Genomic DNA, 243,793 nt, shown 5'->3' on the forward strand with positions numbered 1-243,793 from the left:
AAAGAAAATTTTGTTTCGGTAGGTTAGCTAACAATGTAATACTGTACATGTGTAGTCAGAAATAAGTAAGAAATTGATTTAGGATTGTAGCCTCGTTGATTAAATCATTGTACGTTTGTATAGGGGTAAAAATAATAGTTCTGAAGCACATACACCCACCCACAAAAGCCCCACACCAACAACCAGCCAGGAAGAAAAAAACTATGAACCCCAGGATTTTCTGATGATGCAATGGAAGCTTAAAAACAACAATCACTGCCTTGAACGCAGAGATCAATATGTTCTAATTTCTCTTGGCACAATCCGTTGATACATGCTGACCTCCCATTTCTCCTAGCATCTGGCTTTGTGGTCTGCCAATATGCCCGTAGACACACATGGGCAGAGAAGGTTGTAAAACCAGGACCCTATGGAATCCAATCACCATCTTTCATGCGTCGGTACTGTTCTCCAGGGCAAATGGATTTTGCCCATTGTGAGGCATAAAGGCTAATAGCCTTAATTCATGCTTCAAGCTCCAAGCCTCAAGTATTATAGCATTCTGCAATGGATGCTCGCTGAGTTTCCTCTTGGGGAGCTAAATCAACGTTAATGAGTATCTTTTCAGAGATAATGACATATGTATTGACCCTGGTTGAACCTGGCTAGCTTACTTGAATTAATCCTAAAGATTCGAGATTTTGGAAAGTTTTGATCTAGATGCAATTAAGAAATTTAACAACATAATTTTGTTGAAGGTGCTTCTTTTTCAGATGAAGATGAATGGTAATTTTGGAACTGGCACATCAAGAGAAACTCCGAAGAGATCAGCCTTGCCCTTGCTCTACCAAATTCATCCCAGTTAGAGAGAGAGGCTATATGATCAATTATTAAGAGTGTCCTCAGTGTGCTCTACTGCAAACAGAGACCTGTCCTGGTAAGAGAGAATAACTTCTTTATTAGCAAGCAGAGAACATATATAAGAATTGGAGCACTTTCAATAAAGCTGTTTGCAGAAGTTGGATAGCTTTACTTCAGATTTATTATTACATGTTTGTCTTTGCATGGATCAGGCTGCAGTCACACAACAGTTTATTCCATTTGACTGGTGATTCCCTAACTGTTATTTTCCACAATACAGCACCAAACACTAAAAACTTCCCCGAAGTTTCCCCTTCAGAGGGTTTTTTTGTGACTGGATAGTAGCTGTCAAGTACCTCAGGGTCCAAGGACTTCTTTAGGAATGGCTGAACTACCATTTCCTTCTGAGTGCCAAGAACCCCTTTGTTGTTTAGTCATTTAGTCGTGTCCAACTCTTCGTGACCCCATGGACCAGAGCACACCAGGCACTCCTGTCTTCCACTGCCTCCCGCAGTTTGGTCAAACTCATGCTGGTAGCTTCGAGAACACTGTCCAACCATCTCGTCCTCTGTCGTCCCCTTCTCCTTGTGCCCTCCATCTTTCCCAACATCAGGGTCTTTTCTAGGGAGTCTTCTCTTCTCATGAGGTGTTGGAGTATTGAAGTATTGGAGCCTCAACTTCAGGATCTGTCCTCCCAGTGACCACTCAGGGCTGATTTCCTTCAGAATGGATAGGTTTGGTCTTCTTGCAGTCCATGGGACTCTCAAGAGTCTCCTCCAGCACCATAATTCAAAAGCATCAATTCTTCGGCAGTCAGGCATCTTTATGGTCCAGCTCTCACTTTCATACATCACTACTGGGAAAACCATAGCTTTAACTATAAATATTCATTATACACTTCCTGGACCCAATCCGGCCACTCCCCCTTGGGTAGCTTGAAGAAGCTGTAAAAGTCAGGAGAGCATGCTGTGGACTGAACCACTGAAAACCTAGTCCACATCCTTAGGCCTCATCAAGTGAAACCAATCTCACAAGTTAGGGCAAGATGTGTCGGAAACCTCACCTGGCTCCATAGTAACAGAAGCATCCAACTCAACATGGAGGTGAGTTGTTTTATCTTCAAATTGCCTGGCAAACTTGTTACAGCAGGTCTCCAGCACTATGTCCCAGACTGAGATACGTGTCAACACTTCTCTCAACCACATGGGATAGCTCTGCTTGCCAGATACTCAAGGATGTAATGGAGGCAGCAAAGTCAACGAATTTTGCTGCCTTAACCACCACACAACAGGCATGTCTATGTGCTGCAGATCATGTCTTATCAACTTCATATCAAGCCTCACCCCACTCATACTCTAGCCTTCATGCAACCTGCTTCATAGAGTGTGTTCTCCCTAAAATGAGAGCATGTGTTGTGGTGTGGGCCGCCAGGCCAGCCCTCTGTTGCCAGGCAGGTTAATAGTTATTGCCTGGCGCAACGATTGGCTAACTGGGTTGCTGGGGCAAATTGCATGTAGCAAATTGGGTGGGTGGGACCATAGGCTTTAAATATTGGGGCACACTGCTTTTGCTTTCTCTTTCGCAGAGTGCATCGGATCGCCCACCTGCCCTGTGTTCCGGTTGACCTTGCTTTGCCTGTCATGGGGTCGTCTGCCTTGGGGCAGGGGCCTAGTAGGAATTTTGCCATTTGGCTGATTGGCTGGTGCCACTTGGTTTTTGCCTACTACTTAGCAATTCGTCATAACTTGTAAGGTTGCGGTTAGGCATTGGTTATAAAAACTGGTGGTGGAGGGGTCAGGATAGGCTATGCCTGCCCCTCCAATGGTGCTGGAAGGGAATTCCGTTAAAGGAATTCTGGGGCTTGCCACAATTTCATCCAATCCCTGAAATGGGACCAGGGCTGGCAAGCCTTGGGGAGCTGGTTGGGTGAGCGGTGAGGGACTGACGCTCAGCTCAACTGATCCCCAACATTGTTTTCCCTTCACTGGCTTCCGATGGAGTTCGGAAAGTCAGTTCTGTCCCAGGCGGGGGGACAGATAGTCATAACCAATGTCTAAGCAACCACTCAGATTTTGTATTTTAATAAAGTTGTGGCCAAAATAGTGCCCAAAACCTTAAACTAAAATTACGTGTGGTTTGTGAATTATTTTGAGGGGTGGCTTGGGGACCTCCACACGCAACTTGGAGTTCCCTGGAAAACCAGGGAACCTTTTGTGCTTCACAGTGTCAGAGAGAGATATCCACACACAAAACAATGCAATGTAACCGGCTCACAATTATGTCATTTACATAGCTTCACCATATAAACTGGGGGAACAAAATATAGTTTCAGGCTAAACTGTATGCATGGAAACAACCTGAATAACAAACAAAGCTTTTGGCAATTCACATAGCTCAATAAAATCAAAACCTATGAAAATGATTAGTTGACTACTGCACTGCAGTATTGCAGCTATTAAAGGAATAATCTAGTCCCACTTTTGATCCTAAACCTAGATTACTTTCCCTGAAGCATTCCCAATAAATGCTTGTCCAATTTGCCTTTTTCCTTCCAGTGAATGAGACTGGCAGCTTGTTTCCTTGCTAAAACCTTTCTTAATGTTTTAACTGAAATCTACGCTCCTCTGCACTCCTCCAAACACATTGCTGCTTCTTGTGCTTCCTTACATGGAAAAATGTTATAAAATGATTTATTCTGCTTTGCAACTTAGGAAATATTTCAAAATGGCCAACAATCCCTCAGTTACAGTTCAGTTCTGTACTCAGAAGGTAGTCTCATTAAATTCAAGGAGACTTACTCCCAAGTAGTTCTTTATCAGATGAGAGACTTGATTATCTTTTCTGTATGTGTAACACAACTCTGTTACTCCAGCCTTTCTTTAAAACTCCTGTCCTTTAAAGACCTCTTCTTTTGATCCTTTGAGTTTACCATCACGGAACTGTGGTGTTTCAGACACCCGATACCATTTTCTTCATCTAAGTATAAATACATTATTGCTTACCCAAGTCTTGGAAAGAACATAGCAGTTATTATCACCAAAAATGGCAGTAGTGTTTTGTGCTACAGCATCACAGCAACACTGCCAAGGATATTTGCTGAAAGAAACAAGAAAACAATTAGGTAAATCATGCGGTTGAATTTACTCCCAACAGTTTAATGGCATAGCTGAAATATTTTCTGAAGTGAATTAATAGAGGATAGACATCTATTCCGCAGCTGCCTTTGCAGCACCCAGTCCCATTGATAGCAGGCTATATCTGCCTTGTGTTAATACCGAGATTCTGTTTATCCCCATAACCCTGCTGTTAGAATCCCACCAGGATCTGACATTTCCTGAATATCTGCCTGTATTTGTTCATGCACAATTTTATACAAGAGGAAATCAATTTCACACTAGCAACTCGTTTAGGTATGAACACCATGGCAAGTAGATTAAGACAAATGGGAACTGAAACAATCTGTTGCAATGTCTCCTCTATCCTAGGGAACACCTGTTCAGAGTTCCACCCAAGAGATTCTGCACGCTGAGATCTGGAGTTTTATTTATGTTTCTTTTCTTGTACTCCTACAAACCTGATAGATCTCTCTTATTTTTCAGGGGAAAGTAGCTGTAAGTTAACATGGGGGGGGGACATTCATAGTATGCATAGTATTTTTTAAACAAACCACTTTGAAACAAGTCAGCCCAGTCCCCATGTAATGGGTAATATCATAGTACAAAATCATAATATATTATTTGCTAGTTTTGTTTCTTGTGATCTGCTTTCTGGCCAGAGACACCACTGAGCCTGTTACAGAATTTGCATGTGACTACCCCTGCCCCCCACAATGTATTTATTTGAGAACTAATTGCACACACAACTTTTTAAAATAAAAAACACCCTTCAAATTTTATACCACACTTCAGCAATCTGATTAGCCTTAGCTAGATTTCAGAAATCTGTCAATATCACTTACTAAGCATTGTTTCAATATAACTGAACTAAAACAATATGATCTATTCTCTAAATAAATATTTGCTGTTGTGTAAGCCACATAAAAGGGACGCGGGTGGCGCTGTGGGTTAAACCACAGAGCCTAGGACCTGCCGATCAGAAGGGCAGCGGTTCGAATCCCCGCGACAGGGTGAGCTCTCGTTGCTCGGTCCCTGCTCCTGCCAACCTAGCAGTTCGAAAGCATGTCAAAGTGCAAGTAGATAAATAGGTACCGCTCTGGTGGGAAGGTAAACGGCGTTTCCATGCGCTGTTCTGGTTTGCCAGAAGTGGCTTAGTCATGCTGGCCACATGACCCGGAAGCTGTACGCCGGCTCCCTCGGCCAATAAAGCGAGATGAGCGCCGCAACCCCAGAGTCGGCCACGACTGGACCTAATGGTCAGGGGTCCCTTTACCTTTACCTTTAAGCCACATAAAAGCTATAATATATGGAAATAGTTTGTATCAATAAGGAATTGTGCAGAAACACACGTGTTGTTCAGTATAAATCTTCACAATGCACATTATTCATCCAGTCTGCAGGGTTTTTTTTTAATAATGTCTTGTTGGAATCTGTATAATAAGAAAAGTAATTTATAATGAAGCACCCTGTGATACAATGTAACCCTGGAAAAGCTTTTTCCCTTATTAGAATGAAAGGAGGTAAGTATGAATGGGGGTACATTTACTTCTTTAAGAATAACTTTGAGTCCGGTTACCACTTCTGTCGCAGAAGCCAATCAATCAAGAGCTCGTTCCAAATATTTCAAATGAGTTTTGTAAGATTTCAAAGCCTATTGGACTACTTCATTATCTGCCAACATCACATGGGTTGCAGATTACACTTTAAGACAAGACTTAAAGATACCACGTCAATCTCAATATTACGTTAATTATTCGAACACATCTGTTCAGTGCTGTCTCTGTGCTCATTTTCATTTTGGTGGTCATTAAAACACATTTCAAATGCTTTTTAATTGTGAGTGCTGTTTCATTTACCTTAAATACTTTTAAATGGAGTGTTCAGCCTTAGTAATTCCTGTAATAAAATAGATTACAGAAAAGTCACAAACAGGACGCCCAAATATCTGCAACCCAATCAAATGTGTGTATACTGAGAGTTAACTCCCACCCCATCCCAGTTGTTCAACAGGAATGACTTACAAGCAAACTATAAATTACTGTACTGGTTAGCAGAGGAAGAAATGGGAAATTGGCAAGAGCTGGTAGAATGGATTCCTTCACTGTCAAAGAAGAATCTTATGCGCTTACTAATGCACTCTAAGGAACATGACGCCATTCGCCAACAGTGGACGAAAATGAACCAAGGAGACAATATTTCACATGGTGCTCATGTTGACTGCCACTGTAGTCTGGGGAAAACAGTATGTACACAAAATGAGCAGACTGAATTGTATGGAAAGTGACTGCTCTTTTTCAACCATTGTAGATTAAATGGCAGCTAGTTGCCCATACGCAGGTGGCGCTGTGGCCCATACGCAGGTGGCGCTGTGGGACGCAGGTGGCGCTGTGGGTAAAAGCCTCAGCGCCTAGGGCTTGCCGATCGAAAGGTCGGCGGTTCGAATCCCTGCGGCGGGGTGCGCTCCTGTCGTTCGGTCCCAGCGCCTGCCAACCTAGCAGTTCGAAAGCACCTCCGGGTGCAAGTAGATAAATAGGGACCGCTTACCAGCGGGAAGGTAAACGGCGTTTCCGTGTGCGGCTCTGGTTCGCCAGAGCAGCGATGTCACGCTGGCCACGTGACCCGGAAGTGTCTTCGGACAGCGCTGGCCCACGGCCTCTTGAGTGAGATGGGCGCACAACCCTAGAGTCTGGCAAGACTGGCCCGTACGGGCAGGGGTACCTTTACCTTTACCTTTAGTTGCCCATACAGATGGGTGGGCAAGTCTAATTCACAATGTAATCCTATTCATGTCTATTCAAAAGTAAGTTCCATAAGTTTAGTTGGATTTACTTCCAGGTTCATAGAACTGCAGTTCAAACTGATTAAACCACAGAAAACAAAGGAAAACAAAGGACCATGAAGCTTGGCTAGTATTTTGTTCATGTGTTTATTTAGCAAGATGTATATACTGAGAGACAGACGAATATAGATGTTAAAAGAATATATAGAATCTAAGCTATATGAAATGTTTAAAAACATCTTCCATTCATAGGTGGAAGAATTTGTGAAGGAGTATTTTTATTCACTCTATGGCTGGTTGGTTTTTTTCCCCAGAAGCTTGACACAAAAAGTCAAATAAAACATATAACTTAAGCACTAATGAAACCTTTGAAAAATCTTAGGAGAGTGGAGCCAATAGCTGGCAAAACATCATCAAAAGTGAATGCATGGTTCCAATAAATGTAAAAGTCAGAAGATAAAAGATGTATTTAACAGCAGTCCACGTTTCAGAAGCCCCGCTAACATATAAAAGCAGCTGTGAAGAGAAAAGGAAAAGAAGGATTCAAATTTGTTTTGGCTATTCCAACTCTTGGTTTTGATTTTAACCTGCTAGGGCTGCTTACTTTTCAGAGATGTATAACTTAGGGACTTTGCCAGAAGTTATAAATTTTACTTGATTAGAAATGTGGATAGAGTTTGCCAGGACACAACTCGGAGATTGCATCTGTTTCTGTATTAGCTTTTCAGATGCAAAAAGAGGATGCAGCCCATGACTTCTCTGCTCTCTACCTACTATAAAATAGAAGACACTTGAGTTACTGCAGAGCACTTGGGAAAGGTGTACTTGCACACACCAGCACTTGGAACGAGTAAATAAGAAGGCATGGTTTCACCTTCTTCCCCCATAGCTTCACATCTGTTAAAGGAACAACTTGGGGGAAGAAAACAACACAAGCACCTTTCGGTCTCCCATCCATACTGAGAGAAGCTTCAGGGATACAATTTGCATTGGGGAATTGTGGCAAAATGTTAAAACCACCCTGTGATGTCCCCAAGGTCTCCTTACTAGGCCTTAGCCCCTAGAGGTCATTCAGAAAGTCATTCAGCTTATCCACTAGCACTGAGTCTTTACTATTCAATAAAATAACCTGCTGTTTGTTGCCACCACCTACTGATATACAGGGGGTGCGGGTGGTGCTGTGGGTTAAACCACAGAGCCTAGGACTTGCCAATCAGAAGGTCGGCGGTTCGAATCCCCGCGACGGGGTGAGCTCCCATTGCTCGGTCCCAGCTCCTGCCAACCTAGCAATTCGAAAGCATGTCAAAGTGCAAGTAGGTAAGTAGGTAAATGGCGGGAAGGTAAATGGCATTTCTGTGCGCTGCTCTAGTTCGCCAGAAGTGGCTTAGTCATGCTGGCCACATGACTCGGAAGCTGTACGCCGGCTCCCTTGACCGATAAAGTGAGATGAGTGCCGCAACCCAAGAGTCGGCCACGACTGGACCTAATGGTCAGGGGTCCCTTTACCTTTACTGAGATACAGAGAGCAGTAGGAGCGTCTCCACCCCCATCATTCTGCCCGGACACTGAGGTCCAGCGCCGAGCGCCTTCTGGCGATTCCCTCACTGCGAGAAGCCAAGTTACAGGGAACCAGGCAGAGGGTCTTCTCAGTAGTGGCGCCCTCACTGTGGAATGCCCGCCCACCAGATGTCAAAGAGAACAACAACTACCAGACTTTTAGAAGACATCTGAAGGCAGCCCTATTTAGGGAAGCTTTTAATGTTTGATCTATTACAGTATTTTAATTTATTTTTTTTGGAAGCCGCCCAGAGTGGCTGGGGAAGCCCAGCCAGATGAGCGGGGTATAAATAATAAATCGTTGTTGTTGTTGTTGTTGTTGTTATAGTACAACTCTCATTTATTTTGCTGTGCAATTCAGAGCCAGCACATGGGGAGGAATCCTGCTAACTTACAACCCCTCAGACCAGAACACAATTTTGGATTTAAAAACCAGTGCACATGCATAGTTAATGGAAAATAACTAGAGCAAGTAGTCATTTGGAAAGAAGAACAAATAATTCAGCCAACTCTTTCCACCTTTCCTACACTCTTGACTCCACTTACTATTATGACAGAATTCCCCACTGTCAATCATTCTTCCACTCATTATTTTGTTACTGTCTCCTATTCCTGTGCTGTGTCCCACATTCAAATTGTGGGAAGGATCGTGCCTAGTTATTTGAAAAGGAAAAGGACATGGGGAAATCTAACAGTTGTCTAGTTTAGCTTTGAATTAGTAGGATTTAAGCCAATGGGCACATTTGCAAACAGAGAAACTTTTATGGGGAACATACACACACACACACACACACACACACACACTGCAACCAAGCATACCCTACAACCTATTCTATTGCAGCTTTCAAGCCTAATTTCAGTGGTGAATGGGTTTGGGTGGCGAGGGTGCCCTGAGGGTGCCAGGAAAGACGTCTGAGAGTGCATGTCTGAGAGAGCCAGTGTGGTGTAGTGGTTAAGAGCGTTAGTCTCGTAATCTGGAGAACCGGGTTCGCTTCCCCGCTCCTCCACGTGCAGCTGCTGGGTGACCTTGGGCTAGTCACACTTCTTTGAAGTCTCTCAGCCCCACTCACCTCAGAATGTTTGTTGTGGGGGAAGAAGGGAAAGAAGATTGTTAGCCGCTTTGAGACTCCTTAAGGGGAGTGAAAGGCGGGATATCAAGTCCAAACTCCTCCTCCTCCATGTTCTCCCACGGGCACCACATTGGAGATCCTTGTGACTAATAGGGCTTGGGATTTGGGGGTCACATTGGGTCACGCAAATTTATCTACAAGGAAATAATATTCAGTCAACAATAAGATAATGGAATCATTGTGATTCTTATTGTTATTCTTTCCATTTGTATCTCACCTTTCCTCCAAGAGGAGTCCAGGGCAGCTGGTAAAATTAGTTTACCCTTAAAAAAAATTACATTCACTTTTCACCACAACCTATCGTCCAGGAATATGCTGATATGAGGCACCACCAGCTGCTTAGAAAAGAAGAGCTCTTCCTCCAAAAGCAAGTATTTGTGTCCAGATGATACGTTATGGGAGGTTTCTTTAGTTTCGCACACCTTTCAAGACATCTAGGAACATGGCCTCTTTTAATGAGGCGTTTGCTACCTCCTGGTAGTCATGGCGCCTAAGCAAGGTGTTATAAGCCAAGAAGGGCAAGGATCAAATAGATGGAAGGTCATACTGTAAGGCCTGCATTTCTGCATCAGAAAACAGAAAAGGAATTTAAACTGAATGTTACTCAAAAAAGCATAAACATGCATTTTGAATAAATCCCTACCAAGAATGCTTATATTTTATATTGTTATAAGAATTCTAAGGTCTCAAATATAAAATAAATGTACAAGGCAAACACATACATAAGTATATAAACCGCTTGTCTGAAATAGTACAGGAGAGCAATCCTGAAGCCATTTTGACTCTCCCAAATTGACCGCAAAGGAAATGGGAAAAGCTTTCAAATTGTCTTTTGACTGTAAGAGCTTACACCTCCCTTTTCAAATACAGTCTGGCAAGTATCTGTTAAGCTGAGCAACCAAGTAAGGCATTATCAGGTATCCTGGCAGACAGGAGAGAAGCAACACTCTCAAATTTCTGCTGGAGACCACCTCCTTCTGTGATGAATGTATGATTTTTTTTGGGGGGGTGGTGGTCTTGGGCTACAGGGTGGGCAATTTCAAAAGTCTATATAGGGTCTTGCGCACCATTGTTCGGGGTTCTCCTCCCTCCTGCGTGTGGTGAGTGGGGACCCTGTTGCAACAGTTCCTGGAATAAAGATCAGGCTTACTAGCCGCTTTGTTTCTCAATATACTCTGGTTGGCCTCTGTTATTTTCTCCTACCGATAGGGAACCCACTTAAGGACTCTATACAGGCTCTGGAATATCCCATAAGGGAAAGGGAACAGTTTTTCTTATAACAATATGCAGCACACAATGCACACATTTCCCAAACCCTCGACTTATTACTTTTAGAGTATTTGATGGCAATCTGCATAGAGAATTTATGGATGATGAGCCATTGGGTTTACTGGAGTTGCACATTAGCCTCTCACTCCCACTTCCAGATTAATATTTCCAGATAATTCCCCAAATATATTGCATGCCATGTGGCAAAAAGGCATAGGAGAATTTTGATAAATAAAAGACTTGGAAACGAATTTATATCTTCAGACAAAGGAAAGAAAAGAGGAGTAATCTTATATATAAAAAACAAAATAGAAGCCCATCAAATCTTTAAGGACGAAGAAGGAAGAATTATTGCTGTTCAAATTAATTGGCAAGGTGAAAAATAATAATTGTTGGAATCTATGCACCTAATGGGAATAAAGCTGATTTTAATAAAAACTTGGAGGAAAAATTTATGGAATATGTGGATCAAAAAATAATCATGATGGGAGATATGAATGGGGTGGTCTCAATTGAAATGGATAGACTGAGGGAGAGTGGATCAAAAGAAGGTAAACTACCCAAATCATTTTTCGGAATGATCCAAAACTGTAATTTAGTAGATATATGGAGATTAAGACACCCACAGGAGAAACAATTCACATATCATTCAGAGCCAAACCAATCTATGTCGAGAATCGACCAAATTTGGATTTCGAACGAGTTAACTCCAAGAATCCTCCAGGTAGAAATAGAACCAAGAGTAATCTCAGATCACAGCCCGATTAAATTGGAGATGAAAGGCTTTGAAGAAAGAACGTTTAGATGGAGGATGAATGATAGCCTTTTTGATGATCAAAAATTTGTACAACAGGCACAGAAGAAAATGAAGGAATATTTTATGGATAACTGTAATAAGGGTACAAAAATGAGTATAGTGTGGGACGCAAGCAAGGCAGTGATGCGAGGACTTTATATACAACAAAATTCAATTAAAAGGAAGAACAGAGAGAAAGAAAAGAAAGAAATCTTAAAACAAATTATGGAATATGAGCAAAAATTAATTGAAAACCCGAATAATATGAAAGTTAGACAAAGTATCAAGGCCTTGCAAACTCAGTTTGCTATGATAATAAACAAGGAGGTGGAATGGAATATTAAAAGACTAAGACAAAAGGACTTTGAATTTGCGAATAAATCAGGAAAATGGTTGGCCTGGCAGACCAAGGAAAGAAAAGAACAGAGTACAATAAATAAAATTAGAGTGAGGGACGAAGAGATAATCAGCCTTAAAGGTATTAGGAAAGGATTTTTGGACTTTTATAGTCAACTGTACAGAAAAAAAGAAAAGAATAATATAAGGAAAATAGAGAGATATCTAAAAGAGAAAAAGGTGCAAAAGATCCCAGCAGAAGCAAGAGATAGGCTGAACGCCCCGATAGATGAAGAGGAAATCAAGGGGGTTATATCAGAGTTGAAAAACGGGAAGGCCCCAGGACCAGATGGCTTTACAGCAAGGTACTACAAAGAACTGAAACTAACTTTGATAACACCGTTGAAAGAAACAATGAATAATATTTTAAAAGAGAGGGAGATCCCAGAGACCTGGAAGGAAGCATACATAACTTTTATTCCAAAAGAAGGTGTGGATTTAACACAAGTAAAGAATTACAGACCAATTTCTTTGCTAAACACCGATTACAAAATCTTCGCAGGAATAATAGCAAAGAGATTAAAGAAGGTTTTGCAAGGAATCATCCATGAAGATCAAACGGGTTTCCTTCCGCGAAGACAGATGAGAGATAATGTGAGAAATATAATAAATGTCTTGGAGTACCTGACAGCTAGTAATGAGAGAAGAGCAATGCTAATGTTTGTTGACGCCGAAAAGGCGTTCGACAATATATAATGGGACTTTATGTTAAAAAATATGGAATACATGGAGATGGGGAATGAGTTCTCTAATGGAATAAGGGCAATATACATGGAACAAAGGGCAAAACTGTTAGTAAATAATGTGACAACAGAAGAAATTAAAATATCAAAAGGTACCAGACAGGGCTGCCCGCTCTCGCCATTGCTGTTCATTATGGTTCTGGAGATTCTCCTGAATTCAATTAGAGAAAATAAAAAGATAAGGGGGGTGACAGTAGGCCGCAATGAATATAAAGTCAGAGCCTTTGCGGACGACTTGGTTATAATGGTGGAAGATCCGACGGATAACGCAACCGAGGTGATAGAGGAAATTGAAAAATTTGGTGAGGTGGCCGGTTTTATGTTAAATAGGGGGAAGACAAAGATCTTAACAAAAAATATGGATCAAACAATGCGAGAGAGGTTACAACAACAAACAGGTATCGAAATTGTCAAAAAGGTTAAATACTTGGGCATATGGATAACAAATAAAAATATTGACCTATTTCAAAATAATTATGTACCGGTATGGCAAGGAATTAAGAAAGACCTGGAGAGTTGGGGAAGGCTAAAACTATCCTTTTGGGGTAGAATAGCAATGATCAAAATGAACGTGTTGCCAAAAATGATATAGAAGCATGGAAAAGTGTGGAGTTCAGATAGGTCTATTTGCAGCCTTGACCAAAGGAGGCAACTTCTGACCAAAAAGAGAACCAGTGCTTGGGTATTTTAATAGCCAGGCGCTATTTGAAGATTTGAAGACAAACCTAGACAGCATCTTAAAAAGCAGAGACATCACCTTGCCGACAAAGGTCCATATAGCTAAAGCTATGGTTTTCCCAGTAGTGATGTATGGAAGTGAGAGCTGGACCATAAAGATTGATGCTTTTGAATTGTGGTGCTGGAGGAGACTCTTGAGAGTCCCATGGACTGCAAGAAGGTCAAACCTATCCATTCTTAAGGAAATCAGCCCTGAGTGCTCACTGGAAGGACAGATCCTGAAGCTGAGGCTCCAATACTTTGGCCACCTCATGAGAAGAGAACTCCCTGGAAAAGACCCTGATGTTGGGAAAGATGGAGGGCACAAGGAGAAGGGGATGACAGAGGACGAGATGGTTGGACAGTGTTCTCAAAGCTACCAGCATGAGTTTGACCAAACTGCGGGAGGCAGTGGAAGACAAGAGTGCCTGGCGTGCTCTGGTCCATGGGGTCACGAAGAGTCGGACACGACTAAACGACTAAACAACAACATTTGAAGATTGAAACTGGGTCCCATTGAAACCAGGGTGGCTCCTTAGTCCCATTGATTTAAATAGGAGTCAAGTTCACCTAGCTTAGTTTGGATCCAAATCATGACCTAGGTTTTTAATATTTGAGATTTTGCAACGTGAAAGGCTTCAGTCCTAAGTGGCAGGCTTAGAAGGAAATAAGCCGCAGTAAGCTCATGTCTGAGTAAGCAGTGCAACACACAATCCCAAACAGATAAATCTTGAGCTCAGTCATGCTCTCTGCCCTGGAAACTCAGAACCACAAACATACATTTGGGTATTTAAAATGGTAATTCTAAGAGGCTAGAAGGCAAACGCAGAATGCGAAGTCCCCTCTTGCTACGAAAATAATTGTAGCTGTTGATGTCAGACCAGTGCCAGTCATTATAGCAGGTTGAGATTATACAGTGGTTGTTTATTCTGACCTTTCGGTAAGATCATCTAATAGGGAGCTCCGAAAATTGGGGACATGCTATGTTACCTAGTATAATTATCATTATTGCTGGCAGGACACGGTTATCTTCAGAGGTATTTCCAGAATGCTCTTCAAGGATGCTAAGTATAGCACCTCATTGTCAGAGTGATCGCTTTAAAGACCTTTTTATTTAAAATGAGGCACAGTGTTGCTTTTTAGTGACAGTACAGGGTCCACTGTGCCTTGTAACAAGGAGTGATAGGAGGCCTCGTTGTGAACATGAGGAGTGAGGGCCAGAAGGAAACGAAGAATAAATATGTCCTGATTCATTGGCCCAGCCCATGACTCATGCCTGGAAATCTGTTGATTTCAGTATTCCTCCATTTCTCATTTCCCCCTCCTTAAGTGCAGTTCTCTACATTTCCACATCAGCTCCAGTTTTTTTAAGTCTGCATGAAAATGCACCAACATTTTAGTGCATTTTTCTGCCAATATACACATGTTTCTGAGTGACCAGAGTGCTGCCTCACCAACCCCACTCTGCTGAAATTGTGCTAACTCTGGACAGGAGGTCAGTGTTCTTTCAGAACTGGCAAGCTAGGTTCTCAACAACCCGACTCAGCCAACAGCTAGGCAACTTTATTTTGAACTAGCGGCAGTTTCACGGTACCAAAGTGTGGGTGGTCGTGATTTCCTCTCCTTTCTTGTTCATCTTAATGGCTCATCCTATTTCTGATGAACATATGACTCTTGCTCAGTGTGGTATCCCAACAATTTCTCCACTTCTGTGCTATAATGTTTACAAGCCCCTTTCTGTGTGGAAAGACCTACATTGGCTCCCAGTACACTTCCGAGCACAATTCAAAGTGTTGGTGCTGACCTTTAAAGCCCTAAACGGCCTCGGTCCAGTACACCTGAAGGAGTGCTCCACCTCCATTGTTCTGCCCAGACACTGAGGTCCAGCGCCGAGGAGCCAAGTTACAGGGAACCAGACAGAGGGCCTTCTCGGTAGTGGCACCCGCCCTGTGGAATACCCTCCCATCAGATGTCAAAAAGAAAAATAACTACCAAACTTTTAGAAGACATCTGAAGGCAGCCCTGTTTAGGAAAGCTTTTAATGTTTAATAGGTTATTGTATTTTAGCGTTCTGTTGGAAGCCGCCCAGAGTGGCTGGGGAAACCCAGCCAGATGGGAGGGGTATAAATAATATATTATTATTATTATTATTATTATTATTATTATTATTATCATCATCATTTGTGCACTGGTTTGCAATAATAGTACTAGGTTTAGCAGGCAGGACCAGGAGCCTAGATTCACACCCATCCTCTCTTACAAGTGCTCTGGTTCCTTCACCTTTTTTTTTTTAAAAAAAAAGACTGTTCTAGTTTACATTCTATTATTCTGGCTTTAAGCGGGTCTTTAAAGTGGCTTATAATAAAAACCCGCAAAGTCACAATTAAAGCATGAAAGCCACCCCCCATTTCAAACAATAAAATATCAAAACAAATAGTCTGCTGGACAAATGTTTTTGGAGCCACTGCCGTGCGTGTCAAGGCGCATTGTTTGGCATGTTACACATTGCTCTTTCATTCCATTTCTTCCCTGGGCTAGTTTTATAGCCTGTGTGCCTGCTACTAGTTTATTGACACTGACATTTAAGGCTGGTGACTGGTAAACAGAAGAAGAGCCTTTCTGGATCCTACCAAGGCTCCATCTGGCTCAATATCCTGTTTCCAACTGCAGCCAGCAGGATGTTTCTCGGAAACCCATCGCAAGGCATGGAGTCAGTAAAGGTAAAGGTAAAGGTACCCCTGCCCGAACGGGCCAGTCTTGACAGACTCTGGGGTTTGTGCGCCCATCTCACATCTATTGGCCGGGGGCCAGCGCTGTCCGGAGACGCTTCCGGGTCACGTGGCCAGCGTGACAACGCTGCTCTGGCGAGCCAGAGCCGCACACGGAACGCCGTTTACCTTCCCGCTGGTAAGCGGTACCTATTTATCTACTTGCCCCCGGGGGTGCTTTCGAACTGCTAGGTGGGCAGGCGCTGGGACCGAGCAGCGGGAGCGCACCCCGCCGCGGGGATTCGAACCGCCGACCTTTCGATCGGCAAGCCCTAGGCGCTGAGGCTTTAGCCCACAGCGCCACCCGCGTCCCCTCAGTAGTCAGTAGTCCTGCCCTATTGCTTGTCTCTTCATAACCAGTAATCAGGGCAATGCCATCTTTGTACCTAATGAGTTTTGTTTTGCTGTCACATCTAATACCAGGTCCTCTATGGGTCCAGTCCTCTATAGACCGGTCCTCAGTCTATAACATGGCCTGGCCCTCTTCTGCAGCTACCTGAAGATGTAAACAGGGAGGTTAGAAGGAAATGAACATACAGACTGTGACAATTACATTAAAGCTTCAAATAGCAGCTGGAGGCATAAAGAGTGTAGGGGGCATGGGTACAAACATGCTGCCCCCATCTCCAGTGTCCCCTTCCCTGCCTGTATTGAGCAGGAAGGTCTGAAGGGGCCTTGCAGGCACATTCAACTGAATAGGCGTACAAGTCTCCTCACAACAGAGTACACACTGCATTATCAGGTCTCACTTGCAGAGTAGCTATCAGAATACATGGTACCTCGGGTTAAGAACTTAATTCTGGAGGTCCGTTCTTAACCTGAAACTGTTCTTAACCACTTTAGCTAATGGGGCCTCCTGCCGCCGCCACATGATTTCTGTTCTCATCCTGAAGCAAAGTTCTTAACCCAAGGTACTATTTCTGGATTAGTGGAGTCTGTAACCTGAAGCATCTGTAACATGAAGCATCTGCAACCCGAGGTACCACTGTACTGAATACTGGAACTGGTATTTATCATCTGTAGAAGATGAGTTTCATCTCAGTCTCTCAAGTTTTCCCATTATGAGAAAAACTAGTTCCATTAGTATTGCATGGTATAACAAAAACACCCACTCTGCAAGATAGCTGGGCCATCTCCCATCCAGAGAATACAGATATGAGTGGAACTGACAGCTCCGATAATCTGTCCAGTTACTGAATTGCTCGACTATAAGTAGACTTCATTTGATTTCACCCCCCACCCCCACCAATCTTGTAGAACAGGTATGGGAAGGGAAGTACCGGTACCTTCAAACGGCAGCAGGAAAATGGCACTGCCTGTTCTATTGGGACTTCAATCTCACATATCTATTTTCATAGCAAATGCATAGATGGAATGTTATGAGTACATAACATACAGCAGCCACCTTTAAGCAAAGCTCACTCAATAATGCACTTTTGAAACAGCACCATTAAGGTGGCTTAACAACCCTAATGTGATTATACCAATAGTGGTACTGAAGTGACTTTGTCACAAAGCAGAATAAGCCTGAACAAGTCTAGATTAAATCATCTACCATTACAACACGGGACCATCTGTTAAGGTGGAGAATAGAAGACACCTAACTGATGCAATCAACCTTAAACTATTATGCACACCTGTATTATTTACACTGCATATGCGTGGAATGTTTCATGGTGGTGGGGGTCTATAGGGACTGCTTGTTGTAAATATTTTCACATATTCTTTTCAAAGTGACTTTTTTTCCTTCAAAGCTCCTGACAAGGTGCACTTCTCTTAAGGGTAATGTCCATGCACACTGGTGAACGTAAGTAACCTATTGTTAATATCTGCCATGCAGTGTGAGATTTCCAGTGGACTTGGCACTTAACCAGAGTTTGTGTAGGGACTGTAGTGTTTTTATGAAATATGGATTATTTACACGTATTTACACCTGAGTCTGGATGGAGGGGGGTTCTGAGCATCACATCCCAAGAGGACCTTGCTCCCCACAGCCACACAGCATTGGATTCAAAAGCAGCCAAAACACCATCTTTATGTCTCCTCTACACAACTTGTCAATCTGTCAGCCTACATGGCATCTGCCCCCAGCCTTCTTCTTCTTCCCAACCTCCAACAACCCAAGCCTTGTGCACAAAGGGCATTCCCCCCCTCCCCCGGTCGTGACATCACACCCCCTGTGACCCTGGCAACTGTCCCCTCCCAACTCTGCTGTTGTCTTTTGTTAAGTAACACACAGCTGGGGTAGAGACTCAACCCCCTTCTTTTCTGACAGTGAATGTCCCACCTTTTGTCAGCGTAATGACACTGACATCACCTGTTTTGTTTTTCAATGGCACCTCTCTCAGCCAATCAACTGAAAGTGCTGGTTTGTCTTATCTTTGGGGGCGTTGCTAAATCCCCACATTTACTAATTTCAGGAAGTATTGGGAGAACCTGGCACCCAGGAATGTTGGAGGATCCTTGCCCCCTGCAAATCCATAATAATACTATTGTTTCCATAGGTGCTGGGGTTTGAGATCTTATCTATAGAGAGCAAATGCAATAAATCAATATGTGGCTAAACGGGGGCTTTCAGAGCTAGTGAAGTTCCCCAGTAATTAATTGTCCAGGCTCGTGCCAACATACTGGATAATGGGAGACAGGTAATATTATTTATGTGTCCTTTTTTAATTTCAAATTAGACATAAAAGCTTTGGCAAGAGTTGAAAGTACATTTCCCTTTTGAGCATGATGATTGATAAGGCTCAGTATTATTCCCTATTCTGCTCATACACTCTCCCACCCCTGAAAATTGGGCAAGTTACCCAAGATTTAATTAGAAAGCTTAAATGAATAGCTTAAATCTTAATCTAATTATTTAAAAGTGAACAAACAAGAACGGCTTTTGCTTGGGCTATTAGGCATTAAGCCACTGGGCCACAGGCTTTTATCCTATGGTCATAGCTATGCAGGAACAGCTGGATTTCCTGATTCAGAGAGCATAAGTGGATGTGCGCAAGACCATTTTCAGGCCAAAAGGGCTACTTCAAGAGGAGTTCTTCAGATCCTTTTGCTATAGCTGCCATTAGTGAAGGCACTGCATTTGCCCTAATTTGTTGCTTGTGGATAACTATTCATTGATTAATAATAATAAATACTTTAATTCCACTTTTCCAAAAACTCAAAGCATTGTACAACCAATCGCTGCTCCCACCTCCCCACCAAAAATAAAAAATAAAGTATGTTTAAAAATTGCTTAGAAAAAATAAACTTTCACTCAAAGTTTAACAAACCCCTAGGAATGAGCAATTAGGGATGGGGAAATCTGTCAGTTTTGGTTTGTCTCAGTTTCTTATTTTTCCTGCCTTAAATTCAGTTACAGTGGTACCTCAGGTTACATACGCTTCAGGTTACAGACTCTGCTAACCCAGAAATAGTGCTTCAGGTTAAGAACTTTGCTTCAGGATAAGAACAGAAATCGTGCTCCAGTGGGAGGCCCCATTAGCTAAAAGGGTGCTTCAGGTTAAGAACAGTTTCAGGTTAAGAACGGACCTCCAGAACAAATTAAGTACTTAACCCGAGGTACCACTGTATTTGCATTGCCACATCACTTAGCAATATTTTTTTTAAGTCCTCATATATATGTATCCGCATTTTAGGACAATTTTCTCCTAACACACATTTTTTGTATGTAATTTTGCCTAATATACACATTCTTGTATAATATTTGGAAGTACCATAAGGGAATCTGGATTGGTGGCCTTTTGAGTGATAAATTACTCTGGATGAACTTGTACATATTTTTCAGCAGGAAGTTTTCCAGGCACTTAAAAAAATAAAAAATTCTACATTTAAAAGCCCTTTCGTGCCTACATCTATCTTCTTATATGACGGTACTTAATCAAATTGCTTTTATTTCATTCATTGATCAGATTGAGCTCATTAAGCCTCTCTAATTTATTTTGGCTCTTTCCTGCAAAACCTTGTTTTTCAGACATAATTTTTTCCTGGGAACCAGAAGACAAAATGAATCATTGTGGCGAACAGAGGTAAAATCAGTTCCATCCTTCATTTTACACAAGATATTCAGCATCCAGTTCAAATCTCATTTTGTTCTGGGGTGCAGGACTTAAAGATGGAAAAACAGAATTTTCCACCAGTTAACACAGTTCAATCTAATAGACGTTTTCTTGGAAATATATCTCAATGAGTTGAATGGAATTTATGCCCAAATAAGCATACACAGGATCTCAAGTTTAAGAGAAATAGTACTTGATAATACTTTGGGAATTTTTATGGTGGTTATGAAGATAAATATCAAAAAGGATTGCAAGGATGAACATGATATTAAAATGATGGTTGTTCATCATGTTTATCTCCACCTTTGCATAGCTAATGTTAGCACTACAGAAGGTAAGCTGGGCTTCCGGGGAGGTGGCACCTTCCCATTTTGCCTCAGGTGACAAAACAGGATGGGCTGCCCCTGGTGATTGCTCATTGGGTACATCCCTGCGTGCAAGCTGACAGCTGATTGGTTGCAAGAGACTAAAAATAGACTCCAGAGGGACTGAATGAGTGATTGGATGCTGGTCTTCTCCAGTCAAAGGATAACGTTGCAAAGTTCCTGCAGACCAGATACCGCTAAACAACTAAAGCAATACAAACAAGGCTACGGCAGAAAAATAACTTCTTCCGTATGTCTACATCAGTGTGAATAATTTTTACTGTCAGTGGCCACACTCCAGGACATACCCAGTGGAACTTTTTGCATTTGAACAGCTGTGGTCCCCTCAACCTGTTAAATAACAAAAGTATTTTAGGAATTCCTTCATCCTTCATGCAGAGTGATACGTTCCAGGTTTGTTTGAAAGTGTTAAAACCCCACTGGGTCAGTGGGTGGCATTAGTTAACATGGGTTTCTAAATTTTAGTTGATATTTCCAAAATAGCTCTTGGCACAAGAGATTTGACTTCCTCATAAAGCACTTCAAAAGTCAGCGGTAGAAGATGTAAGCAACGGAGAGATGTGTGCGGTAAAGCTCATTCTTCTCTAATCCCATCTGTCCACACTTCGTCATTTCCCGTTTCTTACCTCATGTCTCCTTCTAGATCGCATAATGTCTTTCTGTTAGCTGTGTCAATCTCCTAACAAATTCCTTAATGCTATATAAAAACAACCATCAGTAAAACACCCCACAAATCCTTATTATTTAAGAGCCATGGCTCCGTCACTACATCACTTTATGTAGTCAACAGTGGGATTTATGGGAGGCTCATAAAACAGGGGCACATCTTTACTCTGGAAGGTAACAGAGTGGTCAGTGTCTTGCCCTTAAAAGGAACTTCAAATCTGTACTTTGTTGGGGGTGTCCTCTGCATGTGAAGACGCCTGTGCATGAATTTGTTTTATAGATCCAGAAAGGCTGCTGTTTCTGAGACACGGTCTTTCTTTGTTTGTGGGAAGGACAGACAAGAGAAAGCTGGTGGCAATTCACACCATGATGGCCATCTTTCTAACTCCCCAAATGTGTCAGACCTCCACCTGATGAACCTGGTGTGAATTGTGATTGGCAGGAAACAGCCAGCTGTCAATTAGTTTCCACCTGAGTCCCCCTTAAAAGTGGAGTGTTGTGAAGGGAAGTTCTGTCTCTGCACATGACTGTGGCATGATGGGAAGTCCTGCTTCTAAGTTTTTCTCTGGCATTATGGGAAGTCTTGCTTCTAAGCTTTTCTCTGCTTCTGTACATACTGCACAACCCGTTCTAAATACCAAGACATTCCCTCATTTCCCTAGGATGTTCAGTTCATCTTAAGTTCATGAAAACATTATACTCTGACCTGTTCTTAATGCATAGTTGACCACATCTACGGAACACGATTATTATATTCTTTCATGTTATGATCAATCATTAGTAATTGTTTTAGTCATGCTATATTAATCATTAGTTATAATTTAATTAGGAGGTTTCATGCCTGTCTAGTTCTGTGCTCCCTTTCCCAGCCTTTAATCTATTGGTGATTAAAGCCTATATGTAACCCTTGCCTTGTACTTGTGTTAACCAATCAGCAACAAGTTGCTTTGTGTTTGTATCAACCAATCAGCAACTAGCGCACCTGTGGCAATGTTGTAATATTCAATAAAAGAGTCTTCTCGGAGTGTGCTCCAGAGATGCCTCTCACATGACACCTGCTACTCGTCTGTTGTTACTTCAACCCAACAGTGTTGCAAAATGGTCCTTTGTCCCTCACAGTGCTCCCAAGTCCATCAACATTGCCCAGTTGACCATTCATGCATCTTTCCATGTGGGGAGACCAGAAGCCAGAAGTTTGTAAGTAGCTGATAATTAGTGAACCTGAACTAAAAGCTTATTTGAGTCTATTGAATCGACCTTCTAACTCTTCCCTTTGTCCTCTTCCTTCTTTTTAAAATCCTTAATAAACTTCTAAATAGAATTGGCTGTTGCGGTTTTGTGCTGGACTCTCAGGGAATTTCAACCCTCCTCTCACCTAATCACTCAGTTCAGGTTACATGTGGGGCTGGACAGAAAAAAGATGGCTTTGCCAGTCTCTGGCAAGAGACAGATAGGTTGGATAATCTCTCTGGTCTCCCTCATAAGTTGAGTGGTACTGGCCAGAGAAAGGCCAACCATGCTGATCCCTGGGGATGGATAAGTGAGTTGGATGCCATCTTGGCTTCCATTTTAATAATCTGCTTTGCACGCCCAAAAACCACTCCTTTCTGCAGGTAGAGGGTGCTAAGGGCAGGTGTAGTCTTGGACATGACTGGCCCACCTTGAGAGGCAATTGTGGAAGGAAGGGAGCAAAAAGATCCTTTACCTTTCTTTCTCTTGTAGGTACTATGCTGGAGAAAGTTACCCAAGAATGTGTGTGTAGGACTGAGACCTTCCAGCACCATCCTATGCATAATTATAGGTAAAGGTAAAGGGACCCCTGACCATTAGGTCCAGTCGTGACCGACTCTGGAGTTGCGGCATTTATCTCGCTTTATTGGCCGAGGGAGCTGGCGTATGGCTTCCAGGTCATGTGGCCAGCATGACTAAGCCGCTTCTGGCAAACCACAGCAGCGGACGGAAACACCGTTTACCTTCCCACCGGAGCAGTACATATTTATCTACTTACACTTTGATGTGCTTTTGAACTGCTAGGTTGGCAGGAGCAGGGACCGAGCAATGGGAGCTCACCCCATCGTGGGGATTCGAACCGCCAACCTTCTGATCAGCAAGTCCTAGGCTCTGTGGTTTAACCCATAGCACCACCCACGTCCCTATGCATAATTATAGAGAAGTTCAGATGCCTTCAGTAGGGCTTGCTCCCATGGATTGCAGCTTGAAATAACATCACAGAGGAACTTTGCTGAATGGCAAAAAGTTCTTGAACAAACACTGCTGGATAATATAGTGCTGTTGTATGCCGTGTGGCATATCCATTTTAAATTTTGTGTGCAGCTAATTGTAGGAAACGAAAAAGCAATGGTTCAGCATCAGTCAATGCTCAAGTGCAGAGGTAACTTAATGTTGTTGTTTAGTCGTGTCCAACTCTTCGTGACCCCATGGACCAGAGCACGCCAGGCACTCCTGTCTTCCACTGCCTCCCGCAGTTTGGTCAGACTCATGTTGGTAGCTTCGAGAACACTGTCCAACCATCTTGTCCTCTGTCGTTCCCTTCTCCTTGTGCCCTCCATCTTTCCCAGCATCAGGGTCTTTTCCAGGGAGTCTTCTTTTCTCATGAGGTGGCCAAAATATTGGAGCTTCAGCTTCAGGATCTGTCCTTCCAGTGAGCACTCAGGGCTGATTTCCTTCAGAATGGATACGCTTGATCTTCTTGCAGTCCATGGGACTCTCAAGAGTCTCCTCCAGCACCATAATTCAAAAGCATCAATTCTTCGGCGATCAGCCTTCTTTATGGTCCAGCTCTCACTTCCATACATCACTACTGGGAAAACCATGGCTTTAACTATATGGACCTTTGTTGGTAAGGTGATGTTTCTGCTTTTTAAGATGCTGTCTAGGTTTGCCATCGCCTTTCTCCCAAGGAGCAGGCGTCTTTTAATTTCATGACTGCTATCACCATCTGCAGTGATAATGGAGCCCAAGAAAGTAAAATCTCTCACTGCCTCCATTTCTTCCCCTTCTATTTGCCAGGAGGTGATGGGACCAGTGGCCATGATCTTCGTTTTTTTGATGTTGAGCTTCAGACCATATTTTGCGCTCTCCTCTTTCACCCTCATTAAAAGGTTCTTTAATTCCTCCTCACTTTCTGCCATCAACGTTGTGTCATCTGCATATCTGAGGTTGTTGATATTTCTTCCGGCGATCTTAATTCCGGCTTGGGATTCATCCAGCCCAGCCTTTCGCATGATGAATTCTGCATATAAGTTAAATAAGCAGGGGGACAATATACAGCCTTGTCGTACTCCTTTCCCAATCTTGAACCAATCAGTTGTTCCATATCCAGTTCTAACTGTAGCTTCTTGTCCCACATAGAGATTTCTCAGGAGACAGATGAGGTGATCAGGCACTCCCATTTCTTTAAGAACTTGCCATAGTTTGCTGTGGTCGACACAGTCAAAGGCTTTTGCATAGTCAATGAAGCAGAAGTAGATGTCTTTCTGGAACTCTCTAGCTTTCTCCATAATCCAGTGCATGTTTGCAATTTGGTCTCTGGTTCCTCTGCCTCTTCTAAATCCAGCTTGCACTTCTGGGAGTTCTTGGTCCACATACTGCTTAAGCTTGCCTTGTAGAATTTTAAGCATAACCTTGCTAGCGTGTGAAATGAGTGCAATTGTGCGGTAGTTGAAGCATTCTTTGGCACTGCCCTTCTTTGGGATTGGGATGTAGACTGATCTTCTCCAATCCTCTGGCCACTGCTGAGTTTTCCAAATTTGCTGGCATATTGAGTGTAGCACCTTAACAGCATCATCTTTTAAAATTTTAAATAGTTCAGCTGGAATATCATCACTTCCACTGGCCTTGTTATTAGCAGTGCTTTCTAAGGCCCATTTGACTTCACTCTCCAGGATGTCTGGCTCAAGGTCATCAACCACACTACCTGGGGTATACGAGACATCCATTTCTTTCTGGTATAATTCCTCTCTGTATTCTTGCCACCTCTTCTTGATGTCTTCTGCTTCTGTTAGGTCCTTTCCACTTTTGTCTTTTATTATGGGAATCTTTGTACGAAATGTTCCTTTCATATCTCCAATTTTCTTGAACAGATCTCTGGTTTTCCCCATTCTATTGTTTTCCTCTATTTCTTTGCATTGCTCATTTAAGAAGGCCTTCTTGTCTCTCCTTGCTATTTTTTGGAAATCTGCATTCAATTTCCTGTATCTTTCACTATCTCCCTCGCATTTTGCTTGCCTTCTCTCCCCCGCAATTTGTAAAGCCTCGTTGGACAGCCACTTTGCTTTCTTGCATTTCCTTTTCATTGGGATGGTTTTAGTTGCTGCCTCTTGTATAATGTTACGAGCCTCCATCCATAGTTCTTCAGGCACTCTGTCCACCAAATCTAAATCCTTAAACCTGTTCCTCACTTCCACTGTGTATTCATAAGGGATTTGACTTAGATTGTATCTTGCCGGCCCAGTGGATTTTCCTACTTTCTTCAGTTTAAGCTTGAATTTTGCTATAAGAAGCTGATGATCTGAGCCACAGTCAGCTCCAGGTCTTGTTTTTGCTGCAGAGAATATAATCAATCTGATTTCGATGCTGCCCATCTGGTGATGTCCATGTGTAGAGTCGTCCATTGTGTTGTTGGAAAAGAGTGTTTGTGATGACCAGCTTGTTCTCTTGGCAGAACTCTATTAGCCTTTGCCCTGCTTCGTTTTGAACTCCAAGGCCAAACTTGCCAGTTGTTCCTTTTATCTCTTGACTCCCTACTTTAGCATTCCAATCTTAATGGTAACTTAATGGGACTATATAAAAAAGAAATACTCTCCTTTGCCTCCAGGCAGAGATATAAGTAGCATCTTCTGGAGCCCAGAATGCAAAAGGAAGAGCTTCCAATTGTTCTGCTGGCTTTCCTCAGCACACACATTGGTTAGTAAAACATTTATTCTAGTTTTATCTCTCGCAACGGCTTCATTAAATCACTCCAGAAGGAAAAGTTCTGTCACTGAAAGTTAGCAAATTTAACATTTTGCAAAAGGTTTTTTTTCCCCTGGCTTCCTTCCACAATCTTTTACAGGAATTCTCTCTGATGCTCATTCCTAGGTGATGGCTTTGTGCTCTGAATCAGATTCAGATTGTTTTATGTTCTTTCTGGGAGATTAGAGAACATCATCTGGAAAATAGTAAGATAAAAACCATATATAGTTCAGGTTTGCCTTCCCAGTTCCCACTGAGAAATTTTTTTAAAGGTGTTTAAAAAAGGTTAAACTAAAAACAATAAATACATCTGGTTCTGCTTGTATATATAAAAGAAGGTGTCGTTGTTTTAAATCTTCAGATATGTAAAAAAGAAACATACACTCCATCTGGAGCACATCTGATGACATCTAATTTTTTTCTTAACTGATTTCTTACTCCTTGTAAATCTTTTGATATGCTGAGAACTCAAATCTATCCTGACTCTTATCAATTGTTAACAATCCTGTTAAATTGAAAATGTTAAGCAATAGTCATGCCTTTGGAGTGGAAGAAAATACATGGGCCTTGATCAAATTGTAATATTCTTTTCTAAATAGGTTGTGCACAGAATATTTTTTTTCTTTTTCTTGTACATGATACATTATTGTCACTCAGCAAATAGTTAGTGCTCAGCTGTTAAAATATGGAGGTTTCCTTATTTTAACCCTACCATTAAGCAGAGTGGAGAAACTGCCTCAGGTGGCAGATGTTGAGGGGAAGAAAGTAATGCTGAGGGAGATTGAGGACAGAGCTGTATGTCCTGTACCCTGTCTTGTGTCCCCTTTGCCCCCCCCAGGCCCCTGCTGGCATGGTACAGGATGCTGTTCAGACATCTGATTCAACTGTCCCTAGTTGGCTTCTGGTTGCTGACAAGACGGGTAGATGGCCCTTTGTCTCAGGCACCAAAATATCTTGGGCCATCACTACGAAAAGGTATATAAAAGATGTTATTCAGCTACAGACATTTAACAGGAGAGAGAAATGGATAATGAGTAAACAAACATATGCACCTTTCTTTTCTTTTTTCTTGAAAGAAGATAGCTTGCCTGAAGTCTGAGGTAAGGGACAAGTCTGATGGTAGAACCAGCATTCATCTGCCATTTTGTATGTTATGTCATATAAGCCACAAAGCCAAGCTCGCACCACGGGTAAAGATCCCACTATTACCGCTGTTCAAAAACTGTGTATATTGTGTATACTATAAGAGTTCAGTTTTGCTAGCCTGGGCATCATGGTCTTGAATTCAGCAATGGCTCCTCCTGCAACTCCTGCAAGCCCCCTCAAAGGCCAAACCTGAGTATTCACTAAATGTATATAGGGCTTTGTTGTTATTATCTGGGATGGCTTTTAATGGACATGGTAAAATGGCAGCATGCCATTTGTTATTATTTTTCCACAGAATAAAATTTCAATAATGCAATTTATCACCACAACACTACTATAAAAACAAAGTGTCATTCCTCTTGGTAGTTTGTGTGCCACTGCAGTACAACTCAAACTGTAAGAAGAGACTATTCATAATCCAAGGAGACAAATCAAGCAGGTGTGTTACTCACCACAGAAATGTTTTGGCATCTCTCTGTATCCTGGCTTCCACTTTCTGTACTCTCATCTTGGTTGTTAGGTTTAAAGGTTTTATCCCAGAAACCAACACAGCATCCCAACATAAGGCAGGTTACAAGGTTCTAAGGCACAGGAGCTCTGCAATACATCACCAGGAATAAGCTAACATGTTGTTCCAACAATTGACATGTCCTCTCGGCTCTCCTTTCGAAGAGTGAGGCAGACACAGTCATTCATGTGGTTGGCAAGCAAGTAAGCACTCCTCCGAGTAGGCCGAGCGTGTAGCATCTGTTCATGCCAGTGCTTTCAGCTCCGCACACTTGGAGACAGGAGTGGAGCCAATTGAGCCTGCTCACTGCCAGATCTTACCTTAAGGGCTTCCTCTGACGAGGATAGCTCTTGTGGATAGTGAGCAGCACTGGAGGTGGAGCAGGCATGGTGTCTGTCAGCTGAAAGGCAGAACCTGAGAGTATCTGATGGTGCTGAAGAGGGCCATTCTTCTGATGAGTAGCTCAGCGTTGCCCCAGGTCCAACTCTCAACCTGCTGGGCCCCTCCCTGTGGTCAGAGTCCTCCTGTGGATCTTGAGCACTGCCTCCCAGCCTGCTGGGGCCCTCCCTTGGACTCTCCCAGCTCACTCTTCCCCCACATCTGATGAATTCCACCAAGATATTGTAGCACCCTGCTTGTGGTTAACGCTTAGCTGGAATGAAATATTCAACGCAGCAATAGAGAAATTAAAATAATAATTTATTTGTCAGACAAATAAATGAGAGGCACAGTGGTATATTGTTACCAAGCTCTGGCCTGGCCTCCTGCCATTATGGCCAGCACTTATATTCCCTCAGCCCAGGCCCCTTGCTCCTCCTTTGGCTGTCTCTGTCCAATCAGCCTGGTTGAATTTCCTATTGGCTGATTGCTATAACCAATCCTAAAAGATACACCCATATCCTCCTGTCCTTATATGGAACACAAAGAGCTATATATTGTTACATCTATAAATGACAAATAAGTAGTAATATATCTTACATGTGTCTCAACAAGGAATCTTAATTACCAGCTCACCTCTTGCCCTCCTTGCCCTATTGCCTTCTAAAACAAATGGTTAATCTTAAATTTTTATCTTAAACATATGTCAAGGATCTTGAGTTCACATCAACATTGAAAGATCTCCTTCATTTGAAGGTTTCTAAACAAATGCCTGACAACTTATATATCAGGAGTGCTCGATGGTGTCTCCTGTCTGGCAGGGGGGCTAGGCTGGTGGCTGACTTAATTTCAGGATAAATACAACTCTTACAACTATATGAAATAAGAATCTAGCATTTCTTAAATCCTTTGCATAATTACATTTAAGCCAATATATTTAATACATAACATAGGTAGCCTTTTAAAAGGAATAAGGCCTTTGTAAAGTAAAAAAGGAACTCAGTAAAAAAACAGCTTCAAAAGAAGCCTCTTCAGTTTACACCCCCCCTTCAGCCAGCTGCTTTTGCCATTAGCTCTTCCCAACATTTATTGCCCTTTAACTCTCTCAGTTTAAGAAAGAAACAGCTTTAAAAAGACTTCCCAAAAATGCTCTCCCAAAAATGCTCTTGGCCTTTTAACCTTAGAAAGAAGATCTGGCTCATTTTACTGGGAGGCACATTGGTATTATTTTACTATTTACTCATTCCTAATTATGTTTATCTCTGCCTTTTTTATCTTCTGTAACATGTAGGGTCAGTGTCCTCACTCTCAGCCTGTAATTCCCCCTTTTTACGACTTTGAGAATTGTTTTCTGCTATAAATCAAGGGGCCCCTTGTCTAGGAGGAAAACATTGCCAAGGTTCTCTAAGCAGCTGGTCTTCTGCCTGGCATGAAACTTTTGAAAATCTTTAAGCGCTCTTTAATATACAAGCCCTGATCAAACATTAATAAAATGCAGGCTTATGATTAGATGCCTCAATATCTCCATGGGACTCATGACACTACTCCCGCCAATGGAGAAAGGCAGTTTTATGTTACCCTCTAAACAAGCACACGATCAACTTGTTGAGTTAATGTCATTACAGTACAAATAATGATATAAGGAAACCATACAGCATTTCAAAGCACAGGTAGCCAAATCTATTAGCAAAGAGCGGTGTATTGAATTATAATTAATGACACCACATGGGCTGATTTTTATTTGTCTTGGAATAATGGTTGGCAACACAACCTAACGAACAGCTATTAATTAATAACTTCTTTCCAACTCACTTCATCGCTCCTGGCTTATTTGATGTCGAAAGTGTTCTTTAATGGGAATAAAAAGAACAACCACTTCATTTTTGTTTGCCCTGTGCTGTAATTAATGTGTCAGTATTTGAATTGATTAAGAGCTGCACAGACGTAATCACATAATCTGTCCACTGAGTAAGTTGAATCCATGCAACAGGCCTCTGTGCACCCAAAAAATAGGATCATTATTATTCCTGACAAGGATAAAACGCTTTTTGAAATCTACTACACTCAGCCAAGATACCTAAACAGGTGAAGTTTGGGACACTCACTTTATATACAGAGATTTTAAAGAAAGGAACAGATTTTTAAATCATCCGTGTCAATGAATATGATATCAAATGCTTCCAAAATGAATCAAAGTATAATTTCATACCCTGAATTTTTCTGTCAGTTTGGAACAAACATATAATGCTCTGTGCAACAATCCTTCTCTTTACTGTCATAGTTATGGGATAGTTACTGTTGTTGTCACATTCCCTCCCCCAGTCTGTAAGTACTGTTAACATTCATTTTCATCATAAACATCGTGAAAACAATGGCTTGATTTTGCAGTAGTCCTTTGTACAATTAGGTTAAGGAGGTAATAAGTCTGCTGCAGGTGGAAGGTGCAAGAAGCCCTTCTGTCCCCAGCATCTCTAGTTAAAGGGCCTCAGGTAGCTGGGATGGGGAAGATGTCTCTGCCACTCAGAGTAGATTGAAAACTGGGCATCATAGGAGAGCTGTGTATGTTCAGAGACAGAAAATATTGGGAAGTATCAGTAAAATGCTTTTGTTGTGAGGACTTTAAGGGAGATATATCTATATCTATACAGTGGTACCGCAGGTTACATACGCTTCAGTTACATACACTTCAGGTTACAGACTCGGCTAACCCAGAAATAGTGCTTCAGGTTAAGAACTTTGCTTCAGAATGAGAACAGAAATCGTGCTCCGGCGGCGCGGCAGCAGCAGGAGGCCCCATTAGCTAAAGTGGTGCTTCAGGTTAAGAACACTTTCAGGTTAAGAACGGACCTCCAGAACGAATTAAGTACTTAACCCGAGGTACCACTGTATCTATATCTATATCATCTATATCTATATCTATATCTATATCTATATCTATATCTATATCTATATCTATATCTATATCATCTATAAGGTTGTGTGTCCTTGTTTCTCAATTTGATCCTTTTACATGGTTTTTTAAGCTTTGTGGTATTTTATGCATTGTGACTTGCTGTTTTTATTGTTTATAGTTTAGTAATTCTTTATTGTAATTGTTAAGTGTAAACTCTCTAATTATTATTTGCTTATATTTAATTTCACTATTTACTATAACTCTAATTACTCTAATTAAATGGATTGTTGAATATTGCTTTATTTGATAGAAGTTATTTATTTTAGAGTTATGTTTTTATTATGACTGTTTTGTATTGGATCAGACTGTTATTAGTGTGTGATCTTTGATGTCTATTTTGTTGTTTCTTTGGCTTGTAAACCGCCTTGTGTTTAGTAATATAGAAAGGCGGTATGCAAATTAAAAGTGAAACAAAATGAAATGAAACCTGAGGATCTCATACTTCTTGGGTTAGTGATGGCAGCTTTTTCTTGGCTCTACTTTCGCTCAACCTTCTGTGACTAAGAACAAGCAGCTGGTTGGGTTTTGGACCTCTTCATCCAGGTTTTTCCTGACATTTTGCTGGTTTGGCAAAATTCCTCCCTGACGCCATTTTTACACCCAAAACTGGGATAGGTCAGGATTTTCCTGACATATGGCATGCCGATTTTTACACCTGTTTTACAAAAGGTTGCTTGCATTTCCCCAGATATGCTTGCCTTTTTCATTCCTGGAAGAATATGGGTGATTTAATTAAATAACAATCTCATGCTCTTCCACACCACAGGTCAACAGCTGAGTCTCCTGGAGAAATCCCTGAACTTCATTCCAGTTCTGAGTTGCCTTCCATCTCATGGTCACATGACTGTCACACGACTTCCACTTGATGCTCCTCAGCTGCTGCTCCCCTACTCACAAATCATGCTTTGTAAAATATGCTGCAGGAGCATAGGAGGCTGATTTATGCAGAGTTAGACCAACTATCCCTCTACTTTACTATTGTCTACACCAGTGTTTCCCAAGCTTGGGTCTCCAGCTGCTTTTGGACTACAATTCCCATCATCTCTAACCACTGGTCTTGCTAGCTAGGGATGATGGGAGTTGTAGTCCAAAACACAGCTGGACATCCAAGTTTGGGAAACCCTGGTTTACACTGACTGGCACGGTTTCAGATGGGGGACCCTCCCAGACCTGTCTGGAGATACCAGGGACAGAACCTGGGACCTTCTGCACCAAAGCAGATACTCTACCATTACCACTGAGCTACAGCCATTCCCAAATGTCATATAGCATTAAGGATAAGCTCAGCTCAGCTATAACTTCTTGCTTGAGAAATTTATACATCCTTCTTTTTTTCCTTTCCCACTGTTATTGCTTATGAAAAGAATTTTGATTCTCCATGAAATAGGAAGTGAAAATAGGATCTTTAACTTTTCCCTCTATTATTCAAGATGAATGTTAACGATTACAGTTCTATACTCGTTGGTTTCACGAATTCATTCTCTGACAAAGGAGGCCAGCAATATAGTGATTCATTTAATATTCTGGGGGCCTCATTCCCCCCTTCTGTACCTTTAGATAATAAAACTGCTTTCATCGTTGGAAATAATGCTTTTCAAATTAGAAGCATGACAGCTGAGAACGGGGAAATATAGTGATTGTAAATGAATTGATTGAACCTTACAGCTTTGGCTTCTTAACAGACTGCAGCACCAAGAAAGCCATTTTGCAATGTGTTATAAGTTACATTACACAATGTGATCAAAGCTAATATTACAGCAGTTTTCACAAATGCGTTTAAGAGCTGGCCGTCCGTTTGTCTCTGATGTTGACAAAAGAGTTCCATAAAATATTCAAGTTGAGCACAAGTTGAGCATTGATGTATCCTTCATATCCATCTTGAAAGTGCTGAACTCTTTCCCCCTGATATATTAGATGCTGTGATCAGAATACATTTCCCTGCACAATCTGAGCAACATGTAGGGGTCCTGCTACTATGGCTAAAAACGAAACTGAGAACCCTATTGAATAGGAAGGTTCTGAGCAGAGACCTTTAAAGACAAGTTTGAGAGCCAAAGCAAAAGTGTCATGAAGGAATTGTGAAGCCGACAAGGATTTTGACCTGGCACTCCTGCTCTAAATATGAGCAAAACACACTTATTTTATACAAGTAAATAATCACTACCCAGTGGCTGTGCCTTGAACTCATGACTGAATCTAGCACTTCACTTAACTGCTAGAGATTTTGGGGGTGCCCATTGAACCTTAACTATTAAATTCAGATTCCATGCAGGTAGTAATAAGTAAACAGATTTGTTAGCAGGGTTCTATAAAATTGACTCATAATGCTGTCCCGCAGGAAGGAGAAATGAGAGTCTGTAGGCTGGCTTGTACTGAAAAGAACATTAATTCACTTTGCCAGAATACAACACAAAACTTGTGTATAGTTAGCACCTTCTTATCTTCTCCAGCTCTGGTGCTGAAAAGCTGCAGTCAGACAATTATGAATAGAATAGAAAAGGAAAGGGATGTTCATGTCAAACCAGTATGAAAAGAACTAACTACATTGCAGACTGACCTCATGATGCCAGAAAAAAACACCACTTTAAGAGTAGAGGGACTGTGGGTTAAACCACAAAGCCTAGGACTTGCCGATCAGAAGGTTGGCAGTTCGAATCCCCGCGACGGGGTGAGCTCCCGTTGCTTGGTCCCTGCTGCTGCCAACCTAGCAGTTCGAAAGCACGTCAAAGTGCAAGTAGATAAATAGGTACCACTCCGGTGGGAAGGTAAATGGCGTTTCCGTGTGCTGCTCTGGTTCGCCAGAAGCGGCTTAGTCATGCTGGCCACATGACGGAATCTGTACGCCGGCTCCCTCGGCCAATAAAGCGAGATGAGCGCCGCAACTCCAGAGTCGGCCACGACTGGACCTAATGGTCAGGGGTCCCTTTACCCTTATAACAAGAGTAACACCAAACAGGGCAGCACCGGTTACCATGATTTGAAGTTTGCTTTATTCTATCGTGACACTACGGCATTCATATGATACCCCCATCACCTTATCATTGAATTTGTGATAGGTAACCTTGTCACTCCCTGCCCATGCCAATATGCTCACTTGCCATGCTCCTATCAGCCACACACTGGGTGTTAGTGAGAAAAACTCTTTACGCCTAGGACACGACTGCCAGGGGATGTACCTAGCAGGTGCAATGGTGTGTGACAAACACAACCAGCAGACACAGTCACACTGTCCCTGGGACATCTCAGTTGGTAGGGCATGAGACTCTCAATCTCAGAGTTGTGGGTTTGAGCCCCACACTGGGAAAACAATTCATGCATTGAATTAGATGACCCTCGTGGTCCCTTCCAACTCTACAATTCTATGGTTCTATATTCACAGAATGGAGAATGAGATGCGTATGAATACCTCTATAGCTACAGCCAACCCAAGTTCTATGAAGATTTGCAACAGAGGCAGCAGAATAGGAGAGCCAGTGTGGAGAATGTTCAGTTGGGACCTTGGAGACCAGAGTTCAAATCCCCACTCAGCCATAAGGCTCACTAGGTTGACTTGGGGGCCAGCCACTCTCTTCCCAGCCTAACCTACCTCACAGCGTAGTTTTGAGGATAAAATGGGGAGGGGTGGAAATAATGTGTGCCAACTTAAGATCTTTGGAGTAAACATGGGATATATGTTCATTTATTTTACAAAATTTCTGTTCTTGATTGTAGTAAAACCTCTAAGCAGTTTACAAGAAACACAAGAGAGAGAGAGAAGAAAAGAGACACACCTCTAAAGTAGTATTAGATGTGTCTATTGGACGTGGGTGGTGCTGTGCTCTAAACCACTGAGCCTCTTAAGCTTGCCGATTGGAAGGTTGGCAGTTCGAATCCCCGTGACGGAGTGAGCTCCCATTGCTCTGTTCTGGCTCCTGCCAACCTAGCAGTTCAAAAGCATACCAGTGCAAGTAGATAAATAGGTACCGCCGAGGCAGAAAGGTAAACGGCGTTTCCGTGCACTCTGTTTTCCGTCACAGTGTTTCATTGCTCCAGAAGTGGTTTATTCATGCTGGCCACAAGACCCGGAAAGCTGTCTGTGGACAAACACCGTCTTCCTCGGCCTGAAAGCAAGATGAGTCCCACAACCCCATGGTCACCTTTGACTGGACCATCCAGGTTATTTACCTTATTCATTCATTTCTTTATCAGACAGGTCTGGTTTCTTGAAACAAGTTTGTTCTGCTTGAGATGTTAAGGCAACAAGAATTAATCTCCATTTTCAATGTTTTATTTGCTTTTGGCATGACGCTGCACAAGTTTGAAATTGTGCATGAACAGAGAGCTGGAAGAATAATTAATGTTTACCCTGCCTTGTTTTGGATTAGAAAAATACACTCTCTGTTTAATGTCTCTCACACCCCACACATTTTGTAAGTGGTAGGCAACACAAATATCCAGGTCGCTTTCAAAATAATAGTCCAAAACAAATGATAAACACTAAAGTTGGTAATTTTAAACACACCCACTTGCTTAACAGGGGAAAGGGGCATAAAAACTACTTTAGTAGACTGCACTATTTGAACAGCAACAAACACAGCTGTCAGCCAAATGGCTCTTAAACTTTTAAAGTCCTGTATATAGTTACGCAGCTATTTCATAGCTTCTAAGATGTAGTTTATAGTCCTCTACGCATGTTAGTGAAAGCTCAGCTGGCTTAAGTTCAGGTAACAACATGGGGTAAGTTAAGGCCACAAAGAGAGTTTGGCAGCTCCCAACAGAACCATGGCAAAGTCAAGTGATATAGTGATATAGATGCTGTATCTGCATAGCAAGAAGCGTGGGGAGAGAATCTTAGGGTTAATCCATATATATTTGCTAGTCACAGGATTATTCCAGTGGTCTCCATACCTCAGAATACAGTACATGAAAAACTAATACAATATAAGTGTTACATGCATGAGACCAAATTGTTAAGATCATTAGAAATGTATCTGTATAAATGGCATGGTATCTTCCAGTATACCTGAAGGCAGCAGGTGAGTTTAGGGGTGTGGGTATGGCACACATAGCTCTGATCTCCAACAGAGGAAAACAGCCAGGGGGTTCAGGAGCAAAAGTCTGCCAGAGGATGGGCTACAACCCTTTCAGCTATAACTAGCATGGCCAATAGTCAGGGATCATAGGAGACAATCCAAAACACAAAGGCACCAAGCTAGGAGAATGCTGCTGTGAATGATGTTCATTCATAGCAGATGTAGTAGGATTTCAGCAACTGTGGCGAGGATTCCAATCTGTGAGGATGGTACGAAAACTTGTTTACTTAAATTAGTGAGCTTAGGGTTTGGCTCACAAAGATATGTTCTACCAAAAAAGGGCTAGAGGGTAGAGTATTTTTTTCAGAACACCATCTGTTAAGATATTAGATTATACTGTGGAATGACAGGAATCTTTTCTGCCATTTATGAAATACTTCTCAGGGGGGAATAATCCTAATACAGTGGTACCTCGGGTTACAGATGCTTCAGGTTACAGACTTCACTAACCCAGAAATAGTACCTCAGGTTAAGAACTTTACTTCAGGATGAGAACAGAAATCGTGTGGTGCCGCGGTGGCAGCGGGAGGCCCCATTAGCTAAAGTGGTACCTCAGGCTAAGAACAGTTTCAGGTGAAGAATGGACCTCCGGAACAAATTAAGTTCTCAACCCGAGGTACCACTGTAATAAAATGTCTGAGAAGACGGTGTGCCCTCTTTCTGACACCACTGAGATTACCTCCAGTTACTTCTCAATTGGTGAATTGTATTGGATAGTTGCAAAAATATGTGTAAGTGACTTACAGCACAAAGTCAGAGCTAAGCCTTGGAAGGTCTATTTCAAAATACAATTTTAAAGCACTGGGAGCTTCTTCAGAGAACATGCTTCGTGGTAATTTCAAACAATGAAGCAGTTCTGACTGCAATAAAACTAATAGTAGGGAAGATGTGATACGCATCATTTTTTTCTTTCACGGCACAGCATTTATTTAATTCTGGTAATGATGTTCCTTCTATTCTTCCTCCCTTTTATGCAAAAAGTCAAACTTGAGACCCGACACTTCAGACGTCTCATGACTAATGAGCAGAATAGCAGACTCTACCGAAGCAACTCTAAATACGCACTTCATGTGTCTTTCCTCCTCACCCAAAGAATATATTATCCATATCTAAAAGACATCACGAGGAAGAGAAGATAGTGATGGCCAACACGAAAACACCCTCTAGCCAGGATGGGGAGTGAGGGATGAGACAGTTTTCTCTGTTCATTGTTTGTTCAGCGTTGTCATGCTCACTATCTGTCGCTCAGCCATGTACCCTATATTGCGGCATTAGATAGCCTTCCATTGCAAAGTATGACTCTGTTACTACAAATAATACTACAAATGCTGCACTAAGAAGCCCATCTGGGATAGACTTGTGCTTAACCCTCTAGCCCAGTGGAGGCCAACATGGTGACCCCCAAATGTAAGAGCCACCCAAACATCTTGGGCCAGAACAGGCTATGTGAAAGATCTCACCCCTATAAGTAGAATGTATTCTGCACCATAAGCGGGTCTTAGCCATATAGGACATCTGCTGATGCACAGAAAACTGATAGGAACAGACGAAATTATCCATGCAAACTTGTTTTTAAGAAAGAGGGAGAAACTGGCAGTAATCAACTTAGAAGCGGAAGATTGCTAACAAACCAGATTACAACCAATTTTCAAGCAGAGGCTTCATATTTGTTTTACACAGTGGTGCACGTAAGGAAGATTTACTGTATTGCCATTTGACAAAAGGGTTGTTTTAGACCCCTGAGACTCTTGTTTTGCTCCACAGTTCCACAAAAGACAAATTGAAGACCTTTTCAATAAATCAGGAACCTTAAGAAATGAGTTCTAAAAATATAACTTTCAGGAGGGCATGCAAACAAAATTACACTGTGTACTGCTACTTGATAGAAAAAGAATCAGAAACTTAAGAAACAGAACTGTGTTGCTTTATTACAGCTTAAATGGTGGAAGTTTGCAGTCTTTCCCAGCAGTCCTATTTCAATGGGCCTGTAATAGGATAAGAAGCAAAACTCAACAGATTTATCCTCATCCCTGTATCTCTCACCGCTGTGTTTCCAAGCCTTTTCTCCTTGAGGAAACAAGGATTTGATTTCCACAATGTGATAAGAGTGGATGTCCTTGCACCTCATTTGAATCTTTGTGACATTAGACTTGGAACTCATCAGTACTGTCAACCATTTTGATCATGCTTAAGCCACTAGAGCCTAGAAAATTACTGAATCACATATTTGGCGGTTATCTGAAGGATTCAAATCAGGAGCTTTGAAGCCCCAGGATATCCTGGAGGGCCCCAAACCTTACTGTCTACACAGAAGATTCTATTCCCATCGTATGGTGGATTTGCGTGTAATGGGTAGATGGGTATTGAGAAAAGTCAGGAAGAGGCCCACTCTTCAGGTTCTTGTGATCAAGGTATGGCCTGATAGGAAAGTCGTCTCCTCCATTTTCTTCTTCTTCTTCTTCTTCTTCTTCTTCTTCTTCTTCTTCTTCTTCTTCTTCTTCCCCTCCTCCTCCTCCTCCTTGGAACCCTTGTAGACTTCATTGAAAAATATCATTTCTCCATCTTATATGGTCTTCAGACACATGATCCTTCTCCTCTTGTTTTCTGCATAGTTTGAAGAGATGGTAGACTATATTTCTGTTTGGACATTATCCTTACCCCGCCTGCCCCAATCATTTAAGTGTTGGGGGTGGGGACATCTGTACGGAGGAACCTGCCCTGTGCATGTTGGCTTCCCCTCATGATGTGGAATGCTGATTGTGCATGATTCTGAATCACAGAAGATATCTTATGCACATAGAACAGAAAGCCCTCTCTTCAGGCCCACCCAATGCATGGCCCATTGGGGGAAGCCAGTGCCTACAGCTCTGCTCTGTTTCTCCACATAAGATCATATGAAGGATAATGCCCCAACAGGACTTTAGGGCTGTTGATATTGCAGAGTCCTTTGCACAACGGAATGATGAACAGTACGTGCCACATGCTTAAAGTTGCTTTATTTTCAGTTCAGAGTTGAGAAATTACAAACATGCATCTTGCCTCTGCGGGAGCAGAGAAGCAACCCTCCTTCTCCTCGGAATAACGAACACCGAGAGAAACAGAGAAAAACAGGAAACCAGTGTACGTCACATCCAGCTTCCCATTCCCGTGGGAAAACCCAACAGTGCTCTGACTGTGGAATGTAAACATTGTCTTGTGACAAGCACTTCGCTGCACAGTGAAGGAAGCAGAAACCAACATCCTCCCCCTTTCTGCGAACATCACTGGGCAGCGTGTTCGTACAATATCAGTACAAACCCAACTTCTGTACATAGGTACAGTGTTGATCCCTTGATACAATCTTGGACAATACATCGGCAGGAATTTCATTACCTGGCATATAGGACACCGTTACGAGTCCCTTCTGAATATGTTCCCTAGCATGTTGCACCTTCAACTGCAAGTGCTTCGTGCTTTGCTTACAACCTTCCGAATTCAGCAAAGCCAAACATGCTTTGTTGTCCTGGTAAACCTGGATTGGACATTTGACAGGAATTTTCATGTCTTTGCACAATTGTAACAACCATTCACAATCTTTAAGTGAATAAGACAGTGCATTCAGTTCAGCTTCACAAGTACTTAAGCTAATTGTTGTTTGTTTCTTGCATGACCAATCAAATAGACCCTGATTGTACATGTAGCAAACTCCAGACATACTTTTCCTGTCTGTAGTGTCACTTCCAAAACTTGCATCTGCAAAAATCTCAAGACCACCAGACTTCTGATTGTTAAATCTCAGTCTGTAATGCATAGTGCCTTTCAAATAGCGTGCTATGCGTTTCAGAGCTTTCCAATCCTTAACAGTAGGATTGTTGACTTGTCTGCTTAGCAAATTACAGCTAACAGCAATGTCAGGTCTTGAACATCTGGCAATGAAGTTTAGCTTGCCTAGCACACTTCTGTACAGTGTAGTGTCAGAAAATGCTTCTTCAGTGTCTTCTACCTGATAACCTGTTGTCATCGGTGTGTCTACAGGGTTAGCATCCATCAGGTTTAGTTTACTTAACACATCAGCAATTTTCCGTGACTGGTGTACTAGAATGTTACCACTTTGATCTTTCTCTATTTCCAGAGATAGGTAGTTGTTTACCTCACCAAGATCTTTCATGTCAAAGTGCTCTTTCAGTTGAGCTAGGGCGTTATTGTACATTGTGACATCTTTCCAAAAGAATAAAATATCATCAACATAAAACAAACAATACAGCTTCTTTTGCCCTTCCTCTTTGACAAATACACATGGATCAGCTTTCCCTTGCTGAAAACCTAGAGAAAACAATGCTTCAGTGAGTTTTGTGTGCCAACACCGTGCACTTTGTTTGAGACCATAAAGGGACTTCTTTAGAGCACAAACAAATCCCTGTTTTACCTGTACGCCATCAGGTGGAAGCATATAAAGAGATTCACCTAGAGATCCGTACAAAAATGCTGTATTCACATCGTGGTGACTAATGTGTAGATTCTCCTCTGCAGCTAGCTTGAGCATGAGTCTAATGCTCTCATATCTCACAGTGGGTGAGTAGGTCTCATGATAGTCTTCACCTGGTACCTGTGCAAAACCTCTGGCTACCAATCTGGCTTTGTGTCTGACTATCTTGCCATTTTGATCAGTCTTCGCTTTGAAGACCCATTTGCTTCCAAGCAGTTTCATTCCTGGAACTACTGGAACTAGCTCCCAAGTTTTGTTCTTTTCTAAGGAATCAAGCTCAGCCTTCATGGCGTTTAACCATGGCTCAGCTTCCTTAGAATCCAAATCCTGGATTTCTTGGAAACTTGAAGGTTCAAATACCTTCTTGGAGCTTTTAACAGCTGCTACTGCTGTCTTAGCAAATTCATCAGCAAATCTCTTTGAAGGTCTGCCTTTTGTGGCTCTTTGTGACCTGCGAATCAGCCTTTGGTCTTCAACACTTTCCTCTTCCTTCTTAGGAGAAAAGTGACCTATTGTGAACAATGGTTCTTCCAATTCCTGATCAGAGCTTTCAGAGGGTCGCATAGAGGCTTTCGCACTCTTGAAATCCTCTGAATTATCCGATTCAGTTTCAGACTCAGAATCAGAACCTTCATCAGTGGGTGTGGGTTGTTGTTGCTTATCCTCAGTCTCATCACTGTCATCAGGATAACATTGGAAAATTCCCACGTTCTCCCCCCACTTGGCATTGTACTCAACACTTCTTGTGAGCTTAATTGTCTTAGAGTCAGTCATCATTATTCTGTAAGAACCTTTCTGATAACCTAGAAAGATACCATGCAATCCACGTTTGCCTAACTTGGAGCTTTGTGGTGAGTGAATCCACATGTCAGAACCAAAAATTTTCATGTGTTTGATGTATGGTTTCTTGCCAAACATCTTCTCATACGGGGTACAACCAATCGCTGAAGATAACCTGCGATTGTAACTGTAAAGAAAACATGAGAGAGCTTCGGCCCAATAACTCTCTGGAAGATTGGCATCATGCAACAAGGTTTTTAACCCTTGAAGCAATGTTTGATTTGCCCTTTCGCAAAGCCCATTCTGCCATGGCGAGCGAGGACTGGACAAATCGTGTTGAATTCCTTTCTCAGTCAGAAAAGCTTCGAACTGCTGAGAAGTGAATTCTCCCCCGCGATCTGTGAAAAGAATTTTTATCTTCTTACCATGCACATTTTCCAACCAAGCACAGAATTCCTTGAACCTTGGAAAAGCCTCTGATTTCTGCTTGAGATTGTACACGTAAATATACCTGGAAAATGCATCAATGAGAACCATGAAGAACCTATTCCCACCCAAAGAGGGCGATAGTGGTCCAACCAAATCAGCATGAACAACCTGGTATGGTTCTGTAGCTTGCCTACTAGACACCTTACCTTTCGCAGCCATTTTCACCTTGTTTGCTGCGCATGCCTTGCACTTCATGTGGTACCTGCAGGGTTTAATAGTCATACCTTCAACCAAGGAAGGCATTTTAGATACTGCCTCAAAATGCAAATGACCAAATTTCCTGTGAAAATCATGAATACATCCTGCATGCAAACTTTTGTTAGAACCTGCAATGCAACAAGTATCATTCTGCACAACATCATCATAATACAAAACAAACAAACGATCAACACATTCAGCATGCAATACATAATCGTCTTTCTTTGTGATGGTGCATTTCTTGTTCTTGAAGGAAACGTCAATGTTCCGTTCATTCAGCTGCATCACACTGAGAAGATTGTGTGTGGCATCCGGAACGTACAGTACATCCTGAATCGATAAGTCCAAACTGTGAAGAACAACAGTTCCGTAGCCTTGACTGGGAATCGTGTGATCATCCGCCTGGTGAATCGCACCTTCCTGCGGTGTAAAAGACACGAACAGTCGCTTATCGTTGCACATGTGGTGGGTAGCTGCTGAATCAACAACGAAGAAAGATCTAGACGTCTTCTGGACCTTTGCGACGTTTGGAGTGAAGCGTGAGACCATTGCCTTGTGCTGCGTTGTCCTGGACACCGGACCTTTGCCTTTGCTTTGGCCTTTTCCACGCGATGAGTTTCCGCTGCGCTGCTCTGTCTTGGCCCTGGGATATTTGCATTCCCTCTTCATATGGCCTAGACGTCCACACGAGTAGCACTTCACTGCCTTCAAAGCTTTGGCGCCCTCTGGTGGTTCCACTGCACTCTGGGATGACGTCTGTGAAGACTCCCCCTTACCCATGCAGCTAGCACCCCGGCGATCTGCTTCATTCTGGATCACGGCAGTAACATAGGCTACTGTGAGCTGAGCAGTTGGTTGAACAGCAATCTGAGTGGCAACGGACTCCCAACTTGGACCCAAAGAATGTAGTATCATGAAGGAATACACAGCCTCTGGAAAGTTGAGTCCTCTCTGTTGCAGCTCATGTCTCAGATTCTGCATCTCCATCAGATGTGTACGCACATCTCCACCTTCAGCAAGAGCCATACCATGCAGCTTGGCATAGTAGTACATTGAGGAACCAGCTTCTGTCCTCAAGTGAGCCTCTCTTAAAGTGTTCCAAATTTCTTTGGCTGTGGTCTTTCCACGCAACAGACAGAGCTCTTCTGGGGATACTATCAGTGTAAGCGTTCCCCGTGCTTTGGAATCCTTAGCAGCCCATTGAGCTGTAATTGGAGCTGGGGGGTTGTCTGTAATAACATTAAACAGACCTTCTTTCCGCAGAATAGCCTCTGCATAAAGTACCCACTCTGTGTAATTTTTCTTATTGAGCTTAGGAATCCCAAAAGCTTCAACCAGCTTTGCTTCAGCCATCGTTGCTGCTTTAATCAAGCTGTGTCACTGTACAGCAACTTCCAAAAGCACTTGTAAAAAGTACTTTCGTTTTCCCCAGCCATCCAAGCCCGTGAGCTTGAGCCATTGCCTGTTTCGCGGCAAAACGGCTTTAAAAGTACAAAGTCCAGTCATAAAGCCATAAACTAGAAACTGGCAGGCTGCTCCGGGCAGCATGAGCACATACCTTCATCAATCAAACTTGACGCGCAGAGCAGATAACGCGATCCGTTCCTCTGTACCTCTGCCGGCATTCCGACTCAGCTTCTCAGTTTGATTTACGTCTTTCTGGGCCCGATAACCAAAATGTTGATATTGCAGAGTCCTTTGCACAACGGAATGATGAACAGTACGTGCCACATGCTTAAAGTTGCTTTATTTTCAGTTCAGAGTTGAGAAATTACAAACATGCATCTTGCCTCTGCGGGAGCAGAGAAGCAACCCTCCTTCTCCTCGGAATAACGAACACCGAGAGAAACAGAGAAAAACAGGAAACCAGTGTACGTCACATCCAGCTTCCCATTCCCGTGGGAAAACCCAACAGTGCTCTGACTGTGGAATGTAAACATTGTCTTGTGACAAGCACTTCGCTGCACAGTGAAGGAAGCAGAAACCAACAAGGGCCACTCCTAAACTGCCTCTGAGTACTCAGTTTATCTGCTTGCTGCTATACCACCTCACATATTTCACTGGGGGGGGGATTGCAGTTGAAAATAAATTTGTACGCTTGAAGCTCTACAGATACGAATGATAATAATTTGACAGATGTTCAGATCATAATGATTTTACTGTTGCCCAAACATCTCCCAGTGCAATTTTCTTTTGGTCAGAATTATTCCGTCATGTCTTTGAACCTGAAGTAATGCATGATTTCTCGCAACCATTTCCACTGTAGGATTTTTTCTTTAAAAAACAAACAAACCTGTACCAAGACAAGACATGCAAGGTATTATTTTAGATTCATAACTAAGCCAAACCATTCTGGACTTTGCTTTGGGCATAGCCTAATCTATCTCACTGCTAGGAGAGTGGAGTTGCTGCCAATGCAATGTTGGGCCAGCGGTGGAGATGGTTGGGTTGGAGTGCCTGGCCTTTGCCAAGGGACAGCTTGTTTGTGTGTGGACCTCCCTTGTGTGTGCAGAACCCTTCTCCCCACTGTTGGAAGGGATCAGCGTTGGAGCAATAGAATTCAGAAAAGACACAATATTCATACATGCCAAAGGGGGCAGTGGGGGGAGAGCAGGTTCCCTCCATGTTTACCTATGTTGGCTGCTCCATCCTGGCACTCCTCCAGTGGCATTGGGTGCTTGTGTTTGTAGTCCCAATGAAAATATGGACATCCTATCTGTACCCTCCAACATCTCTTTGATGAAAATAGAGGTGGATAGTGCTTTTTTTTCTAGAAAAAGAGGTGCCAGAACTCACTATGAACACCTCCCTTGTTTTCTTAGAATGGCAATGGTGCCCACCTGAGAGGTGCCGGAAGTGAGTTCTGGTGAGTTCCATGTGGGGGGGGGAGGAAGCCTCGGGGATGTCCTATTCCATACCCTTCAACATTTCTCCAATGAAAATAGGGATGTCCTAATGAAAAGCAGGACGTTCCAGGATCAAACCAGAAACCAGGATGGCTTCTGTAAATCTGGGACCGTCCCTAGAAAATAGAGGCACTTGGAGAGTCTGCATTAGGGTGGTAGACAAAGAAGTGTTGGCCATGAGCTCAAGATCCCACGTGTGTTGTGAAGCCAGGCTGTTATGTGTGAAGTGCCCCTTTCATGTGCAAAGTTCTCTTTCTCCTCGAAACAAAATAAAAAAATTCCTTCCAGTAGCACCTTAGAGACCAACTAAGTTCGTTATTGGTATGAGCTTTTGTGTGCAGGCACACTTCTTCAGATAACGTGCATGCACACGAAAGCTCATACCAATAACAAACATAGTTGGTCTCTACTTGGGACGCGGGTGGTGCTGTGGGTTAAACCACAGAGCCTAGGACTTGCCAATCAGAAGGTCGGTGGTTCGAATCCCTGTGACGGGCTGAGCTCCCGTTGCTCGGTCCCAGCTCCTGCCAACCTAGCAGTTCAAAAGCACGTCAAAGTGCAAGTAGATAAATAGGAACTGCTCCGGCGGGAAGGCGGGAACAGCGTTTCTGTTCGCTGCTCTGGTTCACCAGACGTAGCTCAGTCATGCTGGCCACATGACCCGGAAGCTGTACGCCGGCTCCCTTGGCCAATAAAGCGAGATGAACGTTGCAACCTCAGAGTCGGTCACGACTGGACCTAATGGTCAGGGGTCCCTTTACCTTTAAGGTGCTACTGGAAGGATTTTTTTTATTTTGTTTCGACTACGGCAGACCAAGACGGCTACCTACCTCTTTCTCCTGTTTCCCATCACCCTTTGTGAACCACAATTGTGGACAACATGAGGCAGGGCAAAATATTAGCCTGCAATGAAGTTTCCCATGGAGCATACAGGTACAATCACAGCTATATGCCCTTTCAAAACATCCTCAATAAGAATCTTATTAAGATAAAAAGAAGGTCACATAAACCAATTTAAAGGCATTGCACTTTAAGACTCTGAAACAATATTCCCCAAGGTGCAACCAAAATCCAGTTGTTTCTGAAGGCAAATGATAGATTGTTCTTTGCTGAACACTATCCAGAGCAGTAATAGCAATTAGGTTGTTTGTGTGTGTGTGTGTGTGTGTGTGTGTGCGTTTTTATGGCAGATTCAAATGTGAGAAAAATATTAATCTGACCACGAGTCATTAAAAGAAGATTCAGTGGGATGGGAATAACATCTTCCTTGGGTTTTTTCCCCCACATTTTTTTTAAAAAGAAGCAGGCAGCTAAAGCTTTGCATTTGCTATTCCTTCTTTGTGAGCCATAAGCACCTCTGTGTCTCTTTTGGGATGTTATATATAACAAGTGTGCTATTTTGTATTCCTTTTCATTTTCCCTGGATAGTAAGGCTGCAGTTGCTTGAAACACATCAGCTTCATTGAATATGAGTAAATTGACCCTGCATATATCAGAGGGTCTTTTTGTGTGCGTGTTTCCCCTGTGCTTTGTAAGTGCGGACATATTTGGCATTTTGGTGCCTGGAATAAACAAAGTTCCATCTCTCTGTGTTCTTTCATGGTCTTGAAGGAACTCTGGGTGGAATGCCTTGAGACAGTGAGATGTTGCGCAATTTCCTCCATAAATTTCCCCATCTACTTCAACCAAAAATATGACTTGTTTTGGCTACCATCTTTTACCAGGTTTTTGTAGAATGACACCTGGTGATTTGTCAGGTGGGAGCAGAAGCAGACCCTTCCAGTAAGGGGAAGATAGAGGTAAAGAAAAGGATTGCAGGGTTTCATTCTGGCTTCTGGAGGAACAGCTAGGAATCTGGAATACAGAAATGTGACTGATTGTTTGGAATGAGACTAGCTGATGGCCCCTCTTTTTTATTGTGCATTCATGATGTGTTCATGATGGTTTTGGGGTGGCTATATGTGAACCCACTTTCAATATAACTGATAAAGCTTTGGGATGGACTTAACTGCTTCATTTCCAATTCATGCATGTTCTTGGAAGTGGGAATGCAATGGACCATTCTGGAAGAAGGTTTCTCTGGCAGGGTGGAACCTAGAACCGGTTCCTCTGCACTGTAGTATTTTGTTGCAGGTCCCATTTTACCCCCTGAATGAATTTCACTCTTCATATTCTGGCAAAAACTGAGAAATAGAAACATTCTGGTCATGAAGATAGGTGGTTCATTTCCGTAACACAAATCACACTGGCATAACATATGCGAAGTACCGAACACTCTAAAACGCTATATAAATGAAAAGTTTTGCTTTTAAAGTGAAAATGGAAGTACCGATAATAGAATTAACAATAGAAGCATTCTCTTTTGCATTTTGTATCTCCATAATTCAAGAAAGGGAATTATCATTTGAGGCCTAATGTTTCAGCTAAATAACATCTGCATATGGTAATCATGATAGCCTGCAGTGGTAACAGCTTGACTATACTGTATTGCTTAATGTCCCGAATTAGGTAATTCATCAAGTTCCTTGCACTGAACAATTAGAATGAGATGTTATATTCACAGGGGGCTTGCCCTGAATAAGTGTGTATTGGATTGCAGACTTAAGTAACTTTCAACCCATTACCTCTTTACCTTGAATATCATATCTGCCCATTTAATTGGCAAACAACAGCAACAGCAACACCCACAAGCTACCCTTGTGGATTCCCTGCACAAACTGAGTTAACAAATTATGGCTATAGTGGAGGGAAACAGCTAAAGCAATAGGGCTAGCTCCAGATTTCACAGTCCCTCAGCAAAGTACCACATTGCTACCACTCAATAAGTATCTCCTTACTAGTTTTACCCACCAATTTGAAACAATCAGCCATGGGCTTCCACTGATATTATAGTCTGGTTTATTATTATAATGATCAATACATTGCCTCACAAAGCACTTGAAACTTCTTCCAATATATCTTTGCCTGACATTGTGCTGCTTTCTGCTTATAACATATTGATTTTTCTCCCCGTTTATATTTGTCCATGGGGAAAGGGAGAATTAAAAAGAAATAAATGCATAACAGCTTAAAAACCTATTTGCTTGTTTACTTAATGGATGTGAAAATTTACTTAATTTCCATAGTGGTCTTTTGAACAGAAATGTATAATTGACTAAAAAATAAAAATAAAGCCTAAAGACAACCCAAAACCATTTGCAAAACTTTATATCCTTGCAGGTGCATCCAATATCCACGAACTACCATCTCAACAAGCCTGAACCTATGTTTCAGTTCGCCTTTAATCCTACACTCAATGAAGGTGAACCCTGCAAGGCACTTACACTTCTCTCAGACTCTATATTGACAAAAACATTGCTTCCTTTACTGGTGTTTATGGCTCCACTAGTATATGTGTAATGATTTTGGGTCCAATAATAAATATTACAGAAGGAAGACTGGCATAAAGCAGAACTTTTAATCTGCAAAGTCAACAGCTTTGCATTGCAGCCTCAGGATCTTTCTCTGCTCGCACAACTCTGTAAATTCACAGGATTATTCAGGGGAAGCATGTTCCGTGGATATAACCTATATGTAGATACACAGCCCAACATTGCACAAGCGTTCACAGTTTTTGGTTCTCTTTTGTTCTGTGCATTTCCCTGCAGGATCTTTCCTTGAGGGAGGCAGCAGACACACACACACACACACACACACACACACACACACGTAAACTAGACATACACATCACATATTATTGTCATGCAGATGTAAGAAAGTACAGTGGTACCTCAGGTTAAGTACTTAATTCGTTCCGGAGGTCTGTTCTTAACCTGAAACTGTTCTTAACCTGAAGCACCACTTAGCTAATGGGGTCTCCTGCTGCCGCCAGGCTGCCAGAACAATTTCTGTTCTCATCCTGAAGCAAAGTTCTTAACCCGAGGTAATATTTCTGGGTTAGCAGAGTCTGTAACCAGAAGCGTATGTAACCTGAAGCGTATGTAACCCGATGTACCACTGTAATAGGATATTATTCTCTACAGATTATCTGCACACCTATCTTTGTCATCATGAGGAACAAGAAAACAGGCTTAATCCCAGGTCTCAGAAACCAGTGGGGGAAAAACAGACCTTGGAACCTACCACCCACAATTTAAAATGGTCCCAAATCAAGTAGGAGCAATGTGGAAGTAACCCTTGTCCTATAGCAAACCAAGAAAGGCCACTTGCTGTTCTGCTTACTTTAGGCCAGGGGTCAGCAACCTAAGGCCCATGGGCCAGAAGCATAGCTGTCAACTTACAGATTTGAAAATAAGGGACCAGCAGCCAAAATAAGGGACCTGCAGCCTCACCTGTTCCAGGCACTCCAGTCTTCCTGTCCTCCTGCAGTCTGGTCAAACTCATGCTGGTAGCTTCGAGAACACTGCCCAACCAACTTTGTAACCAGAGGTTCAACTGAATAGAATCTGAATCACATGCACCACATGGCCTATGAAGCCTCAACTTAAGATGGCTCCCCGGCCTGGCTTTGCACTGCAAAGTTTGCAGCAGCACATGCAACAAAATGGCATCCAGCATTCAAAAACCTCCTCAGCTTGCATTAACTAGCCACACACAAGGCATGCAAGCTCCACCCCCCAGTCGTTCTTAGACTTCTTATTGGGTGAGCAACACAGCCAAGCAACACAGTTGGAGCCTCCCTCCTCCCTGGCCGGCAGGGAGGGAGGGAGAGGAGCTGCTTCCTTTGAAATTTAAGGAACATCCTTTAAGGGACATCTATCAATAAGGGACAGCAGCGGGACATGCTGCTGGAATAAGGGACTGTCCCTTCAAATAAGGGACACTTGACAGCTATGGCCAGAAGCAGCCCACGGAAGTCGTTTGACCGGCCCATGAGCCGTCCCCAAACCGAGTTGCCCGCTCGCGCACTGTACTAAACCGGCGCAACACAGTGTGGCGCGGGGACTTGCTTCTGTGGCACCAGAAATCGCGTCTGCGCAGACTCAGATGACGGAAATCGCAGGCGATCGCGCTATCCGGCCCACAGAGGGATCTCTGCGGGACCAATCTGGTCCAGGCAAGATAAACCTTGCTGACCCCTGCAAGGAAGATGGGGAAGTAGCTACTCATTCCAAAATGGTGCTTACTTCTCCCTCAAAAACTCCTCAGTTCTTAGGGGAGGGCCCCTCAGTGTGCAAGGTTTTATGGCACACTTCCAACAGCTCATTGCAGCGCTCACAGAAAAATGGGACAAGCCTTTCAAACCCTTGAAATAACAACAACAAAATGCTTATTTAATCTCCACAGTCGATGACATCGCTAAAACTGCTGTGAATCCAGGACTAAGACTTATTGTTAAAATATGAGCACTTACTGCTGGGGAAGAGTCACAGTTTGACGGGAGAGACTTCACTGATGAAAAATTGGCTAGAATAGTTTTTAATCACTAAACCTGATACAGATATTGAACAACTAGATTGCATTGCTTAATGTAGGCTACATTTTTTTGCTACCTTTTATAGTGGATAGGTTTATAATTTTCATTCCACAATAGATTGATCAAGATCAGTCCAGCCTTCCGCTAGGTAGAACCAGTGCTTAAAAAAAAGAAAAGTTTAGGGGTACTCTCATTTTCCTATTCATATTGAAATACTGCCCCTCAATGAGGCCAAACTTAGATTCACAAAATGTTTAGGGGTATGCGCACCCCTGTGTACCCCCAGGGGGGGGAAACACGGGGTAGAACTATTGCAGCTCCGATTAGATTACATTTAATTTAAATGTAATCCACCACCAGAAGGAACACGGAGTATCCCTTGGTATCAGGGTTGTTGTTTTTTAGCTGAAACTTGCCAGAAGTGTCAGGTGGGCACCATTGCCATTATAAGAGAACAAGGGAGGTGTTCATGCTGAGTTCTGGCCCCTCTTTCTCTAGAAAAATACCTCTGCTTGGAATTTTATCCCTAGGTGCCTCAAGGCCTTTGTATGGAATGGAGATTTCTTTTGCAGATTACTAACCTAAATCTAGGCCCCAAACTGACCCATGCTACCCAACCTACATATCAACCCTCCACATCATTAATCAGAATTAATGGCTATGGCTCTAATCCTATCATCATATCCCAAGGGAGAAACAGGGATGTACCCTATTCCCCGTATTATTTGTTTTGGCCTTAGAGCTGCTTTCCATGGTGATAACATGAAAGAGTTTGCGATAAATGGAAAAATAACACCTAATAAATCTCTTCTTCACAGACAACATGGCCGCCATGCCATCAGACCTTTTAACCGACACTTCCCATCTGTAACATGAATTTGAGAAAAATGAAAATGTTGCAGGCCTTGAAATAAAAAAAAAAACTCCAAATGCAGTATAATGATGTTTAATCTCAACCCTAAATTTCAAAGTGTAAGTAAAAATGATATAAGATGCCAAGCACTTCTGTTATTTAGGAATTAATGTAGCAAAGAACGTAAACAAACCATTCCAGGCTTGCCTTTGTTTTCCTTTTTTAAAAAAAAAAACCTGACATAATGGAATAGATTTAACTTCTCATTACTTGGGGAAATGGTGGCTGTGAAAATGTTAAGTCTGGCATGCCTTCTCTTTTATCATTATTCTACATTTAGCCAACCCCTAATCCATCTAAAATATTACCACGCTCACAAAAATTAATCAAGGGAGGTTTTTAGGGGCTGAGCTCAATTAAGAAATAATTATTTATATAGAACTAAAGGGGACAGTGGTTGGGGTACCCCAACTATCTGGCTACATTGTTGTGACAGACCAGCTGTCCAAAATGCTCCTGATATTTAAACAGGATGGAACAAAAAATTGAGTGAGTATTGAAAAGGAGTCATGGAATGGAGTACTTGTTCAGGCTGCTTTGTTCCTTGAGAAGAGCCTAAAAAATATGGATTGGGTGTATAGTGAATTTCGGGGGGGGGGGGCCTTTCTATCCCATCCTTTCTTCCCAAAGTAACCTTCAGACTTTTTCACCCATTTTTTTAAAAAGTAAGAGCAGGTCAGTAGGCTTCTTGAATTGCTCAGCTAAGGGACTCATTCATGGACTGTAATGAAGCTGCATGTTATACTGAGTGTGGGCCATAACTGGCTAGATATTAAGCACATTATGATAATGAAGGACCACATAGTACAGGAAGCAAAAGGGGGTCTTTTGTTGTTGTTGTCAACCGCCCTGAGATCAACAGTTTAGGGTAGTATACAGATTTAATAAATAATAATAACTGCTTTTCAGCGCTTGTTTTTAACATTTTATGCAAATACCAGGGGACAGATAGCTCAACTGAAGAAAATATTAGCTGGACTGGAATTAGGTGACCCAAATGGTCTATAAGCCTGTTGGGAAAACTATTTACAAGAGGAAAATCTGGTCCGCAATGTCAGTAGATCCGGTCTCAGCCCAATTAAGGAATCAATGTTACAAATTGTGTTTAGGTGGTACAAAATGCATGTAAAGCTATTGTACACCAACAAACAAAAAACCTCTCCCCTCTCTGCTGAAATGCAAAAAAGCAAAAAGGACCTACTTCCATCTCTAGTGGGACTGCACAATTTTGGGAGGTTTCATTTGTTGTAATTAAACAGATTGCAAAACGAAATTTAGTGCCAGTTGCCAAGTTATCCTTTTGGGGTATATGGGATGAACCAAACAAGGATGGTACCAGCCACAATGTAAAAAAAAACTTGCTCAACAACTGCAGTAATTGTCATTACAAGATTGTGGAAACACATAGAGAGAGTAAGAAAAGAAGGATGGTAAATAAAATATCGTCCATTGAAAAGCAAAACAAAAAACCAACCTGACTAAAAAAACTATGTTTACACAGAGACCAAATGAAGAAATATATATGTATATATTTAGACATGGCAGTACTTGGTTTTTCTACATAAATATCAAAAGCAACACACATTCAGCTCTTCATTTTCTTACCAATGTGTGAACTGTTAAAATATAACCCCAAACTGCCCCCCAGTTCCCTATAGAAATAAAACAGGAATGAGTAATAAAGAATTACTACCTCTCTGGCGGTACGCTATTTTCAGTTATCATTAATATGGTCCGTTCAGATTATCATTGTTTATACTCAGAATTTGTTTTTCATTTGTTTCAAATGTGAAGTGAAAAATAACTGTGTATTTTGTTGTATTTCCTTTAATAAAAAAACATTGAAATAAAAAAGCTATCTGTATAGGAGTGTGTGATTGAGAGGGCACCATAATTAAGGATCAGCAACACTCAGCACCCTATAGCAACATGCTCCTAGACCAGAGTGATTCAACATGCTGCCTGAGGGCCGTGTGTGGCCCTTGGCAACATTTGATGCAGACATACACACCCATACTCACACTGCCTTCCCAAAGTGAGGTAAGTGAGGTGATGGGCTTTGGGGGAGGAGGTGTGAGGGTCAAAAGTAGTGTGCAACCCACAGGACTTTTCACACTTGGTATGAAAAGTTGGGAACACTTGGATTGAAGCTGTTGTTGTTTAGTCATTTACTCATGTCCGACTCTTCATGACCCCGTGGACCAGAGCACGCCAGGCACTCCTGTCTTCCACTGCCTCCCGCAGTTTGGTCAAACTCATGTTGGTAGCTTTGAAAACACTGTCCAACCATCTCATCCTGTGTCGTCCCCTTCTCCTTGTGTCTTCAATCTTTCCCAAAATCAGGTTTTTTTCTAGGGAGTCTTCTCTTCTCATGAGGTGGCCAAAGTATTGGAGCTTCAGCTTCAGGATCTGTCCTTCCAGTGAGCACTCAGGGCTGATTTCCTTAAGAATGGATAGGTTAGGTTTGATCTTCTTGCAGTCCATGGGACTCTCAAGAGTCTCCTCCAGCACCCTAATTCAAAAGCATCAATTCTTTGGCGATCAGCCTTCTTGTTATACACATATGTACTGTAGAATGGGCATCAAGTAGGGAAAGAGTGTGTGGCAGTTGAAAAGACCCCTTGGGGTGCTGCCAAACTGTCACTATTTTGCAGGATAAATTCAAGTGCATACAGGAGTTTTAGATTTCTGCAGGATTAATGTGGATTAATGGGCTCTGTTGCCCAAATGCAACAAATGCACTTTTTAAAAAATGATAAAGACTATTTGTGGTTTAGAAATGAATCGAAAAGTGTGGTAAGGAACAAATGATTAACGGGAAAATACAGTGCATTTTTTTTCTTTAAAAATGTTTAGGGGTATTCTCATTCTGTTTGAGACTCGGGAAACACTGTGACAGGAAATGAGGCCGCCATCAGGGGTAGCAACGGAATTGACGATTCACCATGCTATTCAATGGAACTAGCCATTCACCCTGCTAGAGAAGAAATGTGTGGGTTGGGGTTTTTTTGTTTGTTTTTTTAAATTAGTTTCTTCTCCTATTAGATTCACAAAATGTTTAGGGGTATGAATACTCATGCATTTCTCCAGAAAAAAAGCACTGGGAAAATATATAGAGACCCTGCAAGCAATTCACGATGAATATTCATTGCCATGTAACCTCCCCACAGACAAAACTTAAGAAATGGTCAATAAAGACCAGATATATCTCCACACAAGTTTTCTGCAAGCAAATCAGGATTGTTGCTCAACAAACAGGTTGTCTGGATGAGCCCCACCAAGTGTTCCCAGCCTGAAAAGGTCTTTTCATTGGTGGCTTTTTGATTTTGGAATGTCCTTTCCAGAGAGGCTCATCTGATGCCTCCTTTAATATCTTTCTGCACCAGGAAAACACCTTTTCATTTCCCCAGGCCTCTTAAATGAAGTTACAGATTTATACTGGTTTAGCTCTGTCAATTGTATTCCTCTGCCCTCAGTTTTAAACCAGTTTGTTGGTGCAAACTTTCTGGTTTAATGCAACTTGTGATTTTATATTTTCCTTTATTGTTACTCTGTTTTAATCCCTGTAAACCACTGAAAGCCAGAGAACTTTGATGATAGGGAAACCTAAACACACACACACAGAGAGAGAGAGAGAGAGAGAGAGAGAGAGAGAGAGAGAGAGAGAGAGATTGAGATTATTTCTGGAAAATGCCAATCATGGATAGCAGGAGAAGTAGCAATTGTCTTAATAACAAGGGGATGCATTCCTATAGTATATTGTAATAATGGGCTTAACTAGAAATGGCAAATCACTGAGTTTACTCAATGGTGCACTGAATATTATATCTATTTTTATGTGTAATGCAGTAAAGTAACCAAATGTAGTTGTCGAAAGCCAGCACAATTAGCAGGAATTGAAGATCTGCAAGCCAGATAGCCATGCCCAGAATGTTGATTTGTGGAAACTTGAATCCAATTACAGTCAAATTGTGTTATACTAAAAATTATAAAGATGGCAAATAGGCAATTATTTCAGCACAAGAAATTCCATAGCTACATAATGCGGTTTGCTAAATTTAACCTAGCAGTGCAGCTGCAGGAAAAATTGCCATGAAAGAAATCCATTGGTATTTTTTTCAGAAAGCTAGGCATGCTCTCTGTTGCCAGTATGGAAATATCAAAGCCACTGCAACTTTCATAGAAAAAGAGGTGCTGGAACACACCATGAATGCTTCCACTGTTCTCTTATACAGTGGTACCTTGGTTTACAACTACAATCCGTTCCGGAGGTCTGTTTGTAAACCCAAACAGGTTGTAACCCAAGGCGCGCTTTCACCAATGGGGCCTCCAATTTTTTTTTTTCATAATCCCTCCCCCCCCCCAAAGGGTTGTAATCCAAAAAAACGTTGCAAACTGGGACACGCACTTCCGGGTTTGACATGTTTGTAATCCAAAATGTATGCAAACCAAGACGTATGCAAACCAAGGTACCACTGTAATGGCAATAGCACCCATCTGAGTTCCAGCAAGTTCCAGCTCAAAAAAAGCCCTGATCAAAACCATGTTTATTTATTTTTAAATGCAAGATTGCAATTAAAATTACTATTAAGATACTAAGATGCTTCAGCCTGTAGATGTACATGGGTAGATGTACTGTATATGGGTTAGTGGTGTATGTAACCTGAAGCGTTTGTAACCCACTGTACCCATGTACCACTGTACAATGCTAATGTCAGTTCAGCAAGAAGTTTTTGACCAGGCATAGGCAAACTCGGCCCTCCAGATGTTTTGGGACTACAACTCCCATGATCCCTAGCTAACAGGACAAGTGGTCAGGGGTGATGGGAATTGTAGTCCTAAAACATCTGGAGGGCCGAGTTTGCCTATGCCTGTTTTTGACATGAACATTAAAGGGGCAGATTCAGGAGGGAAGGTCTTACAAGGTCAAGAATTTAAAGATCAGTGGTTCTCCTTGCTGAATAACTTTACCACATCATCTAGCCAGACCTCAGAAAACTGTCCATTTGGATACTGGTAATAGCTACTTTCCTTAATTAAAGGAAGTCACTGACAGCAACACACATTTCTGTTTTGGAAGGTAACACTGACAGAATATGGTCAATTTCCAAATAGATCTCTTATTTTCTGACAGCTGTGTGCTGTTTCTTTCTTTCTTTTCTGAAGGAGTGAGGTTGATGAGAGGTAACATAACTGTGCATTTGAGCCAATTTTCCAGGTGTTCAGAAAATGCTCATAAAATTGGCTCAAAACATTCAATGGCATCTTTCCCCCCCCCTTTTGTCACGAAGAGACAATTTTATATTTTCATTTACCTTACAAATTGCTTGGGAACAAGAACGCTATTCAGAAGGCACTCACTGACAAAAACTTAATGCTTTCTGTAAGACTGACAATGCGCAATTTGGGGAGAGATAATAATAATTTATACCACAGTTTGAGCCCCCTTCCCACAAAGATCTTGGAATGTCTTCCATGAGATTTTCCTATTTTGTCTTCACAAGCCCTTTGTAGGTTCCCCTCCCCTGGAGTGGAAGATACCCCAGCTGTGAGCTTATGTTTAGGACGCTGCCAGTGAGCTATGTAACCCTAACAAACCTGAGGTAATCTAAGCACCTGTGCGGTGAGGACTGAATCAGTAGTCAAAGGTTCAACAAGTCACACAGTATCCTAGAAAGTGAAGTAGGATTCTCATGGTAAGAACAGGCTGTTGAATTTTGATGGCTGTAACATGCAAAATCTGGTTATCCATTCATTAGAAATACAGTCTGTTTTATTGGCCAGTTGCACTTTGAGCCACAACCCTTAATTATACTACTGTATTGTGCTTGTTGCCTACAAGAAGAAATTGGCTTACAGGGTTTATGGTGGTTGCTTTTCTTGCTTCTCACCTCCACTGATTTTATAAATTTATTAGGTGAAACTGCAGTTACAATGAAACACCTAGAGAATTTTTCAATTTACTTGCAGCATTTTAGCTACACGGTGCAAACTCTCCGTTAATTTGTGAATCTTGTTGAACTAATGAAGGAAGGACAACCCGAGACTACCAGTCAGATGAAAACTTTAGTTATTACCCAAAACAGATGGAAAATAGCAAAGGGGAAAGTTAGCTCTTTAAGAGAGTTAACTTTCTTGCCATAAACGGGCTATTGTGATTTAATTAGATTATTAAAAATATTGAACTACGAAATCATAATTTCAAGTGGCAATTTGTAGAAAAGGATAACATTCTGTGAAAGGCTGACAAAAAGTTACTTGTGACACCATGTTAAGAGCTTATATTCAGCTTTTTCCTAATGTGCTATTGTGTGAAAATGCAACTTTGGTTCATTGCAGTTATACAGTCCACCCATTGACCTGAAATAAAGGCCATTAGGTAAAGCCCAGTGGAAAGTCTTGGATGTTCTGTTTTCCGTAATTCACCTTTGAGTGGTGTTGACCTTTAAAGCCCTAAATGGCCTTGGCCCTGTATACCTGAAGGAGTGTCCCCGCCCCTGTTGTTCAGTCCAGACACTGACTTCCACCTCCAAGGGCCTTCTGGTGGCTCCCTCACTGCAGGGAATCAGGCAGAGAGCCTTCTTGGTAGTGGCACCATTCCTGTGGAACACCCATCACATGTCAAGGAGATTAAAAACTACAAGTTCTAGAAGACATCTGAAGGCAGCCCTGTACAGGGAAGTTTTAAATGCTTGATGTTTTATTATGTTTGTGTATGTGTTGGAAGCCACCCAGAGGCTGGGGCAACCCAGTCGGATGGGCGAGGAACAACAACAACACTTACTGAGGAAAAAACAGCTTCTAACTCTGAAAGCCAGTGAGCTATCAGATCTGGGTTTGGATCCCAGCTCATCCACAAAGTTTACTGGGTAACTTTGGGCCAGTCACTTATCTGTCAACCTAAACTACCTCACAGAATTGTTGTGAGCATAAAGGGGGATCATATATAACAGGGGTGGGCAACCTAAGGCCCGTGGGCCGGATGCAGCCCAATCACCTTCTCAATCCAGCCCGCGGACGGTCTGGGAATCAGCATGTTTTTACATGAGTAGAATGTGCCCTTTTATTTAAAATGCTTCTCTGGGTTATTTGTGGGGCCTGCCTGGTGTCTTTACATGAGTAGAATGTGTGTTTTTATTTGAAATGCATCTCTGGGTTATTTGTGGGTTATTTGTGGGGCATAGGAATTCATTCATATATATTTTTCAAAATACAGTCCAGCCCACCACATGGTCTGAGGGATGGACCAGCCCATGGCTGAAAAAGGTTGCTGACTCCTGATATATAACAACAACAACAACAACAACAACAACAACAACAACAACAACAACATTTGTGCCCTGCCCATCTGAGTGGGCCGCCCCAGCCACTCTGGGCAGCTTCCAACAAATATAAAGGTAAAGGTAAAGGTACCCCTGCCCAAACGGGCCAGTCTTGCCAGACTCTGGGGTTTGTGCGCCCATCTCACATTTATTGGCCGGGGGCCAGCGCTGTCCGGAGACACTTCCGGGTCACGTGGCCAGCGTGACAACGCTGCTCTGGCGAGCCAGAGCCGCACACGGAACGCCGTTTACCTTCCCGCTGGTAAGCGGTACCTATTTATCTACTTGCCCCCGGGGGTGCTTTCGAACTGCTAGGTTGGCAGGCGCTGGGACCGAGCAGCGGGAGCGCACCCCGCCGCGGGGATTCGAACCGCCGACCTTTCGATCGGCAAGCCCTAGGCGCTGAGGCTTTAGCCCACAGCGCCACCCGCGTCCCTTCCAACAAATATAAAAGCACAATAAAGCATCAAACATTAAAAACTTCTCTATATAGGGCAAGCTGGGGCAAAAGAGGTCATCTACTGTTCACCAAACTTTGCAGAACTACCTTGGGATATTCCATAACTATTCAGGAAGTGGAGTCTCTGATATGAATCATCTTGAGTAAGCTGACCTTCTGCACTCTGCTATAGTTTATTGCAGTCCCAACTGGGGAATAGAATTCCTTAAGTCTCTAGGATGGCATTGGGGTCAGATGTGATACTGCATTTTCTTCAAGATGTTCTGAAGTCCACTTCCTTTGCGGTACACTCTCCTAGGGGAGATTTACATTCTGTTCTGCTGTTAGGTATATGGCTAGAACAATCAAGATATAACAACGGCATGGTTGGGAAATGACTTTCTAAAATTATGCAGGCATCACTAGGATGAGGTACATTCAGTTCTGATAACTTGTGTCCTTAACTACTACAGTGGTACCTCGGGTTACATACGCTTCAGGTTACAAATGCTTTAGGTTACAGACTCCGCTAACCCAGAAATAGTGCTTCAGGTTAAGAACTTTGCTTCAGGATGAGAACAGAAATTGTGCGGCGGCAGCAGAAGGCCCCATTAGCTAAAGTGGTGCTTCAGGTTAAGTACAGTTTCAGGTTAAGAACGGACCTCCGGAACGAATTAAGTACTTAACCTGAGGTACCACTGTAGTTTGAATGATGATGCTCAGTCTGTGGTTGATGTTTACAAAGTCCTATTTTAATACTCTCCCGTGCCAAGCAGAGCAAAATAAGTACACCCGGTGAACAAGGTGTTTGCAGAATGACAACCCTCACCTTAAAATGGGTAAGTCCATTCCAGGGCAAGGAATACCCTACCAAAAAAACCCATTTTCTTTACATAAATATTAGTGCATACATTAATACTTTTCTTATTGCCTGAAATCACATTTTCACACATAGGTTGCTCAGTAAGTGATTTTTGATTGCTACATAATATCATGTTGCTCTAAAATTACAAAATTCATAATGTTTTAAATGTGGGGACATGCGGCAGCATGTTCTTGGTGGTGGCACTTTGTTTATGTAATGCCCCCATGCCAGGCAGCATCTAGTCTTTCCCCCGCAGTTGAATTTTTCAAGCAAAGGTTAAAGACATTGCTATGTATTCAGGTGTTTGTCGCATGAAGTGTATTGTTTTTTGCCTGTGGCCCTACAAATATTTATCACTAGTGGGTTGTTGTTGTTTTTTTGCATTTGTACTGTAATTCTGCAAGTTTAATTATGGCTTCCTCTTTTGTATGGTTGTTTGATTGATCTTGCATAGCCTGTGGAACCTGAAATATTGGGCAAAGGCTTCTGGAGTTTTGATTCTGAAATGCTGAATCATTTTTGGTCATAATGAAGGCTGAGTCGTATTAGACTTCTCTGTTTTGCACATACACTGGAGAGACAGCTCACCCCACGTCCAGGCTTTTAGGGGAAAGGATATTGCCACGAGTCTTGAAAATGCATATGAAGGAACTGCAAGCTGGGCAATGATACATCACCCCTTCTTTTTAGAAAATTTCTGGAAGAACTTTGACTACATCTATTTTATTCCTTTTGTCAAACTACCAGGCAGTTCTTTATGAGTGTACCAGGTTTTACAACCAGCAAATTTAGAGATAATGTGCATGGTCAATAGTTAAATAAATCAACTCATACATTTTTCAATAATGCACCAGGGTGTGGTCCTGCATAAATAAGACAACTTGCAATCACTCAGAAGCTTGCACTGAGTGGAACAGAAATAGTATCTTTTTTACTAAAATGAAAGCTATTCAAGCTTTGCATAATAAGCAAGGCATCATTAGGAAATGTCAATCAGAATAGGAACAGCTCAGTTTGGTCCTTCCGGAAAAATGGATTGCACAGGTGTTCTAGATAAATACTAAATATGATTATGACTCGCTCCATTGCCACATATTGAGAACAAGGGAGGGTCTGCAATTAAGGAAACATTAGCAAGTCTGAGGCACACCTGCAGTCAGTGTGGTGTTTTGGCTAGCTTGCTATAGAAAAATAAATGGAAATACCGTTTCTAATGTATTTAACTGAGACGACTGACATTACTGCTGAGGGGGAAGGGGGAAACCTCTCCTGTTCTGGTGCTGAGCTACCAGCTACATCAAAAGTGTTTCCTTTCCAAGCGTAGACGTAGCACAGAGAGTAGCTCATTCTTCTTGGGGAGCTTGTACTTCCCCTATAACCTACAGAAAAGTGTGCAGGTTGTTAAGTTGTGGGTGAACATATCAGATGACACAGTGATTCTTCAAACAGCTCTTGTTTATTCACAGGCCAGAACAGAACTGAACTGAAGGGTTCCGCCAGCCTGCTTATATAGAGCTCCACTAGAACGCAACAGTAACCATTTTCTGTAACTATCCAATCACTGAACGTCACTTTCAATCCCTTATTTGCATATGTGGACCTGAGTGAAAACTACAGTATCCCCCTGCTGGCCCAGGGTGAGATGCTCAGTACATAGCACAGGTGAGTACATAAGAACAGCTTGCCGGGTCAGGTCAATGTTCATCATCCTGTTCTCACAGTGGCCTACCAGATGCCTGTGGGAAACCCTTAAGCAGGATCCAAGCACTCTCGCCTCCTGTGGCTACCAGCAACGGATATTCAGAAGCACTTCTGTCTCTGGCCCTGGAAGCAGAGCATAGACATCATGGCTAGAAACCACAGACAGCTTTATCCAGCATGAATTTGGCCAATCCTCTCTTAAAGCCATCCAAGTTGGTGACCATCCCAGTCTCCTGTGGGAGTTTAAACTATGTGCTGCATGAAGACATCCTTTCTTTTATCTGCCCTGAATCTTAAAGGTAAAGGGACGCCTGATCATTAGGTCCAGTCGTGGCCGACTCTGGGGTTGCGGCGCTCATCTCGCTTTATTGGCTGAGGGAGCTGGCGTACAGCTTCCAGGTCATGTGGCCAGCATGACTAAGCTGCTTCTGGCAAACCAGAGCAGCGCACGGAAACACCGTTTACCTTCCCGTTGGAGTGGTACCTATTTATCTACTTGCACTTTGACACGCTTTCGAACTGCTAGGTTAGCAGGAACAGGGACCGAGCAACGGGAGCTCATCCCGTCATGGGGATTCGAACCGCCGACCTTCTGATCGGCAAGTCCTAGGCTCTGTGGTTTAACCCACAGCACCACCCACATCCCGCCCTGAATCTTACCACATTCAATTTTTTTGGAAGTCCACAATTTGTGAAGTTTTAAGGGGGGGGGAACCTTTCTTCTATGCACTTTCTCCGTGCCACGCATAATTTTATATACTTCTATAATGTCACCTCTTATTCACTTTTTCTCTATACTAAAAAGTCCTGCAACTTTTCTTTCCCCTTGTACTCCTGCAATCCTCACTTGCTCTGGGTTTGGCTACATCGGCCACTATCACAGGAAGACAACTTAAACAGAGGGAATTATAATGACGATGATAGTTTTACCAGGTCTGTGGCTGTATAATAATAACATGTTGATTTCATTTTATGATAAGAGTCCTGCTTGTTCACTCTGATTGCATTTTCACACATGCAAGCTATCATTAGAAGCAATGTGTAAATGTATACCTATTATAGATCATTTTTGCTAACTGAGAGCACTTTAATTGCCCGGTGGTTTCAGAAAGGTAGGCTCATAACATGACGCTGGTAAATAGGATGATCATTAGCAGTCTCTGCTGAGAAAGTAAGAAAAGAAATATACCTTACAACCATGATTCTCAGATCATGTCCACTATAGTCTATTGTACCATGAACAAGTCTCTTTCAAAACAGTTATTTGTTCTTGCAGTACTCATCAAGTCTACTGTGGGAAGAACTTGCACTCTATTCATTTATCCAAATACGCATATGACAGTGTTCTGTATGCTGTTGTCACAAACAACAACTTCTTCTTCTTCTTCTTCTTCTTCTTCTTCTTCTTCTTCTTCTTCTTCTTCTTCTGCAATCACTTGTAACCAAGTAAGGCTATCTTCCATAAACACGGTTTTAAAAATGAGTCTGCAGAGTCTTTTAAAAATTGACTGTGGAGGCCATTTCTGGATCCACACGTCCTTCCATAGTAGGGATATAGGTTTCCGGGTGGGTGTTGATCATGATGAAGGTTTGCCAAGCATGTCTTCCTCTTAGCATGTTTCTCTCTTTCATGCTGAGTTTGAGTGCCGTCAAAGTCCATGACACCTTGAGTAAAGGCTGTTCTGTTCTCCAATTGGAGCGCTCGCAGGCCAGTGTTTCCCAGTTGTCGGAGTTTATACTACTTTTTTTTAGATTTGCCTTGAAGAGAGTCTTTGAACCTCTTTTGTCAACCACCAGCATTACACTTACCATTTTTAAGTTTGGAGTAGAGTAGTTGCTTTGGAAGATGATAATCAGGCACAACATGACGAGTCCAACAAAGTTGATGTTGAAGAATCAACGTTCATTTATCCAGATATGCATATGCCAGTGTTCTGTATGCTGGTGTCACAAATATACAGTATGGTTGTGAACAGGTGCTTTCTTGGCATCCCTTTTTATTGTAAGAATAACGTGACAGAGTAAGTAAAGTTGCTTTAAAATGCTAGCTTAATAAGATCATGTGTCTAAAAGAGAAACATTTCTTTTTATATTCAGATGTGCACATAAGTCAATTTTGGTTGGAAAGCTTATAATAAATATATACCTTCTGTTTTATGTGGCATTCCATTCTGGGTGACCTTGGGTCCATCACTCTCTTTCTCTCAGCCTAACCTACTTCAAAGGATTGTTGTGAGGAGAAAAAGTGAGTCAGGGAAGAACCATGAATACCATTACAAGTTCCTTGGAGAAGGGGTAGGATATAAGTATAAATAAACAAATCCTAATGCAGGGGGGAATGGGACGTGGTTGGCACTGTGGGTTAAACCACAGAGCCTAGGACTTGCCAATCAGAAGGTCGGCAGTTCGAATCCCCGTGACGGGGTGAGCTCCTGTTGCTTGGTGCCTGCTCCTGCCAACCTAGCAGTTCGAAAGCACGTCAAAGTGCAAGTAGATAAATAGGTACTGCTCCAGCGGGAAGGTAAATGATGTTTCCGTGCGCTGCTCTGGTTTGCCAGAAGTGGCTTAGTCATGCTGGCCACATGAACCGGAAGCTGTACGCCGGCTCCCTCGGCCAGTAAAGCGAGATGAGCGCCGCAACCCCAGAGTCGGTCACGACTGGACCTAATGGTCAGGGGTCCCTTTACCTTTACCTTAATGCAGGGGGGGGGGGAGAGATCAAGCAATGTGTAAAATACAGGGGGGTTATCATTTTTTTCCTGGTTCTGCTTTTGGCATAACTGCTTATAAAATCATCTTTGTATTGCAACTTGTATGGCGTTGCTTATTTTTGTGACTCAACTGCCTTTTCTGTATCTATGGGCCGAAACCTTATGTGAAAATGATTTTATTGCCATTTGCAATCCAATTTCATTACAGGTACCCTTGAAATTACTTTTAGCTACTGAAAGATATTACCTGAAGAACTTTGTATCACTGGTTCCTGCAATTTGACATTTTTGATTGTAGTCTAGCCACTTGAGATTTCTTTCAACTCCAAAATGGAACAGAAAGGTTACCACTTGATCATCCAATCTAGAAGTGTGAGATGACATTTTTCCAAATATACATCTGAGAGGTGAGAGGGTGAGAACTGAGATATTATCAGCTTAAATCTCACCTCAGCATGGGCATAGCCAGGATTTTTGCTGGGGTGTGGGCAGGCTTTTTTTAAGGGGCAGAACCTCAGTTTTGTATTGATTTTTATTAATTTTTATTGATTTGGGGGGCAGCTGCTCCCCCTTGGCTACACCCATGCACCTAAAACTCAAATTGATAGGCAGCCCTAGACAAGTCACCTTCTATCCTTCATAGGCCTATCTTACCTGGTGGTTGTGAAGATTATTGTCTCTCTCTCTGTGTGTGTGTGTGTGTGTGTGTGTGTGTGTGTGTAGGTTTCTGAATGCTGTGTTAACAGTGGTGCTATACAAATGCTAAGCAGTATGATTCATAAGGCTCCCTGTCCCATCTGTTACGTTAATAGTCACTGGAAAGCCAGAGCCAAAGCAGATATTAACACTGTGATTAACAACTACATCTGGCTTTTTAAATAACAACAATAATGAATTAATGCTAGGTAGAGGAAGGCTTGATTATCCTCAGGACCACAGCATGCAAAGAAATGAGATTTTACCCTTCCCTTGCCAGTCATGATCCAAAACTTACCCACAACTTTGGGTGGGGGGAAGCTTTTACAACGGGGAGCTTTTACCCCTTCTAATTGCAGGACAGGAAGCGGGGGGGGGGTGTCTTTGGAATTCATGGCTGGTGAGGGAAGGTTTAAGTCTCCACTCTTTGATCACTGGGGTCCAAATTGGGGGGCGGGGATGACAACGGGTGACCTGTGTGTGGTATTTAACTTGGGGGGGACGACTATGCCAGTTTGTTCCCCAAGACAGAAACAGACAAATAAAAAAAGCCCTCCATGATGAAGCAGTATAACTAATGTCAGATGCTCTTTAGCCCTAAAATCGTTGTTGCTGGCAGAAAAGGGAAAGGATGTTGTGTGGAGGTCATGTCAACATGTTTCCATGGCAACACTTAAACCCACCCGCTGGTTTTCTATTTCAGTCCTTTCTCCCACTGAGCTAGCAGGTGGTTTGTTGTGTTGCTCCCTGGGGGGTTTCCTGTTGTGATATTCTGCTCTTCCTTGTGTGTGTGTGTGTGTGAGAGAGAGAGAGAGAGAGAGAGAGAGAGAAAGAGAGACTCTCTCTTGCAAAAAGTCTCGTTCTTACATCTTTGGGCCAATAGTCCCAGCAAATCACTTCCTGGACCTTAAGATATTCATCTGAAGTCCTTCTCCAGATTCCTCATCTAGTGAACCAAGGTGGATGATGACTAGAGAAATGGCCTCCTCGGTGGTGGCACCCAGTCTTGCAGCTTCCTTCAGAGAAGTTCACCTGGTGCCTCTGTTAGGATCTTTCAGGTGGAGACCCTTGGAGTTAGCAACTGAATACTCCTGGGTGCTGTGCAATGATAGTCACTAGCAAGGGAACTTTGATCAATGCTGCCATCTTTGTGTCTGGGATCATCCAGCCATTGCTCTACATTGAATGACGCTTCCTTAAAATGGGAGGCATAACTGGTGCATAGGATCGTGATTGGTTTCTTCTTTGAATTGCCGGTGGGGATGCATAATTAACGAGGGACATCATGTTTGCTCACAAGGGATGCTGTGGGCATGCCTGTTGGTGTTGCAAAAACTTGCATTTGGTTCCACAGCTGTTGATAATAATAATAATAATAATAATAATAATAATAATAATAATAATAATAATTTTTTAAAAAATATTATTTATACCCCACCCAGCCACTCTGGGCGGCTCTCAACAGAATATTAAAAACACGATAAAACTTCTAACATTAAAAACTTCCCTAAACAGGACTGCCTTCAGATGTCTTCTAAAAGTCAGATAGTTGTTTATTTCCTCTGATGGGAGGGCGTTCCACAGGGTGGGTGCTACTACCAAGAAGGCCCTCTGTGAGCTGGATCTAGAATTTGCCTCAACTGACAGATGCCTTCTGATGAAATTTGAGTACACTAAAGTTAGGGGAAAGAATGGGAAACAGTCCTGGAAATGGTTATTTTTTAAGTGTAAAATATGGTAGATATTGGTACATTAGCACTTGCAACTAGTAGAGATGGGGATAAAATTAGAAGAAGAAATAATAGTTTAGCACAGATGTAGAATGCAGAAAATTGTATTAAATTATATTCTAGATGCTTAAATGACATATGTGTTAAATAATGGGAAATGATTTGAAGTGTTAAAGGTAAAGGTAAAGCGACCCCTGACCATTAGGTCCAGTCGTGGCCAACGCTGGGGGTGCGGCGCTCATCTCGCTTCATTGGCCAAGGGAGCCGGCGTACAGCTTCCAGGTCATGTGGCCAGCATGACTAATCCGCTTCTGGCGAACCAGAGCAGCGCACAGAAATGCCGTTTACCTTCCCGCCGGAGCAGTACCTATTTATCTACTTGCACTTTTTGGTGTGCTTTCGAACTGCTAGGTTGGCAGGAGCAGGGACCAAGCAATGGGAGCTCACCCCGTCACGGAGATTCGAACCGCTGACCTTCCGATCAACAAGTCTAGTAAGTTTTAATTAAAGGTAAAGGTAAAGGACCCTTGACAGTTAAGTCCAGTTGCAGATGATTCTGGGGTTGCGGCACTCATTTCGCTTTACAGGCTGAGGGAGCCGGCGTTTGTCCACAGACAGTTTTTCCGGGTCATGTGGCCAGCATGACTAAGCCGCTTCTGGCACAACAGAACACCAAAACCAGAGAAGCGCACGGAAGCACATTTACCTTCCCGCCACAGCAGTACTTATTTACTGGCATGCTTTCGAATTGCTAGGTTGGCAGGACCTCAGACTGAGCGATAGGAGCTCACCCCATCATGGGGATTCAAACTGCCGACCTTCTGATCGGCAAGCCCAAGAGGCCCAGTGGTTTAGACCACATCGCCACCTGTGTGTAAGCTTTAATTAACTATGTGTAATTAGAAAATTGGGTAAATGGATATGGAAATGTAAGAGAATTTTGTTAATATAAAGAACCAGAAGGGGGGATGGAGGGAAGTCCAGAGATTCTTGGAATCTTGAAGAAAAGGTTTTGAAAATATATTGCTATACATGGGGATTGGGGAGTAAAAATGTACTTTTTTATTGGTGTTAATGTGGAATTGTGAAAAACAATAAAAATATATTTAACAATAAAAGAGAGAGAAGGCCCTCTGCCTGATTCCCTGCAACCTCACTTCTCACAGTGAGGGAACTGCCAGAAGCCCCTCGGAGCTAGACCTGAGTGTCCAGGCAGAACAATAGGGGTGGAGACGCTCCTTCAGGTACACTGCGCCAAGGCCATTTAGGGCTTTATCAAAGATGCTGTACTGCAACTGCTGCCAGTGGAGCATTAGGTTCATAGCTCTTTATGCCAGCATTAATCCCAGTGTAGCAACTGACTGGCATAGTGGGATCACAATATCACTCATTATAATTAATCTTACCATATTGTAAAACACACACACATCATTCAAGACAAATTACAGGTAATTAAAACAGGGGCAAACACCTGCAAGTGTTTGGACTGATAATGCGGAAGGCATCACTGTTCAAACAAAATAATTAACAACAGATGCCACACATTAAGGTCAAAGAATCTACTCATCTGCTGTTGGGTACTAGTATATGTTGCTTGAATCCACTGGGAAATTCTTTAGGAATTTTCATTTATTACCTATATAGCTGTGAATGTATGATGGAAGAACGTTTCAGTAGAGCCTCGTTAGCTCACATGATGGAAAAGCAGAGTACAATTGAGAAAACAAGATTTTAAGCAATACTCTTAAATCCTTAGCACAACCTGTAGATTGTTCGACTCCAACTCCCATCAGCCCTAGGTGATAAGGCCAACAATAGGGAATGATGGGAGCTGAAGTCTGACAACATCTGAAGCACTCCAGGCTTCCCATCCCAGCTTTAGCACATTGACTTCAAAGTAGGTAACTCACCTATAATATCCTGTTACAACAGGATTTCCAGGTTTCCCAGTGAGCATGGATGTGTGGTAAAGTTCTCACCACCAGTTGGTGGGATCATGTTACAAGATGAGACATACCTGCTTACATGCAAACTGCGACGATACACCAAATTGCATTCCCCGTGCTTGAAAGAAATACGCCTGTAATGACAATGACACAGTAAGGTAACACCTTGGTTCCAAATTCAAGGCTCAGGATACATCTGAAATTTCAAATCCTATTTTTTAGTCCTTTCGCCCATATTGGCCAATACTTTTTCATGATCTAACAGAACCAAATTAGTTTTTCTTCATCATCCTTTTGACTGCTGAAATTAAGGGTTTCTCATTTCAAGTGCAGGTTTCACATTCTGACTCCTGGACCGAGGTCACCAATATTGCACCCATGGATGCAATGACGCCCTTGAGGATTGACCTTGGTGCCTGCTAAACCTCTGACTTCCCACTCACCCCTTTGTCATGAGGAGGCAAGGGTGGTTACCTATGTGGCGATCACACAGGGTCCCCGGACGTTTGACGGTCTATTGATCCCTGTGCCACCACTGTGATTGTTTCCCTGCTGCCACCAACCCGTTTCTCTCGGGTACACACGGAGCCCAGACAGTTATTAACATTAAACCAAATAAACAAGTTTATTTTATAAGCCTTAACAAGTTTATGGTTTCAGATAATTTTTCTTGTCAGTTTCTTAATCTTATTTTCTTTACCGGCCTATACCTTTCCTAATAACTGCTAACTGATTATCCCAACTGTCTATCTGACTCCTATCAGTTTCTCTCACTCTCTCACAACACAACTCGACCAACCCACAGACTTATCCTCCCTCTTCCTTCTCCAACTCCCAACTGACTTCCCAACAACTCCAACTCCTCCCCTTGTGTTCCCACTGGCCAATCACTTCACACTTTAACCCTTCACACTTCACATTTAACCCTTTCCTTATGACCCACCTAGGAGGGTAAACGCCACAAAAACTCCACCCAAAAAAGGTTGGGGTGAATATGTCATGAGCCCCATGGAAACATCCTTGAGGAATGGTCAAATGAGGAAGAAAGGTGGGAGGTGCTCAAAGAATTGGACTTTGATTATCCAGGGAGGCAGCTAACAGCCCGACCCCCTCGAAGGAGTGCCTGCTTGCTTGCCCAGTCCAAAGGTATTTCTTGCTTGCTATGCTAAAGCTCTGCCCACCCTGTTCCTTTAAAGCAGAAGTCCAGGGGACATGCCATGCATATCTCCTGCTTTGCCTCTAACCCTTGCTTATGTACTGTACGGATTTGTGCATTAAAGTTTTTGGCAGAAACTGTAATCCGAGTTCCAGTTCTTCATCCAGCGAGGACCAGGACAGGAGTAGCCAACATGATGCCTTCATACGTCAGAATCTAGGTCCCATCAACCGCAGCCAGCATGACTTATGGTCAGGAATGATGGAATTGTAGTCCAACAACACCTGAAGTTTCACCACATTAGCTACCAATTCCTTTCAATAGTCAGATGACTTGCAGTTTGTGTTGGAAATGTAACAGCAGAAATCTATGTAACAGAAAACTTTTTGCAGTGATCAAATTGTTTGCTTATGGGTAATATGAAAAAGCAGAAACCCAATGTAGTCTCTCCTGATTTTTGCCTGCAGTTCAAAGAAAGAATCTTGCTCTGTTACGAACCAAAGGGAGAAAATTTATTAGACGAAGAGGATGCTTTATTTACTCTGCTTGTCTGTCATAGATTACATTAAATTCCGCACGCCAACAACTTGTCAGTCTCTACAGCAGGACCCTGTCTTGGGGAGCGAGGAATGTTCTGGTTTTTCATGCCAAGTACTTGACAGGGAGATGAAATCTCAAGGGGCTGCATTTAAGAAGATAGCACAGTACTATCTTCCTAGGAGGAGGCCCTTGTCGTAGAGATTATACAAAGTTTACAAAAGCAGGTGTTGATCATTTCTGTTCATCTTTTAAAAATGTGTCTACTAGTTTTGTTTTAAAAAGAAATGGCAACCATGGTTTTATCTTCTAAACAATGTAATACTTTGCAATGTAATATGCATTACCAATGACCCATTCTTATTCAGTCTGGAAGTACTTCATATTTGCTGAAATCCGTGGCCAGTAACAAATTGTGCACTATCGGATCATAATCCAATAAAAATGACTTTGCGGAATAGAGGGAAGACGTGGTTAAGATAGATATTAAATGAAAATATCTTAGGAAATGAAGAGGTAATCAAGAAATGTTCACAAATACTAAATGAATAATTCCAGTACAATCTAAACAATGAGACAGATTTAAAGACAGTCTGGGACGCAAGCAAGACGGTAGTAAGAGGCTTCTTCATACAACAGAATGTATACCACGGAGGCGGGGGGGGGAGAGAAGAAGGGGAATGAAAATTAATGGAAGAAATGCTTATGTATGAAAATAAACTTATAGATAAACCAGTGGATTCAACAACTGAAAAACAATTGAAAGTCCTACAAAAACAGTTCTTTGTGATAATGCAGGATGAGTTACAGCAAAAACTTAGATCACTGAAACAGAAACAATTTGAATGGGCAAACAAACCTGGGAAATTACTGGCAGGGCAATTGAAAATAGGAAGAAAACCAAATACCTTAAACAAAATTGCAGTGGAAAATAGAATAATCTCTAATCCCAATGACATTTGTAAAGAATTCCAGAAGTACTCAAGTAAACTCTATGAAAAAGGAAAAGAAGATGAAGAGAAAATGGACACATACCGTATTTTTTGCTGCATAAGATGCACCTAGTTTTTAGAGGAGGAAAACAAGAAAAAATATATTCTGAACGAAACAGTGGATGTATGATTTTTTGTGGTACATGCTGTGGCCACAGACATGATATGTGATTTGACGATGAGTTTGGGGTAGCCCAATGCAAAAATCCTGAGGATCCATGTGGATCCGTGCTTTGTAAGCACGTTTTTCCACCATTGCGGCCCAACAAAACAGTGGATGTACAATTTTTGTGGTTCATGCTATGGCCACAGACATGATAACCACGTTTTTGCGCCATTGTGGCCCCACGAAACAGTTGGTGTATGATTTTTGTGGTTCATGCTGTGGCCACAGACATAATATGTGATTTGACGGTGTGTTTGGGGTAGCCCAGAGCAAAAATCCTGAGGATCCATGTGGATCCGTGCTTTGTAACCACGTTTTTGCACCATTGCAGCCCCACAAAACAATGGATGCGGTTTTGGTTGTTGTTTTTGGTGCAGGCTGTAGCCATGGACATGCTATGTGATCTGATGGAGAATTTGGGGTGACCCAATGCACAACTCACCACCACCCAAGCCTCCCTTTTTACATATATAATAATTTTTATTTGATTTTACAAATATAGAATTATAACAATCCAAATTACATATCCCTATTTAGAGATTTATCCAAATCTCTGGACTTCCCACCTTCCCCTTCATGGATCCTATTGTCCACCTTCTCAACTGCATGTTATTTCATAGTCCATATTATATATCTTTCCATATTATCCATAATATTCGCTACATTGCAAGTGTTATTAAAATCCTGCTAAAGTTTTCATCTGCTTACAGTGATCTCCTAGATAAAGTATAATTTTTTCCCATTCTTCGTTGAAGTTTTGGTTCCTGAGTCTTCCGGTCAGTTTTGTCATTTCAGCATAGTCCAACAGCTTGGTTTGCCATTCCTCTCTGGTCGGGACTTTGTCTTCTTTCCATCTCTGGGATAGTAGCATCCGCTTTGCTGTTGTCACATACATGAAAAGTCTTTCCTGTTCCTTTGGAATGTCGGTACCTACAATTCCTAATAAAAGGCTTCTGGGTTTGTTTGTTTTCACAAAAGTTATTTTAAACATTTTTTTTCAATTCATTATACGGTACATTACAGAAAGTGATCTGCCTCGACTAACAAATTACCTCAATGAACCAATATCAACGGAAGAGATAACTATTGCCATACAACAAGCAAAAACAGGGAAATCGCCAGGGCAAGATGGACTCACATCTATTTAATATAAAACTTTTCAAGAAAGAAGTAATGAATGGAGCTCTAAAAAGGAGGTAGTCTACCTGAAACTCGGAAGAAGGTGTTTATAACACTAATCCCCAAATCTGAGAAAGATATACTAAATCCCAAAAACTTTAGGCCCATCTCAATATTAAACAATGATATATAGGAAAAAAGGGGGGGGGATAGTGAAAATCCGCCATGAAAATCCGTTGTGAAAATCTGCCCACTGATCGCGCAAATACGCCCTGCGATCAGCCTGGCCCCCCCGGCGGGCAGCATTTGCACCCTCTGGGAGGTGGCGCTTGCATCCCTGGCAGGCAGTTTTATGCAATCGGCGGTCGGATTTTCACAGGTGGTGGGCGGCACTGACACTGGCACCCCCCCAAATTGCAATGTGGGGGGGGGTGACAAAAAGTTTTTCGCACTGGGTACCACCTGGCTTTGCTACGCCTCTGCTCATGATAGGAAATAACTAGATGTGTCTTTCGGTTGTAATAGATAATTACTATCACCATTAGATGTTGTATCAGTTGTTGTAGCAAAAGATCTAATAGAATATTATGGTGAAATAAACGAATGTTTATAACAGAAAATGCAAAAAAGCAAAAAAAAATTGTGCACGAATGCTATGTGTGCTAGAGAGAGAGAGAGAGAGTAATACAGAGAGAGAGAACCTAGTCATACTCCTATATGGGTTCTTTTTTTTCTGAATATATTTTTGGTGGAATGCCAGGTCACAAATATGCCAATGGAGCAGCTACTGCCACACTTCCTAGGGCTGTTCAACAGGCATAATAGGACTGCTGCAATTTATTTCGTTCAGCTGGGCATCTGCAGACAAATATCTGTCAGGCTACCTTTTTAATAACAGTATTCTGCTGAGCTGCTATTTCTTTGGGTTTTATTTACTGTGATTCCATCATATATTTCCTCTGTATTAAAGCTCACGTAGCATAAAGGAGCCTTGCCTTTCATTTCTGTATAGTTTTAATAAAACCTGAATAATTGATTCTTCTGCATGGCTGCAAAAGCATTGCCTCTGAAAAACTTAAAACACACATACTTCATAAATGGGGTATCATTGCTCGCTATTCTCAATCACAAAAATCAATGACAACACCAATTAAAATGTTTTTTTCTGTCCCTTATTTCAAGAAATACAGCCATCAACAGAGTTATAATTTAGTGCTTACTTGTTGTTCCCTAACTTATTTTTAAACCACTCCCAAGTGACAATATTTATTTCACCATTCCTCCCACCTGCTCATTTTAAAAGGAAAAATATTTTGTTCCATCTTAAATAAACATCTTTCACCCTCCAACAATCGGCAAGGGATTTGTGGAATTACATACACAGATACTTTGGAAAACTTTAAATATGTGGTGTTCTTTTAGTCTAAAAAGATTTCCAAAGAACCTTTATCAAAGGTATCATATCTTGAAATTCCATCAGTGAATAAATTCTTTTCTGCATAATTGAAACCATGTATCAACACAGCACAATGACCAATTACTTTGACTCTAAGAAACTTAAAACAGTAAACAGCAGATAAAGAGGCTATCCAACAGCAAAGGACAGCATGCATAAATTTTGAAGCCTTACCATGATTGTTTTTGTTGCAAAGTGGAAAAGAGAAGAAAAGAATCTGCAAAAGTAGATTTTCAACTAAAGGGCTTAATAAATTCAAGGCAACAACCATAAACCAACTGCAAAGTTCTAGACTAAGAATAATCCCTTATCTACTCTGTTCTAGATACTGACTTTATACTACTCCCAAAAGTTTATTCCAAAGAAATTAAGTCCCATAATTATAAAGCAACTGCTGTCAGTCATCTTTGCTTCAACCCTGTTGCCCCAGATGATCTTGAACCAAAACTCCCATCATCCCTAGCCAGTGTAGCCTGGACAGTACTCAAGGATGATGGGAATTGTAGTCAAACTTCTGGCTGAATAACATTTGAATAGAGGGTCATCTTGGATTGCAGGTGGCATTTAGAAGAAGAAGAATTTGGATTTGATATCCCGCTTTATCACTACCCTAAGGAGTCTCAAAGCGACTCACAATCTCCTTTCCCTTCCTCCCCCACAACAAACACTCTGTGAGGTGAGTGGGTGAGTGGGGCTGAGAGACTTCAGAGAAGTGTGACTAGCCCAAGGTCACCCAGCAGCTGCATGTGGAGGAGCGGGGAAGCGAACCCGGTTCACCACATTACAAGTCCACCGCTCTGAACCACTACACCACACCTGTCACTCAATGCTGGGGAACACATACAATCACAAATCCAAAAATCAAGGTGGGAGCAAACCACACTCTTTCCTTCTCTTCAACAGGCCTATATTGTTGGTGACAAGCCTAAATGGCTATGCCTAGGCATACCTACACTAGACTAGTTTGGGGAAAATAATTGTAACAAAACATTGCAACGAGGACACAGTCAGTTTGGTTTGAGAATTGGAGTAGGATCTGAGAGACCAGGATTCAAAATCCACATTCAACCATGAAGCTCTCTTGGTGACCTTGGCAAACTACAGTCTCTCAGTCAGACCTCCCTCACAGGGCTGTTGTAAGGATAAAAGAAAGGGGTAAGAACCATGTGCTCCACCCGTTGGAGGAAAGGTGGGATATAAATGGGATAAATAAACAAAGCAGATAGAATAGTGCTGTCCAAGAAGGGAGTTCCATTCCCATCTCTTGTTTTGAGCACTTCCCAAAGTCTGCCTTCCTTAAACTGTTGTTCTGCAGAGAGAAGTCTGTCAAATTTGAGTCTAACCTACAGGCCGGGATCTAGTCATGCAGGCAGAGTGACAACAAGGAAGAGAAATGTGGATGCAAAAGTAGTTGTACCTCAGCTTCAGATGGTCAAGAGGAAAACTGATGGCATGGATATGATTAATCAAGGGTGTCCAAAATGAAAAGAGTTGTTTCATATCAAGTTGTCCCATCAAGTCCAGTGCAGTGTTACAGCGAAGGTTTTCAAAATGTGATTCACAGGCTTTATTTAGGTCACCTGCCAGACAGCTGTGAAGCAATCAAGAATATCTGTACAGTATTCAGGCCTGCATTTGATTAACTTCTGGGAGGCCGGTCACATTTTGATTAGGGCCAGATCTTTAAGCTAACAAGTATCTCACCTGGCGCCTGTGATTTTAATAATAGAGTACAGTGCTGATGTAGTCCAATATTTTTTATCTTTGAAATTAAAAGGGCTCTTCTCAGCAAGCTAGCTTAGGTCCTGATATTTCAATTCGGCCCTCAGTTTGATTATGATGAAGGCACTGAAGGAGTGGGGGGAGATAGGACTGAGAGATATGTGCTTTGACTTGTACAACCTCCTCAGAGTAAGGCATGCTTTAGCTGAGATTCCTGCATTGGCGGGGGTTGGACTAGATGACCCTTGGGGTACCTTCTAACTCTACAATTCTATGATTCTCTGTCTGAGTGTTGTTGGTTTTTTGCCTCATGCTTTCCCCCTGAAAACCTGCTCTACAAAGCTGATTCAGAGCAAACGTCAATTCGGGTTTTCTGCAAATTGACATTTGCTCTGATTAAGCTGCAAAGAGGTTTTTGCAGGGAAAGCTCCATAGCAAAAAAAGGGGGGTGGAGGGGCACTCGGACATAAAGCTTTTAATCACAGACCGTGCCTGGAAAAAGCAGAGGAAAGTGTGAATGTGCCCTAAGTTTATTAAGAGTGCTGCTGTGACCCTAGAGAATCTTCTAGTAGTTCATGGGGGAAGTTTTGAGAGCCACTGGTCTCCAAGTGTCTCTATTTTCCAGGGACTATCCCAGATTTACAGAAGCCGTCCTGGTTTCTGATTTGATCCCTGGAATGTCCTATTTTCATTGGAGAAATGTTGGAGGGTATGGAGCTATGCACCCCCCCAAGGGTGGTGGTGCTGCTGCTGCTGCTGCCATGGAAGTCATGGGTAGGCAACCTAAGTCCCAGGGGCCAATCAACTTCTCAGTCCGGCCCGCGGATGGTCTGGGAATCAGCATGTTTTTACATGAATAGAATGTGTGCTTTTATTTAAAATGCATCTCTGGGTTATTTGTGGGGCACAGGAATTCGTTCATCCCCCCAAAAAAAAATATATATATATATAGTTCGGCCCCCCACAAGGTCTGAGGGACAGTGGAACGGCCCTCTGCTGAAAAAAATTGCTGACCCTGGAGTAAGATTTCCCTATTTTCATTGGGGAAATGTTGGAGGGTATGTGCTGCATGTGCATACATTTAAAGCACATCCACCTCAGGGGGGGGGAAAGAAAATCCTGGGAACGATAGTTTCTTAAGGGTGCTGGGAATTGTAGTTCTGTGATGGCTAAACTGCAGGCTCCCAGGATTTTGGGTGGGTGTGCTTTGAATCATAGGTGTAGGCAGGATTTTTGTTGGGAACCTCAGATTTGTATTGATTTTGATTGATTTAGGGGCGGCGGCTGCCCAACCCCAACCCCCGGCTACGCCCATGCTTTGGATGTATGCTGCGCAATGCATGCAGCCTGTGGCAATATAAAGGGTCTTCTGGGTTTTTTGGGAAGAGATTTTCCCAGCCCTATCTGAAGACGCTGCGGACTGAAACCACGCACGGAGGGTGAGACCCTCGCCTTCTCCGGGAGGGTTGCGCAAACAGGCAGGCTCCCCTCCCTGGTCCCGTTGCTGTCGAGACTCCCCGGGAGAACCAGCCCCGAGCCAAGCGCGCGCGACCCACGGAGCCCCCCTGGGTCCGTCCGGGACGCGCGTGTCCCGAATCCTCCGGGCGCGCCCGCCTCTCTCTCCGCCCGTCTCTTGGCGGGCAGGCGAGGGCAGCGAAGCCTCCCTCGTCGCGTCACTTCCCGGGCAAGATGGCGGCGCCCGCGGGGCCGTGAAAGATGCGGCTCACTCGGAAGCGGCTGTGCTCCGCGCTGCTGGCCGCTTACTTGCTCTTCTCCCTCTACGCGGCTTACAGCGTCTTCCTGAAGCCCCGCCGCCCGGCCGCCTCGCGAGCTGCCGCCCCGAGGGAGAAGCAGGGGCGAGGTAAAGGGGACTCCTTCCTTCCTTCCTTCCTTCCCAACAACAACAACGCCGCCGCCTCCTCTAATTCTGCCGCCCCACCACCTGCCCTGTTGCTCTCTGTGTGACAAGCATCCCCACAGTCATTTATTAATGTATTATTATTAGTATTTAGTTTTAGGTGTGTATAGGATTGCAGTCTTGGCTCCTTGAGAGGCCGACTCTCTGCACTCTCCGTTACAGCAGGATTTGCATTTACAGAATTGGGGAGAAATGCAATGTTTGCAAGACCGGACAGGCACATACAAGTCCTATTCTGTTTCTACATGGTGCTTCAAGTGATGTATCCAGGGGACTGTCCAGAATTGGGGGCAGACTTCTAGGGGACGAGGGCACTTCCGGAGGCCCCCCCCCAAAATACTTGAAGGGGCATTGCCATTCTAATGGTGTGCATGCCCGTCTTGTGATCCATTATGTGGGGGCAGGGCTTACCCGTTTCCCACCCCCCATTATTTTATTCAAGTTGGCACCCCTGCTGGCCAGATTCTGAGAGTCCACAGTCTTGTACCATCAGGTGCTTCCCAAGAACTCCAAAGTGCTTTTAAGAAGAGAAAGGGATAGGTATATATTGTTGTAGATTCTTTTGGGCTTGATTGTGTTAGAAAATGGTAACAAAGTACTGTATAGGAAACGAGATTCATGCAGAGGTTGGAACAGTGTCAGGTTAAAGTTGCCACCATTGTTTTTCATTAAGCAAATCTATCACAAGCAGATGTCACAAACTGGTATTTAACTGTTGAAGCAGATGTTAATATCAGGTGATTAAAAGTAAAGAGACCCCTGACCATTAGGTCCAGTCGTGGCTGACTCTGGGGTTGCGGCGCTCATCTCGCTTTATTGGCCGAGGGAGCCGGTGTACAGCTTCCGGGTCATGTGGCCAGCATGACTAAGCCGCTTCTGGCAAACCAGAGCAGTGCACGGAAAAGCCGTTTACCTTCCCGCCAGAGCAGTACATATTTATCTACTTGCACTTCGGCGTGCTTTCGAACTGTTAGGTTGGCAGGAGCAGGGACCGAGCAACGGGAGCTCACCCCGTCGCGGGGATTCGAACCACCGACCTTCTGATCGGCAAGTCCTAGGCTCTGTGGTTTAACCCACAGCACCACCCAGGTGATTACTTCATAGTACAATAGACCAACCGGATGCCGTACGGATATTTTGCAACACAATTCCCATCGACTCTGGCTAGCATGGCCAATGATGGGATGATGTGAGTTGTAGTCCAACAACATCTAAGAACATACATAGAGCATGCTGCATCAGGCCAGTGGTCCATGTAGCTCAGCATCCTGTTCTCACAGTGGCCGACCAGATGCCTGCAAGAAACCCACAGGCAAGACCTGAGCAGAAGAGCACGCTCTCCTCCTGCGGTTTCAATCAGCTCCTCTGTTTGTGGAGCAGAGCAGAGCCATCATGGCGAGTAGCTGTAGCCTTGGCTAGTAGCCATCTGGAGGTTAGCAAAGGCTGGTGTAGACCAGGCATAGTCAAACTCGGCCCTCCAGATTTTTTGGGGACTACAATTCCCATCATCCCTGACCACTGGTCCTGTTAGCTAGGGATGATGGGAATTGTAGTCCCAAAACATCTGGAGGGCCGAGTTTGCCCATGCCTGGTGTAGACTATGTATTAGGCCCTAGAACAAGAATTTTACTTTTTGGAGTAAAGTCAGCAGCTTCCAGCATAAGTATTCATTATATTCATTATATTTTCATTAAGGTGGTAGCATAGGAAGAAAGTGGTGTAGATTGTCTGTCATATTTTGTGTTATTGTTAGTATTACTTTGTATTGCTTGGAAACAGTTGGTACTGAATTGCAGGTTGAGTAAACCAGGGGTTCCCAAAGTGTGGTCCATGGACCTCCAGTGATCTGTGAGCTTCAGCTCTCTGGTGGCAGCTCTGTAGAGCAGTGCAGCTACGTGTGAAGAGTGCTTTGTGCGTAAGCACAGTGGCTGCTCTGTCTTTCTTTGAACAGAAGTCTGCCTGGAAGATGGATGGGATGGGCCAGAAATGATGAGGGGCAGAGAGGCTCTGACTTCCTCACAGGAATAAATTCAGGGCTGGCATCAAAACAAAGGAAGAACCCAAATGGGGAAAAGAGACAGATAAGGCACTGAAGAGGAATGGAGAGTTAATACATATGGAAATGGAAACAGTAAGAAATAAATTCGTTTAGCACAACAGACATATCCATCACACTGAAATAGTCATATTGATTTTAACTGTATTTTTTTTATAACGTCTTTCATTACTTATTGTATTTTATCGCATTGAAAGTTGAAGTCCAAAATACTTTAGCACCTAGTGCAGAAAATTCATTAAGTGGTCTGCCAAACCCTTTGCAATTTCCAAGTGGTCGAAGCAGGGCAGAGTTTGGAAATTACAAGCTTTGTAATAAAAGTTGGGCCTTTTTTTTCTGAATCCTAGCCAGTCACTTCAGTTTTCTCCAAGCTACTATCACAATCACTCCTGTTATGTGTGGCAACCAAAATGAAGGACAGGACAAGACTGTGGAGAGGGTCCCTATAGTTTGTGAAACAACAAAGGTTTGCAGTAAAATTCTTCCAAACTCCTAAAAGCACTTTAGGTAGGATCAGTCTAAATGTGCACCTGAGCACAGATGTCATTTATTAGCAATTTTTTGCTTTCCTTTGGATGCATACTCTGTTGAAAGGAGAAGTGCAAAGAAACAATCCTTTCTTCACTCATCCAATATAGGCTCGCAGTTCCTACACAAGCTCATCTGCCCTCTGGTGTGCATAGGTACGAATAACACTGCTTAGTGAAACAGCTGTCTAGTTTGAATGTCTGTTTCTGAGTTCCTGCTTCAGCCAAGTCAGAGCCACAAGGCCTACTAATATTGAGCAAACACCTCAACTGTGTGTTTCTAACATGGATGAAGCTTACAATTGTTCTTTCCTGCTTCGTAAGATCAGTGTGTGCATGGTGAAGGAAACTCTCACATGCCATAGTGCACTTTGGGATTTAGTTTCTCTAATAATGGACAGTTTGCCACATTTTACATTCTTCCATTATCTTGTGTGTGCAAAGTGGAAGAAGGAAAAAGCTTCATGTTTAAATTGTGTTGGCCTGTTGGATAGCCATTACCACTACCCCAGTAAAAGTGCTCATCATATTTTCTTGGGTGGTATTGCTTTTCCAGGGACACGGGTGGCGCTGTGAGTTAAACCACAGAGCCTAGGACTTGCTGATCAGAAGGTCGGCAGTTCGAATCCCCGCAACGGGGTGAGCGCCCGTTGCTCAGTCCCTGCTCTTGCCAACCTAGCAGTTCGAAAGCACATAAAAGTGCAAATAGATAAATAGGTACTGCTCTGGCGGGAAGGTAAACGGCGTTTCTGTGTGCTGCTCTGGTTCGCCAGAAGTGGCTTAGTCATACTGGCCACATGACCCGGAAGCTATATGGCAGCTCCCACGGCCAATAAAGCGAGATGAGCGCCGCAACCTCAGAGTCGGCCACGACTGGACCTAATGGTCAGGGGTCCCTTTACCTTTACCTATTGCTTTTCCATGGCTCAGTCTTTTAAGGAAGGCAGTTTGCATGCCCTGTAAGGTAGCCAGGCAGGCATGCAATGGGTGATTTATTACATTCTCCATAATAACGTAAGCAGCTACCTGAGAGAATCTTTCCCTTCTTCCAAAATTCAAGAGGGGTTAAGACTAATAGGTTAGCTGCTGTGATTTTACTGAGCTCTTGTGTGCGCTGCTGTTACGTATTGATTCTATGAAGTTAAATGACTGGAGCAAAAATGTAAACACACTTTCATAAAGAAGGTTGAAAAGCCAACAAGAGGCAGCCTTACCCGCTGAGCCAAGTGAAACACCCTCCTGGAAGAACTGCACGCCACAATTAGGGTGGAGGAAAGGGAAAATGAATGGGCAAGACTGGTGGGGATGGGGGGTTGGTGAGGAGTGGGACAGTACACACCTGAGGTTCACACCTGTGCCCCATCAAGAGTTCAAGGCACACAGAGCACCTGCAGGACCCTGGAGAGCTCCCAGAGTTCTAACATGATAGCTTTGTGAACTGTTTTCTTGACAAGTACCTGCACGCCAGCCTGTTAAATGGCTCTTACCTTATTCTGCCATTTTTTGCTCCTGTGGAACTGAGGAGACAAGGGCACCATGCACGAGTCATGTGATCTTTGTGGTCAGGATGTAAGATAAGGGCCAGACGTGTCATCCCTGTTCCACTTTGGAATGGACAATGCCATCCGTCATTACCAGCCTTCATGGACTGATAAGGGAGAGAGCTTTGAACACTTGTTTATATAGCTGGGTTTTGGCTCAAGAGCTCAAGTTAAAGCATTTTAGAAATGCTCCCTTGGAAAAGGAAAAAAGTGGGTTTTGGGTCCCTGCACAGAAACCCATTCCTTCAAAAGCAGGTGGCAATACCGTGCCCCATAGTTGGGAGGGTCCTGAAGATGGTCCTGACAGTTGTGTGTCTGTGAGTCATGAGAGGCAACACTGAAAGAAGCACATCACAAAGAGTTACAGCTGACTCCTTGGTAGCTGCCGTATGCCAAGTTAGACCATTGGTCTATCTAGCCCAACATTATATGCATTGACCAGCAAAGGATCTCCAGTGTTTCAGACAGAAATCTTTTGCAGCCAGGGTTAGAAGCTGGGACCATGTATTGTTCTGGTTTCACAAAGGAGCCCCCAGAATAATTTCAGCACCATGGAAAGCTCCTACTAAGCCACTTGTTCTAAACAAGGGTTGGAAGTGAACTGAGGCCTTTTGAGTCTCTGCCTCCAATCCACATTTCCCAGGCTCTTCCCCCTTTGGGAGAAATAGTCTCTTAAAGGGTCAACCCTGTGGCATGGGAATGGATATTTCTACTGTATTCCATGACCTGTTGAACTGGACAGGTACTATTGGGACCCTTGATTCAAGTGAAGGTATCTCCAAGGATCCTGGCTCCAATCTATGGGCTCTGATGCTGTGGCATTTGGTTCAGTCGCTCCTTCCTGCCAGTCTTGGATTCAGTGGTCCCCTGATTACCAGTATTAGGATCACCGTCAGGAACATAATCTGGCTTCTTAACCAGTGATGTTGTAGCCTTCTGCTTGGTCTCCTGATCATTGCTGGACTTTGGTGTCATGACAGACTATTTGCATAGAAAGCATATGCTGAGCTATGTTTCCGTGGTGTTTTTTATTATATAAAAAAGTACTTATGCACTTCAGGTGTCACAGTTTTAGTATATGTACAGCATGGGCCTGTAACAACACATTCAACAAAGTTCTGGTGTAATGGTTCACGTGGTCTACATTTTTTATACTTAGAACATGCTGTTTTGGGAACTGAAGAATGGAATCCTTGGGAAGTTGATGAGAAAAACGATTTGCAGCGGAAGTCTGCAAATAGTCTTCAACTGTTAAAAAAGATGCAAGTGCATCAGGAACAAACAGACCTGAGGGTACAAATTTGGGGGAAAGCTGCTATTGGTAAGCGCTTGTCATTAGCAATGTGATTGCTGTTTCTAAATAATATTGCTTCACTCCTTTGGTTCGATCCTTAACATTTCATTACTGAACTATTGCATTCAGTGGGTTTACTTCCTCATAACTGAGTTTAGGATTGTAATGTTAGGCAGGATTCCAAGCCCACTTTGCTGATAGCAAGCCTTGTTAACTTCCATTGGACTAGCTTCCTAGTAGATATTATTAGGATCATATCTTGTAAAATGGAGCATAACATTTCCTGCCCAGTGATTTAAAAATTAATTTGACTACAGATGTTAAAAGTTTCTGAACGTACAGGGGCAGATGGGGCTCATCAACCTAGGAAGGTAGCCCATAGGAGAAGGAAAACCCTGATCCTAAAACTCCACTGCCTTGCGGCTATACTCATTCATGAGAAGGGCTTCAGGAGTAAACCCCAAGGAAAAGTCCATTCCTGCTACCTTGCTGAGACTCCTCCTTCAGCTCTGGCTCCTGCCTTGTGGAAGGCACAAACCTCCATAAATCTCTCTCCCCTTCTGCTGGATTAGCCTTTGGCCCCATTTCTTTTTCCACCCTTTCCTTGGAGCCCTGCCAGTCCCTGACACCTTTCCTATTTTTCTGTATTCCTCTCATTGATTTCACATTGATGGTATAAAGCCCTTTGCAGTGATAAATGGATGGACACTCTCTATGATGCTTCTAAGGTTTCTGAGGGTGTCTTTCTTCAATACTGAATGGGGTGAAATGTTAGCCTGAGAGTGGGAACTGTCAAAGGCAGCTCTGCTCTCAGGTTTTCCTCCCAGTGGGCCAGGGCTTCTCTCCATGCCAAATATCCCAAAGCCTTATATCACCTTGCAGATATAAGTGCACCTTGCATGCATCAGCACTCCTGTAGGTTTCCTGCTTTCTCGTCTGCTTAGATCCCCTCCCTAAAGCACCCTTCTTTGCTCTTATTTATTGCAGACCTTTATTTACCTTGCCAAGTTGTGTTGCTTTATTGGAGTTGGCCTGCTTTGCTTCTTTTTGTCTTCATTTCTCGTTAAAGTATCTAGGAGTTCAGATGCATCCCATATTGTTCAAACTATAAATCATGTTTTCATAGGCCTTTACCTGTGGCAGCATATCTTTGAAGGTCTTCTTGAGCCTGCGGATGTGTCAGCCCAGTGGAGAGAAGGAAGCGTCACAGCAGGGAAATCATTCTTCAGGTACCGACTGTATGATACCTCTTTTAAGTTTAGTGGTGGCAGTATTTCATAGCCCAGTGAACATATTTAACCTAATTTTGTGCATTACTTAGTGAAATTGTTCAAACAGAATGTTTATTCAACAATGAATAATGTGATACTTGCCTGCACATTGGTTGGTACATCTTTGTGTGTGTGTGTGTGTGTGTGTGTGTGTGTGTGTGTGTGAATATATATGTATTGCTGGTACAACAAGCCTTGGGGTCAGGCCATGAAGAGTTGGCAGCAACAGACAGTGCAGGACAAAGCCTTATGGTGATCTTAATTTCTTGGGAGAAATTGCACAGTTCCTCTTCATTCCATTACAAAAACGATAGAGCAAAATCCTTTGAGCATCAGTGGTAACTATTATTTAAAATGTCCATCTGGTGTGTTATATTGCATTATTTGTAATACCTGTAAACCTTGCAATGCCTGTCCTTTGTCATTCACAGCTTCATTACAGGTCCAGCTGTAGTCCCCGGCTACTTCTCAGTAGAAGCTGACAATGTGGTTCTAGTGCTGAATGGCCGAGAGGAAGGAAAGATCTCCTACGCCACTCAGTGGCTGCATTATGCACAAACATTAGTACAAACTCACAAGCTGCAGCATGTTGCTGTTGTGTTGCTTGGAAGTGAACAGTGCAAAAATGAATGGATTTCCCCTTACTTAAAAAGATATGGAGGTTTTGTGGACCTGCTCTTCATAATATACGACAGCCCCTTAGTGAACGAAGAAGATATTTTCCACTGGCCTTTGGGAGTTGCTACGTAAGTCCTGAATACATTCAGGAAAATATTTTTAATTTTGCATATGCCTAAAAATGTCCTATGTATTTACGTGTATAACAGTTAATTAAGATGGGATATACGTTGAATACATAATGCTTTGTAGAATAGTTGTATTAAGCAAAAAAATAGCATTTTCCTATTGTTGATAGTGCTAGTTTTCACTTTTGGATTAGGATTATTGTGTTTAAGAATAAAAAATGATTTGTTGATTAAACTACAGTTTTAAGTGGGTGGGAATTCAATTGTGAACACAGTTCCTTGGAAGAAAACTCCACTGGGCACATTGGCCCTTCCTTCTGAGTCAACTTGTAAATAATAATAATAACAACAACAACAGCAACAATACTGTAATAATTTATTACTTTACCCCGCCCATCTGGCTGGGTCTCCCCAGCCACTCTAGGCAGCTCCCAACAGAATATTAAAAACACGATAAAATATCAAACATTAAAAACTTCCCTATACAGGGCTGCCTTCAGATGTCTTCTAAAAATCAGAGAGTTGTTTATTTCCTTGACATCTGGTGGGAGGGCGTTCCACAGGGCGGGCACCACTACCGAGAAGGCCTTCTGCCTGGTTCCCTGTAACCTTACTTCTCGCTGGGAGGGACCCACCAGAAGGCCCTCGGAGCTGGACCTGCTGAACGATGGGGGTGGAGACGCTCCTTCAGGTATACTGAGCCAATTGCTTCACAGGTTGCATTCTTTCAGCTAATATATACCAGCATTTACATTGAGACTCTTTTTTAGAAAAGTTAGGATTGTATTTAAATTAAAGAGATCTGATTTTATATTTGTATACTACTTTTTCTCACTGAGGGGTAGTTGCATAACTATATCGGTGATATAGTGGATCTGAACACAACAGAATTGAATGAAACATGGTTTTGCAGGTATTTGGGCCCCCCAGACCGCACTCTTGGTGGGATGGAAATAACTATAGCATGTGCCACTGTCCTGTTGCTCCATTAATGTTAGCAGATTTGGAGCAAGAAGAGGGGCTCCTCCCATCACCAGTATATCCTATGGGAGATGCTTATAAAAGAGTTTCACCGTGGGGTTTTCCCTTGCAGCCTAAATCTTAGAATGAAATGGAATAACTTGTCAAATGGATAATAATAATAAGAAGTTTTGGATTGTGAATGCATTGCTGGCCCATTTGTTCAGGAGCTCAGTAGATTGTGCTGTGTTAAAAATTGACAGTCATCCAGTAACATCTGAGGGATCTCAGGCTGTCCTTCCTTGGATCAAAGATTGATAAAAATACAGTGGTGCCTCACAAGACGAAAAGAATCCGTTCTGTGATTCTCTTCGTCTAGCGGTTTTTTCGTCTTGCGAAGCAAGCCCATTGACGGATTAGCGGATTAGCGGCTTTTAGCGGCTTATCTGCTGATCGGATCAGCTGATAAGCAGCTTAGCGGCTTAGAAAAGGGGGGGGGAGGAAAAAAAACCAGCAGGAACTCACAAGACATTGTCGTCTTGCGAAGCAAGCCCATAGGAAATTCGTTTTGCGAAGCACCTCCAAAACGGAAAACTCTTTCGTCTAGCGAGTTTTCCGTCTTGCGGGGCACCACTGTATCACAGAGACGAAAAAAGCAAGGAGAGTTCTTGCGTGCGAAGGTTGTACTTGGGAGTTGTACTCCACTGCTGTAAATGTAGTCGTGAATGCTGTACTAAGATGGAAAGAGGGGAAAGGACATACCTTTCACTTTTGTGAATGGCTGACATAGAAATGAAAGAATGAAGCCAGATGAAAGAGCCTTTGAATTGATGCACCATTTATTTGGGGGAAAAGAACGGCGCTTTACATTCTGCATCTTCTCAACAGGCTCACGTAACCAAATAAACAATTAGGGGTGTCAATTTTAAAGAAGCCAGTCACTTCTGCTGGCAAGAAAGTAGATGTAGATCAGGAATAGAAAGTTCTGAATAAAATGAAGGGGCAGACTAGCATGGAAAAGGCTGTGAGCAGAGTTGGAGACAGATAAGTTTGACTGCTAAACAGATTCCTATGCATGTCTACTAAGACATAAGTCCCTCTGAATGCAATGAGACTTCCTCCAAGGAAAGCATGCGTAGGATTACAGTCTGAAGTAGGCATAATGAAATGTGATTTACAGTCCCGTAAGTACGCTGTGGATTGCAACCTTCATAAACGAATAGTTCCAAATCCTTGCATTCGTGGTTTTTTCTCCCCTGACAACTGCTTCATACACAGAGACATGTTTTATTTTCATTACAGCTACAGATACTTTCCTGTAGTTGAACCGAGTTGGTCAATGCTCCACACGCCAAGACCGTACCAGTGTAATTTCTTAGGAACCATTTATAAGAATTCAACAAGAGAGATCCTAGTGGACGTCCTGAAGCAAAATGGACTCGATAAGCTTTGTTGGATTTCAGCCAGAGAAGAGTAAGAACTATAGTCTATAACAGCAAAAATATTAACAGTTAAAAATACCAATGTTTTATGTTGATTGTGTCAGGATTTTGATACCAATTTGCAATAATTGCCCGCATTGGGGGGGGGGTGTGTTTTGAAATGCCAAATTTTTTGGATGATGGCTTTATGATAAGGGTTCAAATACCATACCAGCTGCTATATGCATCGTGATGTGCAGGTAGAGTTCCAAGATAATGATGATGATGATCCGCCCATCTGGCAACAAAACACTAAAAACAGAATAAAACTTCAAACATTAAAAACTTCCGTAAACAGGGCTGCTTTCAGCTGTCTTCTAAAAGTCAGATAGTTGTTTATTTCCTTGACATCTGGTGGGAGGCCGTTCCACAGGGCAGGCGTCACTACTGAGAAGGCCCTCTGCCTGGTTCCTTGTAACCTTACTTCTCGCAGGGAGGGAACTGCCAGAAGGCCCTCGGAGCTGGACCTCAGTGTCCGGGCTGAACAATGGGGGTGGAAACGCTCCTTCAGATATACTGGGCTGAGGCCGTTTAGGGCAGGCACAGGCAAACTCAGCCCTCCAGATGTTTTTAGACTACAACTCCCATCATCCCTGCCCACTTTCTATTTTTGAGCTGTGTGTATGAATGCATAGAATTTGAATGGAAATTCTTTAGAAATAGTTTGAGATGTGCAGCACTCAAGGTCAAAGCACTGTTGTTCATTCTCTTGACTATTCCAGTTTGTTATTTTATAAATCGTTTAAAATATGCGCTCTTTCTTTCTGATCAACCTCACTCAAATAAATGAAAATCAACATAATGACTTGGGTCTGTTCCATCTGTGTGTGTCCCCCAAAAGCCCCCTTTGCCCCCCAATAGTCACCTGAACAATGTGGGATGAGAGTCAGGAGGCTGCTGAGATGGGGGAGAGGACAGGAAACATTCCTTTTGTGAACTTCCTTATGTTAACTTATCTTAGGATCCAAGCCATTAAGCTCTTTAAAACAAGGCAGTAATGATTGATGAAGGCACTGGGGAAATAGTGATGTAAACTATCCACTCCCCAGTTCTTAGATATTACAGTTGTAGCTGTGGCTGCTACACCGAACGGCTGCACTGAAAATGTGGTGTGAATCTTTTGTTTTCCGCAAAATTTGTTGTTGACAAAGTATGCACTTTCAGCATCCTTTTGTCTTTTCTTTCTAGGTGGTGGCCTCAGGAAACAAACGAGAGCCTTCGAAACTACCACGACGCATTGCTACAGAGTGATCTCACGTTATGCCCAGTGGGAATAAATACAGAATGCTACAGGGTTTATGAGGCATGCTCATTTGGCTCCATTCCTGTTGTAGAAGATGTAATGACACCAGGCAATTGCGGAAATTCATCTGTGTCCCACAGTGCCCCACTGCAATTACTAAAGACCATGGGAGCTCCCTTTATCTTTATTAAAAACTGGAAAGAACTGCCTGCCCTTTTAGAAAAAGAGCAAAATATGACTTTGCAACAAAAGATTCAGAGGAGGAAACAGCTTATGGAATGGTATCGGCAATTCAAAGCCCAAATGAGACAAAAATTTATTAGCGCACTGGAAAATTCCTTTTTAGCTAAGGACGGAGGAGGTTAATTGTTACTCTGAATAGACTATAGTGTAATGCGGATCGTTGGAAGCCAGAGCTGCTTCCCACATTGGTTTTTCCCCAACGAAATAAAAATGTAAACATAAATGCATGTCCACAATATAAGGATCCTGCATGAATACCAGCTGTCAGTGTTGACGAAATGGGTTCGCAGGCCACCTTGCAGTCCCATCCACTATGGGACTCTCTGAGCAGATTTGGTGGGAGACTGCAGGGAGAAAAAGAGGAAAGGACGTCATTTTGCATGAGCAGAAGTCTGCTTGTATGGTGTTAGATGTTGCCTAACGGCCTGAAAATTAATTAAGAACTCAGTTTACAAAAAAAGAAAAGAAAGAAAGTCTTGTCGCTGAAGAATCTGCCTCAAATCACGTCAATAAGTTTATTTGTTTATTTTCAATATTTAGTTACCACCCAATAACTGAAGTTCCTTGAGCGGTTCATCAGTAAAAATTAAAACCATAGAGCACATAATGAAATGTATGTTAAATCTAAGCAACGACAAAACCAACCGCAAAATAACACCGGCAACAAAGATCATCAGTGCAACAGGATGGACAAGCTTAGGAAAACGATGGAGGTATTTCATTGTTTTCCTGACTTTCTGAAAATAGGATTAAAAACACAGTGGGGTTTTAATTAGCTTGTTTGAGTGTGGAATAAAACAGGTTCAGTGAGCAGAATAAAATTATCCAAACTAATCTTTTTCCAGCAAAGAGAATTAATAAAACTCTGTAAGCTGCAGGTGGGCAGGAAGTTTCAGTCTATTTCTTCCACAGCAGATGAGCTCTTGTCTCCCCACAAACAAGACACTTTACCACTGCTACCTGAACGTGGGGTTCGAAACAGGAATTCACCACTTTTGACATAGAGACAGGTGTGTGGTGACTTTCAGATGGGAGTACCGTATTGCAATCTATGTAGAGCTGCATCTGAATACGGTTCAGGAGCTTCTGCTAGTGTGAAATGTTTCCGCTTGGCTGTTGACATGTACAAGTAGGCACCATCCTGCAATAGCTCTTTTAAGACTCCTGCATTGGCTACCAATCTGTTTCCCTGGAGAGCTCGGGTCCTGATTGCCTCTCTTCTAGTATGAAAAATACAGCAATCTCCCGCTGCCCCCCATCAGCATTAAAAAATGACTTGCTTCTGCTTTTTTGTGAAGGTCATATTGGCCTCCGCACACTAAACTGGCCTTCCCTGTTTGTAACCTCGTAGTTTGGAATTTGATCTACTGTGGGCGAGCCGTATTGACTTCTTCCCTGTTATCTTTCGGGAGGCAAGTTAAGACTTCTTTCTTGCTGTTGATTTGAGGGTCTTTGTTCTGCTGACTAGCTGTTTTATTCTTGTATTTCAGTTTTCCTTACAGCTTGTTTCACGGTTGTGTGTTAAAAGACTTTCTGTGTTCATAAAGTTATATACAAATTACTTAAACACAGTATCAAAATCAAGGTCATAGCAAAGCCCATTTCATTCAAACTAATAATAATAATAATTTTATTATTTGTACCCCGCCCATCTGACTGGGTTGCCATCCACTCTGAGTGGTAATTTTGCAGTAATAGCTATGGGGGGTGGGGGGGGGGTGGACAACCACCACAATTACATAATGACTGTGGAGTCCAGATGCCATCTGTATGAAGTGTATTCCAGGGAGGGTCTCTTCTTTTTTAACGTTGAGAATGCATACTCATTTGTTGTTGTTCTTTAGTCATTTAGTCATGTCCGACTCTTCGTGACCCCATGGACCAGAGCACGCCAGGCACTCCTGTCTTCCACTGCCTCCCGCAGTTTGGTCAAACTCATGCTGGTATCTTCGAGAACACTGTCCAACCATCTCGTCCTCTGTCGTCCCCTTCTCCTTGTGCCCTCAATCTTTCCCAACATCAGGGTTTTTTCCAGGAAGTCTTCTCTTCTCATGAGGTGCATACTCATAGGATGGTTAAAAATCATTGCCAATGCATGGAGGAATCACTTCAGCCAAACAGCTTGCTGCAAGGAGCAGCATCTATGTGATTGCATCTTTGGCTGCCATGTCTCCAATCGCATATATATGAATGAGGCTAATGTCTTTCAGGTCAGGGTGGAAGGGCACTCATATATGTGTAGGCAGGTGTTTGCACACTCCACAATACTATGGGTTCTACGGAGTACATGCAGTTTAAAATCCATCTATTTTTAAAAAGATGAACTTAAAGTATTAAAAAGAAAAGTTGTGTTGCAATTGTATACACACTTTCCCCTACAAGTAAGTTGAATATAGTCCAGTTTATTTCTTTTAAAAAAAATTGATTAAAGATTTTCCTCGTTTACAAAAGCACATGCATTGTCTCTTTCTTCAGTTTCTGTTTTCTACACATCAGTTACATTTGTTGTGAGACATTGGTGTTATATGTAGTGTAGGGTTGGGAAGAAAAGAGGGAGAGGGGGTGGGGTGGTAGAGCTTATGTTCTTTTACTTAGTGTATGTCTGAGGCTTTGTGGGGTTTCAGGTTTTTGAGGACCGTATCTGTTTCCTCCGGGATGATAGGACTGTTCATTAATTCTTGCTCTTCAGCGGTTAAGGTTAGCATGTCAGTCCTGCTAGAAATTTTCTGATTCCTTCTCAGATGACTTGTGGGAGGTGTATAGATTGGCGTATTTTTTGTGTGTGCAAATTCTGAGGTTATTTCTTTGGAGAAGAATGTTTTGCTGCCAACATTTTTGGTGATGCAATGTATTCTTGTTTTGAGTGGTTTTTTTCCCTACACCTGTTTGCTAATAGTCTGGAGTTTTCCCCTCCTTACTCATAGAAGCATTTTTTTGAATATAGGATGTTGATCATTGTTTTGTTGATTTCTAGTGAGTTTATTTCCCTTCTTTTTTGTCCTATAAGTTTAAGGAGTCTTTTAGCTCCTGTTTGTAGTGTGATGAGAGGGCTGTGATGTCTTGTTCTATTTTGCTAATTTTTGAGGAGGTTTGTTTTTTAAGGGATGCTTTCTCTTTTATGCAGGCTCCTCTGGTGACTGCTTTCATTGTGTCCCAAAGGAGCGAAGTTGTAATATTGACTGCGTCATTTTCTTTGAAGTAGTTCTGGAAAGTTTTCTTGAGACTGTCCGATTAATTTGTTTGTGCTTAGGATGGGACTGAAAGACCATGTTGAGGTGGTTCGTGGTTCGTCTCGTATTTTAAGGGTAGCTTCTACTGGGATGTGGTCTGTGATTTTGATGTTACCTATGTTCATTGACTCGAACAAGGGGGCTAAGCCTTGTTTGAGCAGTATGCTATCCAGTCTGTACATTGTGCCATGGAGTCTAGTTTTATTTCTGAGTTGAAAGGGTTGTATCTAATGCTACTCATATTCAGAGCAGTCCAATGAAATTAATGGACTTGACTATCATAGGTCCATTAATTTCAGTGTGTCTACTCTGAGCAGAACTTAGCTGGATACAACCCTAAATCATACTTCCTTATTCTCCTTATTCTCTGTACCTCTTGCTTTCCCCGGAATTCTCTTTGTTTTTCATGGTTTCTGAGCATAGCTGTTTCCACACATTCCCCGAATACCATCTTCAATCCCAAGTTTTTCATAACAAGGATTTTTCATCTTCTAATAAATTTTTCCATCCACCCATAGCAATATGGAACAAGCAAAAAAAGCCAAACAACCCCAAACCGTTAATGAATGAAAAAGTGGGAGTCTGACGAAATAAAACATTGCATATGGCCTCTTCAGTGGTGCTCTTTATTGGCTTTTGCAGAAAGCTAGCCACAAGACAGCTGTTTTATTTTAAAAGGAGGCAGCTGGTACGTGGGCGGCCCTTGTGTAGGGCAGCTGTGCAACATAGCTCAGCCTAGTACAGTCGGTATTCAGGGAGGTCCCCTGAATTTGGGGGGCATTTATTATCTGTCCAAAATGGGAATGCCCAGCATTGAACTCCAAATAACATTTCCCCAGAAAACAAAATACAGTGTTCAGAAATTTAACAAAAGGTTCTGCCTATAGTACAATATGCAACTCAGTCAACTGGGTTCAAAACCACTCCCAATGTACTCTACGTTGGCCCACCAACACTGTAAAGTGAAATTAGATGCAGCTAAACCCCGCTTGAAAGTCATGCTCTTGCCAGTCAAGAGTTGCCTGGAGATCACAAGAAGATTAATCTTGAAGGAATCATAAGAAATACTAGATCAAGAATGGAGGAGGTGGGTGCTGGTCTTGGTTCCCCGCCCCCTCTTACTACCACAATACAGTAGAAGGCTTTGTCAATTTATTTTTTACAATAGCAGGTTCATTTTCAACATTTTCATTATCTGATGGATGCAAGCTTTTCCCTTGGTTTCTGTTTTTTGTTACCAAGGAAACGGCTTCAGCTAATGAAATGCATTTAAATAGTGTGTTCATTTTGGTGTACAATGTTCATTCACTGAATTCCTGATCTGTTTTAAAGCTGCTGCTTTCAAAATATTTATCCTACTCATGCCTTCGTACATTTCCATTTACTACACGACTGCAGTGGCTTAGGGATCCCAAGGTTTCTTCCCCATCTGGGCTCAACAGGTCTTCCAGTTGCACAAGGAAAACAACAAATTAAGCTGTTGCCCATCACTGCATGTACATGCAGGGGAAAATGTTGCATTCTGAATTTTGGCCTGTCTCAAATGTTAAAAGCAGTCAATAAAGAAACATTTAAATAGGCAACCATATGGAAGCTTTATTTTATTTAATTTCTTGGACAGAGACACTTGTTTCATACACAATGGAAAGCTGTATATCCAAGACAGGCAAGTATCAGGTTTAATGCTACATGAAAATGAACAAACGCAAATGTTGGGGCATAAGGACAAAAATAGGACCTTTGTTCTCTGCCTGTCCTTCAAATACTGCCGAGCGGCTGGTTCATTGTGTTGTCTCCGTAGAGCAATAAGATAGCAGATCCTTTCCAAGTGGTCTGCATGTCTCTTGAAGGTACCTGCTCTTTCACATATCAAGGATGAAAATATGGTGGTTGCTGATGGTTGTATTTGTAATTTTTTTACCTTTGTAGAATGATTCCCACAAGGCAGCTTTAAATATCAAATGATGTTATGCTTTCCCTGTTGATGAGTGCAGCACATGCCTTGAAGCTTCTTCTGCCTGCAGCCATTCATGCTTGTTTGTTCCAGTGATTTCTCTCTACTAATTACATTTAGTAATGTAAAATCCTAAGTCTCTAATCAGGTCTCTTGGGTTTTGAGTACTTGGGCTTGTAAGCAATTTCCATCATCTTTCCTCCAGCCTAAGACAATTTACAGTTTCGGCTGTAAATAGTTGTGTGTGTGTGTGTGTGTGTGTGTGTGTGTGTGTAATAATATTGCAGGCCTGAAATGGAATATAACTTACAAGGTGAGTTTAAAAAGTAGTTCTTAAAATTGTACGGGTGGTGTTTTAGGCATAATTTTCTTCCTAGAAGAAAGATGACTCCTACAGGAGACATCATCAAAATGGATTCAAAGGGAAGGGAGGTGTGATTTTTTTAAAGAGCAAAACAGTGGTACAAAAAGCTATGTACAGGAAGCTATCACAAGCCTAAGTCCCAGGGACACCATCTGTGATCTGTGAAGTACACAACACTATATTAATTTCACTTCATATACTGGTCAAGCTAAGCCAAACCAAGCCTATCTACCTGATGAGATAGAGATGGAAGTTTTATGGTCACATTAATCCTATCAAATGGAAAGCGGTCATTTAAAAAAAAAAACAAAAAACCAGCAAAGCCTTTTGTTGGCATCCATATGTGTGGGGCCTTTTCACCTCTTATAACATTAAGACACAGAGTATGTGGAGGCAAATGGGGTATCTAGCTGAGCTGGTTTGTCGTGTGTGTTGTGAAAACAGGGACCAACAAAACAGGCAATTTGAGATATAACACAATATAGGCATTTACTCTAGCTCTGCATTTTTGGTGTTCCTAATTTTGAGCTGTTCCTAATTAATAATAAATTGCAAGCGCTCAGAAACCTGCATATGAAGATGGGCTTTGTTTTACATACCTCAATCCAACCCATAAACACTCTCTCTCTCTCTCTCTCTCTCTCTCTCTCTCTCTCTTTTTCAAACCAAGGCTTCTGGGAGGTAAAATTATCCTCTGGGACTCTTATACTGATCAGACCTGAGAGTCAGAGCTTAGTGACCACTCACTTGCAAATTTGGACCAGGCCTTTGAAACAGGCCTTCCGGGTGAGATCAAGAAAATATAACTATCAGGATGTAGATCTTCCAGTTACCAGACATTGATCAATTGATGCTTTAGAGAGAACATTATAGCAAAGTTGCTGAAGTTCATCATATCCTGATTTGGAATATGAATTTGTCCAGCGTGCCATGCTTGGCTTTATTGGAAACTGAGTATCATTTCTTCCAGAAGTCCTAATCTGGCTGAGGACTCAAAGCAAAGTTGTGCATGTCTGAGGTCAGCATTCAGGCTGACCTGGCTGCTCTACAGATGGGTGCACCAAAGATCTTCCTGTTGAAAGCGTTTCTCATGATTAAATTCTGGCTGATTGCTGTGAACCACATGACCAGAACACACAACCCAACAGCAATCTTGTGAATATCTTCTCTCTGTTTCAGTCCATTGTTTCAGTTGTCCCTTCCCAATAGATTTTGTGGTTGCAGTTGCTCTCCCCACCATATCTAAAACTCCCTGCTTATTCCACTGCCACCCTCCTGCAAGTCTTCGTGGCAGCTGTGAGTCATGGTGGTGGCTGACAACTACAATTCCCAGGTACAACACAGAACCAGGAGACAATTCCCAAATTATCTTTGCTGAGAAATCAAATAAATCTTAACTCCACAGTATCTTGAGTTGAAGAATGAGTTTGCTTCAACCTGGTTTGCTACAATCATAAGGGATGTGAGACAATACCCCCGGGGAAACCTCTTGCTGTTTCCTGGAATTGATTTCCACGAGGGCAGGATGATGTAATCTTGGTTAGTCTGAATTTAGAGAAAGCTAGGGTACTACACTTGTAGCCAAAGGACACTCTCTCTCTCTCTCTCTCTCTCTCTATTTATATATTTGCAATTTGCTAATATGGCTAGGGTAGGGACGCGGGTGGCGCTGTGGGCTAAAGCCTCAGCGCCTAGGGCTTGCCGATCGAAAGGTCGGCGGTTCGAATCCCCGCGGCGGGGTGCGCTCCCGCTGCTCGGTCCCAGCGCCTGCCCACCTAGCAGTTCGAAAGCACCCCCGGGGGCAAGTAGATAAATAGGTACCGCTTACCAGCGGGAAGGTAAACGGCGTTCCGTGTGCGGCTCTGGCTCGCCAGAGCAGCGATGTCACGCTGGCCACGTGACCCGGAAGTGTCCCCGGACAGCGCTGGCCCCCGGCCAATAGATGTGAGATGGGCGCACAAACCCCACAGTCTGTCAAGACTGGCCCGTTCGGGCAGGGGTACCTTTACCTTTACCTTTAATATGGCTAGGGTGCTGTCACTCATTTAGATTGTAAATTGCCACACACACCAACAACACAAAAGTATGAAAGGGCAAGTTGCTGCCCCAAAGAGTTTACAATCTAAAATTTGACACAGGTGATTTCAACATAAAACAATTCTGTTATTCAAGCTCCTTTTTCCTGATTGGTTACAGACAAATAACCTAGAGCTGACTAAGTGAACTTGGAATTTCTGGCCGAGCTTGGACTCCCGTTAGCTAGTTGGCTGCTATGCTGGGTTACCATATTTCAAAAAGCTTTTTTAGGAAAACCCCAAAACTGATGACTTGCCTAAGATCCAGGACAAAGCACCATCTTTCGGAAGTCCCCGCTGGACATCAATTCTGCCTTTGAAATTCCATTAATTTATGGGATAATTCAGGTGTATGCCAACCCTATGCTGTGATTTTCTATTAAGCAAGTGCTCCTCAAATTATAATTTTCTGCACTCCTTCAAGGATTACATCCACCAATCAGAGATGATGCCAGCTCTGACACTGCCCATCAGCTTTTCAGACTCCATGTGGAGTCTGGAGTCAGTCCTTCTAATCAGGGAATGTCAGCACTAAAAAGTCTGCTGATAATCTCTTTGGTGGTGCAATAAATGCCCAGTTCTTTCCCCTTAATAAACTAAAGGATAATTATCATGATTTGCTGTGTGTCTTTTTTGAGAGGGAAATTATTATTGCTCCAAGGTCACGTTATCGCTCCCATGGCATGCATATTATCACATCCTACAAGAGGCATATGGGATTATGTTAGCACAGCTGTACATCAAAAGGAACAGGAAAGACTTTGGTTTTCCATGCTGGAGGGAAGACATGATTTTCATTTGTGTTTAACAGGCCACTTCAGCTTCATAAATCCACAGATGGTGTTTTGGATGTGCATATCCTTATAGCTGCTTTTTGACAGGTCGGAGAAGCATGGATTAATGTATTTATCTAGAAGAAGTTATTTCCTCCCTCCTTAGTTAAATATGGCCCAATTAATTTTGCCACCACTCCATATAATGCTTCCATGTATCTGGGTATGTTTTAGCAAGCCCAAATGGGTTTTGTTTGTTCCTTTGTTAGTGCTAGTTACTAACATGTTCTGTAAACGAAAAGGTGGAGAGATTTTCACTGAGCAGCTTACAGATTTTCAAAGTCAATTCTCGCTCAGCAGGGCTTTGAGAGACTTGAGGGTAGAGAGGAAGGAGAAATCAATCAACTTCTAAGGCACTATTATAACCGAAGTGTATCCTTGTTTAGCTAAAGAAAGACCCCCATCTGCCATGATGCTTAAAAAACAAGGAAGGATCAGCTATTTAAACATTCCAAAGGTGTCAATCACATCCATCACTCTGCAGCTGAAGTTGTGTGTGGGCTAAGGTGAACTTGTCTTCAAACCTAGCATGGCCCATGATTATTTTTTCTGGCCCAGCCTTTCCAGTAGGCCTAGATATAGCTCCAGCTGCCTCTTCCTGCTTCTTTAGTTGCTTCTTTATTACCTTATATTCACCGGACCCAACCAGGATGGCTGTTTATTCTAGTTTACAGTCCACTGATTGAAATAATCCTCCATCTGAAGGGCTGTCCAGTCCAAGCCTGTTTTAAAGAGAAAGTACCGTAAGAGACTCTTGAGAGTCCCATCGACTGCAAGAAGACCAAACCTATCCATTCTGAAGGAAATCAGCCCTGAGTGCTCACTGGAAGGACAGATCCTGAAGCTGAGGCTCCAATACTTTGGCCGCCTCATGAGAAGAGAAGACTCCCTGGAAAAGACCCTGATGTTGGGAAAGATGGAGGGCACAAGGAGAAGGGGACGCCAGAGGACGAGATGGTTGGACAGTGTCCTCGAAGCTACCAGCATGAGTTTGACCAAACTGCGGGAGGCCGTGGAAGACAGGAGTGACTGGCATGCTCTGGTCCATGGGGTCACGGAGAGTCGAACACAACTAAACAACTAAACAGCAACAACCGTAAGAGAGAAGAGCAGGGGTCTTGGAGTTGCACACAAACAGTTAGTACCTGGACAGCAGACTGAGAAGGCTCACATACAGTCTTCCCTACCATGTTGTGATATATTCCTGGTTAAATGATGATAATTTTTTCCAAATCTGCACTGTGCAGAAAGCAGATAATCAGGGTCAGACTGCAACATGGGGAAAATCTTCTGTAGGACAGATACAGAAGAGAAAATGACAGGCCACCAGTGGTTGTCACTTAAGCTCCAAGTTAATGTAACTTTAGTAATCTGGACAATAATGCTTCCCTCTCCCAGGTCTTGAGTGGTAGTATACCCTCTAACATTTCTCTGATGAAAATAGGGACGTCCCGTTCCGTAATGATAATTTTACTATTTACCGGTATACCGCACACATCTTATTGGGTTGCCCCAGCACTCTGGGCAGCTACATAATAAAAGATTAAACATTTAAAAAACTTCCCTATACAGGATTGCCTTCAGATGGCTCAGGGGGTGGATAACTCCATACCCTCCAACATTTCTCCAATGAAAACAGGGACGTCCTAAGGAAAAGTGGGGCATTCCAGGGTCAAAACAGAAAACTTATCTAAATTAGGGGTGTCCCTAGAAAATAGAGATACTTGGGGGGGGTCTGTGGTAGGCCTGCACTTAACTTACAGACAACCCCACAACCTAAGACAGGTACTCATCAGAGTCAACAGGTCACAGAATAAATGTACAGTGGTACCTCAGGTTACATACGCTTCAGGTTACAGACTCCGCTAACCCAGAAATACCTCGGGTTAAGAACTTTGCTTCAGGATGAGAACATAAATTGTGCTCCGGCGGCGTGGCAGCAGCGGGAGGCCCCATTAGCTGATGTGGTGCTTCAGGTTAAGAACAGTTTCAGGTTAAGAATGGACCTCCGGAATGAATTAAGTACTTAACCCGAGGTACCACTGTACAGACATAGAGACTAGATCCTGTGGCAGACCCAGATGCGAACTCTGTCCCCAGGTCTACTCTGGCAAGACTATTGTAGGTCTTTATAACTCCATCCACAACAACAGGGTTCGTTCATCTGCTCATCTTCCACTGGAATATATGGCACCATCTATCTATTGCAATATTTCTTCCTTCTTCAATGCTAACTACCGTATTTTTTGCACCATAACACTCACTTTTTTCCTCCTAGAAAGTAAGGGGAAATGTCTGTGCGTGTTATGGAGGGAATGCCTATGGGTGGCATGCCTACAGATTTTCCTCCTCTAAAAACTACGTGAGTGTTATGGTCGGGTGCGTGTTATAGAGAGAAAAATACGGTAGTTTATTTAGGCATAGCAGCGTAATTTAAACTTCTAGTAGACTTTGGATTCACTCTAAAGTCCTGGCTGGCAGTGGCAAGGGCTTGATGGAATGGTGTATCCATCAATGCTTTCATGGTCCTGCCCCTCACACTGGTCAGGGGTGGAACAAGGAAGTGAAGACTCATTTGTTGTACTACCTCCTAGGCTGGCTTAGCAAAGAGGCCCAGAGTGTGCTCATTGCTGTTACGTGACAGCAACAAGGTGGGCACAGGATCTATCAAATCCTGTGCCAGAATAGCTCACTCCCTCAAAATGCCCCATCACTGGTTACCACTGGTGGGGGCACTGCCAGCTGTAGCTTCTGCCTGCCCACAAATTGGTTGGTTGGGTGCACTGGGGTGCTCCTCACGAATGGGATTTCCTTGCTGACTGTGGAACTCCCCCAATAGCAAAGGTCGACAGATCTGGCCAGGGCTGGGTAACAGGGCATCTCTGCCCCATCCGGACCCCCTCCAGCATGGTGAATCGGGTGTTTCAATTGTTCTGTACAGGATTTATAGATTGCCTTGAAATCAACCATGTAATGTTTTACCATCACCTGCCTTCTCAGTGAAACTCTGTATGTGTTCATATTTCATACAACATATGAGAGGATGAAGTAAGTGAAATATCAAATATTCATGATAGCAAATTCTTTTGATGTGTGTTTTAGGTGAAAGCATCTTTGAGGCCTTGTTTGTTTTAACTGACTATAACAGAGTTCGTCTGCATAATGCAGCCTCAGGCAATCCTGGGCTTCTGTGGTTTTTAGAATCCCCTCCTGCCCTTTAACAAGTTATCATCAGGAAGTTTTGAAATACCCCTTCATTTTGAGAAAATTACAGAGTGCAAAGCACTAACTACGCCTCGCAATGTTGTATAACTGCTTTGTCAGCAGTACTGGAAGCAAAGCTGTAACCCTGTAATTTTTAAAAATTAGCATACCTTTTCCCTTTCTAGAAAAATAGTCTATCCTGGATTCCTTTTTCAACTCATGTTTCATTACAGTCATGCCATATTAAATTTTATTATTTAAACAATTAAAGATGTTCTAAGTCTCATTACACATATTTCTAAGCATCATAATACCATGTCATAATTTCCTGCATTGGCCCAAATATAAGCCAAAAGGTTGAGAATATAAGCCACACTTTAACTTTTTTTGGTCGGAATTTGGGGGGAAAGTGAGGCTTATATTCAGGCCAATATAGTACCGTATTTTTCGCCCTATAGGACGCACCGGCCCATAGGACGCACCTAGATTTTTTTGGGGGGGGGAATAAAGGGGAAAAATTTTATTTTTCCCCCCCAGGCGCGGGGCTGGGGCGGGAGAAGCCCGAGCTTCCCCCACCCCCAGCCCCCAGAAAGAGTCCCAGAGCGATGGCGAAGGTGAGCGCACCTTTGCCATTGCTCTCGGAGCTTGCAGGGGCTGGGGGTGGTGGAAGCCCGAGCTTCCCCCGTCCCCAGCCCCCAGAGCAGGTCCGAGAGTGCTGGCAAAGGTGAGCGCACCTTCGCCATCACTCCCAGAGCTTGCGGGGCTGGGGGTGGGGGAGGCCCAAGCTGGGGGTGGGGGAGGCCGAGCCGCGCAAGGTCCCAGAGCGATGGCAAAGGTGCGCGCACCTTCGGCATCGCTCTCCGACCCCTTCGCGGGGCTGGGGTCGGGGGAAGCTCCAGCTTCCCCCGCCCCCAGCCGCGCAAGCTCCGAGAGCGATGGCGAACGTGCGCGCACCTTCGGCATCGCTCTGGGACCTTGCGCGGCTGGGAGGATAGCTTTCTGAAGCCTGGAGAGCAAGAGGGGTCGGTGCGCACCGACCCCTCTCGCTCTCCAGGCTTCAGCGAAAGCCTGCATTCGCCCCATAGGACGCACCCAGATTTCCCCTTCATTTTTGGCGGGGGAAAAGTGCGTCCTATAGGGCGAAAAATACGGTATATAGCACTTTTCAGTCAATCATCAGAAAATATATCTTGGGATAAGCCTTGATTTCCTGCTGTTTTCTGAGTCTTTAGTATAGAAACATTTCACAGCTCCATAAATATATGGAGAAATGAGAAATCTATGTCCTTCTAGATATTGATGATCTCCAATTCCCAGCAGCCCCAGCAGCCTGCACAAAATGTTAACCTACAAATGTTGCCCACCAAAACCCATGAAATAACCCATGGTGGGAGAATTAAAGATCACATTTATTCTTCAGTGCAGCATCCATTCATTTAAGTGGCACACAGACAATAGATGCTCACAGTGCATTGAACCTGAAGTGAATAAGAGACATAATATTATGGCCACTTTGGGTGTGCTGTGCAGGAGATTCTGTAGAATCTGCAAGTGCTAGCTGTGAAATGCGTATGAAGAGTCTCCCCTCGATTTTCAGTATTGAACTTGGTGTCATGTTTTCATGTTAAGTAGGCAGGGGTGGCCCGGCCCATTTTGCCACCTGAGGCAAAATGGGATGTTGCTGCCTCCCCATCCCTTACCCCACAGAAGTCGGAGTCCTGTTGCTGCCACCTCTCCTTGCTTGTCTGGCAGGAGGAGAGGCATCTGCAGAACTTGGTAGCCGTTGCTGGAAAGGGAGGAGAGCCAGCAGCAGCAAGAGCTCACGGAACCCGGCTGCTTCTCCTTCTACTCACTTCTCCGGCAAGAGTAGGAATGGGTGGCCTCAGCGGCAAGCAGGCACACTAGCGGGATTTTCCACCTTTAGATCCTGGTGGGATCCAACCGCCTGAGGCAATCACCTCAGCATGCCTAATGGTGATGCCAGCTCTGTATATTAACTCGCCTACAGATCAGTTACTACCTTAACAGAAAGTTGACATGTGCTTTTTTATTTTGGTGTGATGTAACTGTACTCTTGCCAGGTTTGCCTAATTTAGCTCAAATCCCTTTTGTGACCTCTTTGTGTGAGCAGAGAAGGTATGTTTGTGAAAGACACTCTCAGCTTCAGACCTCTTCATGGGCCTTGAGGTATCTGCTGGAAACATTGTTTTAGGCACAAAAGAAGAGGGCTTGGACACACTTTTCACTGTGGTTTTGAAAAGGACTAAAAATAAAAGGTCCCTTGCACCCTTCAGCCTGATATCATACCACTCTTATCTTACCGAGTGAAACTTGAAAAGGTTGACTGATGGCGAGAAAGCAGCTTTTCTTGCTACATATACCACAAAGTGTTTTAAAGTATAGTATTTGAAATGGTTGAGAGTGCCTGTTGCCACATGGAATTGTCTCTTCTGCTTGAGAGTCAGCTCCACCTATTCATGAAATTACTTTCCTTCAAATTCACTTGTTAAAGATTTGATCATCACAGGGTGAAGTAAAGGGTGCAGTTTGCTGAAAAAGGCACTATAAGTGTAAATGCCTGATAGGAAGGTTTTTTCATACCACACATTTAAAGCACAAACCCCACAAGAATCCTGGGAGCGGTAGTTTGGCCCTCAGAAAGCTACATTACCCAAAATCCTTAATAAATTACAGTTCCCAGGAATTTTTGGCAGGGCTGGGGAAAGCTTGCTTTAAATGTGTAATTTATATACATATACAGTTTAGCATAGTTTAGCCTCACACATCTCCAGGGCCTAAATGAAGAGCTTTTCTACATATCTGTAGCCTTGTCTGAATAGGTATCTGAAGCTGAGACCAAAACCAACGTCAGGTAATATTGCTGCATTAGTGTACATGTGAGAAATGTGGATGAGTGTTTATAAACTGTGAGACAAGTAAAGAATGCAGTGAGATAAAATGAGGGCACAGCAGGAAACATAGATAGGAAAGTGAGAAAATAACATAGGTTTAGAATTAGAAGTCATGCCGTTTTACAGAGGTTGATGATCTGAAACCTGTGTTTCGTTCTAGCCCATCCTAGTTGCCCTAGTCGTCTCATCTCGGCTGGGTCAGTTTGTCCCAGTCCTCTCATCTCAAGGGGGTAAGCTGGTTAACTCCTGGAATTCAAAATGCTGATGCCTCAGCACAGTGTGAAGAAATAAGCCTATGTGTCCAGCAATGTGAGATGGGATCGTGGACACAGTGAAGGACATAAGCTGATATTTCTCCTAAATACGCCAAATGAAATAAAAGCCCAGAGGGAGAGGAGCAGACTTGACAACTAGTCTGAAGAACAAACAAAATATATTCGGTGTAGGCCTTATTTTAAGGAGGAAGAATGTTTCAGGTGGAAGGAAAGGCATGACTCCAGAAAGACCCAAGATTAATCTCAAGGGCATGTGGCACTCCTGTGAAGGCCTTCTCCTCTAATGATGTCAATAATGAAGACCTCCTTCATAATGATGTCAGTGGATGGACAAAGGCAGCTTCTCAGGTAACCCTTGCCACTTGTTATTGTCTCTTAAAATATACATTTAACGGTTGGGTGTGTGGGAAGATGAAGGGAGCTTTATTTATTTATTTATTTATTTTACACTTTTCTGATAATCAAAAAGGGCATCTCTCTTTCTGCGAGCCACATGAGGGAGCTGTGGTATCTGAAAATGCAGGTAAGTGAATTAAGGGGTGCCTTCTTCCAGTGAGAATTAAGCGCTTTTATTTCCTTTGATTTAGATGGCAGAGACACTTGCTTGAAATCAACAAAACTTACAAAACGCTGGAGACGTGTATCTGTTTACACTGTATCAAAAGTGGCATATTTTTACAGACCCTGGTCCTTGTCCATATGCTGTGATCATGCCATGGTGACGCCTGTCTGTCACTTTAGAATATCTTTATCTGGGCCACAATAATGGCTTCTCCATGCCATGAGCCTTCCCAAGTCCTGCCCTAGGAGGCCTCTCAAATACACAAACTTTGTCTGCTGGGAAAGAAAGGACCTCCCCTCTGATTTACACCTTCTAAAACTGCCTCCATGGTCTGAGCAAGGTGTTATCTCTCTCCATAAGGACCTGGCAAACTCTGGGACCCCAAACGGTTTGGATGCCTTCTCCCCACCCAACTGTTCATTCAGCATAAAATGAAGTTTTCCCATTATGTCTCTCAAGAATCATCAAAAGATTATTGAGTCCCTTGCGTCTAGCAAGTCTGATGCTGTGTAATTACTAGTCTCTCTAAAGATAAGAGATCAGAAATGTTCGTTTGCATTGTTTGCCACCTCTGTTTAATCCATGGTCTGTTACTGATCTTAAATAAGCCTTTCAATTTATAATTTGAACTCTAGTGGCTGTGAATTTTTACTTAAACCATGGATCTGCCCTATTCATGAACTACAACAGCTTGTCTCTGCTACCGGTTTGGAAGGACAAGTAAGTAAATAAGTTACAGATTGAGTCCTTCTTGCAGAGACATTTCCCTACTTTCAGTCCTCACTAGGCTGCTTCCCCCAAGCCTGTTAATACCTCCCCTCCTTTAGGTGGGTGGTACAATTAGCTATCTAAGTATCTACACCTGGAGAATTGATCTGCTATTAGTAATATTTAAAGGTTTTATGATGGTCATTAAATTTTTTGTGATGCAAAACTTTGGATTTAGTTATCTATGCCAGTAAATTGATTTGCACTCTTTTAAATAGACAATTTAAATAGTCAAAGTGCAAGTAGTTTCATTGGGGGAGGTAACTTGCCACGCAAAGCCCTTTCCGCCCCTGCAGCGGAGAGGGTGTTGCGGGCAGGATCCTCCCACATCCGTGGGGGCTTCCCTTGCCCCCGCGAGACTTGGGGGAATCCCCGGGCGTGTCTGCCGCCCAGCCCGCCAATCGGCGGGCGGGGGAGGCATGGCCCGGGCTATTTAGGGCCAGGCACGCCCGGGGACCGCCCTCTTTTCCCCCTCGCCAGCTGTAGAGCGGTTTTCCCATCCCTCCCACCCTTAGATTAGCTAGACTTGGCCTTGCTATGAACTCCGGTTGGTCGCCGCAAGGGGCCTGGTAGGAATTTTTCCAAGTTGGCGCAATTTCTTGCCTTTTGGTTTTTTCGCCTACCTCGTAGCAATCGTCACAACTTTCTCGGCATTGGCGGTTAGGCATTGGCATGGGGCAATGGATAGACAAATGGAGGGGGGGAAGGAAGCGCCATCACCTTCCCCCAATGTGAAGGGGTAGTCCGGTAGAGGACTCCGGGGGGCGTGGCCTTGTCCGAAGCCTTGCGAGGTAGGGCCCCCGGCACGCCCCCGAGCGGTGACACCCGTGGGATCCTAGTTGGCGTACTTCAACAGGACTCCCGCGGTTTGTGTTCAACCCTTCCCGGTCACCATGCCGGGTAGTCGATAGGAGCCAATGCCTAAGGCCAATACCTTCAATTTTCGTAATCAATAAAGTTGTGGCCATTTACGCCCATTAACCTTATATCATTGTGTCCGTGTCTTCATTTCATTGGGGGAGGTAACTTGCCACGCAAATAGGTACTGCTCCGACAGGAAGGTAAACGGCGTTTCCATGCGCTGCTCTGGTTCGCCAGAAGCGGCTTAGTCATGCTGGCCACATGACCTGGAAGCTGTACGCCGGCTCCCTAGGCCAATAAAGTGAGATGAACGCCACAACCCCAGAGTCATCCGCGACTGGACCTAACGGTCAGGGGTCCCTTTACCTTTACCTAAATAGATCATAGGAGGTTCAGTAATTTTGAAGTTCTAGAAGCGTTAAGACCAATATGCTGGAAACAAGAGAAAAAACTACTAGCACAATAATTTCCATTTTCCTCCCAGCATATTAAAAGTAAAGGTACCCCTGACCGTTAGGTCCAGTCACAGATGACTCTGGGGTTGCGGCACTCATCTCGCTCTATAGGCCGAGGAAGCCGGCATTTGTCTGCAAACAGCTTCCGGGTATTGATATTTAAAAGTTAGCGCTACATGGTAGTATATTGTTCAAAAAGCCACCATCCCATTATGCAATATGTACTACCGTGTAAAAGGAACATCAGAAATTGGGACAGAAGGGGTAGCATTATAACCAGTAAAACTAACATAATAAACCCCACGTTTGAATGGAGTTATCTAGGAACCTGTGCTGGAAAATGCAGCCAGTGGTGTTTGCCCATTATAACAATACAACCATAGGTTGCAAGCATGCATCTTCCATTCAAACAGTAATGTGTTCACTGGTTAGCTTACTAAAAATGCACTTAGCCCTCAGTAGCATGAAGTGATTCATTTTTCATATAGACTTTTGTCTTATTAATAGTTAATAAGAATATGGATTCAAGCTACAGTTCTAAAAACACTCAATGAGTAAGATAGATGGGCTTTCCATTTTTATTCTGAAAGCCCACTTCAGATTAAAACAAGGCTCTAGATAGTGATTTCTGAAAGATTCCCCCTGCCAAAAGTGACCAGTTCTTTTCCGTGTAGTTCCTCTATAGTCACACAAGTATAGAGGGGAGATGAAAGAAAATGAGATTTTTAAAGATTTCTAGGTGCATGAATCAGATTTGTGTACACACTGAAAAAAACTATCAAGTCAGAATTTAGCAATGTGGCATTATTATTTACTTACACCCAAATCACAGTTGTTTCTTTCAGCTTTTCTTTTGGTAACTGAGAGATTTATGCACAGTGGAACAGCAACTGCAACAAAGAATGCACTTGTACATTAAGTAACACCTTTTAAATAAATAGCCACACTCTAAAGATACAAGACGTCTATCAATGTTGTTGGCATTGCACATGGGATGCATCTTACAACGCTGACAATTATAGGATTCCTCTTATTTGATATACTAATAAAAGGTCTTGCTTTTTAAAAGAGGAAGAGTGTTTTATGCAGGCTACATACAGCCAGCAGATAATTTATTAAAGATTTTCACAAGGCTTAATTAATTTATTGCTGTCATCTGCCCATTCCTTGAAAAATTAGTGTCTGGCTTTCTCATTCAAGGAGGCTGATAGGATTCATTATGCTGGATACTTCGTCTCTCAGTGTTATTCCAGGAAAAGCACTCAGCTAGAGGGTGTCTTTTTATAAGTAGAATCGGTGATCAACTATTCCAACAGTTAATGAGAACATATATTAGTGTTAAGTACCATCGGGATGTTATTCTTTTGCATATATGTATAAAATATATATGTTTAAACTCAAGTCATTGCATTGAAATGCTCCCAAATCTAGGTGCCCTCAGATAATAATTGCTACATATATCCACAACACAGCAGTACAAAGTGCCCTTTGTGTATGTACTGAGTATTTCAAACTACTAACAAATCCTTTGCTAACTGCTACCTTATTACCATATTGGCCCAAATATAAGCCACACCCGAATATAAGCCGCACCTTTAAAATTGGAGGGGGGGAAATACCCGAATATAACCCACTCCATTCCTCATTTTAACTTTTCATGGTCAGAATTTGGGGGGAAAGTGAGACGTATATTCAGGCTTCTCCCCCCCCCCTCTGTTTTTTTAAATTTGCTTAGTAACATAACATTATTATAAATACTCTATAAAACAAAGAATACAGAACAAGATTCATTCATACTACAATGCCTAACTACATAGCATTAATATATATGGTTTCTGAAAAAAGGCTTACATAACAAAATCAATTCAAAATACCATCCGGTTTACTTTTTTCTTTTTCTTTCCCCTCCCTCCCCTCTCCAGCCCTCCCCGCCCCCTGTCAGGCCTTCCTTCTTCATATCTTTATCCATGTACACAGTCTGTTCATTCGAGTTTGTATGTTAGGGTTAGCTTCCCCTCTTTCTATCCTGGATGAACCATGGGTAGCTAACATGGTGTGCCCTTCAGATGCCTTGGACTCCACTTCCCATCACCTCTCACCATTGGCAATGCTGGCTAGTGCTGGTGAGAGCTGGTGTCCACAACATCTGGAAAGTGCAACATTTGCCACGCTGGCATGGACAAATCCAAAGGATCTTCCTTTTGAATACTTTGAATAGAGAATGCACATGTTCTTTCAACTCAGCTGGCAACAAAATATATCAAAAAAAGCATCTCTGATTTTATACATATATTTGCCATGATGAACATGTACTTTTCACTTTGCTATTGGTACCTAATAAAAAGCATCTCTGCGGAAGTAAACTTTGTATGGAGATTTAAATCCCATGGGCTATACAATAAATGCACCTATATTATAGTATCCTGTTAAATTTGATTTCATCTTATGCAGAAAATACAGTGTTATTGCAAAACCTATTCTGCCTTGTACAGTGTAATCCAAAGTACTCAAAAGTAAGTCCCATGGAGTTCAGCTAGGGATAGGACTGCAGTCTCAATTATACTGTATTTCCTTTTTACTGTGGTATCTAAATAGCTGACCATTAAGTCTCCACAGTAATTTACAGCCTAGCCATAAGCCAGACTGTGCCAGCCCACAAGTAGTTGGAAACTAGACACCAGATTACACTGATATCACAACAATACACAAGTATATGTTGGCACAAATGTCACTAAGTACCAGTCTTACAAATACCACTACAGTATTCATATTTAACATATATTTATATACTGACAACCATATCCCAATACGAGTGTTAACTTCGAAAGGGTGAACACTGGTACAAATCACAACAGATTTATAGATCAATTCATTAGATTGGGTAAATTGTGCTACATGTAATGTCACAGAAATGTAGAAGAAATAAGTTATCTCTGGGCACTGTGTATTGCATCTTAGAAAATAAGCTTCTGTTCGGTTTCCATTCTTTTTATACGGCAGAAAGGTTTAATAAGTATATGACCCACTATATACTATGTACTATATTCTGAACAGGATACAGCATGTATAAAGAAGGACCGCAGTTAGTAAAAAGGAAACTAGCCCATGAGATGTGACAGACTGTGACTTACTCTAGGAGGAAACTTAAGAAGTCCTGCTGTCCAGTTTTAGATAATTATTGCCTCATTATCTCTTGCAGCCTCATTCATTCCCATTATGGTGTGTTTATGTGATTTGCATCAATGACTAGGCACAGACTATCCTGATCTAGATTTTGCCTGCTGGCAGATGGACTTCCTTTTGTTACTTGTTAAGTAAGCAGGATTCCGGGGCAAATGAAGAGATTTGCATTGTCGGATGCTGGACCAAAAACGCTATCAAAAAACAAAGTTTGACTAGTGAGGCTTCAAGACAAACTTGGGTGTGGGTGGAACCAAAACAAAACACTTTTCTGTCTCTCAGTGTATTTTAAATGAAAGCATTAACGAAATGCCTTCCTGAGCCAGCGTATGTAAAAATAGGTTTTCTGCAATAATCTTGCATGTGTCCTTAGAAGTTCTTCCCATCTTTGCCTCTGGTATTTAAAAGCCTAAATGCTCCTGGGACTTACTCTCTGTGATCCAAGCCACCGCAATGTGATTGCGTGGCATGTAAGTCAGAGACGACTTTAGTCTGAAGCCCTGAGCTTATTGACTCCTTCAAACATCTTGGAAGAAGATTACACCAATGTAATAATGTACAATCCTTCTGCAATCCTTAAGAGAGGGGAGGGAAATGGTTACTGTGGTTAATTCGGCCAAGCTGCCCTAGAGTCCAGATATAATCCAGAAACTAACATTTATCTCTGTTGCTCAAAAAAAGCTTCGACCTCTGGCATGTTCCCAAGCTTACTGTGAAACATGAATGTATACGTCACCCTAATGGCCATATATGGAAAGTGGCTTCCGCTGTAACACACGAGGAACTCTGCTGAAAGTACTGCACAGTTAAGTAGCCATCAGGCAGGAAAGCAAGCAAGAGATCCCAGAATGGCTGTCAAATTTCTGTCGTCATAGACAATTTGGCACTTTCAAATGTTTTTTTTTTTAAATCATTTTTATTTGGTTTTACAAGTACAAAGTTATATACAAAAAAGAAAAGAAAAACATATCTATATAAAGAGATTCCTCCAAATCTCAGGACTTTCTCCCACCTCCTCCATGGAGTCCCATTTTAAACATTTATTACTGCATATTCTTCCATACTCTGATTTTTATATCAAACCGTATTATCCATGGTAATTGTTACACTATAAGTGAGATCAAAATCCTGCTAATGTTTCCATCTGCTTACAGCCGTCTCCTAACTAACTTATAAATTTTCCCCATTCTTTTATAAAGTTATTGTCCTCTTGATTTCTGAGTTTTCCATTCCGTTTTGCAATCTCGACATAGTCCATTAGCTTGGTTTGCCACTCCTCTCTGGTAGGGATGGAACTTTGAAATAAATAAATGAATCTTCTTCTGCTTTAAATGAATGGTTCTCAATTAGCCAAGTATTGCAGACCCACTACTTTTCTAGGGTGAAGCTGTGGACTCAGTGGCAAAGCTGCATGCTCTGCTACGGGGGGTGGGGTGGGGCGTAGAGCAGGCGGGGACATGACGCACATCCCAGGGGCGTGCCGGCCGCAGGGGTGTGGTCACATTCTGGGGGCGTGACATGCCACCTGTGGGGGTATGGTGCACGGCGTGTGAGTGTCTGGGGGGGGGGCTGCCGCGATAGCACCCTACCGGAATAGTGGTGCCGGGGGCGATCTGCTCCCTCCACACTCCTGTTCCTCCGCTAGTGCGTGGACTGCTTACTTTTTAGGAAATGTTGTTATGTCTATAGTAGTTTTTGTTATGTGAATGGTGCCACACACACCCTGGGTGAGTTACGTTGACCCCTGGGGTCCATAGACCACTGATTGGGAACCACTGCTTTAAATTATATGGACCGGGGCGGGGTGTGACTCAAAGCATGAGATGGGCTTCCTGGTGGAAGCACAAAGCAAAGCTCACTCCTGACTTCTCTGAACCCAGATTTCTTCCCACCACTGAGCCCTCTGGGATGGGAGGTGGTGGCAGCCATGGTGGTACCTCGGGTTAAGTACTTAATTCGTTCCGGAGGTCCATTCTTAACCTGAAGCACCACTTTAGTCAATGGGGCCTCCTGCTGCTGCCGGAGCACGATTTCTGTTCTCATCCTGAAGCAAAGTTCTTAACCCAAGGTACTATTTCTGGGTTAGCTGAGTCTGTAACCTGAAGCGTATGTAACCTGAAGCATATGTAACCCGAGGTACCACTGTACGTTTTGGGCTGGCCCATATCTGACTCCTAAACTTTCTATGGAATTTTAATGCTTTGTTTATATTAGAGAACCCTTGAGGTCTAATAAATTAAGTGTCAGACTAGCAGACCTGGGTCCACATCCCCACTCAGCTCACTGACCTTGGACGAGTTGTTATATCTCTCAGTGTAACCAAGGGCTGTTTTATTCTCAGAATAAAAGAGAGGGGGAGGCAAATGTTTGCCCTTGGAAGCTGCTTGGAGCAAATGAAATACTGTACAAAATGAAATACTGTACAAAAATACATAGTGAGAGAAAAACTCAAAAATACTCCTCTCCTGCAAAAATACTCCCTGCAAAAAAGAACAATTATTGACCTGATGTTCAGTCACTGCCAGAGCCAGCCTGAATAAAAATGTTATGAAAGGCTTGGTTGATTTTTGCTTCTTATTGAGCAACAATAGCAAAATCCCAGCTGCTTTATGTTGGTCCGTGCTGCTTTAAATACACACTTTTGAGATCCACAGGCAAGAAGGGCCTCGCCTCCTATTCAGATTTCAGTCTACGGAGACTGTGTGTGTGTGTGTCCCCTCCACAAAGATGGGTGTGGTCACTTCGCATCGAGACTGTGGTCACATCAGAAGGGAAGCTGCCCGCATCTCAGGTTATATAGAGGGAGCGAAGCTGGGTGAGTGAGATTAACCCTTGAGCCCCGCTATCGCCTTCTAGCAGTTTCAACGCAACGTCTTGGTGGCAAGCGATGCAAGCAGGAACCAGCCTGAGGAACTGGGGCTTCCAAGCCAACACTGTAGAACAGAAACAATGCTCCGGCGGTCGCGCGGCAAGGTTGCAAAAGCGTGATCCCCAAACTAAGCAGCCTCCCCCCTCCCCCCTCCCCCCTCCCAGCCAGACAGCGGCGGGTTGAACTTTCCACGCCAGGATCAAGGGCTCTTGCAACACCTTATCTCTGCCTCGCACCCCTTTCCCCAGCAAAGCCCCGCTCACCATATACTCCTGGGGCGAGAAACCGGGAGGAGGAGGAGAACCCCCCCAACCCCATCCCCCTCCTCCTCCTCTCCTCCCGCCGCTTCCCCTTTTGCAGCTGCTAACAATAACCCTCCCTTCTCCTTCCTAGCGGCATCTCGCCCGGCAAAGCGGGCGCTTTGGGCGCGAGCCTGGGCAGGGTCCGCTCCTCGCTCACCCCGGGAGGCATCCGGGCAGCCTGGCCCACTAAGCCCCGCCCTCCGCCCGCCTGTCATTGGGCAGCGGCCGAGGCGGCGCGGCCCCCATTGGCCGCGAGGGGTGTCGGCTCGGCGCAGGGGAGGGGCGGCAGAAGGAGAACCCGCGAGGCGCTTGGAAGCTCCCGGGCTGGCGGCTTAGTCTCTTGCCTGCGCGCGGCGGCTTCGGGTGGGCTGCGCACCTTCGCCTGCATTCCCAGGCCGGCAGCTGCGGATAAGAGGCGGAGAGGGCGGCGAAGGCGTGGTAGCAGCAGCGGCGGCTGCGGCGGCGCAAGGGGCTTGGCTCCGGAGAGAGCGGGAAGGCGGAGAAGCCATTAGGGGGGAGCGAGAACTTTTGTTTCCGCTCTGAGGCGCCCCCTGCCCGAGTCCCGCCTGCTTGGCTCGCGCTCGCAACCGCAGGCGAAATTTCTGGTCCGCAGGCGAAATTTCGCCGCCTCTGTCCCGCGATGCTGCGGGCGGCCGTCCTGGCTCTGGCGCGGACGGAGTGAAAGGCAGCGGCCACAGGAAGAAAAGAGCGAGGGATTTGCCGAGACTCGAGGGGAAGGGCTGGTCCCGGCTGCTTCGACGCCCAGCCTTTGGTTTCTGCTGCTGCTGCCGCGCCCCGGAGATGGTGCCTGCTCCGGGATTAGCCTAAAAGTCCCCCCCCCCTTCTCTCTCTCGCCTTTCCAGCTACGATCGCCGGTAGATCTAGCTTGGGACGCGCCGCGAAGTCCTTCCCACCTCGAGGAAGATCTCTGCTGCAAGCGCCGCAATTACAAATTGTGCCGCGCGAAACTCTGCCAAGTGTTTCCCTACCCTGAAAGAAGAACCGGGCGGATAATATGTCAACCCCGAGCAGATTCAAGAAGGACAAGGAGATCGTGGCTGAATATGAAAGTCAAGTGAAAGGTAAGAAGTGCGAGGTGGCCGTCGGGGTGGGACAGCGAAGCCTCCTCCTCTTTTCTGACTCTCATCTTGGTTTTTACCCTGCCTTAACTCCAATGCAAGGAGGCGAGCGCACATCTTTCCATTCCTAGTCATTGCCCCCCCCCAAAAAAACTGGCATCCTCAGATTATAAAGGGGGTTATAATCCTGGCTAAATCCGATCCCCCCACGCCCCAATTGAAAGGGTGGGGGAAAGTCCACCTTTGTACTGCTCAGGCCACTCGCTGATTTGAGAGTGTGATAAATTGCTAGGCGAGTGTGTGTCATGGGGGATAAGCTTAAACCATTTTAGGTGATAAGTGCCCCAGCTTCCAGCTGAAGACTCATCACAGAGTCATCTGGTTAATAGAGTCACAGTATCCATTGTGGAAAGGGAAATGGGCTTGCACAGCAAGAGGGAAGCTGGGATTTGAATAGCCTTCTCCAGCCCCTCTTTCCCAGCCACAGTTAAACTGGAAGTGAGGACTCTTTTCTTTTTTTAAAAAAAAAATACTGCTTGATTGCACAGTTTTAACAGCGTAGATTGCAATTGCTACACTTAATTTACTTCCAGGATGCCCTTTGATTTGGCAAAGGGAGGGTTGTAACTGATTGACAGCTCCCATGTATCTGGAATGGCTGGCTTAGACCATGCACCTTCTGTTTAATCAGTTACAAATGTTCGGTAGCCTTTTAAAAAGCAGTCTTTTAACAGTAGAAGCAATGCTACAACATCCTCCCTGCCTAAATTGTACATCAGTTCTGTTTCTCCGTGTTTGCTTTTTTATTTTAATGTCACAGCGGAAGACGGTGTTTATACAATCATACATAATATTTTAAGAGTTTCACTTTCCTGTTCTGTAGCTTCATTATATCTGCAGCTTCTGTTTTCTAGCACTTGGCAGCTTTTGAATAAAATGTCTCTTGGAAACAAACAAGATCTTCCTTCTAGAAATATGCTAGTTCATGTTCCGTGCTGATTTAAGGTCTTCACTTCATTGGTTGAAAACTAATGTGGGATATATTGGAGCATACAGATTAATTTGCTTCGGCGTGCGTACATAATAAAAGTTTATATTGCAATTTTGAGTTTGCCCATAGTAATGAAATACCCTTTGTATATGCAAATCCAACATGTGATGTCATCAGGAACTCCGTTTCACATAGTGTCCTGTTGGCTTTGGTAGAACTCTGTTCATCTACACCAGGGTTTCTCAAACTTGGGTCTCCAGCTGTTTTTGGACTACAGTTCCCATCATCCCTGACCACAGGTCCTGCTAGCTTGGGATGGTGGGAGTTGTAGTCCAAAAACAGCTGGAGACCCAAGTTTGGGAAACCTTGATCTCTACACTAAGGGTTCCCAGACAAGCAATTGTGTACCTATGCTATAGTTCCAACTTACTAGCTTTTTAATGTGGCGTAGCAGCCAGAAAAAGACCAGGCATGCATTGTCTACTGTACAGTCACACGTGGCTTTGAAATGTATGACTGGCCTTCCAATTCTTTGCCAGAACTGTCTCAGAATCTTACGTGACTGTGTTCAGCTTGAAGGATGAGTGCCTAGCTGGCGCCTCCAGAGTATGGGGGTATGAAAACCCCACTTTCTTCAGATATGCAATTGCTGCACAGATTACTGAATCAGATCTTGAAGGAAAGCCGCCTTAAACAAAAAGTTTCAATAGGTGGCTTAATATCGCAACACTAGGAGCTTATCTAGTGCTTATCTTATTCTATTGCTTCAACAGTTGTGCCTTTCCCCCAAAGAACTCTGGTACTGTAGTTTAAGGATGCTCAGAGTTGTTAGGATACTGTTTTACCCCTCGCCGAGTGGTTTAACCATCAATCTCTTTTCCTAGGGAACTCTGTAACACAAACTGCCTGGGAGTTCTTGTACAAGCCAAGTGCACCTCTGGGACATAACTATACTCTCAGCAGTGTACCATGGTACTGAGGAATTCAGTTGCTCGGCAGGGATATATGGGACACCTATCAGAACACAGATACAAAGTAGCAGTACTAGAATAGAAATAATTTAAATGTTTGTGTGTATTGCGTTGAAAACAAATTAAAACTTTAGTGGGAAAAGTATACATTATTCAGATGAAACAAACTTATGTACAGTTTAATGGGTTTTGTTTTTGCATTTGATAAATATGGGAAAGAAGAAAACGCTACAGAGGTACTAAATTCTCTGACAACTAATAACATCAAACTACCTAAACCACCAAATGATTTTTGGCTTGTGGATTCTGTGAGCATACTAGATTGAACAGGTCATTGGGCAATTTTTAAAAAGAAAATATTCTGTTATGTGCAATACCAGACTTGATGTTGACTTGGCACATAAAGTCCTACACAACTTGGGTCCCAAGTACTTGATGCAGGACCTCTCCCAGCATCTGCTAGTCTGAGCTCCTAAGACCTGCAGGGGAGCCCTATCTGTGCTCCCATCAATGGCCATGATTTGTTTATGATGACGAGAAACTGGGCCTTCTCTGTTTTGGAACTCTTATTGTGGAACTCCTTTCCATTGAAGGTACAGTTGTGTCATCACTTCCAGGCTTGTGAAGTCAGAAGAAGACATTTCTTCCCCTGAAGGCTTGTGGGGAGAGTTTGACCCAAGGGCTGTTGGTCTGTGGTTTACAATTTTGTATTAGAATGGTTTTAATATGTTATGAATTTTATTGGAAATATTGCTTTGGGCCAAAGGGTGGTCTAGGAATGTATGTATATATTTAATACATTAATATACCAACCTTCCTCCCAAAGTAGGAATAAATAATAATAAAATAACCATACAAGGAAGAGGATTTGGGCTGTCATGTTTTTAGATAACTGGCTATATTGTTGAATTCAGGAATAAGAACAAACGTGGTAAATAAATTGGGCCAATTAAGTGGTTGCTGGGGCTGTTCTTTGCAGTACACTTTTAATAAACAACAACAGTCTCAAATGTGTAGTTTATCCCAGTGGAAATAATTATCTTATTTTTCCTCAGTTATTTTCCTTACAAAACACATGAAGAATAAGCTCCACTCACATGGCTGTAGCATGTCAACATGGCAGTCTAGTTTACTTTTTCTTCTATTTGGCCACAAGAAGTGAGTAGACAAAATGAAGCGTTCAGTTTGCAGAAATAGCCTTTGTTAATAAAGAACTATGATGATAAATGCCATAGCTGGCAAGTGAGATGTGTACAGGGATATTTTTCTGTGCCTTCAACTAAGGCAGGTGGAAATGTGTATCTTGATCCATGGTTGTGCTAGCCCCTGTTGGACCAGTTGGATATGTAGGGGTGTGCTTTGGGGATGGATGCCCACATCCTGAAGCTGTTGATTGTCTTTGGCTAGATGTGCATGACTGTAGCTGGGTCTAAGCCAAAGTATACAAGGCTGCCGTTGTATGCAGAATTAGGTATGGCATGCTGAACTCTGCATCCGAATGGGCGATCAGAGTGGTAGTTTACCAAGTCCATTTTGCCACTCTGCTTCAAGTCAGTCATCTGTGTTTTTCCATGTCCTGGTAAAACTTGAAAAGAATACTTCAAGAAGAACAGCATGGAACCATTGTTAACATGTAACAATTTAATGATATTTAACCTTAATATATAAACAAGAGTTCAAAGTCAGTCATTGTGGATGCGATCTACTAGTATTAGAATACGTAAAAGATTACCTGTGTTCCACAGTTTTCTACAGGGGCTGCTAGAGCTTGGCTTCGTTCAAGTCTTGTATTTTGACTTATTGAAGAAACACCAAAATAATTAGCATGACACGTTGAGAGAATGTGCCTTGCATTTCATTAAAACTAGTTGGATAATTTAGTGAGAAGTTTCAGTTGGAGGACTGAGTACAAGGAAATGCCATAGGTCACTGGTGTTTTATTAGTATTTTTTAAAAAAATCTTAGGTTTTAACTGCAGACCGAGGCCTAGCCTAACCTATGGAATACAAACTTTTATCTATTAATCTTTACAGGAACCCAGCAATTATACTTCTGAAGGCCAATTTATGCATTACAGCTGCCATTTGAAAGACGTTTCAGATTACTCCATGTGGCAGCTGTTGGCATATAACAAGCTCTATTTATTCAGTAATTCGAGGTGCTGATTTGGCAGTCTTCTCCAGGTCACTGCAAACTTCCTGAAAAAGAAAGGTTTGTAGTGAATATTGTTAAGTCTACATGGTGAAATGCTGTACTTCACATTTGGTAACTGCTGTTCAAGGCAGTATCGGTGTGGGTGACCATATAATGTACAAAACATCCCAATATTATAATACTGCTTCTGCATAGCAGTTTCCTGTACTTCCTGAAGAAACAGGAATTATCTGGAAGAAACAGCAGCAGTGTAGTTTAGAAATATTTTTCTGACCATGCAGTCTGTACTTGCCATTGTAACCCATCCGGTATCCATTCCAGTCATAGTGCAGATGGTACAGGAGGCAGTGTAGACTCAACACAACATCGACCGGGAGGGATGGAACATTATCATCATTGTTATTGTTGTTTAGTCGTGTCCGACTCTTCGTGACCCCATGGACCAGAGCACGCCAGGCACTCCTGTCTTCCACTGCCTCCCGCAGTTTGGTCAGACTCATGTTTGTAGCTTCGAGAACACTGTCCAACCATCTTGTGCTCTGTTGTCCCCTTCTCCTTGTGCCCTCAATCCTTCCCAACATCAGGGTCTTTTCCAGGGAGTCTTCTCTTTTCATGAGGTGGCCAAAGTATTGGAGTCTCAGCTTCAGGACCTGTCCTTCCAGTGAGCAGTCAGGGCTGATTTCCTTAAGAATGGATAGGTTTGATCTTCTTGCAGTCCATGGGACTCTCAAGAGTCTCCTCCAGCACCATAATTCAAAAGCATCAATTCTTCGGCGATCAGCCTTCTTTATGGTCCAGCTCTCACTTACATACATCACCACTGGGAAAACCATAGCTTTAACTATATGGGTCTTTGTTGGCAAGGTGATGTCTCTGCTTTTTAAGATGTTGTTTAGGTTTGTCATTGCTTTTCTCCCAAGAAGCAGGCATCTTTTAATTTCGTGACTGCTGTCACCATCTCCAATGATCATGGAGCCCAAGAAATAATGCACATTATCATATGCACCATTAAATGAATTTGTTTAAATAGCTGGAGTTTGTCTAACAACAATGGCCAGGTTCTTAGGTCAGAGGTGTGCAGTGCAGATGTTTCTTTTTCTGGATTTTCTCCAGATAAGTTGCTTGTAATTGTGTCATCATTGCCAGGCCACTTCATGATATAGTGTTGTGAAACAAGAGAGATAGTGATTTGCCCATTTTGTCACCCGATGAATTACTGGCCATTGATTATCTGAACGGACTTGAGCTTCTATATACAAACCTAATATTCTAGTCATTGCACCATGATATTTCTCTCAAACACAAAACATCTACGTCTAAATTATAACGTCCAAAAGCTGCATTGCACAATTCTGAAAATTATGGAAGTGACATTAAAGTATATTGCTTTTTCTGATCTTGGAACGTTTAGTATTTGCCTAAGCCTCAGTGTAATAATTAATATTTACTTGAATCTTCCATGCCCTACTTTTTAAAAGATTTTGTATTAGCTGCAGCTGTTTAGGAAAGAAGTTTTAGCAGAACAAAGTATACAAAATCCATGCTATGTAACTGTCTTTTTCCAAGAATCTCCAAAGTAGATGAAAATTTGTTTAAACTAGAAGAGAGCTATCATTTTTTCAGGGAAGAAAATAAAATTGTGGTACAGTTAAATTTGGTCAAATGTATCATGTGTGAGAAAGCAGAAAAAATCCACTTAAGTTTGCAATGGACAGTTTCACATGCAACCTTGAGAAAACCTGCAAATTTTCTCTATTCAATGAGGTGCAGGAGTTTGGTTCTGCTTGTCCCTCTGAATTGCATTAAGTAATGTGCCCATTCATTTAGGCTCCAGAAGAGGTTTGTGTGCCGCATTTCAAAATAGCACACTGGCCTTGTTCTTCTGTGATGCTAAACCATGGTTTGACCCTACATGCATGACTAAGAAGAAGCCTAACCAAAGCCTTGGGTCTGCATACTCCTCCTTACAACCCCCATGTGGCCAGCAGAAGGACATCACCAGTTCTTAGCTTCCATGGTTGTTGTGCTATATGATTTGGAAATCATGGTTTAAACCAAACTACAGATAGGTAGCCGTGTTAGTCTGCCATAGTCAAAATAAAAAAAAATTTGAATCACAAAACAGAGAAACCAGTAGGAGAACACTTCAATCTCCCAGGACATTCTATACAAGATCTCAAAGTAGCTGTTTTACTACAAAGGAATTTCAGAAATAGACTGGAAAGAGAAGCTGCTGAATTGCAACTCATTACCAAACTTAAAACCATGGAGAGACCTGGTTTGAACAAAGACATTGGATTCTTATCTCATTATACATGACTTAGCCATTTTTCACCTTCTCACCCCTTGCCTTTTCCTGTAAGACCTATTGCAGTCGTTAAGAGTCGTCAACAGGCTCATTTCAGCTATCTGCCAATCTCCCATTCTCACCACCCTTCTGAGTAATACCCCTCCCCACCTTCTCTCTATATAGAAGGATCTGGCAACTTCTGTTTCAGTGTATCTGAAGAAGTGTGCATGCACACCAAAGCTCATACCAAGAACTAACTTAGTTGGTCTTTAAGGTGCTACTGGAAGGAATTTTTTTATTTAAACCAAACTAGTTAGTTAAGCAAAGCAAGCCATGTAACCCATTGTTCTGAGTCAGTTTTAAACAATGATCTGTGATTCATAGGACACACCAAGCCAGAATTTGTGGAAAGTGGAATTAAATGTGAGCAAAGTCCTCCTCCTGGCTGTGCAGCAGAAGACTCTGAGGTGGGAACGGGAAGGAGAGCCTGAATTTTTGCTTAGGGTCCGTTCTGCTCATGCATGTTACACTATACAGTGGTACCTTGGTTCCTGAACTTAATCCATTCTGGGAGTCTGTTCAACTCCCAAAACCGTTTGAAAACCAAGGCATGGCTTCAGATTGGCTGCAGAAGCTTCCTGCACTCAAGCGGAAGCCGTGTCAGATGTTCGGCTTCCAAAAAACGTTTGCAAACCGGAACACTTACTTCCGGGTTTGTGGCGTTTGGGAGTTGATTTGTAAAGACAACTAAGCCGTTCAAGAACCAAGGTACCGCTGTACAATTATTTAGTGTTGTGTGTAGCCACAGCCACTGGTCAGACATCAAACACTGAAGCTATCTTTCCCTATTCTTACTTTTGATTGTTTAAAAGGCAGTGCTGATATTTCACACTTGCTTTATATTATACTTCTTAAGCTTGCTTCTCAGAAGTAAACACATATTGTAGGGAGAACATTTGCTAACACTTATTGCAGAAGTGTGAAAGGGAGAGCTGTGAATTTCTTTATAGCTGTGTTTGGGTGAGAGACACAGCTGCTGTCTCAGACGTCCAGGGTCTCTGGCTTTTTTGCAGCAATAAAATTGTGCTTTATGTTTTCAGACAAATTTGTCCCAAGATATTTAGGATCTCTAGGTGACAGTTTTTGTTTGGCACAAAATTGTAACCAAAAATAACCAACTTGATTCTGTGGGTAGTATTGTGGCAAGAAATACGAATGAGGACAAATCTTTCCTTAATTGTTTGTAAGATGAAAATGAATGGCATCTTCAAACATGATTAAACAAAACTTACATTTTAATAATCTTCCCCTTTTTTGGGAAAGGAAAGGTACCGTATTTTTCGCTCTATAACACGCACCAGACCATAACACGCACGTAATTTTTAGAGGAGGAAAACAAGAAAAAAATATTCTAAACGAAACAGTGGGTGAATGATTTTTGTGGTTCATGCTGTGGCCACAGACATGTGATCTGACAGTGAGTTTGGAGTAGCCCAATGCAAAAATCCTGAGGATCCATGTGGATCCATGCTTTGTAACCACGGAGGAGGGAAGGAAGGGGAACCATGGATCCTCTGCTCACGACTGCAGCAGATCCCCCCTGCCACCTGCAGGCATTCGCTCCATAACACGCACAGACATTTCCCCTTACTTTCTAGGAGGAAAATTGAGTGTTATGGTGCAAAAAATACGGTAATTATTTTACCTTCTGGAGCACCCCAAGATAAAATTAGCATTTGGCTATCATACTAGCATTTTGCCACATAAACCACAGTAGACCCACACATTACATGTCTCCTAGTTATTCATGCCATAGTGAAAGAGAGTGGGAAAATGTTATTATATTCACACTTAGTGGATATAATGGTGTCATATGGTTGAGAAATACTGGGGAAGCAGTGGATATGCTGTGCAGCTCTGGAAAAACCTGGGTGATGCTGCTATCACCCAGCCATACTGATCCATCATGTTTCGCTATAAGCAGTTGAACTGCCATCTACATGTAGAATGTGGCCAGTTTGGAGTATAAAAAGAGCGCTTGGTTCCAGTTCAGAGGTTTCAAATTGGAAATATTTCCTTGTGAAGAAGTCACAGTGCGCCAAGGCTCACATGTTCAACCTTCCACTCTCTTCCTCTTTCAGAAGCAACAGGTCCCCTGCAAACCCAGGCTTGGGAAACTGTGTAAACTACCATTTGAGAACAAGCCAGTATCTGAATCAATGATTCCATATCCTGAACTGTTCTTGGACAGCACTTAAAGTGCAGCTTCCTAACTTTAAAACAGAAAGTGGATGCTTCCATCCCGGGTGTGCAAGAGAAGATGGGAAGTTTGAGCACCCAAGTCTTGCCATAGTTTATTCAGAAGGTAGGAAGTCATGTTTCCCCATTAAATCTGAATTGGGTCTCTATTTCCTCACTATAGCTGACACACGTCACACTTTAGGTAAAGGTAAAGGTACCCCTGCCCGAACGGGCCAGTCTTGCCAGACTCTGGGGTTTGTGCGCCCATCTCACATCTATAGGCCGGGGGCCAGCGCTGTCCGGAGACACTTCCGGGTCACGTGGCCAGCGTGACAAAGCTGCATCTGGCGAGCCAGCGCAGCACACGGAACGCCGTTTACCTTCCCGCTGGTAAGCGGTACCTATTTATCTACTTGCACCTGGGGGTGCTTTCGAACTGCTAGGTTGGCAGGCGCTGGGACCGAGCAGCGGGAGCGCACCCCGCCGCGGGGATTCGAACTGCCGACCTTTCGATCGGCAAGCCCTAGGCGCTGAGGCTTTAACCCACAGCGCCACCCGCGTCCCACATGTCACACTTTATAGACGTATTAATGAGAATTTTGGAACTAAGTTATGATGCATGCTATTCCTGTTTCTAGCCGGCAGGATCCTTTGCTTTTGCCCACAAACATTGCTAACTGCAATTGCATGCACTTTATGTTGTGGGTGGATAGAGAAGAACCGGTGTTACTGAGCTCAGTGATTAAAATAGAATTTAAAGATGCCCTCTGTAAAATTGTTGCAGGGAAGGCAGAAGTAGTAGTTTACAAGAAGAGTGCTGTAATTGAACTCTTTATGATGTGGCAGTTCTTGTAAACCATGTTTGGAATTACTACAAACACCGTCGGATTTGCCAGAAGATGATTTCCATGAAGTAATAATTGTAACTCTTTACATTTGGCCACAGTGGGGAAATAACGGGAGTACAGTAGATCCATGAATATTGTGTCTCTGGGCTCTTAAGCAGATGTAGTCTTTCTTCTAAAGCACTGCATATAATATCTATTAGCAGAGAGCATTGAGTTGGGAGTCTTGCTACTTTGACAGCATGTATATATGCTTCCAAATCACTGTTCACCAAAGATAATGCCATATATACTGGCTTAATACATATTTATTACATTCTCTCTCTCATACCTGGATCCTAAGCAATGCTTTAGAAGTTCATCTATGGGTTTCACTATAAATTACTCTTGTAATTTAATAATGCAGGTTCTATATTGTAAGCATTGCACAAAACAATAGATTAAGCCCTGCCTATGCGCCTACTATGTAAACATTTCCAAATAAGTTTCTCTTGGAACTTGCGTTTCATACACCTCAACCCTGTTTCAGCATTCTTTGCTCCCATGTCGAGCGATGCAGGTTCATGAACAACCCCACCCCTGTTGTTGTGCATTCCTTCCTTGACATCTGTGAGTATCTCTGAGTATGGACATTGCAGGCTCCTTCCTTGGTATTTGGACATACAATGCAAGCATATGTACCAGGGACACCTTCATGTATATGGTTATGCATGTAAAGAAGATGAAGAGTTTGGATTTGATATCCCTCTTTATCACTACCCGAAGGAGTCTCAAAGCGGCTAACATTCTCCTTTCCCTTCCTCCCCCACAACAAAGACTCTGTGAGGTGAGTGGTGCTGAGAGACTTCAAAGAAGTGTGACTAGCCCAAGGTCACCCAGCAGCTGCATGTGGAGGAGCAGGGAAGCAAACCCGGTTCACCAGATTACAAGTCCACCACTCTTAACCACTACACCACACTGACTCCTTCATGGCCTTCCTGGAATCTGCAACCCTTCTTAAAAACACATTGTTAGAAAGGGTATAAGATAGAATAGGCTTTACCAACCTGGTGCCCTCAAAAGGCTTCTTTTGGACTGTGACTCCTTCCAGCCTCAGCCAGTGCATTGTGGGAAGTCATGTCTAGATACATATACCAGAGCATTAGAAATACTGTAGGATTATAATGGCAGCTTGTTTGGGAAAGAGTTATAGGAACATCAGGCTCCACAGGAGATGTGCAGCTAGCTGAACTATAGCAGCATTCGAGTGTTTCAGAATGTAGATAATGGGCACACTAGAGCCTATACTAAAATTGTCTTGCATTTTCCCATTTTCCCTCTGTTTCCTTCTTAATTTGAGATTTGACACACTTTCAAAAGACTGCTGTCACACACTTGTGGTTTAACAGATCAAGAAAGCTTATATTTTTATGTGATGTGATCAAGAGCATTAGAGATGATAAAGAAATGATACATTTCGAACCCAGAGTGTCTCCCAGTGAAGCAGCGCGCACACACACATAAATATATATTTCTTGTATGGCATTAGCTTAAAATTTCTGCCTAGCAGAACTGGCTGAGCCAGGGCATGCTGACGTTTCATCATGAATGATTATTAGCCTGAAAGCCTGTGAATTAACAAGCTTAAATTCCCTTTCACTTACCAATGTCTTTATTATATATTAAGTTCCTGCAGCTCATCAAGAAATGTGTTTACATACTCTTTCAAGCTGATCACATTTGTATTTATGTATTGCATAGCTTACAGAAAGCTACCACAGTTCAAACACCATTTTTTTAGCACAGCTGTTCTGCTAATTAAAGAGCTGGTTATCTAGCACAGCATGTGCGTAGCTGAGTGTCCTGACTTCAGCTACCCGGAGTAGGGTAGTTTCTGCCCTGTACAAAGAGGGAACTTGCTCTGCGAGACCTTTTGCCCTTGCAATTGATTTTAATAATGTTAATGGGTCAATGTAGCCACAGTGGGTCAGAAGGTTAAAGTCAGTAAAACATTTGGTAAACGAGAATTCTCTAAATCTTTAATTCCCTTATGGACTGTGAAGCAGAATGCTAATAAGATAGTTCCAGAACGGCTTGGGGGAGATTAGTGACGGGACATGGAATATATAGGCTAAAGGCTGCCAAATAGAGTCTTGCTTAGGTCGGTAATAGATCAGAGGCTCACTGTATCACAGGATTTCACAGTTGTATTTTACAGGTTTATGGTTTTGCATTGGCTTTCATAGTCGTCTCTTTCTGCGCTCCAGTATCCCAGGCAAGTTTTTATCGTTCACAGTGCCCATATGTACATTGCTATGGTAGAATAATGATCAATCCCTCCGGCTGGATGAGTAGAGGGTTATGCATTCATGTATATACTTGCAAAGCAAGTATATTGAGAACAGAAGGCTTATGAACCAAGTGGATAATGGGCTTCTATTTGTAGATACATCTGCAAATTTGTGTTCCAGATACAAAGATGGGACAGCAAAGACTGGTTTACGGTTAGAAATGGATTGAGCAGTCATTGTCACTTCTGCATATTTTCTTCTTAAGTCTGTTCTGTCCTATTCCTATGATTAAGAAAAATAGTTAAAATTAGCATTTAAACATGCCTTCCAGAACAGCTTATCACAAAATACACTTATTTTTATACGTTATTTGAATGTAGGTGTCATGAACTACCGACTATTGCTTCATGTGGGAAAGTTATCAGGTCAGAACTTTCGGGTCGCAACATGGCTGCTTCTGGGCAGGCAGGAAAACACAAGTACTTTCTTGTTTCAATTGAGCCTTGCTTAAGCTCCAGTGAAGGGTGGGGAACCTCTGCTGCATGGGTCAAGCTGGGCCTACCATGTCTCCCCATTTGTCCCACCAGGCTATTTTCCCTAAATCACACACAGCTGCCCCACACCTGATGCCATATGTGATGTCAGGTATGGGGCAGGTACCAATGTGGCTACAAAGGAAAGCTCCTGATTGTTCCTACACTAGTAAGGCATGCTGCTCATCAGCTGATGGGTGTTGAAAGTGCATCTTCCTTCTATAGACCTGTGGTTTCCATTGCTCCTTCCAATCAGAATTGTTTTTCAGTTCCAAGCTGTCTCATGGTTCTTGACTCACCTAGGCTACTGCCCACAGCTCATGCCTGGCAGTTAAGAGAACTGTGAATAGCTGGTGGTTAACAAGTCCTGTTTCTTACATTAAATTAATCAGAACAGCTCTTCAATTACGTTGCCAAAAAGCCACCCATGAATTAAGTGGGATTTACAGCTCTTACTCGCAGCGATTGGGCAATTATTCCAGAGGCTTGAGGCAATTGCAATTGAGGCCTGGCCCCTAAAAACAGACTTATTTAAACTCCTGTAACAAAGATATACAGAGCATGTCCTCATCAAATTATCATAATGTGTCGGGAGAGATTGTATCTAAGGAATGTTGTATGCAGGCTATGGATTGCTTTAAAAGGGTAAACATGCACCTTGAATTGGGCCCAGAAGTTCACATCACAGTCAACTAGTGCAGCTGCTACACAAGTGACAGAATAAATAATCTCCTTCCAGTATGTGAGATTTAGCATTCTGTACCAGCTGGAGATTGTACGTCATCTTCAAGGGGAGCCTCATGTCAAGAATATTGCTGCATTCGGTCCTTGATGTTACAGTAGCATGGATAAGATCAGTGTGTCAAGATCTCTGCTGGTAACACAAATGCAAGTGGTAAAAGGTGCCCCAAAACCATAGCCACTCTGATCTGAGCAGAATTCAGGAGCCACCCTCAAATTCCACACTATAGTCAGATGGGGAGATTACTACCACCTCATTTCAAACACTAGACAATAATATTTTCTTTCTGAGCATTGGAATTGCCCATCAGCATTGCCTCCATCTTAATGATCCAATTTCATTTTTTAAAAAAGTAATATTTATTGAACAATTAATAAAGGTACAGAATAAAGAAAAAAAAATGATCCAATTTCAGTTTAACTTCATCCGCTGATCTAGATTTGTCACTTGCTCCTGAATGCTTATTTAATGAAAAACACAGAAGCAAGTTTCATCCGGACTCTGATAACATTTCACTCAATGCTTCAGATTACTCAGTGGCTTCATAGAGATGCTAAACAACATCTCGCTGAATCTTCCAGAATATTGCATAATCTGTTCCCATAGACCTGTTTTCACAATATTTAAACAGCATTTACTTTCATGCGGAGGCAGAGGCCCTGCTCAGTCTGTTCTCTTTTGCCATTTTGCACCCATAAGAGATTGTGGGTTATGTCTCAGTTCTGCTGATATTTCAGCATACAGGTATGGGCATTCTACTTCCATATGTGTGTGTAAACAAGTTTCTAGTCCGTAGGCTTGCTACTATGTTCTTCACAAGATCACATCTGTCAGACTGTTCTCAGCCACCTGTGGTCTCTGCTCTTGGGCCTAAGAACCACAACTCATCAGGTAGGATTGAGCACAGCCTATCCCTGCGAGATGAGTGCCGGTCACGACTGGACCTAATGGTCAGGGGTCCCTTTACCTTTACCGTTATCCCTTCTAAACACCTGTTAACCATTCTCACACTCTTAACTTTGTTAATCCTTTCTTCTCTCTTCAGTTTGCCTAGTGATTTCTTTGCTGCATATAAACAGCCCCTCCCGTGTCTCTACCCCCCCACCCCCCTTCAGCACACCTGGACTTCATTCCAAACAGCTGCCGTGGGCAAGAAGCCAAACTGTTTTGCTGTCATCCCCAGCTACATCATACTTGCATGCATATATATATATATATATATATATATGCCTGAAAGTTTACAGATGTTTCCTCATGAAGTGGCGTAAGCAGTCTTCCAGTGGAAGGAGGTGACACCACTGAGAACATCAAGGCCAAGACCTTGAAGATAAAGAAGGCATTCCCCATGACCAAACAGGCTGATCTCTGTTGGCAAGATGCTGGAAGATATCCGCACCCTCTCTGACTACAACATCCAGATGGAATCTGCCTTGTGCCTGCTTCTTCGTTTAAGAGGAGACATTTAAATTTGCTGTTTGCCACCCCAGGAAACTTCATTGCCTTAATTCCATACATGCACCTATGTAGAGTATAATTCCTTACATATTTTTTGGGTTTTTGTGCTCATCCTCTTGACAAGGGGAATCAGTTGCAAATTTCAGTTGCATATTTCATGTGATTCTACACAAGTTATATAAGGCACAGAATATGCGTTGCCCTTTATAACCCAGCCTTCCTGACCTCAGAAGGAGGCTGAAGAAGACTTTTTGCGCAGGCCCAGGGACCTTGGGGCCACACAGGCTTCCCAGTGTTCACGTTCTGCCTCACAACCCTCTGCTCGCCTACCACCAATGCCATCTGGTTGGGTTTCCCACACCAGGCCGTTTGCCTCAAGAAGCTGTTTGCCTCAAGATCCAGCTTTGCTTTTCCTGCTTGCTTTCCTTCTCAAGAAACATGGTGGTACCTACCCACACCAACCAGTGCTGTTCTTTCCCCCCTAGCCATGGAAATCCCATTCAGCCTCCTGTAGTGAAGCACTACAAAGCAATTGTGTGATTTCCATATTGGCTGAAGCATGGTGTTCCCTTGAAATGTGTCACGTTACATTTTGTGACTTTTAATGAAATACTAAATAGAGCAAAAGATTTCTGTGACGGGCCTAGCCATACAAGTTTTTAAGCTGAACTACAGTAAGGAAGATGAAACGTGGGAAAACCGTTTTGCTTATCTGCACATAACTGTTCGTATAAAATGCAAACCTACGAACCAACCAAAAAAGGCTGACATCTTGACATTTTAATCTTTTAAAACCTATGTAACATCAAGAGACCTACTTTTGCATTTACTGGAAGGTTTTTCACTGCTTCAAGAACAGCGCTATAAAATGGTTACAGATAAAAGCTTAAACTGCATGGAGCATAGTGGTCTATTACATAAACAAACACATGGCCATTCCTTTCCAGCTGCTGTCTGCAAATGTTAACAACATTCTGTCAGCTGCGTTGACTGTCTTTATTGCATAATCGGAATGCTTATGGCTCCATTAACACATGAAATGTCAATACGGCCAGAACAAAAATGTGCAACAATGAATGTGATGCAGAAAAGTTTTATGAAACAAAAAGGACAAATAAGGAAATTTAAAAATATGTCGTGCTCATTAATGGAAATATATCAGTGACTTCATATAGCTAATCAGTGCATTATATGACTGCAGATATTGTCAAAACAGTCCATGGTGGTGTATATTTGGGGAAGGGCTGTAGCTCAGTGGTGGAGGAACTGCTATGCAGGCAGAATATCCCTCATTCAACTCAGCATTTCTCAGTAGGACTGAAAAAACCCCAAAACTCCTATCTGAAACCCTTGAGAGCAGCTACCAGCCAGTGTAGACAGTATTGGGTTAGATCAAGGTTTCGCAAATGTTCGTCTCTAGCTGTTTTTGGACTACAACTCCCATCATTCCTAGCAGGGTTGCCATAAAATATTGTGGGGGCCCAGGTAAGCCCCACCCTGCATAATCGATCACATGACACAGTGCACACACATCATTTGAATGGGAATGCCCACAAACTTTGTGGGGCCCAGCCCCCTCAAATATTTTATTGTGGGAGCCTTGGCCCCAACATCCCCTAGGAGTTGGCTCCTATGAGTTCTAGCTAGCAGGACCAGTAGTCAGGGTTGATCAGAATTGTAGCCCAAAAACAGCTGGAGATCCATGTTTGGGAAACCCCGGACCAATGGTCTCATTCTCTGTACATAAGATTTGGAATCTGTTCTGTTTCCACATATTTGATACTCAATCTTAACCCCTTGAACTGGGCTATCTGTCTTTGATGCCATAATTCCTTGGGTATTGTTGGTATAGTGCCGTAATTTGGAAATATGGTGATAAGAGACAGGTTAGCTTTCACAATTCTAGAAATGTTTCATTTTGGCAAGGAAGTCAGCAATGAGCTCTTTGATAAAATGTATTTAGCTTATGGATTACTGTGTCAACTAAACAACAGAAGTTTAGTTAGCCTTTTCTTGCCTCGGGAAAGTCTTGATCATGTCCTGCAAAATGCTTGCATTTTGTCTAAAGGTTGGGAATTGTGGTTTTCACTTTCCCAAAAGCCAGCAACCCATTGGTACATTTTTCTCCACTGTAGAAATTTCATAAATAACCAGCTAATGAATTCAACAACCCTTTCCATTCAGTTTTCTTGATGTTAATGGCACTGGTTTTAATGTCATTTACCTGAGATGGGTAACAAGTATACTGTAATCATCAATTCCTTTTTTTACGTGCAGGGGATGTAACTTTTCCATCACTGTATTTCTCTTGTTTGGGCACTATAGCCAGAGGTTTAGTACAGATTGACAGCCTTGAAGAGTACATTACTTCATTTCCTTCTGCTTCTTTAATATTCAAAAAAGTAGAAAACATATTTGGCTTACAGAAAGAGTTAAGGCACTTAGAATTGCAAATTCGCCCATGCACTAAAAAGTATGGAAATTGTAAGATACCCAAACTTAACTTTCATTTTATGTTAGCAGCAGGCATATTCTTAAATTGCTCTATTTTCTCACTTACAACATAATCTCCATGCTCCCACACTTCCTTGGCCTTTCAGCCCCAATATTTTTCCACCTTGAAAGCTCAGGACGCTATTGAGAAAGTGGCCATCCTCCTCTTTGGATTAGCAATGATACTGGGATAGAGTCAAGATTAGTAGCTCCATGGAGAAATGGTTCCCAAAATTTCCCCCAACTTGACTAAGGGTCTTCACAGACCACCTAATGATTTTTCTGCCTGTCGTAGCAATTGTAATGTGCTGTGCTATGATTTTAAAGTATATTTTTATTGCTTCTATTATTTATTATATTTTATTATTGAATTGTAGTTCGCATTCCATGCAGTTTAAGAAATAAGGAAGCAATAAAAATACAATTAAGTGGCAATATGGAATATTTAATGCAGACATGCCACGAACCACCTGAATAAAGCTCACAGACCACTGCTGGTTCATGGACCACAGTTTGGGAGCTCCTGCTTCCGAGGGCATCAGGTTTAGGGTTAGAAGATCACTGGTGTGTCATCATGAGATGATGCACGCCAGCAAGTGAAAGGAGATGCGTGAGCCCCTTTATGACTAAACATGCATGGGATCAGCTTTTGCAGTAGCTGGGTTCTGATTTATTTTAAAATGAATATTTTAGAAGCCCAGCCAAGTACAGGAAGTCTGCACATTTGAGGTCCTAAACTTGAATACAGTGGTACCTTGGTTCTAGAACTTAATTCATTTCGGAAGTCCGTTCGACTCCCGAAAAAGTTCAGAAATCAAGCCGCAGCTTCTGATTGGCTGCAGGAGCTTCCAGCACTCAAGCGGAAGCCGCGTCGTACATTTGGCTTCCAAAAAACGTTTGCAAACCGGAACACTTACTTCCAGGTTTGCAACATTCGGGAGCCGATTTGTTCGACAACTAAGCCGTTTGAGAACCAAGACACCACTGTAGTTACTTTGCTAGATTTTATTATGGTGAAACATGCACAAGAAAATGTAACTTAAAATAAGCTTTTTTCCATGAGATTGGTTGTCTAAACTAAATGTATACAGTGGTACCTCAGGTTAAGTACTTAATTCCTTCTGGAGGTCCATTCTTAACCTGAAACTGCTCTTAACCTGAAGCACCACTTTAGCTAATGGGGCCTCCTGCTGCTGCCGCGCCGCCGGAGCACAATTTCTGTTCTCACCCTGAAGCAATGTTCTTAACCCGAGATACTATTTCTGGGTTAGCAGAGTCTGTAACCTGAAGCGAATGTAACCTGAAGCGTATATAACCCTAGGTACCACTGTAATGCCAGCAGACGTAGGCTAAATTCACTCAGCAGTTTATTATGTTTTCCTGAGGTTTCCCTAGCCATTAATCTTTGCATTATATTTGAGCTTTCACATGTCATAAAACCCCCTTCCAGAAATACAGTGGAATATCATGCACATTTAAGAGTCATTTTCATTTAAGAGTCATATCAACAGAATTTTTCTGGAAGCAAATAACACAGAAATGAACACTAAACTTGAACTATATTCCACTATATTTTATGTTTTTTTTAAAAAACTCTGTATCTGTCGCTTTTGTGCGGTTGTATTTTTTTAACTTTATTATTTGGTGGGTTGTGTTTCTTTTTTTTTTGCAGTATTGAAATATAAAGGCTGGGTATGAATCTTTTACTGGAATAAATAAATATTTAATATGACATTTAACTGTTTAAAGTATAACTCTCCATCCTAAGGCTGTCACTCTTAAAAGAGTAACTAAAGATACTGACTTTGCAAAGTTTGGGAATTCAAAAGATTCCGTAGGCTAGTTTGTTCACAATCAAATCTATAATGAAATGCTCTGCATAAAAATTATACAATTTTCCGTAATATGGTAGCATAAATAAAAGTTGAAACTTTTGTATATTCTGTTAAGACTTGCACATGTGAGCCAGGCAAACAGGATGGAACCAGAGATTGTACAAATCTGTCTGGAGATGAAAGTTAGTAAAGACCAACATCTGCCATGCTGTTACAATGATGTCTGCTGTTGCTTAAATTCAGGGTCAGGCCTGATGAGCCCCCTCTCTCTTTCATGTCCTGAATATATCTGTTTTCTTTACATTTTCAAAGGGCCTGAAAGTCTCAGCAGGAAAGAATGTGGTGGCATTGAATTCAAATTTATTATAGAAGCTGCAAGAATATATTCTGGAGTCACAGATGGTCACAGCAATTGTCCCCCCACCCAGCTTGCTACCAAAACTGCCATTCAAGTAAAACAAAACCAATGACAGGAAAGGATATTTATTTGACCTAAAATTGGAATAAGTCTATTTGCCGTGTAGCCAACATTGTTAAAGACTTTGTGCCTGGGAAAAATGGCTTTTTGACAAATGTGTGCTTATTTCTAAACGCAGAGTTCCTCCTGAGGTGAATAATACTTTCTGACTAAGTGTGCAGTGGCTGTGTGGCGGTCTTTTTCATTCAGAGCGGAGATGACTGTTATACTAAGATATGTCTGGCTAAGATATGTTTCTTTCATAGCTTAAAACAGAATGTATATCTGTTCTTGAAAACTCATCAAAGGAAAAATTTTCATGAGATATACATTTACAGTTGTTCGGGTTCTTCGTCATGCACGTCTTGTTATTTGAATGATTATTTCAAATAGTGACTAAACTTGCATCATTATGTATTTTTTTATTGGCATTTAATGAAGCCTTACATGATATTGTGTGGGCTCAGGAGAGTTAGTACATCAACAGCACCAAAATTAACAGCATAAAACCAAAGTACAGTCATACCTCATGTTGCATCCGCTTCAGGTTGTGTTTTTTCAGGTTGCAGACTGCCAAAACCTGGAAGTACTGGAATGGGTTTTGGCAGTCGCTCATGCACACAATGTGCAGAAACGCCAAATTGCAACCTGTGTGTGCGCAGACACGGGTTGCGGACGTGCATCCTGCATGGATCACGTTCGCAACCCGAGCGTCCACTGTATTTTAAAACAGCTGTACCCCAAAATGGCTACATGCAAGTCAGTAAAGAATCTGTAACTGGGATATATGCTGGTGTGGACCCCGTGAAGGCTGATTTGCACATGCGTTGGTTTTGGCTGGATGTGAAAGCTGATTGAACCAAAAACCTTTTTTTTTTTTTTAAAGTGAGGTGAGAGAATATGAATGTTCTGTTAGTGGCCTTTGACTTGTGATGACTCATTCACACATGCAATTCGAGTGGTGAACATGCATATGTGAAATGGTTTTATGAATGGCAAAGGCATCCAGAGTAGCTAGCCATCACAACAGAGAGAGGCTGTGATAGAAACAATTCCTTCAGTACTAATCCTTATTACAGGTTTCCAAGTTCAAGACTGACATCTCGCAAAGTCAATCTGCCAGATATTTGCAAGTACTGTAAGTGGTTTGGGCAGTAGCCAGTGTGCTGTTTCTGTAGCGTTTTGATCATTTTCTTTCACTGTTTACTTAAGTAAAGCTTCCAATGACTATGGGGTTGTTGTTTTTTTGGTGCTAACTGGATACCAAGTGAGGTAGAGGGTCATTTTCTTTCAACAAATGCACTTTCAGTTTTCTCTGCACTTGGACAAAAGCTCTTCTGACGGTAGCCATAAACAAAACAGTGCCAAAATATTGTTTTAGTTTATCTGCACGGGAGGCTTCATCTGTGACTTTTTGGAAATAAGCATGCTGCAGTACAAGGTGGAAGGATTTCAATGGCTACAGAATTTTTGTTCAGGCCTTCTCTTTCCAGGAGAAGGAAGACATATTTTCCCACAGAGATTGAACCTTATTTTCACTGTGTTTGTAAATTTCCCTTCCTGTTTTTGAGCTCATTGATGACTGCCTGTCACTATTTCTTTCTAAATGCTTCTGTGTCTTAGATTTGGATCCTTCTTCTGCATACCATTGACTACTCTGTTTTAATGGTTTTTTCTGGATATGGCTTGACGGGAAGGGGGGATTCAGAAGACACAAAGGCACCCCAAAACTGGTGCCTAAGCTCTATGAAAAGAGGTATTCAGCAACGTGAGGCTATATTGTGTCTTGCATCCTCTGCACAGCTGCTTTGCAATGATAAGGAGGCAGTGATGTATTCATGCTGACCTTGTATCCAAAGAAGCCCTGTTCTGGAACTACTGAAAATAAGGAATAATTTCCTGTGACATGCTACTAATGTGGGCATTTAAAGGGGAATAGAATGAAAACCCGGTGCATGACACATACTGTGTCTAACTACACAGGATTTCCTGTGTTGGAAGGGAAGCTTTGTGGAAGTCACATTTTTCTTTTCCTCCTCTTAATTCATTCAGAAAAGCAGAGGTCAGCAGCATGAATGGGTGTTGCTACTGTTGCTACTAAAAGCTTAATTCATCAATTGCTAATAGATGCAATGTGACACCAGCAGGATTGCAAGAGAGTATTGTTATATACCAGTATCTCTCTCTCTCTCTCTCTCTCTCTCTCTCTCTCTCTCTGTGTGTGTGTGTGTATCTTTGTATAATAGAGCTGCTGCAATTTGCATTATTACTGCTTTTCTAAAAGAACCAAACCCAAAACTTTTTGTAAAGGGATACTCTCTGTTGGGCTGAGGACTGTAAATATATTCTGTAGATGAATAGAGGTAAATAACTTGTAAGATTTGTTCAGCTGTGTTGCTTCATGTCTGTCCTGTGGAAAAGGCTGCGCAGAAATGCCATTTGTAATGCAAATCTTGGGTGTGTTCGTTCAGAGTGCACCTGTGGTCAGCAAAGAAACAAACACCCTATTGTGTATCAAAAGCCATATAGATTTCTGCATGTCTTGCATGCAGTGCTACAGAGCTGAATCCTTGATACTGCCTGGAAAGTAAAAATCATTTGTGACTTCCTCCTCCTAACATTTATAGCAGGGCTGGGTAACCTTTTTGGAGAGACAGAGCAGATACATTGGTGGGTCGGGGCTGCACAAACAAAAACACACACACCCTTTCCCCTGTATCACAAACAGAGAGAGATGCATTCCACACTGTTAACAAGATCACTGTCCTTTCTCTGCTCAACAGCAGGGAATAGCAATACCCCCAAACTGTGATTTTATATCATGAAAGGGTAGTAAATTTGACTTAAATTAAGGGAACCATTTTTTTATTAGGCAAGCATGATTAATTTTGTTTGGGGAAGACTACTGTAATCTGCAACTTTTTCATACTTTGGCAGTCCATCTAACTTGGAAGAACAAGAGAAAGTGCTTTATAGCCATATGGGCACAGTTTTAAAAGCAAATAACTAAGAGCCTTCACAGATTAAATTATTTTCCTGGCTTGGTAAAAGATTTCCGTTCTATCTTTCATCCTAGCATTATTTAGTAGCACTAGCCGTAGCAAGTCAATGGTGAACTTGAGAGAGAGGATCTTGATTAGGAATCCTAACTGTATACCAGTCTCTGGTCCCTTTGCGACCTTCCAATCCACCCTGACCTAGAAGGGGGACTCCAATTAACGTGGACTTCCTAGCCTCTCTCTTTGGTGCAGGCATCCCCAAACTTGGCCCTCCAGCTGTTTTAGGACTACAGTTCCCATCATCCCTGACCCAATCCTGTTAGCTAGGGATCATGGGAGTTGTAGTCCCAAAACAGCTGGAGGGCCTGCTCTGGCGTTTGTCTGTTCCCTTTCCTATTTGTTGTGTACTGCCTCCATCCCTTCCGCCTTTCTGTTTCATTCATAGGCATGTCCTTTTATTTTTCACTCCTGTGTTGGATCCTACTGCCTTAGAGATTTAACAAGGACTTGAACAGCTGTCCACATATAGCATGGGAATCTGCTTTCTACTGAGTCAGACCATTGGTCCATCCAACTCAGTGGCTCTCTTGGGTTTTAGAAGGGACATTGCCAGTCCAACTTAGAGATGCTGGAGATGTTCTTCCACTGAGATACAACACACCCCCGAGCTCTCAAGTGGAAGGCAGCTTGCACAAAAAGTCTTTTCTGTGCTCTCCTCCCCATCAGCTTTCCATGCCTTTGGGCCAGAAAACCTTGTAGGTTGTGTCCTATGGGGCTGCCGTGGGAGCGGGGATTACCTGACTGTTGTAGGGAGGGATATTACACTCTGGTGGTGTAAGATCTCTCTGTCTAATTTCAGGGGTTTCCCACTGCAGCTCCATAAGACACAGTCACTGGCTGGATGTAGTAGCTGTGGCGCTGTGGTCTAAAGAAGAAGAGGAGGAGGAGGAGTTTGGACTTGGTATCTCGCCTTTCACTCCCCTTAAGAAGTCTCAAAGCGGCTAACAATCTCCTTTCCCTTCCTCCCCCACAACAAACATTCTGAGGTGAGTGAGGCTGAGAGACTACAGAGAAGTATGACTGGCCCAAGGTCACCCAGCAGCTGCATGTGGAGGAGTGGGGAAGTGAACCTGGTTCACCAGATTACAAGTCCACCACTCTTAACCACTACACCAAAATGCTGGCTCCCTCAGCCTGAAAGTGAGATGAGCGCCACAACTGCACAGTCGCCTTTGACTGGACTTAACCGTCCAGGGGTCCTTTACCTTTTAGTAGCTGTGAAAGTATATGCCTCGCCGACCCCAGTGATGCTTTGTTGGGTGATGTTTCCTTGATGGTTTGGGGATACTTGTGTGGTACTTCTTAAGGATGTGCTTTTAAACAAAGCAATTATTCATTCACTGTTTTCTCGCTGGCCTTTTCCTTAATAATTAATTCTAGGGGGGGGGGAACTGCCTAGTGTTTACTTGTTTTGAAAACAATAGAAAGAAATGATTTGCTAGCACCAAAGGGGGAAGGAGACCTAGTAGCCTTTGTTTATTCCCCTTTATAGGCTTCTTTAAAAATAGGAAAATCACATTAGTTATGGAGATGCTTTCTGTGCAGCAAATAGTGAAAGAAACACTTTGAAACGAGTGGTAGAGGAAGCACAAAAGATTCCTTAAAGGAAACTTAAGCATTTCTTTCCCTGTTTGGCAGCTCAAATGAAAGACAGGCAAGAGGGCGAAGACTGTTTTCTATCGAGGTACAAGAATGATACCCTTGAACAAACTTTACGACTCATCTACCTTGTCAAAAATGGGGAAATGACATGGTTTGGTTCTTCTCTGACACAACTGTATTTATTACAAGCCCTGCTATAGTTTAATTAAGTCTCTGGGTATTTTCCCCATGCCTCTTCCTGTGTTCTTAGGGAAACAGATCTTGGCATAAACAGGGAGGGCTTGGGTGGAGGTTGGAATCCTTTATTCTAGTGAAATGGGGAATTCATTTCCCCCTCTGACTCCCTTGCATGGTCTGTAGTAAGAGGTTGGTGTACTGCCTAGTCTATAATCTTAAACCCCCCCCCCCCACATTTGGGGGCTTTACATGATAGTAAAGCAACATTTAAATTAAAGCTACATTTTTGTTTCTCATAAATTCAGTATCACCTGGCATCCTTTCAAGCCCTGTTTTTCAGGAGGTTAAAAAAAGAAGGTTACAGTGTGGAATGACAGAGCTTAGTATTCCTTTACCTCTTTTGCCCTGTGCAGCCTTTGGCTTGCTGATCCTATTCAAATAACCACAGAGTAATTCAACTTTCCCTAGCACTTAGTCTGTTTCAATCAAGGGAAATTCCTTAATCCAGATACAAACATATGAGCATCGACAGCTTGACACACAAATGGTTGTCTGTTTAGACTCTTTATTGCAGTTCCGTGAAAAATCTGTGAAAACCCAAGTTATGTTTGTGTTCCGAATGAATGCTTTCATTTCAGATGTCATTTGAGAGACAAAACTGGCTAACTTTGACAAAATTGAGTTTTTTGTTTTTTGCTACCTGCATGTCCGTCTGAAATTCAATTTAAATTTTGAGTGTGGTTTTATGAACACTTGTTTGGGGGTCAGTCCCGTTAAAATAAACAGGACTTGCACCCAAATTTTAGGATTGGGCTGTACTATTTATTTTGGACAAAATGCTTGTTTCCTTGCTGAGCCTTCCTGCATTTAAAAATAATAATAGTGTCCCCCTTTTGAAAGTACAGTCCCTTCCCCCTTTTTAGGTGTTTCGGGTTCCAAACTCTCAGCCATTGGCAGCTGTTGCTTCTGTTTATCAATAGTGTCAGGGGTTCAGGAGCAGAGGCGAGGGCAAGGGAGGAAACAGAGAGCGAGGGGGAGGAGGCAGAAGAAAGGATGAGTGACGACGACGACCCGAGATCTCCGAGTCTGTCCAGTGAATCAGAAGATTCACAAAGAGGAGCACCAGTGGCAAGGGCAAGGGGGGAGACTAGGGGGACACCCCAGGAAGAAAGAGCCAGAGGGGACTCAGAGGGGAGCAGTTGGAGATCGGGACCTACGTCACCGCCAGAGAGTAGGGAAGAGGAAGAGCGCCTGGGAACTAGCGCTGGCAGCTCACAACAGGAGGGAGGGCACGAGTCAGGAGTGGCCACACCTTCATCGGGGAGCGAAGTGACGGTTAGACGGAAAGTGGAAGGTTGGGCGCGCGCGCCAAGTTCAAATGCACAGGAAGGTGGCGCAGTAGGCAGCCCGGAAAGAGAGCCAGGTCCTAAAGCCCGGCGCAAGGAGACAGGGGAGTCAGGGGGGTCAGCGTCAGAAGAATCCCGGAAGGGAGAGACCCAGGGGGGCAGAGGGACCCAGAGGAGAACTGTCAGGCGGAAAAGGTGGAGCAGGGCTAGGATATTAAGTTGGTGCGCAAGGGGCGGAGACTCAGAAGGAGCTTCGCCGACCTAAGCATAAGGCGTAGGGTTGCACGCAGCAGCTCAAGAATGGAGACTGTAACTCAATAAAGACTTTTAATCAACAACCGCTGGCTAGCGTGATCCTCTGTGAGCTAGGATCTGGAAGTAACCCTGACAAATAGGTATATACTTTTATTTAGTATACTTTTATTTAGTATAGTTAATGGTCAATAGTTATAAGGCATCAGGTCTTTGAAAAACCAAACTAAAGTCAAACAAATTCTACATATCAGTGCTTCAGTTTCTGAGGGGTGATATTTATCAAGTGATAACTGCAACTTTCACACAAAAGCTTGATTGTGTGAAATAGCTATCACAGATACCTATCTCGAATAGGTATCCAAATGTGACTATCAATGGAGAAACTATTTTATCTAAGTGATGATCACTTATCACTTGAACAACTCCTGTTTCACATGTTTGAGAATCTGCCCTGAGAACAGTGAAGGTTCAAGGGGCTGATGTTGGTATGGAACTAGTTTCAACAAGTTAACTGAAATAAATAATCCCATCGGGTTCTATGGGATTAAGATCAGGAATTTTGATGGGTAGTCTTGACAAGCACACAAACTAATCCTGAGCTTGTGTAAACGCCTTCAGTTTCAGCAGTGCAAGGTGGCTGGATATGATGAATCAGACCTATAAACCAGACAGTAAATCAGAATGTTTTTGCAGAATGCATTGGAAACAAATAAGAGTTTTAACAGCCATGTTGAAATACTGGCACAAATTCAGCTTCCTGGTGCTAAATCTAATGAAAAACACAAGAATTATGTGATTTATTTTCCAGACAGCAGCATTGTAGGGGGGTGAGGCTTGAGGTTGTCTTGCAGGACAGCTACCTTCTGAGCACTGAAAGTGACCTTAGCAACTATTGCCAGGGAAACAAATGAGACTGCAAAAATGCAAAGGCCTGGCAAGAACAATGAGAGAGATTCCGTCTTCTTTGTGTTGCCTCAAGATCTATCAGTCTTTTCAGGACAGGATTGCTGAAATAGGGCACAATCCTCGTAGAAAAGATTTGCTGACCGAGAGTCTTGGTTCTGGTAATGCCAATGGAACTTGAGATATGCAGCTGGCATGACAGATCATAGAATTGTAGGGTTGGAGGGGACCCTGAGGATCATCTAGTCCAACCCCCTGCAATGCGGGAATATGCAGCTGTCCCATACAGGGATTGAACCTGCAACCTTGGCATTATCAGCACCATGCTCTTACCAACTGAGCTAGATGCAGCCGTGGAAGTCCCACAGCATATTCTGCAAGACTCCACTGGTGGACCCCTTCCTGCCAGTGAATGTAGTTGGTAGACCGAATGGGGAGATTTGGTGGGCTCTGGGGCAGTGGCCTCTCCTCTCTCCTTGCTCAGGTCCCCAGGATGTTGAAGGGTCCAGGCCTCTCTGGGTATGCGAGAGGCATGGGTGCTGCTGTCATAGAGAATGAGGCAGTTGGTTGACGTGAGGGGAGAGAAGGAGGGACAAAGAGGCATAGGACAGGCGTTTAGGTCTGTTGGGGTGCTTCTTGGCAGCGCTGGCCTATTGGGAAGCTTGAGAGGTTTGCCAAGGGAAGCTGTGAGCCCAAAGCACTGGCTGGTACGTGCAGGAATCAAGCAATTTGTCCACGAGTACTCCTCTTTATTGGCCCAGATATACCTGCGTAACCGGGGCCTTCTCTCTGATGGGATTTTCTACTCTGCTGTGGGTAAAACCTCAGCACCTAGGACTTGCCGATCGCATGGTCGGTGGTTCGAATCCCCGCGGCAGGGTGAGCTCCCGTCTTTCGGTCCCAGCTCCTGCCCACCTAGCAGTTCGAAAGCACCCTTAAGTGCAAGTAGATAAATAGGTACCGCTTTATAGCGGGAAGGTAAACGGCGTTTCCGTGTGCTGCGCTGGTGCTGGCTCACCAGAGCAGCTTCGTCACGCTGGCCACGTGACCCGGAAGTGTCTCCGGACAGCGCTGGCCCCCAGCCTCTTGAGTGAGATGGGCGCGCAACCCCAGAGTCGGACATGACTGGCCCGTACGGGCAGGGGTACCTTTACCTTTTATTCTGACCAGGGTCCCCCTGCATGTGAAACATGGCCTGTTTACTTGGCTAGGGCTGCTTCCGGTGCCGCTGGCATTCATGAGTTCCTCTGGGATGGGGAAAGGCCCATGATGTGTCCGATAGCTGTCTGCTGCTGTGGTTGGCTGGCCAGGGACCTTTCAATGTGGGGTTTGCGTTCCAGGAGCTCCCTCTCTTTTGGAAAAGGTTTGTGTGGCTAAATTTCTCTCTACCCTTTGCCCTTGTGAGGCGTGAGCATCCATTCCCTACTTTGCAACCATGTGCTGTGTGGCTTGAATAGACGCAGAATTAGGCAGCACAACTGGTTCCCCCGCACTGGGTGACAAGCCGAGTGGGTTGCAGCGGGGCATTGCAACTCTGGTGTGTGCACCACTGAAATTTGAAAGACTATAGTCCACAGCTGCCTTGAGCCAGTGGAGTCTGCTGCTGCTGCTGCTGCTGCTGCTGCTGCTACTCTCTCTCTCTCTCTCTCTCTCTCTCTCTCTCTCTCTCTCTCTCTCGCCACCCTTGTTTCTTGTCCTGGTTGCCCCCTCCCTTGGCCGTTTGGCAAAAATATATTTTTCTTCCAGGGTCAGTCTTGAACCTTGTCATCCACCCCCCCCCATAGGGCTGTGTGTGAACACTGTGCCCAGGAAACAATGTGGGTGTTGTGTTGTGTGTCTTCCCATTCCTTCCCTTGAGGTGTGGCATCATGGCACTTGAACCCTTTGGAGGAATTCCTGACGCCTGGCTTAGCCAGGGCAGCTGACAGGGTTGTGGTTCTCTGGCATTATTGTGTGTGTCGTAATGCAAGGGCCTGCTGTGTCATGAGTTGATTGGTTGCCTCCGTGTGGGGGTGGTATTTGGGGGTGGCATCACTAGTGCAGACTCTGATTGGTGTGCTGTGGAAGTGTTTGCAGGGATGTTTTGAGTGTGCCTCTCATTTCTCTGCCCTTTGGTGAGTCCATTTTCCTGGGCTGAGCACATGTTGAATTTGGCTGCCATCCCACTAAGATAGCAGTGGGGCTTCTTCAGATACGGCATAATGCAAGTATAGGGTTGTGCATCCTCAGAATAATTCCTACAAAAATTGAAAACCGGGTGTCTGCCTTCAAAGCAAGAAATTAAGTTAGGTTTAAATACAGTGGTACCTTGGTTTGCATACGTCTTGGTTTGCATATGTTTTGGATTACAAACACATAAAACCCGGAAGTACGTGTCCCGGTTTGCAACCTTTTTTTGGATTACACCCCCCCTTTTTTTTTTGATTACGAACAATTTTTTGGGGGAGGCCCCATTGGTGAAAGCGCACCTTGGGTTACAACCTGTTTTGGTTTACAAACAGACCTCCAGAACGGATTATGGTTGTAAGCCAAGGTACCACTGTATACAAACATGATTTCAACAATTGGAAAATGTTTTATACAGTTTTGTTTCTTTGTAGACAAAAGATTATCAGTGCATATGCTTTTCCTGAATATTTAAGCCCCTTAATAAAGTTACGTGCCATCTATTATAATAGGTCAGGGTCCCATTATCTTTACTAAATTGAACTATCAAGTGCAGCATTCATATAATGCATGTATGGAATTATGTTGGAGATTATTATTTTACATACCAGACAAGATGAGGACTTTGCATAGTACTGCTGAGTTAGCATGCTAATTAGTCAGTCAAAATCATAATAAGCAATACAAACAGATGAATGTTCACAGCTCTTTCATTTGACCTTGGTTATGTGGCAGATGCTATAAAAATAAATGCTTGTGAATTCTTAAATCTTAATGTTTAGCTGATTGCAGGCTATCAAATCCTCCCACGGTTCTCATGCTGCGACTGGCATGTCTAACAAATCTTTCCATTCTTGCGCTTTTGATAATCTCCTTTGACTGCCCACCCATAGCCCTATTGCTTTGGCCCTGGCAGAAATAGCCCAGCCCTCTTCTCTCATTTCTCCACTGAGTCTGCAAAAAGCACAATATCTTCGGCCTTTCTATCACCCCGATGTCATTCCAACAGAATTTGTGCACAGCGCCTGCTCTCCTCTTCAGTCATCTTTAGCTCACATTGGAATAATAGTGTGATGTGTTAGGGGTGTTGCTTTTTTAAGGGGGGGGAATGAAAAGTGTGTCAGTCACTGTGCTCAGGTTAGCTTTGAATGCTGCTGCTGCTGTAGGTGTTCTGCAAGTTTCTGGACTTCAAAATAAGAGTGAGCCAGAGAGAGGTTCAGGTCCATGGACACACTTACTTCCTTTTAAGACAGAGATAGGGAACTTGTGACATCATCTCTTATGAATGGTCATGTGGACTGGGCCTGATGAAGTCCAGCCACATGTCTGCAGAGCTACCATTCATCCCTGCCTTAGAGGTAGCGAAGTTATTTGGGGCCAGGGAGAGCAGCTCCTGATTAGGGATGGCTGGCATATATGTGTGCCATGAGAAAAGTCCTAGAAGGAAACAGCATGGTATGGTATAGGCATAGGCAAACTCGGCCCTCCAGATGTTCTGGGACTACAACTCCCATCATCCCTAGCTAACAGGACCAGTGGTCAGGGATGATGGGAGTTGTAGTCTCAAAACATCCGGAGGGCCGAGTTTGCCTATGCCTGGGTATAAATTGTGTAACATATACTTTATTATTTATTTAGCTATTACATTTATATACCACTTTTATCTTCCAAAGATCTCAAGGTGCTGTATATGGTTCTTTACCCCCATTTCATCCTCACAACAACTTGGAGAGGCAGGTTAGGCTAAGAGATGGTCGCTGGCCCAAAATCGCCCAGTGAGCTTCACAGCTGAGGACTTGAACTCTGCTTTCTCAGGTCCTAGACCAACACACTAACCATTATGCCATTCTTTCACCACTGAGTTTCTTATACCTACCACCCTTTATCCTCAAAAGAGCCAAAGCATGGTAGCTTGAGCTTAGTGACTGGCTCAAGGTCATTCGGTGAGCTTCACATGCAGAAGTTGGATGGCCATCTGTCATGGATGCTTTAGTTGAGATTCCTGCATTGCAGGGGATTGGACTAGATCACCCATTGGGGTCCCTTCCAACTCTACAATTGTATGATTCTATATCTTACGTTTAAGTCACATTGACTTCCTCTCGTTTTCCTTACCCTCATTATCACGGGTGCTTTCCTGAGTCTCAACATGGGTAGGTACCTGTCTTTTAGAAATGTGCACATCTGCCACAGCTGGCGTAGCCATACCCATTTAGATATACCTGCACCGTTATATGACCTGATTTGGATTTCTGCATCAGTGTATTAAGAGGATGGTCATAGTTGTCCCATTATATATTTTTTATAAAACATGCTGCTATTGAGCTGTTTCTTTGGAAGGAAATATTGGAGCTTAATTTGCAAGCGCTTTTGCTCCATCTAAGCCAGCCTTTGCCAACCCAGTGTCCTTGTGAAGGCTGATACTCATTTGGTATTCTAGACTTGAGTTCTATAGCATTATGACTCATTGGATTATTGTTCTTCTCCTAAATTTATAGGATTTGTGGCATGTTTAAAGACTTCGTATCATGTCATTTATCAATTTTTATTTGCCAGGAAATGTTATGAAGAAAGGCTTCCATTACCTCACCTTGTTCTTATGATAATCCTTTTAAGTTAGCTGCTTATTTTACAAATTTGCATGTATCACAGGGCTTTTACTCAGTCCAGATTTAATGTGTTGCCTTCTCACCATTGCTTTGGCATAGATAATGCTGGTGTTCCTGTCTCCTTGAGGGCCTGTCCTTGTAACTCCAGGAACTGGAATCTGTGGGATATGTTCATTTGTTTTGTAATTCTTTACACTACAGCTTGTCAGCAAATGATTGCCCCTTAGCCAAGCTACCACAAAGGTCCTCTTCTTCGTATGTTAAATATTTGCTGGGAGATAAAATCCCATGGGTGTCATTAGTAGCAGCCAAATTTTAACAGTGGAAGTGAGAACAAGGAGGCAGTTAAGCATCTCGAACTGGAAGGATCATTTTGGGAAGCTCCTTAGGGGCATTTGCTATCTTGCATCTATGTCGACATAAGCCAAAGGCATTTATGTTGATACCTTGCTTTTTTACTTTGCCCTGTACTTCTTATAATCATGATACAGTTTTGGTCTTTATTCTGGTCTGTTGAACATAATAACTTGATAACAATGATGGATGGCTCAGTGGGTTAGAACATGGTGCTGATAATGCCAAGTTTGCAGGTTCGATCGCCAAATGGGAGGGATGCATATTTCTGCATTGCAGGGAGTTGAACTAAATGATCCTCACGGCCCAACTCTAGAATTCTGTGACTCTATAATGACTTCTATTGTTGTTGTTGTTTAGTCGTTTAGTCGTGTCTGACTCTTCGTGACCCCCTGGACCAGAGCACGCCGGGCACTCCTGTCTTCCACTGCCTCCTGCAGTTTGGTCAAACTCATTGCTGGTAGCTTCAAGAACACTCGAATGACTTCTATTACTTCCCATCATACTATTTCAGAGAATGTGGCAGTTTAGCTTTAACTTACATTAAAGTTTAAGCTTAACCAAGTCCCATATTTCATTCCATACCTATTCCCCAAACACTTAACACATTGCACAACCGTTTTAAGACAATTACAGTTTTTGTCAGTTACCCACAATGCAGGAAACATACCTATTTTTGTTATGATCTCGTGGGTAAAGTGTATTATAAACCACATCCACAATGTGGCTTATTCTGTGGTTGTGCTTTGAATAATGCATACATGAAAATTAATTCCTGTTACCCAATAGTTTTGCTTCCTTTGTATATACAGAAGACCATATTCTTGTCTTTTAAGCAACCAATTGACCTTTGTTTTAGAGTTTCCATGCAGAAGCAGGTGGGTAGAATTCTTGTGTGCCCTATTTTAGTCTTCAGGTCAGGGGTGCCTTTTTATGTTAAAAGGATTCTGGGGGCATTGCATGTATGACATCTTACCTGCAGCATGTGGTGGTCTGCATCTGAATTTTACTTCCTCCAGTCTGCCACACCCAGTTCTGCATAATGTATGCAAACAATACACATTGAGCAGATTCTGCTATCATAGCGGCAGGTTCTGAACCCTACTGTGTGTTGATTCCTAAACACATCTGCAGAGCATCTACACACGTTGCAGACATGTAAAAGAACATGCATATGGGATGAAGCCTCTGCCTGCCCAGAGTACTGTATTTAGTAGATGAAGGAGCACCAGTAACATCTGTAGAGGTCTATTTTACCAGAGGTCATAAAAAGCTGCCTTGTCAATTGATGTTGTTAACGGAAAATCTGAGGGCTCCCTTGGACAAAAAGTAAAGACACCAACCAGGATAACTTGGAGCAAAACAGCAGCCTGTAGGCTTGGCCTTTATTGAACTGTTGCAACAGGGTATTCCCTTCCCTTGCAAGAGAGAGGAAAGACCCAGAACAATGGGCTGCAAGACCTTATAAAAACTTTTGAAATTCCCCTCCTCTAGCTCAAGCCCACCCCCAGAAACATCATGCATACATTACAGAAAGGAGGGGTTGACATCATGCATACATTACAGAAGGGGTTGACATCATGCATACATTACAGAAAGGAGGGGTTGAGGGAGGAGTTGTGGTGGTAACCTGAGTGTCCTGTCACCCAGCTGGTTCCTCCTTTCCCCCTCCCCATGAGTACTTTCCAGGTGACAATGGGGAGTTTGCAGTTTCCTGCCCCCAGAGGGAAGATCTGATCATTGTCCTTTGTTTCAGTCTGTGGTGAATCCACTGTTCTTTGTGATTTTGATTGTCTTCTGTCTGGGATTATCAGGGTTGACATAGCAACTGGGCAGGGCTCCTGTGGATGTGCTGGGATGGTGAAGGGATTATGGCTGACCAGAAACCAAGCCACCCGTCTTTGATAGTAAAATAAAAATGGAACAGTGCAAATCCGATGTATGGTTGATTTTCTATGAATTTATAACAGAAATGTGGCGTATGTAGTGTGTGAGTGTGAGTGTGTGTGAAGTTTGTGCAAACAGAATGATTGGGGTGGGGGGGGTTCCTGCTACAATGTGAACAGAGAAGCCTTCCTAAGTGAAGAATTGTGCTCATATGTGTTTTGTCTTCGGAGACGGTTACATATATCTTCTGGAACTAATATATATCTATTCAGCTATATTCCTCCAGAGGCCTGATGCAACATCACACTGGGACTCATAACACATTATGAGCTTCAGCAATACGAAAACACATAGTGTGTGTTTTATGGCTAAAAGGATCAAGCTTGTATTACAAATTTATGTCCAAAGGCAAGAAGCAATCTTCTTTTAGCTTCGTTAATGACATACCTCTTAGAGCAAACTGTTTCTATCATTTCCAATAAAAGGACATAAGTAATCATTAAAATAAGCCATTCAAGGAAAAGAAAACTTTAACCACATGGAGCTGGACTACAGCGTACCAAAATCCCATGAAACTTATAAAATGCTAATGGAAGTGAGACAGGAATTTAATGAGGCAATCATACAACTTGGATTGTACCGCCGGTGAGTCACCGAGGCATCAAGTAATGAGTTGATAATAACATTGAAACGATATTGGCATAGCAGTTTAAAGAGTGAGAGGAAAATCCAAACAGGAAGTTAGGTTACAGAAGTGTAAATTATTCCTCTGATTAACGGAGGAATAGAATTAAGGTTATCTGGGGCTATACTTTGCCTAGAGCATGGAAGTTATTGCAACTCAGGGTGGCTTTGCCATTAATTTTGCTCTTTTCTTTGCATGAAGCTTTCACTAGCTAAAAGTAGCCCCACAGCTGTTGTCTATGGGTACTGTAAAATGTGTGTTGGTTAAAGATAGATACGGTCTGCCATTTCTTATAAGCTTATCTCTGTAAGGTAGCGAACTGTGTGTGTGAAAAGCTAAGACTTGCAAGTGGGCTATGCTCAGAAAGGTGAAGGCTCTTTTTTTTTTTTGCTTTTTGTTTGTTAACCTGAAGCAATTTGTATAATCTTGGGGGGGGGGGGGTTCCACTGCAGTGCTCTTGAGGGCAGAGATTCCCAAAATCAGAAACTTACCAGCTGTGAGTTGCAAAGCATGGTGAGAAGAGTTCCAGGTGATAATGGATTTATTTGCAGTTATGCAGTTTTACTTCTAATATTCCCAGTTTTTCAGGCACTAAATTGGAAAAATAAAATGAATATATTATTCATTGACCTCAAGTCAATATTTGAAGATGAATGCCCACCTCTGTCTTTACTGATGTTGCTGTGAAAAGCAATTTTCACTTTAATTTTTTTATCAACTGTGGCTTGTTGTGTGATCAGAACCTTCTAAACTGTTGCCAGTCTTAACTATGATTTGTTTCAAATAATGAAACCTAAAACCATGGATTGATATTGTTGGCTCATCATGATAAACTACAGTTAACCTTAGGTTTGAGAGGTTTACCATGAGTGCATCAGTCTTGGCCATTTTGCTCCTCCCTGTTAGCATGAAATGGAAACAAAGTACAATCACTTGCTTTAGGATTGTGTCCGAACTGGGAGTGGTGAATTGCTTCACTCCCAACACCACAGTCTGTAGCCAAGGTTTGTTCCTGGATTACTGGTTATGGTTTGTTAGACAAAAGAAATCACATACCCTCGTTTGGCCATAACACACTGCCAGGGATCATGGTTTCTTTCTTTCATGCTTTAGCAGACCCAAGAGCAAGAGAACCCACTATGGAATTCTGGTTTGCTGTTGTTGTAAACAATATCTGTCCTTCTTCCCTTATGGGGTATCCAAGAGCCTGTATAGAGTCCTTAAGTGGGTTCCCTATCAGTAAGAGAAAATAACAGAGGCCAACCAGAGAATATTGAGAAGCAAAGCAGCTAGTAAGCCTGATCTTTATTAAAGCTGTTGCAACAGGGTGCTTCCCCCCCCCCACAGGAGAGAGGAGGAGGACCACAAACTATGTGTGCTTGCCCTTATATAGACATTTTAAATTCCCTGCCCTGGAGCTCAAGGCCACCCCTTCATACATCATACATACATCACAGAAGGGGTGTAACCCAAGACCACCCCCCACAAACATCATACCTACATCACAGAAAAGGCAGTCTACAACAGAAATTTGAATGTTGTTTATCCTGTCTGCCAGGCTATCTGATAATGCCTTATCTGATTGCCTTTCCTGGTAGTCTGGCCATTCCTTTGAGATGGTGATTAACCAATTCCTGAGACACTGGGAAGGTTCCCTCACCCACTCCCTCCTTCCAGTGAAAACATTTGGTCAGTTTGGGAGTCAAAATAGTTTCAGAACGGTCTTCCTGTGCTGCTCCAGACATGTGGTCCACATATCTATGTATGTGCTTGGTTGGTACATTTATGAACATTATAATATATATATATATAAGACCTTAATTTTTTTATTATACTGTGATGTGTGAACTGGGCTGTTATGAAGCTGCAATGTTTCAACAAGCCACCGTTTGGTGCTTGTATGTAATGCTAAATGTGGTTAATTAAAAAAAAAAAAGGAAATGAAAGCTTCCAAACTTCATGTTTGCAATGAAGGAGGGAAAGGAAGGGGGAGCGTTCAAGCCCAAGACTTCCACAGTCTCATTCTCATCCCCATAATGGCTTATCATGATGTCTGATTGTCGACTCTTGTCTAATACTTCATAATGAACACATAAGAGAATAAAAATGAAGTTTGCAATATGTTATATTCTTATTTTGCTACCCCCGTCTTACCCCATCCCCTTTCATTATCCTTCCTGATGGTACACAAGCTTGTTTTTTTGTTAACGACAATGCTGTTTCCTTTTGACTCATGGACTATTTTGCTTTCAGTTGCAAAAAACCCTGGCCTAAATCTAACACTTAAGTTAAGCTTGCTTTAGCACATTGAAATGTAGGCACTTAACACCCCCCCACACACACAATCCATTTGTTTATGCAGAGCAGGGTAATGGACATAATTGTTTGGTAGAACAGTCTAGTGAGCAGAGAGCGATAATAGAACATAGGAATCTGACTTCTAGTGAGTCAGACCATTGGCCCATCTGTAGCTCAGTATTCTTGTCTACCTCTAGCATCCAACAGATCCTCCAGGCCAAACCTTAATTTCTGTGTGGCTACTCCTGAGCTCCCTTTCTTATTAGCTCATACTTCGTTCAAAGTCTCCTCAAGCCTCCATTGTGCTTTCGAACTGGCCTCCTTAACTTTAGAGATGACTTGATTTACCTTTTTAAATAGTTTTAATCTAATCTATTTTTTTAATCTAATTTTAATCTAATTTATCTTTTTATATAGTTATAATCTAACTAAAACTGCAATCCAGATGGGGAGCTTTTAATCATGCAAGTTTTCATTTGCTGATTATTGTTAGGAATGGCCTTTTTAAGTGAAGAACTAAATGTTCTTAAATGTTCTTAAATAAAACCTAATGCATCCAATAGGCAAATTGGACTGCTGGTGTATTAGCTTAATGGCCTACATGGGTGACTTGATAGTATAACTTGAGGATCAGTACATCTGTGTAGTATTTAGGAGGCTGCAGTTTTGTGGAATCGTATTTTTGTGGCATGTAATTAACAGTGGCGTGTCTTTGGTAGCGCAGCGAATGTTTTTAAAGGGTGCTTCCTTAAGACAGCATCTGGTGTAACCTATGAATTATGCACATTCGGCATATGGTGAATAGCAAGAGTATGGAGGGAATGATTAGACCTGTTATCATAGCAGTAGTTATATATTGCTTTTACATGTCTAGATAAAGAAGCTTCACCATAGATCAAGACTGATGGTAGCCTCCAAATGCATAGCTAACATTTCATATGAATATTTAATGTCTGAAAGATTAGGTAGTGTTTTTTTTAATATCCTTTAGCTTTGAGCACAGTTCATGAAACGGTTGGGATGCGCTTTTTGAAGATTAAACGTTGCATTTTTTTAAAGTTGCAGTGTTAAAAATATTTTTTGTTGTATTGTTTTCCTGATTATTATTTTTTTTTGGGGGGGGGGTTATTTTCAATCTGTGTTAAAGCCTATAGTTATAATCTAACTAAAACTGCAATCCAGATGGGGAGCTTTTAATCATGCAAGTTTTCATTTGCTGATTATTGTTAGGAATGGCCTTTTTAAGTGAAGAACTAAATGTTCTTAAATCAAGTTTTCACTTTTAAATAAAATGTTTGTTTATCTGTAATCCTGAAATATTGGAATAAGTTTGTTTATGGAGTAGGTTTTATAGCCCTGGAGAATAATAGTTTACATTGTTCATTTCATAATGGGTGATTACATATTTGTAATGTGTGCATTCTTGTGTTTGTTATTAAATGCAACAACTCATTTACCCAGTTTAATTGTTTTTGTTTTATGTATTGTTTTAAAATTAGTTCTGGAATTCTAGTGCAGCTGAGCTTCTGAAATACCTCTATAGTCCTGAGAGTGTGTTGGAAGATGGTGGGTTTTCCTAATGTGACACTGTGGAAGAAGATAAGAATATTTTCAGGGTTGAATTAATACTAAAATTCCCAAATGTATTCCAGTTTAGAGGGTTTTCTCTTTCTATTAATATGGCTATTCTTATTGCTGAACTCTTAGGAACTGGAAGCAAATAAGGAATGGGGAAAGATAGAATATATGAAAAGTATATGAATAATTATTAATCCCAAAAATGTTTTGAGCCCAAACACCATTGTATTCATTCGTATGAATATAGGTCCAGTTACCAAACAATGATTGGTTGAGTAGTCAGTTCTGCTTGTCCATGTTCAAAGCATAGGTCATTGCAGCTACAGTGGTACCTTGGGTTAAGTACTTAATTCGTTCTGGAGGTCCGTTCTTAACCTGAAACTGTTCTTAACCTGAGACACCACTTTAGCTAATGGGGCCTCCTGCTGCTGCCGCGCCGCCGGAGCACGATTTCTGTTCTCATCCTGAAGCAAAGTTCTTAACCTGAGGTACTATTTCTGGGTTAGCGGAGTCTGTAACCTGAAGTGTATGTAACCCGAGGTACCACTGTACTTCTGTTTGTCTCAGCGGTTACGTTTTATACAGTAAATGTATGCAAGGACAGTGGTGACTTGAAGGAATGAGTGCTGTTTCCTCTGCTGCAGTTTGAGATATACAAGTTTCTGATGTGGGGTGAGTTGGACAGGCCATAAAATATGTGATTGTCACACCAGGTGCCTGACTTTTAGCAATTCTGCTCTGCATTCAGCATTGAGATTTTCACTTCCAAAGCCCTCTGCTTTCCCCTTTGCTGCCTAAGAACTTCCTTGTGCAGATCCACAAAGCGAATTCTTTTATAGCATCACACTTTTCACATGTTGAATATGGCACTTGGAAATAAAAGGCGACTGGGGAAAAGGAAGTTTTCTGCAAACCGTTCAAAATGTTCCAACAAGAACAACCAGAATTGGGTAGCATCTGTGTCAGCACAAATTAAATTTGGTGCAGATTCGTAGTAGCTCAGATTAGTATGATTTTTGGAATGAAGTCACGCACATGTACAAAGGCAAATAGTGTTGGGTATTTCTATTGACTGGAGGGGTTTTTGGGGGGTGGGAGGGGAGCCGTTCTCATTATGGGAATTAGTGTTGACCTGAGATATGAGGCAAACACAGCCATCTGATGAAGCAGATGAGGATTTGTGAAAATGCGCCGGAATGTGATAAAAAGGTAGTTAACTTGAATATTCCATAGGATTTAAAAGCCTGTACACAATCTGTCAAGAAGCTTTCCTGTGCAAGGCGAATAAATAAGGGGAAACAGACCCCTATGCAGTTTGTTTTTCAGGATGAGAACGCACATATGCATATCAGATGCAGATGGGGATCAGAAGCTCTATGCTGTCATTCTTTTCCAAGTATTTAGTCATCATGTGGAAGGGCAGCAAGATCATGGCTGTCCCCGACTTCTTCCTCCGCAGGATTTCCTGTCATAAATATAGGGCTTACAATTGCACAGCCTTTTCTCACCTTTGTCCTAATGTGTGTTTAGAAGTTGGTGGCAAGTCCAGCTGTTAAGTCCAGCCAGACATGATTCCGTAGCATTTTGAATACCTATCAGCCTTTGAAAGCTCCAAACATTTTGACCAAATTTGTGGAGAACATCTTTAACTAGGTTAAAAAGGTGTTTGCATTGAGATGCACATCTGGCTACAAAGGAAGGAAAGTAACATGTGGCCTTCCAGATGTTCCTAGACAACAGCTGCCACCATACCTGACCATTGGTCATGCTGGAATAGGCGGATGAGAATTAAGAGTCCAACAACATATGGAGGGTCATAAAGCACCCAATTCAAGCCTTGTTAGCACTGCATTCACTTCCGTCTTGTGTTACAGGATAAACACCAACTCTTTATCAGGTTAGAAACCACTGTTTCTAGCTTGGAGTCAGTAACATTGAAAATGCAAAGTTATGTGGAAATAATTCAGCATCTTGATATAATAATCACAAATAGATTTTTAAAATTGAGATCTCTGGGTGACAATTTGGGGAACAAATGTTATTTACAAATAAAAAACAGCTGTAGACAGTTCTTAAAATGAGACGATACATATTTTATTGAGTTGTTTTATTTTCAAACAAGCAACAAAATCATTTTAGAGACTATCCAACATTAGTTGTACTCAAAGTAGACCCATTGCAGTGAATGAACCTTACTAACTTAGGTACATTAATTTCATTGGGTCTGCTCCAAGAAGGACATGATTGGATGCAACCCTATACAGTGGTACCTCAGGTTACATATGCTTCAGGTTACATACACTTCAGGTTACAGACTCCACTAACCCAGAAATAGTACCTCGGGTTAAGAATTTTGCTTCAGGATGAGAACAGAAATTGTGCTCCGGCGGCGTGGCGGCAGCAGGAGGCCCCATTAGCTAAAGTGGTGCTTCAGGTTAAGAACAGTTTCAGCTTAAGTACGGACCTCCGGAACAAATTAAGTACTTAACCCGAGGTACCACTGTACATGTGTCCAGAATGACTCTTTTGATATTTAAAGCAGCCTTTCTTTATTTCTGTTCACAACACACACTCTTGTTCTGTGTAATAACCTTAGTTCCATCACATCATCTCAGTTGTTGAGAGTGCAGTTTCTGAGTGTGCGGATGTAGACAGCTGCCAGAAACTCCTGCCTTTTCAAGTTTAGACAACGCAGCTTTCAAGAGCCAGGAGATGTTTGTTGTTTGTTAAACTAAAGGAAGCATCCAGGACAGTTTTCATCTGTTCCTGTGACAGTCAATTTGAGTGCATAAGGGAAAGGCTTCCCGTGTTCACTCTTGAAAGAGAAGAACAATGTAAACAGGTAACGCTAGATCTTGCAAATGTGTTTGTAGAACAGTAGAAGCACTTGAAAATGTGTTTTGCGGATCATTTACTGTATCTTTTGTTTTCTAAGTATTGAACTATGGCTCAATCAGTAGTATTATTTCTTGTGACTGTTCTTTATTTTGGAATGTATGTGTTAAAAAATATGTAAGAGGGCATGTTGCTTTTGTGGAGGTATCCAGTAAATGGGCATCTACTCAATCTTCAACCCTGGGTGGTATCTAAAGGACATTCAAATCTATACTTCTCCAAAACAAGGGCATGTCATGGATGCCTATGTAGTTGGTTCTTCTCACAAATACCATTTTTAGAAAGAAGGCAGGCCGTGACCTAGCTAAAGTTAAGCACCTCTTTGTACCCTAGATTTCAGTGGCAGAGACTCTGTTCACATTTAATGTCAGTGTTTGAAAAAGAAAAGGTTCTGACTTCCTTTGTCTCCTCAGCCTGGTCCTCGGACCCTTGTCAGCATAAAAGAGTCCACGAGAAGAGTGTCCTTGCAGAGTACTTTCTTCTTTTATTCTTAAAAGTCTCTATCTGCAAAACGACCGACCAACTGTACACACATCAACACTACCAGCTTTCACTAACCAACCAACCAACTCACCACCACACCAACATTGACCACTCTATATATACAGGTACAATTAGGTGAAAGGTTGCATGAATCATTGTAGGCTGCTGACTCGTGCTGACTTAGTTCTTTTAGCATTAAAGAAACAGTGGCCAACTTTTAGCCGTGACATTTAATCTGAGTACTTGAGTGAGACAGGACGTGGGTGGCGCTGTGGTCTAAACCACAGAGCTTAGGGCTTGCCAATCAGAAGGTCAGCAGTTCGAATCCCGGCAACGGGGTGAGCTCCGTTGCTCGGTCCCTGCTCCTGCCCACCTAGCAGTTCGAAAGCGTGTCAAGGTGCAAGTAGATAAATAGGTACCGCTCTGGCGGGAAGGTAAATGGTGTTTCCGTGTGCTGCTCTGGTTCGCCAGAAGCAGCTTAGTCATGCTGGCCACATGACCTGAAAGCTGTCTGCGGACAAACGCCGGCTCACTCGGCCTATAGAGCAAGATGAGCACGCAACCCCAGAGTCGTCCACAACTGGACCTAATGGTCAGGGGTCTCTTACTTGAGTGAGACAGTCTGAACACTCACTTTTCCTCTCATTCCCTTATCCCTTATACAGTGGTGCCTCGCAAGACGAAAAGAATCCGTTCTGTGAGTCTCTTCGTCTAGCGGTTTTTTTGTCTTGCGAAGCAAGCCCATTGACGGATTAGCGCTATTAGCGCTTTTAGCGTCTTATCGGCTTAGCAGATAAGCGGATAAGCGGCTTAGCAGCTTAGAAAAAAGGGGGGAGCAAAAAAAACCCCACAGGAACTCGCAAGACATTTTCGTCTTGCGAAGCAAGCCCATAGGAGATTCATTTTGCGAAGCACCTCCAAAACGGAAAACTCTTTCGTCTAGCGAGATTTCCGTCTTGCGAGGCATTCGTCTTGCGGGGCACCACTGTATGTGCTTTGAGTTTCTCCCTGATTTACTATGCAGTGCAAGCCATAGTTTTCTATTGCATCTGAATTAGGAAAAAGTGGTTTGCCCTTTTAGCCACAACTGGAAACCACAAATCAAAATGTGCTTTCCAGTTCTGGGTTGGTGACCATAATTTGCCTTTTCAAGAGTAAAGACAGTGGTTTCTGCTAAACAGGAAGCTAGGCAGAAAGCAATGCAGAAGCACAAACAGTGGTTTGGCGTTATATATGAATAGAGACAGAATTTAGTTTGTGCTTAATACTCATTGAAACAAATAGGTCTTCAAAGTGCATAACTTTGGTTGGGTTTTGCCCAAACATATTAATACATATTTCACGCTTCATTTATTTCTGCCTATGAATGCCTAGTTTGCTTCCCTATTGCTTTTGCTTCCCTATTATATTTTGTTGTAAATTAGACACTTAAAAAAAGAAAAAGAAAACCTTTTTCCTCAATGACTCATAATTCAGTGGATTACTATTATATACTCCTCTTCCTAACACAAGAAGAGAGAAATCAAATGTGACCATGCCTCTTCCTTCCTTACAGTGGTGCTGGGGTTTTTTGTTTTGCTTTTTACAGCTTTTTTTTCATATGATTGTGCTTTTCCTCAGTACTTAATCCCAATGACAGCTGCTGGGCCTCTCTGCGGGTTGTTTTCTAGCAGCACAAGACAAAACATTTTTTACAGAGACGCTTATTTCTTTGCACCTTAAAAAAAAATCGATACAGGAGGCACATACGCTGCCTGACAGCTAGCTCAGCCACATACCACTGAAAATAAAAGTGGGAAAGTTTGTTCTGTAGAAAATTGAGCAACACAAAGAGACTTTGCACAATCAGGATCTGATACCTATTGTGACAATGAATCGCTTCATTTTACTGTGCAGCATTCACTTTAACTCCAATTTTAGTGAGATTCAGGGCATTGGAACTCTAATTTCAGCTCTACAGAACCTGCTTAGTGCCGTCTTCAGTCAGTAGAGCATGAGACTCATAATCTCAAGGCTGTGGGTTCAAGCCCCACATCGGGCAAAAGATTCCTGCATTGCAGGGGATTGGACTAGATCAGGCATCCCCCAACCTGCGCCCCTCCAGATGTTTTGGCCTACAACTCCCATGATCCCTAGCTAACAGGACCAGTGGTTAGGGATGATGGGAATTGTAGCCCAAAACATCTGGAGGGCCGAAGGTTGGGGATGCCTGGACTAGATGATCCTTGTGGTCCCTTCCAACTCTACAATTCTATTATTCTTCCTCTCTTTCCTACCCCAACCAGCCATCCTATTAGCCTCCAAGAACAGCAGGTTTCTGTCTTAACCGTTTATTGTCCAATCCATAGCAATTCATTTTGAAGCTACAGATAAAAATATCACACTTGGGCAAGGCAGTATTATGGTCCCATGATACGAGGCAGCTGCTGTGCTCTGCTGAATATGGGCTGGATCAGGACAGTATTCAAAGCGGTACCCTCAATACATTGTGGACTACAATTCCCATTGACCTTGGCCAGCGTGGACACTGGGCATGGAAGCTGTAGTTTTTAACAACTGGCACATCCGGCATGTGTATCGTTGGCTACATCCTGCATACTCCCAGCCACAAAGTAGGTGGCAAAATGAAACCTTTTTAAAGAAGAAATGACATATTAACACAGACACTGACAAATGCTCAATTACAGTGTTGTGCATGGAGAGACTTAACGAAAAACAAAACAGCCCTGTGATGTAATCCAACGCCATACGCAAACAAAACACAACCTGGTAGGCACAAAGGTATTACAAGTACGTATGACAATGGCAGAGTCCGCAAGAGCCCACAGCTGACAACTCCCAGTCCCTAACAGACAGGAATTTAACTTTCTGGGGAGCATAACCAGAAGAAAGCATATGACTGGCAAGCACAAAGGGTAGGAAGAATGGTTGTTCCTGTAGCCCTACACTATTGAGAGACAGGCTGCATGGAGAACCTACGAGAGTTCAAGTTCGGCTAGGGAAACCAATACTGTTGCATGGATATTAAAAGATACAGCGTTTTTATGAGAGTTTTTTTGGTGTGTTTTTTAGGAAGGAGGAAGCCTAGCTGCGTAAGCTATCCAGTTCCATTAGGGCTTAAGGCTTAGTGTCCAATGAAGCCAAGGCAGGTCACAGTCAGAGGGCAGACAAGAGCAGAACCTTGGAGAGTTCCAAGGGTTCTGTGCTGGCTGAAACGTTCTCTTTCTAAGGCAGCTACATGAAGATGTTGTCTCTGCAGGGAGTTATGGAAGTTGGCAAGGAGTGTGGTTAGGATCTGCCTCTCAGGGAAATCTGGTTGGGTGGTGCAGGGAAATCATATTAAGAGGCACCTGATAGTTCATAGGAACATAGGAACCTGCCTTGTCCTGAGTCAGACCACTGGTCCATCTCGCTTAATATTGTCTATGCTGACTGGCCCCAGCTCTCCAGGGTTTTGGACATTCCCAGTCCCACTTGAAGATTAAACATGGGACCTTCATCATGCCAAACAGAGGCTCTACCACTGAAGTATGGAGCCCTGTTGAAAGTTCGGTAGGAAAGAGAACTGGAAGGGGAAACGGGAAGATTGTTCAAGTGAAGAAACATTGAGATCAGCAGCAATTCGGGTGACCACTGTGGCTTGACTTTTCTGTTCACCCAGGGACCAAGCCCCAGCCATCTTCAAATATCACATGTATAAAGCTTGTTTTACAATGCTCTAGAGCAGTGGTTTTCAACCAGTGTGCTGTGGCACCCTGCAGTGTCTTGAATGATAGTCAAGGGTGCCATGGGCAATACTGGCCAATGTCCTCCTTTCCTTCCCTTCCACCTGTTTTGCGGGGGGGGGAATATGTCCCAGTTTATTTTGATTATACACCAAGTAACCAGTTACAACCAATACCTCGGGTTGAATGCGCTTCGGGTTGAGCGTGTTCGAGTTGCGCTTCACGGCAACCCGGAAGTAACGGAGCGCGCTACTTCTGGGTTTTGCTGCTTGCGCATGCGCAGACGCTCAAAATGACGTCATGCGCAGAAGTGGCGAAAAAAGACGTGCGCAGACATGCCATCACTAGTTACGTTTGCTTCTAGATACGAACGGGGCTCCAGAACGGATCCCGTTCGTATCCAGAGGTACCACTGTACATATTTTCTGATTGGATATGAAAGATGATTTTGAGGAGAAGAAACACGCATCTTTATACATAATATTAATTGAAATGACAAAGTTAAATTTGAATATTACAAATTCCCACTGTGGGCCTCTCTGGTACATTTCTGTGACAGAAAAATAAAAGCAAACTGGAATTGTCATAGAACTGTTGCATACAAGTAAAGTATTGTATATGATTGTTTTAAAAAGCTTTATGGGTTTGGCGCCCCCCCCCCCCCGAATCTTTGGGCCCTCATGTACTGCGGGCCTTGGCTTTCAGCCTGAATAATGTAATACATGCCCCTTATCGCTTTGTGGCATTTTTAATAAGTACATTACCTAAGCAAATGGCTCTTACGGTAATCCAGATGAAACGTGACCGTGAGTGAATTACAACCAGCAAGTGAACAGAAATTTGGCATTCTAACTAAGCAGCTGCCAAGCTGTGTTCTCTCTCACACACTTAAAAGGAAGAACAAGTGCAAATACCCAGGCTTTAGTGCCTGAGATATGGCAGAGCACTTTGGAATGATTAAACACAGGGTGAATGACAGTTCGAAAAACAAGGGGGTGGTTTCCTTCGTTCTGTGAAACAAATCATTCGACTTAAAAAAAATGCAGATGGAAAAGATCAAGAAATGCCTAGGAGCAGTGACAGGTTTATAAGCACTCTCTGCACCGAGCACTAAAATGACTGCCTCTTTAAGGAGGTCTCCTCATTTGGCTTAATAGTTACATGTCTTTGGCTTGCTGTTTGTAGCATTGAATTTTAGATAATGAAAATTCAACGAGGTCTATATTGGGCAATCAGCCAGTCTAAGTGCTTTTCTAAGTAATTGCTGATTATTTTAGTCTGTTAAAATTAAAGTATTTCAAAATGGGTGATATTGTGAGGATATTTTATGAGGGTACTGCCCCCTCCAGCAGCTAGGTAGTAAAGACTGTTAGGGGTTTGGGAAATTATTTGCAACAGATTCAATAAAATCCATGGTTTTAAAAATGTGTAAAATCATGATTTTTCATTGGTGAACCAATCACACTGGCTAATGTGGGTTTTTATCCCAGAGATGATTCAGTGTGTTTCTTGGAACATGCTGCTGAAGATGTCTAAATGGTGACCGCGTGAGAGTAAAGACATGGCAATAAGCAAACTGATTCACAACCCCCCACTTTTAATTGTTCTCTGAAACCTGCTGCTTGGAGTGGGCAACCTCCCCTTCCTCATATACAAGGGCAAACTTTAGAACTGCATACATTTCTGAACTCCCACATGCTCACTGAATGTATGGAGGGGGAAGTGGGCCACACATATTACACCTCCACATTTTAGTATCCGTGTAAAAGGGGCCTACTACATACATGCATACATGTGCAATTGGAGGAGCCCAACAAGTGCTCACTGGAAGGACAGATCCTGAAGCTGAGGCTCCAATACTTTGCCCACCTCATGAGAAGAGAAGACTCCCTGAAAAAGACCCTGGTGTTGGGAAAGATGGAGGGCACAAGGAGAAGGGGATAACAGAGGACAAGATGGTTGGATGGTGTTCTCGAAGCTACCAGCATGAGTTTGACCAGACTGTGGGAGGCAGTGGAGGACAGAAGTGCCTGGTGTGCTCTGGTCCATGGGATCACGAAGAGTCGGGACACGACTAAATGACTAAACAACAACGCACAACTACTTGTGTAGGACCCTTTCTGTCTAATGCTAAATGCACAGGTGTTGGAGATGGGGTCATATGGCTTCTTGCTGTTTTCCCACACATTATTCTTTTTTATTTGTGTATGTGTGTGTGTGTACGCACACTCTTAGCCCTCCTTTGAATCTTTGATATCAGTGGAGAAGCTGACAGATATTAGCAGGACACAAATATATTCTTCTTTTCTCATCTCATTGTCCATCTCCTATCCCTGTCTTAAAGAAAGGTGTATGCAGTCAATGTTCATTGCATTTTACGCTTGGATAATCTAAATCTCCTTCAAAGGCACGTTTTATTTTTAACATTCAGTAGAAGAATTTTAGCTGTGCAGGTTTCCAATAATTTATGAGGATATGAGTTGCACGTAACCTGAAACAGAGTCTGCATCACAAAATATGTCTGTGCTATGCAAGGTTGGAAATGACAGGGAGCAGAACGATCCTTCTGGCTAGGTGATCTCTCCGGGAGTAATCAGAATACCAAGGACACCTTCAATAAAGATGCCTGTTTCAGTTCATACATGCTCATAGGTGCACTTTAATTATAAATGCAGGGTGCCTGCAAATCAGAATTCACATCGATTGCATCAGTCTTGAGGAAGGTGACTTGGAAATTTAACAGTCATTTAATAAAGAATAAAGAGTGTGTGGTGTGGCTAAGGGCCCATTCACACAAGCATCTGAGGTGATACAATTTTATGATAAACTTGCCTTTGATTAAGGAGTATTGCATATGACAAGGCTTGCTTTCATTCAGCACCAGACAGACAGGGAAGTATGTTGTCCTTTATCAATCTGGCTTCTAATGCAGGGTGAGAGTGTGTTAACCTTTCCCATGTCCGATTCTTTGTCGAATATGATGTCTCTTGCTTGAATAATCCAGTTGTTGCATATGTGGGAGGAATGGCACTCCAGCGAGTTGCACATGCAAATAAAACCAAGTGTGCTACTGCTTTTCTGTTCATTTCTGAATTGTTATATTGTGCCTTAGGTTGCAAATGGTGACTTTTGTATTTCTTTCTAGGTATAAAACAAATTTAAAATGTTTTAATAAAGCAAAACGAAGAGTGTCACTATGTAGCACCTTATGTTTAAAAAAAAAAATCGTCACAGTGTCATATGTTAACAGGGACAGGAATGATTTATATTGTTCCAACTTGGACTCCGTGCTTTCATATATTCTGCGCTGTATCCTTTCGTACGGAGGCTGAACACGGCTGCCATTTCAAGAAAAGAATTCAGGTTGGCAATTACCTACCTAGGAAAGAGTGTTGGACGGTTAGTGCAATATGCCTCTTTGAAGAAAAAGATGTGATGTGTGTGAGATGATTGAGGTTCAGTTTACTCCTCTTAATATTCCATTAGTTTTGCATTGACGTTTAACATCTTTTAGTTTATTCTTTTAAAAAAAAATATTCTTGCAAACTGCACATGAACAATACCTTATTTAGGTCACTGGTATGAGAGAAGAAGGGGGCAGCCTGTTGACCTCTACTTTGGGCGTTCAGTGTCATAAAAACTCAAGTTCTGGATACTAATTCTTTCTTTTCCTGTGTATGCCATTAACTCCAGCACCCAAGGGGACATCCTCTCCTTCCTTTATAACAATGAAAGCTACATTTAATTAAATAGGCTCCTCAATCCAATTTAAGCTCCCTAGCAGTGGGAAGCTAGAATTAAGCACCTTCCCAACAATAATCAAAAGTGTTTCATCCTCTCACCAGCTCCTTTATCCTCTCAGCAGCCATTTTTGGACTGTCCAAACCTCTACCCTTCATGTTTCATTTTAGACTCTAAATGAGTTCAGAACCTGGCTTTCTGACTCAGAAACCACTCAAGTCTTGCAACATCTTTATTAAGTTAATAATACAGTACAGTATTTTATAATTCTGAAAGCATGGCAGATTTGTCAGCCCTAAATATTAAAAATAATTAGAGAAGGGCATGGTTTTATGCTGATTTATTCCTAAGCAAATCTCACTACAGTTCCTGGGATTTCTGAGGAAGGGATTTGTGAGGAAGTTTAAAATAAAATACGTCTCAATTGCTTGTTATTGCCTTCTAAATGTGTGCTACGGTTCAGTTGTGCTTTCAAACTTAGCAAGCAAACTGCAATATTACAGGGGTTTTTTTATTCTTTAAAAACAACACTACAGTTCTCATAAACAGCAATGAGCATCTAGAAGCCACTGGTTTCTGCTGTAACGTGGCTCCTACACTTGTACTGTATTATCCAAATTGTGTACAGCTTTCTGCTTTGTTGGGGCAGAACTTATTATTAGTTTCCAAGGAAGCAGTTACATTGCGGTGCTTTGTTTTATTTTAACTTTGTTACAGTGGTGCCTAGGGATAATTACTTAATTTGTTCCAGAGCTCCGTTCTTAACCTGAAACTGTTCTTAACCTGAAGCACCACTTTAGCTAATGGGGACTCCCGCTGCCACCGCGCCGCCGGAGCACAATTTCTGTTCTCATCCTGAAGCAAAGTTCTTAACCTGAACCACTATTTCTGGGTTAGCGGAGTCTGTAACCTGAAGCGTATGTAACCTGAGATACCACTGTACATATCTCCAGTCCTCAAAACAACATTTCTAAAAGATTCTGATTTCTTCCATGAGACGATCTTAATTGTTCTCCTGCCCAGGGGTGGAGGAAGTGGGGTGCGGTGGGGGCGGGTCTCCCCGGGTGTCACCACTGAGGGGGGTGACAAAATGCCGGGTGGCACTCACCGCAGGGCCTGCAGTGTGCCCGAGCCATGCGTCTCTCCTGGGAGTGACGCAGTGGCTTGAGCGCCCGCAGGCTCCGCACTGCTCCAGGGCGGCTGAGTAGGAGGAGGCAGGCAGACTCCTCAGAGGCCTCGCGGAGCGTCCTGCCCCGGCTGGCTCTGCCCCTGGTTGCAGGGCACACACGCCGCCCCAGGTGCCCGATCAGCCTGCTCTGCCGCTGCTCTGCCAGCAAAGCTGGAGGTATGCACAACTATAATGAGGTCAGCTCCATGTCTGAGTCCCCCAGTTCTCATTTCTTACATCAATAAAAGTTAAGTGTGTGTTTGAAAACAACAAGAGAGTTTTGTGGCACATTGAAGACCCAACAAATTTCTTGTGGCACAAACGTTTATGGGCTGAAGCCCACTTCATCAGATGCATGGAGTGTTACCCTAAGTGGCAGGTATGTTTGTGCATGGGTGGGCATGTGGGGGAACTGTAAGCAGTAGAGTCAGCAAAAAAAGTGAAAAAAGTACAGAGACAATTACATTAGAGCTTGACAGTGACCATTCACAGACGTTGGTAAACTAATTATCACATGTAGTGAGTAAAAAAACTGTTCTCCTGATTCAAACCACAGTCAGTAGAATTAAACTTCATGATAAATTGTAAATCAGCAGTTTCACAAAGCAGTCTCCCTTTGAAGTTCCTTTGTTCTGGGATGTCCATCTTACGGTCACTAGCAGAGCATCCTAGGTGGTTGAAATGCTGCCCTACTAGTTTTTGAATACAGTATTGCTGCTTCTGATGTTGGAGTTGTGTCTGTAAGATAATCATAGGGGGAAGTCTGTAACAGTGTGTTTGGCAGAACCATTTGCAAGTCCTTTAGGCTAGGAGATTGTCATCCCATGATAAAAGAAACCTTTAATCCAACATACCCATCCATGTGTGCATGGAGTTCAGTATGCACTTCTGCATATTTGAAAGTTTAGTCCAAGTCCCATGTCCTGGGAAAAACATAATTTGAACAAGAAGGAATCAGGGAGGGAGATAAGATGCACAAGTCCAACCCAATGCAAAAGCTATACTTTTGGATTAATGAGATAGAGATGGTGCATTGAATTGTTTTGTTTATCTTAATGTTGTGTTTTAATGCTGCACCCCACAGTGGGACCTTAGGCTGTAGCAACAGAAACAAACAAATTAACACAATCTTTCCCATATGATACATCAGATGTCTACCTTCATCTCTGTCCCAAATCCTGGCAATGAAGCAATCCTGCACCATGTTCAAGAGCTGTCTTGCTTCTTTCATATCAAAGGATTCATGAAACCTCAAAAATACCTAGGACTGTTGATGGATCCTCATTCTTCTGCACCTTAGATATTGTTTCTTGCCAGAGAAGGCTTTTCCCTCAAGGGAGAATGTCCCTCTGTATCCTGTGGCTTTTCAAGAAATACTCCTCTTTGACACACTTCCCCTCAAACCAGCTTCCATCTGATTTGAAAATGGAAGCCGTGATTCTGTTGTGGTGAACAGCGCATGTGCAGACAAAAGCTTTACTCAGAAGAAATCACTGGGTGAAGGCATCTCTGCTCCTGTTATGATGCGGCTGGAGAAAAAGCAACTGGGAAACCCACCACCTTGCAGAGTTTCAAGCTACTAGTGTGAACAAAACCCGATACATTATTCTGCCTTACGGTCCACAAAGAGTAGCTTTTCTAGCAAATAGGTTGAAATTCCATGCTGAACTTAAAGAAATCTGATGATAACAGCACCATGTTTCAGATACCAGTTAGGCTGGCCTTATAGCTAATTTCTAACACTGGCCCTATACCCCCTCCAAAGCCACTCTTGGAGACCCTCTAGAATACTATGGGATGTGGTGGAGGTACTGCATGCAGGTAGGGGGAGGCATTTGGAACTGCCCCCCTCCCCATATTGTAAAGCCTCAGAGCAGCTCGCTCATAAAATTGATTGGCATTCATCCCAGGTAAGCATGCTTAGTATTGCAGCCTTAGGCTCCTGATTAAAAGAAAGATCATGACCCTAAACACATTTTACTTGGAAGCTGGTCCCACAGGTTGTAGTTAAAGGTTGCAGTCTGATAATCCAACACGAGGTGCAAGTCCCACTGTGTTTAATTGGGCTTTAAGGCTGCCTAGGCTTGCCACCTCAAGCACTGATTAAAACAACCCTGACTGAAGTGCTTAGGGAAGTTTTGCAAATTTGGTCTCACTAGTGCTTTATGGTGACTTTAATAATTTCTTAGCTTCCCTGATAATTTATTTTATACCTAGTGTCATTGCTCTGTCATTAAGACTGCTTTATGCAGTATGGTTTGTCTCGTCTCTTTGCCATTATTTACCCTTTTTATTTTAATTGTCTTTGGCAGTGTGCCTCAAATGCAGAGGATTTAGTATCTATCCCTTGGAGAGAATAGAACCAGCAGCAAAATATGTTAAATATTTTAATAAATGTAAATCAATCTTACAGCACACCACTGCAGAGGAGTGGAAGATTGTCCTCCAAAATGCTCTTGTCAAAAGATTTCCAAGTGCTTGGTATTTTTAACAGTGCTACAAAAAAAAAAAGGAGGGGGGAGAGTCATTTGAAGGAGAGTTATTGAAGTAATTTTCTCTCCTGCTTTTAGAACTCTCAGAGCATAAGAAGGGTGATAGATAGATAGATATTAATTCTAAAGCACCTCACAACTGAAAGCAGATTGTCAAGTACATTTTGACTGCTCTCCTGTGTTTGCAAGGCATCTATTGCAATTCAGCCAAGTTAGCTGTAGGCAGAGGTTTCTACAGGGACTTGATTATAATACTGTAGTAGCTCTGCTTTTTCAGCTTTCCTTCCAACAGTTGTCAAGAGTTCTGATAGTTCTGACCTTGACGGGAGCCTAAGATATCTCTGGAGGATTGTGCTCTTATGCGTTCGTCATATCCAAAAGTATATCTTAACTAGACAAAATAGGAGGCTACCTTCTAGTCCACTATGTCTCTGAACACTGCTGATAGTGCATTATATCAAACCTACCTGAGTGCAGTGCAACCATTGTGAGATTAAGGAGGGAACAGAGTTTGTTAACCGGCATGGAAGCAGTGACTGTGAAAGGGTCCCTCCCTGTAGCATTATTCCTTCTCAAAGCATCATCTTACCTACTCCAGTTTCATTTCCAGTGTGAATGCGAGAGAGCAAAAACGTTGCTCTTTATTGATACCCAGGCTCTTGCCTCAAGCTGAGAATTTTAAGATAAATATGAAAGGATATTAGAATGCATCTCTGCATTGTTTGGGCAGTGACCCTTTGAAATCGAGACAGTGCAAGAGAAGATTCTGTTCCTTCCCTTGATTTGACCTCAGGTTCCCAGACCCCACCAGCCAGAGAGCAGAATACAGACTTTTCTGTGTGATCAACATGAAGGACAGATGTAATGCCAGCACTTAATTGCTGGCACAGATGGCCAGTTTCTGCAGGGAGGATGGTTCCCAAATTGTAACTCAGCATAGCTGCTGTGATGTTTCAGACCTACCAACTTGTGGGCAGGCAGAGTGCCATCATTTCAGATGCCTCTGGGTGTAGGCAGCCAAATGACTATCAGCTGTAATTATGAATAGCCAAGAACAACAACAATAAAAAACCCCAAAGGTTCCTGCAGCTACATGGAGCATTTTGGCACTCCTAATATACCTTAGTGAGTAGCATCTTAATATAGTCTAAGCAACTGTTTTGGATTTTGCATGCCAGGATCCATTTGGTTTTGTGGGATACAAGATGCATATTTAATTCAGAAGAGTAAGCTGCATTTGTCTGCAGCAACAAAAATAAAAGTAGTTCTGTGGATCTCCAGCGACTGACTGGTTTACTTGGGCAAGTCCTTTCCATGGCCAACTCTACATAATAGATGGATGAAATGGGTTGAGAAGATAAGTATGTGTATGGTGGTATAGTATATATAACTCAACCTCATATTTCAGCACACACCTGGTAGTCCAAGGCGACAAGAAACTGCATGCAGGTGAGTGAGTGAGCTGGCAGAGGAGGGATTGATCACTCTGTTCCGCCTCTGGGCACAGCATAGAAACCAAGTGGGCTACCAGGGGAGGGAAGCCCTCACCATGCCCAGAATAGAAATTCAAGGAGCTGCTGCATTGAGCAATGAAGTTGTCCATTCCTTATTTTGCAGCCTCCAGCAGGACAATACTTCCTCCTCCTGCCCTGCTTTTTCTTTTTTGGAGGCTAGTAACTTTTGTGGCCTTATTAGGCCAATGTACATATGGGTTGAAAACCAAGTTATCAAAATTAGAAAGATAATGTAGCAGTCTTTGTTTCAGGAGTACTAAATACAGTAGGTGTACCACATTCAGCTGAGAAACCTTTTGAAGCGAGAAAGCCACCAATAATCCATACGCAGCCCCTCAGAAATGGTGTCTGACTTGTTAGTGCTTACAGGCCCTGAGGTTTCCTGGACCATTTATTATAAAGGCAAGTTTGATGGTTGCTGGATCCAAATCCAGGACAAGAATTTGAATCTTTGCCACAAAGTGAAGTGGGTGAATACCACTACCACTACTAGCTGTGGCCTGAAGATGTAGGCCACAACAGTCCTAGAGACAAAGTAGGTCTGTTGTGGCCTACATCTTCAGGCCACAGCTAGAATACTCCATGCCTAGTTTGTGTGCTGACTGCTTTCAGACCATCAAACATGATAACTATCTTTGCCTCAGAATTACCAAGTCTGATTGACTTCCGGCAGTCCCTATTCCATATGTGTGATTCATTGCAGGACTGAAGCCACTTGTATTTAAATAGACGTGTAAGCTAATATTCAGCTACAGTGGTGCCCCGCAAGACGAATGCCTCGCAAGGCGGAAAACTCGCTAGACGAAAGGGTTTTGCGGTTTTTGAGCTGCTTCGCAAAAAGAATCTCCTATGGGCTTGCTTCACAAGACGACAATGTCTTGCGAGTTCCTGCTGGTGTTTTTTTCCCCTTTCCCCCCTTTTTCTAAGCCGCTAAGCCGCTTATCAGCTGATCCGATCAGCAGATAAGCCGCTAAAAGCCTCTAATAGCGCTAATCCGCTAATCCTTCAATGGGCTTGCTTCGCAAGACGAAAAAAACCGCTAGACGAAGAGAATCACAGAACGGATTCTTTTCGTCTTGCGAGGCACCACTGTAATAAGTTTTAGTTTTTGCCACCACATGAGACAATCTGGCAAATGAATGTGACAGAATTTAATCTACACACACAAACTAAACATGCATTTCTGTTCATGTTTACTCAGAAGTGATGCCCGTTGTGTTCAGTATCATTCCCAGATAAGTGTCTATAAACGTGTATAGGGTTGCAGCATAAATATTAAGGTCCTAGAGGCAGAATGTGTGTCAGACTAGACTGGTTTGAGCTTGTATGTACGATGAATGAGCAAGCACACTTTACTGCTGCTTACCAGATGCCAAATGACTCTGCTATTACAAAATCTTTTGACAGATCCGCACAGTAAAAGGAGATTCAGGAGCATCACACGGCTCTTGGAGAGCACCTAGTCATAGATGATAATTACTATGTAAACAACCACTCACAGCAAGCTGCTGTTGCTTTCAGGCTCTTGGAGGGTAGGAATACTCATAGGATTTTGTTTTGCTGGTAAGTGGACTGGTTGATGGGAATACAGTCGTCTTGGTGGAGTTAAACATAATTCTGGGTCCATAAAATCCCCATAGTAATTAGCAGTAATTTGGTGTTTACCGTTAGTAATGACAGGGCTCTGCAGTTTGCTTTTTGTTGTGTCAGCATTTAAAGAAAAACAGGTTGTCAGACCCCACCCCACCCCAAAACAATCACCTTATTTCAGCTGGTATATGTTTTTGTAAGCTAGCTTAATATTCTGCAACCATTTCGATTATTTATTTTTATTTGATTACATTTATACTCCATCTTCCCTGCAAGGACCTGAAGGTGGCATGCAGTACATGCTTATTTCCTTCCTCGTTTTATCCTCACAAGAACCCTGGGAGGGAGGTTAGGTGGAGAGACAGTGAGTGGTCTCCAAATAATTTTACTCAAGAGTACACCCCTTGGAATTAATGTGCATGGCTAAGTTAGCTCTGTTAAATTCAGTAGGTCTAAGTAAAACTTAGTTGGCTGCCACCCTGTGAACTTCATGGCAGAATTTGGGATTTTTGGACACTGGTCTCCCAGTTCCTAGTGCAATAGGGGATATAAGAGAAGAGAAACCAAGGGAATGCTGTAATAATCCCATAGGAATGTCTTTCTCCAGGTGCACTGCAGGTTATAAACAATGCTTTCAGCACCTGCTGAGCAACCAGTCTGCTCAAATAACCTAAAACGAGAGTGCTGAAGGAGCTGCCTGAGCGAAATTCTGACTTAAGATTCAGAAAGCCAAAGATAAATCAGAACAATAGGGAGACACGCAAGACAGGCATGCAGTGTTGAAAGCTGAGAGTAGGCAGAAGTATCAAGGGCAGGTGCCAAGCTAGGGATAAGCAGGGGAGGAGCTGGATCTGTTTCTGCGCACGCTGTTGATTAATACATTAATGAGTGTTACTCTGTGTTTCATCACTAAGTGACTTGCAGCTGAATTGTGTCAGCTGCCTCCACAGAGAAATATTGTGCTTCAGGTGATGGCAGGTGATATGGGAAAGCTCTCTAGACTTTGGAACTACGAGCTGCTTTGCTCCTGGAAGTGTGACTGCTTGGTGTTTCAGTCATTGCAACATGCACATCTCAATTCACTCTAATCCCAGTTCACTCAATTCACTGAGGGCCTTCTGGCGGTTCCCTCACTGCGAGAAGTGAGGTTACAGGGAACCAGGCAGAGGGCCTTCTTGGTAGTGGTGCCCACCCTATGGAACACCCTCCCTTCAGATGTCAAGGAAATAAAACAACTATCTGACTTTTAGAAGACATCTGGGCAGTCCTGTTTAGGGAGGTTTTTAATGTTCGATGTTTTATCGTGTTTTTAATATTCTGTTGGGAGCTGCCCAGAGTGGCTGGGGAAACCCAGCCAGATGGGCGGGGTATGTGTTTGTGTATATATATTATACACATATAATTAAGTTTGGACCAATGAGGCCAGTATCCACAGAGCTTGACAACAGTAGAGTGGGGGGGGGGGAGAGATGGAGGAAAATAATTTGAGTCTTTAGTTTTATAATTTCTCCTCTACCCTGTTGGGTGTTTCAATTGTGTTTGAAAAGAAATGAAAAATAAAATATGTTTTAATGGCAACAGCATTCCTAATGGTTTAATTTTAGGTGGTCTCGTGTAATCAAAGACATACTTAGCACTCGGTTGCTACAGAAATATGAGTGCTAAATAAAGGTTTCCAGATGCTAATGTGTGTTTGTGTGCCAGATTTCAGGATGAAACTGTAGTGGGAAATGCAAAGCACGTGTTTGTTTTCCCCCCTTTCCAGTCTGTATAAAGGGGATAAATCCACCAAGTTCTCCTACTAGATGTATTTCATGCACTTCCAGGCCAAACTAGATTGGAGCTGCCACCCGCTTCGTGTCTCCTTATACGTACAGTGGTACCATGGGTTAAGTACTTCATTCGTTCCAGAGGTCCATTCTTAACCTTATACGTACAGTGGTACCATGGGTTAAGTACTTCATTCGTTCCAGAGGTCCATTCTTAACCTGAAACTGTTCTTAACCTGAAGCACCACTTTACTAATGGGGCCTCCTGCTGCCACCGCGCCGCTGGAGCACAGTTTTTATTATCATCCTGAAGCAACGTTCTTAACCTGAGGTACTATTTCTGGGTCAGTGGAGTCTGTAACCTGAAGTGTATGTAACCTGAAGCATATGTAACCCGAGGTACCACTGTAATTACAAACAGCATGTGACATTCATTGCACTATGCATTCCTCTGCCCTCCTCTGCAAATGATATGAGGAAAGGAACCATGCAGTGCAATGGCCTGTCACATGTTGTTTGTGTTAGATGTTATAAAGAAGTGAGGAAGAAGAGATGTGGAGCTCTGTGTCTCTTAAAACATCTAGTTGGCACTTGCTTGCACTTCTTCAGTGCCAACCCATTTTTCTTAAGACCATAAACCACTCACCATTTGTTTATTATCATTTTAACCTAGCCTTTTTCCCATGATAGGACTCAAAAGGTATAGCTCAAAAGCACTAAAAACTACATAAAAAAGAATCTGAAATTTCCTTTGAAAGCTGACAGAGAAAAAATAAAAATAACAACCATAATCCCCCCCATCAAAAGTAAGAGATTTCCAGACTTATTAAAACATGAATAAAGCTTGAGAAGTGAACTCACTTGAAACCATTCTAGAATGAAACCAGTCCTGGCTCCTGTGGGATAAAAATAAGAGTAAGTTCAACAAAATCCTCTGGGAGGGCTCTCCACAAATTGGGAGAACAAATTCTATTCCCCATAGCCACCGAACAAACTTCATTGGCTATGGTACTCAAAACAGGACTTTTGGGGATGACCAGAACACACAAGGGAATTTATGTTCATTTAAAAGATGTTCCTTAAAGTTTAAAACCAGCACTTTTAATCACGCCTGGGAACTAACTGGGAACCAGTGAGGTCTTTCTAACACAAATGCGACATGTTTCCTATGACCAGCCCCAGTTAACTTTTTTCCCCCTTGAGGCCATATTCTGAGTGCGCTAGCATATTATAATGTGATTCTTGCTCAGTGGTGTAATGTACAGTGTGGTAAAAATATAATGCAGTGCCTTCATGATTTTATAAAATATTATTTGCAGGGAGGGTTGCTGCATTTATACTTAATTTGCCACCTTCTGTGTGTTTCTTTCCAGAGATCCGAGCTCAGCTGATAGAGCAACAGAAATGTCTGGAGCAGCAGACGGAGATGAGGGTGCAACTTCTTCAAGACCTGCAAGATTTCTTTCGCAAAAAAGCGGAAATAGAGACTGAATATTCTCGCAATTTAGAAAAATTAGCAGAAAGGTTCATGGCGAAAACAAGAAGTACTAAGGACCATCAACAATACAAGTGAGCCAAGAAACCTTATACACTCAATAGCCCAGTTCAGCTATTGTAAAGTCTGATAAGCCATGGTTCATTGGAGTGGGCACGAACTATGTGCCTGCCCACCTTCCTGCCCACCTGGCTTTGGCAAATATATCCTGGTTTCCTTTAAAAATATAAATCAGTTTCTTATGATGTCATAGAATTGTAGAGTTCGAAGGGACCCAGAGAATCCTCTAAATCAGTATGCATTTATTTGTATTCTGATTTTTAATGTGTGTGATTACCATAGAATTGGTTGGTCCTCCTGATAACTCTGGGAGTTATTTGTGATTGTCATTTGAGAGAAGGAGATATGAGGTAGAAAGATAGTGACTGATGCCGTTCTGTGAGTTTATGATCACTAAACAATGATCCAAATACCGAATCCCCAAGGTTCCTGTCAGCCAGATCCACCCAACCATCTCTTGCACTAAGCTGGGCAAGGGGGTAGATTGGGCAGCTCAGCTGAGTAAGACAGCTGACTACCACCAATGCAGTAATGCAAACAAACATCCACTTCATCACACACATCTTTCCACCATCAAACATGTGGGCAGGGCAGGAGTGCCATCAGCAGGATGCCTGGCAGCAATAGTCAGTGGAAGGTGCTGAAATAGGGTTTTTTCACAGGTGGAACTGATCTGGTCTGGGATGGTTGGCTCTCAAGTCAGTCACGCTGCCATTATTCATTGGCATGATGGCCAATCTGGGCCTGATCACTGCAGCAGCTCAAGGCTGGGGCAGCTATGTTACTGCTTCTACTTCGGCAAATGTGGCAGTGGCCCTGTCACTCTCATAAAGCCCTGGCGGGGGTGATGGGTTTAAGTTTAGATTGCATCCTAAACACCATCTAATTGACTGTGCTAGCTGTATCTGCTGGCTGTAATTTAGGTAGTACATAAATTTACAACATTTCCATTAACCAAAGCACTATTTCTGCAGTAATTCTATAGCCAGGTTGTTGGGAAGTGGTGTAGTGAATGGGACCATTAGTTCCCTCCATGAGATCAGAGTGTAGAAAGCAGAAGCATGAAACAATCGTGTGTCTTTTTGTGCTCCTTTTCATTCATACTATTAGTCTTTCCACCTGATGTGACCTGCTTTCCAAAAAGAAGCATGGTGACATCCTGTCCCCGAGATATGTCCTTGTTTCCAGTTGCACGCTACAACGTTCAACTGGAAGCATCGTACTTTGTTGTTTGGTGACTTTCTGCATGAATATGAATGATGCTGGCAAATGGAGTGTCATTTAAATGGTTATACCTTTAAAAATACATACCGTATTTTTCGCTCTATAGGACACACTTTTCCCCCTTCAAAAATGAAGGGGAAATGTGTGTGCATCCTATGGAGCGAAGACGCCATAGCCCCGCGACCCTCTCCCTGCTGGAGAGGTGAAGCGCGGCTATGGCAGCAGCCTCTTTTGCCGCGTGCCACCTCTCCAGCCGGGAGAGTGCGCGCGGGGCTAAAGAAGCCATAGAAGCTTTCCGCTGCTCCCCGACCTGCTCTTTGGGGCTGGTGGTGGGCTTCCCCCCGCCAGCCCCAAAGAGCAGGTCGAAAGGAACCTGAAGCCTGGAGAGCGAGAGGGGTCTGTGCGCACCGACCCCTCTCACTCTCCAGGCTTCCAAGGTAGCCGCCTGAAGGCACCTTGTTTTAGAGGGGGAAAACAAGAGGGGGAAAATTCTCCCCCTCTCTGCGCAGCGCCTCCTGCCGCTTCGCTGAAGGGGCACTGGGCAGAGAGGGGGAGATTTTTTTCTTTTTCTCCCCCCTCTAGAACAAGGTGCGTCCTATTGTCCAGTGCGTCCTATCGTGCGAAAAGTACGGTACTTTTGTTTTCTTACTAATGTAATAGAGAACCCCTGTCAAGTAAATCTGAGATTCTTAACATTTCCTGGTTGAGGACAACCATGAAAGATTAGAATCTCCACCTCCCTTAAATATGCATTGTAATAATCCCTTTTGCAATCCTGCAGTCGCCCTGATGTTCACTGTCAGTGGTTGCTTAAAGAGTGTTAAGAAATTATGACTGCATATAGTAATACAATTCTGGATATGTTTCCTTAAGTTACCCATTCCTTAATGTACTTATACAGATAAATGGTTGTAATGTTCTTATTGACACTCGTAGTAAATACAAATGATGTAAAATATCTGTACTCAACAGGAAAGACCAGAATCTGCTGTCTCCAGTAAATTGCTGGTATTTGCTCCTCAACCAAGTGAGACGGGAAAGCAAAGATCATGCAACCTTGAGTGATATCTACCTGAACAATGTCATCATGCGATTTATGCAGATAAGTGAAGATTCCACAAGGATGTTCAAGAAGGTATTGTATTTTGATCGCTCGGGTTTTATCTTGAAATCATAAAATTGTAAAGTTGGAAGGGAACCTGACGACCATCCAGTCCAACCCCCTGCAATGCAGGAATATGCAGCTGTCCCATCGAATCTGTAACCTTGGTGTTGTCAGCACCACGCTGTAACCAACTGAGCTATCCAGGTAGTTTATGAGAGCAATCCTGGCCCCTAGATCCCAGCTGGAGGGAATCGGCATGGGGTTGGAGCCTGTGAGTAGCTGGGTGCGTCTATTCTAGAGGCCACATTTACACCCATGGAAAGAAAGCTCCACAGGCACAGATCAATAATAAAAATAATATTTTATTAATACCCTGCCCTCCCCAGCCAAGACCGGGCTCAGGGCGGCTACCACCAGGTAAAACCAATTGATTAAAAAACAACTTAAAAACAAGATTAAGTACAACATTTAAATGCAGCCTCATTTCAGTAGAAACTGAAATCAAAAACTATTTGGGGATGAAAACGTCAAATCTTCACCAAGGCCAACTATCCAGACTGGTCCTACGTGGGCCAGAAAAAAGCCAGGGAAGTCCCCAAATAGGAGTTCCATTGCAGAAGGAGAAAGGAAAAAGGAAAGAGGGGAAGGGATCAAGTTGATTCCAAGCCAAAGGCCAGGCGGAACAACTCTTATCTTACGAGCTATCTACTGCTGTTAGCTTATCCAAACCTCCTTCGTTCCCTGCAAAGCCCAACCTGAATCTACCATACTTTTTTAAAAACCCACTGCAAAAAGATAGGCAAAACTTACTGTCTAAAAAAGAAATGTGTGGCTGGTGTTAGCTGACAGGGCTTAGGAAACCATCCACTACTTCACTCTCCCCCCAGTTTAAGAGTGCTGTGCCATAAAGCAATTCTATACATGTTTCCTCAGAAGTAAGCCCTTCTGAGTTGAGTGAGACTTAATCCTAGGTAAACGTGTGTGGGATTGCAGCCTAAAATACATAATTTTTCAATGAATTCTGTGCAGGAGGATGTAATATCTTCCATTAGGGTATTACTGTCTCGCTGACAGCATTTCTTACTGTAAATGTAGACCATAAAGTGCTTTTCGTGATGAAGGTTTTTCTTAAATACAGGAAGGGTTAAAAATAAGCCCTACACTTTGTTATTAAGAGACGTATTTGTCGTCTTCACAATAGGGAGGGAAGTTCATAGATTGACCCTACCAAAGTAGAATAATACTCTATTCTTCTTAAACTACTTGAAAGAGATTCCATTTGTAGAGAATTGAGAAATAACTGGTTGAAGCAAGAAACCTCCATGCTGTGCTATAAGCTTACTGGCTGGGGCAACCCAGTCAGATGGGTGAGGTGCAAATTATTATTATTATTATTATTATTATTATTTTATTATTATTTATTATTATTATTTTATTATTTATTATTATTATTTTATTATTATTATTATTATTATTATTATTATTATTATTATTATTATTTATTATTATTATTATTATTATTATTATTATTATTATTATTATTACTACTACTACTACTACTGCTAGGGATGTGGGTGGCATTGTGGGTTAAACCACAGAGCCTAGGACTTGCCGATCAGAAGGTTGGCAGTTTGAATCCCCGCGACGCGGTGAGCTCCCGTGGCTTGGTCCCTGCTCCTGCCAACCTAGCATGTCAAAGTGCAAGTAGATAAATAGATACTGCTCTGGCGGGAAGGTAAACGGTGTTTCTGTGCGCTGCTCTGGTTCACCAGAAGCGGCTTAGTCATGCTGACCACATGACCCAGAAGCTGTACGCCGGCTCCCTCGGCCAGTAAAGCGAGATGAGCGCCGCAACCCCAGAGTCGGTCACGACTGGACCTAATGGTCAGGGGTCCCTTTACCTTTACCTTACTACTACTACTACTACAAGCTTCAGCTGCTCTTTCTTGTCCAGATGACAATATATTAAACTATTATGGGTTTTCTACAGTCTGTATATGTTGTCCTCAGGGCCAGACCAGACCAGATGGTAAATACACATTTTCTGATTTGATTATAAAATGGGTTGAGAGTGTGTGTGCCCATTTTTCACTAAATGGACCATGTGGTGGATGGGTGTGAACTCTCTCTTATGTCAACATAATCCTGCTGCTTGAAGAATGTACCCCCTCCCTCACTGCCGAGAGCCACTTTGGGAGACAATACTAGTCTGAAAAGAGGGATAAAAATATAATAAAATTATGTGGCAGAGTGAAATGCCTGAGGCAAGGAGAATGAATTGCTCTAAAATGGGGATCTTCAGTTCTGTGCTCCATTGCAGCTACACAACATAGTGATGTACAACACTCTTCTTTGTATTCCAAAGAAAGAAGAAGATGAAACATATGTGCCCAGCCTCTCTGAATCTTATTTTATTTTATTTCTGTGTTATAATTAGGAGATACGGTAGTTAGCTATTAATTGTGTTTATTTCAAAACTTGCAGCAAGGTCAGAGGAATCTCTGTTTGCCATATCACAAGCTTAGATGCCTTCCAGCATGTTGCCTTTTATATTATTCTGTTTTCTCTGCAAACTAAAGAAGTATTTTTAGATGATGGCATGTCCATCAGCCATATAACTATAGCCTAGTTTTTGAAGATATTTTTGGCTTTCCATTTTTATACAGAAGAGATGGCAGAGCAAGCACTGATTGGGCATTTCCAGTGGGCTTTCCAGCTGTCAGAAGATCAGCCTTTTAAAAATCCACCCTGCTTCTCCCTTCAGCTACATGTAAATTACTCCATAGCTGAAAGTCAGACTTACATTGCATGCGCCATCTGTCTGTACTCCACGTTTCTTGCCTTCCTGATTACGGTTTCCTAACAGCATTTGGAATATGTAATCCAATGCAAAATAATATTTACATGTCAAGGGCTGCAGTACTAGGCATTAAACATCAGTGGGATTTACTTCTGAGTAAGCATGCATAGGATTGTGGTATAAATCAGACAAAAAGTTACATTGCAGAATAGCTTTTAGTTCACACTTAATGCTGCTTATTTGCCTGTCAAGGAATCTAATGTTGTTCCTTGGCATGGAAGATAAAACAGCTATATAATCACTTCACATTTAATTTAATTAGAATAAGCTCTCCTTTCAATTAAGATGTTTACCACAGTTGCACTATTAATTCTATGTCAGTGATAAACATTTCTCTCTCTTTTTTTTAAAAAAAGGATTAATTAGATTAAATCTGTCTCTACTCTCTGATTAGGATCAGGGGGAAGAGACGTTCGTTCCATTTGCTGTCTTGCCAGGAATGCTGTGAGGTGTACAGTGGCTATTGGATCCAGTTAGCTGGAAACACTGGCCTTTGTTTTTCATCATGAATGCCAAGTAGGTATTTGTGAAAGCTTTTTAGGCCATCTAAAAGTCAATAAAACTTTTTTTTAAAACTCTAATTTCTCCTTCAGCTTTTAGGTCATGTACAAGCTCAAGGAGATCTTAACTCAAAGGAAGTGTTACAGTACAATGCATGTGATCTTTTGAATCTATGCTGTGGGTAGTGTTTGAGATTACTGGGCCCAGGAACTTGATTTCATTGGGTAGAATTGAAATACACCTGCAAAAAGAAAAGCAGAGAAGAAAAAGGGTAGATGATGCTCAAGAGTTAAAACTGTCTTGTCAGCAGGGCACAGGATCAGTGGTGCATTTTTTGATATGCCAAGCTTAAAGATAGGTGCTGTTCAGAGTCGTATTCAGAGAACTTGTATCTGTATTGAAGATGCTGTAAAAAACACCCCAGAATAGCTTTTACTGTTTAGGTCAGGCATAGGCCAACTCGGCCCTCCAGATGTTTTGGGACTACAACTCCCACCATCCCTAGCTAACAGGACCAGTGGTCAGGGATGATGGGAATTGTAGTCTTAAAACATCTGGAGGGCCGAGTTTGCCTATGCCTGGTTTAGGTCATAGTGGCCTAGAAATCCGCTACGTGTAGTCTTTTTTCCCACTGTCACGGACAAGAGAAATGCTTCCAATATTAGATGCCTGGATTCCCAGATTTCCCATTTTGCTGTACTAGTGCCTTTGAATTGAAGTGACTCTCCAGGTTTTTTATATATTCAGCAACAGCTAGTGAATTGGGGGGCACAATATGGTCTTAGCTGCTACCACTTGCTTTTCTCACTGAGAGTGGCCAGGGTGTTGGAAGACACTGGGAGTGGGTCACTGTGCAGGTGGCATGGCTGCTGCCTGGTGCCCTTATTCCAAGGAGGCAGGGAGGCAGAGCGTCAGAAAGGTGCACATAAACATGACTTTGCATCTCGGGCTTCCTCTCTTCTCACATCCAAGCTGGGGACAGCCATTTCATCAGACTACTTCCGTAGGAGAGATGGGAAGCAGGGCTCCCTCCATCTGATTTGCTGAAAGACCAGCTCCGTCAGGCTCCACCCATCCCTGAAATGTGCCAGCTGGTCATTCTAGTATTATAATGACAGAAGATCTTAGACTGCAATCTGAACCCCACTTACCTGCTGAATTTTAATAGGACTTACTTCTGAGTAGACATGATTAAGAAGCAATGTCATTCCACTTAATTTACCAAGTATCAGTTTGCACTCAAACTCCTCAGTGCATTAATAAATGAAGCCAGTTACTGTTTTGACAGAAAATGTGTATTTTTTTATTACTAGATATTTTTTAAAAGAAATACAATGCAAACAGATTAATAAAATAGTGTAAACTCTGGGAAAATTAATTAGGAAGAATATAGTGGCCTTAATTTAATACAAGAAGATTGGTTTAATCTCCTTCAATGAAGTTTTAATATGAGTCATCTCTGTTAAATCCTTAAATGTATTCATTAGTGAAATTATCAATACAAGTAGGCATTCTATATCAGCAAGGTTTTTCTTTCTTTCTAAAAACACACTGAGTACCTCATACAGTCTTGTCACATATTTGCCAAAGGAAAACAGTCATTTCCTTACATGCACACATCCTGCAGGGAGCTGTAGCCAACAGCCCTATGGACTATGGCACACCAATAAAATATAACACCAAACCCTACAATTTCAGCACAAATGTACATCGTCATAGTTCCTACAAGTAAGTATTCGTCTACTAAGCACTTTTTGTGGTGTTTGAACTATTTTGATCAGCAGACTTTGAGTGGCCTTGAACAAAAATGTCAGAGGGCTGGGTGTTCTCCACATATGCACAATGGAACCATTTAATAACTGGATACTGCCCATTTCTGCTTAAAAAAAACCAGGACCAAGTTTAATGTAAAATCAATTGGCCTTCCTGTGGGAAGTACTAAAAGTTATAGGTTCGGGTTTCGGGGGTACAGGTACAAAAACGCAAAGTTAGGGCAAAAGGTAATGAAAGCTAAAAAAAGGAGAGAATTACACTGAAAGTCAGGATAATGCAGAAGGCTTCTTTTGGCCCCTTCTTTGTATGCTTTGGCACTGGTTTCAAGCCAGGCTTCTCAGCAACCTTTATAACCTTTGTACATGCTGCAAGTCTGCAAATAGAGAAACCCACACAATCAAAGATGTAATCATTAATTTGATTGCACATGCAAATGAGAATTGCTTGTTTCCAAAAGATTAAGTGGAGATAATGAGAGTGAGGAATTGTTTAATTCTTTATAAGGTGACATCTGGGTCTCCAATTAATAGCACAAAAAATGTAGTGTTTATAAGCTAGTCCCTCCATGTTGAATTGACTTGAAACTGCCTGTACGGATGGAAAAGCAGTTCTGTGCAGTGTGGTGGAGGGGCACAGCAACAAGACTAGAGAGTGGAGAGTGTGAGAGGATTGTAAAGCAGCTAATTTCTAAGATCATGGAGAGCCAGGTTTAGGAACAATGTTGAAGAATGGTGTATTTTCAGGCAGCAGCAGAGTGTCCTAGGAGATTTAAATGCCCTTCCACTGATTCCAGGACACTCTCAGAACACTCTGCTGCTGACCTGAAAGTCAGCATTCTTCGGCGAAAGAACTTAAGCACTTTGTGCAACCTGCTAAACCAGAAGTCATCAGCAAGTTTGTTTAAATTTTCAGGCATTTGCCTGAACACATAAATGCTTTGTGTGTGGACAGGGGCAGGATTGCACATGTAAGCATCACCCCCAACATCCTTGTGAATGTCATGCTACGTAGCACAGTGAAAATCTGCAGGGGACTTCCATTTGCCTTCACCTGAATGCAGGTAGACTCCCCTGTGTGCTCAGGGACCTGGCTTTATTTGTGTTTTCCAGCAGATGCAAATAGCTGCTGCCTGTAGATCTTCCTTGAGCAACACAGAGACTATGGGGAGTATTCTGTGCACAGGGTTGTTGGGGGAAGTGCGTGCATATGTGCCCCTGCTGCCACCCACATGTCAAAAATCTCAAGTATGCAAGGCTGCACATGTTTATCATAAATAACATTACGTTCTTGAAAGCATTACATGCATTGCTTTAGGCCTTAATATGAAGATGGGACGCGGGTGGCACTGGGGTCTAAACCACTGAGCTTCTTGGGCTTGCCAATGAGAAGGTCGGCGGTTCAAATCCCCGCGACGGGGTGAGTTCCCATTGCTCTGTCCCAGCTTCTGCCAACCTAGCAGTTTGAAGGCACCCCAGTGCAAGTAGATAAACAGATACCGCTGCGGCGGGAAAGTAAATAGCGTTTCTGTGTGCTCTGGTTTCCGTCACGGTGTTCTGTTGCGCCAGAAGCGGTTTAGTCATGCTGGCCATATGACCTGGAAAGCTGTCTGTGGACAAACGCCAGTTCCCTCAGCCCGAAAGCGAGATGAGCGCCGCAACCCCATAGTCACCTTTGACTGGACTTAACCGTCCAGGGGTCCTTTACCTTAATATGAAGATGGTTAGAAAGTAGACCAGGGTCCACTAGTGGAGCACTGGTCAGTTTCTAGTTGACTACACAACTCTGAGAGTCTTGTTAAAGATGCCAGGCTTGGTAGGCCTTGGTATGGTCCATCAAGGTATCTTTGTGTTCTTAGGCAAGAGTGACTTCTCAGGATCACATAACCCAGAATGGTTAATTCTGACTGATAAGAGATCCTGAGGCTGATGGAACACAAGCAGTCTAGGTTTTGCCCTTATTTTAAGTAGCTCACACAAAACTGCAGTGAGCCCACTACCGTCTTAGTAGATAGTGTGTGAGTTCCATTGGCTAACATTTAGTACTACTCATAGATAAAAGCAGGCTTGAATATGAAATGGCATCACCTGTGAATCTGTTAGATGCACAATCATTCTGTCTAATACAGCATATTTTTAATTTCCAAAAGGCTTATTACATCCTGAACTTTAGCCATTCAGTTTGGCCCCTGTCTTCTAATTATGCTGTTCAGCTGTGTGAGAGCATTTTTTTCTCCAGCTGTTGTCTGCCAATGCATCACTGAATCATTAATATTTGGAATAGTGAAATGCTGTCAAGAGAAAATGCCAAGCTCTCCACTGCACAGCCCTTCAGATAATATGAGTGAATGGTATAAAAAGGCACAAGAGCAAATTTTGGTTGGGTTTGAAGTATGGCTGCACCCAGTGCTTTTTTTCTAGTAAGGTGTCGGTACTCACAACGACATCAGTGCCATACTTGGGTAACCCCTGGGGGGAAAGCCCCGTCTGCACCACATTTTCATCCTGAAACATTTCCAACAAAAATTTAAAAATACATTTTTTTTGGGGGGGGGCAACATCTTCTCCCTTGCTATGACTGTTGACAGCTCTTCTCAGCTACTGATTCCTCTCTGGGCTGCTGCTTAGTTTTTTCTCCAGTGTTCCTGGCTCCCCTGAGCGATTGCAGCCTTTTTAGAGATTGCTTAGAGATGTAATGGTATCACAGTGCCACATAGGCAATCAGGTTTAGCCTACAGGGTGATGTCACCAGGGGCCAAACAAAGCCTCAATGCCTTCACCCTGAATCAGCTTCAGGAAAAAGAAACGGCAGCCCATTGTTGAGCCAGTGCTGCCAACACTGGGCTGTTTTGCAGGGCTGTATGCAGTAGATTTATTTGCTTCAGAGTAGCAAAATGAAGACTGTTGGCTCAGTTGTCTTTCTAGCCGGTATGTATTCTCTTCCCTTACACCTGCCTGAAGAACAACTTCACTCCCTTTCTCAAGGAGGCATAAAAGGTTGTGTGTGTGTGTGTGTGTTTGCTCAAATTTTGTTCCCTGCAAAACTTCAGTAAAAAAAGTACCCCCCCAACCCTCTTGATTTGGTTCTAGTTTTAAGTGATTCTTCCTAATAATTTATTTTTAATTACAGAGCAAAGAGATTGCATTCCAGCTTCATGAGGATTTAATGAGGGTTCTTAATGAGCTTTATACGGTAAGCATATTGATTTGGCTTTGCTTGAAAGAATTGTTCATCGAAAATCTATTGTAACATGTTTGAATGTTTTTAATTGAGCTGACACGTCGTAGAAGAATACGGTGTGTTTCATTTGGTGACATCTTGACAAATAAGGCTGTTGAGGTGGTCTCAAAAGAGACATTCTTATGGGATTCTAATCATCTTCAAGACTCGCTGTTCCTTTGAAATCTGCCATATGCTTAACTGGACTTTGGATGGTGTCTTGAGTTCCCTAGGTATGCTTAGTACACTTAAGTGGTTCATTGTAATTTCCCCTTTCCATCAATGTCATGAACCATGGTTTCTGAGTGTTCCTGGACTTAACCTCGCGTCTCCTCTCACCTGAAACATTGCTATGTCAGTCGGAGCTTTTCACTGACATACATGGATCCATAATATGGTTGCCTCTATCCTCCTTGCATGCGAGCAAATTCCTTTATTGCCCTCACCCCAGTTACTACTCTTGAGAGGGGACTTTTTGATATGAAGAGCTAAGCTTAAGCCTCTGAGGTTGGTGTACTCGTGCTCACTGGCTTCTAATTGTTGTATGTCCTAATCTCATGGAAAAAAACAGAGCATTTTACAGTAAATGTAGTACATGAATCTGTATGAAATTTCTGAGCAAAACCCATGTTCAACAAATGAAAAAAATAAAACGCATGCCATTGTTGGGGGTGCTGCTTCACTTGTGGTCTCATAGATGCTCGCTGTCCTAAGCCTTGCTCACTCCAGACTTAGGAAGCTGCCTTATACAGAGTCAGACCTTATTTGGGCCCATCTAGCTCAGGATTGTCTACCCTGCCTGGCCATGGCTCTCCAGGTTCTCTGGAGATGCTGAGATTTGAACCTGGAGCCATCCTCATGCAAGGCGGGAGCTCTACCTCTAAGCTATGGGCCACCCCATGTCTCATAGCAACCCCCCCTCCTTAAATAGTTCAAAAGAAAAGTTGTAAACAGTTTATAAATAAAATTGTGCTATTTCGACAGGAAAAGATAATTTAATGTTTTGTTCCATAAAGCATATTATATTAGCCCTTTAGTAGAGTTCAGAGAAATTAGATGCTGCAGCATCGTTCCTTTTGATAATTTAGTATTGACTCCCCTTTTTATTGTTTTTATAATGTAAATAAGAATGTTTGTAAACAGTGCAAAATCAAGGTTAGCTGTGTAATTTGGAGTGGCTTCTGTGGTTTGTGGGTTACAGGTGTAATGAAATACAAGTCGAAATAAAAGCCTGCCATTATTCTCAGCTGAGTAAAACAGAGAAAAAGATTAACTATTTGCAGACTAAAATTCTATATTTGCCCTAACATAAACCTCTAAGGAGGTAGGTCTGATGTGCTTCAAGTTTTGCCACCGCCACCATTTGGGGCAAGTAAAGGAGACTGCCCACCTGTCTACCAGGTAGGGCAGCAGAGTTTGCTATTCCATCAGTGGTCCAAAACAGCAAATCAACAAGTGGGGTGCTTCTAGAACACCCATGCCTGAAACACCACTCTTCCTTCGCCTAGAAATTTAAGTTTTGGAGCCCAGAGATGGGATCCTTTTGACAATGCATTTTATTTTTAACTGGTTTTACTATACTTTAAATACGTAAATATGTTTTACCTTGTCTGAACATTTGGAGGCAAATTGATGTAAAGCTAAAATGAATAGTAAAATAAAACTCCAGCAGCTATTAATTTGTGCGTTTTGAGACATTCTATGTAGGCATATGTCCTACCAAGCAGTGTCTGTTGATGATAAAGGGTTGTATCCAACTAAGTTCTACTTGGACTAGACACATTGAAGTGAATGAACCTAAGTCACATCCATTAATTCCAGTGGGTCTACTCTCGAGTATGCCTAGCATTGGCTACAGCCTATGGATATTGGTAACAAAAGCCAGAAAATACTCAGAGCCCTGTTGGCACAGTGCCTTCGTAGTAATAGAAATTTGTTTCAAGTAAATGGAAGGTGAATATCTGTTTCTGCAGTACGTGGCCCCAGTGGTTTGCCCAGTTTCTTGTACTTGTTTGATGAAATGAACAGTTCCCAAAAGGACCTATTTTAAAATTTAAATGACTGGTTCCTGATTAGCATTCAGGTGTGCCATAGAACTGTGGAGTCACTTGGTGGGAAAAAAGGATTAAAGTTTTAAATCTACTGCAACAGAGTGAGGAGGAGAGATTTTTAATCTCAGTGCTGCCACAGTATAGTGGATTATTTTGTTCAAAGGTATCTGTAAAAGTAAGCATTTCTATGACATTAAAAAGTTGCTCCACTTGAAAGTAGATAGAAGAATATACCAGTTGGAAATAGGAATATATTTATGGGAGGGCAAACTGGGGCAATTGCCCAGAATGGCAAATTTGAGGAGGGAACAAGCTGATTTGCCGTCACATAAATACCATATTTACTCAAATGTAATGTGCACCTTTTTTGGCCAAATTACATCGCAAAAATTAGGGTGCGCATTAGATTTGATGGCACATTAGATTTGCCTAAATACGGTACATCTGTGGCTGGGGGTTCCCTCTTCACACAATCAGGAGCAGGGGATAAAGGCTTTCAAGGCTTAGCATCACTCAACCCAGAATTGCACCTCGGCCATTATTGTTCTCCTGGCTCAACCATGCCAATGCATTAGAGCTGCATGGACTCTTCTGGAGCAGGACAACGATGGGCGGCCATGCCATCACCTTGAGGTCTGTTTGTTGCCTATTCAGTGGCCTTATCAAGAGAGAGAGGAGGGAGCCTGGGGAGCGGGTGGCAGAGCATCAAAAATCAGCACTGACTGACCTCTTGTGGCCGCAAGCCTGCTGGCATGATTGGCATCCTGGGTGTGCTGTCACTTCCTCCACTTCCTGCTTGGTGGTTGCTTGGGCACAAGTCACGCCCACCCTCCTTTCTTTCCAGGCAGCCCTGTGGAGTCCACTGTGACTTAACAGTGTGTGTGGTTGGGGTTAAGTCAAGAGACCCTGCACGTTCTGAAGAGCTGGGATCTGGAAGAAGGAGTAGACAAATGGAAGCAGCAAATTTCTTCTGCCCAGGGGCAGCAGACACCATTATGCACCACAATTTGGAAAGTAAATTACAAGGGGACTTAAAATCTGAAGAGAAGTCAGGCCAGCGTGCAGATAAAATAGCTTATAAGAGTCTTGGTTGAATTATTTAAAGGGGACCAAATTAGCAAAATGGATTCTCTCAGATAGATGCATATTGTGTGGATTTCAGCTTAAACACAAGCAGTGTCCATATTTCAGTCTAATACTTACTAGTTTTGGTGAATTTCACTACTACCTATAGAGATCTACCTTTTAGTATTTAGTGCAGCTCATTCGAATCCTGTTAATTTGTGGCACAGTGTTATATTGCAAGTGGTACTAATTGCTTCTTGCTCCACTTGTTGTTGCTATTTGGACTATTAACAACTCACTGCTTTAAAAATTGCACTGTGTTCTTTAGACTGTGCATTTCCCTTTGTGCCAGGTTTTTTTTTCCATTTTCAAAGACACAAGGCAGAGGCAGCTGGAAAACAAATCAAACTTTTGAGAATCAAGCCATAGTTGGTTAGTTTGTCTGTGGGACAACAACTCATAGTAGCTTGATGAACAAACCATGGCTTAGTGACATGTGTGAACCAGTCCATTTGTCCATCTGTGGAATATAAGAACATAGCTAACAATATGACTTCAGAATTTATAAATCAAGCAAAAGCTTCCACCCACCCCACCCCCCCAAAAAAGCGCCAATAGGCAATATTATTAAATTTGTAAGACTTTTACCATTTGGTAAATTGGGTTAAACCGTGATTTTTAAACTCTGTATAAGGCTTTCTAAAAAATTCAAAACAAAAGCAAACAATACACACAAAAAGAAAAGCTGGCATTAACAACAAAATAATATAAATACAACACAAGGAGCTTTTGGTGCTAAAAAAGATAAAAAATCAGGAGTAAATTAACTATATAAAATTATGATATTATAAAAGGAGTATAAAATCACAGCTTACATTATACAATGAAGGAAATAGAGGGAAAGAAAATGGTCTTGCCTGTTTTCAGATGCCTCCAAAGGGATTTGCTATCTGTGTGACTGCATTGTCGTATATTTAATAAGTAACTCCTAAACAGGAATGAAATTGGAAGGCTCAGCCTTTTACTCATTACCCCACAAAGATTACCACACAAAGGTTACATGTCAGTTTCTCTGCGAGAGCAATGAACATAACTTTCTTGAACCAGTTATCTAAGGCAGAGTTTCCCAACCGGGGGCCGTGTGGGCCCTTGGGTGGCCCCAGTATATTCCAAGGAGGCCACGGGTGAAAATCACGTAAATGGGGAGCCCAAATGGGTCACAGGGCCCATTGGCAGCTTTGGCCCAGCTCTGCAAGGCATGGAATGAAATCCATCCCAGGCCTAGCCGAGTGGGGTCATCTGGTGCTGCTGACTTGCATCTAGTACCGTATTTTTTGCCCTATAGGGCACACTGGCCCATAGGACGCACCTTGTTTTTTTTGGGGGGGGGGATGTATAAAAAAAATTATTTCCCACCCCCCAGCCGCGGGACTGGGGCGGGGGAAGCCCGAGCTTTCCCTGACCCCAGCCCCCAGAACAGGCTGCTATCCACAAGCCTTGCGAGCCCGACGGCAACTCCACTGGGTGCGCAAGGCTTGCGGACACTCGCATGAAGCACAGGCCGCCCTCCGGAGGGCGCCCTGTGCTTCGCACTGCAGGCTGCTGCCCGCACACCTTGCGCGCCCGGCGGCAACTTCGCCAGGCGCGCAAGGCTTGCGGACACTCGCGCGAAGCACGGGGCGCTCTCCGGAGGGCGCCCCGTGCTTTGCGCTGCAGGCTGCTGCTCACACGCCTTGCGCGCCCGGCGGCAACTCCGCCAGGCACTCAAGGCTTGCGGACACTTGCGCAAAGCACAGGCCGCCTTCCGGAGGGCACCCTGTGCTTCGCGCTGCAGGCTGCTGCCCACACGCCTTGCGAGCCCCGCAGCAACTCCGCCGGGCTCCCAAGGCTTGCAGAGAGCTTCCTGAAGCCTGGAGAGCGAGAGGGGTCGGTGCGCACCGACCCCTCTCACTCTCCAGGCTTCAGCGAAAGCCTGCATTCGCCCCATAGGACGCACACACATTTCCCCTTCAATTTTGGAGGGGAAAAAGTGCGTCCTATAGGGCGAAAAATATGGTAAATAACTAAGTATCTACTCATAAGAAAACTGCACTGAGTTCAGTGGACCTTACTCCCAGGTAAGGATGTGTGGGGCTATAGTGTTTAATCTAGGCAGCCAGGAGTCCTCTGGGTGACAAGATCTTTTTGCACCAGGTCAGTAAGGACCGCTTGCTTTTTAAAATTCTCACATACATACAGAACTCCCTGTGCACTTTTTGGACTGTTTCTGTAGCTTTCCCCCTCTGCATCAGATAACTGGGGTCAAATAAGTGTTGTTTACTTTTTATAATACATGGAAGATGGAGCTCCCTTGGGAGGTTCTAGACTCTCCCTCCTTGGAGGTTTTTAAGCAGAGGCTGAATGACCATCTGTCACAGATGCTTTAGCTGAGTTTCCTACATTGAAGGGGTTTGCACTAGAAAAATAACCCTCAGGGTCCATTCCAGCTCTGTGATTCTGTGTTCCTCTGATTCAACAATATTTCATTATGCACCTATTATTTTATGTATTTGTATTTTGTATAAATTGTATAAGTTATAGATAAAACATGTTCCATTTAAAAACAAAACATTTAAATAGCTACCATTCTGCTGGTAGAAAGGGGCATATGGACATAGCCAGGATTTTTGTTAGGGCAGCAGGCTTTTGTTAGGGGGGGGTTCAGAACCTCATATTTGTATTGACTTTTACTTACTGGGGGGCATCTGCCCCCCTTGGCTACACCCATGGGGGGCGCCACAGGAAGGAAACAATGTCGGAAGGGGATCACAGTCAGAAGAAGGTTGGGAAACACTGGTGTAAGGTATAGTATGAAAATTCTTTACAGCCCTGAGTGATTGCTAATCAAGTAACTTCTAGAATATATACGATTAACTGCAGTGCCTTTATCAGTAATAGACAAAATACATAGTGTAGTGTCCAGGATCACATTCTTACCTATAAGTATACTGATTTCTGTAATTACTTGTTTCCCAGACATTGGCACAACTTCACATGCGACAGTGAGATCCATGCTCTCTCACAATGGTGATCCTGATAGTTGCCTAATAGTTCTCCTTGCCTCAGTGCAGACTGAAAGTTGAAGAAAAGGCATTTTAATGGGTCATGTGTTGACTACTTCCCCATGCCAGCAGCTCATTTTAGCCACCTCATTATTAGACAATGAATTGTCATATCACTGACATGAGAATTTAGTCACACACTTGCAATCAGTAAATAATGGATGTCATATGTTTAAGGAAAAGAGAACAGGTTAAAGGAGAAGAGGTCGCTGGAGTCTAGTGTGCTTTCCACCTCCTGCCAACATAGTCTTGGAGCATGAAAAGCCTTTTTGATTTTGAAAAATATCTCCTTTTGCTGAAGGGTTCTTTACGCAGTTGAAAGTCTTGCGTCTTTCTGAAGCTCAAAAATCCCATCCTTTGAGATGGACTACAAAGTGATCTTGCAGCATGTTCAGTACAAAAGTAAAAAGCTAAATAGCATGTGAAGCATGCAAATGGAATGAAAAGTATCTCCAAAATCCACCTCTTCCTAAGAATATTTTAAAAATATTCTTAGGCCCACAGGCCTTTTGCAGGATTTTAGTATTCTAAAAAGTGAACTGTGTCCCTTGACACAATTGATTTGAAAGGCTACTTTGTTTATATCTGTGTTCAAGCATACACTCTGATATGCATGTTCTTCAAGTCCATCCTCTCACTGTCGTCTTGCTTATTCATTCAATAGGAAAACACTTCAGTTTGGGGGCTTTATTTGAACTTGTGAAAGCAGAGCTACAACATGAAGCCAAGCACAGTGCATAGTAACTAGGCAAGACGTATTTCAGTGGATTTTATTTTCATTTAAATGCATTTAGTTTCACTGCTTTGACCTATGATCAGGCTTGAGACAGCGAACAAACAGCAGCAAATAAGCCTGGCCTGTAGCAGTTACACAAAAGGCCGAGTGGTTTTTTCGGGATGGGGAAAACAATCCAGAAAGCAGCCATGGCTTCCTCTAGGAGCAAACTCATGTGTTGGGAGCAGACAGAGAATGGAGCCAGGATGGGACCACTGCAAAAATAATAGGGATATATCGACATACTTAGGAGACTTCCAAGATATGCAGAACTACTACTACTACTACTACTACTACTATTAATGTGGCAGAACATGCACAAAAAAACCCTGCCCAATGTGGATTGAACATGCTGAGTAGCTACAGAATGGTTGACTGTTAATTGGAAAAGAAAAACAGATAACTGGAGGGCAATGGAAAGAGATGTTGGAATTTTGTAGTTGAGCTCCTTTTGCTTACAATACTTGCAGGTGGGCATGTGTGGTTGCAGAAACCCTGAACAAGAACACTCCTGCTAGGAGGTATGGAACCCCTGCAGGATTTTCTTGGAAGTCTCATTTGTTGAAATTGTATTTATCACCCAAGGTCTGGAAACGATGGGACTGTTTTTCCTGAATAAATCATGCCCATAAATGTACTGGAGTGTATTTTATGGACTTTCTTTTTATCTTTTAAAGTAAGGCCTTGCATTTCCACGCATTTGATGTAGCCGTTCCTACTTTTAAGATTTCAAAACATTTTCTGAAAAGGATAAAATATTGAGTTTTATTGTATAATTAACAAATTAAATATAGCAGGTACTTTCATTTCACTATGCTCCTTATCTGTCAGGTGTTTTTTTTTTTTTAATGATGTCTCTACCAGCTGCCTTATTTTACTTATTTACACAGTTTTGTCTCTCTCTTCAGCCAAAAAGCTCCCAGAGGCAATTTTCATAAGTGTAATTTTGTAAGGGTTATTATACTTGCTTGGGCATTTTGAATTAAGGGGCAAAGTGTCCTTCTTATTTAAGCAGTCTGGGGTAATGATTCTCTACTAGAAGGGAACAACATAATGTTCAGGAGGGGAAGGAAAACTACTCACCTCTGTAAACTTAGAAAAATACTAGCTTCAGAGTAACAGACGCGAATGGCATGTAACTCATCTCTGTTAACCTGGTCATAGCTATGCAGTTCTTGCGATCAACCATGTGTGCCTTGCTGATCAAGGTAGATAGTGAAGATACATAGGGAATTATTCTCTGAGCCCCACCATTATTAGGTTATTTCCTCATAAGCTGCTCAGGTGTTTGAACTGGTGCCCATTTAGAGGTTTTATTTATCACTTGGATTTTTTTAAAAAAATCTATAGCCTGCCCAGAGTCCAAAGACTAAAACAGGTAATAATTCATTTTGTCTAAGCTCACCTTTAACTTCTTCTGTCATAGGTCATGAAAACCTACCATATGTATCATACAGAAAGCATCAGTGCAGAAAGCAAACTAAAGGAAGCTGAAAAACAGGAAGAGAAGCAAATTGGCAGGTCAGGAGATCCTGTGTTTCACATTCGGATGGAGGACAGACACCAGAGACGCAGCTCTGTGAAGAAAATTGAAAAGATGAAGGAAAAAGTACATTTATCCATTAATACCACTTAATCATTTGAAGTTAGTGAATTGTAGTTCTAATATTCTTCTGAGATGGGGGCATAGATCTGTTGTACGGATGGCCAGTCAACAGGAGGTGGACTTGAAAGGGGATTGGAACTCCCATTACTGCTTTTGTTGTTTTATATTATGATTAGATCTTAAATCTAAGGCAGAATGAAGCTAAGCGTACACAGTGGAGACTTGAAAATAGCAACATACAGGCATATTTTGGAAAGCAGCAGCAATTTAATACATACTGACCATGTAGTCAATTTGCTGTTACTTTTTGAACAACACTCATTCATTTAGAATTTGCTAAGTGAGATAACTGGTGCGTTTTTACCATATTTTAATGCTATTCTTTCCCCTCAGCGTCAAGCAAAATATTCTGAAAACAAGCTGAAATCCATTAAAGCCAGAAATGAATATCTGCTAACCCTTGAAGCAACAAATGGCACTGTGTTCAAGTATTACATTCATGACCTTTCAGATCTGATTGATGTAAGTAGTTGGTATTCATGCAATTCTTACATGAAGGGGTCACAAAGCCTCTAAGCCCCCTACTCACTGCCCCCTTGGCCTTGACATGGTTAGGGTAGTTTCCCTTTTTTCCCTTGACAAAGCTCACATTAATTCTGCTGGATCTAACTTGAACACAGATCCCTTGAAAACAGCTGTGTACGTGTGTGTGCATGTACTTTCTCTTTTTCTGTCCCTCTGGGGCAAGACTTATCTAGAAGAGAGTGAAGTGACCAGTGGAGGCAGCTACTGTTCAAAAATCCAGATGTGCCCATGAGCCTAAAAAAATGTTTGATGCTAAAGTATCCTGCTCTGATTAGAGCCAGGGGTTTGGAAGGACATAAGATAGTGGCCTGATTCACACATCACTTTAAAGCAGAGTTACACTAGATTACAGGGACGCAGGTGGCGCTGTGGGTTAAATTACAGTTTAAATGTGAACCCACAGCATGCAGGTGCACACTGCTGAAATTGCAGGTGCTTCTTTTCTTCATGCTGTATTGGGAAGCAAGCCATTTTTTATTTTATTTTTTTGGAGAAGCAGTTGTTTGTTGCTGAAGGGCATCCCTTAACATCTGGACGAAGTAATACTAACTAAAGTTCCATTAGATTATTATGAAGACCTACATTGGCTCCCAGTACGTTTCTGAGCACAAGTCAGAGTGTTGGTGCTGACCTTTAAAGCCCTAAACGGCCTTGGCCCAGTATACCTGAAGGAGCGTCTCCACCCCCATCGTTCAGCCTGGACACTGAGGTCCAGCTCCGAAGGCCTTCTGGCGGTTCCCTCCCTGCGAGTGGTGAGGTTATAGGGAACTAGGCAGAGGGTCTTCTCGGCAGTGGTGCCCGCCCTGTGGAACGCTCTTCCATCAGATGTCAAGGAAATAAACAACTATTTGACATTTAGAAGACATCTGAAGGCAGCCCTGTTTAGGAGAGTTTTTAATGTTTGATCTTTTATCGTGTTTTTAATATTCTGTTGGGAGTCGCCCAGAGTGGCTGGGGAAACCCAGCCAGATGGGCGGGTTATAAATAATAAATTATTGTTATTATTATATTCAATGAATATTACCATTTGTGTGGGAAACACACAGTGTTTCCCTTATGCACAGGCACTGCAGGTCTATATGCTAACTCACTGTTAATGATTAGGTTGACCATATCTCCTAAAGTTTTTCTTGTGATAATAGGCATGCATTATACGATGGGTAGCCCATTTTCATTAAATATCCTCATTCCTTATACAAGAATTACATTTTTTAAAATAAAAAACTGTTTAGAAGCATAAGATAAAGTTGGAATAACATAATGATCAATTGTAGTGCACAGTTCCATGTGATCCAACTTTACTGTCTTCAAAATGGTATAATAAATTGTACTGTGGTAAAGATTAAATAACATTTGTCAAGCCCCATTGAAAGATAAAGAATTTTACTATGGATGGCTTCTCTTATTAAGTGCTTGTTTGTTCATTAGATAGTACTGCTGAAATTTGCTTTCTGCTTTTTTAAAAAACACAACTTCTTCTCCTTCATATTCTGTTAGTGTTGCGATCTTGGATATCATGCAAGCCTGAACAGAGCCTTAAGAACATATCTCTCTGCAGAGTATAACCTTGAAACCTCTCGACACGAGGGTCTGGACATCATTGAAAATGCTGTTGACAATTTGGAACCACGAAGTGACAAGCAGAGATTCATGGAGATGTATCCGACAGCCTTTTGCCCTCCAATGAGATTTGAGTTCCAGCCCCATATGGGTGACGAGGTCAGTAGCTGTTGACTTTCCATAGACAGAAAAGGATAAAAATCCAAACAAAATTTTTGTTTGTGCCTGGATGAGCACTTCCCTCTGTTGTGAGCTATGATTTCCTTTTTGTTAGTGTCTAGCTTTTATCCACTCAAACAAAGGGTCTAGTTAGGGTAAAACGAGAGCCAACATTATTCATACAGACGCAAGAAGATCAGCAAACAAACTACACCAAGAGAATGTTTTGTGTAGAACTTAATTTGCCAGCTGCTCTAAACAAATCCCATGCCAAATGAACCCTTCATTACTGCGCATTGAAATCTGCCACAACATGGGTAAACTCTCTGCAGCTTGGCCAAGTAGCTTTCGGCATACAAACAGAGCAAAAGGAAAGTTGTTTTTATAGCACTCTTATGCTGCTCATGTTTCTCTAGAGCATCTCTGAGCATCTTCAAAAGTATGGTGAGACACTGCCTATTAACATACAACTTTTCAGAAACTTGGAGATGGTATTAGAACCATCTTTCTACAGTACACATGTTCATTTTTTGTGTCTTCCCATGGCCTTTAGTCAGACTCTATACCTGCAAATTTCCATGCTGCGTCAAGCGATGCTGGGAAAAAGATGAAACCAATATCTACAGCTTTATCCTGATTTCTGTTATAGATGTGTGAATATGCGGCTCTGTTGGGTGTTGCCTATGTGTCCATGGTGATTATTACTGTAAACTCCCCATCTGTGCCTCAAATACACATGCCTAAAACAGTTCCATTTTACACATCCATGTGATTGCCGTCATTCCCGCTATTTCTTTTTCTTATATGGATTTCTCATAAACATATGTACAAACTAACACATAAACATACAGTAACAACCATACATCCCAGCAGGAGCCACTCTGCTGAGAGTCTGAGGGCATACTTTGCTGCCTCCGTTGCATCCTCATCCAGCAGAGCTTTTCCGGGTTGTACGGGGCCTTTTACAGGCTGGCCCAAAGGAGGTGGTAGAACCAACGGTAGCTTGCTGTGACTTGTTTGCAGAGCATTTTGAGGATAAAATTGCTTGCATCCACCAAAACCTTGACTCTGCTGTTATAGCAGATGAATCTCATGGGGTGTCGAGAGCACAGTCTGGTCCTGTTGTGTCGGATGAGTTTCAGTTGGTAAGGCTCGAGGATGTGGACAAGGTTCTCGAATCCCTCAGGGCAACCACTTGTGCTCTAGATCCTTGCCACTCTTAGCTGATAAAAACCAGCAGGGAGGGAACAGCTGGCTGGGCCTGGGAGGTGACCAATGCCTCTTTACAGGAGGGGGTGGTCCCTGCCTGTTTGAAAGAGGCAGTGGCAAAACCACTCTTTAAGAAACCTTCCCTGGATTTGGATAACCTAACTACCTGCTGATCAGTTGCTAATCTCCCTTTCCTGAGCAAGGTTCTGGAGTGAGTGGTCGCAGACCAGATCCAGGTGCTTTTGGAAGACATCCTATGCCCTTTTAAAATGTGCGGGGTTTTGGGGGGGGTGTTATTGGGTTGTTGGATTTCTTTTGATTATGTATTTTGTGGTTTTATATTTTGATTTTATTCTGTGAACCTCCCTGAGACCTCCAGGTATAGGGCAGTATATAAATTCAGTAAATAATAATAACTAATTATATAATACATGGAACAAAACCACTGACTGGACAGAACAACCCAGTGAAGACTAAGCATGTTCAGTGCTGACTGACTGCTGAGAGAGTAAAGAAACACCAGGTGGGAAGTGGAATGCAGTGGCTCCCTGAACAGGGAGAACTTCACACTGCAACATTATGTTGCAGGTTCCATTAGTTTGGTTTGAATATTTATTGCCTTTAAGTAAGGCAGCATAATTTCCATCACTTATTTTATCCTTTGTCCTGACAATTGCTGAAGTGATCCATTGAATACAAGCAGAATCATAGATGCATGTGTTGGTGAACTCCCCACCCCCAAATTTTTACCTAATCTCTTTGTTTGATATTTCATATTCAGGTTTCTCAGGTCAGTGTCCAGCAGCCAGTCCAAGGGGAACTCATGCTTAGGTATCAGCAGCTTCAGTCACGACTGGCCACATTGAAAATTGAAAATGAGGAGGTAAGATGGACTGCAATTCGTCAGGCAGAGAGCATTGACCCTCCACATAGTGTCTGACAAATATCAAGGCCTACTAACAATGACTCCAAGATTTTTGAAAATATTATATTTGGCACTGAGAAGAACATCTATAGAGAGGCAGACCGTTGTTCCATATAGCTCAGTACTGCCTGCTCTGGCTGGCAGTGGCTCTCCGGGGTTTCAGGCAAGGGACCTCCCCAGCCTTACCTGGAGCTGCCAGGATCGAACCTGAGATCTTCCGCGTGCAAAGTGGATATTTGTCCTTTGAGCCACAGTCCTTCCCAGGGGGAAACAAAACAAAACACCAGCATGGAAGGTTTAGTGCCGTGCTCAAAACATGCTTTGTTGGGGGCCAGATGCCATTGGAGGAAAGAAGATGCAGGCGGCATGTTCCCTTCACCACAGGGGGAATAAAGTAACACTCACTTAGGCAAGGGTACTGCCCAGGCTGGCATGACCGTTTTTTTTCAAGGAAGCAGCCCTGAAAGGGGATGCGCTGGATCAGGTGGCTCTGAATCAGCTTCTGTTTCAGCAGATTGCTGCTTGCCCTGCCACCCAGAATACTCAGAGGGAGACTGTTGTAGCCCTGAGAGAGGCCAGCATTGCCTGGCAGGCCCAGTTGCACTTCTTTCAGGGCCAGTTTTTTAAAAGGGGGGGGGTGGACCAGCGCTGTTTCCCTTCCCTCCTTTTCATAGGACCCAGAGCAAAAAGGAGCAGCGCTTGGCAGCTCCATAGTAGGCTTCGTCTTCTGCATCTTCCTTCAGCAGCCTTCCCAGAAAGCTCACGGGGCAGGGAGGGCCAGACCACCAGGGAGACCTACGGAGGAGGTGCTGCCAGGGTGGTTTGGGGAGTCTCAAAGGGCAAATTTGAGCACAGGCATATAAGGGCTGCCAGGAACTAGTTTGTTTATTTTTTGCACTTATCTCATAAAATGCATTTAACTACTTGATTGCAAGGGAAAAAAGCGTCATGAAAAAATCCCAACACAATAACATTATCAATAAAAACAGTTGAAAGCAGCTGTTTAAAACATTCAATAAAAATAATTAAAATTGACGAAAAGATAAAAAAAGAGAATAAAACACATGTCGGCAATCTAAATCTCCGGGTGGGCTTGCCTGAACAGTGAAGGGAAGGGGGCTGCCTGGTGTCGATAGGCATTCCATGTTTTGGCACTGCCATAGTAAAATACGGATTTCTTACTAATGCAAAACAAGTATTATGTAGCACCTGTAACAAGTACACTCAGCAGCTCCCTTCTTCCTACTGATGGTGGAACATAATTGGTCTGTTTTTGTGCTTGATACTATGAAGTGCACCTTTTTAACTCCAGGTTAAGAAGACAACTGAAGCTACTTTACAGACAATACAAGATATGGTCACCATTGAGGACTATGACGTTTCTGAATGTTTCCAGCACAGTCGTTCAACAGAGTCTGTGAAGTCAACAGTTTCTGAGACCTACTTGAGCAAGCCTAGCATTGCGAAGAGAAGAGCGAACCAGCAGGAGACGGAACAGTTCTATTTCATGGTGTGTTGCCTGCTTTCCATGTGATATGCTCTCCCCAACCCCAACCCCAACGTTCTTGAAATGTAGATAGCACTTCTTCAGATGCGAAATGCATTGATCTGTGTCTTTGCAGAAATTCAGAGAGTATCTGGAGGGAAGTAATCTCATCACAAAGCTCCAAGCAAAGCACGATTTACTGCAGCGAACACTTGGAGAAGGTAAATGAATCGGAATAAACCTCAGAATAAATCTGCTAAAATATTAACAATGCGTATATTTAAACCCATGGTTCAGATGTAGCCAGAAGCCATGATTTTAAGCTATGTGAATGATCATGAGGCTCACATACTCCCTGCCCTTCTTCCTCTTTAGCAAATATGGGAAAGAGATTGAATGCGTCCACTTCCTTTTTTGAAACTAACGACAGGTGCCCATGATATCTAAACTCAGGAAACTATGACTTGTTTAAACTACGGTTAGTATAAACAAGCCAGAATCAAACGATGGTTTCAGAACCTGGCTTGTCCTGAAACCATAGTAGATTAATCACAGAATCTATACTTCTGTTAGGAAATATTCAGGTTCCTTTTCCAGTAAACAAAAGCAAAGCAAAATATAAAACCCCAGACAGAGACCTGAAAGCCAGTTTATTTTACGTACTGGATTGTCTCACTTTGGCTTGTAATTTTGGTGGGTTGGGGGAGTACATGGCACTGTTTCAAAAAAAGCAAAACAAAACAAAAGCCAGGCAGGGTGAATAGAACAGAAAATGGAGAAATCTTTCTTTGGCAGAATTAGACAGCCCACTGTGCAAGGTCATATGTGACCTATTTTGTGTGCGAAACATTCTAAATTATAACTCCTAGGAGTCTGGGTATCTCTGTCTCTTAATAGCATTACCTTACATCTTCTGCTGCCGAATTTATTAACTACTTCCCTGTAGGCTGAAATAGTGCCTCATTATGAACAGAATGCATTATAAACTTTCTATGCACCAGCATGGTATTATCAGTTTGTTCATTATATTATTGAGAAAATGTGCCTTGCATTTTAAAGCGTGCTCCTTGTAGAGTAATTCTTGTAACAGTGGGATTTCCTGTATTATCATGAATCACAGAAAATCTCTCTTTCATACTTTTCAGTGGGATTAATAATCAGGCTGTTGCAGGCTTGCAAAAACAAGTTTATAAATATCTGCTACCCATACGTGCCTGCCTATATTTTCTGCCCTCTGCATAGTCATATCCTCTGGCTTTCTCTGTAGCAGAGCTCAGGATCAGGCTGTAAGAATCACAAATATATATTAGCAGCTTTTAAGGCCAACCCCTTTGCTTGGTTCTGTGCTTTATTTTCCTCTCCCACCCCCTTCCAGATAATACCGCGCTTATGAGAAAGTGGTGGCGTTTCCCTTTATGTGAAATCATAAATGTTATGAAACAGTCTGGATAGTTGTTTCTGAGCCCAATTAGCAACTTTGCACGCTAATGGAAGCCTTTATTTCAAAAGTGGGTCGAGTTGAGTTTTAGTGCAACTAGAACCATCCCATCCCTCAAAAGCACAGATAGATTTCTGTTTTCAAATCACCGTTTCATAACACATGTGCTAAACTTTTTCTGGCAGAAACTGCAGCAAATGCAAGAGTGAAAAATTATACTTTAAATGTTCTGCCACACACGTGCCTTGATTGTGCTTGTTTAGAATAATATAGAACTAGCATCTGTTTGGTAGATGAGAACGCATTGAACTACAGATCTGTTTTATGCATGTGTGATTGAACTTCCTGTCCTAGGGTGAAAGCCAACAGTTTCTGCTGCTGTGCATCCTCTTTGTTTCATGAGTGGCAGTGCTGCGGAACTGCTGTGCTGCGCCCCCTGAAATGCATGAAGGATGCATAGTAGCCGTGTTGGGCAGATGTGCACCAGGTGTTTATATTGCGTAATATGCAGTTAAGCATTCTTATGCAGCACGCATTTAAATATTTACTCTCATAACTACATCTACATCTAAGGACGATGCATTTTTAAACTCTACGGCCTTTGGCAATATGCCTTCCAGCCTTGCCAGCCCTTTCTCTTTATGTAAACTTTGAATAGCTCATTAAAATATGCAAGCCTTCAAGATTGCTTGAAATTTTGTTTCGTTTTACTTGCAAGCAAGCAAGCAAACTCTTTACTCCCATAAGACAGAAGCTTTAGTACAGCAGCTTCACATACCGGCTTTGCTTTTCGAACATTTTAACGCTGGAAGTGGGAAAACAGTTCCCTTGGCATGCAAGTATAACTCTTGCGCAGTTAAAAATAATTGAAGATTGAAGAGGAACTAGATGGTATATGTATAGTTTCATAGAAAATCCACTTTTAGTTCTATTCGTTTTCAGATTATTGTTCCCTTATCTTTTAGGTCATAGAGCAGAATATATGACTACAAGGTAAGACAGTGAAACTTTTTAATGTGGTTTGTATTACAAAAAGCTGTAATGATAATAACGTTCACAAGCAGAGGAAATAAATGTTGTGGATGATGAGTGCAATGTCGTTCCATACGTTTTCAAAAAGTAAATATGCACTATTAATGTTAGCACCTTTCTTGCATTCTTGTTACACCCACCATGAATATTAATACGCAAATCTTATTGAATTCCTTAACATCCTCTCAGATTTTGTGCTTTGTTACTATTTATCTCTTGCTTAATAAATCTATTCCCTTCTCTCAGACCACAAGTCTTCCTTCTAAATCTCAGAAATACAATTTGTTTAATGGTGATTTGGAATCGTTCACCTTGATCCCCAAGCAACTCATTTCAACACCTTGCCATAATGGCCAAGGTCTGTTATACTATGCTGAGGCAGACATGGCCTGGGGGTCTTATTTCCTAGCTGCTCAGTATAATGCTTCTTGGAGTCAGGACAAATATACCCACAATATATACACAGTGATGAAGGAATGCCAGAATTCTGAGGATGATTAGCATTTTCAGTCTATTAAAAGAAGGTAAAAAATTTTTGCCGGTATGCAACATTTTCTGATAAACGTGTTGCTCAGATTGACTCAAAAGACTATGTTTCAACATGCTGGTTTGGAAAACCCAATGCTTGTATTGTTTTCAGTAATTCCTTATGCTACTTAAAGTACTGTTCTGTTTATTTTTTGACTGCTGTATTTACATCTTCATCCTGTGTTTCCCCCCCCTGTTCTGATAACGCTTATAGCCGAGGGCGAAGGAACTCCCACACAAGGCATCAGGTATAAGTCTATTAAATCGAACATTTACCATCTCTTGATTATTGGGGACTGTCTGCATTAAGAAATGAGAGGGGCATGTCACACTTTCCTGGTGTTTTTCTAGTGGGTCTCTAAATTAGAGAAATTAGCTAGCAGTTCGAAAGCACCCCCGGGTGCAAGTAGATAAATAGGTACCGCTTACCAGCGGGAAGGTAAACGGCGTTCCGTGTGCTGCGCTGGCTCGCCAGATGCAGCTTTGTCACGCTGGCCACGTGACCCGGAAGTGTCTCCGGACAGCGCTGGCCCCCGGCCAATAGATGTGAGATGGGCGCACAAATCCCAGAGTCTGTCAAGGCTGGCCCGTTCGGGCAGGGGTACCTTTACCTTTACCTTTAATGTCTTGATGGAATCCACTTTATGCAATAAAAGGTGAAACCTCCCAGATCCATAGTACCTCTTTTGCAGGTGTGCAGGAAGTTGACAGGTGCAGGCTGGCTTTTCTTACCATTTCCTAAATGCCAGATCTGTCTACCTGTCCTCCCAGCACAGCACGGTAACTTGCTTTTTAAACCCAGTAAAGACTTACAAACACCTTGTAGTAACACAAAAAGCACTGCTACTTAGAATAAGCAAACGAAGGCCATGCTTTGTATATGGATCTTCTCGCAGTTTATAAAATAAGCTATATATTTTTCATCATTCACAGCTGCGATTGGATCCAGGGTATGCATTTACTATGTGCTTTCTGGCCATGTGTTCTTTTTATCCCTTTGTCATGGCAGCATGATGAACAAATGGGAGGTCATCTTTCCAAATAATATGGGATCCTTTTGAAATAAATGCGTACCCTGTTGAACTTTTAAGATACATTGCTCTCAGTAGGTGCTGAACTTGACCGTAGCCGTTCTTCCAATCAGCTTTGTGGCTCATCAGCATGCCACATACACCTGTCATTCACACAGGCACTGTACTGATTTCTTAACCAACTACAGTGGTGCCTCGCAAGACGAAATTAATCCGTTCCGCGAGTCTCTTCGTCTAGCGGTTTTGCGAAGCAACCCTATTAGCGGCTTAGCGGATTAGTGCTATTAGTGGTTTAGCAGCTATTAAAGGCTTAGCGGATTAGCGGCTAAAAGGCTATTAGCGGCTTAGTGGCTTAGAAAAAGGGGGGGAAAGCCAAAAAAAAAATCGGAACACTCGCAAGATGTTTTCGTCTTGCAAAGCAAGCACATAGGGAAAATCGTCTTGCGAAGCAGCTCAAAAACGGAAAACCCTTTTGTCTAGCGGGTTTTCCGTCTTGCAAGGCATTCGTCTTGCGGGGCACCACTGTAATGCTAGTCCAAACAAGCTGGCAGGATCAGAAGGCATCATGCAAAAACTTGTGATGGCAACTCCAAAGTAGTTTGCTCCTTCCTAGTGTCACTTCTCTTATTTCCAGTTTGGTTCTATTTATCTGCTAGTTGTAGCACCTGGAAGTGTCTGTAGTAAAGGAAATGAGCCTGTGTTCATTAATTACTCTGAGTGATTTGGCCTCTGTTTACAAAGACCCTAGGATTAATGTGCAGGGCTTCTTTTCACACAGAGATTCATTGTCTGCTCCCTTTGGGGTCTGTACAAGGTACAGGCACTCTATCAACATGCTAGCCATCAGAATCATAGAATTGGAAGAGATCCTGAGGGTCATCTAGTCCAGCCCCCCGCAATGCAGGAGTTTCAACCAAAGCATAATAGCAGGCATATGACTAGTCTCTAATACCCAGGAGGTAAAATTATCCTGGCCTTCTTGCACTAAAGTCAAAATCCAAACATTGTAAAAAACATTAGGAGACAATGGCTGCGAAAACTATTAATCAGAAAAAGAGAGAGGATAATTGCTTTCCCCCATAGAGCTAGTGACAGAACACAGATATGCCTTCAGAATACTAACTATGTAGTTTTCATAGCAGCGGCAGGAGAACAGCTGTAGTAATACTCTTGACAAATTGAGGCCAAATTATGTCTGGGCAGACCCTCCTGCATCTTGTTTGCTTCTTTGCTTGGATAACAAAATCGGCTGTGGGAGGCTGAAATTTGGGGTGAACTCATAGTGATTGGGGAAGGGGGTGGTGCTTAGTACTTCCTGGCATTTGCCCATTAAAAAAGCACACTGGGCTTTCCAGGGGTGGTGGAAAACCCCCAGGGATCACCTGTGAGAACATTTTTCTCATTAACAAAATGGTAAATGCATTATTTCAGTTCATGTGATCCCATAGTAGCCTTGAGTAATGGATTCCTTCTTGTAGTTATTTCCTGTAAAGGGACTGAAAAATCTATGACAGCTTGCATTGAATTAGGTAAATGTGAAATTTTAGCAAACCATTTCATAATGCCATGGAAATGCATTTAACAATACATTCATTTTAATCTTGAAATTTCTTACTGCAAACAATACCCTTGGGGTTGCTTTACATTCCTTGCATATTTCAGCTTTGCAAAGGTGAATGTGGTTTATATAAATTTCCTCTCTCTCTCTCTCCCTCTCTCTATATATATGCATTTATTAATTTTGCAAAACTATAGCATTGCTGTTTATTTCCCTTGAATAGCTTAATGAAGATGCTCTTAGGACTGCAAGGATGTTGAAGCGAGGGCAGCCCTAGGCTACAGGGGCCCAGTGGCCAAAGCAGTTGCTTAACTAATTACGAGTAATTTTTTCTGTTATTATTTATTTGGGCCATATGTCATAGCAGTATAGCATCATCATAAATTATATTAAGGCATAAAACTAATACAAGGCATAAGGCACTACATTTGTAATCTAATACATAGGACGAGTTCAAGTGTAATAACCTAATAAACTATGGTTTACAGTCGTACCTTGGATTCCAAATGCCTTGGTATTCGGACGTTTTGGCTCCCAAACGCCGCAAGCCCGGAAGTGAGTGTTCCGGCTGGTGAACGTTCTTTGGAACCTGAATGTCCGATGGGGCTTCTGCTGCTTCTGATTGGCTGCCGGAGCTTCCTGCAGCCAATCAGAAGCCACGCTTTGGTTTCCAAACGTTTTGGAAGTCAAACAGACTTCCAGGACAGATTCCGTTCAGCTTCCAAGGTACGACTGTATTAGGCTGAGTGTAGTGTCTGCATACTCTTCATCTTTGAAGATTCCGTATATCTTTCTTGCTCCTGGTTTTATATTCTGATTAATAAACAGAGATCAAGCCACAGTTTCCCAGCTCAGGTGTAACAGGAAACTGTGGTTCTTAAACTGTGGTTTAAGAAACCCTAGAAATACACAAGCAAAATAAGAAAGAAAAAGGGGGGAACACAGAAGCACATTAATTCTTGGTAAGATTTATTAGATCAAGGTTGTTACATCTGAACTGGAGTTCTGAAAAAGATGCTGACAACTCTTCATGCTCCCAAGTCAAGATTCTCTATTTCCAATGTGGTTTCCTTGTCAGTGTTAGCAAAGAGTCCAGTTTTTTTAAGGTACTTGCTATTACATTTGGTCAGCTGCCTTCAAGAAAAACATACAGAATGCATACTTATAAAGGCTGTGCATTACTTTCTGCTCCTGACAAACTGAGGAAGATAATTCAGTTTGGAAAGATTTTAGATAAAGCCTTTGATTCTCAAATGCATTACTGGAACGAGTATGGTTCTAGTGAGGTTTGTGTTTACAGATCATTATGAGTTTGAGACTGATTCCTAATAGTGATAATTCCTATTTGCAGAGATAATCTCTCTTATATTATTTGTGGTATATTTTGGGTGATTTTTCTTCCTTCATAGGACTCTGGGCAAGTAATCCCCCTCATTGTAGAAAGCTGCATCCGGTTTATCAACTTGTATGGTGAGTTCCAAAATTCAACTTTACTTAATCCTAGTTGGTATTTCTTCAGAATATTGTGCTTATTAATAATTATGTTTTTTCCGATGTTTAAGTCACTTTCTAATTACAGCCAGAGAAGGTCGTAAAGCTTTAATCCAGCGTTAAGGAGGCTCACAGTATGGGAGTGTGAGGAGCTCTAGAATAAAGCCTAGTGTGGAACAACACATTCATAAAACAACAGGGACAGTGAGGCTGTGGAAAGGCAGCAAAAAGAATGGAATTATGAATAGAATGTACACAGTATAATGGCAGAAGCAAAGAATGGGCAGGGGAAAAGGGTCAGGAGCAAGCTAAGAGAGGAAGTTGAGAGAGAGGAGGAGGGTACGGCTGCAGTCCTAACTCCACTTACTGAATTCAATAGGACTTACTTCTCAGTAGACATGGTGAGAATTGTGGCATTAGAAGTCAGAATTGTGTTTCAAAATGGTGTAAACTGCTTTTTTTAAAAAACAAGAAACAAAACAGGTTATATGTCTAATAAATCAGGAACAAGTCAGTATTTCCTCCTGCTTTGAAATAACTTGGTACCCAATTTAATGACGCATATTTCTTTCTTGCTCTTGTTTTTCAGGTCTCCAGCACCAGGGCATTTTCAGAGTATCTGGCTCCCAGGTGGAAGTCAATGATATTAAAAATTCATTTGAGAGAGGTAATTATATTTTCTGCCATGCATACATAATTGTATTTTGTTCCATTTCGGTAACGTGAGAGCCAGCGTTCTAAACCTTTTAACCACACAGAAATGCTTCCGTTCCTTGAAACTTAATCGTTAATGCACACAGTGGTGTGTCCTGATAAGCAAATATGCCGGACGGCGGCCCGTTTGACAGATTCTGCATCTCTGTCCTTGTGGGGGGCTGTTTCAGCAATACGGATGCTGTAATACCTTAGGGTAATGTGCAGATTACTGCAGAAGGAGTGTAAGCAATTCATGGGTGCAACACATTCAGGTGGCAGCAGTTTAGTGTACTGGTTCAGCAGATCCAAAGCCAGCCATGGGCAAGGTATGGACTTACTCTTAATGTCTTTCACACTCTGCTTAGGACAAGGGTCAAGTCCCACAAAGTGGCTTTCGAAGACATGACTTTTACTAGAATAAAAAAAGATCCCATTCATAAATTCAGCATATGGTACACTTGTCCCAGGACTTAGCTAGAACCTTTCCAGCTTTTCAGCAACAAGGAGCTTTCAACAATAGCGAGAAGGGCTTCAGGCGTTTTATCTCCCATATGTATGCATACTGAAATGATAATATTGATTGTGAAAGTCAACATGGAAATTTAAGTGTGTGACCACGTCAGGATTTGAACCTTTGGGCTCCAGCAATTATCTTAGATACTGATAGAACTGTGAAAGTTACTTAAAAGTATAATAACGTGTGCCCTCTTTGGGGATATGGCTGCCCACATTTTAATTTACAGCCAGACATTTACAGATTGTTTTTTTTTCATTCAAATAGATCCATGGAGAAAAGTCAGTCCTTTAAATAAAATGAGGGGGGTGGGGAATCAGTTCAGGTCTCCAAATCAGGAATACACAAGAATCTAATCATGCTGAAACACTTATTTGTGGATTGTTTTTGCGCAACCATTTTTTTTAAATTAATGAATTTGGCTAAGCCCTCCTTATTATTAAGGGTTATATGAAATGAAGTTGTCCCACTTGCACAAGGACTTCCCGCTTTTTCAGTGGAACTTCCTCGCCTTCCTCTCTCCATTCCCCAAAACTTTCTTCAGACTCCCCGAACAGATTCAGGAAATATAGAGGGAGGGAGGATTCCATCGTGCAAGTGGAAGTCCTTGTACAAACTGTACATTTTAAATTATTACTGTGCCATGTGAGCAGCCAAAGACTTTAGTAATAATTGCTTCCAGTACCTTACATGTTAAGTGGCATGGGTAAATCTCTGTAAAATTGTCACCCACAAAACCTTACTTGTGTTGTAGTTTCCATGCCACTTCTTTCCTACGCAGTTCATCTTTTACACATTAATATTAATACCACTTTATTCTTTTCACTTCTAGCTACTCTCTCCTTTCATGCACGTATGCCTCTTTTTCACTGCTGAAGCTTCAGGTCATGCACTCATCTGCTCACTTAAGGCAGCTACTCCCCCCCCCCAGCCTAAGCAAGTGACCGCCTTCGTTTCTCATTCAAACAGTTCCCACTGAAACATTCTGTGTTAAAAGGATCATTAGGAAAGAGATCAGGGACGCGGGTGGCGCTTTGGGTTAAACCACAGAGCCTAGGACTTGCCGATCAGAAGGTTGGTGGTTTGAATCCTTGCGATGGGGTGAGCTCCCGTTGCTGGGTCCCTGCTCCTGCCAACCTAGCAGTTCAAAAGCATGTCAAAGTGCAAGTAGATAAATAGGTACCGCTCTGCCGGGAAGGTAAACAGTGTTTACGTGCGCTGCTCTGGTTCGCCAGAAGCGGCTTAGTCATGCTGGCCACATGACCCGGAAGCTGTACGCCTGCTCCCTCAGCCAATAAAGCGAGATGAGCGCCGCAACCTCAGAGTCGGCCACGACTGGACCTAATGGTCAGGTGTCCCTTTACCTTAGGAAAGAGATCAGAAACAAAACTGCTCATGTCATAGCATTGCAACCACTCTTGGAGAAACTATGTTCAATTCCTGTTCTCTTGCCTCAAAAGTATATATTGTAGAGCTCAAAAAGATACAGAAAAGGAGCAACAAAAAAGATCAAGGGAGTGGAGGAGCTTACGTGTTTTTATTTATTTAATCGAACAAAACTTTAGATGTTTACTCTAGTGAAATGCATATGCCACTTAACCAAGAAATAAAACCGCTATGTGATTTGCAGATAATACAAAATATACGTTGGCTCTAAATTGTCAATAAAAAACAAAATTAAAATATGAAAAAACAGCGGTTTAAAAATACACATAATAGATTGAAATTACAGCTTAAGATATTTGTCAACTTTATTTACATATCTGGGGCAGGCTTGCTGAAACAGAACAGTTTTTAGCAGGTGCCTCAAAGAATACACATAAGGCACCTAAGTACCTATGAGGAAATATTACAGTGTTTGTCGCTTAAAAAAAAATTCTAGGTATTAAATCAGTATAAATTGTTGACTTTCTCAAATATCAGCTGCAGTGAAGTGCTAAGCATCTTGCTTTAGCTTTTAAAGCTACCTAAACTGAAAACAGTTACCCAGCCAACAACCTTTCAACTACTAGCATCCCTCTTTTAAACACATTTTACGGTCTGAAATCTCGATCTTTTCCACTGGGGGATGGCATTTAGAATCCATTTTTCTCATCACAATACACAGCAGTCCGCATGTTCTTGAAATCCCTTTAATTACTTTTTTCGGCGCTAAGAAAGATGTGCACCTTGAAGACATCTATATTTGCTTGGTATGTGACTTGATGAACAAATGGTTGTAAAGACTTACTTGACGCATTCTGCAATCCTCATACCATTTTCCTCAAGTTTATTAGATCTTTATTTCAGTAGGACTAGTTTTGAGTAGGTGCAATAGTCCATAAACAGACCATATGGATTGAGTATTGCATGTCTGACCCAATAAACTTTTTTTCTCAGCTGATGACTCAAGGCATGCCTAGCCTATGCAATTAAGAGGAATGTTTATTTTACTCTCTTTCATTCACTTTAATCGAAGATTGGACTTAACTAAACCAGTTATTATTTATTTAATACAGCTCAGGATCCTACTAGGTAGTAAAATGCTGTTCAGCTAGAATGCCTATATTAAGTATTTAACTTGATTTATTTTTGCAGGTGAAAATCCTTTGGCAGATGACCAAAGTAATCATGACATTAACTCAGTTGCTGGAGTACTGAAGCTCTATTTCCGAGGGCTGGAGAACCCTGTCTTTCCTAAGGAAAGATTTAATGATCTTATTTCTTGTGTCAGTAAGTTAAATTTGTTTTAACAGCTTGTAAAGTTACTTACTAATAAATGCACTAGCACCTCAGATGTCCCGCCAACCAATTTCCGTAAGACAGTTTGCTATCCTCTGCAGTTAATATATGTGTATTCATACATATTTCTGAATCTGCTCTCAATGTACCGTTGACCTTGCTGTAGCAGGCACACTGCCTTTCCAGAACACAGGAGATATAGTGAAATTCAGTGCTGCCCTTCTACAAACGTTTTGTTCGTGCAACTTTTTCCGCTTGCCCAATGGAAAATTTTCCCCTTGTCTCCCCCTGCATGCATCCTGACTCCCCCACAAGCCAATGGAGGGCATGTGAGGGTAGGAACTGGACCAGATTTAAGGTGAATAAATCATCTTAACAGGCTTGTGACCATAGCCAAGGTGTTTGAGAATCTTATGTACCTGCATAAAAAGAGAATGACGGTTCCTTTGAGTGACAAGATGTTCTGGTCAGAAGGGAAGCAGAGTTTATTACCCCAGTTTAGACTTATTCCAGATATGGGCAAAATATGCTAAAGAGTTTAATTGGCCATTTGCTATCAGCTGGAGCTTGATGAAATCAGCAATATTACAGTGGTACCGTGGGTTACATACGCTTCAGGTTATATATGCTTCAGGTTACAGACTCCACTAACCCGGAAATAGTACTTTGGGTTAAGAACTTTGCTTCGGGATGAGAACAGAAATTGTGCTCCGGCAGCGCGGCGGCAGCTGGAGGCCCCATTAGCTAAAGTGGTGCTTCAGGTTAAGAACATTTTCAGGTTAAGAACGGACCTCCGGAACGAATTAAGTACGTAACCAGAGGTACCACTGTAGTAGGAAATGATGCCCTAGAAATGAGCCAGCGTGGTGTAGTGGTTAAGAGCGGTAGTCTCCTAATCTTGGGAACCTGGTTCGCGTCTCCACTCCTTCACATGCAGCTGCTGGGTGACCTTGGGCCAGTCACACTTCTTTGAAGTCTCTCAGCCCCACTCACCTCACAGAGTGTGTGTTGTTGGGGGGGGGAGGGAAAGGAGAATGTTAGCCACTTTGAGACTCCTTCAGGTAGTGATAAAGCGGGATATCAAATCCAAACTCCTCCTCTTCTTCTTCTTCTTCTTCTTCATAGTGCTGTATACTGTACCGTCACATAGCCAATGATTTTACTTGTATGTTGTCTACTTGTATGTTGCAGGAATAGAAAATCTCTATGAGAGAGCTCTTCACATACGAAAACTCCTCCTGACTTTGCCCAGATCAGTCCTTATAGTGCTAAGATATCTTTTTGCTTTCCTCAATCAGTAAGTACATTAACTTCCGATCAGAAGCACTCTATTGATCTTTAATTCTCCTTCATTTTAACAGAGGAGAATATTTCAGTTGGCAGCAAAGCCACGATTTCCAAACAAACTGGAATAATTTTTACGCTGAATTGAGAGATCTCGCTGTAATAGGAATGACTTGAATGCAGCAGTTGTGCAAATGTAAAATGGATTGCCCAAAATATTAGCATAATTGAGGAGAATAATAATAATTATTATTTGAAGCTTCAGTTGTAATAAACGCTCAAGTTATCCTCAACAGCTGCTTTAGGATGATATAGCAATATATGAATTCTCATTTCCATCACTATAGAAAGGAGATTGAAAACTGAAAGTTTGAAACAGCCCTTGAGAGTGTCAGGCTATATTTACATGAACAAAATGTAGTTTGGTTTCAATGCAGTTTTGGTTCAACTCCTGTGTCCTTGGCAGCGCCAGGTGCAAGGTTTTCAAGGCTAGAAAACCTGTTGCGCCTGTTACATTTCTGCAAGTTTTGTCTTCGAGCTGTAACTGTTCAGATACTGTTGAGTTGCAGCTCCTATCCCCTCTCAGCATTGGGCATCCCATCTCATGATCTCGGCTTTAGATTGGCTGCCCCAGTGTAGTGTTACCCATGCATCTTCTCACCAATTATTCTCAGTCATTCAAGTAACCCATATATCTTCATGTCAGCCCATCACAAAAAGATCTGTTAATTAAATTGCTCTTACGGCGTTCCAGTGCAAGATTAAGCAACCCGCTTGTGGCGGGTGGGTTGAGTAATATTGTGTATGCAGCTTAAGCATGCGTTTTTGTTTCAGAAGGTCACATAACGATCCCAGAACCCTCCTCTTCTTCTTCTTTCCCCTTTTTTAAAACAGCCTTTCGCAGTACAGCGATGAAAATATGATGGATCCATATAACCTGGCCATTTGTTTTGGCCCAACGTTGATGCCTGTTCCAGACATTCAAGAGCAAGTGTCGTGTCAGGCTCACGTGAACGAAATAATCAAAACTATCATCATTCACCACGAAACCATTTTTCCAGATTCTAAGGAACTGGATGGTCCCGTTTATGAGAAATGTATGGCTGGTGATGAATACTGGTAAGCTCTTCATTCTTTTGCCCAGGTCGGATTGCTTCAGCTTGGTATGAATGACTTTTAGTTTGTGAAAAAGTTTCACCCCTGTTTACCATTATTTAAAAAAAGCTATAGATGCCTGTAACTCACACCAGTCTTTTACTGAAATTTGCCCCCTGCCTGGCTCCAGATTCCTCCTTTTTACAGTAAACAGTACAGTGGTACCTCGGGTTAAGTACTTAATTCGTTCTGGAGGTCCGTACTTAACCTGAAACTGTTCTTAACCTTAAGCACCTCTTTAGCTAATGAGGCCTCCTGCTGCCGCCACGCCGCCAGAGCCCGATTTCTGTTCTCATCCTGAAGCAAAGTTCTTAACCTGAAGCACTATTTCTGGCTTAGTGGAGTGTGTAACCTGAAGCGTATGTAACCCAAGGTACCACTGTACTTCCAGGGGCAACAAGCAGTCAGGAGGAAACAAGCGATAATGTGCTTTTCTTTTACTTTTTAAGAATTTTATCTGGATAGGATTTTTGTTGCTCAAATGGATATTGTGCTGCGTTGTACAGTGGTGCCTCGCAAGACGAAATTAATTCGTTCCGCAAGTCTCTTCGTCTTGCGTTTTTTTCGTCTTGCGATGCACGATTTCCCATAGGAATGCATTGAAAATCAATTAATGCGTTCCTAGGGAAACCGCCTTCAGACCAGGTCCGGGGACAGTCTGTCCCCGGACCTCTTCTGAAGGCTGGGGGGGGGGACAAGGGCTTTTCTTCCCACCCCCAGCATTTTAAAAAAACCCGGGACAGCGGAGGACTTCTCCGCTGTCCGGGGCGATCTTAAAATGCTGGCGGGCGGCATTTTAAAATCGCCCCGGACAGCGGAGGACTTCTCCGCTGTCCGGGGCAATTTAAAAGCCCCTGGGAAGGCAGGCAGGGGGGACAAAGAATTTCGCCCCCTGCCTGTCTTCAGAAGGTGTTCCCGCCCCCCGCCCCACTTCGGAACAGCTTTCCGAAGTGGGGCGGCTGGGGCAGGTGTCCCCACCCCCCCTCCCCACTTCGGAACAGCTTTCCGAAGTGGGACGGCTGGGTCAGGTGTCCCCGCCCCCCCTCCCCACTTCGGAACCGCTTTCCGAAGTGGGGCGGCTGGGTCAGGTGTCCCCGCCCCCCCTCCCCACTTCGGAAAAGCTTTCCGAAGTGGGGCGGCTGGGGCAGGCGTCCCCGCCCCCCTCCCCACTTCGGAAAAGCTTTCCGAAGTGGGGCGGCTGGGTCAGGCATCCCCGCCCCCCCTCCCCACTTCGGAAAAGCTTTCCGAAGTGGGGCGGCTGGGTCAGGCGTCCCCGCCCCCCCGCCCCACTTCGGAAAAGCTTTCCGAAGTGGGGCGGCTGGGGCAGATGTCCCCGCCCCCCCTCCCCACTTCGGAAAAGGTTTCCGAAGTGGGGCGGCTGGGTCAGGTGTCCCCGCCCCCCCTCCCCACTTCGGAAAAGCTTTCCGAAGTCTGGCGGCTGGGTCAGGTGTCCCCGCCCCCCCTCCCCACTTCGGAAAAGCTTTCCGAAGTGGGGCGGCTGGGGCAGATGTCCCCGCCCCCCCTCCCCACTTCGGAAAAGGTTTCTGAAGTGGGGCGGCTGGGTCAGGTGTCCCCGCCCCCCTCCCCACTTCCGAAAAGCTTTCCGAAGTGGGGCGGCTGGGTCAGGTGTCCCCGCCCCCCCTCCCCACTTCGGAAAAGCTTTCCGAAGTGGGGCGGCTGGATCAGGTGTCCCCGCCCCCCCTCCCCACTTCGGAACCGCTTTCCGAAGTGGGGCGGCTGGGTCAGGTGTCCCCGCCCCCCCTCCCCACTTCGGAAAAGCTTTCCGAAGTGGGGCGACTGGGTCAGGTGTCCCCGCCCCCCCTCCCCACTTCGGAAAAGCTTTCCGTAGTGGTGCGGCTGGGTCAGGTGTCCCCGCCCCCCCTCCCCACTTCGGAAAAGGTTTCCGAAGTGGGGCGGCTGGATCAGGTGTCCCCGCCCCCCCTCCCCACTTCGGAACCGCTTTCCGAAGTGGGGCGGCTGGGTCAGGTGTCCCCGCCCCCCCTCCCCACTTCGGAAAAGCTTTCCGAAGTGGGGCGGCTGGGTCAGGTGTCCCCGCCCCCCCTCCCCACTTCGGAAAAGGTTTCCGAAGTGGGGCGGCTGGATCAGGTGTCCCCGCCCCCCCTCCCCACTTCGGAACCGCTTTCCGAAGTGGGGCGGCTGGGTCAGGTGTCCCCACCCCCCCTCCCCACTTCGGAAAAGCTTTCCGAAGTGGGGCGGCTGGGGCAGATGTCCCCGCTCCCCCTCCCCACTTCGGAACAGCTTTCCGAAGTGGGGCGGCTGGGGCAGGAGTCCCCGCCCCCCCTCCCCACTTCGGAAAAGCTTTCCGAAGTGGGGCGGCTGGGGCAGATGTCCCCGCCCCCCCTCCCCACTTCGGAACAGCTTTCCGAAGTGGGGCGGCTGGGGCAGGTGTCCCCGCCCCCCCCTTCGGAACAGCGTTTTAAAATGCTGGGGGTCGGGAGCGAAGCGCTGCTGACCCCCAGCATTTTAAAATCTCCCCGGGACAGAGACTTCTCTGCTGTCCCTTGGAGATTTTAAAATGCTGGGGGTCGGCAGCGAACGCTTCGCTCCTGCCCGCCAGCATTTTAAGATCGCCCGGGGCAGGCGGGGGGGAAGGCAGGCGGGGGGGAGCAAAGACTTTTGCCCCCCGCCGGCCTTCAGAAGAGGTCCTCTTCTGAAGGCCGGCGGGGGGCAAAAGTCTTTGCTCCCGACCGCCAGCATTTCCCTATGGGCTTTCGTCTTGCGATGCAAGCCCATAGGGAAATTCGTCTTACGAAGCACCTCCAAAACAGAAAACCCTTTCGTCTTGCGGGTTTTCCGTCTTGCGAGGCATTCGTCTTGCGGGGTACCACTGTATATTTATGGTACAAAGGAAATCCAAATACATAAATATACAACACAGTTATCAGATATTTGCATGCTTGTATATTATTTACTTTTTTACGTGGAAACTAATTCAAGATCTCTTGATAGTAAGCTATCTTAAAAGTAAGCGGTTTTTGTGAACTGCGTGGAGGCTTTTGACAACCAGGCAGTATATAAATTTTATGAAATAAATAAAATAATTTTTTTTAAATGGTTTAAATAAAAATAAACTGTATTTTTCAGCAGAAAACTGGCATTGGGGTCCAGACCTAAAACATATTCTGACTTGACGACCCACAGCTGTTTTTTCTCTAAAATAAAACTTGTCAGGTTAAGCAAGTCTGCTTGTGGCCCACATGTTTTCCAGTCTGTCAGCTACGTGAAATTATGCCTAATATCATTTTAGTGGTTTTAAAAGCCAGTTGATTAAGGTCTACTTGACAGGGAAATGGTTCAGCATAAATGGCCATGTTACATAAAAGCAGATGTTTGTGCCTTTAGTAAAAGCATGCCAGTTTGCTCAGGTTTTGTGCATTCCAGGAAGTCATTTTGAAGCAAACTGCCTTGTTATCTCTTCCTTAGTTTTAGCACCATTTCATTATTTTTTAAAAAATTAGTGCTTATGCTGCTGTTATTCTGCCTTTAATTATTTTATTGCAAGCTGCATTGAGGACCAATTTGTGGGAAAGATGACTGCAAAGTGTCCTTTAGGGCTGAACAGATTTAGCATGATTGTTATTTGCATTAAAAATAAATAAGATCTTTTGGCTGGTTTTATTGAACATCAGCTACTCCCAGTTGGCCTATCTAGTGATAGTTAAAATAAAATTTCTCCCATCTATCTGAAAACAATTAGTAAGTTTTTAGGGTACTTCGTTTTCAAGAAGCAATCCTCTGAAATGGCAAAACATGATCAATTCATTCTTTTCCTGATAAATTCAGACAGCTAACCCTATCCCTGTCGCTTAAAGACCTGTCACTTAAAACAAGGTGGTGGGCTTTAAAATGAGAATAGCTGAAAATACATCAAATAAGAGTAATACTTTGTGACCCATACCATTTCCATATTGGAGCTTTTTCTGGTGCAGTTGGCCTTACACATTTTTAAAGTGTCATCAGTTCATCCCTTGTGGGTTTGAACATGAAATTGATGCCACAGAGCAAAATTGATTCTTTTTCCATTGTGATTTTCTGTCACTGAAGAGTGTTGAGATCAGGACACCAGGCGCCAGTATTCAGGGTCAAACTAGATGTTACACACAGATGCTTGTAACATTATCTTGACAGTCTTTTCTTTAAAAAAAATAAATCTATAGTATCTTGAGGAAGAGAGTTCAGAAACAGCTGTTTTGGAGTAGGAAAATGACCATCAGGGAATGGATTAAAGATCTCTTTGCTTCCTCCTTTCCCTACAACCTCTTTTCTGCTCCCAGTTGCCTTCTTTGGAGACTGCTTTTGGATTTTAAACCCAGACTATTACACAGGTTTGCCTGTAACTAGGACTTCTAGTTTGTCTCTTTAGGCAGCATTCCATTAAGGCAACCTTTTGACTCTCCCCCCTTCATATGAGTAAAACATTATCCAGGTTATATAAAAGGTAAAGGAACCCCAGACCATTAGGTCCAGTCGTGACCAACTCTGGGGTTGCGGCGCTCATCTCGCTTTATTGGCCGAGGGAGCTGGCGTACAGCTTCCAGGTCATGTGGCCAGCATGACTAAGCCGCTTCTGGCAAACCAGAGCAGCGCACAGAAACACCGTTTACCTTCCCGCCAGAGCGCTACCTATTTATCTACTTGGACTTTGACGTGCTTTCGAACTGCTAGGTTGGCAGGAGCAGGGACCGAGCAATGGGAGCTCACCCCGTCGCGGGGATTTGAACCGCCGACCCTCTGATCGGCAAGCTCTAGGCTCTGCGGTTTAACCCACAGCGCCATCCGCGTCCCTTACAAGTTATATAACACTATACAATTTAAAAAGAAGAGGATGATGTTGAGAGAGAGAGAGAGAGAGAGAGATAAATAATACTAAGGAGATTATCTGACATCTGGATTAAAAAAGAAAAGAGGTAATAAAAGTGTTTTAAGATTCTAGGAGTGCTTTGTCTTAACTGAATATGTTAAGTAGTGTTTGCAGGAGCATGATGCTAATAATACGGCAGCTTAATTGATTTTTTGGTGATAAATGTGTCCATTCATAAGGTATTAATCCATATGGTACTGTCTCAACAGTGATAGTCCTTATAGTGAACATGGTACCTTAGAAGAAGTGGACATTGATGCTGGTACAGGACCACACACCAGTGAAGATGGTAGGCCCCTTGTGTTCTTTGCCTCCCCCCCCCTCCCCCTTCCATGTATATGTAATTGATGAAGGAAATGCTGTTTTCCTCATCACCTCTCCTTGTAAATGAAGAATCTCTGGCACAGTGTCTCCTTTCTTTTTTTGTGTGTATTTCTTGTTTTTGTTGTTAACACTGATCTGCCTGTCATTGGCCAGCTGTTTCCTTGCTTCTTTCCTGCGTAACACAGTTAGAAGGAAGGTCAAGTGGAAGAATTCTGCATTTCAGCACAAATTTCTGGCTCGGTGTCACGTTCTAAGTGCCATTTTAAACTCTTTTGTGCACAGTGCTGTGGTTTGCGTTGCTGCTTTTAAGTAAATGTGGCGGGGGGGGAGGAGTCAGCTGGGTCTCTAGAGGCCTGTTTCCTCCGGCATTAGCACACCTGGCTCCAGGTGCGCATGAGCACTCAGGGCTTGGCTTGCTCCATCGTTTCATGGACCCAGACCTTCGCACTCATCTTCCTGCCCCTCCACTATTTACAGAAAGACCATTAAAAAAGATAAAAGACCCCTGACAGTTAAGTCCATTCGCAGATGACTCTGGGGTTGCGGCACTCATCTCGCTTTACTGGCCGAGGGAGCCGACATTTGTCTGCAGAGTTTTTCTGGGTCATGTGGCCAGCATGACTAAGCCGCTTCTGGCGAACTAGAACAGCGCACGAAAACGCTGTTTACCTTCCCATCACAGTGGTACCTATTTATCTACTTGCACTGGCGCGCTTTCAAACTTCTAGGTTGGCAGGAGCTGGGACCGAGCAATGGGAGCTCACCCCATCGAACCGCCAACCTTCTGATCGGCAAGCCCAGTGGTTTAGACCACAGCACCACCCACATCCCAGTAGAAAGACCATTAATCTTAGTTAACTCACAGGCCATACAGAGGACTTCACTTGAAGTCTTCCCTCTGGTCAGGGTTCTTTTCACCTCAGTTTCCTTACTGGCTTTACTGTGGGGTTCACCCTAAGTCGTCTTTCTGGTCAGGGACTCACCTCTTTTTGAGCCATCAATTGCAAGCCTGGCTTCAGATTCGGGGGGGGGGGGGCGTGTGTGTTGCTGTTGAAACTCCCCCTGGGAAGGAAGGTGCCATTTGTGCATTTTGCTTTGGCTTATTAGCAGCTGGGAGGGGGGGTCAGCTGGACCACAGTGGACAGGAAAGGGTTCTTTCACCTCAACCCCCCCCCCCAAGAATCTGTTGTGGGCACCAGTCACACATCACAAGATTTAGCTTATTCTATCAGCTGCAAAAGAGTGCTTTTTTCAAGCCTTATTTCAGCAGAGGGAAGGGTTGGGAGAGGAGACCCTGTGGGTACCAGGGAAGCCCTCTGCAAGCACATCAGCACTTAACAGTCACCATACTGGCAGCCTCCGAACTAGATATAAATATATATTTCACCAGCAATATCTGAGGCATTGTAGAATTTATTTTGCTCTAATTCGCATCAAATAGAATAGTTTACAGTATCCGTTTCCAGAGGAAATCTGAGTGAATTTCCTGAGGAAGCCCGAAACAGATGGATCATGGCTGATGTAGAATTCACACAAAAGAAATGCAATGTTTTTGTTGGAATACTATGCTATCTCCTCTGTATTTATAGATAGGTGAAGGAAATAAAAAACGGGTCAAGGAAGTAGTTCTGTCATTGTAATTTCAAAGGAGCTGCAAAGGTGGAACTATTTTGTTCCTTGGTCTAACTGTATTCACACTGACTGAAGCTCACAAGACCTATTTTATCAAATCTCTATAAAAGGGTTTTGTAACTTGTGTTGGTGTTTTTTGTAAACACAGTTTACTCTATGGTCTTAACCCCTTCATGCTTTAATTAGAGTTAAGGGTATCGGCTACATGAGGCTGATTCATCATAGAATCATTATCCCGCAACTTGATGACAGTATTACCTGGATCTGAAGTTATTTTCTAAAACTGATTCTTCCAAGGAATCAAAACTCTGAAGGCAGCCCATAAAAGTATCATGCAGGGTTGTTGGCGTCATTGTAAACAACTGATAGAAAATAGCACTTGTTCATTGTGCAACTGACCATTCCAAAAATCTTAAGTTTCTTGCAGATCCCAAGTCTTCTCTTTGTCCCTGTCACTTGAAATATTGTAAGGGCAAGAAAGAGAGCTCCACAGATTCTATTGGGGCTTATTTTCTTGATCAACAGTATGTCATTTCTGGATGTCTTTCTCTCTTCAGCTTTGCTTGCATCCATTATGTGTTCCTTATGAGAAATTCTTCCTCCCGAGTACTGTCCCCTCCCACACACACACCCGGTCTAATACATTGTGCTTCATCTTTTCTCCACAGAATGTGAACCAATAGAAGCTATTGCCAAGTTTGACTATGTTGGAAGATCTGCACGAGAGCTGTCTTTTAAAAAAGGGGCCTCCCTGCTCTTATATCATCGAGCTTCTGATGACTGGTGGGAAGGAAGACACAATGGAATTGATGGCCTTGTACCTCACCAATACATAGTGGTTCAAGATATGTAAGGAACAGCTAAGTGGTGCATAGTACCCTAGAAGTTGTCATATGCCAAATCAGACGGGTCTAGTCAAGTACCGATGGTTGATTTGTAGACATTATACAGGCCCCATAAACCAAAGCTGTGGGGTCGAGCCCCTGGAGTGGGGTTCCAGATAGCAGGCAGGAGTACTTGTGGAAGCTGGGACCCTAGGACAATTTCCTGCTGCCAAGAGCCAATCAGTGTTTGAGCATCATTTCCTCCTTTATCTCTTCATTCTCTCCCTCTCCCCTCTGGTAGCATATAGTGATATATTTTACTGTAATTTCTTATTGTGAACCATCCTGGACAGTGCTTTTTTGTTATTGCTGGTAAAGGTAAAGGGACCCCTGACCATTAGGTCCGGTCGTGGCCGACTCTGGGGTTGCGGCACTCATCTCGCTTTATTGGCCGAGGGAGTCATGTGGCCAGCATGACTAAGCCATTTCTGGCAAACCAGAGCAGCACACAAAAATGCCGTTTACCTTCCCGCTGGAGCGGTACCTATTTATCTACTTGCACTTTGACATGCTTTCGAACTGCTAGTATTCATAACATAATCAAAGTGCTGTAGCTGGCTGCATAAAATGGCCGCCACAGGCAGCAAAAAAAGAGGAATGACTGTCCCTCTTACTGGTGAATATCATCACACACAAAAAGCACTAAATATCGCGAAGTATATTTATATGAAGAGCAGTATAGAAATAACTTAAATAAGCAGAAACACTGCTTACAGCAGCTGTAATAATGGAAGAGGGCTGCTAAATCCAATATGGTGAGAATTCTTAGTTTTAACTGAAACCATCCTCACTTTTCAAGATCAAATTCTGTGTCATTTGCAGCCCATAGTTTTTTTTGTATATGATTGCACTTTTCCTGTTTCTCTGCCTTTTTCAGAATTCTGTTTGAATAAAAATACAGCTCCCTCTTTGAGAAAGCATGCTTTCCAGCTCCTAAAAGTCTCAACACTGTTGTTAGGCTAATTGGAAGATACATTGCTTGCTTCCTTATTATGATACCTTCTCAGTTGCCATTTGGAAGGCAAAATGTCACTTAGGAGCATCTACAAAGCTGAAGCTAGAAGGCAAATTATAAAGAGAAGCTCAGCTGGGGATATTCTGGCCCCGCATTGCTTCTTTATTTTTCAATTGCATTCCTGCTATTGGCCGACATTTGATTATATGTCTACCTAATGCCTTTGAATATAATGGTTATAGTGGTTATTAACGAGAATGAGATGACTGAAAATGGAGAAGGGGAAGATCATGAACCACTCTTACTCTTTCCACCCAATAATATTGGTTTCTCAAAAATTGTCACCTGTCTTTTCTGCTCAGGGATGATACATTTTCAGACACACTGAGCCAGAAAGCAGATAGTGAAGCCAGCAGTGGACCAGTAACAGAGGACAAGTCTTCCTCTAAGGATATGAACTCGCCCACAGATCGTCAACCTGAAATATATTCCGGAAGGTAAATTGAACTGAGCACTCAGCATTAACTAAATACGTGGCGTTTATATTGCACTTGAGAACATTAAAAGCACACCACATGTGTTATTTTGGCAATCCGTGAAACAACTGTGTCGATTTTTCATTCATGGAGGTTTGAGGCATAAAATATAGCGTCTTGACAAAGATCATCAGACCACAGGTTCCCAGACTTATTTGGCCTACTGCCCCCTTTTCAGAAAAAAAATTGCTCAGCGCCCCCCTGCCAGCTCAGTCCAATCTGCCCCAGGGGCAGGGGTGGTGCCACAGCCCGCCTGCCATTGGCCAAATAGGTAGGCAAGCTGTGATCCACTTCCTGGGACTGGGTGCAGCTGAAAAGGGTTCACCCAAACCCAGGAAAGCCCCCCACCTCGACCGCCAGATCCAGGGGGAGGCATTGCCGTCATCCCACAACAGTGCCTGACCTAATGGCCAGTGTCATTACACAGATGAAACCTATACAGTTTTTCAAAATTTTATTAGCTTCTTTCTTTATGCTTCCACTGCCCCTTTATTATTATTCAACGCTGCACCCCAATTGCACCTGAGGCTACTACTGCCCCCCCAGATCGATCCAGCACCCTCCAGGGGGCAGTATCACCCACTCTGGGAAACACTGATCTAGACCTTCATAGGTGAGTTAATATTTGACCTGGTGGACTTCCTTCACAGCTCACACTCACCACACCAACACATTTTGTTGGGCAACATGTATTGACAGATATGATTCATACGTTCTTCGTTTCATTTCCTGTGTCTTCACTTTGCCTCTCTGTGCAGGCAGCGCAAGAGAACTGAACTCTCGCTTCCCGGCAGACGCCCTGGCAGAACCAGCGATGGACACTGTCCAGTTCATCAACCGCACAGCCTTGCCAATTCATCGCTGGAGTTGGGCTCCCCCAGTATGACAAGCCACAGCGCTTCTCGTGCTGCCCTTCAAAACCGCAGCCTCAATACGGATAGTCCAGAAAGGAGACGAAGGCCTGGTCATGGCAGCCTCACCAATATTAGTAGGCATGAATCCCTGAAGAAAATTGACAGCCCACCCATTAGAAGATCAACATCATCTGGCCAATACCCAGTTTTCAATGACCACAAACCACTTGACCCAGAGGCAATTGCTCAGGTGGGTCTTGTGAGTTAACATAGGAGTAGTTGCTTTCTCTACTACAGGGAATGTTAGTGTGAACTTTTGAGATAAATAAGCCTATAACCTCAATCTGGTGTCCTGGTGGCTGTGCTATTAGTGTTTATTTCTAGTTCCTTGATTGTGTTGTGTTCATATCAGCTTGGTAATGTGTGCAGGTGCACAAAAAGGGATGCCTCACCTCTGAGTTAATTCTGTGCTTTACATGATGGCTGGATATACTTAATGATAAAGGTGAGCAAGATAGAAGTTAGCCCTGAGACTCCTACTAATTCTCTTATTTTATCCATACTTGATTTCTTCAGTGTCTTTTTTGTTGGTATTCCTCAATTTCATCTTAAACTACAGATATCTGTTCTTCACTCTGCATTTCATCTAATCTTCCTTATCCATAATATGATCTTTGCACTACCTTTCCTTTTATTGTCATATTAATGTTAAATTCATGCTGTTTGCACCTTCTATTTGGAACTCGGGAGATACTCACGTGGTCCAGTCTCTTCCACTCCTTAAAAATCAACTACAAAACATACATGTTTTCACATCCCTTTTTGAACCTTGGGGATTCTATTCAGCTAAGTCCTATTTGGAATAGACCCAATGAACCTAAGTTTTTCATGTTTATTAACTTCAGTGGATGTACTCATGAATAGGCCCAGCATTGAATTCCAACCGGTTTGCCTTCATGGCGAAGAGCATTTATATAATATCAGTACTTCTTAAGCTACTTTTTAAAGTTTGGAAAGTAACAAGTCTGCACAGCAAATCCCAAATGACACATATTTCTTGCAGCGTGTCCACTTCTCTGTTGCCCTGGAGAAGCACTGTAGCACTTGTTCATCTAGCCCCAAGTATAGCGCTAAGGATAAAAACATGAGTATTTTTTACTATTATCTGAAAAATAGGTATTGTGCTTCAGATAAGCAGGAAACACCTGGTATTGTTCTTGCTTGCACCTTGCTGTGACTGAATAGTTCTACACATGGTGTTCTTGGTATTTTCTAAACATGTAGTTAGTTATTGAGGCATTCCTGCGCCTCAATAATACTGGTGCTTGGTTAATACATTTACTCTCACATGAGAGAGAAAGAGATTTGGTTTCCACCATGATGTAGGGAGGAGGCGCAATGCAATGGCCCATGCCATCTTTGGTGTTCGGTATTTCATTAATCTTTAGCAAACTTGCTTCTTCCTTTGGAACAGGATATTGAAGAAACAATGAACACAGCTCTGAATGAACTCCGGGAACTGGAACGTCAAAGCTCTGCAAAACATGCCCCAGATGTAGTGCTGGATACCTTGGAACCAATGAAAAATCCCCCCTCCAGCACGGCCTCCACGGACTCCCTGAGCCCTCTCCACAGTGTCCTCTTAAGAAGCACCGAGCCTCAGATTCGGCGTAGCACCAGCTCTTCCAGTGATACTATGAGTACCTTCAAGCCCATGGTGGCACCCAGGATGGGGGTGCAACTGAAACCGCCTGCCCTTAGGCCAAAGCCCATCGTTCTTCCAAAAACAAACCCAACCGTGGGCCCTTCCTCTCCATCCCAAGGTCCAGCAGACAAGTCTTGCACAATGTGAAAACCAAGCAGTTTGTGTGGCAAGCGTGGAGCGTGGAGCTACCCAAAGGATGGAGCGCTGATCAATGTCTTGTGTTCCATCACACCATTCGTTTCTAATTTATAACGGGAGAGGTTTTGTTTTTTTTAAAAAAAATGTGTTTTTTTTAGTGTAATGTCTCCAAGCTACCTACGTTAACATGGGTCCAATTTTTAAACTGGACAGTTAATTGTGCGTCGTTTTAAATCAACAGGAATACATGCTTTTACTTGAAAACTCCACGCTGCACCTTTTCTAATAAAAGCTTCACAGGTCACAGCCAGCATCCCGTGAGGTTCAATAAGTTACACTTACTCTAGTTTTTAGACTTATGAGTGGTCATTTGAAAGGGATTAATTAATGGATTTGTTTACTTCTATATTGTAATTGGCTCCAGTATTGATCAGATTTTTTATATGGGCTAAAAGTTTGTATCTTGAGGATTATTAAGAAGTGAATCAGGAAAGACATTTCCTTCAAAATACTTTGTATGTGTGTTGGTAGGGTTAGTACTGCATATGGAGAATGTATTTGCATCTCACACCGACGTAGATGGCAGCTCTCTAAATCAAAGCTAAAGCCTGTTGTCAGAAATGCTATATAGAATAGTTTCTAATGGTTGCACTCAGGCTTGCTGCACTGCAATAAAGGTAGATTTTTAGCCACCAGTTCTTTCAGACAACTGTTCACACAAACAAATCACTACAAAAAATATGTTTACATTCCTATGAGCCGATGGTTTAGATGTCTCTGCAGATAGTCTTAGCTAATCAAATTATTTGTAACAAAACATTCCTAGAAAACCTACACTTCAAAGCTGCTGTATCCTTATGATTATGAAACACATTGGCCTGCATGTCACAGTAAGACATGGTTTATTGCTTTCCGTGAACAAGCAGTGTGCTAGCTTCTAGAGGTGGAAGAAACAAACCACAAGGCTTGACTCGAGCAAGAAACAAACCATGAGTGGTAAGCCAGGAACAAGTGGTAGTTAGTTCTTGCAATTTGTTTGTAGCTTGCCACTAGCTGTTTGTTTGCAAGAAACAAACCAGTGCGGGTTCATAAGTAAGACAAAGCCAAGTTTTGTGGTGTGTTACTCCTGGCTCCGAGAAGAGTAGGACAGATTGAACAGCATGCACTGGTACAAGGCTCATTCATAGTAAGCCATGGTTTTATTGCTTCTTGTGGCAAGCAAAAGGGGCTACTGTGTACAAAAGAGTGTGCTGTTTCACGAGTGTATTTATTCAGGTGAATTTTGATTTCTAAACTGGAATAACTCCTCTTGAGGTGAGAGGTTGTTCACAGGGCAAAGATCTCATTTTCTACTCTAGAATCTGAATAAAATCTATCAGAACCACTCTCCCCCCCCCCACTAACATGTCGTTACTTTTTTCATGTGTGTTTATGTGTGAGTGAAGCTATCAACCTGCATAGTGCTTCATCTTTGTTGTTATTGTTACATATGAACTAACAAGTGTTTTGCACAAACTTAACAGTAAGCTATATCATTTCCGTGAATGTTTTTACAAGGTCACCACCTCACTCCACAGGAGAATTTATCGTATGTTACTAATCAGGCAAACACTTAACTAAAAACCGTGGGAGTACTAGGCTGGAGTTGGGGGAAGGAATTGATTCAGCTGATACTTGTCTACATATGCAAAACCTGATCAAAATAAGGGGTTTCTTTTGTCATAGAACTTGTCACATTAGGAACTTGTCATTCTTCAAAATGAATGTTTTCATTTGGGTCCTTCCTACTATGCGGAATCAAACAGGAGGAGACTAGTTGTTAGGCAGAAAGAATTGCCTAAGGACATCGTAGCTACCATTGTTGTTTGGGACTGATTTACTCCCATTGCAGTTTGTTTACTAATTATATTTAGCTGAATGGGATTGCCAAATCACATGTAGCATGGATGTGGCAAAGACGTATGTAGCTTTGCAAAGAAGTTGCCCACATGAACATCTGTGGGCCTGCCCTGCTCACACATCTCTGTTAGTTATTTGTGCCCAAAAATGGGGGGGAGACAAACATTTTCATCTCAGCTGATGAAACTGGGGGCTATTTACAAACCTAAATTGGAAACCAGATCTGGGTGGAATTCATAAATCTGAAAAACAAGATGAAAAAGAATTCACTTGGCGCTACAGTATATATAATGATTTTGTTTGCCACAGTAGACCATAGGAAATGTTACATCCACCAAAGCTGCCACTATCTAGAAAGGAACTCGATCCCATATCCCTAGAATGCACCCTGGAAGCTTAACTAAGATCCTGGACTCTGTAGTGAGCTTTTAGCTAATGCTAATCATAGTGAAGTGTTGCCGTGGCCCCTGCAAGGCTAGGAATTATTTTTGTAACGAGCCCAAATCTAGGACCTATGGGACAAACGGAAGCGTTGCCGTTCCTTTAAGTGCATTATAGCCTAGTGACTTTGTATTATTAATTAATAGGTTGTGTGGCAGAACTTAAGGTGGGTGCCTGTATCATGAAATTGCATAGGGAAACTCTGTACGTCTGAATAACTGTACCGGCCTCCATACTGCTTATATTAGAGATTGTTTAGTGGAGAAGGGAAAAAATATTAGAAACAGTGCATCCAGTGATTGCTTCTGCTTAGAACATTCACGCGAGTTAAATGTGTGTAGTTTGATGGTTTGTTATAGCTATTTGAAGTATAGTGAATGGATATTTAACAGGAAAGACTGATACAGCTACAGGCTGTATAGTAAAAGGGTAACCGCCTGTGTACCTAATCGAATCAGTATTGTCCTTGACTGTCAGTTTGATAGATTGCAGTGCTGGTAGCTTCCTGCTTGTTGACTGTTACCTAATTGTGTCAATGTACATCTGTAGTATGTACATGTGAAAGTGCCTTTACATTTTTAGAGGAGCTTTAACTTTGCTCTTGTATTGTTGCAGTTCCATTTCATGTTCTGCTGCATTCCCATTGCATTCCTTCCATTCTCAGACAACAGGAGAGTTACAATTGCACAGTTTTAAAAGAAGAAAACGTACTGTTAAGCTGTTGTGACAATGCACTTTTATGTATAGTACTGTACATTTTGGCATGTACCATTACAGGCTTCAATATACATTCAGATTTGTTTCTCATAGTGTAACTTTATATAATAAATAAGGGTAGTTTTGTCTGTGTTTGTTTTGTTTTAATGATGTCTAATTATCAACATATTTCTGCATGTGCGTATCCTTGCATATGCCTTTTCTAGGCTCAGTGTTAATGAGGCCCAATTCCCTAAGTTCCAAGACACCTTTACAGGGTGATATTTACCTTTAGTGGAGGCAACCTGGGAGTCTTATGGTGCTTGGAAATATCTCCTTTATTTACAAGTGTACAAGCTGAACAGGTAAGCAAGCAGTCATTCATGAAGGTAGTGCTGTTCCCAAAGCCAACAGCAAACCCAGACAGCCACAAAGTACGAAGACCATTTCTACCAGCCATTTAAAAAAAGGCTCAGAACTCGTTTTATTCCTTGTCCAGATTCAAATCAAACAAACTCTCCTCTTTCAATTCCAGCTCATGAAAGCAACTGTAACACATTCAAGGATGCATAGTGGAAATGGTAGACAAAGAACACAGATGACTCCATATACATTTATCTTAAATGAGGAGTGTCTCGCACTGCCCAGGTATTTTTCAGAAAGCAAAATATACTGTGGTTTCTAAATAGTGTGATTTGTGAGTTAGGGCTTGTCATGCCAAATATCATGTGAAGTCACACCAAAGTGATGTCTGACGTTCAAAATGACACCTGGCATCCTAACAGTGATCAAATTTTCCTCCACCTCAGGAACCCCTGTTTGATGACAATTTTTGATAGGTGGCAAAACTGCCAAAAAAAAAGGTGAAGTCACACCAGAGTCATGTTTTGGTCCACCATCTTGATTCTAAAGGGCAGCTAGAGCCTGAAAATTCCCAAAGATGGCTGCCTCCACTATGGAAACTCTTGTGCCAAGCTTGGCAACACTCTCTAAAGAGGCAGCCAAAACTATAGAGAACAAATGGACAAGCCATTTTCCAAAATGTACAGTAGATTCATTCACTTACATACTGCTTAATAACACAACTTCTGTTTGGTTCACAAAAATAACAAAGAACTATAATAAAGAATGAAACTGGAAAACTGCAATATAAAACAATAACAAACCCAAAACATTAAGATAGCAGCACATTTAAAAAACAAGGAACCCCTTCCCTTCTCACCTCTCATCCAAGGCACATTCTTTGACATCTACACAAACCGTACAATACCCAGTAGTCCTCCCAATATCACTTGCCCTATTCTATTTGCACACATTCACTCCAACTCTAGCGCCATTTTTGCTCTACAAAAAACGAGCTGCAGAAACAGCGGGAGACCAAATATTCACTGGCAGAACCATAAAAATATACAAACAAATTCCTACCCATAGATCACGCAGATTACTGTCTATAACACTAGTGCATCTGGCTCTCACCCAAGCTATCTGCCATCCAAGACCCTCACCCATGGAGGGGTGGAGCCGTAAGGAGTGCCTTCAAGGTGTCGACCACACACAAAAGGCACTCCACAAAAAATCCCAACGTGAAGGTTATTTTCCCCTTCAAAACAGCTATGAGCCAATAATTTTCTGACTTTCACTGGAAGGAATATTATAGAGGCCCTGCAAACATCCCTTTTATTCTATGTTCACTATGATTTGTGCTCATGATGCTATTGGGTGGTTACACACAATCCCACTTTCAATACTGCTTGTGACAGCAAGTTTTGGAGTGGTTCCGCTGTGTCAGTCGCAGCATATCCTGTAACTTCATGCTGAAATCCCGCAACTTTTTTTATAGCACAAATGTCCTGGTTTATTTTGTCCTGCTTTGTTTGAGCCATAACCCCTCAGGACAGCAATATTGTGGTATCACTGGGGAATCAGCACAGTACAAACTCGAGCAGAATAAATCCACCACTAACTAAATAACTATTATTGTGTCAAGAACATGTTGCAGAATGCATCTACAATAAAACGCCAGTATGAAGGGGCCAATAAGAACTGAACAGGGATATACCAAGTTTGAATTATTTGCATCTTCTGGAAGGAAATAATACAGGAAAACTGTATGCATGAAGGAGATACGGAATGCTAAGAGAGAAAACTCCATGCACTGCATTGCATTCCTTGCATTTCTTTTTATATAACATTGATGCCAAATCATGCATTTTGCATGTAGCTGTGTCTCCAGAAATAACCTCTTCAGCACGACAGAGTTACAAAGGGAGGTAGCTGCATATCTACCCTACTATTCAATGGTAAATCTTGATGCCACAAAGGCACAACCCTTTTATCTCCTGCCTGTCTTGTTTTATCTCCATCACATCCCTTTTTGTACCTTAACAAGAAACCTGCTTCAATATTTAACTAATACAAATGTTCCTTATTATGGATGCGACAGCGTCAGGAAAATGTTAGGTAGGGTATGAATAAGGAATCCCTCTGAAGTGGTTTTGTTAAAGGAAAATATATCCCTGCTCAGCTGATTTACATCTACTCAACTTGGAGCAAACTATAGAAAGTCTGTTTGGGATATCTTGCCATCAAAATAACACGGCACATGCCAACTGACTCATTCTATGGAGATGATAAGCTGAGGCCTGAGAAGCTTATTCAGTTGTCCAAGGTAGTGAGGATTCAGCATATAACTGCCATGTTGTTTTTGTTTAGTCGTGTCCGACTCTTCATGACCCCATGGACCAGAGCACGCCAGGCACTCCTGTCTTCCACCGCCTCCCGCAGTTTGGTCAAACTCATGCTGGTAGCTTTGAGAACACTGTCCAACCATCTCATCCTCTGCTGTCCCCTTCTCCTTGTGCCCTCCATCTTTCCCAACATCAGGGTCTTTTCCAGGGAGTCTTCGCTTCTCATGAGGTGGCCTAAGTATTGGAGTCTCAGCTTCAGGATCTCTCCTTCCAGTAAGCACTCAGGGCTGATTTGGGTCAAATCCTGGTTAAGGGAGAGAGGAGTGATGCTTTGACCTTCTCCCTTCTTGGGGTACCACAATCCTGTTGGCCAAGAAGCTGGCCCACACAAAAAACGATAAGCGTTTCTCCATAGTGATCATAAAATCATAGAGTCGTCACAGTTCTTAAGGGCTGTCACGTGGAAGAGGTAGCAAGCTTGTTTTCTCCTGCTCTGGATGGTAGGACTTGAAGCAATGGCTTCAAGTTACAAGAAAGGAGATCCCAAATAAACTTTTGGAAAAAGACTGTCTGACAGTTCCTTGGAGGTTTTTAAGCAGAGCTTGGATGGCCACCTGTCGTGGATGCTTTAACTGAGATTCCTACATTGCAGGGGGTTGCACTAGTGACCTCTCAGGGATGCAAGTGCGTATGGAGGTCCTAGGCTACCTAGACGACAAGACCTCCCTCTCTGCCTTGCTGATGTGGTCCAAAGGAAAGCAGAGCAATGTATCTGGCCCTAGAGCTTGGCTGCAGGAGTTACTGGAAGGAGGCATACAAGGCACCATCCAGCCTTCTTGGGGACTCCACTCCCCAAGGTATATTCCTTAGCCTTCGCTTCTCACAAAGATCTTTTGCAAGCCAGCAGGAGCATTAGATACATGTGAAACTTTGGAACAACGCTTTCTCATAGGAGTCTGTGCTCCGGGGAGTGGGACAGGAAGGGGAAACATAATGTCAAAACAAATTAAAAACAATGTAAAACTCTTTTACAAAACAAATTTAAAAACAATTTCTATTTTAAAAAATAGAATTAGTTTGCTCCATCTACTGCCGACTTCTGCCCCCACCCCAGTCGCAACAGGCACTAGTGAAGATGAATGAATATTTTAGACAAAGGGACAGGGAGGAAGGGTTGAATTTCCACAAAGTTGGGGGGGGGGAACACCCATATTTAGCAACTCTGTAAATGTGGAGTGCCAAGAAGTGTTGAATTTATCTCTGGGGTCCCTCCATTTCTTTGTGCAATCGGTACATTTCTACATTTTATGCCTAGACTACCTATGGCATATTTAATTACATTGAAAAATTGCCTGCCGTTTGCTGCCTTCAAATAAATTGATAAATAGATATATATACAGTACTTGCGCACCATGGCAACTAGTGCATCATTACCATAGTAACCAGTTGAATATCATTACCTTCTACAGCAAGTACTGGTTGAGTGATACTGTAAGAAAAAAATCCTGAACAGACCAGCTCTCCGAAAGTGAGCATTCATAATTTCCCCATTTACTACGACGGTCCAATATTTCTGATTAACAACAGTAACACTTCAGTAGGAAGATTGCTTTCTTGATCTATCCCCATGTCAAGACCAGGCTGACAGAAGAGGACCTGCTTCACGGTTTGCATTCTGTCCTCGATAAATCGGCCCATGGAATTATTAAGCGTGATCCATAAGCTGTCGAGCCTTACATTGAGGGAGGGAGACCAGGAGACCTCAGAAACCTCAAAGAGTTGGGCGCTTTGAGGACAAAAATCAGTCATCTCCACCGCAAGCAAGATGCCATGATCGATGCCGTCTCGAGTGAGCTTTCTAATGCCCCATCAAGCCATGCTTTGTAGGACCAGCTTCAGCTCTGCAGCCGAGTGGCATTGACAAGAGTATTTATGAATTTGCACCCAATAGCATGGCGCTTGGATGCTCGACCTCCATGGCTGATTAAAGGTAGCAAGACTGGGGGCGTTCAGGGTGTGGTGAATGAGTCATCGCATGAGTAGGTGGCTCTAAGCACCTTGCAAGAGGTGACAGTGTGGCCACGCCTGGGGAAAAAGCCACCTTGGACCTAATTGTATTTAGCAACTACTACCCTGTCACCAATTCCCCAGCCCGGGCTTACACAAATGACAATGGGCTAAAATAGCCCTATGAGGCTTGTGATTTGCTCTCTTGAAGCAGTCTAGTGGGTTAACGCTCCAATATAATTTCCCTGATGTAAATCAATTCCCTCCCCTATCATAAGTAACTATTAAATTCCACCCACATGAGGAAAAACACCTTGGTTCAGCAACTTGCCTTTTTTATTATTATTCCCATCAGGGCTAAAAGCAGAGTGCAGAAATGACAATCAGGAAGGGAGTACAGACAGGAGGCTTAAGGACTCCTCTCCCAGTACCTCTACTCTGATCAGCACCAGAATCTAACTTTCCTTCCAGCCATCCCACCAGGTTGCTTTAGATCTTTTACTTCATTCAAAAATGGAGAGAGGGGAATACTATATCCATTGTGTACATCCCCAAAGCTATTTATAGAGTTTCCCCATCAGTCCAGGCATGCAGTGACAATACAGTGGTACCTCAGGTTACATACGCTTCAGGTTACAAATGCTTCAGGTTACAGACTCCGCTAACCTAGAAATAGTGCTTCAGGTTAAGAACTTTGCTTCAGGATGAGAACAGAAATCAGGCTTCCGTGGCGCGGCGGCAGCAGGAGGCCCCATTAGCTAAAGTGGTGCTTCATGTTAAGAACAGTTTCAGATTAAGTACAGACCTCCGGAACGAATTAAGTACTTAACCTGAGGTACCACTGTAATGTGTGTCATCACATGAATCAACCCTATTCATGTGAAGAGCCTCATACTGCATTCTGGGCTTTTATAGTGAGAGCTAGACAGTGTGGTGTGCCTGAAAACCAGATGCATTGTGATTTTTTTTAAGGTTTCTAATCCAGAATCTCCCCCTAGTGGCTTGCTTTCATTCACACAGTCAGCCCAGTGCTGTGCTTTCTTTAAAACACATACACACTGGGATTTGTCCCATCCAGCCCTAAACTACATTCTCTGGGGCTCCCCAACACAGATCCAATAATCTGCTCCACAGGTGAACATGCAGGAATCCTTCCACAAAGTCATACAGCTGCAGCCTGGGAGTAGCAAAGCTACACTGGAATTAGGAGAGGAACGAGAGGTACCTGCAATAAAATGTTGCAGCATAGAGTGTTGTTCTCCAGGATTCCAGTCTCTCCATTCCATTCTGCCCTCTGCCAGCTTTCCATTCCCCACACCAACTGTCAGGGGTTCAGGAGCAGAGGCAAGGGCAAGGGAGGAAACAGAGAGCGAGGGGGAGGAGGCAGAAGAAAAGATGAGTGATGACGACGACCCGAGATCTCCGAGTCTTTCCAGTGAATCAGAAGATTCACAGAAAGGAGCACCAGTGGCCAGGGCAAGGGGGGAGCCTAGGGGGACACCCCAGGAAGATAGAGCCAGAGGGGACTCAGAGGGGAGCAGTTGGAAATCGGGACCAGCGTCACCGCCAGAGAGCAGGGAAGAGGAAGGGCGCCAGGGATCAAGCGCTGGCAGCTCACAACAGGAGGGAGGGCACGAGTCAGGAGTGGCCACACCTCCATCGGGGAGCGAAGAAACGGTCAGACGGAAAGTGGAAGGTTGGGCGCGCGCGCCAAGTTCAAATGCACAGGAAAGTGACGCAGTAGGCAGCCCGGAGAGGGAGCCAGGTCCTAAAGCCCGGCGCAAGGAGACAGGAGGGTCCGGGGGGTCGGCGTCAGAGGAATCCCGGAGGAAAGAGACCCCGGGGGGCAGAGGGACCCAGAGGAGAACAGTCAGGCGGAAAAGGTGGAGCAGGGCTAGGATATTAAGTTGGTGCACAAGGGGCGGAGACTCAGACGGAGCTTCGCCGATCTAACCATAAGACGTAGAGTTGCACGCAGCAGCTTGAGAATGGAAACTGTAACTCAATAAAGACTTTTACTTAATGATCGCTGGCTAGCGTGATCCTCTGTGAGCTAGGATCGGGGAGCAGCTCTGACAGTAAGCTCCGTCTCATAAATTGTGGGCATCTACGGCCTCACGGAGAGGAGAGAAAGCGGGTGCCTACTAGCGAGCTCACGAACGGCAGACAACATGACGGCTGAACAGCAGATAGCGGAACTCAGAGAAGCAGTGTCACGACTGAATGCCGAGGCTCTTGCATCCAGGAAGAGAGAGGAGGACGCAGCGGCCGCCTACAGGGATCTCCAGGTCAGGTTGGAAGTGCTTACGAAGCAAGGGCAACTGACACCCAAACCGGAGGGGATTGGGTTGGGGAGACGAACAGGCGGTCTGGTCTCTCACTTCGATGGGAATCTGCAACAGTACCCCAACTTTAGAGCAGATGTAATGTGTGCACTGCAACTGCTGAACAAAGACTTTAGAGATGAGCAAGAGAAAGTGGGATTCATCATGTCCCATTTGCATGGAGATGCTAAAGCATGGCTGCGCAATTTGTGGAGGGATAAGGATCCAGCGCTCCAAAATGCGGATGCCTTTATTAAAGCGATGGATGGGTGCTTTTTATCAAGCATTGACGTGGATCTTGCCCGGAAGGAGGTGCATGGACTAAGGCAAGGGAGGGCCAGCGTAAGGCAGTACCATGCCCGCTTTTTCGCTTTGGTCAGTGCCCTGGAATGGGACAGAGATTCGGCCCCTGTAAGAGACCTGTTTTGGGAGGGATTGCACGGCTCGGTTAAAGATGAAATTGCGAGGGGGGAGAGACCCCGGACCACGCAGGAGATCGTTCAGAGGGCGCTGGCGGTGGGGGTGCGGCTGGAAGAACGTCCGTGGAGCAGGGACGAAGGGCGTGGAGGGCGCGAACCAGCCAGGGGCTCCTCCTTCCTTCCCAGAGAAGCAGCGCGTGCGCAATCCACGCCTCCGCCAGGAGGAGGGGCGGAACCTATGGAGGTTGGAAGTGCAAGGGCTCAGTCAGCAGCCAGAGCCCTAGCACCGGCATCAGTGAAAGCGAAGCCTCCTAGAGGGAACAGGAAGTGTTATATCTGCGATGATCCACAGCATATGGCGAAAGAGTGTCCCCAGAGGCTCCACAAGCACACTGCAGCCTCAGCAATGGTAACTGCAGCAACGCAGCAAGGAGGACCACAGCAGGGAAACGACGGAGTCTGGCTGGAGGAAGAGGCACTGGGGCCCAGCCAGACGTGTCAGTGAAGCAGTCCCCAGAGATTTTACAGCCCATGGACCCACTCCCGCCCAAGCCAGTAGTGAGGCTCACCGCATCGCTCCAGCTGCCCAATGGAATCACCATGGACGTGCCAATCACCATTGACTCAGGAAGCAATGCGGACTTTATAGGGCAGGACTTTGTCGACCGGCACGCTATACAGTTGCTGCCTGCCACGCTGCCCCTGCAGGTTGTCACGGTGGATGGCAGGGAGCTGCTAGGGGGGCAAGTGGTGAAGCAGACGCCACCAATGGTGATGCGACTTGGGAATCACAGGGAAATCATCAGCTTCAACGTCACTCAACTATCGGACACGCCCATTGTATTGGGCATGAGTTGGCTGGACAAGCACAGCCCGACGCTGGCTTGGTGCCAGAGGCAGCTGACCTTCGGCTCTTCCTTTTGTGCTGAACACTGCATCATGCCCCGGCAGGAAGGGGAGCAAGAGGAGTCACAGCTGCTGCTAGGCACGCTGCAAGCGGTTCCCCACAGGTACGCAGAATTTTTGGAGGTTTTCTGTGAGAAGGAGGCAGACAGGCTACCCCCCCACAGACCATATGACTGCAAAATTGACCTGCTACCGGGGGCGGCGCTGCCCAAAGGGAAGCTGTATTCCATGTCTGAGGACGAACTGCAGGAACTCAAAGAGTTCATAGATCATAATTTGGAGCGCGGTTTCATCCGAGAGTCCAAGGCAGCGGGGGGCAGTCCTGTATTCTTTGTTAAGAAGCGGGACACGCCCCAAAAAAGGCTTGTAGTGGACTATCGCATCTTAAACAGTGTGACCAAGCCATCGGACTTCCCCATGCCCCGAATCGACGACCTCCTCGCAAAGGTACGGAAGGGCAGCGTGTTCACCAAGTTGGACCTGCGAGGGGCGTACAACCTCATTCGCATGCGGGAAGGAGATGAGTGGAAGACAGCCATGTTCACACCCCTGGGCACCTACGAATATAGAGTTATGCCTTTTGGATTGCAAAATGGCTCCCACGTGTTTCAAGCGTTCATGCATCACGTGTTGGCGGGGCTCCTCTACAAGACGTGCGTCTGTTTCTTGGATGACATCCTGATCTTTTCGGAATCGCAGCAGGAGCATGACAGACACGTCAAGGAAGTGCTGAGCAGGCTACAGCAGCATAGGCTTTACGCCAAGCTGGAGAAGTGCCAGTTCGACGTGACGGAGGTGGATTTCCTGGGCTACAAGTTGTCTGACAAGGGGCTCGCCATGGACAGCGCCAAGGTTCGAGCAGTGTTGGATTGGAAAAGCCCACGCAACCGGAAGGAGGTCCAACGGTTTGTCGGCTTCGCGAACTTCTATCGCAAGTTTATCAAAGGCTTTGCTATGCAGACGGCGGCCATCACGGACACGCTCAGCTCCAAGAAAAAGAAGTTCATCTGGACAGAGCAGGCGGAGCAGTCCTTTCAGGCACTCAAGCGGCTCTTCGCGTCGGAAGAGCAGCTGCTTCATGTCAACCCCAGCAGGCCGATGAGGGTGGAGACAGACGCCTCGGACAGAGCCATGGGAGCAGTCCTGCTGCAGAAAGACCCGCAGGGGGTTTGGAGGCCGGGAGCGTTTTACTCCAGGAAGCTCAGCAAGTCCGAACAGAACTACACCATCTGGGACAGGGAGTTGCTGGCCATTCATGCAGCGTTCAAAGCGTGGAGGCACTTCCTGATCGGCGCCAAGCACACGGTGCAGGTCTGCACGGACCACAAGAATCTGGAGCACTGGCGCACGGCACAGTTCCTGAACCAGAGGCAGATACGTTGGGCTGAGTTCTTTGCGAACTTCGACTTCCGAATAGAGTATGTCCCGGGGGACACCAACATCATGGCGGATGCTCTCTCCCGTAAGCCGCAGTATCTGGAGGAGGCAACGCCAGCGGCCGCCATGCACATCTTCTCACCAACAGTGTGGGCGTGCGCTGCGGCAACAGTTGACCTGGAGGCGGTGCGACGAGCGTTGCAGGATGACTCCTTCGCGCAAGCAAAGATGGCAGAGGTGCACAGGGGCACGGCAGCGACCGACGAGTTCCAGCTGCGAGATGGATTGCTCCTCCGTAAAGGGGCCATCTACGTGCCAGGAGACGAACTTCGCGCCAAGGTACTGCAGCAGCTGCACGACGCGCCCACTGCCGGGCACTTTGGCAAGGAGAAGACGGTGGAATTAGTCGCCAGAGACTTCTGGTGGCCCGGAATGAGAGGGGAAGTCGCGGACTACGTGGCGAGGTGTGACACCTGCCAGAGGGCCAAACCAGTGCACAGACCGCCGGCCGGACTGTTGGAACCGCTGCAAACTCCGTTCGAACCATGGGAGAGAGTGGCCCTGGACTTTGTCACGGATCTGCCCAGCTCGAGGGGCAAGACGGCCGTGCTGGTGGTGGTGGACTTGTTCTCCAAGATGGCACATTTCATTCCGTGTGCTAAGGTGGCCACGGCGGAACAAACCGCCAAACTGTTCATAGACCACGTGTTCAAGGTTCACGGTCTGCCGCGGTCTATTCTGTCCGACCGAGGGCGACAGTTCATCTCGAATTTCTGGCAGAAGCTGATGGGCTTCCTGAACGTCAAGATCAACCTGGCGTCGGCTAGACACCCGCAGACCAACGGGCAAGCGGAGCGGGTCAATGCCATCATGCAGCAGTACCTGAGATGTTATGCGAATCAACAGCCTGCGACGTGGGTGGATTACCTGCCTCTCGCCGAGTTCGCCTACAACAACACGAAGCACGTGTCCACGGGGGTCACGCCGTTCTTCGCCAACAACGGGAGGCACCCCAGAACCTTCCCGGGACTGGAAAGAATGGGGGAGGGGGAGCCGCAGACAGCAGATGCGTTCGCGTCAGAGTTGCAGGAGGTCCACGATCAGCTGCGGCGGCACCTGGAGCTGGCCAAACACGCATACAAGGTACAAGCGGACAAACACAGAAGGGTTGGCGAAGAGATCCATGTGGGAGACTGGGTCTGGTTAGCAGCCCACGCAGTGCCGGCCAGGTCGTTGGCGAAGAAGAAACTAGGGCATAAGCAACTGGGGCCCTACCAAGTCGAAGAGCAGGTCAACCCGGTGGCTTTCAGGCTGGCGCTTCCGGAGGGTTCCAGGATGCATCCGGTGTTCCACAGATCGGTGCTCACTCCCTACAAGGCACCTCACAGGTTTCAGGAACCAGGAACGGCACCGAGCCCGCTCAGAGAGAGAACCGGGCAAGCGGGAGTGGCACAGGAGGAGCGCATCAACGAAGTCACGGAGATTTTGGACTCCAGATGGGGGGAAGAGGGGGTGGAATACCTTCTCGCCAAGGAGGGCGCCCCGGCCAGTGCCAACAGCTGGGTGCCGGGCTACGCTTTAGACGAACCTCTGCTCAAAGAAGAGTTTCATGCCCTCTTCCCACATAGGCCAATGCCAGCAGACTTTTTCGACGACTGGCTTTTCACGCCCACGCTTTCAGCCAGCACGTTCCGGGGGTTCGACTCGGATGAGGAACCGACACGAGACACACGTTCCCCGGAGGGGTGACTCTCGGGATCTGCTTCAGAACCCTCGTATTGGTGGGATGATCGACCAGAGGAGCAGTTCCGCAGAAAGTGGCTGGAGGGTCCAGGACGAGCAACGTCTCCAGAAGGAAGCGAGGGAGAGACGGACATGGACGTTTTCGGGGACGACCCGGGTTTCGAGCACGGCGGCACAGAGATGGAAGCGGAGGTGACCGTCGTCGACGAGAGCAGGGAGGAAGAACCGGAAGACTTCAGATGGAGGCCCGCCACGGGAAGCGAACTGTATCCGACATTCGTCCCCCTGACACAGCAGCACCCAGCTCCCGCACCGGAAGGAGGGGAGGGGGAAGAGGGGGCTTCGAGGGGGGGATGGATGTCAGGGGTTCAGGAGCAGAGGCAAGGGCAAGGGAGGAAACAGAGAGCGAGGGGGAGGAGGCAGAAGAAAAGATGAGTGATGACGACGACCCGAGATCTCCGAGTCTTTCCAGTGAATCAGAAGATTCACAGAAAGGAGCACCAGTGGCCAGGGCAAGGGGGGAGCCTAGGGGGACACCCCAGGAAGATAGAGCCAGAGGGGACTCAGAGGGGAGCAGTTGGAAATCGGGACCAGCGTCACCGCCAGAGAGCAGGGAAGAGGAAGGGCGCCAGGGATCAAGCGCTGGCAGCTCACAACAGGAGGGAGGGCACGAGTCAGGAGTGGCCACACCTCCATCGGGGAGCGAAGAAACGGTCAGACGGAAAGTGGAAGGTTGGGCGTGCGCGCCAAGTTCAAATGCACAGGAAAGTGACGCAGTAGGCAGCCCGGAGAGGGAGCCAGGTCCTAAAGCCCGGCGCAAGGAGACAGGAGGGTCCGGGGGGTCGGCGTCAGAGGAATCCCGGAGGAAAGAGACCCCGGGGGGCAGAGGGACCCAGAGGAGAACAGTCAGGCGGAAAAGGTGGAGCAGGGCTAGGATATTAAGTTGGTGCACAAGGGGCGGAGACTCAGACGGAGCTTCGCCGATCTAACCATAAGACGTAGAGTTGCACGCAGCAGCTTGAGAATGGAAACTGTAACTCAATAAAGACTTTTACTTAATGATCGCTGGCTAGCGTGATCCTCTGTGAGTTAGGATCGGGGAGCAGCTCTGACACCAACCCTCACCCACCATTCTTGGTCCTTACTGGACTCTGTTTTTAGGGGGACATTACCCTGAGGCTTCCCCCACCCCAAGGTACTTCTGCAAGCATGCTGATACCTGCATGAGTGGAGATTAGGTTTGCAGTGGTTAAAATGTTGGACTTAAGACCTGAGTTCAGATCCCAGTTCACTGGGTGACTTTGGGCAAGTCATTGCCTCCCAGCCTAACATAAGTGTTGTAACAATAAAATTGGGAGGCAGAAAACAATGTACACCACCCTAAGCTCATTACCGTAGAGAAAGTGAATGGGGAAAATTTCTGCAGACGCAAATGACATTGAAAGTGGGATCATGTATAACCACCCTGATACCACCCTGAGCACAAATAATCAGCCCTTAAAAAGCCCTTTAAAATGATGTCTGGAGGGGCTCATGGTGTGAAGAAATTTGCCATTGAATATGATAGGCAGAGGTCAGCAAACTTTTTCAGCAGGGGGCTGGTCCACTGTCCCTCAGACCTTGGAGCGGGGGGCTATATTTTGGTCTCTCCAGCTTTAAAAAAGGACCAGGTAGCAGGTAATGGGGAAAGCACACCTGAGACCCTAGAGCGACTGACAGATAGAGTAGACAATACCAGGGTAGGTGGACAAATAATCCGATCTAAGGAATTCAGCTCTAGAAGAGAGTCTGTAAAGCAGGGGGCTCCAAGCTTTGGGGGCCAGTGAGCACATGTGGAATTCTGATATAGGGCAGTGGGGGTGTGGCCTATCACAAAATGGCTGCCACAGGGGTGTGGCATAATGGCTTCAAAGTAAGCGAGGCTGAGCCAGTTCAAAGAACTGAGCAGGAAGAGCAAACAGCCTTTTATGCATTGTGGATTTTTTAAGCGGATGTTTAATGCCACCTTTCATGAGTGCCAAAGGAGGTACTGGCAGGCACACTGGTGCCCATAGGTGCCACACTGGTAAGGCAAAGCGAGTAACAAGAGGATTCCAATCTGCTTTATCAATCTCTCTCCTGCGGGTAGCAGCACAGAAACCGCTGCCAGTAAAATACAGTCCATTGACAATCAAAGGGCATGAATTTTAGTCTCTCTGCCAGGATAGAGAACCTGTGGTGCTGCAAATGTTGTGGAGCTTCATTAGCTCTAGCCAGCATGGCCAATGTGCTGGTCGCAAGGAAAAAATAGGTATAAAAGGAGAAGTCTCTGGCTGCCAAGATTCAGGTTTAATACAATTACTCTTTGGTGAGAGAACCCCAGCAGAGGTTTAAAATCGCAAAATATGCAGCAAAGGAAAGAATAGAAATATAGATTAAGACATTAAAAATGTTCAAGGAAGTTCCAAAGTAGCCCTTCTTCCCCCAGCATTGGAGAATCCACGTTTCATAAGTTTAAAATGGTTTACTTACAAACTCTCCAGCTAAGTTAGATTCATGTGTTTTTCCATGCAGTCTTCAGAAAAAGCTGCACAAGAAATCAAACTTGGCTAAGTTACAGTGCTGAAAGTTCCTAAATTATTAGTACAGGAACTCAAGCGGCTTGTGAAAGCCATGGGGTTATGCTGGAGCAACAAGCTTAGCCTCTTCATACACTGAGCTTCTTAGACAGACTGGAGGAAAACAAAGACTTGATTACCTAGTCCTTCCCAAGACGAGTTAAACCTGGCAGGACTGCTTACTCTATGACAGGCATCCCCAAACTCGGCCCTCCTGATGTTTTGGGACTACAACATCCATCATCCCCAGCTAACATGACCAGTGGGCAGGGATGATGGGAATTGTAGTCCCAAAAAACATCTGGAGGGTCAAGTTTGGGGATGCCTGATCTTAACCCCTTCATGCATTAATTAAACTTAAGCATGTTGGTTATATGAGGCTGGTTATCCCACACAGTGGTTATAGATAACAAAGGTTTTCAGTCCAACAACATCTGGAGGGCCATAGGATCCAATATAATAAAACACTTTGAAAACCATATACCTGAAAAGGCGGCTATCCATTTTGGAATTAACCCTTGAAGCCCACGAAGGCTGACAGGGAAGCAGTAAGAACTGGAGCTCTCCATCCCCTGCCTATCACTTTTGACATTTAGCTAGTAGGTTATGTAATGAAGTCAGATGATTCTGTGTCACTTTTATCTGCTACTTCTCATAAACAGCTCAAATATTTAATAGACTTTTTTCAGTAAACAGTGCAGTTATTTTTCATGCTGCATGGAAAATCCTCAGTACTTCATGAGCAAATGGTGCACTCAGCATAGTGTCAAAAATTTAGCACCATTAAATATTTTATCTCTGTAGCCCTCAGCCACAGAAGAAGTGCAGATAGGCTGCACTTTCAAAATGCTAATTTGGGACAAAATAGTTTCAGCCTAAATGATAGAGAATAGCTAACTGATCCAAAAAAATGCCAGAAAAGATTAGTTGTTGGACCAAGGATTTCCTAGCTAAGGTTTGAATAAAATTGTTTCTAAAATCTTGGGTCCATTTTAAAGTGGTTACAGTTGGGGACTGTAGGTAAGTCTTAGCTCAAGCTTCATGGCCTTCAAAATATATGTAGGATTCATTAGTAATTCACTTAAAATTAGGTTCTCAGCTCTCAAATTAAAGTGCACATGTTCAACTTGATATGCACTCTGACTGTAGTTTTGCTTATTGCATTGTATAGAAATATAAGTCAGGGGTGAGGAACTTCTGGCCTGTGGGTCAAATATGGCCCAGGTGAAGCTCCAGTTTGGCCTGGAAGACCAAGCCCACCTGCTCCACACCTGACAGTTGGTGTGGGCAGGTACTGACATGAGTTCAAAGGAACAACCAGGAGCGTAAAGTGAGCTCCCCGTTGCTTTGCTGCAGCAAGGCAGCCACCCACTGACAGATGATAGGAGTGTGTCTTGCTCCAGGAACAGGAAGTATAGTTTGTATCAACAAGAGTGCTAAAATGAAATATGGAGGAAACTCCTATTTGAAGGCTTGCTGGAAATACATCTTCAAAGAGCCTCATCGCCTGTCACAGAGAGTGTCCTGGAAGGCCCCCAAGGCTGAGGCTCTTCATCCCATACTAGATGTTGCCCTGGTGCCCACCACTTGCTGAAGCCTCTCATCAAACGTTTGTAAAATTAGCCATTTCTGATCCTTTCTACCCCAAATTCAACATGGGCCATCCTCCAACCTACCTTCCCCGAACTGCCAAGTTTCAAATCAGCCAACTGAACCATTGTCTAACTATAAGCCATAAAGCCAGTTCTTCCTCCACCAGGTATATCATTATAGTGGTGGCATGTGGTTCAGACTCATCTCAACAGAGGGCCATGACTGTGACCCTGTAACACGGCATGCTTAACAAATGTTCCTAAAGCACACTGTGTATCATATATTTGCTGCTCAACTTTCAGAACTTTATGTTTTCAAAGTTGGGGCAGTGATGTGTGTGTGTTTTAAGGGGAAAACACTGAAAGTGAGAAGAGTATTAAAAATGTAAGAGTTGCAAGTGTACTTCTGGTAGAAAAATCTACTCCATCTTGAAGGCAGGCCTTTAACTAAAGTGACAAGATTATGGAATTTGAAATGTGAAAAGCTTTTAGGTTGCTATTCTGAGCAACTGAAGTGATTATAGAGCAGGTCGGAGCTTTATATATAGATATAGGGAGCTGGCTTGGACCTGTCAGCCCAATGATCCATCCTATCAATGAATCATCAGTTTTAGAAGGCTTCTCTAGCTTGTCTCCCAGGTATTTTTAACGAGAGGCACCAAAGTCTGGGACTGTGATACAGAGGGCAATGGTTCTTGAATGTAAAAACTGCAAAGGCTGAACTTTTTCCAGACTAAGCCAATTCTCTCCCCCCCCCCACTATGTATTGACTAATTCCCTTATTAAACCAACACCCGGGTAGATACATAGGTAGGTTTAGATAGATACATAGATACGGTGGAGTACAGGGTCAGATTTAAGGTGCTGGTTTTGACCTTTAAAGCCCTTCACGGCCTAGGACCCTCATACCTACGGGACCGCCTCTTCTGGTATGCCCCACGGAGGATCTTAAGGTCCATAAATAGCAACACCCTAGAGGTGCCGGGCCCTAAGCAAGTTAGATTAGCCTCAACCAGAGCCAGGGCCTTTTCAACACTGGCTCCAGCCTGGTGGAACGCTCTGTCTCATGAGACCAGGGCCCTGCGGGATCTGATTTCTTTCCGCAGGGCCTGTAAGACAGAGTTGTTCCACCTGGCCTTTGGCTTAGTATCAGTTTGATTTCCTCCCCCCCTTTCTTTTTCCTTTCTCCTCCTGTGAAGAAGCTGCATCCTAATGTTTTAATGTCGTATTTTAAT

General features: G+C 43.2%; 2 protein-coding genes and 2 long non-coding RNA genes across 12 annotated transcripts; 2 read left to right on the top strand and 2 right to left on the bottom strand.

Annotated features, from left to right (window-relative positions):
• Positions 1–77,483: 77,483 nt before the first annotated feature.
• On the top strand, positions 77,484–91,710 carry RXYLT1 (ribitol xylosyltransferase 1). 3 transcript variants are annotated; one of them, XR_014223818.1, is made up of 7 exons: positions 77,484–77,841; positions 83,182–83,343; positions 84,443–84,545; positions 85,019–85,333; positions 87,596–87,766; positions 88,963–91,089; positions 91,331–91,710. XR_014223818.1 is itself a non-coding variant. In XM_082239794.1 (6 exons), exons 1-6 carry the CDS (start codon positions 77,697–77,699, stop codon positions 89,381–89,383), a joined length of 1,317 nt encoding a protein of 438 aa, XP_082095920.1. In that variant the 5' UTR covers positions 77,484–77,696; the 3' UTR covers positions 89,384–91,710. The 3 variants fall into 3 exon arrangements, 2 of the variants coding, with proteins under 2 accessions (XP_082095920.1, XP_082095921.1); XM_082239794.1 differs by having other exon boundaries at positions 88,963–91,710; XM_082239795.1 differs by lacking the exon at positions 77,484–77,841 and adding an exon at positions 79,545–80,029 and having other exon boundaries at positions 88,963–91,710.
• A 20,965-nt stretch (positions 91,711–112,675) lies between these two features.
• On the top strand, positions 112,676–227,059 carry SRGAP1 (SLIT-ROBO Rho GTPase activating protein 1). Of its 4 annotated transcripts, XM_082239535.1 has the most exons (23): positions 112,676–112,748; positions 113,968–114,186; positions 173,130–173,325; positions 175,508–175,670; positions 183,901–183,963; positions 192,409–192,591; positions 192,982–193,110; positions 194,671–194,892; positions 196,883–196,984; positions 198,339–198,536; positions 198,649–198,733; positions 200,916–200,943; positions 201,725–201,758; positions 205,509–205,569; positions 206,180–206,257; positions 209,378–209,512; positions 210,713–210,818; positions 211,700–211,924; positions 217,052–217,131; positions 219,467–219,647; positions 221,000–221,134; positions 221,932–222,277; positions 223,502–227,059. In XM_082239535.1, the coding sequence occupies exons 2-23, from the start codon at positions 114,120–114,122 to the stop codon at positions 223,877–223,879; spliced, it is 3,195 nt and encodes a 1,064-aa protein (XP_082095661.1). In that variant the 5' UTR covers positions 112,676–112,748; positions 113,968–114,119; the 3' UTR covers positions 223,880–227,059. The 4 variants fall into 4 exon arrangements, with proteins under 4 accessions (XP_082095661.1, XP_082095660.1, XP_082095662.1 ...); XM_082239534.1 differs by lacking the exon at positions 112,676–112,748 and having other exon boundaries at positions 113,406–114,186; XM_082239536.1 differs by lacking the exons at positions 112,676–112,748; positions 113,968–114,186 and adding an exon at positions 158,997–159,044.
• On the bottom strand, positions 180,886–187,070 carry LOC309541789. Its single transcript, XR_014223935.1, has 2 exons — positions 186,769–187,070; positions 180,886–181,147 (listed from the first exon to the last, which is right to left on the bottom strand). It is a non-coding gene; the product is annotated as an uncharacterized lncRNA (long non-coding RNA).
• On the bottom strand, positions 189,306–240,938 carry LOC309541772. 4 transcript variants are annotated; one of them, XR_014223913.1, is made up of 4 exons: positions 240,881–240,938; positions 199,731–199,796; positions 192,424–192,559; positions 190,230–191,197 (listed from the first exon to the last, which is right to left on the bottom strand). It is a non-coding gene; the product is annotated as an uncharacterized lncRNA (long non-coding RNA). The 4 variants fall into 4 exon arrangements; XR_014223914.1 differs by lacking the exon at positions 240,881–240,938 and adding an exon at positions 227,677–227,722; XR_014223912.1 differs by lacking the exons at positions 190,230–191,197; positions 199,731–199,796; positions 240,881–240,938 and adding exons at positions 189,306–190,217; positions 196,852–196,969.
• Positions 240,939–243,793: the final 2,855 nt, after the last annotated feature.

The sequence above is a fragment of the Podarcis vaucheri genome, assembly GCF_965113315.1.
Source record: "Podarcis vaucheri genome assembly, chromosome: 10".
In the NCBI taxonomy this organism is placed as follows: domain Eukaryota; kingdom Metazoa; phylum Chordata; class Lepidosauria; order Squamata; family Lacertidae; genus Podarcis; species Podarcis vaucheri.

Excerpts from the sequence above, each read along its gene's own strand:
- RXYLT1 (XM_082239794.1), top strand. The coding sequence starts at position 77,697 with ATGCGGCTCACTCGGAAGCGGCTGTGCTCCGCGCTGCTGGCCGCTTAC. Across the intron at positions 83,344-84,442 it reads TTGGGGGAAAGCTGCTATTG|GCCTTTACCTGTGGCAGCAT; the intron begins GTAAGCGCTTGT and ends ATGTTTTCATAG. Across the intron at positions 87,767-88,962 it reads TGGATTTCAGCCAGAGAAGA|GTGGTGGCCTCAGGAAACAA; the intron begins GTAAGAACTATA and ends TTTTCTTTCTAG.
- SRGAP1 (XM_082239535.1), top strand. The coding sequence starts at position 114,120 with ATGTCAACCCCGAGCAGATTCAAGAAGGACAAGGAGATCGTGGCTGAA. Across the intron at positions 196,985-198,338 it reads TGAAAATTGAAAATGAGGAG|GTTAAGAAGACAACTGAAGC; the intron begins GTAAGATGGACT and ends TTTTAACTCCAG. Across the intron at positions 209,513-210,712 it reads TGATCTTATTTCTTGTGTCA|GAATAGAAAATCTCTATGAG; the intron begins GTAAGTTAAATT and ends TGTATGTTGCAG.